The 222,375-nt window shown below is 39.9% G+C and overlaps 10 protein-coding genes across 17 annotated transcripts; 3 read left to right on the top strand and 7 right to left on the bottom strand.

Annotated features, from left to right (window-relative positions):
* Positions 1-1,809: 1,809 nt before the first annotated feature.
* Positions 1,810-13,228, bottom strand: CRYM (crystallin mu). Of its 2 annotated transcripts, none has more exons than XM_074158440.1 (8): positions 12,704-12,972; positions 12,227-12,377; positions 11,127-11,189; positions 8,870-8,971; positions 7,664-7,847; positions 5,811-5,932; positions 4,898-4,982; positions 1,810-4,253 (listed from the first exon to the last, which is right to left on the bottom strand). In XM_074158440.1, exons 1-8 carry the CDS (start codon positions 12,874-12,876, stop codon positions 4,189-4,191), a joined length of 945 nt encoding a protein of 314 aa, XP_074014541.1. In that variant the 5' UTR covers positions 12,877-12,972; the 3' UTR covers positions 1,810-4,188. The 2 variants fall into 2 exon arrangements, with proteins under 2 accessions (XP_074014541.1, XP_074014542.1); XM_074158441.1 differs by lacking the exon at positions 12,704-12,972 and adding an exon at positions 13,087-13,228 and having other exon boundaries at positions 1,951-4,253.
* Positions 13,229-13,380: 152 nt separating this feature from the next.
* On the top strand, positions 13,381-25,886 carry UQCRC2 (ubiquinol-cytochrome c reductase core protein 2). The gene is made up of 14 exons (XM_074158281.1): positions 13,381-13,486; positions 15,035-15,127; positions 15,253-15,402; positions 16,647-16,711; positions 17,679-17,735; positions 18,097-18,221; positions 19,678-19,775; positions 20,202-20,259; positions 20,373-20,468; positions 21,369-21,568; positions 21,837-21,917; positions 22,473-22,549; positions 24,268-24,421; positions 25,380-25,886. The coding sequence occupies exons 1-14, from the start codon at positions 13,451-13,453 to the stop codon at positions 25,461-25,463; spliced, it is 1,374 nt and encodes a 457-aa protein (XP_074014382.1). The 5' UTR covers positions 13,381-13,450; the 3' UTR covers positions 25,464-25,886.
* Positions 25,887-26,138: 252 nt separating this feature from the next.
* Positions 26,139-31,262, bottom strand: PDZD9 (PDZ domain containing 9). Its single transcript, XM_074158747.1, has 3 exons — positions 30,959-31,262; positions 27,484-27,679; positions 26,139-26,490 (listed from the first exon to the last, which is right to left on the bottom strand). The coding sequence occupies exons 1-3, from the start codon at positions 31,260-31,262 to the stop codon at positions 26,139-26,141; spliced, it is 852 nt and encodes a 283-aa protein (XP_074014848.1).
* Positions 31,263-35,886: 4,624 nt separating this feature from the next.
* Positions 35,887-65,114, top strand: MOSMO (modulator of smoothened). Its single transcript, XM_074158721.1, has 3 exons — positions 35,887-35,992; positions 56,927-57,139; positions 64,930-65,114. Exons 1-3 carry the CDS (start codon positions 35,887-35,889, stop codon positions 65,112-65,114), a joined length of 504 nt encoding a protein of 167 aa, XP_074014822.1.
* Positions 65,115-74,161: 9,047 nt separating this feature from the next.
* Positions 74,162-121,264, bottom strand: UNKL (unk like zinc finger). Of its 4 annotated transcripts, XM_074158378.1 has the most exons (16): positions 121,194-121,264; positions 119,200-119,409; positions 112,945-113,121; positions 109,964-110,097; positions 107,843-107,978; positions 106,978-107,095; positions 102,269-102,353; positions 97,783-97,937; positions 90,874-91,062; positions 88,668-88,730; positions 87,056-87,221; positions 80,354-80,446; positions 78,978-79,208; positions 78,099-78,301; positions 77,010-77,264; positions 74,162-75,712 (listed from the first exon to the last, which is right to left on the bottom strand). In XM_074158378.1, exons 1-16 carry the CDS (start codon positions 121,262-121,264, stop codon positions 75,557-75,559), a joined length of 2,442 nt encoding a protein of 813 aa, XP_074014479.1. In that variant the 3' UTR covers positions 74,162-75,556. The 4 variants fall into 4 exon arrangements, with proteins under 4 accessions (XP_074014479.1, XP_074014480.1, XP_074014481.1 ...); XM_074158379.1 differs by lacking the exon at positions 90,874-91,062 and having other exon boundaries at positions 97,783-97,952; XM_074158380.1 differs by lacking the exon at positions 90,874-91,062 and having other exon boundaries at positions 97,783-97,865.
* Positions 121,265-124,210: 2,946 nt separating this feature from the next.
* On the bottom strand, positions 124,211-132,602 carry GNPTG (N-acetylglucosamine-1-phosphate transferase subunit gamma). Its single transcript, XM_074158389.1, has 11 exons — positions 132,550-132,602; positions 132,415-132,469; positions 132,191-132,258; positions 130,368-130,422; positions 130,164-130,247; positions 128,985-129,078; positions 127,668-127,782; positions 127,031-127,113; positions 126,631-126,759; positions 125,459-125,540; positions 124,211-124,970 (listed from the first exon to the last, which is right to left on the bottom strand). The coding sequence occupies exons 1-11, from the start codon at positions 132,593-132,595 to the stop codon at positions 124,846-124,848; spliced, it is 936 nt and encodes a 311-aa protein (XP_074014490.1). The 5' UTR covers positions 132,596-132,602; the 3' UTR covers positions 124,211-124,845.
* Positions 132,603-132,653: 51 nt separating this feature from the next.
* TSR3 (TSR3 ribosome maturation factor) lies at positions 132,654-137,196 on the top strand. The gene is made up of 6 exons (XM_074158390.1): positions 132,654-132,763; positions 132,872-133,082; positions 134,229-134,422; positions 135,214-135,387; positions 136,793-136,856; positions 136,934-137,196. Exons 1-6 carry the CDS (start codon positions 132,664-132,666, stop codon positions 137,052-137,054), a joined length of 864 nt encoding a protein of 287 aa, XP_074014491.1. The 5' UTR covers positions 132,654-132,663; the 3' UTR covers positions 137,055-137,196.
* Positions 137,197-138,458: 1,262 nt separating this feature from the next.
* UBE2I (ubiquitin conjugating enzyme E2 I) lies at positions 138,459-150,612 on the bottom strand. Of its 2 annotated transcripts, none has more exons than XM_074158294.1 (7): positions 150,116-150,308; positions 145,677-145,755; positions 145,366-145,449; positions 143,339-143,411; positions 142,830-142,939; positions 142,592-142,671; positions 138,459-139,811 (listed from the first exon to the last, which is right to left on the bottom strand). In XM_074158294.1, the coding sequence occupies exons 2-7, from the start codon at positions 145,740-145,742 to the stop codon at positions 139,748-139,750; spliced, it is 477 nt and encodes a 158-aa protein (XP_074014395.1). In that variant the 5' UTR covers positions 145,743-145,755; positions 150,116-150,308; the 3' UTR covers positions 138,459-139,747. The 2 variants fall into 2 exon arrangements, with proteins under 2 accessions (XP_074014395.1, XP_074014396.1); XM_074158295.1 differs by lacking the exon at positions 150,116-150,308 and adding an exon at positions 150,496-150,612 and having other exon boundaries at positions 138,473-139,811.
* Positions 150,613-157,035: 6,423 nt separating this feature from the next.
* KCTD5 (potassium channel tetramerization domain containing 5) lies at positions 157,036-190,810 on the bottom strand. 2 transcript variants are annotated; one of them, XM_074158309.1, is made up of 7 exons: positions 190,555-190,801; positions 179,868-179,976; positions 178,660-178,751; positions 177,465-177,560; positions 174,210-174,326; positions 167,902-168,027; positions 157,303-159,707 (listed from the first exon to the last, which is right to left on the bottom strand). In XM_074158309.1, the coding sequence occupies exons 1-7, from the start codon at positions 190,795-190,797 to the stop codon at positions 159,678-159,680; spliced, it is 813 nt and encodes a 270-aa protein (XP_074014410.1). In that variant the 5' UTR covers positions 190,798-190,801; the 3' UTR covers positions 157,303-159,677. The 2 variants fall into 2 exon arrangements, with proteins under 2 accessions (XP_074014411.1, XP_074014410.1); XM_074158310.1 differs by lacking the exon at positions 174,210-174,326 and having other exon boundaries at positions 157,036-159,707; positions 190,555-190,810.
* Positions 190,811-191,604: 794 nt separating this feature from the next.
* Positions 191,605-221,234, bottom strand: PDPK1 (3-phosphoinositide dependent protein kinase 1). Of its 2 annotated transcripts, none has more exons than XM_074158453.1 (14): positions 221,141-221,234; positions 206,952-207,221; positions 205,827-205,869; positions 205,488-205,625; positions 204,302-204,446; positions 203,323-203,420; positions 202,509-202,584; positions 201,010-201,078; positions 200,432-200,528; positions 199,083-199,256; positions 198,476-198,693; positions 197,832-197,889; positions 196,710-196,862; positions 191,605-196,139 (listed from the first exon to the last, which is right to left on the bottom strand). In XM_074158453.1, the coding sequence occupies exons 1-14, from the start codon at positions 221,162-221,164 to the stop codon at positions 196,032-196,034; spliced, it is 1,671 nt and encodes a 556-aa protein (XP_074014554.1). In that variant the 5' UTR covers positions 221,165-221,234; the 3' UTR covers positions 191,605-196,031. The 2 variants fall into 2 exon arrangements, with proteins under 2 accessions (XP_074014554.1, XP_074014555.1); XM_074158454.1 differs by lacking the exon at positions 221,141-221,234 and adding an exon at positions 209,008-209,022.
* Between the last annotated feature and the right edge of the window lie 1,141 nt (positions 221,235-222,375).

The following is a 222,375-nucleotide window of genomic DNA, read 5'->3' as shown; positions in this document are numbered from 1 at the left end:
TCCTGTTCTGTGCAACCTTAAATGTCTGCTGTGCTTAGCACAGCAATTAAATCAGACAGCATGTCCCCAGACTCTATGTTATTAATCTGCTGAGTTGTTTTCATTTCAGCTAAGAAATTCCCAAATGTTTAACCAAGCAAGAAGGAAATGATGGATCTTACGTATTTGAAGGCATATGATGAGCGGATATTGAATCCTATCATTCAATAGGGGACCGAGTGTATCCTCAGCAAGTTTGCTGATGATACCAAACTGGGAGGGGTGGCTGACACCCCAGAGGGCCGTGCTGCCATCCAGCGAGACCTGGACAGGCTGGAGAGCTAGGCAAGGAAGAACCTCATGAAGTTCAACAGGGAAAAGAATGTTAGGCACCAATACAGGTTAGGTGTGGACCTGCTGGAGACAAGTTCCGAAGAGAAAGATCTGGGGGTCCTGGTAGACAGCAAAATGACAATGAGCAAGCAGTGTGCTCTTGTGGCCAGGAAGGCCAACGGAATCCTGGGCTGCATAGGGAAGAGTGTGGCTAGTAGGTCGAGGGAAGTCATTCTCCCCCTCTACTCTGCACTGGTGAGGCCACAACTGGAATACTGCATCCAGTTCTGGGCTCCCCAATTCAAGAGGGATAGGGAACTACTGGAAAGAGTCCAGCGAAGGGCAACGAGGATGATTCAAGGATTGGAGCATCTCCCTTATGAAGAAAGGCTGAGAGAGCTGGGACTCTTTAGCCTGGAGAAGAGAAGGCTGAGGGGAGACCTTATCAATGCTTATGAGTATCTGAAGGGTGGGTTGAAGGAGGAGGGAGCCAGACTCTTTTCAGTGGTTGCCAGTGAGAGGACGAGGGGCAACAGGCACAAGCTGGAACATAGGAGGTTCCACTCAAATATGAGAAGAAACTTCTTCACAGTGAGGGTGCCAGAGCCCTGGAACAGGCTGCCCAGGGAGGTTGTGGAGTCCCCTTCCTTGGAGATTTTCAAGACCCGCCTGGATATAGTCCTGAGTAACATGCTCTGACATGCTCTGGGCAATCCTGCTTTGGCAAGGGAGTTGAACTAGATGATCTTTATGGTCCCTTCCAACTCTAAAAAATTCGGTGAAATTCAGTGAAACTGATTGACTCTGTTGTCACAAGCATCCAGCATGGCCTTTAGTATCCACAGTAACTCTTAGAGCTAACAGATACAGCACAAGATCTATGGGATGAGTTCCTTGGACTTCTGGAATGGAACTGCATCCCGAGACTGAAGAAGCCCCAGAGCACGCCCCATGCCACTTACTTTAGTTAACTGAATCAACCTCAATATATATATCTATACACCCTTTTAAATTAAATTCAAAAAAACCCACACAGAAGAGTGCAACAGTGCCAGCCCTTTTCTTGCAGGGTGGTCCTGGAAATTGGTCTCTGGTATAAAGCAGTCATGTAGAACAATTGGGGGGGGGGGGGGAGGAAATAAAAAGGAACATTCACATTTCAGTTTTCTCCACTTACATGCTTTGCTGTTTTCCAATTTTTTTTTTTTTTTTACACAACCCCCTTTGTGTTTTTATAATTACAAATATTTAATTAATGAATCCCAGATCTGACTCCTTAGTAACATCTGTACAGTGCAGTTCAGTTGGAGACATTTTATGTATCAATCTTATAACCCAATCCAACCCAAATCATAAAACCATGGGATCTCACATGATCTCAGTCCCACCAAGTACAAGATTCTCCTTCCTTACGGATTTAATGCTCTGCACTGGACAGACATCAAGAGGAGGGAACGTGCAATACAGGATAATGACTGCAAAACCGAGTATCACAGTGGAGTAGAACAGTCTCAATTTATTTTCCCCTTTACATTCAGTGACCACATTTGCTGAGAGAGTAGTCACTGCAACAACCTGAATATTTTTCCTCATCTTCAAAGAAACCCCACCCAAATTAAAAGCAATGGACAACAAAATCAAAGACAGACAGCAGTTTCTATTTAATTTTAAAATAAATGCAAGTTACAAAGTCTCAAGAAATTGTGTAAGAGAAGGAAACATGGAAATTAAGGCTATTTCCCCTCAAAAAAAAACAAAGATGGCATCCAAGCAACTCCCATTGTAATCGAATCGAATCCTCCTCATGAATTCAGAGGTACAATGCTGAAGACAGGTTCCCAGAACCTCCTATTGCCAATGAAAGTTGGGAACACTGGGTTTTCAGAACCAGGTTTTTAGACTAGTTTCATCTACTTTTAAAGTGCATAGTCTGTAGAAGAGTACATGTGAAAATTGTATTTGTACATGTGAAAAACTGTATTTGTCTTCTATGTCTCACTTCAAGTTACAAACCTTCTTTTACACAGGGACAGAACCGAGATAACATTGTCACAAATTGTAAGTGGGAGTTTTCATACAGTTCTTGAATTATGGAACATTGACAGCTGTCACATTTGTATCACACTAGTGGAGTTTTTCATTGCTGATGTAACAGGCTAAGCCAACACATACATTTCTGTACACATCAGAAATGACATCAAAGAAAGTATGTAAGAATAGAAGGGTAATTTTGCTACAATTAAAAAATGCAAAAGAAATTTCCATTCTTGTTTCTGCTGATATAAACAAGGTCAATGAGTTAGATTTCTGTCCACACAAACACATCCTTTGGCCCCATTCACTTACTGGTCTGGTACTCTTCCATGCTAAAACTCTGCAAGTTACAAACTCTGCCTCTTACTGCATTTTCCAACTAGATTACACAGGGCTTATAACTTGGAGTATTATTTATGCCATACCTGCACTGTACTCATTAACCTCTTCTATACTTACTTATGCATCATCAAGGGCTTTAACGCTAACTGCTCCTGAACCTCCTTCCTGTTGCTCTACTGTATTCTTCTGGCATCAATATAGAATCACCATGTCATCTAATCTTTCCACAGAGTGAAGAAACACTTAATAACCTGCATGAAATAATATGTAAATAGAAATAAAATTTCATAAGGCACAAGTCTAGCCTAAGACAGGAATTTGTTTCCAGGGCAATAGCTATTTTTCAGCAGATGCTCAATCTTTTGTAAGGCAGTTGCATAACAGCACAAAACTGAAACTTTTCCTTATGTAGAACATCACTGGGCTCCTCTGCCAAGAAAGGATCATGGAAATTCCTTCCCCAGCAAATACCCACTGGGATAAAAGAACAATTACCAATTGATGCATAGTACAGCTAAGGTGGAAATATTTGCCTGTGTGCTTGAAGTTTATCCCATTGAAATCAGTCTGCACTGTTCCAACCTTCAAAGCAGCTTAGAAAAGGGACTTACAAACATAGATCAGTAACAAAATCTCCCCACAGAATATAGATAAAAGCTGAATCAAAACACATTTTGGGCGACTCCTTGCAATACAAAAATGGCAATATCCCACACAAGAATGTAATAAAGGAGGGATCAAGTATAGTTTCCTCACAGTTAAGATGTATATATTAGCTTTGCTTTTTTTGCACTCTAAGTCTTCCTGAGCCAGGTCTTCCACAAAACCAGACAAAAATCTAATTTTATGGAGGTATCATTTATATAAATTCCCACTCAGGAGTGTGCTCTAAAATGAAAAACCACTGGGTCTGAGGGCAGGGAAGGGGGACCGTGAGGGGTGAAAGTAAGGATGGTGACCTCCAGATCCCAGTTTGAGTTGGAAGGGAAGAGATGTCCAGGATTCAGGGGTTGGCTGTGTTCCCAGGAGACTGAAGACTGTCAGTGCAGCACTGAAACCCACAGTTGCAATTAAAGTATTATCACAGGTAAATATGATGCCAGAGTCCATTCTCCAAACTGATATATTTTATACCAGTATGAATTACCTCTCTAAAACCACAAAATCTACCCACAGACTTCTCCTACATAAATAATTAGTGAGGAAAGGCTTGATTCCAAAGTTATACCAAAATATGTAAGAATACCCTCGTTAGTATCACTGCAAACATCTAATACTTGTCATTACATGAGAGATTTATTAGTAATACTGCAGGTATCTAATACTTGCCATTAGAAAGTTGTAGAAATTAATCTATTGCTGAAATTTTACTTTTCATTCTTGAATATTCTAGAAGGGCCACATCCAGATAGGATTGGTGCCTTTCTTGTTAACAAAAGACGCAAGGAAACTAAGTGCAGACAATTTTCTTGGCCTCATTGTGATTGTAGTCTCCTCTCTTTAGTTACCAGCTGACCATGAGTCATAAACAAATTTTGCTGCTACTGTATCTTCAACCGCCATCCCTGAAAAAGAATTGAAGTCACCTTCAAACAGTTCTTCAGCTGTAAAAAATAATTTAGCTTCAGAAGGAAACAGAAGGACTCAGGAAATTATCTACCTGGAGAGGAACAAGAATCATTCCCCCATCCTAAACACCTACAGTATTACATTCAAAGTTTATAGCCACTATATAACAGTTAGGTGTACTATATGAACTTAATGTAACAGTATGAATCTAATTTTCAATGTTCATACCACAACTTGGCCCTTTCAGACCTCTTTCCCCCCAAACATCAACTCCAGCCCCACAGTACACTGCCACATTGTTTGCAGGTCAGATGGACTCCAAGGGCTTAACAGCAGGGCATTTGGGTTGGAGCTGTATTAATAAATGCTGCAGTCATGTGTTGAACAATTGTGAAATGGAAAACGTATTTCTTCCTATTGTTTATTTGCTTTCCTATCACTTTTCATTACATCAGTCCCGCTAGATAAATAAGAAGGGAAATTAAAAGGGAAAACGCAAATCACATTCTACTTTCTTCTGGACAGTGTATTGCCACAGCAGTTTTGAAGATGATCAGCAGCTTTCCCACGCATGGGGGACCGAGTAAATAACAAGGCATTGTTTTCTGTCAGACTTGTACACAGGAGGGGTTGTTCTTACCCAGTGATTTAAACACTGTTGTTTTCTCAGGCAGGGCTGGTTTTGTACCCTTCACTACTTCTCCCAGCTCTGCAAAAATCTCTGCCTGTAAAACAAATACATATTTATACAAAATATAATATTTATACATATGTTAAGAGAAAAAAAATTCTCAGTGACTTCAAAAGAAAGAATTCCTCTGGTTCTGCTATCCCAGAACCGACTCCTTTCCATGTTGAAGCAGATCAGTATCCAGACAAATAATACAGGAACTGGACAGGAATGACAGAGGACTGGAATTGTTTTCAGAGAAAAACAACTGTCAGACACTCCTCAGTAAGTTGCAGTGGACAGCTTGTTTCCTATCCAATAAAATACATGGGGTTCCACACACCTTACCATACCTGGAGCTCTTATGTTAAACCTCAAAAATGGAAATCGTATTTGTTCTGCAAAAAAAACACTAAAAAAAGCAAAAAACTACTCCATTAAACCTAAAAGTCCTTGCCATCAAATTTCTACAGGTCACTAACTCTTTGCTTGGCTTCTGTGTTAATCACACCAAAACCTTATAGGAAGAAAATTACAGGTTTTAATAAATAGATTTGAAAAATATTTAACATAACTACCAAACATTGCTGGAAATGTAGGTCTTTCAAAAAACAATACGTTGCTATTGCACACAAAGGCCAATGCTGAAAACATGCTATTGTAATATGGGGTCATGTAATGGTTGATAGAGAGGTTGTGGAGTTCTGGCACAGCTATATAGAAGTATCAGTTTGAAAACAGTTTATCTTTCAGCCTGTGCCTGGAAAGCGTTAACAACTAGAATTGATGCTCTAGAAAGTTTCAGTGCAACACATCAACCAAACCATTTCAAGCACAAGCCAATTGCCACAAAAATGAAGTCCATAATTTAAGACAGTCTTACCCCTGATAATATAACATCTCCTGATTCTGTAAGAGCAGCCTCTCTGGAATCCACAAACAGAACAGAATTCTTCATCAGTTCATCATCCAGTTCTCTCCAGTCTGGTCTACTTGCTCCAACAGCTGAGACAACAAAACCGATGAAGTTAGGAGGAAGGTTTAAAACAAATTCAAACCATATTTTCCAAGAGACGTGTGAAGTAACAATGGGCATTATTGTGGAACTGTAATATACAATCTGATGTTAGCAGTGGAGACATGATGATTGATAAAACAAGAAAATAAAATAGGATGTGCCTGAGCAACTATGAGAAAGCCTGTATTTCTCCCAACCTGGACTCAGCTGTAACACTAGCATTTATATGGCCTGTTTCTGTAGGGTGCCAACCCCCTAAATTTCCACTGCTTTTTATTTTTTAAACAGAGTTAACTAACATCTAATACAGCTCCTCTAAAACATTCAATATTTGATTTGTCAATAGAATATTCTTCTCAGCAGACACTGAGTCACAAAGGCCTAACAAAGTTACCTCCCTCTGTCCATTATCTCTTGTACCCTTGTCTTTCATCAGATCATTACCAAATGCCCTGAATTTTGTAGTCCTTTTATTTGATTCACATCATGTTTGTTATATGTCTATAGAGAAAAATCAGATTTGAAGACTCCCTCAATTATCCTGAACAGATGAGAACCAAAGTATTGTGCAACAAAGACTTGCACATGCAGACAGAGTTCAATGTTACTAATTAGGATTTTTAAATCTGTAGCCCTCTATTATTTCCTTGTAACCTTCTAAGCAGTACAAGTTGAGCAGATTATGGATTTTCACTTATCTGGAGAAACTGAAAACAAACCAAGGAGCTTAACTTTAAATATAGCAAGACCACTAGCAACTTGTTATTTAAGTGACCAACTGCTACAGAATAATAAATTCCATGTTGCCTGAATGCCTCTTCAAACAGCACAAATGCCTCAATGAAGGAAAAAAAAAAAAGGCCAAAGAAAGGAAAGGCGTCTTTGTGTATGTGTCGCCTCAGTGACTGTAGACCTTAATTGATTTTGGTTGTACTTCTGGCTTCCATGCCATGACATAATACAGACAACAACATTCAATGACAAAGGACTAAATTGAGTTTGAAAAATTGGTAGGATACTACTGGAATGTGGGACCTTTCTTTAATTTGTTCCCTTTGACAAGTTGTTTTTGTCTTATTACCACGCTATTTGGAAAGTGCACGAGGCCATCTGAACCAGGCCCACAATTAACAAAATAAACAAATTTGGGCATGTCCAGAGACTCCAAACAATAGTGTGACAACATCATTACAAGGCAGGCAAAAAAAAAAAAAAGCCCCCCAAACCTCACCATAATTAGAGGTCAAATTATGAAGTCTTAACTATTGCATCTTTCTAACTCAAGTGAAAAAAAAATACCTCAATGTGATCAGACCAAAAAGGAACAAATAGAGAAGCTTACAAAACTGGGCAAAGAAAAGCAGACAACTGCCAGGGAAACATTACAGTGAGCAGGAATCACTTTGGAAATAACATGCTTGTATGGGTTATTTAAACAGAGAGCAAGGTGAGCATCAAGTGACAACATAGTGGCAAAGATGATGCACCACTAGGGGAAAAAAAAAAAGCATATCCCATGCTCTCTCTAACATCCAGCGCTGGAATACACAGGAATTCTGGCTCCAGACAACCAGGAAGACACGGTTGGGAAAAGTGGTCCTCACTCAAGGGGAAAAGTCAAACCAGAAAAAAAAAATTTCATTCTGAGAAGCAGACAGTACTGCTTTTCAACAATGTGATAATAAATGTATCCTTTAAACAGTGAGAAGACAGCATACCATTGATATGGGCACCTGGTTTTACCCAGTCTCCAAATAAAATTGGTGTTGTTGCCATAGTGACTGTTACAATCACATCAGCCCCAGTAACTGCCTCCTGAACAGAAGAGCAGACCTGCACTGGACCATTAACTGAATTAGCAAACTTCACCGCTTTCTCTTTGGTGCGATTCCATATCCTGACCTTCAAGGAAAAAAAAAAAAACAACACACAAACATATTAGCTTGGAGAATTTCTCCTTGCTGAAACATAACACTTTGTTTCAGTCTTCAGTATATAGTTAAACATATCCTAGAGGTGAGGTTTTTTTCCTCTTGAATGTTCTCATCATATAAGTGACTAAATTTCATGTGTGCGCAGCTACATTTGAATGACTATTTTGTGATGCCAGAATAACAGCTCTTTGTAAAACTGTTTATAAAATCCAAGTATTTCCAATATTTAAGGGAAAGTCACAGGAAAGCTTATCCAAGTATGGCATACACAGTAGCTTTTTCTGTCTGAGAGAATCCTATCTGAAATGACTTTGTTTCCAACCCTTTTTTAAAAAAAAAGAAAAGCCAACATTTCAGCAAGAAATTCTACAGCTGTTCAGAGTATTCTTGGGTTCTGTAGAAACAGAATCAAAATATATTTAAACCCATAACTTCTGTGGTGGGTTGGCCTTGGCTAGACACCAGGCATAACCAAGCTGCTCTATCACCCCCCTCTTCAGTAGGCCAGGGGTAGGGGAGAAAATGAGATGGAAAAACTTGTGGGTCAAGATAAAAGTAGTTTAATAAAGCAAAAGCAGAAAACAAATGCTGCAATAATGAATGCCCCACCATCACCCCTCTCTTAGCTTTTATTGCTGAGCAGGTATCATACAGAATGGAATATCCCTTTGGTCAGTTTGGGTCAGCTGTCCTGGCTCTGTCCTCTCCCAGGATCTTGCCCACCCCCAGCCTACCAGTGCGGGGAAACGTTGGAGAGACAGCCTTGATGCTGCACCAGCACTGCTCAGCAGTAGCCAAAACACTGGTGCGTTATCAACACCTTTCCAACTACCAACACACAGCACAGCACTATGAGGGCTGCTATGAGGAAAATAAACTCCATCTCAGTCAGACCCAATACAACTTCATTGGCTGTACTTTATTTATAATTAGTGCTCCTGAAATATAATAGAGAAAAAGAAATGTATCCTGTTAAGATGTGTCCATTACCTCTTTAAATGTGAACAGCTCTGTGAAGATATCATAATGGCTATATGCTTGAACACCAGCTCCCAAAATGCACAGCACTTCTGCAAAAGGTGGCATTAACAACTAAAAAGTATAAAATATTAAGAAAAATAAGGACAATATGTTAACAGATATGACAAATTATATATCAAAATACTATGAAAGAAAGCAGTATCATTAGTCCTTTTAAAAAATATTTTTATGCAAAATGTAGTGTTGATTAATATAAAACAATATTCAGTTACACTATATATGTATATATATATTTTTTTTAATGCAAAAGCTAGTGTCAATAGCACCAAATACATCTTGGCTTAATTCTGCTTTTGAATTGTTTGACTTTTGAAATTCAGGCTTAATATGTAACAGCATGAGCCAATGTAAATTCTGGAGCCTCTGCACACTCTAATATTAGTATAATGTATTACACCTATGTGGCTAATTAAGTGTAAAACCATAGTGTTGATGTTCTGAACTGGCTGAAAACAGGGCTTCTAATACCAAAGCTATCAGAACTGAAAGTGATAGCCTCATGGGTAAACTGGTCCCAGTAGCCCCACACTAAACCTTCCTTTTCAACTCACTGAAGCCATAAACCATACCACAAGTGTATCTTGGCATTGTAAGTGTCATAATATGTACGCATCAAGCATTGTAAAAAAAGGGATGGTTCTGAGAAAGAAATATTAAAATTCAGTTCTGTAGTTGCTTTTGGTTTTCTGGTTTACTTCTTGCCTGTGACTCACCAATACTTGGCAAAGAGTAAGAGAGAGCTGCTGGAGTCCAGCCCTAAGCTATCCTTGTGTCTTGTTTATGCATTTGCTGTGGCCATTCACTTCTGTATGAAAAGCTTTCTAATTGTCTAGGCTCACAACACTTATTCTGCTGCAAATATATTGAAAAAAAATCTCATTGATCCTGCTTTTCAGCAGCAAGAACTCTTTTTAATTTTCTTTTCAAGGACTCTGAAGTACTGATTTCAAAGGTTCCTTGCATAAAAGCATGGGTCTTTGAAAAGCAAGTGGCATAAAGAGGACAAGATGACAACTATGAGCTGAATTCAAACACTTCTGAAAACTTCCCAAAACAGCAGACAGCAATGAAGGATCTGATCTTGAAGTCCCTTCAGCAGCCAAGCTCCTTTGAGGACAGCAGAGCCAGACTGTGTAAAAACTGTCAGAACTGCCCAAGTATAGAACAGCTGAGATGAATAAGGTCCTACAACCTCATGTCTGAGGAATCCATTGTAAATTGTTCTGTCCCTTGGACCAGGGGAAGCTCTGGGGGACAGGTTCTTCACTCCAATTTTATGTCAGTTTAGGTCTATTGCCACAGATATAGTCATGCTGGCATGAAGACTGCCACTAACGAAGTGGTGAGATCACCCTTCATTCTGATGCAAAGCTGATGGTGAAAAACAGAATTATTTTTCAGCTCTGGCCCCCTTCTTATTGCCTCATCCTTTGAGTTAAAGACTAAAGCCCTGCTGTGCGATGGACGGTGACTTGCTCTCTTCCCACTATTGGCAGCTCAGCCAAGCATAGTTTTAAAAAAGAACTCAAACCCAACAATTTGCAACTGAAATCGAAATGATGTAAAGGCAACATACAGCAAGATATGCCTCACCTGTCTTAGGACACTGAAATTTATGGCTGTAGTGAGGCATAGTCATCTGGACAACTTCCAGTAACAACAGAGAAGCTGACAGCCAGCCACCTCTGGACAAGTCATCCATCTATCCTGCGTGCCACCTCTCTTAAGAGGACCCACACTGTCCCCTGGAAATGTGCATTTTCCTTTTTTCTCCAGGTCCAGTGCAACCCACCTGTCCTGGTCCAACAGCAGAAGACACACATCTAAACAAAACTGATTTTATCACCACAGCTGCATCACTCAAAGCTGTAAAGGAGCATATTAAGACAAGCACAAAAGAAAGAAAATGAGAGAGGAAGACACCTCAGTAAATTGCCAGAAGAGCATGAACAAGCCACAAAAACATAGCTCAGATTCCTTCTCCAATCACACACAAAGTGTTAAAGCAAGACACAGCTCAATCAAGACAGAAAACTATATTTTTAAGTTTTGCCTGAAGATACATATGTTGCCATAAATCTAATTTAAAGTAGTATTTGATGAAAAGTCACATGCACTGAAAGCCATTTACATTGTTGCCCCTAGTTTTTTTTATATATAACACCACTAACTGATTCTGTCCCAATTTAGGAAAGAGAAGACATACCTTGGTAGCAATTGCAGAAACTGCAGCTGTTCGTTTTGCTGTAATGACACTGCCATCTAGGACCTTTTTTTTAAAAAAAGTTCAAACAGACTGAAATGAACACTGAAAGAGTTAAGTAAACACCAACACTTTCATCTCATTTGTAAATTATGTGATATTAGAGGGCACAGATAAAAATAAAAAAGTTGGTAATTACTATCATAGCAACCACAAACCATGTAAAATCAAATGTTTAAACTGGGCAGGTTTTCTGTCTACTCTAGTTCTTCCATGTCATTCCACCAGCACAAATGGAGTGAAAACTAGTCAGAGCTGAGCCACCTCTAACTCTCACAACTCTTCATACACTTCCCTGGCTCCCCAACACAGGGAATGGATTGATACAAGTGCAGTACTCCATACTCCAGTGCAAGCTGGCAGTGGTTCATGAGACTGCACTGTCTTGGTCTGTATGAAGGGATGACAGGGAACCATGGAATTCCTTTAATGTAAATCACTCACAGTGGGACACTCCTGCCTCAATGTGTATTAGCTACTGCATACAAATGAATTATGAGGCTTAAAAATTGACATAGATTGGGAATAAGAGCCCAATACAGTTTTCTTGACCAGTTTTGGCCCTTTAATAATCATTATTATTAAAATGTAATGCAATACTCATAAATACTCAAAAAATTCTTGAAGTCTTTAAACAAAGAAAAAAAAAAAAATCAGACTCCGAGTAGTGTTCCCTGCAATGCCAATTGTAAGTCTCCTTTGATTTTGCCTTCAGATGGTTCAAGATCAACTCCTTATTCAGCAAGGCATTGCTTCCTTTCAAATGAAAGGTGAACTTTTCCTGATCATTTCTCTCTTTCAGTCATCCTGTGAGCCATTACATTCCCATCAAATCACAAGTAGCAGTAAAAAGCAGAGAGAGTACAGTTTAACACATATGAAAGATACAATGCTTTTGGCCAAACCCTCACATGGCACAAACACAGTTTCATTCATGATGTAGGTAAACTCAGGCCAATTTACACCAGGTCCAACTTCTAAGAATCAGAAAGGAGAACTGACAGAACATGAACAAAGAATGCAGAAGCATATATGAAACTCACAGCTTTTAAAGAACCATTGCTTGGCTCAAATAAGAGGACCGTTGCTTGGTGAGAAGGGACAGAGGAATCCTTCTTGTGCTCGTAAAAAGTCACCAACTTGGTTGTCAGGGCATCATCTGTGGCACTGTAAGCAGGCATGACTCCTAGGAACCTTGTAAGAGAATTACTTATTTCACTTACGTACCTTTAGCATGTGAGCCTACAGCCACTGGAGTGGTTAACACCAAATCGCTACTAACCCGTTAATCAGTAACTCGGTACCAACAACCTTTTCCGATGCTGTAATTCCTTTGACCCCGTCCCTTCCCCACCGTAGCCCGACCACCCCACTCTCGCTACCCGCGTTCCTCGCTTCGGAGGGGCCGCACCTCCTCCCGCCGGCGCTCCCCGCCCGGGGCTCTGCCAGGCCGCCCCTCGCGGCACCCACACCACCTGCCCCGCCACCGGGAAGGCGGCCCCGCTGCCCGCCCGCCTCACCCGCCGTGCCGGTGCACCGGCACCACCGTGCGCACGGGCTGCACGACGCCTCCCGCCGGGCCAGCCGAGAAGTTGGCCAGGGCGGCCTCCAGCGCCGGGAGCAGGAGGCTGGCGCGGTGCAGGTGCTTCTCCACCTCCTCGGCGCCGATGAAGACGGGGGCAGTTGAGCCCATGGTGTCCACCGGCCGGGCGAGACAAGGGTAGCGGGTACCGAGTACCCCCCCGCACCGCCACTAAGTACTCGGCGGGCCGCCCCCGCCCCCGGGCCCGACCCCGCCACCGCCCGCCCCACGGCGGCACCGCCCCGCGGCCCACCCCGCTCCCCTCACGGCCGCGGCCGCGCCTCCCTCAGGCACCGCCGGTCACCAGCGCCGCCAGCTCGCCTCAGGCAGCGCCGCGGGGGAAGGCGGCTGCGAACGCCACGAAATGGTTCTGTCGCGATGATTTACTGAGGGTTCCCCACAGCCCGGGGGCAGCACCGGGAACTCCGCGCCCTGAGGGGTGGGAAAGCCACCCCCCCGCCCCGGGGACCGGGAGCCGGCGCCGCTCTGCGCATGCGCACAGCCGCCTCGACAGCCCGCGAGGTGTCGCTCTCTCCTCAGGGGGTGATTCTAAGCGCGAGCAGTAGAGTTCGGGCATTGGCTCGCTAGACAGTCAACGCGGCGCAGAGCGTGCCGGGACGGCAGTCTTCCTCCGGGGCAGCCATCTTGTTCTCCTCGCCAGGGCCGAGCTGAGGAGCGCGGAAAGATGAAGGGATTCCCGGTGGTCGCGCGTTCTCTCTCGGTCAGTGCGACTCGGAGGCGTTGTGCGCGCGTGTGGGAAAGGCACAGACAGCGGTGGCAGCGGTTGTCCGCCCCCCGGTGGCTGCGGACGGGTCTGACCCCAGCCAGTCCTGGGGCGGCGAGCCGGGGCTGGCAGGCAGCGGGCGGGCGGACTGCCTTCGTGCCGCCTTCGTGCCTGTGGGGCTGTCAGCGAGGGGCGCGAGTGGGGACCGGGGCCGAGGTCGGGCCGGCCAGGCGGACGCTTGTAGCGGGGCGGCAGTGCTGAAGGTCAGACGGGCCGCGGGCTGGGCCCGGGGCGGCCTGCGCGCAGCTCCGCGGCTGGGGGCTCCTGCCGGGGCGAGGGGCGCCCCGGGGGCTTCCCCGAGACCTCTCCCGGCAGCGGCCGACGAGGCAGGGCCGCCCGTACGGCCGGAGAGGGGAGAAAGAGTCTCCTAGGGGGTTCGTTCCTGCTGGGGAGGCTTCAGCTGCTTGTGGCAAGGTGGTGCCCTTGGCAAGTGGGGCTCGGCTTGTCCCAGGGCCGTGGAGGGAGGGAGAGAGCTTGTTCTGCTGCAGAAAATCTCCTTGAGTCGGCAGACAGCTGGAATAGAATTTGCATTAGGTCTCCTCTGGAAATGCTCTCTTGAGTGGGATGGTGTCTTCTGAGTCACACTATGTTTGTAAGTCATTTAGACGTGTAGTGGTTATTCATAAATAAGTCGGCTTGGAGGTTAAAATTAGGTCTCTCAACAAATTTGTGGTTGGGGAAGAAAGGAGTTTTTCCCGGACTCGTACATTGAACTGAGTCTGTGGCAAATCAAGGGAAATTACGTCATTGGTGTCCCTGCTACAGAGTGCAGTGGTGTTTCTGTCACTCGGTTTTTAATTTGAGATAGATGGAAATTAAGTTGTTTTTTAAATGTGAAAAGATGAGTAATAAAAAAAATTATTTTACAAGTATAAGAAACTTCCCAAAAAAGGCAATAACATTTCCGATTCAAAATCGGTAGTCTTGTCATTTCTGTTGCCAGCTACTGAAGGGAAGGCTCTTGCGATGTTCAGCCCTTCAATTTGAAGGCCTGTTTCTGATTATTAGCTGTGCAGTTTGGGGAGTTGCATAGGTGTCCTCTCTGTGTGCAGCAGTCAATGTAGACAGGGTGTTCTGAGAGGTGACTGTTCAGGAATTTAGCTGCCTACACCTGATCAATTAGAAAGTTATCTCCAAAGTTGTGTTCTGTGTATGTGGATTGCTGTAGCTGTTTGCTAATTGCTATACATTGGTCCTGTAGACTGTATAGTATCAGTAGAGAGTCCCACTGCACAACAGCAAAGAGGGGGAAAAAAGAAAGCTTTCTTACAGTGCTGTTTCTTGAACTTCAGTAAGTCATTGCATGGGTCCAACAGTGATGTAAAGAACAATCAAAGGAATTGGAAGGGAATCTTACAATCCACTTACTCTGGAGCTTGAAGTCGCTCATTGTATTTCAGTTTTAAAATCATTTGCTTTTTCACTATGTAATGGAATGTGATGAACTAATTCAGGAAATCTGTTGTCTTATGCTTTCTTCTCTAGAAGAGACTTTACTCACTGAAGGTTGCTCCTAAAGTTGCAACCTCAGCAACTGCAGAACGAGTGAAGTTATCTCCAGAATCTGAAGATCTTGAGGTCAGTATGAATACTGGTATTTTTTTTCTCTCTCCTTTTTATTTATCTTTTAAAACTCAGTCAAAGCACAACTCTGACTGTACTTCCAGTTGATGACTTAACCCATTTTTTTCCTTTTAATATAGATCACAAAACTACCAAATGGCTTAGTTATTGCGTCTCTGGAAAACTTTTCTCCGGCTTCAAGAATTGGTGTGTTTATTAAAGCGGGCAGCAGATATGAAACCGCTAGTAACTTGGGAACTGCTCACTTGCTTCGTCTTGCATCTAATTTGGTAGGTGTTTATGGTCTTTGTTATTGTGTTGGCGGTAGATGAAGTGGTGCAAGGTTTATGATCGCAAAGAGAAACGTTATGGTAAAATTTAATGTAAGAGATCTTATAAAGCAGAAAATAATACACGTTGATTCTTGGTTGTCTGGTTCAAGTGCAGAAGAAATGACATTACGTTCTGGAAGACAGGCAGTGGTATTTATTTAGAGTTATGCTCTCTGCTGGTATCTTAAACTATATCTGTATAAAATATATTTATGTGAAGTTATGCACATAACTCATTTAAGATGCAGTAAAAGTTAATTTGGGTGGCTGATACAAATTCAATTTTGTGTGTGTAATATTTCTGAATAGTTTTTTTTACTACTGACATCAAGATATTTTAAGCTCCTTGTTTTCACTTCTGCTTTTATGTCTGCCTTCAGTTATATGAGATGCTATGGAGGCAGATACCTATCAGCAGATTCAAAAAAGAATCAGACAAATTCATTGATAGCAGGTCCTTAAATAGTTGGTAATAGGAGTAATTCCTGTAGGTACTGCAGGAATACCATTGAATGGGTTGTGGGATGTTATATTTACAGCCTCGTCTGTTGCTGCTGTCAGGTACAGGCCATTGGGCTACGTGTCCCATGGGCTTGACCCACTGTGGCTGTTCCCCTTGTTCCTGTTTATCTCCATTGCTGTCGGGGTGTAGCTGCATATGGAGACACGGCCTCTCTCGCACACCAGCCAGGCTGTCATTCTTACAGCTGTGCAGCACCGCTGACATGCCTTTGGCTGCTGTTGCACATGCTCAATCCACATCAGTTTCAGGCAGAAAAAAAATAAATTACATCCCAGCTGCTTCCTGCCTCCTTCCCAGCTGCTGCCTGATGCCGCTTTCCCCAGAGAGCTGTCAGCGAAATAGTACGTACAGGCATTCCTTGCCCTGCTTTTGTCAAGCTTATCAAATTCAAAGAATCCTATTAAATGTTCAAGCAAACAAGGATCATTCTAGAATGGGCTTGGTGAGCAAATATGCACGCAGTTATGGTGGAAAATCAGAGAGGATGATAGAAATGATAGAGGGTAGGGATGCAGTATGCTGGCTGTACTTTTCAATATTACTTCTGTATAAATGAATAAACAGATACTGTTTTAACTTTGCCTGAGCATTGAACGACCTCAGGCGAATCTGTTCTTAAAATAGATAGAATTTTAAGTTGTGCTTTTTCTTTCCTTTTTTTTTTTTTTTTTTAAAATAGACTACTAAAGGAGCATCTTCTTTCCGGATCACTCGTGGCATTGAAGCTGTTGGGGGTAGTCTAAGGTTTGTAACAACATAGGGAGATAATCTGTCTTGGTAAAATGCAAACAAGCTCTATGACTAAAGGAAACTTAATAAGCTTGGCAATATGTAGGCAGATAAGCTCAGTGTGGTGATGGTATTTGAATGGTGAATGTTGACAAGGAACATCTTTTGTGCTTTTCATTCTGTTAAGGTTCAAGAGTGCACCCATGATTGGTATTTTAAAAACACCTTTCACTTAAGGGCATATAAGTGTTATGTACCTGGAAAAAAATATAATTTGTCCAGAAAGCTTAATGTTCTTTCTGCCTTTTCAGGCTTAGAGATTAAAATTCCTGGAGTCAGTAGATTTTGTTATATTTTTTTTCTCCATCTTTTTTGAATAGATACCACTCATCACACTGCAATTTTGGAAACAATTCAGACTGTAGTTGGCTTTCGTGATTTGGGAGTTTAAAGCCTAGAAAACAAGCCTAAGAGAAATAAAAGAGGGATCTTGCTGTACCTGCTTTCTTGCAATGTATCTTGAAATCATCCAGTAAGATTGTTCTGTATAGAATTTGGTTAATAGCAGTGTTTTATGTAACTTGAGATTCTCCCTTTTTTTGTTCTGTTAATCACAAATGTGTTGAAGCAAGTGGAAAAGACCAACTATGTTTTCTGCCTTGTTTAGTACATACACACACTTTTATTCAAATTTTGCTATTCAGTCATATTTGTTGTTTTACCTGAATTATCATGGTATCTGAAATTCTGATGGTCACAAGACACTTGTTATTACTTGAATGCTTAAGATACGAGTTTTAGTTTTGTGTATTTCTGCTGTGTGTGTATCATCACTCCTTTAAACAGTCATCTTGAGCAGATTAAAGTTTAGCTAGATATTCCAGTCAATATCTTCCTGACAAATTCAATCAAAGGGGAATATGTGTGAAAATCTAATTCTGTGTTCTCTGCTGAAATTGATTTTGTGTTTTTCCTCATTTAGCGTGTACTCAACAAGAGAGAAAATGACTTACTCTGTTGAATGCCTGCGTGACTACGTGTAGGTATCTAGATGTGTTGTAAACGGAATTATTGCATTCTTTACAAACTGCTCTGTAGTAAAGTAGAGACCTATCATTTTACGGGGTAGGAGTAATACCTATTTTCATGTCTTTCTAATAAATCCATAAATTACTGTATTAGTATTCAGCTTCTGTATCATGCTATTGAGCGTACAACTGCTATGGAACTGAAGTTCAATTCTCATATTTTGTAAAGCAGTGCTAATAACTACTCTGGCTCAAGTGATTTATTTTTTTGTTAATGTGTTGCTTACAGATTAGTTTGAATTGCTTTCAACTTCAAAAGAAATACATGCTACTTCTATTGTGTTTAACACCTTTATAACTTTTTTTATCTAGTGACACAGTAATGGAATACCTTCTTAATGTCACCACAGCACCGGAGTTCAGACCATGGGAAGTAACTGATCTTCAGCCCCGACTAAAAGTTGACAAAGCAATTGCATTTCAGAATCCTCAAGTTGGTAAGTGTATTTTCTGATCCACTGCATCTGCTTCAGAGGAGTTTCTTCAAAATTGAAAACTTTGCAAAAAATAGTTTCCCTTTTGCTCTGTCACGTGACCATTTCTTTTTTCAGCTTTTCCCTGTTGATAGGTATTGTCTTTCTGTTGTTACAGAACTTTTTTTTTTTATAAATCCACACACTTTTCCAGCCTGTGCATAATAACGTTTAGCAAATAACGTGCTGAAGATGATTTACACCATTCTCCTTGACAGCTTCCATTTACCTTTTTAAGCACAAGCAAAGAATGTGTGAGTCATGATTGTTGTTGGCAATATATTTGCAGCAGCTTGTGTTCTGAAAACAATATTTAGGTATTACTCATTGATGTGGAAACTATTCTACAAAAGACTTCTTGAATTTGTATGGTTATTTCGATATTAAAAAATGTGTATTTTCATTACATTGAAAACGGATTCCAGTTTTACGTTTATAAATTTAGGTTTGTGGATTTTAAAAACAATAAAACAAAAAAACCCACAAAGCTTCAGCCAAACCAAGCATATTCCAATGTATCTTGTGTTATTTAACTCTAGTCATCCCAGTTGGCTCAGGCAGTTCTCCACAATAAACATCATGTGTACTACTCCATGAAGCGTGATCACCTTCATCAGCTTTGGCTTATATTGAAGCACGAATATTTTTTTAAATCAGAATTGAGAACAATCTTTGTTTTTTACACTTGTGCCAACTACAGGTTGGTTTCATAGTCATTTCCTATTTTCAGTTACAGTTGTGTTAAGAATCAGAACTCTGAAGAAAGGAGTGTCATCTTTCTCTTGAGAATATTTTGAGAATATCAAACAGGACCGAGTAGGATGCTGTTGGATGCAAGAAAAATCTAATGAGAAGGGAACTGAAGACACTGGCATCCTTCATCTCAATAGGGAGATAGATGAGACTTCACACTGAGCTACAAATAGTGTTATAAACAGCCCGTTCTTTCTCAAGCTCAAGAACAAGAGGTGCTTACAGTGAAGATGATGATGATTGTGTAATTAAAAGGATGTTGGAGTTTGTTGTTGTTTTTTACTGCTCCCCCTCCCACATGCAGTGATTGCATTTATAGCTTGCTCTTGAGGCCAAAAAGTGTTGAGCGTATGCAAGTTTTGCATACGTGCAAGATTTTTTAATATTTATCTATATGCATATTATGCATATATATATGTGCAAGATATATATTTTTTTTTTAATAATTTACAAAAGAATAGAAGCCCTCGGACCAGATTCTGTTGTCTGAGGGTCTGGATGAAACTTCCACGTGTGTTGGATTATTCCAGACCTGCTTTGCAGATCCTGTAGTGGGTAAAGTGGATCACAGCTCTGTTTCACTGGGGTGACTTCTAGTTTCATTCATAATCTTCATTAAAAGTGGCTCTTACATTAACCCTCATTGCTGAAACTTTGTTCCTTTTAGGAGTGCTGGAAAACTTGCATGCTGCAGCTTATAAGAATGCTCTCGCAAACCCCTTATATTGTCCAGATTACAGAATTGGAAAAATTACTTCTGAGCAGGTAGGTTTTGTATTGTGTTATAAATCTGTTTCAGTTTCTTTATCAAGGATAGATAACAGAGAAAATGAATTTAGTAAATATACAGTCGGTATTTACTATCATATTAGTCTTGTATTAAAATGATTTATTTTCATGCAGCTTTTATTATTGGATACAGAACCCACGTTCAGATTTAGAGAGGTGGTTGATGGCAGTGGGATGTTGTTGATAGGAAGACTGTCAATGAAATGCAAGTCTTCTTGTATGTAAGGGTTTTCTAGTTGTCACTGGAGAATGCGTAAAATGCTATTCTATAGGCAGGTGCTTTTGGAAGTGTTGGAGTTTGCTGCATTAAGAAGTATAAGGCTGAACAGTGGATGTCAGAAACACACTTGCCATTTTTGTTCTTCATACAAAATCCCCTAAAATGTGAATTTACTGTTGCAGCTTCACCATTTTGTACAGAACAATTTCACAAGTGCGAGAATGGCTCTTGTAGGAATAGGTATGTATGGTCTTTATTGGACACTGCAATTCATAACGGAAAACACTTTCATGTAACTTTTATGTAGCTTTTCAATGCCATTATGTTACTTGGAATAAACTATTGTATTGCAGGTGTAAAGCACTCTGACTTAAAGCAAGTTGCAGAGCACTTCCTAAATATCCGAAGCGGAGCTGGTATTTCTAGTGCAAAGGCTGTCTATCGAGGGGGTAAGTATGTTTCTTGTATCTGTTCTGAATGGCTGATTTTCTATTTATTATAAATGTAGTATTATTCAAATTTGCAACTGAAAGCTATATTAAATGCTGTACATGGGAAGTGACAGTTCAGAGGCATCTCCCATCTAAATAAGCAGAGTGTTATTCCCCACCATGGAAACTTCTGGGATAAAACTGAACCCATATCTCCAACAAAGCTTTACTTGCAAGGTCATTTATTCCGTAAAGTGAAAAACAAGCTGGCATATGGTTTCTCATGGCATTTTTGGGAAGATTGCTTTAAAATTAGATAAAGGACTGTCTAGAAGTGATGGTAGGCTTTCTTTTTAGGGAAGATGTTAGAATATTGTACATCTTTCATGAAAGACAAAGCAATGCGTAGCTCTTTCAGAGCAGTATCTTGTGCTAATACCAATAGCAATAGCTGTTCTTTTGTTGGACTATTGGATCATTCTGTAAACAGATGGGAGGAAAAAGTTTCCAACATTTAATATTTGACAGGAATAACTTCAGTTTCTATAAAACAGGATAAACATTACTATGAACAGAAGGTACGCTGCCTTTCTGGATATTTGTTGCCTGGAGACTCACTGAGTTTTATCGTCATTTGTCGTTTTATGGTTTAGGGTCAGGTTCAGATAAGGCGTAGGAAGGTACTTGGTTTTGTGATTGCAAGAAAATGTTTGAATGTAAAGGACTTACTAAAATGACCTACAGCCTATTGGCAGCTTCTTGCTGTTTTCCTGAGTGGACGTGCAGTAACTTCACACCCTGGGTTCTCTTTCATGAAGCTGACTCCTGGATAGAAATGTTTCCTTTCCGTACCTCTGAATGTACAGTAGTTTCTTACTGAACACTGCATTACTTTTTATTCTGCTGTTGTATTTTCAGGAGAAATCAGAGAGCAGAATGGTGATAGCCTTGTCCATGCTGCGATTGTCACAGAAGGAGCTGCCGTTGGAAGTGCAGAAGCAAACGCGTTCAGTGTTCTCCAGCATGTTTTAGGTGCGGGACCCCTTATCAAGAGGGGAAGCAACGTTACCAGCAAACTCTCCCAGGGTATTGCTAAAGCAACCACCCAGCCATTTGACGTAAGTTCAAAGGGTTGCTGTACTCTAGTATTCTAGGTAAAATGCATATTATCCTTTGGGAGGTTACTACCTCCAGCTAGAATCTTAGTTTCTTTCTTGTACAAGGTACAGTATTTCAGAGGAGGCCTTCCAATCTGATCTCTTCTCTGCACAGAGGGAGTTTAGCTTCCTGAATTACAGTATTTTAGATCCTAGTAGTTTTCCTTTGCTTGATGCTGATTTGTTCTGATACTTGAAACAGTTGATGATGATGATCTTTGTTTTGCAGGCTTCCGCATTTAATGTTAATTACTCTGATTCTGGGCTCTTTGGGGTTTATACCATATCCCAAGCTCCAAATGCTGGGGAGGTGAGTTGCTGATTAGAATTGAAGTATTGACAGCATAACCCTCAAACTAGTGTTTTGATTTGAGATGTTGACTGATTCATCTAAAGAAAAGTCAATTCATTTGGTTTCTTGTATAAGAAAGCTGCATGTTCACTTATGACATAGCTCTAAGCTGGGAGTGAGACTTGCTTTCTGGGAAGTACAAATACCTAATAGGAACTAGTAGTAGTAAAATACCTGGAATTGCTGACTGTAATTGCTGATTTACATGTCTAAGCCAAAGCATGTCATGAGGAACGTGGTGGCTTTTGAAGCTGGCAGAACTGCATGCTCATGAAAAATGGTGAGACCATACAAATTAATGTGATGTTGCAACTTAAATTCACACTTTTTTTGTGTCTCACTTAGGCATTTATTACAGTGTTTTTAGTTCTAAAGCTGTTCAGAATTGAGTTCAGGCAGACAATCCTAGCACTGTCAGCTGCTCTCCCTGAAGCTTTTAAGATGTCAGATAATAGAAATAACATGTTGAAATTTAATGCGGGAAGAAGTCTTAAATGATTTAATTTTCCTCAGGTCATTAAAGCTGCGTTGAACCAGATAAAGGCAGTTGCTCAGGGCAGTGTCACCGATGACGATGTCACAAAGGCAAAGTAAGTGCATAAAGAACTTGCATGTGTTGTAAAGAGAAGTTTCTTAACATGTAGCTACTTGTCAAACACTTAAGAATATTCTGTACAGCAAAGCTTATCGTTGTCCTGTAATTATTTCCATGGGGAACAGCTCGCTTTCCTGTGTTTAAACTGAAGCACTGTCAATACTCTTTTTTTCGAAGCCGTACTGGTTCTCTGGTAGTGGTATTTCCTAATAGAAACTTGTTAGACAAGTGTTAATGTTTTCTGAAAACTGTTTCAATGTAAGAAATTAGCAAGTATCAGCAGATGCTGTCGTTTTAATCACACTCTGTAGTATTAAGATGTATTTAAATTAGAATCTTAAATTGCATTATTTAGGTAATTCAGTTTACAGTCGCACTGCGGCAATTCCCAAAACAATTATATTAAGCAATTTTCTGCATCTTCAAAGAATAGTGGTAATGAAGGTCTGCAAGTGTAAAGCACTGAATTAGTGATGTTACATCCAAGTGCTCGAAATACGTGCCCCTAGGAATATTTGAGATGTGGAAAATTAGTATTAGAGATGCAGTAATGCCAACAAAGTTTTAGGGTCTCTAATTTGTAAAAGGTTGTGCACATTAGTGCTTAGCGTGCAAGTGGTGTTAAACTGCGCTGAGCCTCTGAAACTGTAGTTACACAATACAACAATATAGTACAAATTCACTCAAGTAGCAAAATTAAAATATTGTCTGTTGCATACATAAAATACAAGACTCGTGTAAATAAAGCTTGATTACACAAAACATTATAACCTAGACATGATTGGCTGTGCCTTAATCACTAATAGCTAAATGGTGAATTCTGGACCTTTATGTTTGGCATTATTAGTTTTGTGTGTTATGAGGTTTTGTTTGCTGGTGTTTGGGTTTTTTTTTTTTCTGTAACAAAGCTGCCTAGTGTTAGGGTGTTACACACAGTGCCGTGGCTTTTTTTTTTTCTTAATTTTTTTTTCTTGAGTTTCCCTTCTGGAATGGCTTCACATACTTTCTATATTACCCTTTTTCCTTTCGTGACAAAAAAAAACCCCAAAAAGCCCAAATTCAAGGTCAGTGATATTTGCAGAGTCTTGCAATTCCGTCAAAAATACCAAGCTACTTAATCATATTCTATTGGAATAAACCATTTTCTACTGTTTTGACTTTTAAAAAATAATAGAAGAACTAGCATATAAAAATAAGACTTTCATATGTAGCAGTGAGACTGCGCGAAACAGAAGAAACAGTGTAAACTTCCTGTCTTTTAACAGAACAAGGAGCCAAACCATTTACATTCATTGCTGCTTCGTCGCTTACAATAAAATTGCTCTGCTTACATCTGTTCTTGATAAGAAACTGGAATGCTTTTTAAACTTAATTTTTAAACTCAATAGATTAGTTTGTCTAATTCCTGGGATACCTGCATTAGTTACTTCAAACAGAAACAAATTCTGAGCTAGAGATTTTGTGACTGTGTGGGGTGGCTGATCATTCCAAGGCAGTAGGTGTTCAACTACCCTGTAATTTTCATGCTTGGCCTATTTGTGGGGCCTCTTCTCTAACTACGGAACCCTTCTGTACTTGAAGAGACTTCAAAATGAAGAGGAATCTTGAAAACTTAAAAAGCACCAAAAACTCATTGCACTTCCAGGGGCAGTGGGAAAGGTAATAACAGGACTTACATGCTCGCTCATCCTTAATGCTTTTGTTTGATGGCAGAAATCAGCTGAAAGCCACCTATTTGATGTCAGTGGAGTCTGCAGAGGGGTTACTGAATGAAATTGGCTCTGAGTCACTGGTTTCTGGCACACACACATCACCGTCTGTTGTTGCTCAAAAAATCGACTCTGTAGCCACTGCTGATGTTGTGAATGTAAGTATGTGTCGGCATCTACAGGTGTTTCTTAATCACTGTGTAAATTTGTTTTATACAAAACTGGTGCTCATTTGTGTGTATTTGTAAACACACACATACTATCTTCAAAAAAGCAACTCATTTACAAATCCCAGCTGGCTATCTTTTGATGTCTTTACTTACTTTATTAACAGAAGACCCTTTAATCCTTATACTGTAAAACTAGTATAGCTGAGTATGTGAAATTCTCATCTACTTCACTTAAATTTACCAAAACTGCCATCTAGTATTCATGGAAAACTTCATATTCATTGCAGCGCAGGCACTTCTGTGTCGAGGCTTTTAGGATTCCTCAGTCTAGAATATTTAGTGTGCTTAATGATAAATTAACAACTGCGTTGTTATTCCCAGATTATCATGTTACTTATACTTGAAGCAAACTTCATACAGAAATCCATCAGAAAGAGAAATTCTAAGATAAGAAAATTGTTTTTTCACAGTCATTGCTAATTTGTGTTGCAGTAGCAACTAGCAATAGATTTAGTAGTGAGGAGAGATCCACTGTATCTTCTGGTGTAATAATTATTCTCGGAACAACCATTCTCAAAGAGTTTGTGCCTTTTATATCTGACTGTCGTTCTACCATTTCTGTTTTGATTATAAAGTAACAAGGAACTGGATTAGAAGTAAGGAAGTTTAGACAGCAAAAGGGAAATTGTTTACTTGATGTACTGCAGAATCATAGAAGGGTTTGAGTTAGAAGGGACCTTAAAGACCATTGAGTTCCAACCCCCCTGCCATGGGCAGGGATATCTCCCCCTAGACCAGGTCACTCAAAGCCCCATCCAGCCTGGGCTTGATATATTAGTGTTGGGATTGCTTTGCTTTAATAACTTGAAGCTGAGACTATGAACAGCAAGATAAACTCTGTTGTAGCCGATATGTCCTTATATCTATATTTCTGATTTATTTTCAGGCTGCAAAGAAGTTTGTCAATGGGAAGAAATCAATGGCAGCTAGTGGGGATTTGGGAAATACTCCTTTCCTCGATGAGTTGTAAAAACAAAACTGGGATGCAGATTCAAGATGGACCTGAGCTCTAAGTCACCTATGTTCTAAATTACTACTAACTTGTTATTTATGAATTCAGTTCTTTCAGAAAATTAATCTGGAGTAATTGTGGGCTTGCACTCATCAAATAAAGTGCTGAGTTCATACATTTTGTGTTTAGTTTTTTCCACTGAAAATAGTGTCTAATCCTGGTAAGTCTGGATCTGTACACTGAACATAAAACTACAGTGAGAAAATAAGGTGACTTTTAGTTGATATAAAAAATAGATATATCAAAAATCATCACCGTGATGCAGACAAATACTGTAATTGCCACTGATTGTCCATGTATTCTTGTATGTTCAGGAAAAGTTATTGATAAACTGAATGTGCCGTCCTTATATCAAGTAAATGAACAAACTTACCTTCAAGCAAAGATGAATATATTAGACTTTCTTACAGCTTGTGACTGCTACTTGTCTAGGACTAGCAGAGACTGCTTCCGAGTGTCTTCTCCACAAGTAGCATTGATAGACATCTTTGAGGGGAGGGAAGGGCATTGCTGAAACAGCTTTACATAGCTAATATATAATTTCAGATATCTTAGAACACTTATTTTTTTTGAAGTCTAGGCATATATTAAAAGAAAACAGAAATCTAGGTTTTGAAGAAATCACGTTTTGAGCTATTCTGAAACAACGGTAAATTCTTCCAGTTGGGATGTATCTGATGCAGAAGGGCAGGAGGGGGTGGAACTGGTCTCATTGTTTTCCATACCCCAGTACGAAGGAGGTCTAATGCCACGAGCATCAAATTTAGGATTGCACAATGCATCAACATCATTGTGAAGTACAACATCACAACCAGTGTCTGCGCCTACTCTAAGTGTCTGGCCTGTATCAGATACTGCTGGTAACTTCTGTGTGAACTCACAACAGTATGACTGGGAAGATGCACGCTGAAAAGTTTCCAAGTCTACGTCGTCATCATCATTACTGGACCCGGTGTCGTCTTCATCCTCAGCATCTTCACTTGTGCTGGAAATACACAGCATGGTATTACTTTAACATGCAACACCTAATTCCCACAGCATGTTAATTAATTACTCTGAGAGTCCTAAGTCTTTCTGCAAATACTTATTTCTGAAGCTTGTCCAATATCAAACTAATACTATTATCCATAGTCCTTTGCACATTGTTTCCTTTGGACTCTAAAGTAAGAGGTAAGTTGAAATTTGGTCAACAGAAAAGCAAGCTATCTTTTTTCTGCTCCTTCAGAATAGCAAATAATTTGATGTATTTAAACATAAGCTTAGAGGTTTAATGACCTTGCTGCCTGAGCTTCCTTTCTGGTGTTCTAGCCTAATTATCTCCTTTTTGTACTTCTGTTCCTTCCCCTACCTCTGAGGTTTCTTTTCTATTAAAACTTTGTGCCTCAGGAAAACTTGTAACTGCTTTATATCCCATCTAGATTAATTATGCTGGCTATTTGAGCCACCTTTAGGGTTGAGAGCAATACGTTTTTAAAAGCTTCTGTATGCAGCGGCTCTCACAAGAAGAGTTTATTTTTCCTGAAGTTTAATTTTGAAAGTCCTAATCATTAACCGCTGTCAGTAGTTTGATTAAGAAAGCAGTAAGCTTTTTACATAGTTGTAGCATGACCTCCATCTTGGTATCATCAGCTACTTGCCATTGTCTACATCCTTGCCTATTAGAAATCGATGGCCTCTTGGACTTGAGTGGTGTTATTGCCAGCCAGACCTTTTACAGTCTCTCTGGAGGTGGGAAGGGGCATGTCTAAAATTAATGTTTGTCCTAACCCTGTCCTCACTGTAACCAGGAAAGTAAATTTTTCTTTTGGTATTTGTTCATCCCAAATCACAGTTTTCTATTTCAGAAAAATAAATGAAAGTAAATCCTTAGACTAACATTTTATCCTAAAATGAAAAAGCTATTATGCTATTTATTCTTTCTTGCTAGAATAATAAGCAAGGTGTGAAATTCTAGTTGTGTACAATACTTCTTTCTTACTCTGCTGTCATCACAGGAAGCTTTACTTCAGGAATGAATTCAACTGCATTTTGCCAGTGATGAGGTACTTCAACAAAATCTCTGTAAACTCTGATTTGTAGAGAAGTTCCTATAGGAATGTTGTGCAGGAGTTGCCTAAGCTCTCGCAGTGTCCATCCTAAAACATTAGTGTGTCCAATTTTTATTAGAACATCACCTGCCAAAGAAGAAAATGTACAGTAGTCAGTTAAAGAGACTTTTTCAATTTTTTTAATGTTCATATTACAAAATATGTAGTCTTAACCACTATAATTTTACATTTTTATCAAAAAGCATATGTTTAGCACCTCTTCAACTGGATGCAATTTTGGTTTTGCTTTCTTTTTTAATGAAAGTTTTTTAGCTCTTAAGGACTAACCTTTTCACAATACTAAGGAAAGCAGCAGTTTGTTTATTTACTTTGGGGTTTTTTTGAATGATTGTGCTATACTTTAGACTGCCTGTTCAGTGCTACCTTCCATTTCTGTGGGGTTTTTAAAGCAAGATAAAGGTACAACAATGAATAGTCTGACCAGGACCGCTACTTGGGACCAGACTCCAGCAAGGTTGAGTTGACGTTACACAGCTGCACTCCTAACAGCACTGCTGGCATCTGTCCATGGCGTCCCTGTACCTTTTCACAGCTGGAATACCCTGTCTATACATATCTGCTGCCTACCCGTGTGTGTCACCTTGCTGTGCATCTGCTGGTATGGAGCCAAGCGGACCCGTTCCTCCGCAGTGGCTGAGGTTACCTAGCTGGATGCTGGAGAATCTGTGTAACAGCCACGTCACCCTGTGTTTGTGTGGGCCCCTGGAGGATTCCAGGGTTTGACTCTTCTTTGTGGCTGGTGCTTGTCCCTCCGCACTGAGAACAACCAACATGTGGGCACGTTGTCACAAATGTCAAGCCAAGCTGGGAGAGAAGCAGGAGGCGCCTGCCAGAGCTGGTGCAGAATCTAACTGAAGAGTTCCAGCAAAAAGCGGTGGTGATGTTTTGGTTAGCTTACCCCTTAAAAGAAGCTAACAAATACAAATAATGTTCTTACCACCTGCTGCCAGTGGAAAGCATTGAGCTGCAGTTTTGCAAAAAGCAGTACTGCATCCAAGAACAACAAAGTACGGAAGCCCCAGCACCTATATATGCCAGAGGGTATAACACAACGGGTTTCGAGGGGCTGGGGGGAGTTGCAATTACTTGATAAACCTGTAATTTTGGAGACTGCAAAAGGCAAGCAGAATCCGTCTGCAGCGCACTACAGCTCCATCAGCAGCCTGGCAGAAACGGTTGTACAGAGGAGCGGTTTCAGTAAACATTATGTACTGAACTGCAACAGAAGAGCAGAGGGGATTTAAACAAGTGGTACAGCTGTCTGCCGCCATATTAGACAGAGCAAGGAGCCTCTCTCCGTCTGCTCTACTTTCTTCTTAACCCTTTTGGGTTAAAAATGCCTATCGCAAAAACTGACAGGCTTTAAAGCTGTTTACCTGAACTACTGACTACCATTTTTTTGTTCACTTTTGCCACTAACCGCTCTTTCTACTACTGTCATCATCACATCCTCTCTCTGCTCTAGCTTATCACAAGATACCGGTTCTACTGTGGTGCAAACAAGAAGTTCTGGAGCAAGTACCAGGACAGCAGATAACAAAAAAGCAACAGAAAACATTTTAACAACAGTTTTATGTAAGTTCTCATCCAAAGGTAAGTCACCCAAATTACATGTTTCAAAATGCATAGACATAATTGTACTTAGGCTTTAAAGTATCTGCAAGACACTCTCGGCTTTTAATAGATTCTTTCAGAATTCTGTTTTTTCTGCCCGTACTGTGCTGATAACACTGTTAGGTGAGTCAAAGCCATCTCTGAACTGCAGACGTAGATAATTTTGCTCCTCTGCTCCAGCATCTAAATTCTGAACCACCCAGTTTTCAGTTCCCTTACCAGTTTTGTGATTGATATCATTCAGTGGCCACTGAAGACTTACGTGGAGGTTGCACTAGAAGGTTTTTTGAGGAAGCACACATATTAAGCAGCCCTGTTTCTTCTTGCCGGTGTGGAGAACAAGGCATGCATATGTACAAATGAGTTTGGTGAGTCTTAACTGTAGGATTTTAAGACATTGGTGCCTCCCACTACCTCTGTTAATTTTATTGAAAATGCTTTTGGAGCTTGCCTTTTTCACATTGTTGCAAATAGAACTATTTAGTTTCAGTGATCAATATTCTGTATTATTTTACCTTATGGATATAAAAAAACCCCATGAAATCGGTATCATATATATGCTTTTGTATACCATAGGGTTTTGGTTTTTTAGGGGATAGATGAAAGCTATCAACTCCTAAGATAATAATAAATAATAAAAAAGTACTTGTTCAAATCCAAATCCATTTCTATTTTATGCTCATGATTTTTCCACTGATTTTTATACTTGGATCAAAAGTGCAAAGCCTAGCTTAAAAAGAGGTTAAGAACTCGGTGGCTTTTATTGCATCACAGAAATAGATCTTTCTTCCTAGTGCTTGGAATTCTAATTCTCTCTGAAAGGTGTGAGAAGAAAGGACTGCCAAAATTATAAAGGCAATACTGGGAAAATTGTTCTAATTTAAAGATATGATTTTTCAATATACAGCCAATAAATTTCTAAATTACTTCACTACACTCAAGTCTTAGCTTCATAGATTTCTATGTTAGAGACAATTTAATAAATGGTAATAACATAGCACACTATCATCCCCAAACTGTAGTTCATGAGTCTAATGTAATTGGTCTAGGGACCCATACGAAGCAGTCAAATTTACAGAGCTTTCAATTACAAGCTTAATCCAGGAGCCTGATGTTCCACAAGCAACCTTAATAACTAGTAGTAGTCTGTTGGTACTGATACAGCACATTTCAGGTTTAAAGCATTAAGCAAACGAACACCTTTGCGTAGATTGTTAGAACACAGAGATTAGTCCATTGCCACTTTGTAACTATTCTGTATAATAAAGAGAAACAAAAAGCAAACAATAAGGCAAATTAATTTCAAGCCTTGGGGAAGTTTTGTGTTACTTACAGAGTGGAATTACTTGAACAACAATGCACTGAACAAAGAATGATATTATTCAAGTTAGTTGCTATATAAAGGTAATAGTCAAACTGTTTTTGGACAACCCTGCTGATGAACAGGAAATCTGTTTTTGCTGGAGAACAATATATAGACTCAAATCTTGGTCTGATTATGAAACAGTCACCCATATCAGCTATTTTAAGATCACAGGTATTTCATTACAATGGAATGCTGGCACTGAGCTTTATACAGTTTGTGCTAGTTTCTTTTCTCTGTAATATTAAATTGAGTTTCTTTTGATCTGTGTAAGTGTAAATAAATCAGAGACAGGCTCAAAGCGTAAATGTGGAACAAGAATATTTTCAATGCTATTAAATTTGAATATCACTGTTGTTTCTTTTTACCTGGTTTTAGCTTTCCATCTTTAGCTGCAGAGCTTTTCTCAACGAGGCTTGTTATCTGGAGATATGGCCCGTTCTGGATGATTATGAGACCCAATCCTTGTTCACTCATCCTAATATTTGCATTTAATGCTGCAATCAGCATGTGCCGAGAGACATTTTCCAGTGGTGGCAATTGCCCTTCAAAAAGTGAGAGGAAAATTTTACTTGTTGGAAGTGTGATATCATTCTTCAGTAAAACATCTATGGAGACATTTGAGCAGGTTCTGTACCCATTTTTAATTGTCCATACAGTTAAGTCCCTCATCCTTGATTGCTTCTCTAGATAAGCATTGCCTGCTGAGTTGCTGCCAAAAAGCCATAATAGCAATGCTTATAAAAAGTTAGTGTACTCCATAAACTAACTTTCTGCAAATAAATATACTGAAAGTAGTTTTTACTTAGAAACTCATTTCTTTAAAAGTCAGACATTTTACCAACAGAAAAAGCAATACTGCTGTTCAGTATTCATTACAAATGGTGATATATTCAGGGAAGGTAGAGAACAGGTACAGAGTAACATAACAGAGGATTTGTCAGCTGTTAAGGACTTCAACAAAAGATTTAATTCCAATAAAAATTTGATTTTTCAAATCAATATTTATAGAGGAGATTAATTTCTAAATTTCCAGCAGATTAGTTTCACACCCTACAGCTGACGTTAGGGAAGGGACTGTACTTGCCATATTTAGCACCTAGAGAAATAAAATACTCTTGAGCATCCACTATCCATTATAATGCATAATACAAGTAATACAATATAAATGACATTATCCTAGTGTCTCCACCCAGAAATATAATGGGGCAATAAAGTAAATCCTCCATCTCCCAAGCCTGTTCTCCTCATCAAGAGCCAGAAAAAGACTGTCACACAAGTGCTTGAGACTCCCAAAACAAACTGTTTTCTGTTAAAAATTACTTTTTTGTCTCTGATTTAAGATGTAATCTCTAAACTTCACTTCTGACAGAAGGGTAGCAATAATTTAACTGCTTGAGACCATCTCCAACAGTCTGGAAGCACTTAATTAAAATTCCCACCACTTTACCCCTCTTCCGTAAAATATGGAAACTTGGTCATCTTTCCAGTGGCTTCAGTAAAGCTTTGGATCAGGCTCTAAATGACAGCACAGAATGTCTTTAAAAGAATTAAGATTGAAAGTATAGCAATGTGAATGTTTGATTTGTCAGTTTGGCTACAGAACTGAAAAACAGAGAAGGAAGCAGGAATGTTTTTAATTTGTTTTTCCTTCTCAATGAATAATGCAGGATTATTTTTTTTGTTGTTGTTCTTGAGTGGAATACTATGTTTCAGTTGGATGAAATCCTTAATTTTCATGGTCATGCGACAAAAGCAAAGGAAGACCCACTCTGGAACACACTATCGTGTTGATGTTTCTGAGAGGCTGGATGTCTGACCTGCTGCTGTTTCTCTGGCTCAGGAACTTATGCAAAAGTGGAACAGGATCAGTAGAAGGAATCAAAACCTTTCCTATGGTGTTCTTGGTCACTTTTCAATACGTGTGTGTTTCAATCTTTGTCAGCCAGAAGGGGGAACTGAATCCTAGTTTCCTACTTCCAGAATGAGTAATTAACTCCCAGGCCAATAAATGTAAACAGATGATACGAAGTAAGGTTACTTTATATTATTTTCTAGCCAAAATTATTCAGCAAATGCCATTAAAATTCATGAGCGGTTGTAGGTGAGCAAATGATCAGCAGTGAAACAACAAACAAAAGACACTAATAACAAATCTGGCTAACTTTAATTAGAAGCCAGAATCCTGATTTTAAGGTTCTTACTGCATGAAGTTATCTTGCTGGACATAAGAGACTTAAAACCATGAAAGCTGTGACTAATCCAAAGCCTACAAAATATTTAGGAAGAACGCTAAGATTCACACTTCTGGATTAGACTCACGTCTTTACACTATACCTGATAGCAGTCTATATCTCCAGGGAAGGTGGATTTTCTCTTTGTTCTATGCTACCAAAAGTTTAGACACTTGAGAGAACTTACATTACAGTTCCCCTAACACTGTCCTGATTTCCTCCAAGGTCACCCTTCAATGCTGCACTTTCTGCAGGTAGCAGCATAGGATCTAATTCAATCCTCTTCTGCTGAAGAAACATCCTTTTCCTCTTGTCATCTGCCTATGATTCTGTTCCAAACACTCAAGCTCAAGAGCAGGAGCGCCTCTTGATACTAAGAAAATTTGGGGCAGTGGGGGCTCTCTGAAGAAGATAAACTGTCGGGTAGCACAAGGACTTAAAAAGTTTGAGATACTGAAATACAGGGCTGGAAGAGTAGTGCTGGGGCAGCAGTGAGGAGGAAGAAATGACTAAAAGAGATGGAAACTCACTCTTAGTTTCATCCCCAGCTGCTGACGAAGACTCTGTATGTTCCATCGAGTCCAGAGGAAGAGTTTTTTCTGTGGATCCAAAACCCCTGGGCAGGCGTATGCTAGACAAGCCTCTTGGAAATGTGCTGCTGCTCCATGATGGTCTCTGGAGGAAGTCTACCAGCAGATGAGCAGGTAACAACTCCTAGCAACGGCTCAGAACACTGCAGCAGGTGGGTTCCGAGCCCCCTCCCAGCACCACACCAGTAACATCCACTCCAGCACCACACCAGGGAAGTCTGGCGTTGGCCAGAGATGTCTGCATCTAGGGCAACGTTTCAGTCCAAGAGGAGTAATTCGATTTAGGCTGCCTGTCTGTCAATACCGCAGCTCTGTCTGAGGCCCCAAAGATTTCTGGAGAACCTATAGCTAGCTGTGTCCTCCCACATGGCATCCTTAGGCATGTACTCATCTCCTAATAACTTTGAGCAAGATTAAATAAGTGACCACACACCCTGCAGGGAATGAAGACTGGATTCTGTCACTATTTCTGACTGCAGATTTGCCTGCATATCAAAAGTCAATGAAAATCGTATCTTCACTTTGTGTACCCTCTCCACTCCTCCTTCCTTTATTCCCTTTGCCATGAAGCTGAGTTATTTGAAGACGAACACATTTTGAGGCAGACTTTTACATAATGCTTGTATTAAAAGCTATTTAAATACCACTTAAAGCCAGTTTATAGGATAGTTGCAGATGATTCTTGGAAATAACTTCTTTTCAAGGCTGCTGGCTTACCATTGTTGGTGCAATATAATTTTTAAATCTTTTAAATAAAAAAATCAGTTGTCCCATTGCTTCCACGCACCAATTGTTTCCTGTTTAAAGGGAACAATTTCAGCTGTTTTTCATCAAAAGTCTTACTATTTTCTCCAACCTTAAGAAAATCTGTCAAGAATTGGCAATTTCAATAGAACCTAAGTACAGCTCTTGGTCCTCCAAATAGTAAGTCCTACTGATTGCTGTTGAACACTTTAAGATTACTTTAATAATATCTCCATTTCGTTTGTATAGTCTCCCATCTACATAAAAGACTTACATAAAAAGAAACAGCACAGGCAATGGGCCGCTTGGCTTCCTGGTATGTTCTGTATAGACCAGTTGTGCAGCTCTGGAAAAAATAAGTGGGTGTTCACTGTTAGAAGGAAAAAATATGTAAGCAATTAGACATTTTTCAAGTACCTGTAGATGTGGGGGCTGCTAGACTAACTTAGTTCAGCATTCCCATGGCAGAGTGACAGTATTGAAGGCACAGAGTTACTGTGGCCAAAACCAGGCTGGTTTCCCACATTTGGTGCATTGTTCATTTATTGCCTGCACATTCCCCTAAGCTTCAATGCAGCTGAATCCATGCAGAAGCACTTCATCAAAAATTGCTGTATTTGGATGAATTTTCTAGTCAAGATTAATTAGGTTTTCTTCCAAGCGCACAGCGCAGACAGCAACGCAACATCGTGCTTCTGCAGCACTCCACGGTCGCGTAATGTCTGGAGGACCCTCCGTGAATCAGTCCTCCCGCTTCCCCTGATTCGACCATTGCTACAGAACCAGCTCTGAAATTTAAGCCAATGCCCAAAGTTTCAAAGGGATAGAGAGTGACCTGTGAAACATAAGGGGTTTTTTTTTGCGGCAAAGACAGATCTATGATAGTTCCACAGTCCTTGACCAAGTTGCTTGCTCTCCTCTCCCTGTGCGCCTTGTTTCCCTCGGGGGACGGCAGGCCCTGCCAGAGGGCGGCAAGGAGGAGGCAGGGCCCCTGAGAGCCTGGGCCGGGAGAAATCCCCCTGTGCCTCGGTTAAAAAACACCTTTGGGGTCAGGGATGCCCGAGGGCGACGAAGGACCAGGCCGTGGGGCTGGTGTCGGGGCTCATCCAAGCCGAACCTGCGAGGAGACGAGCCAGAGAGAAGGCCCCGGGGAAACGGCCGCCCCCCCTCACAGGAGACTCGCGCTGAGGCTCCCGCCGCCCGCGCGCGCCGGCCGGCAGCAGCGCCCCCCTCAGGCCCCGCGGCGGCCACATGCCCCGCCTCCTCCCCATAGCCCCTCCCACCGGCAGCGCTCCGCCCCGCCCCTCGCCCCGCTTCACGCTTCGCGCAGGCAACCCACCTCCTCGCCCCGCCCCTTTCGGTATATCCCCGCCCCTCTCCCTCCCACCAGCGGCAAGCCCCGCCCCGCCGCGCCCCGCTCCCTAGAGAAAGCCCGCCGCCGCCTCGAGGGTTACCCCGCCCTCTTGCGGCGGCCCCGCCCCCCCCACGGGAAGCCCCGCCCCACCCGGGGGAGCGCGCCGGGGAGAGTGGGTTTCCCTTCCGGAGTAACCGCCGCCCCCCCGCCCGCCGGGTTCGCTTCCGGCTCCGTCCGGGGGGGCACCCGTTCCTGGTGCCGCTGCCGAGGGGAGCGCGGAGCCCATGGAGCCGCGGCTGTGAGGCGCCCCCGGCCCGGGCCCGCTGCGGGAGCCGGGCGGAGGCCGGAGCCGGGAGTCGCCGGAGCCGGAGGAGATGGACAAACTGACCATCATCTCAGGATGCCTCTTCCTGGCCGCCGACATCTTCGCCATCGCCAGCCTGGCGAACCCGGACTGGATCAACACCGGCGAGTCCGCGGGTGAGGTGGGGCCGGCGGCGGGGACCCGCCCGGGGGGGGCGGCAGGTGACCGGGGGTCCCGGGGGGCGGGCGGGTCGCGGGCCCGGGGCGGCGGAGCGGGTCGGGCGGGCTCCACCTGAGGGGCCGCTCCTCAGGCGGGGGACGCGGGGCCTGGTGGAGCCACCGGGAGGACGGCCCCGGGGGCTGCGGGAAGCTCCCCCCGCGGTGCGTCCCGGCCGCTGTCCCCGGGCGCGGAGCCCTGTCCCAAGGGGTCCTGCGACAGCCCTTACTCCCCCTCCGCTCCCTCTGAAGCCGCAGGGCCCGGCCGGGTCCCCGCCGGCTCTCCAGGGTCAATCGCCTTGGACTGGGATGGTAGATCCGTCTGTCTGAGTTTGCGGCGGGTCTTGAACCTTTCGTGCTGTGCTGGGGCTTCCTTTGTTGCAGGGAAGGTCTTGCTTTCCTGCCTTCATCTTTTTTTTTTTTTTTTTTTTTTCCAGAATATTTCCTGCGTGCTGGTTTTTATCAGCCTTTAAGCCTAGATCCCATGCGGTTTTTATTTCAGAAGTGACATTGTTTTCTTTAAAAGAGTAAGGATTTGTGCATCTGTCTTTTTACTAATGATGTAATTCTTTGTATGAACAATTTATGGCAGCCTATTGATAAGGACCCGTGTGTTCTGATGAGTGGAGCAGGGAGAGATAATAGGAGGAGGGAAGCGTTTTGATCTCATGTCCCAGAGACCCCCAAATCTCCTGTGTCAGGAAAGGAAACCATCCTTACTGCAAACAGATTAAACTAAGTTAACCACCTTTTTCTAAACTTGTGATTTCCGAGCAATCCACAGGTATAGAATAGAGAAAAGGGGTGTATGAAGAATAGTGTGGCCAACGGGACTAAGGCAGGGATTGTCCCCCTGTACTTGGCACTGGTGAGGCCCCAGCTCAAATACTGTGTTCATTTGTGGGCTCCTCACTACAAGAAAGACATCGAGGTGCTGGAGCGTGTCCAGAGAAGGGCAACGGAGCTGGTGAGGGGTCTGGAGAACAAGCCTTATGAGAAGCAGCTGAGGGCGCTGGGGTTGTTCAGCCTGGAGAGAAGGAGGCTGAGGGGAGACCTTATTGCTCTTTACAACTTCCTGAAAGGAGGGTCTAACAAGGTGGGGGTCAGTCTTTTCCCCTAAGTAACAGGCAATAGGACAAGAGGAAATGGCCTCAAGTTGTGTCAGGGCAGGTTTAGATTGGATATTAAGAAAAAGGGTTGTCAGGCGTTGGAACAGGCTGCCCAGGGAAGTGGTGGAGTCACCATCCTTGGAGGTATTTAAAAGACAGATAGCTGTGGTGCTGAGGGACATGGTTTACTGGTGGTTCTGGCAGTGTTGGTTGATCGTTGGACTCGATGATCTTAAAAATCCCTTCCAACCTAGATGATTCTATCATTCTATGGAAGGCTTCTGTCATAAATTCTTTCAGACGGTTTAAAAAATGTTCTTTGTCTGTCTTGGATCTTCCATGCCTAATATTCCGTGCATGTAAGAGGACTGAACTGGTTCAAATGCCATCACATTTCCTTTATTCTGATGAAGTAGAATATTAAAAATGTTGGCTATTAGGGATTGATGACTGGGCATTCCCTCTGACCAGGCTATCCTTATGGTTTGTTTGAAATGCTTCCAGTTACCTAGTCTAGAACCAGCCTTTCCTATATGGTCCAGAGGAGAGGAGTCACTTCCCAAAGTGCAGTATTCAGGAACTCCCTAGATGACTTCACCGTTCCTCCTGTGGCTAATGGTAATAATCTTCCTGCCTATGGCTACATAAAATAGTTGGTCCTTTCCTGTAACAGTTCCACCTAGTGCTACAGTAATGAGCCCTTCTTCAGGGACTTACAGTCAAATAAAATAATCTTCATTTTAAATATTTAAGTATGTCTTCCTTAAATCCTGCCTCATGTTAACAGATCCTATGCAATGTGTGAGAGGTTGGTTTCTCTCTGCCTGTATGGAAATGAGGTAACAAAAACTACTCTGAAGGAATTGCTGATGGAAACGAAAGTCTTTTAGGACCTAAGCGCAGTCCATCGTGTTCTTCATTAAACAAAAATGTTTAATATCTCTTCATAATACAAAAATTATTTCCTGAAATATTATACCTAGGAATCATTAATCCTTAGTTGATGATTACTTAAGAATCATCTGCCTTTTTCTGTCCCGTACTCCTTTTAGGGAGCAAATAACAGTTTTACTTTTAATTAGGCAGGCAAACGTAAAATCTGTACAGATTTTTCTGAAGGACTTCACTAGTCAAATAATGTTTTGACAGACTTAAGCCTTTTTTTGCTATAATTTGAAGCCAAACAAAATTGTTGACTTGATAAAATTGTAAAGGAGAGCTAGCTGTCATCCTTCCTTAACGTCTCTTTAGTAGATTTTTATTGATACGGGATTCAGTGCACTCTATTATAAGGCTTCTGGTTAAAAGCTATATAAATGTATATTTCTAGTACTTAGACCTTCTAAAATGAGCCTTTTGCCCAAACTGCAGAGAAAGGAAGTGTGAGGATGCCCATTGAATCAAGGACTTCCTGTAGCAAACGCTGTAGTATTGAATTAGGAGATAAATGCTTCTCTGAGTGGCATTCGTTACCCGGAGGCTGCCGTGGAGAGGTACGGCACAGGAGGACACAGACCTGCTGGTAAACCCGGTCCCAGGTGCTAGCAAGATTCGGGCACTCCCAGCAGACTACCGTACTTGGACCACATTCAAGCCATCCGACTCCCATACGTGCCGCCGAGAAGCAGGTTGTGGGTTTTTTTTTTTTTTTTTGAAGCATCCTGCTCTCAGCTGGTGAAAGAAACTATTTGGTGAAAGAAAATATTTCTTTGCTTTATCTCGGCGCTCTTAGGTTCCTCTCCTGTGGGAATTATTCTAGATTCTGCTTCTGCAAGTCAGCCTAGTAGCGAGGAGAAAGGGCAGTAATACCGTTCCTCTGCTTGGCTGCTGGCCTCGGGGTTCTGAAAGGCAGCGTGGAACAGCCTGGTCTTCTCGATACTGCAGCTGTTTGAGAATTGCACAGAGCAGAGGCCTTGGCAGACCTGGGAAGGCAGCGCTGCGTTGGCTCGCCCGGAGCTGTTTGCAGCCATTAAGGTTGGGGACCTGGGCTTACCTTTCAGGGGAAAAGAGGAAAAAAAAAAAAAAATCTGTTCTGATTTTAATACTAAACAAGATGTATATCTTGCTCCAGAGGTAATGATGGTTTTCTGCAAAATTGGATAGCAAAATAAAGCAGTAGCTTTAATGCTTTTCTGAAAAATCTAGATTGTTTTTTAATATTTTTTTTTTTAAAGGAGCTTATGTTCTGGGGAAATCGATTTAGGGGAAGGGCTGATAAGTCTCCTAAATCTTACTCCTAAAGATAAATTTTACAGTAATTTGAAGAATGTTGACTATAAGAATTCCTCTTCAACATTGTAATTATGAGATCATTGAAGGTTTCGGATGCTCATCTGTCTTTAGGCCAGAGGAAATACACCTTTGTGAGTGTGGGTCCAGGTCTTCATTGGGCACTTTTTCTTTGTGTAATTTTGTAAGAATTGTTCATTAACTTGGTTTCAGGTATTTCATACATCTGTAAGCTTATAAAGGAAAGATGAAAATTAAATGGACTGTTCTTTCAGAGAGTTCTTAGTGAGGCTTAGTTACTCATCGTGTGCAAGTACAGAACACTGATAACTCCAATCTAGAAACCAGCAGCTTCTCCGTATTCTTGCACAGACATCCTTTTCTTATCAAACCAATACTCTACGTGAGAAATAAGCATTGGCTTAAATTAAAGCTCTGTCCTTAAGATTTCAGTAGTAATGAATTTTGCTCCTGTATCTCTACACTTCTTTTGCGATGAACTTTAAAAGCTGATAGTTTTGTCTCCATGTATTCCTTTTTTGTGTGGGAGAGCCTTTAATGATTTTGATATTTTGTCTTCAGTAGAGGAGGAGTGGGGGATATAAGCTGCTTCAGCTCTCAACCCTTTTGTAGGGAAAAGGGTATGAATAGTATGCACAGTTGAAATTAGACCTGCTAAAAGCGGCACGTGTTGGGGGGGTTGACAATTTTAAATGCTTTTTTAGGATAGGTCAAATAATTCAAGGGGAGAATTTAATCAAATAAAGTCCCCCTTCAGAAAGCTAAGCCATCATTTTGTTTATGTGACTTAGTCATCCCTTCCTATGTAGCATGATTGTTCATTTGGTTCCAATTTACAGAACAACGTGTACTTTTTTATAGCAGTCATTAAGTTAATATGGATGTCAGAATTTAAGGCTGCTAAATTCTGATGGGTAACTTCTAAAGCAAGTGTTTAGCACATCCTCTTCTGTTGATACATATATCACAACGGGGCATACCGTATAATGTTATGGCCGGACCACTCAGCCTATGCACAGCAGTGCTGACCTGGGTGATATCAGCGTTCAGCAGAGCTTCCAGTTTCATCTTGCCTCTGTGACACAAGCATCAAGGTCACTTATGTTAGAAATTATACTTTTCATTTAATCTGTCTTCCGTAGCGTGCTGTGCTGTAACACGGTAAATTGTGAATCTGCAACATGCCACTTATTTTAAATTGTCTGTTTTGTTTACAAATGCTGTCTTTCCGTGTATCTTCCAAAGCTTTGTGTGTAGTTCTTGGTTTTGTATACTCGGTTGCTTTTTCATTTGTGAAGTATGATTCCAGGTTCAGTGGTGTCTATGGTCTTAGAGAAGAGTAGGCTATACCCAGCAGGCTGTTCCTCCTGAGGCAGTTAACTCCCTGCTCCTGGGAAATGAGTTGTCTAATACCAAGCGGCAAATCACTGCTGTTCAGTGTTACTCCTCTGCGTGTGATAGCTCTTCCTGAGGAATTTTGCTCCACGTTTCCAACAGGGGCTGGAGCTTTGTGGGGATCAGCTTAATGAACTATCACAGGTGATATGACCAAGCAGTGATTCCCAGCGCCTGCTGAGCTTGAGACCATATTGCCACTGAAATGTTTTTCTCTACTTGGAGCACTGACTATACATGGAATAAACGAAGACCACGTGAAGGTAGTTGAACAAACTGGTGTTTCTAAATAGAATAGAATAAATAAAGCATCAACAACTTAAAAGAGGGTGTAAACTTGAGTTCCAGGTAGCACTATCGTTCTAAATGCAGTTGTCTGCTCAAAAAGTAGTGATATGTGAAAATCAGTATGGCATATTAATATTTTCTTCTGCCCTTTTGGGCCTGCGCTGAGAAACTGTTCGTCTACAGTGTTCCTCTGTGGAGGAATCGTCGTATAGAGCAAATTGTTGTCCTGTCCACTGAAATAGATACTGTTTTGTTTTATTTCTTTGATGTATGGATAGTTGGCTTTTCAAAAATTGTCTGTAAAAAGGTTCTGGTGATTGTTTGTTAAGCGCTTTGCAGTATACTCAAAACACAGCATGCTTCTCCCAGTTCTTCTCAGTAGAGAATGATGGGACATGATGGGAAGCAATTCTATGAAATTACTTTTTCCCTAATGTTTTTTTGTACTATATCATGTAGTGACTGTGACAGGAGAAGTTATTTGCCCTTTCCTGAACCTGTTTGGATTGCATGCTGAGAATACAGGAAAAAAAAAAATGGGGTGATGATACAGAAAATGAAGAATTATGTACCATCATGTCCTAGAAAGAAGTGACGGCTGAAAAGCAATCTCCAAAGCCATCTGAACTTGCATTTTAGAGATGTTGCCAGTGCCTTAAAAACAACAACACAAACAAAATAACCCCCAAACCAAATAAGAACTAGTAAGGACTGGCAAAGAATCTAAACCCCAAATAATCCAAATACTTTAACAAGAGCAGTCTGTTAATAGGTGTGCCTGGACTGGGAGTGTCAGTGCCATCTTTAAAATTAACATTTCCATTCCACTTCGTGACTGTAGATGCTTTTCAAGTGGATGTGAAAATCTGACAAAGCAGAGTGCTTGAATTGTACTTGGGTTCTGTAATTGACCAGGCCTTAAGGCACAAGAAAAATTAATAGTAAGGCATTGTTGTAATGAATTAATTTTGTGCTTGCTCAACCGCTCAGCATTTAAACATATGGAACTATTTTATGTGTAGGAAGAATCCCATGAAAGAGAGCTGTGTCAGCCTGGTTATGCGAGCCTGCCAGGGCAGAGATGAGGGAGCTGATTGTTTTTGTCCATAGAGGAACTGATGTTTTATATCTGCTTTTTAACAAATAAAAATTAATACTGCTTCTGTTAGGTGAACGTTTTCTCTTTAGTGTGCGAAGGTACAAAATTATAAGTTTGCCTCCCACCAAATCCTGTTGAATTCCTCATTCTCTAATTAGTCTTAAAGAATTAGGTAAGAAATAGCTGATTTATAGAGTATGGATCTAGGAGCTAGTAACTTGTCTTTTCTTTTCAAATCTAGCATCTGGCACGACTAACCTTGGATGTTGGAAAGTTACTGTGGTAATGCCTCAGCTGCTGCTTCTGTGAAATGGAGGTGGTATCTTTATCACAGAAGCCCCTTTAAGCATTAGCAGCAAATCTTGATTTTTTTTTTTATTTTTTTTTTAAACCCCTTTTGTTTCCTATCTTGGTTTTACTTTATTAAACAGAGGAAAAAAACCCTAAGAATAACAGGTATTTCATTTGTCTTTTCTGATAGTAGGTGGGTTTCCTGAGGTACTTGAGTTTCAGTATTCGGAATAAGTATTTTTCTTTAAAGTATTGACTTCACAGCGGTATGTACAGTTACTGGAGAACTAAATGTTATTTGATATGTGCGGATACAGATCTTGTCTATCCTATGCTTTATTCAAGAGGTACATAGCTGTAAATCTGTTTTATAGACAGTACAAATTGTGGGAAAGGTGCCTTGGTGAGACTTCAGCTTTGTGGCTTCAGGAGCTATCTGCATTTCACTAATAGTGATGTTTTATTTTAAATCAAATTAAAGGTGATCTCAGGCGTGTGTATTACATTTGCTGACACAACACGACACTGAGATTAACACAAGAGTGACTTAAATATATGAATCTTAAAAGCAAGGATTCAGTAGTATCTACCACAAAACAAGAATTTAAAATTAACTGAAATCCAAAAAATGGGATTCTTTTAATGGCTGAGGCTTATTAAAAACATTTGTATCATTAGTTCCCAGCCAGCGCTTACATGTGAGCAGCGTTATGTAAACTCCATTTGTACTTTTGCCAAAGCAAAGAAGATCAGTAGGTCAAACTTTTAAGTTTCACTTACTTTTTTTTTTTTAATAGGTACCTCACAACAGCTCAACTTTTTCCCACTTACTTTCTTGCTAGTCTTGAAACAAAGTAGAAAAACCTAACTTTTCTTGCCTGCTGCAGTACAGTATGTGGGATTTTTGTCTTATGCAGGAGTTCTCCACCTAGTTCAGGGATCTTTTCTGAGAAGTGGTTGGTACCTGTATATTTCAGAAGTGGGTAACTAGAGTCACTCATGGATGAGGAGGAATGTTGACCTCTGAAGATGTTAAATGCTGCTATCTGTTTTAAAATCAAATATGAAATGACTTTTTATAGTATGGTAGAACAAATACAATATGGAGGCAATTTTTTCCTCTTATAATTTTCCCAAATTAATTTGTAAATTATTACAAATTTATAGTCTGTAAAATTTTAAAGTTTAAGAGCAATTTATTATTACATAAATATAAGTTTGTATTGTCATTCACAGTGCCCACAAACTTAGTAATGGACAGAGTCTTTTTTTGAGTGCTATATGGAGGAAAAAAGTTCTATGGTAATTTTGTGGCAATCCCCTTATGTGTGCTCCAGCCGCTCTTCTCAATCTCACTTTTTTTCCCCCAAGCCTCTGACTGATGGAGATATACACAGATCTGAAAAACTGGAGATATGGCCAAGAGGAGGATCTGTGCAGGGTAGGTGCCAATTTTAAAGAGTGAGGAAGCAACTTAGAGCATTTGACTGGCAAAGCACTTAAATTGGACTAATTCCATAGGAATCTATATAGAATTAACAGTCATAGGTTACATCCTTTTTAGGGTGAAGCTCTTGGTTTCTTCCTATTATATCATATTTGATTTCCTATTTGATGTGTTATCTTGTATATGTTTTTTAAATTTTGTAAATTGAGTTGATTACAAGAGTTTGGTCTCTCTTGGGTAGCTTTGGAAATGTCATCTGATTGTGATGGTTTGTCTGCAGGATGAGCTAATCAAGTCTGAAACACCAGCTGCTAAGAGTTAGAGGTTCAAAATTCCACGGAGGTTATAGAGTCCAGTTCCTCTCCTTGAGGAAAAAATACTCAGTATGTTATGTTTGGGTCCTTGAGATGAACTAAAATGCTCCCTTGTGAAGGCATCAAAAGCCTCTCAGGGATTTACTGCAGCCAACATTTCCTATCCACACAACGTAGTGCGATAAGCAACAGTTGGCTGCTACCCAAGAGCCTCATGGTAGCTGCAGTTCTGTGCCATAAATTACAAAGCACTTTGGGATTATTAAGGATGACAGTCTCTCAAGGTGTAATGATTAATAACCCACTTAGATGTTTAAATATTTGTCCAGTTGAAGACAGTTCACATTAGACCTTGAACTTGACCATGCGCAATTCTTTGTGCAGTTGTTTTGACACCGCATTAGTAGGGCTGAGCTGTCTCTGAGCTGGGTACAGCCAAGAACTTAATAACCAAATGACAGCGTTCGTGGGCAGTAAAGTCAAGTAGTTTACTTCTGTAGCGCTCATCATTTTGCCATCTTCCCGGTTTATGGTGTTGCAGTTTTTAATCCTGGGTTTCCTGTTCTCTTGCTCTCCAGTTATTGCCCAGGTTCTTCTTGCTGTGACTTCTCTTTCCACTTGTTTCCACTTCTCTTGCTGTGACTGCTTCCAGCTACTGACAGCAATGTCATTTAGTCGTATTTTAAAGAATAAGTATGAGGTCCGAATTAGAGAGAATGGGATGAACTCATTGTTCAGTGTGTCTCGAAACAGCTTTGCTGTGAATACTTCAAAAGAGCTGCTTTGAATCTAGATTCTTTCTACACATCTCAAACTGATGGCATATATACTAATGCTACTAGGATGTCTCAGTGAGACTGCTTGCTTTCTGCAATAAAATCTTTATATACATCTGAAATGAGATGGATCCGGACTTCCATGACAGGCAGTGGAAATGTGTAAGTAAGGAGCAACCGTTTTATTTGTAACCTCGTCAGTATGAGCTTAATGCATCAAACGTACACAACCTTTAATTGTAATGTCTTTATATCAAAGCAAAGTGAAGAAAACTGATAAAAGGTTGTCATGGACCTCAAGTTTCCTGAAGGTTGACTTTTGTATAGGAAGTGACTTGTTTGACTTGAAAATTTGCTTTAATGTTCAGTTTTCTTTGTACAAAACAGAGATAGTATAAATTGCAGTATTAAGAGTTATCTTTTCTTAAGCATAGATGGCAACCAATGGTATTCCCACAGTCTGTGGAAGTGTCAGCTCCAGAACTGCCACAGCGGAAGATTCTGAACTCCTTCCTTGTAGAGGAGAAAACGTGGAGGCAGCTTCTGAGCCTGTTGATGCGAGGAGTGCTGTAGGCGTCGCGTGCTGTGGGGGAAGAGAAGTCACAAGGGTGAAGAAAGGACTTTTTTTTTTCCTTAGGTTGAATTCTGTTCTGAAACTAATCATGCACCTAAATTCATGTGTTAATGATGTAGTTCTCCAGTGTAGAAACTCGTGTGGGAAGAAGCATGTTTCGCTTTGTTTTTTAAACTGACACTTAATTCAATTTAAAAACTATGCAACAAGATTGTACAGGAAACCTGAAAAGATTGAATGGCCAAGAATTTCTAATGTGGTCTCATAAATTCTTTCAGTGGAATATTACTGGGTCACTCGGCAATTGCAAGAAGCAGCCTGATGCTTAATACATGAAAAATGGTGAAATAAAGAGACTAAAGGCTAGAAGCGGTAGTTGCTGATTGACAAGCAGAAGTCTGTTGACTTATCCCCAATCTAATCTGAAGTAAATGCTCTCGTAAGTATCTATTCAGTGGTTGAAGTTGGTGATAAAGAAAGAGCATTTCTTGCCTGTTTGTACTGAATCTAAAATTAGAGAGAATTCTGTTTCAGAATGTCAGTATAACAACTGTATAAACGTATGTTAACAGAAATGCTCTTTGGAGCACTATATAACATCTGATTGCTTTTTAAGAATAGTCCCATTTGGTCAGAAAGCACTGAGCCCTGCTGTTAAGATAAAGTCATATTTTATTTCAGTAAAGTGCAAATTTAACTGTTGGGAATGGTCTGTCTTCTCTTATTCTAGCAATAAAAAAAGTCTCTAGACTCGTACAGTCTATTTTTGTAGATGCTGATTTTTGATAAGGGAGAAAGTGTTATCACCACACAGACAGCACCTGTTAATTGCTTAAATTATGCAGGCTTCTAAAATGAGGACTTGTCCTAGCAAAAGGGATAAGAAAATATAACTTCAAGATAAATGCTGAATATGCTTCTTGCCTTCCTGTTCTTCTTTGCTTTTAATGTTTTTTGTTGCGATGGGAACAACAAGTAAGTACCTAAATTTGAGAATTATTACTGCAGGAGAAGGTTGTGGGTTTTTTTCCCCAATTTGCCTGAAAAGTTAAAGCTACCCTTTATACTGGGCCAGGGGGAGCTTAAAATGTTAATCAGCCGGGAGACTGTGCTGGCTGTCCTTAAGGACAGATTGTATGTAGTTAAGTTCTATGTCAGTCTGTCTTTCAGCACGTGAAGTGTTACTTGTAGAGAGTAAATTCTTTGTTGGCCCTGTACCTAATCCCTATTTAAATGCAGTTTAACCTGTATCGCCAGTTGTTACAAGCATGTAATACACAGATTTGGCAACAGTTATAAAGTGCCTTTAGGAATAAAAACTGAGGTTAGGTTTTATTCTACTTGAGATACTATTCCACTTGCAATGAAATACGTTTTGGGACATTTAGGTGTTGTTCTTCAATTGACAAAGGTGCCTTAAGGAATAAAGCCAGTCTAGTAGACAGAGATAATATCTTTTATATCCCCAATTAGTAGAGTGGGGGAAACTTCTGTGTCCAAGGAAGGGCTTTCAAGACCAGAAATGTGCTTAAAGTCTTTCCAATTATTACAGTTATTCTAATAAAAGGTATTACTTCAGCCTGCAAAATTCCCTTCTCGTGTCCTCATTGCTATAAATACAGTCCTGCCATCAGTTATGTGATTTAAAGAAATTGCCACCAAATTGTTAGTACATTTTATTTGCTTTTTGCATATTTTGTTCTTTATTTAGCAAGGTCTTTCTGGCAGTCTGGGCCTAAAATTTGCTCTCAGCAGTGGACCAGGAGAAAGTTAGCTCAGGTGTAAGAAGCATTCAAGCACATAAGCTGTATTTAGGCTGTTTGCTGAGCACACGCCTAAAATTTGCAAATAATTTTCTAACAAGGTGCCAAAAGGCATCTAACCAAAAGGCATTTCAACGCTTCTCTTTTCACCTTGCACCACTGGGTGATTCATAAGGTCGTGGAAGAGCCAGATCAGTGGGTGTCCTTGGAGCATGTCTGATGCAAGCTGAGATCAGCGCAAAGCACAACAGTTACGTCTGGCAGAGGAAGATGATCCTTATTCCTTCTGAATTTTGCTTGATAAAATGCACAAGAAATCTTAAGGGCAGGGCTGGAACCTGAATTTTCTCCCTACTCTTGAATACCCTTGTCACCAGGCTGGAGAAATTGCTTTACATTGTAAACAGGAAGGTTGACAGATATTTTGTCTTCGTGAGTAGAGAGAGGAGTAAAGGCTACTTTACTTGGTGTGATTTGGGGGTTTTGGTATATCTGTCCTGATCTGCTTGGACATCTGTTAAGTTTGAAACTCAACTGATTTGGTGAAATGGTGCTTTTAGATATGCAGGAGTTAAAAATGGAGAGCTCTGAAGTCCAGTTGTTGCCTGTCCATGAACAGACCATCTTGTGAGACACCTGTGTGGAAGGTGCTCCACTTAAACTGTGAAGATCCAGAATTTCTGTGCTCTTGCCAGTTGTGTTGTGTTTGTACCACATGGCAAACTCTGGTGCCACCATTACTGACCCAGGCTGGCCACCTCTCGGCACCGGCTCCTGTAGATGACGGCCAGCCCATCAACCGTACGGCTGTGAAGTGGTCAGCAGACCGTTTCTGAGGAGGTTGGGGCAGGGTTGTGTGTTGTATTGGATGGAGAGGTATCATTTTACAGCTCTGTCTGAAGCCAAATATAACTCTTAAAAAGAGCACAAGCTCATCAGATGTTAAATGGCAGAACAGCTGTAGGTGTCATAGCTTTTGGCTTTCAACTGAACATATGGCATAAAACTGGTGTAGCTGACTAGAAAAATCACTTTTAAATATTGACACTGCCTTTGATCTTTCTTTTTTTAGGCAGTGAATTTTGTCAACTTTGAGTAACTCTATTTTGGTTGGGGGGAAAAAAGGAAAAAACTATGGATTTTTTTTTTGTTTTTTTAAGCTAAATAAAACATTAAGTTTTTTTTTTCTTTTTTTTTTTTTTAAATAAAAGTTCTCTCTTTTTTTCTGGGCCCTTGCCACTTGAGAAATTGTAAAGATTCTAGTCACTGACAACACTATCCTATTGTGAAAATGCTTGAAGTGTCAGAAAATAAACAACCAGAAGGATGCAACTTATTAGAGATCCTGTTTACCAACATTTAATTAATGCTGTTTTCTGAAGTAGGAAAGAATACCTTCAGCGTGGGCAGATTTCTTGGCTCTGATACGTGAGAACACACAGAGCTTTTGTTATGTCCTCAGGAGGGTTGTTCCTGCGTTGTTGCCTGAGGACAGCTCTTTCAGTGTGTGGTGGTCCATCTCTTCTAAAAAAAAAAAAAAAAAAAAAAAAAGGCAAAACAACCCCCAAACATTTAAAAAAAACCCACCCCCAATAAACAAACAGTATGACATTGAAACTTGTATGTTGGAATTCAGAAATAAATGTGCTTTTTATTGGTCCAAATATCCGCAATTTAAACATCACTTCCAACTCGTATATCATAATGATTGTCGTCTGTAGTAATAAACTTTTCTAATACGTGTAAGTTGTAAGGATGTTTCCCAATAGATGGCCCCTGATTTTTTTTTCTCTTTGGTGCTGGGACGAGGGAGGGAGAAGACTGTGTTTTTTGTGGAGGGGGATTTGGTTTGAATTAGGCATGATACAAACACTGAATTGAAAACTTTTGAGACAAGTCAGTCACCAGATGGTCTTCAGCAGCAAGGCAGGCTTTTCTGCTAATGTACCATGACTCTTTTAACATTGAGTTTAGACTTTAAAAATGAGAATTCTTCTGTTTAAAAGCCAGTAAGCTTTGGAGTTCTGAAGAGTGCCAAAAAATGGTACCTAATAAATTAAGTTCTCTGGACATTAGATTGTTAAATAGAATTCAATTTGTAGGTTCCTCATAGCTAGCGTAAGCTGGGTTTGAATCTAGGAACATTACCTCACCTATTATTGCCAATATGAGTATTTTTAAGAAAGTCACTTAGTTCCTGAAACAAGGAAACACCCTTCACAATTCTAGAGCAAGAAGGATGGTGCATTTCAAAGTTGGTTTGAAAGGGAGAGAACATTCTGATTTCAGAGAAGGGGATAAATGGAGTAGAAGAGAAAGCAGCTTATCTAATAACATACTTTCTCTTGCAGTAGTGATTTGAATTGCTCTTAAAAGATGCGCTCCAGGTATAGCAAGAACTTTGCAAGTAAATCTAGGTCTTTATTAAAACTGATCTTTTAACATTGTATAAATGTTTAGGTGTTTGTTTCATACCAATAAATATCCAGGGGGCATATGAATTGGATCTTGCATCTGGCTTGCTTTCAAGTGAGAAACTCCAAAGCTTTTCTTCCAGGATTAGAATACCTATTAGATGATTTGAGAGACAGAGACATAAGATCTGGCATACGACAGACAGGAAAGATAATTCGTAATCCCTTTGTTTTGGACTCCTCTATGTTCTCTGCCTTTGCAGTTAATCCTCTGTTATTCTTTTAAGCCTTTCTCTAGATCATCCTTTAACATTCATAAATCTTATTTTAGTAAGTCTGAACTTGGTTGCCTCTTAATCTACTAACTGAACAACATACTGGAACATCCGCAGTAAAAGAATCAATCTGTCATGCCACATCCTGAATGCTGTACTTGCATGGTAACCTCGGAGTTATTTTAGCAGCAGAAGTGCTAAAGAGCATCTATTCAAACTACCCCCAATCCCTGACAAACATAGTAATTATTTATGTAAGAACGATAACAGATATGGTATTCTTATACTCTATTAGAAACCAGCAGTTGATCCTATATTGTATTTTGATCCTTTTTTTTACCCTTTACAGTTATTTAGGTATAATCCAATTATTATATGTCCTACAATGATGACCTAAGCAAAAAAGTGGAGGGAAGGGTGTTTGACTTGCTTGTAGTTACTTAGCTGCAGTTAATGATGTGTATGTGCTATTTTACAAAATGCTCTGGTATGACATTATTTGATGTTGTAAACATTTAAAATATGCTTTAATGGGTTAATGGCTGAAAATTTAGTTGAGGATTAACTATGTTTCCTATTACAAGGCTATAATTCTGAGCAGTTGTATGTACAAAAAAAATTCCATGAGCTGTGCCTGTGGGCATCATTCAGTGGGACCTTACGCACAGAGACCCTAAAATTCTGTTTAACTGTTACAACATGGACTGTGCCTTTTCAAATCAGGAGGTCTTCCTCAGCATTGTTAATCTTTTTTCCTCCCTGGTTTTGAAGTGCTTTGCAAACCAGCAGGGTATTGTGTCTTTTTACTCTTCACACCAGAGGTGGTGCATACCCTGCAAAACCATAGCTTTCTCCCTAACCTTCTGCGTTGCTTACTGTAAGCCTGGCTAATCTCCTCATAAGAGAGGGTGCAGGGCCTGATTCCTGATGGAGTTTTACACTGGAATAGGTAGAACTAACTATATGCATCCTGGAGTCATCTCCCAGGCTATGGTAGGGAAGGATCAGCAGTGTCACTTCCCTGGATTTCGGGAAAGGCAGAAGGAAGAGTATTTTGTTTCCCAGGAACTAATATCTGGAATATAGAATTAATAGAGATTTTCCCCAAAACAAAATACATATAAATAAACCTAAATAAGTAATTTTCTCTTCCCCCCTTGTATAGTAACATGACTTAAAGTGCCCATTGCAGGAAAATAAATTCCATAGGTAAGACTGGGAAACAGCCGACATAAACCGCCAAATTCCTTGGATGACTTTGAAAAATTTTCTTGGAAATATCACCTTCTTGTTTGCTGTTATGGGCAGTTGCGTTGGAACTATTCTTACCGTGCTCTGTTGTTTGTTCCTCTCAGGAATTCCCCGGCTATGCTTCGCTCACTTTGACAGCGGTCTTCTGTCAGAAAGGCTTGGTTGCAGGCAAGGAGCAGCAGACATGTTAAAGGCAAGATGGCCAAAGTCAACTTGATGGTTATCCTTAACGTTGGTGCAGGGAATCAGTCTGCCATGACCAAATCACTGCATTCTCTATAGGCCTTTAAAGCTTCCACTTGGATGGGTAGCAAGCTACAGCTGCGCTCTACACAGCTGCAGCCTGTTCCTCCTCTTAGGTGGACCTAGACCGTGTTCCGTTCAAGTTTCTTAATTGGATAGAACTTAGAAACTTTCAAAAAAAAACTTCATTTCCTCCTGTTGTTGTCTGTGGCCCAATAAGAGTTACATGTAATGGCTTAACTGAGCTGCCCTTATTTTACATTTGTCGTTCTCTGGCATGCGACTGTTACCTAACCAGCAGCAATGAATGTTTTAGCGTGCCCAAATAACATAGCTCCATGTACTGGGCTCATGACTAAAACATAAAACTTATCAGTGTCCTTGCCACACTGGCGGTGCTCTGAGATTTATGTCACGATCACCTCATTAGGAACCCTGTAAACTGTTCTGTTCGCTTAGCAAAGATGGTTTAGCATGTCCACAGTATCTTGTTTGAGCAGAAACTGTCTGGCAGTCACAACTGGGGTTTCTAGCAGAACCAGGCCATCTCAGCAGCACAGCGAGGGAGGGCAGGCAGGCTGTCTGGGAGCGGTTGGGTGTTTTAACCTCCTCACTAGGCATATTGGCCTGTAATATTTATTTAGTGTTAGTAATAAGCATTTTGCTAAGGATGTGGTTGGTATATGGGAGGTAAAAGCGAGGAAGCTGTTGTCAAGGAATATAAAAGGTTGCAGTCACATTTAAACCTGAGGAATAGCATTTTCTCTAAAATGATGGGAAAGCGTAAGGACATTTTCAGGTGGGGGCAGTAGGGGAGGGCAGAAGAGGGGCAGGTACCCCGAGCTGTATGAGCAAGAGCAGTTCTGAGGATTTGTGGTTTGTATGTTCCTGTGACAGCGTAGCTGCTGAGCTCTGTGCCCCACCTCATTCACTGCATCGTGCTTTTACCATATTAATTGCTTCTTATGTTATGGTAAGCTCTTCACGGCAGTGGCACCTCTCCTGTGTTCACCTGGCACGCTTGATCCCGCGCGTTCTGGCAATCAAATAATAGCTGAACAGCGAACATCTGAATAGCCGTTATTATGCTACTGCTTTCCAGCTGTGGTATTGCTGTGCCACTTTTAATAATTCAGAAGTGATGGAGAGGTGGGGGAGTGAAAGGGCTGCAGCAATCTTTGTTTCTCTCCGTAGCGGGAGATTCCTCCTTGGTTGCTCTGTAGTTACCACGGAGACGGGAGAGGGATGGCACAGCACCGGTGGGGCTGGAGTGGGACTTGTGGGTCGGCTCGGTGGCAGCCGCACATCTGCACAAAGGGGAAGAACTAGGGCTTGCCTTTATCTGGCTTGGTGCCTTTTCCCTTCTTCCCCTCAACGGTTTTGTGAAGCTTAATTGTTAAACAGGTGATGCTCCCAAGCGTTGATGCCTTTGTTAAAAAGTCGTTTTATTACGTATTCTAGTAAAAATACGCAGTGTCAGAAAATGAACATTACTGGTGGTCTGGAGGAGTTGGGTGAGGGAGTGTAGGAATATGATCATGAAGTCTTTCACTGGTATAAACTGGAGTCCTGGTTATAGTCAGACTGTCACTACTGGAAGGTTGTGTAATGTGTTTGAAATGCACTGGCACTTTAGGAAATAGATTTACTGGAAAAGACTAAGGACCACTTCACTGATGTTTGCTCAGTGCAGCATCCTCTGGTTTGATCCAGACTGAATCTCACTTTTAGTAATTAGAAATACATATCCTAATCACCTCTCGCAGTAGCTGTGCCAGTCTCAGAAGCTCTGGAGGGAGAGGGGTACGAGAGAAAAGGCGCAGACCCCCACATCTCCAGCTCCCAATGGCTGTGCAGTGCAGGCATTGTGAGGGGGAGGATGGGCAAGCCTGGCTACTCCTCTGCATGTGTTTTAGGGCTGTATCCATCTTTAGGCTGCCTAATCTACTAGCATTAGCTGTGCTGTTTGTTTTATTACCTGTGTTAGGTGCTTAGATTTTCAGCAGTTATGCTGGAATTCTTCTGAAAGAACGACTGAAAACCTCTTACCTAGGGACCAGAACGGAACTCAGTGACTGGCTTGAGAAGGACTGTTGGGCTTTTCTCTAACTACAAGGAGAAGGAGTCTTCGATTCAGTATCTCTGTCCCTCCTTTCAGTGATAGACTGGATAAGGTTAAACAAGATTTTCTGTAAGAAGTTAGTTTGTTGGCAGCTGCCTGGCAACTGTTTGCTTGATTGCTTTAGAACGGGACCAAGACAATAAATCACCATGTAAACCCACTCTTCTTTTGAATTCCATGGCAAATAAATACTCTTTTTCCATACCAGAGACTTCTTTCGAAGTCTGCATTCAATGGGAGATTTGTCACTATGGGACCAAGCTATGAGGTTTAATTTCCTTCTGCCCAGTTTATATACACAGTTGAGGTATCCCTGTAAATTAACTTTAACTAAATTTGTGAGTACATAATGAGGTTGTTTCCCCCAGTTACCTTTGGGAAACCTTTAGAACTAGTTCACAGACCTTCTCGTGCCTTCCATTTGCCTCCCTAGAGTCTGCAGGCTCAAGGTTCAAAACCTTCAATATGGTGTATATCTACTTCAAATTTGTAATCCATGAAGCAGAATTAAGAGAAAATACTAAGCATGTGCTAGCAAAAGCTTAACCATAAAGTATACTATTTTTTCCTCCAAAATGGCAGATCCTGAAATTTATTTGCTGATGCTTTAAAACTTGAATTTAAAAAAAAAAAGAAAAAAGAAAAAAAAAAAAGTAAGAAAAAGAGTGGAACAACTTGGGCATGAGAAGGGATGTTCAGGAAACCCTGCTCTGAGGAGTTTCTTGCAACTCTCCTTGTGTATTCAAAAGGGATGCTACCCTGGTACTCACAATTCAGAGATTTAACTGGTTGTTCTCTTTTTTTTTTTTTGTTTTTTTTTTCATTTTCAGTTGTGGGTTTGTTGGGTGGGTTGGTTTTTTTGGTTGGTTTTTTTGAGAAAATCAACCTTTGGAGAAGTAGATGTTGACAGCAAAAAAAAAAATTGCACTGAAAAATAGTAGTTCAAGATGGAGTTCTCTTCTGTTTCCTCTAGGTATAGCACTGCTGGACTTAGCTTTGGTCCTCTCTGAATCCGACACGTTAAACGTGCTCTTGTTAATTGAAAAATGTCTTCAATATAAACCGCAAATTGCATTTGAAAGATGAGTTAGTTGTCTCTTTCTAATACACGCTCATGTGTAGCAACTGTTCTTCAGTTTCAGTTAACACACGGAACGGAATGGAGGCCAGCACGGTGGTTCTTATCACTGTTGCTTTCGCCAAAGTTAAAAAAGCACTGAATTATTGCCATGGGATTCCAGAGAGGTCTCTGAATTCAGAAAACATCTATTGAGCGTGTGATGTAATTTTTATGAAGTCATTCTTTAGATGAGAATTGCAGTTTAGAAAAAAAATGACTTCTACTGTAAGAATAGTGAAATTGTTGTCAAATCCTAGTCTCGCAGAGCCACTGGGATTAATTCCCTGTGCTGTGGTGCTGCAGTGAGTGGCCTCTTTATCCCCAAACTACAGGGAACTGCTTGGTGTTTTGCATGAGGTTCTGCAGTGTGCGTGTTTCAGGGGGGTTGACACTGAAGGAGGCTTGCATGTCTCCCCTCTGCCCCAGCAGCCGATGCAAAATGAAAATATTGCAGGCTGTGAAAAAGCGGCCGAGAAGCAGTTCATGTAAAACCGTGCAGGTACGGGAGCTGTGCGGGATCGCTGGTTGACGCTGGCTCGGGTTTGTGTAATCCCGGTGCACAGTAAGGGTGTGATTGCTGCGTATCTGGAGTAGAAAATGCCAGTTTTGTTGGGTTTGTAACTGACACTTTGTTAAAGGATTTTACTTCAACTTTTAGCTGAAAATTCATCTCTGAATCTTTCAGTTGATGAATATGTAATTAAAAGGATGAATTTGAATAGGGCTAAAAGTTTATATTCTAAACAGAAGTTACAGGAATGCTTCAACAGAACAGATTCAGCAATGGTTTTGCTCTTGGTTCTTCTCATTCTCCAGGAGTGCTGCATCTAATAAAACGTGGTACTCTGCCTCCTGACCCCATGTCTTTAAGCTCAGAAGCAGATTCTGTGGGTTCTCATTGCTGAGGTGTAAGCAGGCGGCATCTGAGCACTTGTAGGAATTGGCTGCGGGGTGCCAGGACTGGTTCTACCCTTTGACTGTTGGCTTACTTCTTGGTGTCATGGCTGTGTGGGGTTTTTTTCCAAAAAGAAGCTAAAAATATGGCAGTTGTTTCTCCCTCCAAAAGACATGCTAAACCTAAGCTTCCAAGTCTTACTGTCTTAATTGTTTGTAAGTTGCCCTCTTTTTGTTTTAAACAGGTCAATGCTATGACAATATTTACTTGCAATAATTTGTGGAGGAAGATGTTGACTCTAATATTATACACTGTTGGGTTTTGCTCCTAGTTTAGATAAGGGACAATTGTGAATATTTAGGAAAACAGTTCAGAAGAACAGACAAAATTGAAAAATACAGGATTTAATGTTTAGGAGACACTGGAAGAAAGAGATTTTAATCTTGCATGTTAATTTTGAGTTAAAATTTTCCCAAAAAAAGAGAACTTCACTATTAAAGCTTACTAAAAGCTACTTTATGAGTCTCAAAAGCACTGAATTGGATTTTAATTTTTTTTTTTTTTTTTTTTTTACTTAATAGAAAATACTTCATTTTGTGTAAAACTTTATGGTTTCGGTAGCAGTCTTGTCCTTTTGGTAGATTGTTTGTGTAGATATCCCAGCTTGTGTGTGTAGTAACTCGCTAGCTGTCAAAAGGATTGACCGGTCTCTTGCATAGAGAGATTCTCAAATATTGTCAAGAAGTGGGGTTTTTCTGTAACGTTCCTAAAATCTTGATATGAATTACATGCAGTTTCTGCTGCAAGACTTGGAGGATTAAAGCTGTATTTACAGATGAGAAGAAAAGGCATTAGACAATTAAAGGCATTTTAGGGGCCTGCAGCTCATTTTGTTAGATTATAAAAGTATTTCTTCTTGCACGGATGAGGGCGTGATCCTCTGCACGACTCAGCTACCGCTTCAGCTGATATTGGCAGGCTTTATAGGAGCGCTTTATCCCTTTGATTAGACCTTGATTGCCACTCAAGAACCAAGTACAGCTTGCAGCCATCTCACTTCAACTTGTGCAAGCGTATGATGAAAGAACACAAAGATAGATGTATAAAGCATGCCCTCCCCCCCCCATGCTCTGTGTTTGAAAGGCTTACTAAGGTTCATCAAAGAAAGAATCCCTTATTTTTTTTACAATTCTGAGCTTTGGTTTGCAATTGAGCGCCCCTCAGAGAGGATTTTGAAAGTTTACTTGCCTCTCTGCTATGTATTTTCAGGTGCTCTCACAGTTGGCCTTGTGCGACAGTGTCAAACCATCCATGGACGTGACAGGACCTGTATTCCTCCACGGCTGCCTCCTGAGTGGGTCACTACGTTATTTTTCATCATTATGGGAATCATTTCACTAACTGTCACATGTGGTTTGCTGGTGGCTTCCCACTGGCGAAGAGAAGCTACTAAATATGCCCGCTGGATAGCTTTCACTGGAAGTAAGTGACCTCAACTACACAGTTGACCTGTATGCAGGATAAACTGGTGGAGTCTCAAATAGCACTAGAGTGTTGTCAAGGAGCAGTGCTTAGGGCTCTTACTATACAAAGCATTCCTCTCTTTAAATACCAATCTGGGGGAAAAATAAAACTCTTCAAAAAACAAGGGCTTGGTATCTTAAGTGACTATAATTGAGAGGGGAATAATAGTCTGTGGCCCAAGGTGAGAGAAAGGAACACCTGACCCCTTTACTTTCCTTGGGGAGTGCCGTTAATTGACCTAAGAAAATGAGCAGGGATAGAGGAGGTCAGTCCTGAACTGTGTGTCTGTTGGTCTTTCATACTTTCCCACTCCCATATATCCAGGACTTATTCCTAGCAGAAAGGAATGGTTGAAAATTCCCTCCCTGAGAAGAGGAGGCAGTTGATACATCTGAGACTTAGTACAGTCTGAAATCCATCCCTACTTCAAGTGTCTCACGAATACCTCATTCAGGATTGATGCTGGTTCAGTCCTGCTTCATGCTCACAGCGTGTGTTTTATTCAGAATATCTGCATCCTAATTGGCGATGCAGGAGGATTGCCCACTGCAGAGCATCTGCTGTGCTTCTCAGCGCTGAGACTTTTGCTTCCATAAGTGACCCGCAGCAGTGCTTTAGCTGGAGGGAGGAATATCAGTGTTTTTCTGCCTCCCTCGATTCTGCTCTGTATGAGCACCAGCCTAACCGCTCCCAGCTGAGCCTTCTCTGGCAGCCCTGTGTTTCCGCACAGGGAAACATATCCTATGGCTACTGCAGTGCAAAAGAAAAACAGTTGTAACGAGTAAGGGGAATAACTTTCAAACTTCCTTTTCTTGGTGTGTGTTACAGGCTTAGCCCAACTGTGAAATGGTGCCCTAATGGTGGGGATGACAGCATGAAAAAACTCAAAACCTGAGGGCTTTTAAATTGACTTGAATTATGACATACCACTAAAGGTAGTGTGAACGCTAACTAGAAAATGCAAGTTTGTGGTTTACACAGGCATAAATAAGGTTTAATGTAACTTTGTGACGTGTAATGATATCTAATATGAATGAGATTTAACCTTGGTTTGGGGAAGGGAATAACATAAAAAAGCGCTCAGCTTCAGCAAAGGTACTTCACTGAGGCACTTGTACAATCAAAGCCATCCTTCTGACAACTTTGCTACACAGCATATAAAATTAATAGTGCAGCTCTTGCAGACAATGGAGCTCTTGAAATGCTGTATCCGTTGTGATTGACTTTTATTTATTTTCTGGTGAATGATTAAAATAGCAGACATGGGTATTACTGAATATTCCATCCCAACTTTTCCAGTGCCCTTGTTTATCTATACATATTTCATGTACGTATGCAGGGAGGGTTTAAACTCAAAATGCCATATAGAATTAAGATGCTTACAGTAAGCTGAAGTCAAGGCTCTAGGGTTTTTTGGAATACTATATATTAATAGTTGATACCACAATTTATTTACTGAGGTTTTTTTCTTAATTCAGAGCTTCTATTTGGGGCTTTACATATCTTAATGTTGTGGGGTTTTGTTTTGTTTTGTTTTTTAAATATCTTAAATCATCACGTCCCTGCTTCTTTAGTTTCCTACAATTGTGATGGTTAGTTCAGCCAAAAAAATGGATACCCTAAAGCTGGGGTTTTTTTCTGTAGATGTCTTTATGCTTGCAACAGGTCCATTATTATAAGTCTAAATATAGAAGGACATTCTCTTATTGCAGCACTTGCCTTTTTGTTATGAGATGTTTAATAATGAAACATACTAATTTGTTCTTTTTCAAGTTAGAATTATTCATAATTCTATTAAAATATGATTGCTACGTTGCCAAAATTCTAAAATTCAATGTCTTTGGTATTCATCTCCAATACATATGACTCTGTGCCCTTTGCATTCCTGTTGGCAATGACGATGGGAAATTTTGTTGCTTAGCTCACTTGTAAGAGAAACCACTTTTGAAAAAGAGAAGTGAATGGGAGGAAGAGTTCTATGTTTTTAAAAAAATTGATGAGAGTGACTCCTGTGGTTCATTGGATGGTGATACAAATTAGTAACCTGTTTGTAGATTAGTATTACGAAACATGTAACCATATGGAATCAACTTGGAATACCGTGAACAGATCTTTCCTGTGAAGCGCTGTAAGATGAAAATGTGTGTAACTGGGGAGAAGAGAGTAGGGAAAACTTCACAGTTGTATTGCATCTCTTCTGCAAGCAACTTCCAAGACTCAGGAGCCTAGTACAGGTGCTAGCAGATGACTCAAGATTTTTTCAACCATGTACCTATAAATCTGAATTACTGCTGAAAGTGGTCTTGTCTGGTTTAGCCAAGGGACACATGAAGGACAAAAGTTTGATCTGTCAGTTCTTTCCTGTACACACTTCTAAAGTGATAGACCGAGAGAGTATTTACTAGCACAGCGTTTACATCCTTCCCCAGCCATTGGTTGTTTTACTTCACTTGTCTTTCTGGCTTCTTTGCAAAACAGCTTTATGGAAAGGAGAGGTATTTCCCTCCTCCAGGTCATACTGCAGGAGTGACTGAAGGCAAATGTTAAAGTTCTCCGCTTTCTGTAGAGTCTTTCAAGCATTACAGTATTCTTACCGATGTGATAGGAATGGTCATTTTAGGCATAGATACTATCAAAGCTGTCACTGATGTTTGGGTCCTGTTACCTGTATGGAGTGGAATACCAATGGAATGGAGAGTGGATTCCTTCTTGGTGTTTGTTTGTGCATGGCCCAGGTGCCTTGTGAGCTTCGTCAGTGAACTCATAGCTGTGCCTCGTGCGTCCATGGCAGCCAAAGATCTGAGCAGCTATTCCTTTCCATGGTAATATTTACTGGTTGCTCAAGTGTGACCTAACTGCCTACTACCATCCCAGCTTCTACATCGCTTCATCACTAATTATGCCCTGTGACTTAGTGGCATAGGTCAGTAGCAAAAAAGTAACAACGGCTTTGGTATTGTTCCATGTGTCTCTGAAACTGCTCCTTTTTTGCGAGCCCTACTTTGAATTTATGTAAACCCCTTGCCTTTTCAGGGTGCTAGTTATGCCATCTTCTGGTTTAGAAGATAGGATGTGGTGAACCTGTGGTAAATCTCAATCGTTGCAATGTCCATGGTCCTTAGGACAGATACTGCTAGGTTCCATAATTAGAAATGATGTGCAGAGCTCATTCTCTGCAGAGGCCGCCTAGGTGGTCTGATGTATATTATAACTATCCTGGCTATTGCGGGAATTCACAGAGCTCCCACAAGATCTGTTTACGTCTTACACGGATTCAGGTCTCTTACCATCTGCTACAGCTAGAAAAGGAATTAATTCTGTGTCTGTTACCGCTGAATTGGGTGCTTCTCTGAGATGTATCCAGGGAGGAGATGCTGGACAGAAAAATCATATTTCTGCCTTTTTTCCAGCAGTTACTAGAGAGGCTGTTATTCTTTTTGGCTCAGGATTTAAATGTTCATGACTATAATGGACTTGTTTTTTGGAATGCAAGTAAAAATGAGGCAGAATAATCACATTCTTAACTACCAGTAGCTATCCTGCAAGCGTCTGTCCCTGCTGTTCCCCAGTGCATAAAGTGCTTATTGCGTTATTAAAGATTTGTACCAGGTGCTGCTTTCCGTGTTGCAAGTCTCTGAAGAGGCAAGTGGTTACTAACAGTGAGCCCTCTAAAGACTAGACCATAGCTTTTTCCTTCTTTTAATGTACTGCATGCTGGATTTTTTGAAACTGTCGTCGGATGCTCAAAATAATTTCAAGCTAAAGAATTGCAGGAACTAGATGGTTTTTTTGACAGCCACCATCCAGAAGCAGACTAGAAATGATTGTGTTTTGTTACCTAAATAGTTTTGTTTGCAGATATTGTAGTCATTAAGTGTTCTTTCTGCAAATTTTCCTACCCAAGGAAGAATTTGAAATCAAAAGCAAGTACTCTTGAGGGAGAAGTTCTTTATGGGTTGCTGGAAATGTTGCTGAAAATTCATTGAGTTGATACTACCAGATATGGAGAGTTACATTTGGGTTACAGCTTGTGTAAGAAATTCCTATCCTCCAGTTTACAAATCTCTTTCTAAAAGAATACACACTAAGTTAACTGAGCACTTCATATATTGGATTTTCTCCTTAGTTTCTTCTTTTTTTAAAATAAATTTATTATGCAGTCTTTTCTTAATGACTTCTCAAAACTTTGCCATAATTCAGGCTTCTGAATGTGACAGAGACTTTGATGAATCCGTTTTCCATTTGCTATTTCAGTAGACTAAAAATTCAGACCACACTAAGAAAAATTGCTTGGACACCCTGACAGCAGCACGTGTGCAGTGTGTGTGCAGTGTGTGTGTGCACTGTGGAAGAGAAAAGACGGCTGGTGAATTCTGTGGTAAATGTTTGAAATGCGTGTGCACATCAGCACTCGGCACACCGCCTGCACGTGCGGAATTTATTTTTTCTCCTGCTGTGAACGGAGGTAGAACTGAGGTACCTGCACCCTTCTATCCCGGGGCAGGAACACAAGGAGACGAGGGGCACACGCTCCCATTGACGGGTACAGTGCCGCTGGGAGGTCCCACACCTGGGAGCACTGGGGCGTGTGTGCACAGCACACCTCAAAGAATAGCGGTTTAGTAGAGAGAAATAAAGTCTATTCTTCAACCATATCCATGAGGCCATCAGAACTTTTCCAGCTGTGTAGTTCTTGAATGTAATAAAGGAGATTTAATCTTGAAAGTGCAGGTTGTTTTCAGAATCCTAAGGCTATTTCCTAGAAGTAGGTTATTGTTAAAATATAATAGAAGGCTTGTAAATAACTGGAATGCTCATCAGGGACAAATGGGATGTAACAGGAAGTGTGCTGAGTTATGATAATGTGACTCATCCTCAGAATGTTGTTCAAACTGTTACTAATTGTATGTTGTGGTATTAATCACGCATCAACCGGTGTTTTCTGGACCAGTAGAGAGCTCTTCTGTGCTTGCACAGATCTGCTCAAGAAATGCAAACCTGAGCTTTCTCTCCTCAAACGGACCAGCTGTTGGCTAAGATACAACGAAATAAAGGGAAGCATTCTTTACGGATTAGATTGCGTAGCGTGAAATTATGTGGACCAATAATCATGTAGATTAAAACCTTCTAGATTATTTAATGTTTAACGTCTGGTTGCTGGTTCTTTGGTTTTGTTGTAGTAGATGGCCTAAGGAGGTAGCGCTGAGCAAGAATGTATGCAGTTGCCAGATGTTTTTTGTCTGTGCTCTTTTCCCCTTGAGAAACGATCCGGTGCTGTTACATTAAAGGCGAGAGACGAGCTCCCTCCAGTGGAACACTTGATTTTTCTGTTCTGCTCACTTTTGTCAGCTGCTCTTGACTCGAGGAGTTTGAAAGCTGCTTCACGTGTTTGGGAATGTGGTGATGTTCTGATGCGGATCATAGTTCATGGAACTGCCCTTTTCTGTTTATGCCCAAGTCCTACTTGGACACGTTTTGGATTCAGATTCATCATGCCCATAACTATATATAGTTATGGGCATATATAACTTATAATAGTTATATAACTATAACTTATCTATATTCAAGGTGAAGCTCGACGAGGCCCTGGGCAACCTGGTCTAGTAGGAGGTGTCCCTGCTGACTGCGGGGAGGTCGGACTAGATGACCTTTGGAGGTCCCTTCCGGCCTGGACCAATCTATGAATCTATGAACTAGTCTCTTCTACAGCATGAGTGTTTTTTCCTCAAAGCTGAGGCCTGTACTGTGCAAATCATAACCTTTGAGCATTAAGATATAAAATATGTGATAAACTATTTGTCTTGGATAAAACATGGAGTCCATTAAAAAAAAAAAGTTTTTAGTATAGGCATGCGACACTGCAGCTGCATAAAGTGGAGTGTGTTTTTAGTCAGGAAAAGCAATAGTGAAGTTATATTAAAAACTACTGAGGCTGCTCCAGCCCTTCATTTCCTCTTTTGGAAAGACTAAAGACTTTGTCCTGGTAAGGTCAAAGGCTATGGGCCGACCTCCTGGATTTGTTTTAGGTGCCTTTGGAAAGAGAAGCAGTTGCAGCGCTGCTGACAAGGTGATGGCTACTACTGTTGCCAGTGGTTTTTAATGCTGCTTTTTTAAGTTTGACTTGTGGGGAAGCTCAAGTAGGGAACAGCATCCCCAGAGTTTGTTCTGTGTCTTGGTGGTGGAGAAGAGAAAGGGGAGACAAAAAGCAGCAGTTTGTGTTAACTGAGAGAAGGCTGAAAAAATCAGCATTTAAAGCACTTTAAACATTGTAGCTTGGCTTGAGTTTCCCTTCTGGCTGGGTTTATATGTGGACTTTGAAGAGTAGGAGGGGCTTCAGTGTTAGCTGTGGGTGATGTTAGGAGATGGTGGGATGTGGCTGTGCAGGGTTGGTTGGGGAACCGAGCAGGCTCACCCCTCTCTCCCCCCAGCTATAATTTGGATTTGGTTGAGTAACGGGTGTTGGGATGCCGTGTTCCACTCACAATAAATAATGCTTGAAACAAAGTTGAAATACATAGACATGAAATCAGAGTAAAGCACTAATAGTTGACCAAATGGGTAGAATCAGATAAAATTCTGTGTTATTCTAATACTGATAAAAACCCCTAACTATATATTCTTGCATATGCAATCAAACCAACTCAAAAGCTAATCCTTTTTATCGTGAAGAATGTCTTGCCTCTTAGAGGAGCCATATTTGGAGGTCATTCCCTTGGTCGAGACAGTAGAGCCCTGCATAACACTACATTCAAACTACTCAGGGTTACTTATCCAAAGGTATGTTACATCTGGAAGAGGTTACAGCACCTGTGGTGGTTACACCACCTGGGAGAGGATGTTTCTCTCCTGGATTTAACCAGAGAACCGAAACGTGCTGTGGGGAATGCTGACTGCTGTTGGTACCTGAAGGCCTGTGAAGTCCATAATGTAATTCTAATGAATGGCTTTAGTGGGAATTCTGGTTTCCTTTTTGTACATTCACACGGTGTCGGTTGTAAGCACGAACCATGTACATAAGTCTAACTGTTGAGGTGAAATAAAAAGCCTCATTGCTTGGTTCTCTTTGCTCATGGAGTCTGAATTTGAAGTTTTTCACCAAGAAGCTTAGATTTAACTTAATCTGAAAACTTTCTTTGTATTCCAATGGAAAATCTTAAGGATATTTCATTACTTAAAGAATCACTCCTATAACTTTAGGAAACTGGTATATTTTAATCTAAGAGAATCTGTAATGATGATCTATGTGTTTTCTATTTTTAGCAAAACTTTTACGGAAAAGAAGTTTATGTGGAAGAATGGGAGAGGGCAACTCCAGTTGGAAATAAACAACTCCGATAACAGAAAAGGAGTTTCTTCAATGTTGAATGTTAGTTTGTCTTGACTTTGGGGAAAAGTGACTCTAAAATACCTGGAGAAGTAGTGAACTCTGTGACTGACCTTGTGGATGGTGGTGGAAGTACATCCCCCAAATTTTTATTCTGTAAGGACAGTTCATGATCTAGCGAGCAGGACTGAAATGACAGTCCAAATGGGGATCTTTCAGTGTTTCTTGGGCGTAGATGAGGAATGTGCTAAAAGCAAGGTAAAACCTACTCGGTCATTTCAAGTGAGTTAGGTACTGGACTATCTCAGCTCTTTAGTTTGGTCAGAATACTGTGCTTGCTTTTTCTGGACTGCTCTATGAACTGATAAATGTTTTGACTTCAACACAGCAGTGACCGTTTTTTTCTTTTCTCTTTTCTTTGCAGTGATTCTATTCTGTATGGCAGCCCTAATATTTCCAATAGGATTTTACATCAATGAAGTTGGAGGTCAACCATATAAATTACCCAATAACACAGTGGTTGGGTCTTCGTATGTACTGTTTGTCTTATCCATTTTCTTTACAATAGTGGGACTTCTATTTGCTGGCAAAGTTTGTTTACCTGGCTGATGAATGTCTGAACTGCAGGACTTTGTTTTGGAAAAGAGCAAGACATCAGAATTGCATTCTCAGGAGGATGCCTAGATCAGACTATCAAACACGTACTGAAAAGAGGAATGCTTTGACTTGTTCTCACTATGCACTTTGGATGAAAAAAAGGAGAGCCTTTCCCATAACCAAATACAGACAGCGTTGACTAATCTCCTGAGCATATTTAATGCAGTCAGGTCTGCACTGTGATAGGAACTAGTGAAGAATGCTTTACACTGAGAAGCATAATGCCCCGTGTTACTGTACTGTTCCTGTTTTTAACGTCTAGCGATTTGGAAGTCAAAGTATTTATGAACTTTGTGGTAGTCCAGAGGGTTGCAGAGGAACTCAAGTGAGGCTGGCCTCGCTGTTTAGGAGATTAGTATTTTACATCTTCCTTCCGATGAGCAAAGCCTTTGGCACCAATGTGGATCAATCTTGCATTACTGCACCAAGAAGCCAATAGATCAAAACATGTTCTCTAAATGTATGTAACAGCAAGAAGACATACATCCCCTCCTCCCCCGTAAGCTCTAGAAAAACACTAAGGAACATTTTAGAGGGGGATTTCTTCCTTATATTTATATAAATATATATATATAAATATATATATATTTTGCTGATGCAGTATACAGTGTGTGTGTATGTGTGTGTGTGTGTATATACACATATATGTATATATATGTATATACACACAAATGGTTCCTGGAAAAGAACTCAGAACGCTTTGCTAGCAAAACACTGTGGTGTGCAAAACTAGAACTCAATAGAAAAAAAGCCATTTCTCTGAAGGCCACATAGCTGAGAGTCTTCAGTTTACCTCATTCTTTGTAGCAGCCCTTGATTTTAACAGTTTTTGTAATAGGTACAAACGATCCCATGCCTTTCTAGGTGCAATTTTAAGTTAAGCTAAAATTCTTTTTATGGTAATTTATTTGTATATGAGGGTAGAAGGTGAGATCATGTCATACCTTAAAGTTAAAATCCTAATTTTGGGAAACTGACACTATTTAAATTATTAGCAACTGTTGTACAGAAAGTCTCTTTTTCTACTGCATTGTTACATGAGCATTCGTACGTGTTCAAGCACAGCATTTTACCCTTGGTAAGCGTTTATCTAGTACATGTAAAATGCAGTGTTTAAAGTAATGCAAACACTATTCCACTGCAAAGATGGATTTTTTTTTTTTTCATTTTAATAATTAATTCATCTTTACCAAAAAAATGAGCAATATAATTGTTTAAATAATATATGCCTTGTTTACTAAATTTGTTACTTTAAATGTGGATTAAGGGCCACCCAAATTTGGAGTAAATATTCCTCACTAAAGGTAGTTTTATTTTTCAACACAAGGATAAGTCTTTGAATCCATAGACGTCTTAATTCACTACTCAGTCTAACCTTGCAGAAAGTACAATTCAGTGTCCCAGGAAAGCTGCCTGCACTATCAGTATTTATTTTCCAGTTATACGTGGTTTACCTGAGATTCATTATGAAAACAAAAAAAATGGTATGTTTCAAGTGCTGTTTCATTGAACTTATTAGAAGAACTGTATTACTGAATAGACATTTTTCTAAAATGTTAGTGAAAGTGTATTTTAGAATGAGGTTGTTGGTAAAATACAATCAGCAGTTTCCAGAATCATCACTTACCAGATAAGCTTAAGTGTTTGAAAATAAGACAGTTTGCACAATTCTTTTAAACCGTGTGCCATTCAGACCCCAGTGTGTCCCTGTGCTCCTCCTCCACCTCTTCCCTCTCCCCCTCCCAAGGTATTATAAAACAAAAAGGTTATTTGCTGAATTACGTATTTTTTCTTTTGGCATTTTTGAACAAACTGGTCACTGGAATGGTCTATAAGCAACTTTTCTTCCAGTCAGCTCACTCACAGGTAGAAGGGAATGTTTACGGATCACTAAATTTTTCTGAAGTGCACTAATCTGTAAATACAGCCAGGCACCTACACGGAAGTATTGGTTTAAATATAATTTGGTTCCTAATTTAAGCCTTTATAAGTCCCCAGTGATATTGGTGGAGATAAAATGCAAGGTTCAGCTGCTGGATGTGTGTCTCAATTTTTGCTGTTATCACTGCTGTATCCTAAGCTGAAGTATCCACTAAAACTTAGGTCATAAATTATGTTGAAAAAAAAGCAGCTCAAATTTTTTCAGAAATGTCACTCCTGTAAATAGTTCTAGGAGATTTTTGTAACTGGAACACAGATGGGGAGGAGAGTTTCTCAGCTGCTAAGATTTCTCACTCCCCAGCTTACTTATTTCAGTTATAGTGACATCATGTATACAGTGGATTTAGGCTTAAATTAAATGGATCATCATTTAATAAAAAAGTATAAACTCTTATCTTGGAGCATACCCAGACCGTGGCTGCCTGGCTGGAAACTTATCTGATCTGCCAGTGCTATTGCTATGAATTATGAAATGGTAGCAGAGATTTAACCAGTAGATTGTTTGATTAAATATTTGAGCATTTTAAGTCCAGAAATAGATGCAGCCACTTGGATTTAAAAAAAAACCCACCCAGTAATTGAAGAGACAGCTGTCAACAGTTGCTTTTAACAAGGTCACTAAGTACTATATAGTACAGTATTAATTTATAGCAGAAAATCATATCTTGTAAACTGTATATAAAACACTGTTTTATGGTGCAATCATTTGTCAAACTTATGTCTGTTACTTTTTTTTTAAAGTTGTGTGCATTCTTTTCATACCTAAGAGCATCACTGTAAAATCTGCTGAAGACTATTTATAGGTTTTATTTGCACAAGGTTTTGTTTTAAACTACAGGAAGTTCGTATTGAACATGCCTAAACATCTGTAGACTTTTTCAGTTCATGAAAAGCAAATGTTTTCATATGAATCTTCTCCAAAGGTAATCCCATATTTGTGTTGTGTTTACATAAACTTTTCTGATTCTGCCAGCCATTATTTTTAACTTTTTGAAGGACAGCTCGTTTCACGCGCCACTAGAGGTTCTTATTTAGTCTTTTGCTTCAGAATTCCCCCCAAAGGTTTGATGTCCCATCCTAATGTAATTTGGGCACGCTTTGTCATTTATTTGGCGAACAAAATGTAAGATCGGAAACTTAAAATACCTTCAGAAGGAAAACTAGTTAATTTGTCTGTGTAAATCTTACTGTTGAGCTCAGCTAAAATAGTCGCCTGGAAGCTGTTTGTCTCAGACCTGGGGAGGGTGTTCTTCCCTGAAGGCTCCAGTCTAACCATTTAACATCGTTTTTCGTTGTTAATCTTGCTGGCGAGTGACAGCAGTTTCCCGGAGAGGCTGTTAGTGAGCACCAACACCTCAGCCCCGGCCTCCGCTGCCGCCGGATCCGGGCCCTCCTCTCAGGCCTGTGCTTCAGAGCCGGTGTTTAACCACTTGAGAACACAACTGTAGATTACTGTTTGCCCCGACACACACACGCACACACACACACACACATACAAAAAGAAAGCTGTCCTTTAAAACCTTTGTGAAGGATGAAAATAATGAAGGAAACGGTATCTGCAAGTGGGTTGTCCTGCCTGGGCATCGCGTCGCTCCCCACCCGAGGCCTGACTGTCTGTGTCCCCCACCCCGGCCTTTACTGAAGATTGTTTTCTAATTGGTTAGAACATTTTTCAATTAATGATTTCCGAACAAATGTTAATACAAACTGTATAAAATGAACATAATTTTCTTCACTTGTATTTTTGTTATTGAGCAAGTTTATCAAAATAAATTGTCTACTAAAGTGACTGGCCCTGGCTGCCCTGAGTGGAACGGGTCGGTGAGTGCCGGAAGGTGCCGTGGCCTGAGGATGCCGAGGGGGCCTGGGCGATCCCTGTCACCCTGTCACCTCATCACCCTGTCACCCCATCACACTGGGATCAGGACGTGCCCAGGCTGGGGGGGAGGGAGAATGGGGAATGGGGGAGCCTTTTCCCTGCTGAGGTGAGTCTCTGGGGAGGGGATGGCGTGGGGTCATGGGCTGAGGGGCCTTTCCCCGTGAGGTGAGGAGGGTCTCTGGGGTCGGGACACTGTGGGGACAGGGCTGCTCGGACACCCACTGCGGAGCCGAAGGGCACAGGGAGCTGGGTGAGTAGCCCAGCGAAGCGAAAAGGAGGGTTTTATGATCGTTTTTTGCTCTGGTTTTATTGCCTAGACGGGAGGGGCAGCTCACCTACACGCCTCCGTCCCCCGTCTCACCGCCCGGCTGTCTCTCCTGCTCCCGCCATGGCTCACACTCAGCCCCGCAGCTCCGGGTTTTCCTTTGGTTAATCTTTGTCTCCCAGCAGCTGTACATACCTATAATCACGGCATAAAATCCCTTAACAAGTAACCTGCAGAATAATTCCTAAATGTTTTCTATAGATGGATAATTGCAACTTCTCTTTGCAGTTATTTTTTAGTTTGCTGTTGTCCCACATGCAATGTAATTGTCGTATAATTGCTGACAATAGTAATACCTTTTTTAATAGTGTATATTGCTGAGGATTTAACCTTTTAACTCTTAATACTTTGTCTTTTCTCTTTTTTTTAACAAGGCTAAGTCCATTCATATAATGGATGCGCACATCAGGAAAATGGCACAGTTGTTGGACAATGATCAGGTTTTGGAGACAGCTGGGTAAGGTTACTGTTACAACTTCTTGTTGGGACTCCATACATAGAGTAAGTAACTGTAGCTCATATAAACTATGTACGATGTCGCTTCAAAATATTTGGAATGTGTAAACATATGTCAAGGTATAAAGCAGCTCCTACAGAAAAAAATTGTAAAGACTTTATGACAATACAGAAATATTATGGGTAATGAAGTCATCCCATAAAACTTATTGTCTTATAGGGTGACCACGAAATCCAGTGTATGGGGTGATCATCCACTGTGGCAAGATTTTTACTATATCTGATGTAGGACCACATGATGGATTGCTCATAACACATATCAACAAGACACAGGACCTTCTGGTAGGCAAGTTTTCTTGCTAAATGGAGCAACTGGAAAAGTAACGCATACCCACTATAAATACAGAGTGGGGAACAAATAAGCTGATAGACAACCGTAGAATTGTCTAGATAGAATACCGGTGTGTATTTGCATATACACACAGAGAATTTCACTGAAGTCATGAAACTACATGTAGTTTCTCTGCAGAGATGAATCAGTCTGTGAACAAATCAGGCAAAACAATAAATGTAGATCAGCTGTTGATGCTGCATTTTACTTTAGAAAAGCAGAAAACAATATATACCCCTTCAGACTCTGGGAGGTGGGTTTTGGAGGTGCTTGATTTTTCTTCCTCTCTGGTAAATCACTGGGGTATTTCTTTTATTTCTTCTTTTACTAAACTCTCCTATTTCTTGTCTTCCTTCCTGTCTCCTCCAAACTAAGCTCTCCTTCCCCTTCCTTTAGCTCACAATCTGAGGGTATTCCGAAACCTTTTTTTCCTTTGCATTCCACATCCAAAAAGAGTATGCCAGTACCTAAAATTATGTTTTCTTGGATATGAACTGCCTACCAGCAGCCATCCTTAGGAGTTTTATTTTTGTCACATTTGAACAGCACATTTCATTTCTCATACTGCATTTAATTTTTTATTTGATCCGTAGAAAGTACAAATGAAGAAAATACAGTCTAAAAAGTCTGAAAGCAAAGGGGGACCCAATGGTGCGTCCTGCAGGGCAAGGGCAAGGCCTGGGGGTGTACGGGGAGGCAAGTGGAGGGCCGTAAGGCATGAGGCGCTGCAGCTTTGTCACCAGGCTACGTGGGAATGTCACTACATGTGTCTGTCTGTCCCTTCTACCTTGTTGGGATTGGTCCCATCACTCTGTCCTCACCCTCATTATTGAAATTCTCATGCAAGGCCTGCATTACGTTTTAGTAACCGGCTTTAATTTACTTGCCTGGCAGGATGTGCAGTGTCTGCTGGGGAAAACAAAAAGTCTGGAAGAGTCTTGGGCATTACCAGGAGGGATGTGTATGACAGGACAAGAAGCTCCAGAAACCCTTGGTGAATCCACATCCTCACTCCTGTACGCTGTCACATTCCCTGCATCTTATGAAGGTACAAAGCTGCCATCTTGTCTAAGGTGAGTCTAAATCAGCTGCAGTTTCTAACATCCCTGACACCGGAGGATCCCAGAGGGAGGGAAAGAGGAGAGACTTGTGTGCTCTTCCTAAACGGCATCTCCTGTTGCCACTGTAAGGGACAGAATAGCGGTGTAGACTTAGGATGATGGCTCCAGCCCAGTAGGACGCCTTGTATGTTCTTAGGACACGGTACAGAGAAGAATGGAATGGAAAAGTGATTAAGTTTTAATTACTTTGACAGCCTCTGTCTTGTAGACCATTCTGCTGAATCCGTTTCTAGCACAGTTAGAGCTCTTTCTCCTCTGAACCAGTAAACGCCAATCCCAGTGGTTGAAACCCTGAAATGATTGGGATTGCCATAATTAGATTGCAGACGAAAATGTATCTATCTGTAATTTTTTGAGTCTCTAAACACAGTATAGCTCAGAAATAAAGATCAAAATTTTATTTCCATGTTGGTAATAAAAATAATTCCATGACTTCTGTAAACCATTGCATAAATGCTATAGTGTAGAAAAGTTTTAACAAGTGTTAACAATTTTAAACAGTTCACTACAAGTAAATGAGTATGCATTATAAATAATATGTTTTGTATTAAGAACAATCTCATTCACAAAATCATTTCTGTCTGTACACTCAAAACATTAACGGCTTCCATAAATTAATATGAGTAAAAATTCTGTATTTATTTTGGGTCTGATGATGACCACAGTTACACAAGCATAGTGTGACAGTAATAATAGTACTACCTATATTTAATACTAGGATACTCCGAATGGCAATATAGAACAAAACAAGTATGTCCTTAATAATCTGCTATTCAAAGAAGACTAGTAAGAAGCCTATAACATGCAGCTTGGGATCTATCTGTAATTAGCGTACTTCTGGTTAAATTACAGCTCCTAACTGTAAAACCCTGAGAAATCACAATTTTAATCTATTATTCCCCAGGCTAAAATAATTGTGACAACATAATGGCATTCACATTAAAAATTATATTCTTACATAAATTAACACAGAACTTTGTCAAATACCAAACTGAATCTTGAAAATCTATTTAGTTTGCTTTTATGTATTTTGTGACTTCAGCAAATTACCACATTGTAAGTCTTGCTAAAATATAATATTAACGTATCCAGTTTCTAGACAGTGTATATAGCACAAGGACGAATACTCACAGAGGTCAGCTTTCACTTCTGACTTCTCCCAAACAGTCGTCTCTAGTCAACTGCATGTATTTTATTGTCCTCCATTGTAAAGTACTGCTGTAAAATTAGGTATTTATTTGTATTTGCAGTTGACTTGCTTTAATAAGATAGAGAAAACCTGCTTGTAATTCCTCACAAAAAGAATTCTGTGAAGAACAACTGCATTATTTTCATATGACTGCTGTGTGTGATGACGGTTCAAGTGATTACCTAAGGATTCGTCTGTAATTATAGCAAGCTGCCCAGTCCCAGAATTTCACCCCTAGGTCTGTTTCTTTGGTATGTGTTTTTCCTTCTCCACAAAAGGGTTTGTTGATAGTTTTTAAATGTGTCTGTAATTCAGCACCAAAGAAACTTACAGGGAACACCTGCAAAATTTTCAGTACTGATATTTCTATAGGACACACATTATTTTCAAAATCCATCACTGTAAAACACAAAACATACAACTTTAAAAAGCAACAGACTAAACATATTAGTTTATTTCCTAGAAAAATGCAGCACATATAAACTATGAATGTCAATGTGACAATTCACACCGCAAGTGCTGTTTACATTCCTTTTTTGTTGGTGTCGCGAGATTAGGAAAATCGCCTGTTACTACAATTAAAAAAATAGCCCTAGGACACAGGCAAGTGCGCTAAAATACACATGAAGAACTATAACCTTTGACAAGACGGCACAAAACCACGCTTCTGTATCTCACGGGTAACAAATGTCACGAAGCTGCATATGGGCAGCACCGTGTGGCCTAAGCTCGTTTCTTCTAAAATACCAAAGCAAAAATTTTCACTAAGATATTTCTAACCATTTTTGTGAGCACAACGGTCGCAGAATTCTGTTCCACACTAGATAAATATTAGTAAACGTGTCCAAAATAACTGCTTGTTTGAAAAGTACTGTAACATAATTTCAAACTCTAATTACACATTATTCTTTGATTCGCTCACTGTTAAAAAGAAAAAACAAAAAACAAACCCTTATATAGCTAAGTTTGCTTTAGTCCAAAATGCTGTTAAAGTTCCAAAAAAAAAAAAAATCAGTCTTTGTCATAGACTGCACAGATGCAAAAAAATACATTAATACCTACAGCCAAACTTGGTGATCCAAGCTCCTTTTCAAAAAAGTCCAAAGCTGGCTATATGTTTTAAATGGCAGTATCTTATTTTAGGACAGAAAAGTGTATTTGAAAGTGCGAATGCAGTCCAATTTTATACTTTTCTCAGTACAAATGTTTTAGAGAAACTGTGTTAAAGTCAACAAAATCACATTATTAAACCCAACTTTGGTCTTTAAAGTGATCTTCAGACAAAATTTTGAAACAGAAGCAAGTAGAAATGTATTTAGTATTTTATCCTAGTTCTTCCTTCCCAAAAGGTCTCCAACCTTCCTGCAGATTGACATGTCTTAGGAAAGCAGCGACAAATCTGTACATTTAGCAAAAAATCATTGCACGTTTCTGTGAGAACTAACTCAAGCCTTTGTACAGAGAACGCTAAAACCCAAAGGAAATAGTGATTTCAGTACTATTGGCTTGGGCCCTTTATTTAATGCTGACACAGTTCTAAAAGCTCTATTTTGACAACAGAACTTCACTGTCCATCTTGGGGTTTGTTTTCACGTGAGTGAGCTTTAAGTAGATGAACTCTGTGCTGCCTGAGTGAACTCACTTCTGTACTGACTACAGCAATACGGAGACACAACTCATGTAACACAGTAGTAGGTCATTTCAATTGAAGTTGTACTAGTGTCACACCTGAAGTAAACAGAAAAAGGAGTAATGCAGGCAATTATTCCAGGTAAGAAAAGTAAAAATATACAGTGTTAACATGCAGTAATTAACTTCTCCTGAATTGCATGTTCCCAACTACCAGGATGAAGTAAGGATATTACCACCTTTTAAAAGAATCACTGTGTCAAAAGTGCCGCTGCCTGATTTCATACTCAAATAATTTTGTAGCTCCTTTCAAACATGCGTTACTTCATTACCGAAAAAAATGTATTTTTAAATATTTATAAAAGCAAGAGATGTATTCTAGTTATTGTCAAATTGTTCAATACAAAATTAAGCAATAGAAATTATTTGCAAAATTCTTTTTTTATGTCTTCTGCCATTTTATAGGATATTGGGCATAGGCACTTGGTAATATTATATATATCATATCTGCTCCCGATGAGTACCACACAGGTTAGGAGATGTACAAAAACTTTAAGACTAACAAACATCCAAACTGAGGGAAATACACAAATGCACAGTTGTTTACTAAAACTGATCTGTTTCACAAAGTTGAAAACATTGAAATTTGAATATGAAAGCATATATGCCTCACTGGTTTTGTCTCTGCTGGTACATTTATAAATACTACAGTAACAGTTAACTTATAAATTGTAAAAAAACTAGGTAAGTTGTCATTTCTATTTAATCATATTGTGATTTAACAGTAAAACCATGTGAAATATCTTAAATTCACAGTACACATATAACACATCATATTATTGCGTATTAAAAAATAAACATAAGACCTAGAAAGCAGCTTGAAGCAATTTACAACATATCTTCTAACAAAACACAATAATTAAAAAGTGCTTTTATATTAATCAAGAGTTTTTCCAAACATCCAAGTAAACATAGTGTTAGACCGATTCCGAAATACTGGCTCTGGCGTTCCACACACACCGGACGTGGCCACGGAGGCCGTTTGTCCTCGAGTGTGTAGTTAACTGCAGCTACGTATCCATCTTCTGTTAATGAAAATAACAGGTATAAACACTTCATTCAGGCATTATGGTAAGATTTATACAAAGTGATTACAGTGCAAATGAACCTAAGTAGCTTGTGCACTAGGAATGTAGGTGGAAGTCAGAAAAGGCTGCGATGGGATTGGGGGGGGAATGAAAGAACCTTGAGACTACAGAACCTCAGCAAATGACTGAAGTTGATATGTAGAGGTGAACAAGCCTTATTCTCTTATCTTAAAGCAACTAAGTTTCTCACATCAAAACGGAAATCAGTCTAGCACTATTAAATGGATTAATTATGAGTGATATAATTCTTATACAAAATACAAACCCATAAAATTATTTAATTCATGAACATGATATGAGTACTATGCCTATATGTTACCACAGATTATTTTTTTTCTTGCAGCAGGGACATTCTTCTTGTGCAGCTGCACAGTGATCACAGAGTACATAGTGTTGACATGGATTCAGGATGATGCTACGATCACCTTCCTGACACACGATACACTTCTTTGACTGAAGCTGAAAAATCACCTGTAAAAAGATTATTGCACTCAGTAAAAACTATTCCAAAAATACACAGTTGCATTCTAGCAGATTTACGTCTAGCTGTTCCAAATAAACTTCTAATTTAGCAACACAAAGGACAATGTTTTTGTATGACAGTGTCGTGGTTTAACTGGCCACCCGGCAACTAGGACCACGCAGCCGTGTGTTCACTTGCTCCCTGGTAGGGAGAAGAGGGAGGAAAAAGAGAAAAAACTTGTGGGTTGAGATAAAGACAGTTTAATAGAACAGTAATGGAAGAAATTAATAATGAATAATAATAAATAATAATGGACTATACAAAATAAGTGATGCAATAATAAGTGGAGCAGTGCATGGTCGTTATTATCTCCCTTGGTGTGCTCAGAGGAGTGACACCTGATAGTCCCAGCTGTGAGAGCCCTGAGAAATGCCCTCCCTCTGGCAGCAAAAGAGCATCCTCAGTTTTGGCAGAAACTGAGTCTGGATTTGAGAGAAGGTGAAATACAGCAATTATCACCCAAAGGTGATCGAGGGATGAAAGCATCTGACATACGAGGAGAGGCTGAAAGAGCTGGGATCATTTAGCCTTGAGAAGAGATGACATCTTATTGGTGTGTATAAATACCTGATGGGAGGGAGTAAGATAGGGACAGAGTCTTCTTGGAGGTATCCAGTGAAAGAGGAGGCAAAGGGCACAAATTAAAATACAGAAAATTCCACATAGACATAAGAAAAAACTTTTCTTACTGCGAAGCTGGTCAAACACTGGAAAAGGTTTCCCACAGAGGTGGTGGACTCTCCATGCTTGGAAATACTCGAAGCACTACTGGGCAAGGCCCTGAGCAACCTGCTTGAGCTGACTCTGCTTTGCACAGGGGGTTGGACTGGATGATCTCCAGAGGACCCTTCTGATGTTAATTACTCTCTACTCCGAGTCTGTACTGGCCTCTCTGACTACACAGACTCCTAGCAGGGAGCCTCACCACCTACCTTCTAAACAAGTGAAAAGCATGTACCTGTTTTCATTTATTTAGGTAGTGCCCAAAACATTGGGTGTAAAAACTGGCTTTAAGTATTTTATTTTCAATTCCCCCAAGAATTCTTGTTAATCACTTGTAATTTGTTCTGATAGCTGATCAGAAACTTAGAAGAATCCATTAGGCTGAGAAACCTGACCCATCCTCTATTCCAGAAAGAAAGACTTAACACTTTGAAATGAAACCTGGCATAAATATGTCATTGAAGGTTACTGAGCTGCCAGTTTCAGTTAATCAAAAATAGTTATGCAGATGAAGAAACTCACCTCATCTATTGTTTCTAAATCTAAGTGCAGCCGATTTTGCAAGGAACGGAGCTTTGGCAAGGATATCTTTTCTATATCGCCATAGTTTTTCATATAGGGTAATGCAGTAGATAGACAAGCAGCTAATTGCGCCTTCAGCTTTTTCAATTTATTTTCCACTTCCTCCTTCTTCTGAAGAGCGAGTTGTTTGTCCGCGTCTGCGACGTTTGCACGTTCTTTTGCTTCTTGAGCCTCTTTCTGCCATGCATCACATGCCTGGGAGAAAGAGCGTTCCAGAACATAAAAAATATATTTTTTTTAGATTAACAACAGAAGAGCAAATTCAAAAGCCTTCAAAGATGCAGGTAATCTCTGATTTCAGACATAACAGTGCATTTACTGTCAATTTAATGCTTCTCCCTACTTATCCTACCTTCTAATTAACAACTGTTCTTGTTTTGCCTTAATGTAATTTTTAGTTATGTCACTGTTACTTGTCTGTAAACAACCAGAAGCCTTTTCAGACCTCTATAAATGGAACATATTTAAAATGTTAAATTCATAATTTAATGTCAAGAGACACTGAAAACTATAAAAAAATCTAGTACAGCTACTTAGCTACGCCTCATCAGAGAGAGCGCAACGCGAGGGGAAGGAAAGGACTACAGAAAATACACGAGGCTGGCAGTTACAGACAGCCTTGGTGTGAGGGCTGAGCTGGCAGGCTGCTGCCCAGGGGCACTACACAACCCAGCAGCTGCCGAGCCGCTGCTGCTACTGCGTGCTTATCATCTGCAAGGGCTACGGGAGGGAATGTATGTCTTTAGCTACTTAAACATCAAGATACTTGATGCTGTTCAGCCCTATCCTGAATATGTGCAAGTGTCCCGGTATAGAGAGGCAGATCAGCATTCAGAAAATGAGCTGCCCTTTAAAAAGCTCAGTTTCCTTTATGCTGCCAGCTCATTTTGAAGATGGAAAAAACATTCCTTTGACAGACTGCAATAAAACTCTGGGTCCAAGGATAAGAAGATGTGTAAGAAGGAAAAGCAGCAGGAGCTGCTTCTTTGTTAAAAATAAATAAATTAATATTACCATACATTTGCATACCTGTTTTACTTGTTGCCAAGATTCTTCCCATTGTTTTAGTTTTCTCTTGGCATCATCAAGTTCCTGTCTAACTCGAGTTAGTTCGTTCCCACTGGTGTTTGAACTTATTGAGGGAGTCGTGCCACTACTTAGTACTGGGGATGGACTAGGAGAGAAACTCCCAGTTACAAAGTCCCAAATGCTCCCTGTAACACCATTTAAACCTGTAATAAAATAAAGGTAGAAAAAATAATCTTTCTGCACACCCTGCTGCAGGATGTTTCACAGGCAGAACAAAACACATGCCACATACATACACAAAATTTATATGTTTATCTGCAAGACTCATAACATTATTTCACTGCCTTCAGAAATGTGACAGTTTGGAAAATGTTTACAGTATTTAGAACAATTCAAGAGACTTACCACATGTTTTTTTTTTTTCCTGCTGCTTTTAATAAAAGACAGAACAGTCCACAAGAGGAGAAGGAAGAGTGGGAATTCATTTATATAGAAAAAGCTTTGTTCCCAGCAGCTCATACATCATTTTAATTTTTCTTCTTTCTCTGTTTTGTATTTTCCTTTAGCAAAAGGCTGCAGCTAAAATGCATTCCTGCTGCCTGTATGCCAACTGCTGTATTTCACTCCTTTCAAACGTCTCTGCAAATATCTCCTCTTCCAAGAATTCTTTTTTTTCCCTTCACTACGAATGGAAATTCACTCCTTGAACTTTCTCCCACATACTACCTATAACTCCATTATCAGTAGTGTCATCGATTACAATAGCGAGGCTTTGCTGTCCGGATAAGTCATAAACCACAGGTAAAGCCTTGAACTGAGCATTTCTTACCTACCACCGAGTTCCCTCTTACAATAGTCAAAGTGCAGCCTTCAACTTACCCAGAGAGTTGTGCGAGGAGGCCGAGGTGCCCAACATACTATGGTCTGTCTTCAAAGGCTGAGGCTGCTGGTGGTGAGGAGCCCCAGTGGATGAAACGAAAGACTGAGACAGCGATTGTGAAAGAGAACTGAGCGGAGAGGTTGAAAGGGATGATGATGAATGTAAAGATGAGGAACGAACAAGAGAGCCTGGAATATTGACAGGTGCTGAACTTCCCAGTAGTCTTTGACCTATGTATGCGTTAGGGAAGAGAAAAAAGAAAAAAAAAAAAAATACCATTTGTTCCAAAGCAGCACACAGCTCTCTGTAAGTATTTTTCTGAAAAACGTATCAAATGTAAATTAAATCATATATTCAAATACCTTCCATTAAAAGACCTCAAAGTTTTATTTATCTCCTATTGCAAAAATATTTTTTAAATTGAACACTTGAAAGTAGTTTTCCAAGTGCCTGAAAACTGAATTTGTAGCTTTACGCAGCAGTGGCCTCATCTGCAGCTACAAAGAAAGAGAAAACACTTTTCAGATCAAGCTATTCAACTTACTCATTTTTACAGCCAACAACTAGTGCAAGTGGAGAAACTGAAACTTAAAGGATTAAGAAAAATTTGGTTTTAATTTTAATATATAAACTAGAGTTAAGCAAGTGACATACATACCCTGAAAATCATACAAGCATAACAATCAGACTTTACACACTTTTTCTTTTGTTCAGCACATGTTAAATGTCAAATGTACTTAATGCTATATGAAAACTGAGTTTGAAACAAAGTAAAAATTAATAATAATTTAGTCAAATAAATTTGAAAGCACACACACATTATCAGTTTCTTTCCAGGTCTGTATGAAGGATGAATACTTCCCAGCAGACCTTCAACTAAATTGCTCCTTCCAGGTTCATAGAAAGATTAAGTCTCTAATTTGCAAGTATTAAAGTCCTAAACGTTGCGAGCTCTTTCTCCTCAGGAATTGTCCCCACTTCTCCCTCTCAGGAACCACCTAACCATGGAAGTGCTGTCAGTCCCCACAGCACAGACTGGCTGCTGCCAGACTTCACAGCACCCAGCATGTGGGAACTAATGCCTTCCTGTGAGCGCGCATAAGTCCTTCCATCAACTCCTCTGCCCTTCAGCCCATGTCATTAAGCATGTTAAAACAAAAACAAATAACATTTACTAGACTGATCCTTTGCAAAATACAGACAGGATGACAGCGGTGCGATCCCTTTACACCACAAAGTTAAACAGCTGGAACAAAACTGAGGACTTTTTTTTCAAAGTCTTTGCTGTCTGTAACTATTCGATGAGTGAAAGTTTGGGAAGGTAAGAAAGAAGGATATTTTAAATGAGTGTAGTTTTACAAATTGGACCTCTTACTTGCTAATCCAAGGTCACTGCCTTCTTGATCTTCTAATTCTCTATCTATGGATGCGACGTTCACATCATTAAAATGCAGATCTAAAGCAGAACCTGTTAAGCAAAACATTGTATCAATGAATTATCCTTGAATTATCCATAAAACTATCATGATGGCTGTAATGAGGAAACTTTGACTATTTTTGTTAGTGCTTCCATCACAGGCCTTTCACATCTAGGTCATAATCTTAAGCACACTACAGACACGGTATTTTCGAAAAGGGAAAACTCATATATAGAGTATTGCAGCTCTTTAAGCTGGGGAGAAGTCTGGATAAATACTGATTTTACAGGTAGGCAAAGTGATTATCCCAGTCACTGTAGTCAGTGATAGTGATCACCTTTATGAAGAATGTTTAGGTTTACATTGAAAATCATTACTGAAAACTCACATAAAGCCTAAATAAGCTGAAAAGGAACGAACAAAAATAAAAGACACACTGGCTTGTGTAAAAGTTCACAGAAGGTCCAAAAGGGATCTCTTGATCCCTCTGGAATTAGACTGATTCCTCTCTCATAGCCTAATCCTAAACATTAGGCACTGTAACCTGCAGAAAATCTTTGGCAGAAGTACTAGACAGTTGTAAAAGTGCTAAAGATTAGAAATTGACTCATTTGGATCATGAATGTGAGATGAGTGCAGTGCTGTTATGTGTAGGCACTCTCTCATGTTGCCGAGGCTGTATAATGGGCTGCACAGTCTCGGAGCTCCAGGTGATACGTGAATGGAGTTACACACCTAGAAGGAGAATCACAGAATGGTTAGAGTTGGAAGGGACCTTAAAGATCATCAAGTTCCAACCCCCCCACCATGGGCAGGGACACCTCCCACTAGACCAAGTTGCTCAAAGCCCCATCCAGCCTGGCCTTAAACACTTCCAGGGATGGGGCATCCACAACTTCTCTGGGCAACCTGTTCCAGTATCTCACCACCCTCACAGTAAAGAATTTCTTTCTGGTATCTAATCTAAATTTCCCCTCTTCCAATTTAAAACCATTACCCCTTGTCCTGTCATTACATCTCCTGACAAAGAGTCCTCTCCGGCTTTCCTGTAGGCTCCCTTCAGCTATTGGAAGGCTGCTATAAGGTCTCCCCGGAGCCTTCTCTTCTCCAGGCTGAACAACCCCAGCTCTCTCAGCCTGTCTTCATAGGGGAGGTACTCCATCCCTCTGATCATCTTCATGGCCCTCCAATGGACCTATTCCAACAGGTCCATGTCCTTCCTGTGTTGAGGACTCCAGAGCTGGACACAGTATTCCAGGTGGGGGTCTCACAAATGCAGAAGAGGGGTAGAATCACCTCCTGTGACCTGCTGGCCACACTTCTTTTGATGCAGCCCAGGATGCAGCCGGCTTTCTGGGCTGCCAGTGCGCACTGCTGGCTCATGTTGAGCTTCTCATCCACGAGTACCCCCAAGTCCTTCTCCTCAGGGCTGCTCTCCAGCCATTCTCCGCCCAACCTGCATTTTTGCCTGGGATTGCCACATCCCAGGTGCAGGACCCTGCACTTGGCTTGGTTGAACTTCATGCGGTTTGCACAAGCCCACCTCTCAATCCTGTCCAGGTCCCTCTGGATGGCATCCCTTCCCTCCAGCATGTCAACCATGCCACCGAGCTTGGTGTTGTCGGCAAACTTGCTGAGGGTGCACTCTATCCCACTGTCCATGTCTCCGACAAAGATGTTGAACAGCACTGGTCCCAGTACCGACCCCAGAGGAACACCACTCATCACTGGCCGCCACTTAGACATTGAGCCGCTGACCACAACCCTTTGAGTGCGGCCATACAGCCAGTTCCTTATCCACTGAGTGGTCCATCCATCGAATCCATGAGTTTCCAATTTTGAGACCAGGATGTTGTGTGGGACAGTGTCAAATGCTTTGCATAAGTCCAGGTAGATGACATCTGTTGCTCAAGTAGGATGCACAGAAGGGTCCCCAGCAGGAAGCAGCCTAAGCTGGCCAGAACAAGCTACCAGCCAAGAGATAAACTTCACATACTATACAATGATGCTCACGACAAAGATACCCGAGTCTCAAAACTCTTTGTGAAGTGACTAGTCTTCGTCTCAAAAGCAAGACAACTTTATTAGTACGGAGTTGTGCCCAAACAATACTCCTTATCTTTCCGCAGTACAACAAAGCAGCTTGGTGTCCAACAGTCACAGGGAGGAAGCTCTCTCTGCATCATCATTTTGGCCTGAAGGGCTACACCCTAGCTTTTCCAAGTTTTCCAGTGATAACCTTCTATCGGAGAGAGGTGCCTAAGCCAGTCCTTCTATACATTACAGTAAGGAGCGGAGAGAGGGCCTCCTTTCACTTGATGACTCAAGGCTTAGAGTGGCCACAAGTGCTGTCTGAAACCCAGAATAAAAGCCCCTCTTCCACACCAGGTTTGGGATCCCCATTGCTGCACTGTGCCTCCCCTACCTGTGCCTTTACACAAGTAAGGGCCTTTCATCTCCAACACTTTCCCCTGCCCACCTTGCCTTTCACCCACCGGCTCCAGCACCACCTTCCAGAGCCTCTGGGGCTATGTGCTTCCTCGCTTGTTCTCATGCTCACCATCTTGTTACGGTCACTATCTGGCACCTGCCACTGGTGTGAGAATCATGCTTCCTTTCTCCTCTTTGCTCCTGATTATAATTTTTCATTTGTATTAGAGGGACCCAGTAATATCTTTGGACACCGCTCAACAACCAATTAGCACACATCCACCGACCAGCATGTGCTCCAATTAACACTAATAACATCATAAGCAGGAAGAGCCATAAGGAGTTTGGGACAGTCTTGAGGAAAACTATAGTTAATACACTTAATATGGGAAAAGTATTATGTGGGAGAGAACCAGACACTGCACTGGAGAGGATGCCCAAGAGAGGATGCTCGTCTGCTCTGCCTGTCATTGCTTTTCCCACCTGGCTGCTGGGACAGTTTTCTCCTTCCCTTTCTTCTCTCTCTCTTTTCTTATGTTTTTGTATTTATCTGGAAATAATTTTCACCATAATGTGCCATCAGCTATGCAACTCACTAATAAATCGTCACATGTGTGAACCTGCCTCAACATCCTTTGCAAAACCACCATACACCTGTGAGAGCAAACCTCTCATCACTATGCTGCAGGATATTCTGAGAGATCGCTCTCACTTTCACCAAGTGAAGCTGTTCCCCTTTCTTTCAAAAAATTCAAAATTCTCTCAAGCATGAAAAGAGAGGCTTTAAAATCCCATTATTAGCACCATTGTTATCTTTAAACAGGAAAACAAAATGGTTTTTTTCAACCTCTTGCAATTCCCCACATCACCCAGATATTATTAATATTTGAAGCTATTTGCAGTGTCTGGCTCAGTATGTTGCTGCGCAAGTACGACAAGCAGGAGCAGAATGCAGTGATGCTGACAGAAATCCTACTGCTCAAACAGCAGATTGAATTTAAGCCTGCACCCTTACTAAATCACTAACCTGTCTTGTTCTCCTTGTGTGAGGCCTTAACTCATTCTGCCACTTCCCCTACCACAAGAAGGACTGACACATCTCCTTACAGTTTTTAATCTAGACTTTGAAGCTCAATTTCTGATACCTTCTGTCTCTCTCAGATTCCACTTCACATGGTAGAAAGTCAGCAGAGTGCTTGGAGAGAACACAGACAGCATCTTAAGATCACAACATATATGGGAAGCAAAAGGAGAGACCAATTTTCCTTGAATGGCAAGTCTCCCAGACAGGCAACATCCCCAGGCTTGAACATCCAATGGAAAGCAGGGAAGGAACCAAAACATTCCCAGGGGAGGCCCACCCAGAACCTAACATAGACAATAGGCTGGCAGATGTCCCCTAATGTTTAAGGTCCCACCTTCTCCCTACTACCACTTGAGTCGTTTCCCTTCAGTGCTGCCCATTCCTATTTATTCCTCTCCAAATCTGTCTCCTTTGACACTTTGCTTACCTAATTTCTCTATTCTCTTCAAAAATATTTTCTTTTTTTTTTTTTTTTTTTTAATTTTTCAGGACTTCAAATACCCTGCAGCCTTTATGTTCTCAGATTATGCTTCTTTCTTTTTTTTTTTTTACCAGAACAAAACCAGACAACTCAACCAATCTCCCTTGACTCTGACAGAAGCAGACTGCAGCAATATACCTTCTTCCACTCCATCATTCCTCAGTTTTCAACATCCTGTCCAAGCCTCAATGCTAAATACTAGCTCTGTCTAATCGGTATGCTTATTCCCAGCTGCCCTGCACTCTTCTCCTCCCCAGCTCTTGGGACCTATTACTCAGGGAGCAGAGAGGGCTTGGAGCTCCCTGTGAGATCAAGATAAAGGGCCACAGAAAGGGCTACAGCCCCCACTGTCTGACAAAGCCTCCTCAGTCCCCTGCTAATTTGTCCTGCATTTCCCCTAATCCTTTACCCAAATCCATTCATCCCCTTTTCCTATAATCACCCAGTCCCTTCCCTTGCTGCAGCTCTTTTTCTATTCCTCTTTTTTTAATGATTCTTCAATCTACCATATCCTACAAGAACACTATGTATTTATTTTCTGTTCTACAATAACGTCTTAATTTTCTGCTCTATTCAGATTACGTGCAGCACTTTATTTTCAATGCCATCCTGCATATCCATGAAGCAGAACTCGGAAAAAAGAATTTATGTATCTATGAAATTCTTTTAAGGAAAAAAACCCAAGATCTACACAGTTATCATAAAGTACACTAACTTATACATACATGAGACATGTACTTTACACTTCATTTTCTGTTAACAAACATAGCATGCTGAAAACTGGTTCAGAAAATCATCTGTAGAAAAGCAGAGGCATATTCTAACTCAGAGGAATCAAAAGTCTCTTATGCTCAATAATGTAATCACACTGGGTCATGGGAAACATAGCTGCTTAAATGACTTTGCAATACTTGTTTAGCATATCATGTTTTAAAAATTATACTGAATTAGCACCTCATCTCATATACAGAAATTAGACGGTGGTTTTTATTGTTACATTAGTAACTTGTTACAGCCAACTAGCCTCTACTTATCCCAGAAGCAATGTTTATCCTGACAAAAATGTGATTTCATTCCATAGTATATCTTAAAATATTAACTGTAAGCTGATGAAATTATATTACTTGCAGAGAACAAAACCTAAAATTCTACTCATTCTAGTTCTGAAATTTAATAAGAATTTAAAATTTATTTTCTTTTCTAACACACAGATCATCAAACAAGCCTTTATAGAAAGCAAGCTAGACACTTGTGAGACTGCAGAAAAAGATCTATCATTTAATCTTCTGCATAGATTTCTTTCCTAAAAAAATTAAAAGAGCGAATGCCTAACTTACCATGCTGAAGTGCTGACTCACTGCCTGCAGTCTCCTGGTCGCTGCTACACATCGATTTAAACACAGAAAGCTTCAAGTGCCCCAGCTAATCACAGCAACTCCCTGCTCACGTGACTTACACCACAGAATGTGAAATGCAGCATCTTTCAAACCACGACATTCCCTGCCACAGCCTCCTGAATAAACCACATTCCGTGCAAAAGTGCCACAGATTTCAAGGAGTCTGTGGATAACACTAAATTAAGGGGAGCAGCTGATACACGTGATGCCAGGACTGACGTTTAGAGGGATCTCAAAAGGCTAGAGAACAGAAACCTCTTGAAGTTCCACAAAGGCAAATACAATAATGCTGCACCTGGGACAGAATAATCCCTTGCAACAGCGCAGGCTGGGGGCCGAATGATCAGAAAGCAACATTCCAGAAAAAGTACTGGGAATTCTGATGAAATTCAGAATTGAATGCTGAAATTTCTGAATTCAGCATGTTCTGTGGCAATAAAAGCTAACAGCATATTGGCCTGCATTAGCAAAAGTATAGCCAGCAGGTTGGGGGAAGTGATTATTCCTCTCTACCCAGCACCTGTGAGACCACAGCAGGAGTACCATGACCAGTTTCAAAGTTCCCAGTTTCTAAGTATTACTGAATTTTTTTTTTTTACCACTTTGCACATAAAACAGCCTCACTGGTTGGAAGCATGAGAAAGGCTCGGGGCTAATGACAGAAATTTTGGAAGTGAGTATTTTCTAGAATCTGTCTTGTGCACCCATAAACCAAGGGCTCCTCCTTTTTGTGTCCTTTCAGATCCGGCCCACATAGTGTGAACAAAAGATTTTGTCCTTGAACATACAAATAACCAGACTGGAGAATATGCAGTCAGCCAAAGAAAAATCCCCCATTTTCATGTGAACACAGCAAAATCGGTAATTGCACCTGCTACGGTAGCATTAAAAAAAAAGAAGCCAAATCTCCTCAGCCCACCAACAGAAGATGAGGAGACAGTACTTTTACTTCCAGCAACAGTGGGTTGCACTGTGCAGGTTTCACCCCTTTTTTTTTGTATCACTGGCCAATACCAATGCCAAAATTCCAGTTTAAATGTCCCATTCACTCATCCCTATGCTCACATGGGAGATTTTGTGAAAAATAATTATTTTGGGTGAAAACATTTAAATTAAATTTCAGATATTGCTTTTAATTACATACAATAAACCAGGTGTGTACCTTACTGTCTTTACCAATAAGTTCTTTTAACCTACGTTGAAATAAGAAGAACTTGAATAATGCAACAAAACATGGTACAATCAGAGATTAAGCGTTAAGACTTACCTACTACTGATTCAACTGTGTTACTGCCAGAATAGAATGGGAGAGCTTTGGCACTGATAGCAGAGACAGTTGTAGGAGAGGAACTATCTGATCCAACGCTGGAGGCCAGACTGGAAGTTATACTTGAAGCAAGTGGGTTAACTGCTGAAAAAACACTGAGATGGTTCTGTTAAAAAAAGCCCAAACAAACAACGTATGTATATACACACAAATACACTTACACAGATGTATGTACAAACATCTAAAATAAACAGAATGTATTTTTTAAAATAGTTATTTTAATGCAAACACAGAAATCCAGAAAAATTCTCTGAATCAAGAGATTAGGGTAATTTTCCTTATTTACTAGCAAATGCATTTCTCCAATGTGGCTGGCCATCATGAGGTCGGCCACAGGAAGGAATTATGCTTTCAGAAAAAAAAGTATTTAAATAATAAGGTATTGCAAATAAGCTCTACAAATGTAATTAGTTAGCTGGAGTTTGATGCTGCTTTTCAAAAGGAAAATACTTATTGAGGAAATATACCATTCATTATGCATTCATATGCAAATTGTAGTCTATATTATTTTTTTGATCCATAAATTTTCTCATTTAATCTAAATGCAATTGGTGCATAAACTGATCTTCAGTTTATGTAGCTGAGAAGCATGACTGCACTGCACACGTATCATGCTATATAATGACTTGTACCTGCGCTACTTCTTTCTAGCTGAACAGTTTTTTCATACAATTCACACATTTAAATTATAAAATGTCAGAAATGTGAACAAAATGGAACCAAGTAATATTCTAAACTGGAAAATAACTTCACAAAATCTACACGGACTTGGTTTCCAGTATATTAATTCCTTTTAGATTCACTTTAGATTATACACTCCTGTGTGGCTGCACGAATGGCAAATGTTAAACTTCTGTTCTCATTTATCTTGATCATTGTCATTAACAAAGCATCAGGGTTCTTGTTCTAGCAGTGCAAAGCTGGCAAAGTTTTAAACTCCTTTGTGTATATGGAATGACCTCTAACACCTGATGGATATACCTTCATGAGAGGTCAAAGCTATGCCCTCTTCCCTGTCAGTTTAACCATTTTTGTAGTTTTGAGCATCTGACGCTTGAACAATTGTATTGTCATCTTCCTTCTGGCCTTCCTTAAATTTTATCAAGCCATCCTCAAATCAAGTTAGTCCAAAAATTCACTGTGAAAACTCTGCCATGGACTTGCTATAATCAAAAGCGTCCTCAAAGTGCCTCATGTTCTAGTCATCCCTGTTACTCCTTGCAGCACACATCTATTGTACGTTTCCACAGAACCTAGAGCCGGCTGCCCAGGACCACATCCAGACAGCTCTCCCATAACCCTAAGGAGGGAGACTCCACAACCTTTCTGGGCAACCTGTTCCAATGCTCGGTCTCACACACACAGTAGAAAAGCATTTCCATACATTTAGACAGAACCTCCTTTGTTTCAGTTTGTGCCCACTGCCTCTTGTCCTGTCAGTGAGCACAAATTTTCCTTAGACTATGTTGTAAAGTGCCGCATAACTTTAATACCACATTAATAAATTATCAAAAAGGACAAAATATGTACAGCGTTTAGCTTTTGGCAATACCTGCTTGTTGTCTTGCTCATTTATTTTCTGCTGATTCTCAGCTGGGAAGCTTCGATGTTTTGCCTGAAAGAATTAAAATCTCTGAAATATATGAACTTAAAGAGTCATTGCATATATTAGTAGTTTATGAAGGGTCAGTGGCATCTCTGTAATGGTACCTTCAATAGGTTGACTTCATTCCCCTCTCTGCAGACCTATATGGATAATTAAATTTTAATGCTTAAAGTAAATCTACATGGAAAAGGAACAGCGGTTGCAATTGTTCCACTTATGTGCATAATAGAGCACATGCAAAATAATTCTGGTCCAAAAACTGAGTAACAATTTTAGCACTAGGCTGTGACAGAAATAACATGTCCCAAATGCTCACCAGCTGGGGAATACTTCTCCAAGAGGCTGGTGGGATAGAAGCCTGAGGGAGCCAAAAGTTTGAGTGGAAATGCCTAGATTTTCCCTTAAAGTGATCATGCTACAAATAATCAAAAAAAAAATTCAAAAATAAGGGCAGATTTTCTTTGAACACTATTTAATAATAAGGTAACTTTTGAAACAAGTGAGACATACATAAACAAAAGGGAATTTTAAGCAATTTCCCTTTGCCCGCTGTGTTCTTGCAGAGCAGGATCAAAGGATCTCTGTTCTTTTCAGGCCAGTAATTTTCAGTGACTTTCCTGAATTGCAGTGAATGCTAAAAGGTGCTGCTGCCTTAGAAGAAAATGGTTCTTTCTGCTGCCTTTGAGCAGTCCTGTTGTGCCTGTTCCTTGTTTCCTTTGGGAGATTCCTGATCTGTCCTGTACTGAGAACGCCCTAGCAGTAACAACTCCCCACCACTCTAGACACTTTTTTATCAATTGCGAAGTCCATCACTGCTTTCTTGCTAGACAGGTACAATGTGGTCACTAAAAGGCAAGCACATGACGTTCCTGACACTGAGGCACATTCTTTGTAGTAGCACATTATTCACTAATTGTCACCAAACCAGCAAAATAGATCTTCACCAATGGTTGCATCATTTCTCAATTATTGCTGCCTCCTGCCCAGAAAGCAGCCATTTGATACTGGAAGTGCCTCGTTTCTGTGACATTTGATCAATGATCACTTGATCCCTATGATGGGAGATGGAAATCTTTCCTGTCACCATGACCAGCTCTCTAACCTATAGTCTCTCTGAACACCTACATGTAAGAAAGCAATCCTGCCTGGAGAACTTTAAAGTTGTAGGTGCTGATCTTGCCAGCACCTACAAGAAGTTACCATTTCAAAACCCACCTTCCTTCCTTTCATTCTTTTTCCATCTTTTACTTCTGCACTTCTCTGTACATCTCAGGTTACAGAAATCAATTCTGCCGAGTCACAGCTTTGCAAGAAGGCTGATCAGCTTGGCTGCAGCTTATTTTTATGTGCCATTGGAGCTCATTTTTTTAAACAGTTCCTTTCTGACAATTCAGAAGCATAATCAGTATTATAATAGAGTGAGAAAAAAAAATTAACTTTAACAGGCAAATCCTGAGCTTTCAGCTTTTTTCTCGCAGGCCAACAGAGCTGTTTCACATCCCTGAAAAACAGCAGTCTTCCCTTCTCCCAACAGTCTCTAGCGTTGCCTGTTTTCTCCTCACCCCCTGACTAATGGATTATAACTCCTCATCGACTTCAATCTCAACCACTCTCACCGCTAATGCTACAGACGCCTCTCTCTTCAAGAGGCTTGTTATATTTTATCACCTATGTCTGTCTCAGCAATGCACTTGTCCAAGGAGAGAGGCAGCTGCAGGTGGGAAAAGAAACAGGCTGAAATCAATCAAAGATTGGAACTGATAAACAATATCAATTGCCAGAAATTAATGCATCTTTTCACTCTCAATTTTCAACAATAATCAAAACTGGATCCTACCAAGTCTAGTTATGATTTTTTTTCCCATTCTTATCTTGCTCTGTTCTTGGCAACACGGGCTCAAAATGACAATCACAACATTTGTGCAGGTTAGAATTCACTGCACGTCAGCTGAGCTGCAGTGACTGTTTGCAGGAGTGTTCTCGACCTGTGACAACCCTAAAGCAATTTGATGCAGTTTAGGTCACTAAATAAGAGAGTTCCAAACTCTGTGTTCTAAATCAGTGCTGATATACAAGGCAGACAACATTTTCTGCTGAATCCAATTTAACTTAAGATTACATTTGTAATTCTAAACCCATATTATTCACCTACCTGATCTTCTCGTTCAAAGCCTGGTGCTTTTGGATAGCTAGATGTTGGTGAAGAAACACCTGATGTGTTAGACTCGGAACACAAAATGCCATTTGCTAATGATCTCTGTCTACAAAGAGGTCCAAGGGGTGACAAAGAACTACTGCTACCAGAACTTGATGTTACAGTTGGACTTGAAGAACAGCAAATCTGTAGAAAACAGAAAACAGTGTCTAGTATCCTCTATGGTATTTTTTTATGTTTACAGCTATAGTCTCCCTCTGTAACACAGTCAGTTGAAATTATAAATTAATTTCAGTCTTACGTATACACAAAACTAACTTTGGTATATTTGTATATATCTTTGGTATTAGCTTAAAAAAGTAGCAGATGAAAAAAGTACCATAGAGATATTTTACATATACAGATTTCAAAAGGAGATGTGTTTGTACACACCAGAATAAAGCCTTGTTTGGTCCCTACACACAAAATGAATCACAGGTGGAGATCACTCTAGTTAATGGATATTAACTGACAATAAAGGAATACTTGCTTTCTGACAACCCTGATTTCCATTCATTCACATATTTCTTAATTTACAGTTTAATGCAAGCATTACACAACATTTCACTCTTCTGAAAGAGCTCATCTGGATCAAGCCAAGCAGTTCAAAAAGATAAAGACATGTAAAATCTTGGCAAAAAGCATCTCAATGCTTGTTTGTAAATCTTGAAAGGCTGTTTTCTGAGATTCTTAAATATTAAAATGATTATTGATTAATAAATTAATATTTTAATAAAGTAAAAGGTTTAAGCTGAAGGTAGAATCTGTAAGTAGGCCTGGACAATTTTTTTGCTAGAAATACAATTCTGAACAACCTGAAATTTATGAACTCAGGTGCCAGCATCCTATCATAATAGTTGAAGTGGAATTGCAGGCATTGCTTGTTTCCACATTTTTTAAGTAGACTGTTCAATTTTCTTAAACTAGATTTACAACTAGACTCACAAGGGCAGTATGGAAAAAGTTGTATCCTACATTTATGTCTAGAGAGCACTTGGTGATGACTCACATTTCAATCCCTTCTGTGCTCGTTTGGGAACAGAATCTGCTAGCTCTCAAGGAACTGAACTAGTCAATACAATAATGGAGTGAAATTCTGCCAAAGTTGCTTTGGTTTGTTTAAATATAAAATACACACTGAATCAGACAGACTAGACAAGAATAACTATATAGCTTACTGTTAAACTCTCAATTTAGGGTTAACTCTAAATCTTAATTTTACTCTGTGCTCCAAAGAATGTGAAAGTAAATTAAGCAAACCAGGATTTTAAGAGGAGATACCTCTCTCCCCAGAATAGTATAATCTCAAAATCTCCCTCCTGAGCAGCAGGAACTTCAGATTCAAATTCCTGTAAATCAGGTAAAGCAGACATGAACCTAGACGAGGTCTTAACCCTGGACCAAAAAAAAAATGCCCCCAACAAATATAAGCCTTACACTCTCTGAAGATTATTACCTACACATTCACTTATGCCTATCCCTACAGAAAATCTCCCATCATGAACCTTATCTGTGTAGAGTTCTGTAATTAGATGGCTTCTGAAATCCAAAGACAGCTTCTCTACACAAGGTGAAGAAACGTCTGAAAGGTACATACACCCTGAGAGCTGACAGAAGTAGAAGAGTGGGCATTACAGCAAAAATAATTAAATTGATAGCCAAGCTGTATCAAGACAAGAGTCCTTCTAAAGTCAAAGGCTGAAAAATCACGTTTTGACCACAACCTTGTTACAATATGCAACTTTTCTCTTTCTGCTACCATTTAGTCTAAACCCAAAACTGAGGAATACCCCTGTGCATGGCAATGCTAAGTTTGCACGTTTTTTCAGCTCTAAAATACTGAAATCCTTTCTTTACGTTAGAGAGAAAAGCAAAATAAAAGGACACTGCCAGGAAAAAACCCACTGCTCTTCAGTGAAATTTAAAAAAACATTCTTTTTTAGGTCAATAAAAACATGCTGAGGTATTCAGCATTTCAAAAAAAAAATTTGAAAACTTTTTATTGATAACATAGTTACATCTTGTAAGTACACTTAAAGCATACTTCTGGTAGCACAAGGCTGCTTAATGCAGCAGACAAATATGTAAGGTAAAATAACTAGACAGCAAAGGCAGACTAATACCTGAAGAAAGAGACTAATTTAGATAAGCTACTGACTGACTCAATTAAGGATGAGTTCCCTAATCTGGACAGAACGTTTCTCAGATGCATATTTCACATCCACTCTTTCAGTTAGGCAGGCAACAGAGTATTTTACCTCCACAGGAAGGTGTATCCCATGGCTGCTCCATTAAAATGTGACCTAATGAAGACCAGGGGAAGAGCGAGGAGGGAAGATGGCCACTATGGATTACCTTCCTGGAGGACTACCTGCCAACAACAGCCATAAGTGGGGAAGGATGCCCTTCGTACGGAGCCTGAGGAACAGATCTACTAGGCAAGATCTGATGACATCAGGTAGGTAAACCATTAGGTAAGAACATAAGGTGCCACTCGTGATCCTTCTTGTTACAGTAGGTAGCAATGGTGGCATTAACATATATAGAGCTGTAAGCATTATGAGCTTTTGCTAATGCTACAATTTTGTGTAGTTTTGCTCTGAAAAACTAAACTAAAACAATCGCTCAACCCCCTAAAATGCAGGCAGTGTTAGCTAATTACATTCATATTTAGGCTTTTGGTCTTAGTCTCTGAAGAGTCTTTTTTAAGGCTTTTTCTTCCTTGTTAAGAGAGGTGCACAAACAACAGAAGCTAGAATTCACACAGTTGCCTCAACTTTGGAGGAAGCCTTCAACATGACATCATAACATTTCTACCCCTTTACTCTTCAAAAGGAAACTACTATTTATTGCTCTGAGTCTAGAAGGGCTAACATAAATATTCTATAATTGATGTATCTCCTATTTCATCTCCAGAACAAACAGCAAGTTTTCCTATTAATTTTGCAGTGCCACAAACATGAACAGTATTTACAGATAAATTTTATCATACAGCTAGGCTTTTGCTCTGTATCATCACCTCACTAGATACACTGCAGTTAGGTACCAGCAACACAGAGATCTGATGTATGGAGAAGATCAGCAGCATAATCATAAAGCATGAGCTGAGCGTGTTTTAAGAAGAGGTGATAAGATTCTTGATATTTTTTGGTTGAAAAGCTGCTCAAAAGAATACGCATTTTTTATTTATGTAACAACACTGCAAAGCTCATCAACCAGCTAGAGAAAGCATGTAAAGCAGCTACTATGACTATGGCTGCACACACCGAGACAGCCTCATTAATCCAACTCTCATGGCACTATGAGAAAAACAGACACAGGAGAGCACCATTTGGGTACGTTACATTGCAATAAATATGCAGGATATAAATGAGAACAGATGAAATGAAGGGATGAAGTTCAGGTGAGGCAGAAGCTTAAGGCTGAGAATGATGCTTATGTATGGGATGCAGAAGACTGCATGCCCGAGAGATTATTTCAGCAAAGGTAACCGAGGAAGGGGATGGGTAGCAAAAGTGACTGAGGGAAAGGGGTCCATAACATATTGGATTATGAAACATTACATAGCTGAAGAGTCATGGAAGGACATCCAAGGGGTAATGGAAATATGAGTAAACATGAAAAAAAAAAGTAACATAACCAACATTATTAACCAAGTAGGGCATCAAAGTTTAAACGCTGCAAGCAACGTATCTGAGGTATGGATCAAGCTATTTCAAGACTTGTATGCACAGAAATATTCAAGAAACCTGGTCTACTATAATTTTCCATAACAGAGTTTAGATACATGAATTTTACCAGAGCAACAGAAGAAATGATAAGGAAGACCCTCTTAAAGATAAATAAAGACTGAAAGAAAATAAATTTATATCACAAAAAAAAGAAGCAGTAGGAGAATGAGTAAAAAGGAGTGTTCCTTCTGGCAATTGGATGACACCGAACAGAGCACAAAACAGTAGTAATGGTTAAGAACAAGCAGTAAGAGCTGAAAGTAAAAGCTGGTGGTGTAAATGCAGTTCCTAAAGAAGACACATAAGACTGGGGAAAGTATGAGTGAATTTGTTGCTACAATGCATACAAAGACTCCAAATCTTACTCGAGGCACTTCACAGCTCTGATGCAATATGAGAAAAAATAGGTCTGCCAAGAAAGCCAGCCTGGAATTTGGTAGAACACCACAACAAAAAGAAAGATGAGAGGTGATGGCAAGTGTGTAAAAACAAATAGTACTAATTGAAATGAAAAGTTACGATTAAGGGAAATACTGTATCACATTGGGTAAACTGCACTGTGGAGGTTAAGTATATTTAGATGATACAACTGGTGGAGTATAAAGCAAAGGGAACCGCAAAGACAGACTGGAGAAAAACAGTACTTTCAAAGATCAGGTGAAGGGACTGACAAAAGTATAATGTTAGATGCTTCAAACAAGAAGGCAGAACATAGAGGTAAAGAAACATAGATGTAGAAGCTCTTCACGGAAACTGAGCTCACATTTACCAACAAAGACTGAAGAGTAGATTATTTCCTGACTGACATGTTAAGGAAAGATACGGCAGGGGAATGACTGATGACAGTCCAATTGACAAGGCAACTTAGATGAGGACATAAGAATACAGTATAGGTGAGATAAGAAGGATCTATATTTACAACAGTTATACAGCCTCCCCTGGGCCATACAGAATCTTAATGGACTCATTCTTCCAATAACATTTATAGCTAGGGCAATAATACTGCCCCATTCTAGAAATGGGGACCTAAGCAACTTGGCTCACAGTCAAAGAGGAATTTTATCATCAAGCAGAGAACTGAGTTTCGGTCTCTCAAGTACTACATCATCCTTTTCCTCTAGAAGCAAATAAAACAGTAGGACACTCTCCCATCATACTATAACAGGACACCATAGAATCACAGAATCATAGAATGGTTTGGGTTGGAAGGGACCTTAAAGATCATCTAGTTCCAATCCCCCTGACGTGGGCAGGGACACACACCTTCCACTAGACCATATGTGAAAGAAGTTTTGGAAGATGAACAGGGATATTTTGTTTTGGAAACACAACGGAAAAGCAGCATAGAAAACCTAATTTCATCATGATAAAAAAAACTAAAATTAAGTTTACTCAGGGCCAGTGTCTGACAGCGATGAGAACGAAGACAAAGGAGGGGACAGAAAAACAGATAGCTTATGGGAACAGAGAGAAAAACACAAACCATGAATGTAAGTTGCTGGAATACAGAAAATGAGGGGAGGGAAGAAAACAGACTGACTACTTAAACACTAAAACTAAGCGGTTTACAGCAGATGGAGAAGCTGAGAGCAAGAAAGTAACAAAACTTAAGAATTAAACATGGAAAAACAGAAGACCAACCTACTAATGGAACTGAATACCTAGAAAAACAAATAATGGAAGTGCATCAAAAAATGTTTCAGGTAAGTAGTCAAGTGAAAGAAAGAGTATTTTGCCAGACATCAGAAAAAAGGTGGTCACTTGCAATAAAACTTCAAGTAGGAAGTACAGGGAGGGAGCAGGGTCAACTTTTCCCTTTTCGTGCTTGAACAATAGTACAGGCAGAGACTCAGCACTGAATGGAAGATGTACACAATGTTCATCAGACTCCTAATCACTAACAGAAAAATACATGTATATTGAAGAAGACTCCCCATGACTGGAAGGCATATTAGAATAGTTACTGTTTTCAGCTGTACCTAAATTATTCATGAAAGGCTATGAAGCTTCTGGGAGAAGAAATGCTTTTATAGGCCTCTCCTGAAAGCTTCAGAACCTTAGCAACAACAAAATTCGTTTCCTAAATAAAAAGGCAGACCCTCTCTCAGAACCTTTCAGATACAGAAGCAGACTTCTGCACTGGGAATCTAAGATAAAATGTAGGCATATTGGTGTCTTTATTCTCAATCTACAGGATAGCAATATGAAGCTACATGAAAGAAACCCTTTCTTTCATGCAGTTTTAACAAATACACAATTTATTGGCAATTTCTTTTAAACATTATTTAAAATACATCCTTTTATCTGGTTTCTAACCAAACAGTATAAATCAGCAATGCTGGAAAGCTAGAAGTGAAAATTCTGGGAATAAATGTGTATATACTTGTGACTCTGCTCTGCAAATGAGGTAAGAAAAATGCAAGCCAGGAGAGAACAAGAGAGCTGCCATGATCTTTATATATTATTTTGCAACAAACATAAAACCTAACAGAAGGATCTATTCCAACTGACACTAAAAGGAAAATAATAAAAGCTCTGCAATATATCTTTCTCCTTCCCCTCCCCCATCCTTAATTGATAAAATTTGCTAATCTAAACTACATTTAGCACCCTTCTAATCAAACACCTCTCTACTCCCAAAGACACTGCATATACCACACCACTGTAAGAAGCTTTAAGTATAAAGCATGTACAGGTAGGATATCAATTCATTTCTAATGTTAACAAATTAGAGAAGAGGGTAGAGAAGAGGGCTGGGATTAGGCAAAATTTTCCATGAATTAAACCTTTCATATAGAAAAAAGAGACATATGTAAATTAAGCTGTGCTGTAGTTGTCTATTTGATTAACAATGACGTTCCTCACTGTAGCATTCAAAATATTGCATCTAAAGACAAAAAACAAGAACAGAAAACACAAATAATACATAGTTAAATCTGGTGCCAAGGGCAGACATTCCATTTAGGCTTACAATACCAGTTAAATATTACTGCCTGACATTTACTATAGCTGTGGGTTTTTTCTCTTTTGCTAAAGTACAAAGAAATAAAAACCAGATGTTTAAGAAGCAAAATAAACATTGCATATTGGCACAGTGATTATTATTAGTAACTTTTCCAGAATTATTTACACTTACATTTCCAGACTGCCCACTGCTATTTGTAATGCTGTTTGTGGAGTTAAGAGTGCTGCTCCATTCATTTGCAATTCCTATGCTGTCTGTTGGAAACAGGTGAGCGCCTGGCTTTGATTGACAACCAGTTTGCAGTATGACTACATTCATGGTGTCCTCTGTTGAAGGAATCCCCAACAAATTACACACAGATGTGATACTTAGCTGTGTGAATTTAACAATTACACACCTAGTACCAAACACAGCACCTGTCACACGGAAACATCAATCACACACAAGAAATCTCTCTCTTTTTCTTTAAATATAAGCATAAAGGCAAGGTTAAGAATAATATAATTCACCATTATGTATTTGTGGCTTCTAACAGATTTGATACTCTTATTTACTTGCTCTGTCAAAAAATCCTGGGAGGTAGATCAAAATTCATATATTTAAAGTATTCTAGATTTTGCTTTATTTTCTAGAATCTCTATCACACCAGGGTTTAAAGACAACATTTTTAGAACTCCTGAGCATCATAATTATAGGGTTGTTTTCTTTTTCTACTCAAGAACCAACTGACTTAATCATAAAACAATCTGAAGAGAAGACTTGTACTATTTAACTTAAAAAGGAACAATAAACTTTGAGAAAGTTCATTATTAACTTATAAGTAAACTGTGACCAATGAATTGCTCATTTTCATACCAGAAAATTCAACTCAAGGTGACTGAACAATTATTTGCAATTCCCCAAAGGCTACTTCGTTAATTATTAAACGTCTTAGATACTTGATTCTTTAAATGTGCAATACATTAAGGATATTTAGACTTCTAGTTTTACAGGCAAATGAGGAGTTAACACAAAATGTTTACTTTAGTAAGCAATTACAGTTAATAACATTCCTCACCTCGTAATCCATGCACACAAGACATCAAAGCAAGGAAGTCAGGACTGAAAACAAGACCTCTTAATAAATTCTACAGGTATGGCAAGATTTTTTTCATCTCTAGCCACTAGCATTTCTGAAGGGGTTATGATAAACTACAGTTAAAAATAAAATTTAAACATTTCTCTCTACTAGAAATAGTAAGTAGCTCTGATAGAGCGTACAAAAGTACAAGCCACAGCAGGAAACAAAATGAGTATGAGATACGTAGATATCTCTTTTCAGCGGAGCATCATTTCTAACGATGTGGGGTTTTTCTATGTAGCATTTGATACAACAACTCCATGGCTTTCTTACTATATGGTCCAATGCTTTACCAAATCTTTCCTCTATCGTATAAATTACAAAAATACGGATATGGCTCACAAAAGGGAAAGGAAAAAGCTACTAGTAAGTATCACTATACACACAAATCTAGCCCAGCCACACCAAAAAAAAAGAAAAAAAAAAAAAAAGGAACCACAAGGATTGCAAAAATGATGTCACCAGACCCCTGCTGCTCCTCCTCCAGAATGGGAGCACAAAGAACAGTTGGGAAGACAGAAGCAGATGCGCTTTTTGCATTTTACTTTCACTTTCACTGCATATCATCTCATTGTACAGCTGCTTGCCCAGAGCAAGGCCAGTCAGCCAGATTATGTCCAGTCAACCCTCACACTGTCACAGGAACAGCACTATCTGATTCATGGTCTCTTAAATCTTTGTTAGCTTACTTTCCCCAACACAACAACATACTCGTCCATTATTCCATAAATTAGTGTAAGTAGTCATACCACCCTAAAAGGGTAGTATAAAACTGCTTTCCAAACATTTCAAAGAGAAATAATCTCTCCTTTCTCTTTCCAAGGTATTTAGGGAGAATAGCATGATTAGGTTTTGCTATTCCGTTTATTGATAGTAAGTCAAACAGACACATTAAATTCAGAATGTGTGCTTCTACATCACCCCATTTCTTCTACAAATGATTTTGCACAGAATGATAAAAATTGCTGAGATACATGTATGATTGGTGGGAAATCTTCCTCTACCTGTTCCACATAGCTAGGGCTTCACTGAAGTTAGGTGCAGAACACCCATTAATTTGTGATTCAGAGAGATCCATGAACCAAGAGTTTCATGCTTTTCACACTGATGATAAGATTTACAGCTCTGAAACCATTCTCTCCCCCTTCCCTAATATGAACAGAAGCCATTTTATTCTACGGACACAGGAGGCAGAATGTCAGAGCTGCTGAACTAAGCTTGAAGCTGTTGCCAACAGCAGAAAGGGACTTTTGCTGATAGTAACCAAACGCCTAATTTCTGATGAACTATTCAGACTGCCAGAGACAGGGGGTGGACATGTTGCAAGATTTCAAGTTCATTTATCAAGATCTCCTGCTTAAACAGTCTTCATTCCAGACGATGCAAGGTTGCGAGTATGCTGGTTGAGCCATGTTAAGTCTCTTCTGATGGACATAAAATTCTATCTATCTAATGCAACTATGTGGAGAAAATTAAGCTGGTGCTTCTCAATTAGCACTTCTAACATGTCCAAAGTCTCAGGAATTCTCTCAAAGCTCTGGAGATTTTTAAAGAGTACAAGAATTCATCCTACAGAGCAGAAGGACGGACGAGGCTGGGGTAGAAGGATTAGGAACAAATTAAAAAGATATCCCTTAAGGACAGTAACATCAGCAAATTGTTAAGTTTGGACTTTCCTTCAGCCCTCTTTATCGTTAGCCTACGCAATGCTTAACTTCTCCTTAGAGATGGAAATCTTGTTTAAGGTCAATGAGAGCTTACTGCAAGAATGATTCCTCTCATAGGAATCAAGCAGCAACTGGACTGTTGAAGTAACAAATGATCTACAGAGAAGCAGATCACAATGAGGTCTCAGAAGAACTCCAATCTCCAGGAGCTCTGCTGAGTTCATCCTGTACACTCTCCATGCTAGAGAGGCAAGAAGGCAGGCAGCATTCAGTTCGCTCTAAGGAAGAAAACAGAGAAAAAACAGTCTTCTCCCACAGGAGTTTTGCAGCATGTCACAATTATACCATGCTACATGTACGCAGTGCATTTGTTTTAATCATACTCTTTCAGCTGTTTCAGGAAAGAAAAGACTTATATCAGAGAAACAGAACAGTAAACCCAGTGCCAAAAATTACTTATGTAACAAAATGCGTGTTTTCAGACTTTCCTGAGTCAAAGAAGGACTTGCCAACACTGACAAACAGTGAAGGACTTGATTTAGGAGATAGCCCCGACAGCATGAAAGAAAAGGTAGTGAGCTACTTCTGATGTGAAGAAACAGTCAATACTGACTTCAATGCCATAATGTTTTGAAGAATTGCTAGGTCTTAGAATAATGAGTTACTTGAAATAAATACAGGACGTTATTGATCTTTCCTCTTCTTTGAGTAACAGAACCACAGAAAAGTAAAATTGATCATCCCATAGAAGTTAAAAGACAAGCTGAACCTATCACGGATTCTCAGAAACAAGAGCTGTGGGCAAGAATGACTCTATTCACTGGAAGTCTTTTAGGTAAGCAAGTGACACAATAAACAGTCTTATAGAACATCACATTTGCCTAGACAGGTTGGACAGAGAGGAGTCTGCCATTACTTATCATCAGAGAATCCTAAAGATAAATACTACTGAATTGCAGAAATATGGAGCTTCCCAAAACTGGTAGGGTCTCTCATCCCTCTTTCCAGCTCCAGAAGCAGAAGGCAAAAAGTAAGATAGGAGCAGACCTTTTTTTTTTTTTCTTTTTGAAGAATAAATACGAGGGTTTACTGATTACATAATCAAGCAAAAAATACATAATCAAAACAGAAAAGTTTTATCACCTATAAGAAACTAGTTACATAGAAATGCTTCAAGTTCTGCCTTACATCACAACTGAAAAGGCAGCATGAATAGTTGTTGGCAGCAACTGCACACTTCACATTCTGGAGTGCAGGAAGAGTGTAACCTTGATTGATACTACTATTAAAAAGCATCTGATGATGCATACCCGGAATTAATCTGTGTAGATTCATACCAAAGAACTGAGTGCTGTCTTGGAAAAAAATGGTCCCTCTTCCCTTTTTCTGTATATAACAGTTTGAGAGCAGTGAAGATGTGAGCTACGGAGGAAAGAGGACAGCTGACATCATTTTCTCTGTGCTTGTTTTCAGTTTAGCTAAGGCGCTAGTTCTGCAAATACTTGCAAGGATGCTTAAGTTTTACCTGAGAAGTTTACTATAGGTTTCAATAGGACAGCTAATATATTTTAAAAGGTCAAGCGTGTGTGTAGAAAATTGCCAAATCAAGCTCAAAAAGTTACAAGGACGAGCTGCATTTGTAAAGAAAAGCACCTCCTGTTTTACTGCTGACGCAAGTTTGATGCAAATGCAGGAAGTTCCCATAGCAATGTATGGTATTAGAAAACAAGGAATGAATTTCTAAAGACAAGTGACATCAAATGCCATTTATGCATTAAAATTAATGATGTTGTCACCTCTGTCACTGATGCTTAGAAATGATTGCTCACTTTGACGAACAGTGATACAATAGAACAGTTCTTTTACTTACTTTCAACATGTGCAAACGCACAAAATGGACCACGTGGGCAGTAACCTGTTTGGCGCATGTCATTGCACTTTGTTGATTTATATATCTAAACAAAACAGAAGGGTGGTTAACCTAAATATATTTCTTACATAAGTTAGAAAATTTTTGAACTTTTAAATGAAAAATTCTGACTATTTACTAACAATACATTTTACAGTTTTCTCGGGAAATTCAGTTCTTATGATCATTTTAAAAAAATCAAATAGAAGAACAGAATTTTAAGAAAAGCAAACCTGACACAAGAGAACCTTAACCCTCTTCTGTGTAATAATAAATAGTAAGTAACAATAATATTTAGAAAAGCAGTGTTTAAACTGCTTTGGTTTTCCATGTTGTACAGAAACAAGTCAAACATCGGGAATAAAATGTTCAAAGTCATTTACACCACTTTTAAGAAATCTTTCAGGGGAAAATGACGTATGTAGTAGAGCAACTCACACAGCTGAAAACAACCCACCTCAATATGCTTTTTTCAACACAGTTCCTTGGCTAGGATACCTCTAATATTCAAATCATCCTATCATTCAAAGGCCTTTCTCTAACCTGACTGAGGCACGTGAGAACTGAAGTAATACTGACTGTTCATGACAGAAATATTTATATAAGTTGCTGGTAAGATCCAGATTCAGTTTATCGCTCTACCAGGATGTTGATGATCTTTGGATTTCAGAAGGCTGGAAGGACGGGCCGACATACTATCATATTAGAACAATATAAATAACCTATTTAAAAGTACATAGATTCTTTAGAAAATTAATTCTGGTGATTTGCAAGCCTGTGGCAAATAGCAGAGGGATCTTTTTGAATCCCCAAACCTCGGTACTGTGGTCTTTGGTTTTCAGTGCCAGTTGAGTGATTCATGGCTCGATAAGTAGTAACTCTTAGTTCAGAATGCAAATTCATTGGCACTTTTGCATACGTTGTGTAAAAAAATCTTTACCTTGGACTCCCGCCTTAAAGCAAACATGAAAAATGAAACTATGTATTTAAAAAAATCCACAAAACAACTAGTTCTGTAAGCTCTTTATTTTAGAGCTATTTTGAGCATATTAGATAAATTTCCCTCTCATAAGTGATTTTGAACTGAGGCTGAAAATTTAGTTGCTCTATTCACTACTAGTTCATGCATAACCCAAAGACCATCCAAGAAACTATAGCGAAATGCTGTGTCACAAGATTATTGTGCTTATCACTCTACAAATAATTAGGTAAGTATTCGCCCAAATAACACGCTTAAAGAAAACAGCGGAATTGATTTTTCCACCAATTGCACTGGGAGCTATCATAGACATTGCAAAAAACAAAGGAATCATTTTTGGGCATAAAACCTGAACTAGGAAATGAAGCTGGGCCTTTCTTTCCTGTTGTCTCTTTATTGGTTAAATACAAAACCCCAATGCTGTAGACATGATGCTAATGATGCAGAAGAAAAAAAAATGCTAAAAGCTGACTTCCAAATGATTTCAACAAAAGATGTAATTAGAAGTTTGGTCTTAGTTTGATGTCCTAGCCAAAAAAGAATCTTCCTGATCCTATGAGCTACCCAGATGGTGCAGAGTGCCTCCTGGTAAATGCTACAGATACAAGAAGTGATAAAACAGATAATTCATAAATACTACTGGGGCAGAGCTCACACCTCAAAGACTGATTCTGGAGATTGTCACATCATCAGCACATACTGGTATTACCAAGACAGACAGCAAACGTGAAGTAAATCATTACAGAAGATGAACTTCCCAGCTATAGAAAAAGGACACGGCTGCTATCTATTAACAGTAGAATCAAGTTATTTCTGAATGTGATAACTAAAAGATTGCTTCAAAAAGTAGTCACTGAGCCAAGAGGCAATGACAATATTCTTTATTTGAATTTGGTAAAGAATAAGCACATGAAAACATCCAAAAAGAGAAGATAATGTTGGATGGAGTGAGTATTAATTCAACTTAAAGGACATTAAAAAGTAAGGCTGAACTAATGTTACTGACATCAAATCAACAGACTGAGGAACAAAGGGAATTGGTTACCACCATTAAATAGACTGAATTTCATTATGAACTGAATAAAATTAGTGCTTTGAATCCTCAAATCAGTGGTACAAAAGCTGTATGGAATTTCCATTCCAACCCCATAACTGGATGAAAGTCAGAGCTGGAGCAAAGGCGGGAAAAGATCACAGGGCATGATGCTGAACGAAAACTCCTCTTTCAGTGCAGGCATGTTGCTAGTTACTGTGAAATTAAATACCAGACCTAAAATAAGGTGAGGTGATAACACTATCCCCACCAAACTGCCTTGATTATCAGTAGGAATTACATTCAACACTACAACAAAGGCAGCACAGCTAATTGGAAACAAGCAAAGACTGAGGTGACTACAGATGATGTGGAAGCAAATCACCATCAGTTCAGGAACAGAAAATGAATTAGGCGATTGTTAAGTCAGAATTTTTTAAAAACTGGCAAATAAATCAGATGCAGTTAGCAAGGACTTTTAATAAAGCCGTCATGTCAGAAGTAGCACATATAACTGAGGTAATATTAAGTATAGCTCACATATGGTTGAAAAGAACAAAAATAGCTGATTCAGGCCACTGCATGTCCACTAATTATTCTGTCTGTCACCATTTAAATTAAAGACAGAAAGAAATGGAATAAAATTAAGAGCACATTTGACAAAGGCACACCATGGTAGACTCATCATATAACTTTGATAAATCAAAGATCCTCCTGTAAAATGGAAATGTAGTTGTTCTAGTAAGGACTTCAATAAAGGATGTGGTAAGATTCATTAATTAAGATAATGAAGAATGCAACTCTTACCAATGATATATATCTGTGTTAAATTGACTAATAGAGACATGACAATTGATGGTATGAAAGAAGAAGGCAGCAGACAAAACTAGTAGCAGAACTCAAGGTTCAGCCTTGTAACTTATTTTAGCACTTTCATTCATAGCTTTGTCATAAATAAAAGCAGGAAGACATCTTTACTACAAAAAAAGGCTAGACTGATGCAGAAGAAATTAGATGATCTGAAATAAATCTGGACTATAAAATCTCTAGTAATCGGGACAGTGAAATTCTGGAGCAGCATCTCAAGAGTAGAGATAGCTGACACCTATTTAGTGTAAAGATGTAGCCGGTAAACTTATGATGGGGAATGTGTGATATGAAGCTTGCAACAATCCTGGAGTCAGTATTCTAAGAATTCTTTTCCCAGTACGGTCTTGAGATGCCTTCAATAACCTTCATAATTGGAAGAGAAAATACCAATGGCTTGAATGGTCTTTGTTTATGCATTACTAGGTATTGAACTTTCTAATGCAAGAAATTACATCCTGCTGTGAATTCTTCATGTTCATTCAAAGGTCCCAAAATGAAAACAGATATCCAATGTTGTACAAGAAGCTTCTAGTATAACACTTCTTTTCAGTATCATGTTTGTTTCCTTTAACTGGTCCATTTAATAGTTTCTTAGAGTTGCATGAGAATTAAACTTAAGCAGATTGCATGGCACTGCTCTCTTCCCTAGAATTTCACTATTACGCTCAAGCATCCAACAAAGTTACAATGACTTTGCCTACAGAGGAATCTAAGATCACCTTGTTTTTCTGGAGTGTCTTACTTCAGCCACTAGGACAGTTTTCTGCTCTTTCCACCTCATCCTAACCTATTCGGTTTCTCTTAATTATTTGCAATAAAGCTTTTTTAATGTTGTTGTTTAGGCTGGGCTGGCCACTAAAACAAACAACAGATGCTCTCTGTAACCTCTCTCTCCCTTCCCAGAAGAGAAGGAAGAGAGACCTATGGGTTGAAAAACTAAAACTACTTTAATGAAATACCAATAACAAAATGAAAAGATAATAATATCAATAAGAAAATAATGAAATATATACACACAAACCCAATATCGAGCTCCCAGGATGATGATCATGTCACCAGCAGGCATTGGGAAAGTCCCAGACTGGACTAAGTGACAGATAAGGACTGTATTCCGGAACACATGGATCGGGATCAGGATGGAATACGCTGTTGGTCAGTTTGGGATCACCTGTCCTGTCCCCTCCTCCCCGCAGGTACAACCCTTTACACTTCTCTGCTTCTGACCCTCCAGCTTGGTACCTGACAAAGTGAGCTGACCTTAGATGTTATAGCAATAAGTATAAGCAGGAGCCTCTCTGTATACCATCCCTTGGTATTCCCTATAAACATCAGACTTTATCTGCTAGAGACAGACACTGTCTGAAAAACACACTCTTAATTTCAGTCAGTTAGAAGAGGCCTAACTGAAAAGAAAATTGGTTCTGTTCTACCTCAAACCTGGACATTTAACTACACTCAAAATAGAAATTTGTCCTAAGTTACTGAGTAGCAATTACTACTGTGACTTCATTACCAATCCAAAAAGTTACATAAAAAAAAGAGAACACATTTATTTATGCCTAAATCCAGAGAATATTAATTTTTTATAAGCAGTACAATAAAAATGTCTATCAGTGAAAACCACAGCAGTACAAATAACTTTCTCAGCAAATTTTGTTTTGTTAAGCAAATACCTCAACAACTGGAAGTGCTGAATGAAATGTCACATTTTTTCATAATTAATGTCTTCATAATCTAATCCATAATAAATTTGAAATTGCTAAAAATAAGTTGAAACGTAGTTCTTACCTCAGGATGAAACTGCTGCTCTGTACGAGAATGACAATATTGACAGCTGTCCCCACTTTCACACCTTGAAGGTTCACCCCATTCATCTGCATGTTTTACATTGGGACAAGGAGTGGACCTAGAAAAAAGCAACGTCCAGAACACGTTTGTATCTAGTTCCTAGCAAAAAATCTTAAAAAATTTCCCACTACATCTCAGAATCTTAGATTCTGGGACCTATAAAGTTGCAAATTCTGAAAGACTGACTTTTTGGAAATTCTTTGACAGAAAGATGAGCTAGTAGGATTCTATCTATCTCCTGTTTAATGACATTTATTCACAGCCCTGAGACTGTGAAGCAAAACCCATCAATTCTAAACCTTGTATCACTGCACAAAAAACACCAAAAACAATGAAGTAACCAAAGTGTATGAGAATGATGTAAAATGATGTAATGATGAATGACGTAATGATGAAAAGTAAGAGAGGTGATGCATTAAATTTTTGTCCTAAAAATACAGGTCAGAAATGGAAAATTATAGAACAAAACCAGAAAAAACCCAGAAATTATAACTGATCTTGTCATAACAAAGAAGGTTTGACGTACTGATTCCAATTTTTCCTAAGAATTATAGAATTGTTTTCATTCTTCACAACAAAGGAGGGTATTTCCATTCCTGCTTCATAGATTTTGTCTTTAGAACTCTCTGATCATTCTGAACAGATGCTTTTTTTCCCCAAAAAAATTTTAGCAAGGCTGTTGCATAAGATGTGTTTTTATTCCATTAAGAATATCCAATTGCATTATAGAAGAACCCAAACAGACCAGTCCATTAACAACTGTCTGACTGACCAAAAACTCTATTCTTAATATGTATTCATGTACCTGTATTTGAATTTTCTGGGATTTCTTCTTCTATCTCGACTATTGTGATAGTGTGGACATGCATAACCCTGGCGGCAGAGTCTGGGTGGCTTGGTACATTGTTCTGTCTTGTAGCCAGCTAATACAAAATTTGTGTCTGTAAACAGGCCAACAATTAAGAGAAATAAACAACTAATTTTTGCATTCAGAGTGTCTTTAGTGAGCTTAGGTATCACACTGCTTTTTGTAAAAAAATTATGATTCACAGACTGCTCCATTTTCATAAACTTAGACTGAGTCCTGCATTTTTTAAAATAAAAGCCTAACACATTTACATGCAAAGCAATTTTCATTGCTTTTATACTCAATAGCAATATTACAGTAAAGTACACAAATAAAGCACTAGCAATCTATGTGTAGAGAAACTATCCCCAAATTCTCATTATATACATTCAGTATTTTGAAATCGAATACCTGAAAATATATTACTCATTTTAGTATGGCAAATACTAAACAGTTATACAATTTTATATCTGGACTTCTCTTAAGTTTAGTGTTCACAGTCCTTATTTCACCAAAACTGCTCTCATGTTAAGGCATGTTAAGGCTGTCCATTAAAGTCTTCCTGGACAAATTCTAGAGCCTCTTCTCTACCTTTGCCTCTGTGTCTACATCTTTGGTTCCAGGAAAGAAGAACTAGGAGATGACAAACAAGGTTCTGTCTAGAAACAGAAAAATTCAGAAAAATAATGGAGCAATTAAATAAATTAGAAAGTACAATTTAGCTAACGGCAAGCATGGGTTTGTGAGGAGTAAATCATATCAAACCAATTTAACTTCTTCCTAAGGTGGGAAAATGGATGTAGGTAAAACAGAAGCAGTCAATGTGAAGATGTCATGTATCTTCACTTCAGTAAACCTTTTAGCTTGAGATGTTCTCACAAACCAACTGCACAATACTACAAGACTCCTGTAGGATTTGTGGAACACTAGCTGAAGAAACATCCTCAAAGAGTCATTAATGATGTGCTTTCAAATAGCAAAGATTATTAATCAGAGTATCACATGGACTCTACTCTTTGTTCAGTCCTTTTCAATAGTTTAATTAAAGAAATGGGAAAATAAGGCTGAAATCACTAGTTGGATGATTTTCAATCCCCAGAAACTATGTGCAACCTTACCATATTTACTGGGATTGACAGAAGCTGTACAACATTATGTAACACAGATCTGTCACAATGCAAAGAATGCAATAAAAGTGCTTGTAGTTGGTCAATTTTGCTGTCTTTTTATGTTGAACATCCAGTATTTTTTGATATAGAGCTGACAATTAAGCTCTACACATTATTAGTACTTAAATGGTTGGAACTCACCCTATAGTAGATTTAAAAAATATAGAGGGGACAAGTATCATACAATTATCTCCCCTTGAATTCTTTAGAGACAGCACCTTCATGTGACCTCTTCCTGTGTCACTGCCCCCACATGAATTTTGTGGAAGTAGTTGTACCCAGCAGTCTTTTCTAAAGTAAAATTTGGGCAAGAGCTCTAACAATATCCGACTGATACTAACATCTTTGGCTACACAATAAGCAAGTCTAAACCAAGAACATGAGAAACAAATTTGAAAGCCTTAAGAAAACTAGGGCAATTGGATTGACTTTAAGAGATCTAATATAATGTTTTCAAGACATTCTTACATTTTAATATTCTGCTCCAATTTTCTGTTTAATATTATACTTCATTCCTGTTAGCCAACCTCAGCAAAGAGTAACGGTCCATTAACTAGTCTATTAATGACTCGAAAAATGAAGACTAATCATTACTATTACTTAGCACAAGACACAGTTCCTACTGACTTTTAAGAACGTTATTCAATTGACACAGATTAGCAACACTTGTATCAAGTAAACTGGAAAAGACCTATTAAACGTTTTCAAAACAAAACATTTTCAAAATGCAGTCTGAATATAAATGTGACAGACAGTACAACTTCTTCACAAATATCTGTATTGCTTATATTAACCAATTCTTTACTCTGTTAAAAAAGGCTTTTGAATTTCTCCCAGACAAAGACCCCAGATCAACAAATTGGATCAAACACCAATAAAGAAACAGAAAAAGGAGACAGAGTAACGTTACCCTGCCATCTTGGATCTTCACTAAGGATCTTCTCAATCATTGCCTGGCTTGCTAAAATTCCTGGTTGCAGATCTGGAATGCCTTCACCACATCCTAGCTGCCCATTCTGTAATGTTTCCTGTGCCTGAAGTTCTCTGGAATGGGGAAAAGAAAATAACACTGCTAAACTGTATAGATACAGTAACCCTATCTGTTGCAGATATAATCCTGTTTCAGTCTATCAAAATTATCAAAATTCTGTCATTTAATGCAGATCTTAACAAACCTAAATTGTAAAAAAAAAATAAATTGACTGTATTTCAAATCATTACTTGTGCTGAAGCTTGCAAACAATCGTAAGGAATAACCATGCCATACAAATCAAAGAGAACACATGAAGGAATGCTGACATTACGTACACAGACAATGTTTGTACCAGCAATGCCCACTGTACCTCTGGATGCTAGTGTGTTGACATTTTGAAAATGCTATTAATTACTGATATTCCACTGCCACACAGGACATGTTAGAACTAAAAAAAGATATAGAAAGGGCAATAAGGGTGATCAGAAATACAGAACTCGTATGAGAAAGAATTAAGTATCATAAAACTCTTTGTCCTGGAAAAGTTATGACTGAAGGAAGGTACAAAATATACCTATTGAATACTATATCATATAAAAGCAGCTGAAGTACTTTTGGCTCACTGTAAGATTTTGCAAAAAAAGTTTGTCAAGACACTTGGGAGACCTAATAACAAACAATGATCATTATGAGGAAATGGAACCTCTTCTGCAAGAGTTTACAACTGCTTTGCAAGTAAGCAACCACAAGCTTGCTGAAAGATCGGAATGACTGCTGCCAAACTAAAAGGTATTGTATTAGTGGTATGAAACCTCTGCCAAAAAATATGAGACAATTTTATTACACCATTTTAGTAAAATTAAGCTGTACAGAAATTTAAAGGCAAGTCAGTACAAAAGATTAAAAAAATCCAAACCTCTAGCATAATTATCTTACGCAGACTTTGAAGCAATGGAGAAACAAGGTGAGGAATCAAATACCCAAGGTGGATCTATAGCACTCTACGAGAATGAAAGGCCTCTACCTTCATCTAGACACAAATATTCAAGGAGCTTACCTCCTATAGCAAAGTACTCCTACGCAGGATCTCTGAAGGAGTTTGAAAGATGTGTGGTTTAGAATGTAACTAGCTATGATATCAATTACATATCATTTCAAGAACTTCCCACACCCCAAGTATCCTCCAAGAAAGAAAACCTCAAAGGGAAAGGAAGACAAGACAGACCCAAAGCCAAGTCTAAAACCTTTCAAACAGTCAAAATATTTCTTTTATGGATTCAGAAAAGGTGCAGGCAATGAGAAGGAAAACAGAGTTCCTAGACAGTGCTTTTTCTTTAAGGTGAATGTGTAGAAGAGCAAGGCTGTTAAGATGAATAATAAGGGAATGTCTGCATCAGTGATTATACTGCTATTTGTCTGCTCTTCACTTAAAATGAAGAAACACTAATATGTGTCCATCATAGAGCAAAAAGACCACCGAAGGAAAAATAAAACCTGATTGTTTGGACTTCCTTATGAATGCTGGATGCCTGAAATCAGGAGAAGCAATGGCACACGACTGTTCTTCACCAACACCAAAGAAGTTTGAGGCAGCCTATTTGTAGGTTCAAGCCGTTAAACATAGACTCCTGCCATAAATGTCTTCAGCTCCTGCTGATGCTCTATATGCAGCCAATCATGAATAAACAATCATCTAACACATTAAAACACATTTAGAGATTGGAGCTTGGTTTCAGTCTTACATTGGTTCCTCATTCTAATACAATACAGAAGATTACAAAGATACTAAGGATCCTGTATTCAGACTGACGTGGCATCATGCTGTGTATGCTAATGAGAAAAGTTAAAAAAAAGAAAAAGAAAATGGACAGATGTCTTGCAGAAGAAGCATCCACTAGCTAACTGAAGGAAGTCTTCTGGAAAGAAAAGCTATATATAACTAAACAGTATGCAACCCGGCAATGCAGCAGTGAATTCTGTGGCAAAATATGAATTTCAGTAACTATGAAATTACTGAAAAGGCACTAACTTTACTAAAATTATTGTGAAGGGAGAGCTATCATCTCCCAACAGATGGTTGGGAATAAGGGATAATGAAGGTAAGAATGTAAGATGGCAGCCATACCAGCTCAGATCAAAGGTTCATCTAGCCTGGAATCCTGTCTCCAACAGAGGCCAATAGTAGATGCCTAGGGAAGAGTGTAAGAATAGGGCAAGCGTACAGTGATGCTTCCCCAGAATGCTCATCCAGTGTCCAGTTAGAGACACTTGTGACCCTCCAAGGCTTCAAAGCTCTCTAGGAATTGGTATCTTTTCCTATTGAGTATATACAGAACACCTTCTGCAGCAAGAGTTCCCTTTCCACCCATTTATAATACCTCCCAACATCTTTATCTCCCAGCTTTGGACACAGCTAAAATTCATGCCTACCACTACCCTGATTCACAAAGCACCTTCTTTCGACAATGACTTGATTATACATTAGAAAGGCAGAAAATAATACTGATATCTTATACACAAAAAAATACAACATAATGTAAAAAAATGCTATGTCAGTAAGCAAACGTCAAACATACAAGCTGAGAACCTGAAAGACGGCTTAACAAAATAATGAATTTGTTTATATAAAAACCACATGCAAATTTAAAAAGCATAAATGACAAAAGGCAGAATATCTGGTCTTTTATCAGTCATAAGAATTACATACATGGCTCTTGAAATTGCAAGTTACAAAACCTTAGTACTTCTATTCCCCAGTGTGCTCCTATCTGCTATCATGATGCACAGTATTCTTTTGTTTACAGTTACAGAAGTAAGTATACTTTTCATGTAAAGCACACTACATTTTCTGTTATGTGGCAATAACAGCCATGTGGTATTTCCTGCTAATTAGGATGAAGAATTTGAAACAAGACTACCTTATATCATATACTGGTGGTCTAAGGTCATGTGGACCATGAGCAAAGGCACAGTGAATTCCATTCTTCACACAGTGACCCCGGGCATCTGTTTCATGAATGCATGTTCCAGTCTTGTAATATCTGAGATGATACTTCCTTTCTGTATCCCCTGTTGTTCGATGCAGGTAAGGGCAACTACACAACAGAAAGAGGAAAGTTAGAGCATTGCTTTGAGGTTTGCTTTTAATGATTTAATTCTGAATTATGCTCTTATTAACTTAAAACAAGTAACTTTGCAGGATTCTTCAAATGAAAATTGTCCCAAGCAAACCACCATCACAGATCAGCTTCAAATTAAAAAACATTAATCTATTTCTTAGTCTCTGCTAAAGCTATAAGAATTTACAGCCAGCTGGCTCACAAAGATATTATTAATAAATCTAGTAAGCACCCCTGTAAGCAACAACATCATCTGAGCTAAGGAATGACATCTTCCATACTGATACAAGCTCAAATCATTTCCACACTAAGAGGTACAAGAAATTTTTATTATTTTTTTTAATGTTATCATCATCTAAAATCAAGAAGTACTTGAAGCACAGTGATTTTTTTTCCTGCCTGCTCTTCACAGACCTGGAACTTACTGAACAATCTCAAAGGAAATCTAAAATGACTCTTCTATTAAAAGAAAGAGAAAAAATTTTACATCAGCAATACCTCTTTGTACATATACTAACCATTTTTCAGACATAACTATATGAGTTACGGTCTATACTTTAAAATTATTAGGATCATGTGTGGATTATAATTCCAATTAACAATAGTAAACAAATTTTAAAAATCTCACAAAAATATTTACACGGGGATGCCTGTTCTCTGCCAGTTTATATCCGTGTAATTAATTTTGGTCTCTGCTGGTTTTGAAAAAATATTAATTTCCAAAACCTACTTTCCCCCATCCCAAAGCAAAAAGAAACTGCACCAAAAAGTTTAGACAGTGATACAGAACAATAGATGAAAAGTTCCACAAAAATATTTTACCTTGAATGGAGGGAGAATAGCAAAGCACTAAATAGACTTTAACACCCATAAGTTATTTAGAAACTAAACAAAGGCAATTGTTTGCAAACATTCACAAGTCTGGCATTTCTATCTTTACATTAATCATTCGGTTTTTCCTGCTGTGCTAGACACCTGCAGCTTGTGCTGACTTCCAGGAACTGACATTGTTTATGATTTCTAAGAATCAAGCTGCTTCTTTGTAGGAATTTAAAACAGCATTCTGGTAAACAAGATAAATGGGCTGCAGCTAGTGATCTGTACCTCTCTCTTTAAATCCCAACAGAATTAATTAGTAGTAAGACGAAGTATACCAAATTCAGTGCTACATCTCATTTTGTCAGTGTAAGATGGAGCACAGTCTACACTCAGGATCTGAAAGTAGTTCTTTCACACTTCTTGGCTCTATATGCAAAGACAGACAGATGCTGGACCCATTATAGTGCCTCAGCTGAACTTTGTGAGAAATTCTTTGGGATGTGTGAATAGCCACCCTCCTGTTCTGCTAGAATTGCTACTGATACGGAGAAATTAAAAAACCCACAAGAGTCAATCAGATACTTCTGCCAGCACTCGTTCTGTACAGAACTCTAAAAAGGAAACGCAATCTGAGGCTATATTTTCATTATTGCTAACTGTCCCACCACTAGCAGAATCTTTGCAGGGGTTAAATGTTTCCATTTTCCCAGCAGACTATTAATTGCAAACTCTAATCTTTCACTCATTGATGCACACCCCACAAAGGCAAGAACACTCTGTCATACTCTTATGGATAATGTTCACGCCTCCATTTTCACCTAGTTAACTTTTTCGTTCCTGTTGGAAACAAGAAATAAATGTCTTATCTTCCATGCAAGAAGTGTACAGGTGTTTACAGCTCATTACTTGTCTCTAAGTCCATGGTTCCTTATCAGAAGGCAAACATTTTTGCTTAAACATCTGCAGTTTTTCCCTAGCAAAATCACCTTATCAGCAGAGGTCCCCCCCAAAAATGTTAGAGCCTTCAATTATTTTTAAATTACTGTTAAAAAAAAAAAAAAAAAGATAGTTCAATGGAATATAGACATAGCTTGTCAGACGAGCTAGGCACAACTTGTTGTATGCAATGTAAGAGAGGAAGAAATACTCAGGTCACAATTTTTCCCACAAAAAGACAACATGGATTCCAAAAACAAGCCAGGAAGGAAATAAAAACTGTCACAAGAATCTTACTTCTGCTAAATTAAACGTAGGTTTGTTTGCCCTAAGACTCAATACTTGTGTCATCAATAGCTAATGAAATCTGAAAATTTTATTGAGAACACAGCTCTCCTGCTGCACATTTTGCTAGCTGCCTGAAGAGTCCCATATCAGGTGAAGTCCTCCTCCAGAAACTAACAGAATGCTTTAATGAGGCTATCCGAGGTGGCTGGCACAGTTTGTTATCTGAAATGTCTAAGACTTGTAAAGAACTAGATAAGGCGTAGTTCTAAGCACACGCAAACCTCGAAGAGCAAAAACATTGGCATCAATTTTGCATGTATATGTTTTACATAAAAATGTGTTATTCATACAATATCACGATAATACATGTGCTATTGACCACAGGCATCTTTCTTCATAAGCTGTAGTTCATTGTAGGATCATTAGTCAGAAAGGCAAAAAGTCCCTAACAAAAGCAGCTTTTAGACGGTAGACAGTACTTATTCACACATAGCATCAAACTAAGCTAATGCACTGAAATATGCACAGAACAGATGTTCTACTCAACCTTTAATGAACTAGAGGGATGTTATATCTTACCTTCACTTTATTAATGAAATATTTTAATGAAGCATAAACCATTCTAATACATAACTTTAAACAAGACTAGTACTTTGATTTAAAATGGCTGATTTTAATTACCATTGGATTAGATGGCTGCAAACTGATAAACTTGTTCTTAAGTACCATAGTCTGGTACTAATGTTGATCAGACATCACTTATTCCTTAGGAACAAAGTTGGTTTCTTTTTTCCTTAAAAAAAAATGTTCCCAGGCAGAATAATAAATCTATTCCATGGCCCATATTTCTAAAGCCATCTCCCAGCTTAAAATAACTGTACCGAATCCTAACTTAGTAATCATGAATCAGTAAGAACATTACTCTGTATTTTAAGTTCTATTGGAGTCTACACACAGCATTTAACTATTGAAATCAGCTTTGTTTTCTGCATCTGGATGTCACAAAGTAAAACTGTCATTACATTATTAAAAGTAAGTGGATGTGAAAACCACGAAACAGAACATACATTCACATAACTTAAAAGATTAACTGATTACTGAAACGTGTATTTCCTTTTCAGACTCATCTTAATTCACATCATAAACATTCCAAAGATATCCTTCAAGAATAAAACAGTTCCAGTTTAAAGGCTAGATGCTCTTAATTGTATGAAAACAACTACATACAGTTCAACCTTGAGGCACTGACACATTTCTTCCTATGACTACTTGAAGTCTGCTCTTCTATAGTAGGCTTCTGCAATTCATTCACTCTTAGAGCAGGCTTACATTACAGATACTAACATAACCAAAATAATCTTTCCTTAGAATCTGACATGAGTTGACTACAACAGTTGAAAAAACACATCAGATTTAAACAGATTTATCCTCACTTGTGAAACTGGAAGGAAAACTATTCACTGCTCAAAATATATCCCTCTAACTCTGCAAGTAATCTAGTCTTTCTCACAGGGCCTTCCTTAGAACAGATTGTTTTAATTTGCTACCCTTAGAAAAGCCCTGTTCTAAACAGCTTTAAAATTTTGGGCTTCTTTTCATTCCAAGTTGAACTGTGGAAAGAAATATCACAGTCAAGCCTGAGTGAAACCAACAATTTCTATTTTAACTCTCTTGAAAGTATGTTCCTGAGAACAATTATGGGTGTCATCACTCTACCTTTCTTGCTACTTCTCTATCAGCTCACAAACTGCATTAACCTAACCATGTACTCAGATGAGCAGATCAGAGAAACAGAGACAGAGATAAAAGCCAAAAAAGTACCAATATGTTGTCACAAAGAGCTTAAAACAAAGGTGTCCGGGCACTACTGTTTATAACTTATTTCTGTAAGAATCTGAAGTTGCTCCAAATAAAAGGCTAAGTTTTAGGCAGAAGACAAAACAGGGTCAAAAAAATACTCTTTTGCTGAGTTCGAAAGCAGGAATGCTGCCACACTGTAAGCAAGTCCTCAGAAATGTTGGTGGTTTCCTTCATTTTTTTCTCTTGCCACTATAGACATGCTTCAGTGCCTTCTATCTTTAAGAAAGTTACCTTTGACTTCTCTTGCCTTTCCCAACTATTTGCCTTTTATCTTCTACCTTAACTTCAATGAGCTATCAATTTACAATAGCTGACTGCCATTTCTAGCCACTAGTTCTCGGGATTAGATCTAAAAGAAGGCCCTCCACAGTTCAGCTGAAACTCCTCTCACAAATGCCTCCAATAATCCCACCTTATCACCGAGTCAAAGAAAACAGACTTTGTTTTCTCCTCTCACAGCTGTCTTCATTTAATTAATTTACTGTCTGCTTTACTCGTTTTTCTCCCCTTGAAACATTGTTCTCCTTTGTTTATGGAAATTCAGTTACATTCACATTTTCCTCTCAATCCCTCCTTTAGCATATCTTCCAATGTCAACATTCTCTTACGCCTCTGGCGAGGTATGTCACAGGACTCCAGCCTTGGTCCCTGCTCTTATCCTTCTATATCTGGGCAATTTCACTGCAAAACACAAACTTGAAAACCATCACCTCTTTGCTGATAACTCCTAAACCTATCCATTTAATTCAAATTTAAGCACAACATGCTAAAACAGGAGTATCTCTACTGGTCTTATTTCTGGCAAGTCCTCTGCCCTTCCATTATGCCAGACAACATAATCACCCTGTTTGTCATTTAGGCTCCTAACCAGGGAGTAATCTTCAGCAACTCTAGTGGACAACCTTTCCAATCCAATTGCAGCAAAAAGGTTTCCATCTCACATCTCCTCTTACTTGCTTCTAGCAATTCAATCTCGCCTTGCTAATATCCTTTTAAAACATTGCTTCCTTTTTCCTTCTTTAGAGTCAGGATCTATCACTCAATAACGAATGGTCAATTTTTGTCCCCAACCAACCCATGACATGAGCGTCCATTATCCTCATTTGTTGATTTTCCAACCGCCCATGCTGCTCCAGGATTGGCAGGAGTGCTTTACAAACGCCTGAAAAGAGAATTAATTGTTCTCTTTTAAATCATCCCTCAGAGACTTTTTTTGCTGTTTATATTGCTTAGGCCTGGTACTCAATATTGTCACGCTGCCTAATGCATTTTTTTTGTTTACCTTCTCTTATCTCTGTCGTTCAGTTTGTAAAGGCTCTGTGAAAAATCCACTTTTTTCTTCTGTGACTACAGCCTACAACACAAAAGACACCTGATCCGTGACAAGGGCTGCTATACACTACAGAGACCAAAATAATTAAATCTTCAATGTTTCAAACAGGTGACCAGCATAACTACATATTTCCTGGCTGTTTTCCTGCAATTTCTTTTGTCAGAAAAAGGTAGCTCCTCTGACATATGACCATAACATACCCAGGTCCTCTACAGATGCCCGCCTGCCATTCTGTAGCATTTGCTCATTCTCACCTCCACAAAGCTTCTACCCCTCCCTGAGTTCACTGAAGAACCTCTGGTAGCCTTTATCTAGAGCAGACATGTCCATGGAAATGCAAACACTAGCCGGCCAGACAGACAACTACCAGTGAACTCCTTCCTTTGCTTTTTCTCACTGGAAGCATCACTAAACCATTGTTCTCCTCTGATACCCATCAACCTTCACGAAACTTACAGGAGTTTAAAGCCATCTCTATACCATATGGTTTGTACCTACTGATCAAGGAAGCACAACTGAAAAAAATCCAAAACAAGACTAGCACAAACGTGCAGGAGCAATACTACCAGAAAACCAGTTTCTTAGGTTACGCTTTAAAGATATTCACAATGAAAAATCATAGTTCTAATCCTATGATAGCCTAAAGAATACATATTCATATGTATATGTGCCAAAAATTAACAGTCACTTACAGAAATCTGTTTTCAAATAAACTGCATCAGGATTCTATTGATCATTTTTGCTGAGGAGAAATTAGCATCTTTCCTTAATGTCATTGATAATACTATAAACACCTAGGACTGAAAGAAATCACTTACTCATCTCCATCTGGGCAGATTCCTGTAGTCTCATCATATTTTGTACAATAAACATCTGGACTGTAGTTAAAAGTCCCATCACGCCTTCGTATAGGTCTACGACGACGCTGATTTAGGAAATGCCAATGAAAACAGGTAAATGGTCTGTGCTGGGTACACTTGTGCTGCAAAAATAGGGGGCACTGCTCTGTCCTAAATTCCTTTAGATACCTAAAAAAATTAAACTGTGTTACAAGTTTATCTTATTGGAGGCACATTTTTACAGTATTAACAGGGCACTTGACAATTCAGTGCACATAGCCCATGAAAAATTGTACAAATGTACCTGCATACAGTTTTAGTTCCTAAGCACAATTGACTGTTTAGCTGTTGAATACAAGTGACTTCATATTTTATGACAGATGCATTACTAATGAAATACGGTGGAATAGCTAGCAAATTATACTATGTTTTGTAACTAAACTAAAATCAAATAAATACAATTATTTAAAAAGCACAGTATGTAGAATAGTCTCAAGTAACCACCAAACAGAGATTATAAATCCAACGAGTAACTTGAATAAGCATTCATTTTGCTTGCTACCACACAAAATAGTCCTACAACAGCTATTTTAGCTAAACACCAGACCTAATTTAAACATTAGTCCTTATTCACAATATTCCCAGAATGTGGACACACTATATAGAAAGCCAGAGGGTCAAAACAGGTTTATGAAGGTTATCAGGGGCTATGAGAGGACTTCAGCAAACTTAGTGACTGTTACATTCGTGTTGGTAATTTGGGGTCTTTGAAGGTTACTTAGGTGTACGACAGTCCTTCCTTAGCATGCCGGGCACAGAAGCGAGTTAGGCAGTCTCGTACTTCTTTCCACAGGACATAAAGATCATGCCAAATCGGGCACTACTGTGGCATTTGCCAAAGGCTGTAAGACAGCACTTCTTCCTGTCTAACTTTATGTATCTATTAGCCAATTTAGCAAGTTCATTATGTTGCTAAAGTTATGGAGTATTTGCAGAGGAAGGGGTATATGAAGGCTTTGCAGAAGAACCTTAGAGTTCCAAAAGGTCTCTAAAAGTGTGCAGGATGTGCAACAGGCTACGAGGGAACTGAAGATATAGGGAAATGGAAGGACTAGGAAGAGGAATAAAGGGCATCTTTTTGGTCTCAGTTGCTTATATTGGCATATGAGGCATGTAATAACACAGTTATGAAGCATGTCTTTAAATTTAGAAAAGAATCTCTAAACTACCCGGGATTGTGGGGTGAAAATATAAGGGACAGAATTTTTGGACGTTAAAGGCTATAGGATGTGCTGCAGCAGTATTTAGGTAAGCGCCTGCATTCTTGTGGTCTGGGAAACATGACATTATAGAAGTGATGATACGGGGGACAGGAGTGAAGGAACGCCACAATTAAGTGATAAATTATGGTGGGGAGCACACAGTCCTACACGCGGCGGGCTGTCAGTAGTGCCATAGGGCTGCAGGGACTTGCTAGACCGCAGCGGAAGAAAACGGACAGGGCAGGGAGCGGGCGGGAGCACACGGGACCGGCCTCTCAGTACGGGAAGGTCCTGCAAAAACGTCCCAGGGACTCGGGCTGAGGCGACGCTCCGGAGAAGCGGCAGGGCCGCTGTCCGAGGGCGGAGAGGGCGGTCCCGGAGGGTGCTGCGGGGCTCGGCGCCGCCGGGGGAAGCCGGCGGGTCACGGTGCGGACCAGAGAGGCAGGGGAGCGGAGAACCGCGGCGGCCGCTCCGCGGTCAGCCGCGCGCGGGCCGCCTCAGGACGGGGCTTCCTCCCCGCGGCGCCGGAGAAGACGCGCGGCGGCGGCGGGCCGGGCCCGGGCCGTCTCCTCACAGCCCTGCCGCCGGTGCGGGAGGCCGCGCGGAGCAGGCCCGGCGCACGAACGGGCCCTCCGCCTCGGCCCCCGAGGCCCTCCCGGCGCGGCGCGGGGGCCGCGGGGCCGCAGGCCGCCTGCAGGACGCGGTACCTACGTATAATGCGTCGGCTGCTCGGTCTGCGGGGACCCGCCGCCCCGCGACACCGCTTTGGAAACCGACGGCATCTTCTCCGCCGCCGCCTCAGCCGCGCGCAGGCCCCGCCCCGCCGGCGCGCGCCCAGGCGGCAACGCGCGGCAATGGCCCCGCCTCCGCAGGGGCGCGCGCCGAGCGGTGGGCGCGCGCCGGCCTTCGCTGGGCGCCCCGTGTCCGGGTGTCCGTCCGTCCGTCCGCCGGTGTCCCCCGGCCACGGTGTCCCCCGGACACGGTGTCCCCCGCCGACACGGTCCGCGTCCTCCGGCGGCCCGGGGGAAAGGAGTGTCTCGGAAAAGGGCGCGCGGTGCTGCGTCAGCGATGACGTGCTGCGGAGAAACGGTGCGCCAGTTCCCCGGCTCCTGGAAAGCCAGAGACTAGGAGGGCAGTTTTACTGTCTTATTGAACAGTCTTATTTACAGTCTTTATTGAACAGCTGTCGTGTCACCCGAGGGCAAGGTACAGGCGAAGGGGCAGCGCGTCATGGCCTTAAACAACAGGATGCTGCGGCCATGGCTGTCATAGAGTGGGGAGGAGCCGGGACGGTCCTTTGGTCCATGAAAATAAAATCCAAGATCACTCTTTTATTCACCGGGACGCTCCCTTGCGCGTGTCTCACCGGCAACGCGCCGCTGCAGGAAAAGCTGAATCCCGAGACTAACCAACCCCGGCGGGAGCACCAAACGGGCTGTACCCGGTGACCAGGTGTCACGTACCCGGTCACCGGGTGTCACCTGGACTCTGCAGCACAGCCCGCGGCGGCAGCGGTGGCGTTCAGCCGCAGCAGTGGCATCGGACACACGTGACGCCAAGTCAGTTTTCTCTGCAGCTGCGGCCTGTCTCACTAGCCCCTACCATGTCTGGTTTTTTGGTTTGTTTGGAGTTTTTGTTTTGTTTTTTAATCAAGAAACGCCGTTTTGCATTTCTCCATTTGCAAGCTTAAAAAAAACCCACCTCTAACTTTGAAGGGAACTAAGTTGCATTAGTAGCTTGGCTTCTTCCTCTCCAGGAAAAAGCCTCCAGCCTGTGCGAGTCTGAGTATCTGTGAATCTGTAGGAAAAACTACATACAACACTCTTCAGTGAAACTAGGGATTTCCTCCCCACTGTAACGCAAGCCAATCCCTGCAATTCCCTGCAAAAATCTCTCCCACCAGTGATGATCACCTACATCAGGCATGCCTCAAAAGTTCTAGCCCAGAAAGCAAGCACCAAGTATACTTCAAGGGCTGAAGATGGTAATTTCTGTTATTTAGTAGAATTACAAAAATAAGCAGAGCACAAATAATGGCATATTAATGAATCACACACTTACAGTTGTCTTCAACGCAAGTCGAACACGCTCTGTGTCTAGCAAAATGTCAAATGAAGGTCACATTCAGTGGCAATTTTACAGACTTACAGCTGGGATATTTTAATACCCTTGCGCATCTAAGAAAAACAATCCACGGAGGACAGACGGGTTGCATAAACCTATCTTCAGACGCGAGGTGGTTTGCAACACGTCCCGTTCGTCCCTACCGTGCGGCGCGGAGAGACACCACTCCTTGCGCTACCAGTGCGAATTAGGAACCCCGGGCCAGCAGCGGGGCAGCTGAAGGGTCCGAGGCTGTAAGGTAAGGCTGCCGGTGGGCTGGAAAAAAAACAAACACAAAACCCAAACAAGTTTTCCCGTTAAAGTGTCAGTACCGGGCGAACACCGGCTCGCTGCCGGCAGCTCCCTCGCTGCAGCCGTCACTTCTCCTGCTGCGGCCGCAAGGAAGCCGCGCTTTTTGGGGCCGCATCGAACGAATCCACCGTCTGCCCGGAGAAAATCGCTTCCAGCCGCTCGTCGATCTCCGTTTTCTCCCGGAAGGCGGCCCAGAGCAGCAGCCCGGTGCACAGCAAGCTGACGGGCAGCACCTTCAGCCACGACCGCTCGTGGTCGCTGCCCATGGACTGCCCGACGCTCCACACCCGCGGGCTGGCCTTGCTGGCGGAGAAGGGGATGGCCCCCTCGTCCTCCGCGCCCTCCTCCGGCTCCCGCCGCCGCGACAGCCACCTCCGGGAGCCGGGCAGGCGCAGGGAGCCCCGCGCCCTGCAAAGACACACGCGTCAGGGGCTGGGGGGGCCCACCGACCGGCACCGCCGGCGCCCCCGGCCCCGCTCATCCCGCCGCCGCCGCCGCCTCACCGCCAGCGGCCCAGCGCCCCGCTCATCCCGCCGCGCCGCCCGCCGCCTCGCGCGCCCACCGGAAGCGGAAGCGCGGCGGCGCCCGGCGGGGTCCCGGCGGCTGAGGGGCGGCCTGGTCGGGGCCTGGCCGGCGCCCGGCGAGTGGGGAGGGCGCTCGGCCGCTGGCGACGCGACGATGCGGGGGACGGGGGCGGACGGGAGACCTGCGCGCTGAGGAACGGGACAGGCGCCCCGGTGAGACCCCCCTGCAGTGCTGCGTCCCGCCCTGGGGAATCTCAGCACAGGAAAGACATGGACCTGTTGGAGCGGGTCCGGAGGAGGCCACGGAGATGTTCAGAGGCCTGGAACCCCTCTGCCGTGGGAACAGGCTGAGAGAGTGGGGCTTGTTCAACCTGGAGAAAAGAAGGCTGCGGGAGACCTTAGAGCCCCTTCCAGTACCTAAAGAGAGACGGGGAGGGACTTTTTACAAGGGCATGTAGTGATATGGTGAGGGGTAATGGCTTCAAACTGGAAGAGGGAAGATTTAGATTAGATCTCAGGAAGAAATTCTTTACTGTGAGGGTGGTCAGACACTGGAACAGGTTGCCCAGAGAAGCTGTGGATGCCCCATCCCTGTAGGTGTTCCAAGACCAGGCTGGATGGGGCTTTGAATAACTTGGTCTAGTGGGAGGTGCCCCTGCCAGGGCATGGGGATTAGAACTAGATGATCTTTAAGGTCCCTCCAACCTAAACTATTCTATGATTCTATGAAAACGTCTGGAGACAGTGTTCTCAGCCTCCACCAGCTCCTATAGTAATGTCTCCACAGCTGGTGTTGGAAAAGTCCACTTTATTCCATATTACATACAGAGAATTGCCATGTATTCCCTTGACACAACTATTCTTTTATAACAATTTGGTGTTTTCATAGCACCTTTCCATCAAACCCTGAACTGCTTTTCATTTTACCCACCCGCTACCCAAAGATGATGTCCACTCACACGGGTGGGTGGGGTGGTGCATAATGCACTGCTGCGGCAGAAAACATTTCTTTTTCTGCTAAAGTCTGCACAGAAAACATATGAAACATATGAAATAATGTGTTCTTAATATTGTACTTATTATCTTTCATACAACATCTGACGGTGTTGATCATGAACTATTTTGTATTTACACCACCCCTTACCATGCTTGATCAAAGAAAACAAAGCTGGGACTGGAGACACAGAATCTGTAAACCTATGCCCAACAATGGCCTTAGTAAAGGAGTTTTACAGACATTCTCAGAAACAAGCCAACTGTTCTCTGTGACGGTGAGCCCTCGCTCCATTACGTTCCCTTTGCTTTAGGGGCAGAAATTCAGACAGTGAAGAACACTCGCAGAAGGTAAATCATCTTAGTGCCATGACACACATTCAACTTGCTTGACATTCCATCTGGACTTGCAGTTTACCACCCAGGTCTCCTCATACAGTCTCATTCCAAATTCCCGTATCGCCATGAAGGTGCTCATCATCCTTTGACCCATTAAGAACAGTTGTCACCGCAGTTGCCAGTTTGTGACTTTGATGTTCAACACTGGTATTTTCAGCTAAAATATTTAGTTTAAGACATTAGTTAATTCTGCTTTTGAACATCAAAACGTTTTTGTCGCAGAATTCACTAAATAGTTTTGAAAAAAGTCATCTAGAGTAAGCTTTGAATTCTGCTTTTGATTATGCAGTTCTAATCTTCAATAATTAAATAAAGTACCAGACAAGCAGAAATACTGTGAAATTACACATAGTTTAAACACGCAGATAAAATGTTTTACAAGAATTCTAATATTTTTTCCCTAGAAAGGAAAGTCACCAATTTAAAAAAGAAGAGAGAAGTTTCTCAAAACAAAAAGCAGGGAAAAAAAATGTCACTAATTTTAAGCATATATAATTTGCTCAAAGGTTATTTTTTTCTTGAGGTTATTCTGAACATAGAAGGTGTAAATATATATTCAGGGAAATTAAATTCTCCTTAGACAAATAGTTCCTGTAATAATTCTGAATAGACAATAATGAAAAAGAACGGTACCAAAGAACTCACCAGAATTTCGTTTGTATGCAATACCATGCTGAGTCAATAAATCTTGAAGTCTTTTTAGTTCTTTAGAAAGTTGCTTGTATTCCTAAGAAAGAAAGTACGTTTAAAATGGCTCTCCCACTCTCCAAATGCATACGTAAGATACGAGTTTATAAAAAACAATGGGTCTGTGCACAGCTGTTACAGCTTTTGACTTAAAAGATCTTAAACTGCTTATTGCAAGAACAAGGTGCAGATTTTATAAAAAGATGTATTTCTATGTCACCAAAACAGAGGCCAGCTTTTCCCAAGCCTGAGAGTAAAAATTAGGAGTGCTTTCTGTAAGTATTTCAGATCTATCCTCTAACTAGCCTTTTATCACAGCACAAAATTACAGTCAAAAGTTTGCTACAGGACCGGCCTTATTTTATTTTACATCATAATGTCTGGAAATTTGTCACCTCCTCAGCTCTTGACCTAGAACCTTCCTGTTCCAGCTTTCAGCAGTTTTCTGTGAACTTACAGAGCGAGGGATTGCTTAGTACTTTTGACACTCAAACCACATATCTGAAATCTCAAAGAAGCCCCAATTTTTTAACTGTGTTTTGGTGGGGTTTTTTCCCCTTCCACACTCTTTTTCTGACGTTCAGCTTGCACTCTTGTAGGCTGAGCACACCTGTTTTCCCAGTTTCACTTCTGTTGCAGAAAGACTGTTCACACACATAGAAGCCATTCAGAAATGAACACAGCATAGAGCGTTCTGCCTTTTGCTTGTGTAACAGCCAACACCTTCTGACACAAGCCTGGGTAATTATCCACAGAGAGAAGTGTCAACATTCCCAAGGCTGGTTACACATTTATTTTCACCAGTAATTCCTTCCTATTTCCAGACTGAAAGGGCCCTTACAAGGTGTTCATAACCCAAGCACTTACACTAATTTCTACATACTCTCCCTGTTTTCTTACTGGGCATTCAATTGTGCTGGTTTATTTTTGACTTAAGGGCTAGAATAAAGATATCAAATCACTCTGTGTGCAGACTGTTACATATTGAAACTAGAAAAGAAGAAAAGATAATCCCATGAACAGATTTCAGCTGAATCCAAAGAGTATTTACACAACGCTGTCACACTGATACTGTCATACAGTAAAAAAGTGGCAATTTAATTCCACACTGTAAATATTACGCTCGATACCTTATTGCACTTCTCCACCGTTTCAAATTCCAGACTTATTTTCTTGTTCTGTTTCTCAACTTCCTTTTCTTCTGTTGCTTTTAGAAGTCCTGCTTCCTCAAAAATCTCTTTCAGTATTTTTTTGTATCCCTGAAAAAAGAAAGTTTCCAAAAGATGATACATCAATCCCCTCAACTCTCATCTCTGCTTGTAATTTGCACCAGCTGCTCAAATTCCTCAGGCTTCACTGTCAAACACATTACAGTTACCGGTTAATATAGCAGTTACGGAGCACAAAAATTACTATTTGCCAACTACAGAACAAATGCATCCATTCCACAAGGAGAAACTTTGGAAGCCAGGTTTGGCTATTCCACAGTGATTGTTCTTCACGAAACGGAGCTGGAAGACATTAACAGACCTGGTCAGTTATGAGCTCATCGTAGAGAAGCTGCTCTGCTTCATCCCACTTCCTTTGTAGTGCTTCAGTCAGAGTCGGATAAACTGAAAAATGGAAGTCAAGCCATGTAAAAACCAACAGCGCTGTCCTGCATTAGTTAAATGCTCCTCTAGTACCCGGCAAGAAAATTTGTTTTAAGAACTCAGTGTTTCTATACAGTCCATAGTCAGTACTGCTTTCAAGAGCTGGGGTTCAACTTAAATTCCACTTCACACATTTAAAGTTTCTGGAGAATGCCACCAACCAATTTTTTTCTGTATTTCCAGCCGGCTGGCTTCATAGTTCTTTGCTTGAATCTAATTCTAACTGAGCTCTCCCTTTTTGTAATGTCAGTAAATGAGCAGATACTACAGGGCTGATTCCTACGACCAGTCCAAGAAAAAAGCAAAAAAACACTCCCTGGGTCTATACTAGCAGTCCCAATTTATTTGAGAAATACCTGTGTGTTATAACGATTGGGATTTAAAATACACTTCATATTCTATGTTACATTTAATATTCATTTATATCAAGTTACAAACTCAACCTAAAAATTGACGCTCTGAGGCTGGTGTAATATTCCAGCTGCTCCACACACACAAGATTTTCTAAATCTTACCTAAGAGAGAGTGGGGATGGCACACGAGAGGAGTCTCAAACGTCAGAGAGTAAACACAAGTACTCGGCTCAGACACATAAGCCAATTTATTGCTTTTTCCACAAACAAGATGAACCTAAACATCAGTAAAAACAAAGATGAGCAAAGTACCTCTGCGTGAAACAGGACCAGCACTGATTTGCTGTCTTCCAACGCCAGCAAATGCATTTCTGCACATACCGTCACATCAAAGCCTCCAGTGCTGTCACCCACAGAAAAAGAATCATAGCAAGCACATCTTCAAATGTGAAAATTGCTTCCCAATGGGAAATGATCCCCCCACCTATTATTGTTCCTTGGACTCCCAAGCACCATATTTCCATATTTTGTCCCCTATCCCATCTTCACATTAGTTATTACTCCAACGATATATCCCTCTCTCAAGTATCGTATCGTCACCCATCATTGTAATAGCGAAGCATCTGCTACACAAAAAGCAGCCTGTTGTGAACTATATGGTATTGTTAACTCTTCAGGATAGTGATCTATGTCCCTAGGGAATGTGAGGTTTAATTCATTGCATCTGTAAAACTGGAAACACACTGAAACGGGAGGTGGAAAAACATTAATGAATAAAAGGATAAAGGATGTGTGCAAATCATGTGCCATACACTGGGCAAGTCTCAGACACCCCTCCTTACCCTTCTAGACGAATAGTTACTTGGCACAGAGACTGCCTGAATGTGAAAAGGAACATTTTAACCACTCCACAAAATAACAATTTTTAGTTTTTCTTTAAAACATACTCACACCAGAATCTGTTTCTCTTGAGTTGGTTCCTCTACCACTCCCATATACCTGATTCCTTCCTTAATTCTCCTTTCACACCCTCTGCTCTTGTTTTAACACCTTACTTAGCTTCTCGGCGTGCTGTTATTACCTGCCTAATTCTTCTCCCTCCTTTTTCCTGATGTTCTGAGCACAACAGGCTGGCATCTTGAATTCAACAAATTGCTCTTTTTCCTGACACAAATTAAAAAGGACTGTATATTCCTACAGTATCGATAATACCAGAATATTCCACTCTATCAAGGAAAAAAAGGAGTTAAAAGCAACCAATGAGAATCCATAAGTAAAACTCCTTCAAAATTTTATCCTGATTTTAGCTTCCCTCCTCCATCCATTCACCTAGCTCCTACAGCAATTCATCTTTATGTTTTATACCACATCTTAAATGATGACTTCTTCAAGGTAGGAATGTTTCAGTGCGTAGAAAGAATGTCATGAGCGTGTGTAGAGACCATGCTGTCTAAATTAGCGTAGTGTGGGTTACGATACCTTTGTCTGTCTGCTCTTAGTTTCACAGGAGTCTCCTTCCCTCATCCACATCCCAACAAATGTGTTGTTTTCAATTTCCCATTCATGCCAGATTCTGAAAAAACAGGACATCATTTTATTTTAAGTTACTGGAAAGAAAAAGGTGAGCACTCAGGAAGAAAAACAGGAATACCCTTCCACCCTGTTCAATTTAACTGTATATATTCATTTTTGTTGTTTAATATTTCCATTCCTTACAGCCAAGACCTTATAAACAGTGCAGGTTGTTATCCAGGCCGCAATATGGAGCACATCAACATTACTTTGAGAGCACAGCTTTGGATCAGCTTTCAGTTTGCAAACCATTTGCACTTACAAATCCGTGTTTAAATCCAATAAAATATAATCAATCCCCCCAAAAAAAATCAAAAATCAAATTCCATGATGCCAAGTACCCTGCACAACTCAGACTGTTTGCAGCATTTTTAGTGCTGGTGAGAGCACCTACAAAAAGTAGTCTCTACTGCTGCATCTTGATGTACCCTTTTCCTCTCAGATTGGCTCAGCAATTATTGTGCATATAAGAAAAAAAGACACTTCTATATATGAAATATTTAGAAAGGCAGTGATTTTAAAGCAGTGCTCAGGTTTATAACTAAATTTATTTTAGGTCTTATGATTTGGATGCTCTGGGGTTTTAAATCTTTGGGATACTTTTGGGAGTCTACATTGAGTCTTTTATTACCTTTTACTAAATATTTTTAACACAACAACTAGGCATAAAGCACTTATTTCATTTTGTAAGGTTAGATTCACTTCAAAGTGAAAATAGTTAACAGACACGAAATCTTGGTTAATATAAGCTGTAGTTACACATTATTGACTCGATGATCTCAAAGGTCCCATCCAACCAAAAATATTCTGTGATTCTGTGATTATTGAATTTCTCATGTGAACATGTCACACCTGCAGTTGGCACTAGTTATTAATCAGCCTCCAGCTAAAACAGGTTAGTATTTATCAACAAAAAAATCTGAATTTTTCAAGACAGTGTATTTTTATGCATAACACCTTGGGAACTACAATGACCTAAGCTGACCAATAAAAGAATCTTAAGTTTTAAAATTGCCATCTTTTTGACAATCTATAAAATGGTCTGCTAACAACATAGGTAAAACTTAAAGGTCGAAAAAGCCTCACCCTAAAATCCCACTATAGGCATTCCATCGAAAAGTCTGCTCATGCTGAGTGACATTATGGAAAGGACAAAACTCATACTTGTACCTTAAAAGAAAAAAAAAAAAAAGAAAAGAAAAAGAAAATAAGACATGTTTCAGACTGAAATAAAAAATTAGTTTGTTCCTAATAAATATACAGAATCAAATATCCAAATCCGTTACTCACGTGGATTCCACAAAACTGAAACACTTGCCAGCAAGCCTAAAGAGATGCGCAGGGCCTAGAAACACCACAAAACGGCATCAAGGAAGAATAATGTTCTGGTTAAATTTAAGCAAGTTACTGTGGTGACAAAACTGTAAGGACTATGTGACAAATTTAGTTTTCTGCTGTACATAAGCAAATTTGTATCTTCCATATGGATTTCTGCAAGTTCCCACCAGTGCCATATTGGTTTGCATCATGATCTTTAACATTTTTCATCTTCAGTAAGTGAAATAGATAAGCCTCTTTCTATGACAGAAATAAGAAACCTACACAAACAGCTATTTGGAGGCCAGATCAATAGAAGGAATCATCAGTGCAGATCTTGCCAAAAATCTAACACTGAAATCACTAGAACTCTTGCTTGGCAGCTGACTGTCCCCAAAACCATCCAAACTCCTCAAGTTTATACTGGTAAAGCCCATCTGCTCAGAAGATCGGCAGTGCTGCATATTAAGTTTCGCCGAGATTCTTTAACTAGCGATTCCTTTCCACAGTTTGCCTTCACGGTCTGATCTAGTCAGTATTCAACAAGATAAACCTTTTACTGTCAGACAGGTCAGCAGTTACAATTCTGCTAAAATTGCCTATTCCACCCTTGCTGGCAAAGGAATGCAAGAGAGGCAACTTGGCATTCCAAAGAGGGCCAAAAGTTCTGAACTACGTGCTATAGGGGTATTTCAGTAGGGTTTGTCCCTCTGCCACAGGCAATCTGTGCCTTAGTAATCAGGATGCTCTCCCCACAGAGGAAGAAAAGCAAATCTGAATGTCCCCGAGGAATGTGTTAAACTCCTGTCTCCATTTCCCTATAGGAACTATCACCCCAACTCTCCTGTAAAAGAAGAGAATGAGTAAGGTTTCCATAGTAAAGCAGTAATTGTGCAAGACAGGGTTCCATGCTCTCGATTTCAGTTCCACAGACACGATTTTTGGCTACACAGAAGTTCCCACATCCAGGAAAGAAGGACTTCTAGTGTATTGGCCTTTTAACTTTTTTCTGCTATTTTTGTCATCTTTCCATTCAGGATTTTAACTATTACTAATCCCATGTCTATTTCACTTTTCACATGCAGTACATGCAGAATTTATACATTTGATTTGAGTTTACAAAACATGACAGAAGACATCAAGCGTAACCCCGTTCAGTGTCACCGTACCAAAATGCCTTTACTGAACCTGAACAAGGTTTAAGCCTGTCCCTGAGGTTAGCAGAGAGACAAGACTTAGTTCCTTTTGCTTACTGTTTGCAGTCAATGTTTATTTTATCTATTATCCTCCATATATGGTCTCGAATTTCTTAGATTCCTGTTTATTTTGCTGAAGTGGTGGATTTACAGCAGCACCCAGGCTTTGGGTGAGGAACTGAGCCTCCGTGACCAGTTCCAAGACTACTCTTAGGGCTTTTTTAAAAACAGTTTTTGAGTATTAAGTACTGCCAGATGACGGGATGACTTTTATACGGCAATCAGGTATGACTTTTATATGGATGTCAGGTATTGTTTCAAGGGGGAAAAAAAGTTTTTAGTGAGGATAAGAAGGATCTGTACTGGCTCAAAAGACACAGAATAAAACATCTGGATAGCGCTGTAACAAAAACCAGCTCTGGGACAGGAACACCAAAGAGATCAATCTAGGTTTTAACCCTTCAGGAGCACAGTAAAATGTATTTGCCTCTTCCTATTTTCCACGATGCTGATGAAGTAAAATTAGTCTTTGTACAGTCAAGGCAGGGGATTTGCTGTCACTAAACGATGGAAACTGTACAGAAAAGGTAACGCACGTACCCGACACGGCGGACGGGGACACCTTCGGCTGCAGCCTGTTTGTCTGAGGCAAGAACGGGTTATTCAACCTTTCAGAAGAAGGAGAGTTGAACGTTTCAGACGGAGCTGTGCACCTGCCCGTGGTTACACCCTCCCCCGCCCGCGTCCCGGCACCCACGGCCGCGCACGGCGGCTCCCCCGGCTGATCCCACCACCGGGACGGGGAGAGCGGGGTGGCCGCCTACCCGAACGTGTTCGGCTCCTCCACGATCTTCATCTTCCCCGCGGCGGCGAAGAGACCTGCCGAGCAGAGAGCGGTTAGCGGAGGCGGGCGGACCCGCGGACCGACCCGCCGAGACCCCCCCCACCACCACGCTCACCCAGCGCCGCCACCAGCGCCGCCACCAGCAGCCGGGCGGCCGCCATCGCCTCTTCCGCTGGAAACGGAAGGGCGGCGGGACTGAGGGGCGGCCGCTCCGCCCAGACGCGGGGACATGGAGCGGGGCCGGCGCGCTGGCCGGCGGAGGGGCGACCGGCGGGGCGGCCATCGCGGCCTCGACACCTTCGCGGCGGAGGCGGAGGCCGCGCTGAGGGGTGAGGGCAGCCCGCGGCCGGGCCGCGTCGTGTGGGACCTGGCGGGGCGGTGGGCTCCGGACCGGGCCCGGCGGGACCGAGCGCTAATGGTCGGTTGCTCTTTTTCAGCTTGCCTGGAGGGCGAGGAGGAGGGCGACCCGGAGGCGAGGAAGTTCCCCTGCCCCCTCGCCATGTGGGAGCTCGGACACTGCGATCCCAAGAAATGCACCGGGAGGAAACTGGCCCGAAAAGGGCTGCTCCGGACCCTGCGCCTCCGCCAGCGGTTCCCGGGGCTGGTCCTCAGCCCGCTGGCCACCGAGTGCGTCTCCCCCGCGGACAGGTAGGTCCCGGTGCCGGCCGGGCCCCCGGGCTGAGCGGGCAGCGCTTGGCCCGAAGGCTGCGGTGGTGGGATTTCACTGAATTTCACTGAATTTTTAGAGTTGGAAAGGACCATAAAGACCATCTAGTCCAACTCCCCTGCCGAAGCAGGATTGCCCAGAGCACGTCAGAGCATGTTACTCAGGACTGCATCCAGGCGGGTCTTGAAAATCTCCAGAGAAGGGGACTCCACACCCTCCCTGGGCAGCCTGTTCCAGGGCTCTGGCACCCTCACTGTAAAGAAGTTTCTTCTCATATTTGAGTGGAACCTCCTATGTTCCAGCTTGTGCCTGTTGCCCCTCGTCCTCTCACTGGCAACCACTGAAAAGAGTCCGGCTCCCTCCTCCTTCAACCCACCCTTTAGATACTTGGGATGTTGGGGAGAACGCCTTAACCACCGATTGGTGGCCAAAACTGTGCTGCAGAATGAGTTTGCCCTTCCTTTTACATCACATTGATACCCCAGCGTGAGAAATAGAGCCTTCTTATTAAATCAGGCATTTTTACTCAGCTGGTATCGGGTGAAAAAAGCATCTGTAGATGCCAGTGAGAAATCAAAGTGTGTGGTTTTTAGGTTAATTTGTTTAGAATCGCAGGCCAACAGCTACTGCATCTTTTATGGTTCCATATTCAAGCTCTTCGGCTGGGCAACACAGCGCAGTAACGAGAAAATGTATTTGGGGAAAACGCTGAGAACTTTCTCCAAACGTGCCTGCAGAATTTTTATACAGATGTATTTACTCAGAGAAAAGATTAGTCTCTAGAAGCTATCGGACAATCTCAATCTGAACTTTGGTGTACTTTATAAAGAATTTGAATGTTACTATTAACCGCATTTCTGTCACATTTTTAAACCCAGAATTTTGCACTTTCAGTCTGAAACACAAACTTTGCCACGTGCATGTTCAGCACCAAAGCACGTTATTATTCTTTCTCATCACATCTGTATTTTAGATCATTGTAAAACCCATGCTTTTTGATTGACAGAAGGGGGGGCTTGTATGCAAATCTGTTGCCAGTATAAAGTGGCGATTTTAATTCTCACTTTAACTTGCTCTATCAATACGATGATAAGAATTTTTAACTACAGCAATGTGTCTCTTTTCAGGCATGTCATTGCCCAGAGTGGAATTGCAGTCATAGATTGCTCTTGGGCCAAACTAGAAGAAACTCCCTTTCAGAGAATGAGAGGAGGTCACCCGCGGCTGCTGCCCTACTTGGTGGCTGCCAATCCCGTCAACTACGGTCGCCCGTGCAAGCTGTCCTGCGTGGAAGCTTTTGCTGCAGCTTTTTGCATTGCTGGTAGGCTGAAATGTCTCTGGTGGGAAAAACGTCACTAGCAATTCGTACATTCCTAATAAGTCAGAAGAGATGCTCTGCGATAGAATAAACAGCGATGCCGTCCCACCGGTCGTCACGCTGTTGAGTTTGGGATCAGATTGTCTGGGTTTCTTCCAAGTACTTGTATCTGGTGGCTTCGAGGTATCTGTGGGGTGTTCAGGTCAGCTATTGGACAGGACACACAAACGGATGATCCTGGTTTTGTCAGGATGGCACTTAATGTTAGAAAAACTGTTAAAAAAAAAGCAAGAGCATGAACGCTGAGGCACTTTTGCCTTGAGGAGAGGTAACAGCTGCCTCTTAATAGCGGGGGGTTCTGGTTAAAAGAAATTGCCCCCTCTTGTGATGTTTTGCAAAATAATCACAGAACTTCCTTGACAATCGAAAGGACGTGGTCTGCTGTACTGCAGACAAATCTTATCTTCTGAAAATACTGTATGTACAACTGCTCTTACTGAAGGACTGCGGGAGCTGGAGCTTGAATCGTTGTCACCTGTACAAAGTAGTTTTATATAACACTCACTAAAAGACTAGGAACTTTTCTTGGATTCAGTTAGATATTTCAAGTTAAACTCAAATTTGAAAAGATGTTTAACCTTTTAAAAAGCCTGAATCCCTGAACACTGAAAAAAATGCTGGCAAACATCTCGCTATTGTAGTGATACATAGGTTATGTACTGAACTTAGAAACCTGTGAGCTCAGTGAAATCTCACACTGAGAAAGAAAACTCATCATTTATTTTCTGTTGTAGGATTCCCAGACCTGGCCACCATTCTTCTAAGGAAATTTAAGTGGGGCAAGGCATTTATTGACTTGAACAAAAATCTCTTGGAAAAATACGCAGCCTGTCATTGCCAGGAAGAAGTGCTGAGAGTTGAAAAGGACTTTTTAGCCAGTGTCCACGAAACAAAAGATGAAGAAATAGGTAAGAAAAAACACAGACACCAACCCCCCCCTCCTCCTAACTAGCTTCCTTACAATCTTCTCCTTTAATCTCATGAAAATATTGGCAAGGCAGAAGGTAAGAGCTTTGTTGAGATGTGGTGTTCTGACTTTATACTGTCTATTCTTCTTATAAGTGAGTTTCCCTATTTATTTTTTTTCAACTCAAAAAGATGGAAATGACTAAAGGAATTTAATGCATATAGTAGTGTATCCACAGCTGAACTGTGGAGTGGCTACCCTGTAAATTTAAGGATATTGGAGAATTAAAGAGTAAAAGAAATAATAAAATGCTTCCTCATTTTATCTGCAGATGTTAAAAGCAGCGTAAAGTGAGTGAGTAATAAGACCAGTAGTTTAGGAAGACTAGAAGAGAAATACAGGCATAGAGTCTGACAGCAAGTTAGGTATACATAAACCCAAGACAGACCTTCAATTGACATGCTTATATAGTCCCTAATCAAGATGTTTAAAATCAGACCTATAAAGATAATGAAAATAGCTTATAATAAGTATGGTAAATATCCCAGTATTTCAGGCTATATTCACAGCTGAGTGTTTGGTCTCATTCAAGACAGCAAGAAATAAAAGCCAAATCAAACGATCAAGAACATCTGAAGAGATGCTCCTAGTTACTGTTTTCCTTTCACAGTGGTTAAGTCCCATAAAAGTCAGCCAGGGGATCACACCGTAAAGAGGTGGTAGACACCTGTAGTTTCTCTGCATTTCCATCTCTTTGCCATGACACGCTGGGCTGAGCAAAGTCACCCTGTTGTTTGGTGGAAGCCTGACTACTGTTATGTTAAACTGAAGACAGTTAAGGGGCAACACTACTATGCCAAATAAACCACGCTTCCACCCACAATCACATGTATTTTCTGGACGGGCTGTGGTACCAAAGCTGTCATGCCTTGTTTGACTTCTCGGAGGTAACAGTTCTCCCCAGCTGTCGGAGCCAAAGTAAATCTACCCCTTCCCTTACTCAGCAAGAGCTAAACCTGGACACCTGTGCTTCACCTCTCAGTTGAGGTGACCTCACTGGATAGCCCTCTTAGAACTAAACCATTCTGAGAATGTCCCACTTTTACCAAAAGCCTTAGAAACCCATGTGTACAGTGTGACTGCCCCTAAAGAGCTACTGAAGCCCTTGGAGCAGGGGGTAAGGGCATGGAAAAGAGCAAAGACTAGAATCGGGGGACCAGGACTTGGCAGTTGTTTCTCAGCTCCCCTAGTTTCTGACCAAACTACTATAGTAAAATTACCAGAAAGCTCAACCAGAATTCCTATCCCTTCCCCTCCCTGCCAATAATCTCCCAAAATGAAAAATGAAGGCAGACTATTAAAATATGCCACCTTCATCAACGGGTGTGTTTTCCTTCTTTTTCCAGATCCATTTGACGTTGACTCAGGAAAAGAATTTTCAAATCCCAATAGACCAATCAATTCTCAAAGGTAATGAAATTTAATTTAAATACTATTTTTCTCATTATGAGTTGTTTTGGTTTTAAAATCCTGAAAAATGTTTCCAGATTAGCAGAAAGCGATGAAGAATCTGAGGAGGACAGCGCGAGCACTCCAGATGATGCCACTGAAAGTAGTGCTGAGAGCAGTCCAGAAGATGCAACAACAGCCAATAAATCAACTACTTGAAAAGTAAATAAACCAAACAGACCCAAAACTCCAACACACACACACACACACAAAACCCCACATACAAGTACATAATTCCCTTCCCCCAACAATCCCAAAGAGTTGTAACATCTTATATAAAGAAATTTTCTTGTCAACAGTTAAGAGTGTGGCTTGTTCACCTGTAACTCGGTGCTTAGCAAATGCCTTCCTTTTGGTGGAGCTCAGGCTGGATGTGGGCTTACAGGTCTATTTATGCACATAAAGGCTTTATATTATTTAATTTTTAGGTAATTGTTTATGGAATTATTATGTAGAGAGCCTGAAGCTTATTTACAAGTTAAAAAAAAAAAAACGTATTCTAATCAATGTGCCTGGAAAATGGTTTATAGGGATTATTTTCACCTAATAGTCCCTGAAGTAAACCTTCTAACTTCTAGGCCATATTTCAACTGGAAAACATGACAAATTATTGGCACGTAAGGAGCCTCTGACTTTTTGCAGGCTTGAACCTGCCATACGCATGTCAACTACATCTAGTTTAAGGTAAATTAACTACCTAAGCTTAAGAGGAAAAGATGCTTTCTAGAATTGTTTTAACATCTCAGTATGTCTTTTCAGTAGCTTTACACGCTATTTTTTTTGTTTACTCTGACAGATAGTCCTAAGCAACATACAAGTTTTTGGCACTTTATGTTCAGAACAGTACCATGAAGTTCCAGGTAATGGGTTCAGCAATGCCATCTGCATTCTCGTTACTGGAAGTGGCACTCAACCAAGTCAGAAATACACGTTGTCTGGCCCTCAAAGATTTGAGACAGACTCTCACCAGCACTAGTATCTCAGTTCACTTTTCCATATGCCCACCAATCTGTCTAGTCTAAGTGCAGCTGTTAGCAGGTGTTTTCTGTACATTTAAATAGAATGTTCTTTTTAGTTTCCGGTACCCAACTAACCTAAACTTCAGCAACCCTTCAGCAGAATTGGTGATACTGAGGACAATTAGTAGTGTTACCTTCATATATACAAGTTCTTCAAGTCACAGCAAGATTTTCAGCTCTTAACTCTCTTCTACTAGAGCAATTAAATGCTAGCCCTACTGGAGCTAGAACTGCGAGTCACAGCAGCGGTTTTAGTGGTACAAATATTCCATTTCCCTTTAAAAAGAAAAAAAAAAAAAGAAGCCCAAGTAAATGAATTTGACAGAGAACCTTTTCCTTTAACTCAAGTTTCTCAGTTACTCACTTTCCCACCCCAAGCATATGAAGTCTTTCCCAAATCAGCTGTTGTAACAAGGATTTCTAGATAGTGACAATCAATTTTTAAAGGTTTGAGAATAGCTTGAGGGTGTTGGCTATTCCGATTTGGGGGAAATCAAAAGCAAACAGAACAGATCTGGGATCAGAGCTGTATCACACTTCGAATAACTTAAGTCTCTAGCAGTAGCCATTTTTAATAACAAAAGCACTGAAGCTACAGCTCAGATGGAACAAACCTTTTCACACTTCATTTGTTTTGCAGAATGATTTTGATTAAAAAATACAATTAAAAAAGCAGTGAAAGTTTAATAGAGGGCATATCAGCTTGACATACATGAAAATAACTTACATAATTTAACTGATTTCCTTTACAGAAGGAAACTGTAATTGCATAGAGCACGTCCTTTTCCTAAAAGCTATATACATTGACATATGGAAGAAGGCACAGAAGTATTTCTGATAAGCAAGTACCATTTAAAATCCCCAGTTGCTGTAGGTCCCCGTGCATTCCTTGGAGAGCTTCTACTACTGTTCACATCAGTCTAATGCTCCTGTTATTTTATGTTAAGGTGGTCTCGCCAGTATGTTGATCCCACTTCGCACAGTAAGGGGTTGGTCTCCGGCTAGTAAGCTGTTTAAGGAACTGATCAGAGTTGAATAGCTGCAATTACAGCTCCGGGCCCAAAGAAGGGGGCTATTCATGTTGGGGTGGGGGCAGGGAAAAGAAGTGAAGGCAACATTTAAACAAAAGGTCAGTGCAGCATCACAGGCCTTAAAAACAGGACTTGCACTGAATTGTGTTCAGAGCCATTTAAATGGCAGTCTTTTAATTATTTTAATGAAGATAAATGAAACAAAGCCCTTTATATAAACAGTTTATTTACTCTAAACAGCAACACAGACAGAACGCCATATAAACACAAAGGAAGTGATGCAGAATAAGGATGCTGGCTGACTTTGGATCTCAGAGGCTCTTAAGCAATAACAACCTAGTTTCTGAAAGATAGAAAAACAAATTCAGGGAGGGAAGGGGGTGGAGGGCATGATTTTTTTTTCATACAGCCAGCTAGAGGCTAAATATAGTTCTAACATTTTAAAGCATGCCTGCATCAGATAGCAAAGTAACTAGAGATACTAGTGAATTTATAGAAGTATAAAAGTTTATAATTTTACAGCAGTTGAAATACTGACATCAATATTAAAATAAAAGCAAGTTTTACATAACAATCAAAAATACAAAAGACTGAAGGAAGAGACCCTGTATGAAAAAACTGGGGGCAATTCAGCAAATTTAGAACTGTATACAAGTGGCGAATATGGAAAATGGCACACATACAACCCCCTCCCCTAAGTGGATATTAATTGTACATAGCAACATTAGATTTTGCAAAAGTTTTGTAAACAAGTTCTTGCCAAACCAATCCCTTCCTTTTTAAGATGCTGCATGACAGATGCTTATGATGGTGCAAACTTCTTGGCTTGTGCTCGAACCCTCTTTTCATATTCCACTCTGTTTTGGCTGAATAAAAGAGAGAGAAAGGAAAGTTACAGCTTGAGGAATCAGAGGCCATATTATAGTGTTCTTCTATTTCTCTTCAATATGAAACTAACTCATTGCTGAAGGCAAAACCATTAGATAGGAATTCACTGAACACTACAATATATTAAAGGCTTTTCTGGACCATTACTCTGATAATTTCCTTTGGAGGGAAGTAAGGTACTATTTAACTATTTTACTCCCAAACTTCATCTGTTGTCAAATGATTGTACTATCTGACTTCATACCATACCAGTCTCCATAAAGAGGTTTGTGCCTGCCCTTTCTCAAGGCCAGCTGTACCTTACATGCAACCATTCTTATTCATCTGAACATAGGTTTTCACTCCCCATGTTCAGACCCAAGGTCCTTAACAAAAAATTTCAGTATCCTAACAGCACAAAGTAGTTGATGAGAGCAGTTCACCAACAGCTGGTGGATTTCATGCTTCATATGATTTAAAGTATTATCTTCACTGCTTTGGGAAGAGAGGGGATGCGCTCTTTAAGAAACAGAAAAATGATAATGGTATGATAGTTTTGGCCTTTCTCTCTGCAGACCCTTACTCATAGTGTTAGGTTTGTTTATCCTCATCTTCAGCTGAAAAAAAAACCTACCTCAACATTTTGAAAAAACACACTACAGTTCACCAAGTCTAGCATAGTTGCTACTGACTGATTAAATAAGTGCTACTTCAAGGAGCGATGACCAGTCATAAGCCTCAGACTCAACACATAAAAGCGGAACTTCTTTGTTTTCTATTCTTGGGCCAACAAGGGATGGTAGTAGCTTAGTAGAGCATCCATTTACATTCAACACCATTTTTGTATTAGCTGTCAGAAGGGTCAGTCAAGAGCTAAACAAAAATTTGTTACCATTACTCTTGTGCCAAAGGTAGTTTACAGTGACTAGATTTTGCAGACAGCTTTGCAGTAAACTTAACTTACTTTCAGTTATGAAGGTTTGCTGCAGTAAAAAAGAAAGAAGCAGCAAATTATATCCTCAGAATTTGACAGTTTGGGTGGATGAAGAAATGAAGCCAGTTTTTGTCACATCCTATGAACATCATCCAATGAACCAAACAGACTGAAAACACTCTAGTTTCTTCTTATAAACAAATTTACAAACTCTACTCTAAAATTCTTCTTTTAAGTTGTATTGCATTGTCACATGTGAACACAACCTTGCTGTTAAGTCTCACACCCTCAGAACGCACACAAAAGAGTGCCTGCAGCAGAGGAGGAAGCAGATCAGCACATGGGAAGTGCTAGTTAGAGCGACAGAACCAAGGCAATCCTGGGAATGAGAACAAGTATTCTTATTTTCAATACAAAGTTTATTCTTGAAGTTAACAACTTGACTAAAAGACATCTATTTAAACAACACCGCATCTTCCTCAGTATTTATCAACTATGCTAAATTACAGATGCATGCACAATCCTGCTCTGCTGAGCTGCTTCTACCACTTATTCATTAAAGTATCAAGAGACACCCACGCTCAAATTGCAGAAATACAATAACCCATCTGAAATACTGCACACGTCCAAAAGACATGAAGAGGATAAGCGGGAGACTATATACATTTGAAGTATCACAAAATGTATGTAATGGTTTATTCTCAATAGATTTTTTTTCTAGAAGCACTTAAATAAAGCAGAAACAAGACTAGCAAAGACTTTTTGTACATACATGGAAGGTGATAAAAAAAACCAAATCACATAGGCTATTTATACATGTATAAAAGTATATTTTTCCTGCCCCATATTCCCTCAGAGTGGCTTTAAAAAAAAAAAAAAAAAAAGAGGAGGCCTCGTTACTAGCTCCTAAAGGTGCTGCCTACAACTGTGGCTGCCTGACTGTCTTCCATATGCACTCAGTCCCATCAAGTCTTCAGAAGCTACTTAAAAAAGTAACAGAGTGAAAACTTTAATTAAATCCAAGACACGCTAAATGGCATTTTTCAAACTTAAGAGACTTGTTCTTCTGTCCAGAATGGTAATTCCACATTTCCATCTTAGTCATTATTTCAGTAACTGTCATTGCCAAAAGCATTTGTTTAAAGTGTTTTGCTCTCCTAAAGTTTATAGATCAGCCATCCATTTTTAATGGTGGCAAAATTTTAAGATTAAGCCTAAAAAAAAAAAAAAAAAAGAGTACTTTTAGCTCACAATTAATTTTGTGAAATTAAAATTTCCTAACCAATGCAAACTCCATTCTGCTAAAGCTACAACCTTTCTGTACTTTTTAACCTATTTTTTTGGAAGATCTAATTTTCACAAAACGCCACGTATTTCCTACAGCAGTCACAGCAGCTCTTCTTTATGCCTCAGGCAAAAGTGCTTGTAGGTACCCACTACTAGACAGAAGTAAGTTACTCCTACACTGGTGAATAGGACTTGCCACCTAATTCATTCTCCTCTATGAGTGGTCTCGTGACATCATTATTCCTCATCACTACCACTCAGCCTTTAGGAGAAAGAATTCTACGTTGGGCTAGAACCAGGATGAGAATCGTGGTCTAACTGAAGCAGTCTTTACACTTTATTGCTGTTGTGATGCTATTAAAAGCTCCAATAGCCTATTAACCGTGAAGTTACTGTTTTATTAAAGTTTAGCACAAGCCAGGCATCTCCACAGTATACAGCCATGAAGGCAAGAAAATTCCCCTGATCATTCCTAAAAAAATTTGCATGTTACAGTATAAGTAACAGACAGCTGCAGGCAATATGACAGCTTTCAAGCTGATACACAAAGATACTTACCAGTAAATTGTGTAAGCCTCTGCTTGAGCTGGGTCTTGAATATTTGGTTCATTTAGAAGTTCTTGTATTCCTAACAAGATCTGTGGAAGAAGGAATAGAAGTAATACAGGCATGGATACTACTAAGAGACATTCCCTTAGAAACCAACTGTAGAAACAGTGAACATCTTACATTCACATTAGATAACCAAACAAAGCAACTAAAAGGACTAAGAATATGTCTAAGTACAATTAATGACCTGTTTAATTGTGATTGCTGGCCTCCAGTCCTTATCCTCCTCTAAGATGGAGAGACACACTGTGCCTGAAGGATACACGTTTGGGTGGAATAATGGTGGTTCAAATTTACCTGATGAAGAAGAGAGAATTATTTGCATGCAGCACTAAGACTAAAATCAGAGAGCTGGCTTAGATCAGTGGAAAAAAAAACCCAAAACAAACTGGCCAAAGATACCTCCACCACCCCCAAAAAACCTGCGCAGATTTCTAGAGCTATCAATACTGTTTTAGGTCTTGGCTCAGCCTGCACCTAAAGCAGGAACGCCATCACATCTGTGATCCCCCTTCCCTCATTTCATCACAACTTTCTAAATGCAAAGTTGTGGGTGAAGAAAAGCAAGCAAAAAAGCAACTTTCCTTTAAAAAACATCATCTCTAAAAAAGTAACAAACATTCATCATTCATAGAACCTCATGGACTAGTTAAACATTGTTCTAACAAACGTGGTTTTTTTAGTCATTTTACTCACATTTTGGGGGTGAAGAAGGGTAGTCATCCTTGAAAAGCATTCGTAGTTTAAATAAGCCTCCTTCCCATGGTGTCTATAAAAAGTTAAGATAGAGCTTAGATTACCACAAGGAAAAGTCAGACTTGTGGGAAAAAAACCTTATCAAGAATACAGATTCTCAGGCAAAGAACAAGATGTTTTCTACTGTGTAGCAGAAGGACAACTGTCCTACACTGTTGCATGCTGTCTAGACTGACAAGTTATCCTACCTGTTGAAGAGAGAAAACCCTGCTTTTTCACTTCATTACAGCTAGCAAGTGTTGCTGAGTCATCAGTAGAGTAGGGACCATCACCAATAATGCCACACACAAGTAAAATTTTCATAGTACATAGAAGAACAGAGTACTTCTGAAGTTTTTCATGACACACATGCAATGAGGAAGGGGCCATTTCAACCAATGATCTGTCTCAGGGGAAGCAGCTGCAGGACAGCAACCCTCCAAACACAAAGGCAATGGAGAGCAACTGGTTGATCTGGTAGGGATGAGCAAGACATGCTGCTTCTTGCTAAAGAGACAGCATTTTTACTCGAGTAAAACCCCTGATTTTTTAAATAAATCTCTACCAGGAATCACATGAGCATAACTGATCTTTTCCTGGTGTGATGCATTTTCTAGGAGGCAAGAAGTTAGTTTTGAGGCTCTTGTTCGCTCCATTTTGTGATTTACAAAACTTCAATGCAGTAAGATGAAGATTTTACATCATGTATTAAAAGGTAACATCTTGATATGGTACACAACTGGCTACGAGGGATAACCTTAGTTTGGCAGAACATAAGGGCCTGAGTTTTTCCTTACACTGTTATTTTTAGGTGCTTCTTTAAGAATTAACGAGCTCTGCAGAACAACTAGGTAAGTATTGAGCTAAGTTATAGCCATAACAGCAATGCCATGTTCAGCATTAAACTGAGACAGTAGTACAGAATCTGTAGGTTTTGCCTACATACTTTGTCTTCTCAAAATCTAAGCAATGAGATCTTAAGTCTACTTCAGCAAGTTGGCAAGAGGCAGCAAAACAGGCAAAGCAACATCCAAAGTCAGTCCCACATCCAATACAAAACACTAAAGACCCAAAAGAATGAAAACCACGAGGTAATTAATAGTATTATCTCAGAATAACCTGCATCAAATTAATTTGAGAATAACCTCTACATGCTAAGTAACATCTTGAAAAGTAGAAACAAGATTCTGCTCAGAATTAGATGTTACAATGGCAGTGCACAAAAGTTTCATGCATTAATGATTATTTCCACCTGAGTTTGCATTTGTCCCATTCCCTAGAACCAGATCAAGTTGAAAAAAATAAACAATTCTGGTCTCTACAGACTTTTTCCTTTCTCTTGTTATTTTAAGAAAAGAGACACAGAAGCACAAGTGAAATCAGATAAGAAGGAACAATGTTAGACAGTTCTATTCTTCTTTCCCTAACAGAAAACAAGAAAATTCTGTAAAACAGACAACAACAAGATTCCATGTTGATAAGGCAGAATTATTTTCCATGAAATCCAAAAAACTAAAACAGTCCCTACAGCACTTCTCTAGGACTGAAAGGCCTCACTATTTTGTGGACAAGAAAGGTACCAGCACTTAACCAGCAGAGGCAATATTTTGGCAGTATTAATTTTCAAGATATAGGGCTTAAACCACCATTTAGTAAGTAGAGAAGTCACACTAAACCCTGGCATGAAGCAGAAGACAACCTCAACCCTTTGCTCAATGCAGGGTTCTTACAAACTCCTCTGAAAACTTCTATTCTTAAGGTGGTCGGTGCCAACAGTTGAACAGGCTCATGGTGTATTTTGTCCAATATAATTCTTGGCCCACTTCACCTGGATTCTAAAGCAGCTGCTGCATCCAAACACTTCTGTTAAACTACGAGTAAGTTACAGTCTCAGCTGTCAGTGTAACGCACGAGCAGGCTTACATTACACCATACATACGTTATGTTAACACCATTAAGTGAGAAGTTAGGACAACAATAAGTCTTACCCCTTTCTTTCCTGGAATAGCACACTCCCAGTTCATTAGATTCATTGTGCCATCTGGATTTTTTGTAGGTACTGCTACAAATCCCTGAATTAAGGCAAAAAGCCAAAGGGTGAGGATTTCAGAAGACATACTTAGAATATTTCACGACCTATTTTATCTTTACACAGTTATTTCTTTTTGCACTACATAGTTTTAAGTAGCTTTTTTATTTGAAAAAATTTAATAAAAAAAAAATCACATCAGGGTAAAGAAAAATCATCGTAACACCAAAATAACCGTGAAGTCAGAAATTTGACAGTTCTCATACTTACAAATGGATGATCTTTTCTCCAGGCTTTTCTCTCCTGTGCAAGTCTGCTAAGAGCTATGCCAGACATATTCAAAGTCCCTCTAAAAAAAAAAAAAATAATTGCTTTTAGTGTAAAATTTTACTTACAGTGCAAACACCACATTATATTATCTGTTTATAAGCCCTGCTCACTCAGGAAATATTTTGGCCTGATTTTCACTACTATAGCCAAGACACACATTTTTGCACACCCTGCAGAAGTTAACATCAGAAATAACATCGTTTCCCTATGTCAACAATCTCTTAGTTACTGGACTTGACATCCAAAATACTATCCCCACCTCACGTTTTATATTTGAGCCACATCTTAGAAATTACTTTGACAGTAGCTTGACAACAGAAACACTATTAATAATGGGAAGAGGGATCAGACTTCCTGCTTGTGGGGCTGATGAACACACATCTATCTCTCCTTACTACACCACAAAAAGTATGGCTCTCTTCTGTAGGCAAAGACCCACACCGTTCCTGTTTCTGGCAAACAGGCAAATAAGATATGTTATTTTTAGACCGTAAATTCCCAATGAAAGCCAGTATTCTACACAAAAGCAATATGGGCACAGAACTTAACAATATCACCTCATCTTTTCAGTGATGCCACTATATGACTTATAGACAGCAGCAGGAACATACAGCAATATCGAACTGGGCAAAGGAAGAGCCAGTGGCCCACTCATTCCACAAGGCAGTCTAAAGTGAACAATCTTTCTGCTCCTTCACTGCCTTCATAACAGCCAAGGGCGGTGACTGAGCGCAGAAGAAACACAGAGCACAGGTCACTACTGCATATGACACAAGGACAGTTTAGACACGATGGTTCCAAAAGTGTGGTGTTTTCACATTCAAGGACGGATTCCCCATTCACCCAGAAGAGCAGTAAAAGTGAAAGTCTATTTTTCATTGTCAAACTGTATCTAAACTTAGGGTTACATTAGCCACGTGGTCAAAACAAACTCCAATGGAGGTTTTCAATCCTCCTCCCTACTGCGCTTCTACCCATTTTAAGTAAGAGCTGATACTTGGCAGTGGGAGAAGTCAGGCCAATTTGTTCTCAACTCCACACATAGCTAACAAGCCTTTACGACAGCCAGGAGAGTAGAATTCTTCCACTAAACAAGCTCACAGAATTAATTAAAGGAGAATTAGCACTCTATTAAACATTTAAGCAGTGGTTAAGAATTGTGCAAAATTCATGTTCTATTAATATGTAGATTACTTGTAAGAGTATACCACTATAACCATAGTAATTATAGCTCACAAAGATTCATGTTTTAAAATCTCACACATTCCTGCTATGCCTTTTAAAGAAAAGATTTACCAGGCACTGACCTATTCCACAGAAGTTCTCTAGATATGTTCATCTCATGTTCATCTGCTATACCCTATAAAGATTAGAAGACAGCACACTTCCAGTTTAAATATTTACACATCATCAGAAGTGGCTTAACAGCGCAGACACCTTAAAGTCTTTAAAAGAACCAGATTAAGATTTTTATGCAGTTCCTAGGACAGCTGATGTTTCTAATCCCTCCTTCTAGCTTTTTTCCAAAGTCAGTTTTGCATGGATGGCCAGAATCCATAGTATCAACTTCAAACTAGCAACTAAATTAATGTCAGATAAAGCTTTTTAAAAGGGACCATTAACATTCAGTAACCACACACACAGAAAAATCCTATATTCAGTCCAATATTCCTCTAGTATTCCCAACACATGCATCCGTATCTTGGTTATATCAGAAGACTTGCAGGACTTAATCAACACAAACTGTACCTACCACTCCAGATTTTAGTCTGTTCACACACAGGAGACATGGAGCCACTGAAAAGACATTGTCAGAACCAAAACCTCCCCCTTAACCAAATTATAAAGGGAGTCATTTTAAATATTTTGTGAGCCCATGCCCTTGCATGCAAATGAACTACTGAATATGCAGCAGAATTTCAGTTGTGCTGTTAGTACCTGGTGGTCCACTGTAATAATACTAACCTTCCCATAATAATTTGAGAAAATTATTTGTGCTTATAAACCATTCAAATATTCTTAAGATAATTTAGTAACTCAGCTACTTCAGCCAAGAAAAGTATTATAGGGTGCTTTCAAATACCTGAATTATATTTCCTGTGGCTAACAGCCAATTAATTATTTGCACCTCAAGGAAAACGCCAGCTTCTCAAGAGGGCACATAAACAATGTATGGCCTACAGAACATTGCCAATCAAGTAACTTTTCAACAGAAAAAAACCCCAAGTTTTCAGGCTCAATATCCTGCTTGCTTTTGCAATTGGTTATGTGCTATGCTGTGCCTAGTAAATGGAAGACTTTCTTCTATAAAAACGTTTTCAAATCTTGAGGCATTTGACTTAGTTAAGCACTAATAGACTATATCCAAATTTCAGTGTATAGGAGAGACCATATGCTTCATGTATACAGTCTCCATAGGCTTCTGCCCTGACAAGGGCAGACAAACATCTAAAACCTCATCACCAACTACTAACAAGTAAATATTACAGACAAAGACAACTGAAAGCCCACTTCAAAAATTAAGATCCTGCTAGGTAAGCGCCCCCTCAAAAGCAAATCCATCTATTAACAAATTGCCAATATAACTCTCCAGCAGCTCTTCAGTAAAAGATTTTAACTTTAGATCTGCTGGAGCTTAAAATAGGACAAACAGGGATTGTTCATCTTAGTATACATTTTGGTCTCAGAAGTTATGAACTAGCATGAAGGAGTGAGATACTAAGTAGGTATTAAACCTGAAGATATGATTTCTCACTGCTAGTTCTATCTTCTTCAGTAATTTATGTGCATGGTTCGTTTGTTGTTGGAGGGGTTTCCTCTCTCTCCTTTGGAATAATAGTTGGCCCAAATATCTGTACGTTAAGTTTAGCTCTTGTAAGTTTTTGAAATACCTCACAAACGCAAGACATCTCTATGAACCTGATACACTGAAAATTAAAAAACAACACAACCCCCCCCCCATCAAACTACCAAATCCACACAAACAAACCAACCTCTAACTCCTCAATTCTTAGGATTTTGATTTTGATTTTTTTTTTTTTTTAATATCCCATCTAATTTGTTTTCTTCACCTGAGAAATTTACTGCTATTAAACAGAATCAAATTCCAAAGATGCACTACATCACTGGAAAGAACACAAACTCTTGCACCCGAGGAAGTGTATCAACCCTACCTTGCATGGGCCACACAAGCCAGAGACCTGTCCTCATGTCTTGTTTGGTTTTAATCCCCCCAAACACACCCTGGCATTAAGAAGTAGCAATGTCCCTTTTACTGCTATCAACTCATTAGAAAATTAACAGAAATTTCCAAATTTACTCAGTAGCTTGCCTCTGCTGCTGCCACTACTACTTATTTTGGAAAAAAAAGGTCAAAACAAAACCAACACACTCATCATTGGTGCACACTTTGTGTTCTATTCCAGATCATCTTGCCCATCTCTACCCTCTGATGGGGGGGGAGGAGGGAACCTACTTCCAAACACAACAAGCAAGTCTTGCAAAGAAGCGCTCCTGTGCCACGGGAACAGCAATCACACCCACAATTCTGACCCATGACAAGTCTCATCAACAGCAATGCTCTTGAAGTCTCAAGAGCTTTCAATAGCTCTTATGAATTCCAAACAGCACGAGACAAAAAAAAAAAAAGCAAGATTGCTAGCCTCACACTTTTACTTTGCGAGTTAAATACTGACACAGGAAGAAATTATCGGTTGGAGTAGTCTGCCCCAAGACCATACAAACTTTACTTTTCCGAAGGTGGAGAAAGCCAAGGGCCGAGGTTTAATCAAAGCACACTAACTCTAGACTGGAATGGAAAGTCTCCTCCTGCCTACGGCCTGAAAAAGGTAGAAGAGGCGGTACCAGCCGAACGGCTACCGGAGTCGCAAGAAGAACAACAAAAGGAGCCGCGCGGCAATGGGTCTCGGTGCCCGACCGGCCGAGGAAGCCGGCCCGGAGCAGCCGCGGCAGGGCCGAGCACCGCCTGCCTCCGCTGAAGGCCGCCGGCCTCGCGGGCCCTGCGACGGGGGCCGGGGCGAACGTCCGAGGCCTGCGCAGGGCACCCCGCCGCCCGCCCGCTCCGGGGCAAGTACCCGTGGGGGGAGGGACGGCTTGGCGCAGGCCCACTGGTACCCAGACCTCGGCCCGCGGCGACCGAGACCTCCGGGGGGCGGGCCGCAGAGCCCGCCTTGGGCGGCCAACGATGCGCTAACGGGCCCGACGGCGCTGCAGGAGCCGCCAGGCCCGCGCCCCCCGCAGCCGCCCACCCCTTCGCGCCCCGTGCGGCCAGCGCCAGCCCAGGCCCCCCCTCTCCCGGAGCCGCCTGCGCGCCTCGCCGGGCCCCGCCGCCCCAGGCCCCTCGGCCGCCCAGGCCTCACCGTGATCGGCCGCAGCACCCGCGCGTGTCCCGGATTGAAGCGGCAGCGAATGACCCGGATGTTCCCGGCTCGGCTCCCCCCCTTTGTCTCCGGCCCGGAGTTTCCCTCCCTCTCTCTCTCTCCTGGGCGCGGAGCGCGGCGCTGCCGTCTGTCCCTCGGCCCGACCCGTCCTTTCCGCTGCGCCGGCGCGGTCTGACCCTGCGCGCGATCCGTCCGCCACGCTTTACGCATCCTCGCGGCACAGGACCCAGGGGTGACCGGAACAACGCCTGAGCACGGGGCGCAAGAAGGGATCCCAGCCGGGCTCTCCCAAGCCCAGCGACTCCCCGGCACCCCTCGGCTCCCACAAGCCCCCGGCGAGCAGCTGAGCGAATCTTTACCTCGGGCGCTGAGAGCCACCCGCGCCCCGCAAAGGCCTGCTCCCTCCACGGGCGCTAGCGCGGGTCTGGCAGGCCGCGCCTGTCCCGCGACGCGCTCGAGCCTGGACGAACCCCGCCCACTGCGGCCAGCCGGGCCTCTGATTGGAGGGCGGGGGCTCCGCCCCTGGCGGGGCTCTCGCGGGGTGATGGGCAGGTGGGAGAGCCTGTCAGAGGGAGCGGGGGGCGGGGCGGTCAGCCGGCCGCTCAGTCAGTCAGTCAGTCAGTCAGTCAGTCCGCGTCCCGCCGTCGGGCCTCGCGGGCGGCGGGAAGGTCGGGGCTGGTGGAGGAGCCGCAGCCGGGACCGCGGCCGCTGCCGGCCCGCCCTCTGGACCACCGGTCTGAGCTGTTCCTCGGTCCGTGACTGTCGCTTCCTCTGGTGCAGTCTTCAGCTGTGTGTTTGGCCCAAATCTGCTTTTGTTTTACCTAATTTTAAGAGGCAGCATGATTTATGCTCTGTGGGTTTTGTTTTTGTTGCTCTTTTGTTTTTGTTTTTTTTTGGGGGGGGGCGGGGTGTTGTTTGGTTTTGGTTTGTAAGAATGCATTTTTAGTGGCATCGAATCATAGGATCGTTGTGGTTGGAAGGGACCTTTAAGATCACGGACTCCAACCATCAACCTGACGCTGCCACAGCCACCGCTGAACCATGTCCCTCAGCACCACGTGTACCCGTCCTTCAAATACCTCCAGGGTAGCGACTCCACCACTTCCCTGGGCAGCCTGTTCCAATGGCATCCCTTTCGGTGAAGAAATTTTTCCTAATATCCATCCTAAACCTCCCCTGGCACAACTTGAAGCCATTTCCTTTTGTCCTGTTGCCTGTGACTTGGGAGAAGAGACCGACCCCCACCTCGCTGCACCCTCCTTTCAGGGAGTTGTAGAGAACATACAGGGCATATAGGGTATGAATCACACTCTGTTCTCATCTTCGACTTACTTTTCTCTTGAGTAAGTCTTCTTTTTGAGTAAGTCTTCTTTCTTCTCTCTTTGAGCCAAGAAATATCAGTCCCAAAACCTCCGTTGAGCCGTGCCTTGCCCTGGTCTGTGTTTGTTGATGTTTCTTGAACTACCTTCTATGTAGTATCAAAGTTCAAAATGCCTTCTCTTGGGGAACTCTAGAATTAACTATTTCAACAAATAATGATCACTTTGCACTAATTTGGTGTAGATGCTCTCAGCAGGGCTGTTGAAGTGCAATGACGGTTGTGCCAAATCAGACTAAAGATCACTCCAGCTAAGAAATCTCTCGCCAGTAGCAAATGCCCACAGTAGAACCAGGACAAACATGTTGTCCCCTGTGTACCTTTCCCAGTGATTCCAGTGACTTTACCAAAAGCAGTGGGTTTTAGGGGACGCTGTTAACACATTACTCACAGGATTTCTCTCATGAAATTGTGCAGTTTGCAGTCTCGGAGAACGTCACGTAAATACAGACTATGTGTTTATGGCGGCCAGGCAAGACTTCAGCTCACTGAAAGATGAATTTGCAGCAGCATTTTCATCTTTCTGAAGCGGAGCTTCCCACTGAGAGGAAAGCCAGCTCCAAACCAACTCTAAATGTTATCAAAGATCCAAACAGGATGTCCGTGACTTACTCGTTTATGTCCCCTTTATTAACTGGTTTCCGGTTCAGGGCACACAGTTGTCCCTTTCATGCTCTCACTTTTGCTAACTGGTGAGGACACTTGGAGTTACAGATACGCAGAGTAGGAATTTGGATTGAAAGTAGTGCCGGTTGACTGTAAAGCGCAAATACTCATTAGTAAGACAGTGTGATAAAAACATAGATGCACACATAGATTAGGTAATTTCTACTAGAGCAATGTTTGTACTTTGGACTTATTTTAGTAAAACTCAAATGCAACTTAAATGCAGGAAATCGGTTTAGTAAAATGACGCCATTTTACTGCATTTTGCTGCATATATACGGAAAGATTAGAATGTGCTTTGCATTTAAAACTGATTAACCTGCTAAGATGAAATTCAGCTCATATGTAACTGTACAGCCTCTGAGATTTTAGAACTCACAGGTCTTAGCTTCTCATACTTAATTCTTACTAGCAGTTTGGAAAATCAGAGCAGCCCAGTGGTCTTCTCAGTACTAATACTGAATTATGAACTTTTCTGTACTTACAGAGGGCACAGCTGTCAAACTGCCTAAATAATTTCAGCAACCTGTACTTGGTACTTAGTAATTTATTTCCTTCAGGCATTTCTATCTTTAAAACTTTTGCAGCCAATGTACTACGTGGCTTCTCAGTTACATTTCTTATACTATATGCTGGCCTTACTACAAAGTGTCAATTTCAGTTAGCTTAATTTTTCAGACGAAAGAAGAATTTATACTAAAAAGCAAAGTACTGGATTCTAAAATAAATCTGTGATGTTTGGCAGGGTGATTTGTGAGATGTGTGAAAGAAAATGTATGCAAAGTGATCAGGTTAAAACTCGGTGCATGTTTTTTTGCTTGAGTATATATCCATACCAGAGGGGACTAATTCCTATTATAATGATCAGCAACAGTCATAGTAAATACAAAGGAAAATACCTTAACTTCCCAGCAGATATATGTCTGAATAAACATGACTTTTTTTGTGATGAAGTCTTTGGAACAGCAGAAAAGGGTATGTCTCCTTTACAAAGGAAAAAATATTTCTGCTTTGGATCCCTGCACAAAAACGCAACTACATTTTATATCTGAAGCGCTAAACTAGGAATATCAGTTATATTACACTGTTACTGTCAACATTAATGGGTTTCAAATAGAAAGATTTAAGACACCAGACTTCAAAAGGGAAAAAACAGGTTTATTTCATGCAGTTTACAATACGCTAGTGTTATGAAAAGGAGGTTAAAAAAATACCCACACACATTTTAATTGTATGTTTGTTTTAAAAATGATGGTTAACTGTAAACCACCTTCAAATGATTTGGGAAGCCCTAGCAGATTTTTATCCAGGGAAACTCCATGGATTCAGTTTCTTGTCTATGTCTGTGCTAAGAGTTTTGGCTAATGCAAAAGCATTAAAACCAGATCAAAACTCAAACTTTGCTGCAGTAAGAACACTTCAGAGATAATGAATTGGCACAAAATAAAGTGTTATTGCTAATCCACTATCCAGGAAATAACATGTTGCAAGTATGGCCACTTGGATATTAACACAAACAGCTGATGCACAACTAATTTTGAGACCAATGATTTGGGAGAAAAAGGAAAAAAAAAAAAAATAGAACGTGTTGCATTGGGGAGGTGGGCCTAGAGAGTCCATAGGAAATAGATTTTTCAGAGCCAGGCTGAGATGAGGCTCAGGACAGATGCAGGTGGAAATATGTGCCATTTGATCCTCCTTCAGTTTGGTGATCTTGTTTCAGTTCCAGGTAGACAGGTTGGCAACATTTCTCTTACAGTGCCTTGGCACTTGCTTCATCCAAGCAAGTACATGCGAGCCAAGTTAAGTTTGAGTGAAGCTGTGCATAAGCTTGGGGAAAATCTTCAAAAGGAGCAAGAATCATGTACATAAATACATTAACTCTTACACTTCAGATGACCAGGCCTGGAAATCTCAAAAGGTGTTAAGTCAGGTCAAAATTTAGGCTCAGCTTTCTAAGGCAAGGCGAGCACTGTCACAGAACCTCCTCCCCTTCCACCCACCCCCAAAGCAGCAAACCAACTTTCTAAGAAGTTTCTCTCACTTTAGTAGCTATTAACACACAACATCATAAAGAGAACCCTTTGATGGGCCCAGAAAGCTACATTTGTGGCAGTATCTGTTCGCTGAACTTTTTACTTTAGGTTGACCTCGCTAAAGTAACGGACAGCTTAAGTTGCAATGAAATATTCACGACAATTTCCTGGGGCAGAATCTTCCTTGAAGTCTCTCTATTGCCAATGCTGTTCATAGAAGTAGATTCCAACACAGGTAATATAGTACAGTGGTGGGCAAGTGTACTGTCTTCTCTAGTGTATTCCTTACCAAGCTGGATACTGAAATTGCAAGCCATATATGAACACTTATATCTGCAATTGGTTCAGCCATTTGTAAAAATTATTTTAGAGTCCGGAGTTGAAAGAAAAACAGAGTAGCTGCTTTTTAAACATGTCTCCAGAACTTCAAATTAGCCCTGGAAAGGATTTTAGCCCTTAGCATTTCTGCACTGAAAATGAAAAGAGTTCCTTCTATCTGACACTCATTTAGGCAAACTGAACAATAAGATCTATTTAGCCCTTTAAAGCCTCAGAGTTCAGTAAGAAGCCTTTAAAGACAGCTCCTGATTGTTGTGAGCCAAAAGAGAGAAAAGTTCTATGACACCGAGTTCAGAGAGCCTTCCACATTTTTTTTTTCAAACTGAATATTTATACTATTTTAAGAATCCATAATTGTACACACAAACTCAGGTGAGATCCTGAGATTGTCCTTAAAGCTGGAGATAACTGCAGACTAAACTGGAATGAAGTAACAGGCAGCATCCTAAGGCCATATGTATTTCAAAATTATTGTGTTAGAAAAGACACTTCTCCAGTGACCACCGGGAGCTTTAACCCTGTCCTGAGCTGACAGATACTGTTAAAGGCATAACAAAATCCCATCTCTTTTCAAGGGCCCCACCTTTCAGAGCTGATTGAAGAAGTTAATTTGAAAAACTTGAAAGATTCTTTTTGATGTGGTGAGAGAGAGAATAAAATAGGAGAATGACGCTTTCTGGTTTTATCACATCTCAAGTGAAAAAATCCCAGGCTTCACCTCCAGACTCTCCTTCACTTGACTTTGATCTCCATGAAAATCCCAGTATTTCACTTTTCCCTCAGTACGTCTCAAGGAATGCATTCCAGTATACCTGAACAACTGGACAATACATGTTATAATTCAGTTTCTAGGTCATTTCATTCAATCAGATGCTATTGCATTTTTGCATTCCAAACTCGTATTTTGGAATATTAAAATAGTGATTTGTAATTAATGTGTGTTAATTTGCTGGTGGTAGCTCTCTACTGCTCAAAAAAGAGACTGACAACTCTCAACAACCTCAGCAGACATTCACAGAAGACAGTGTTCTGTTCTGAGAAGCCATTTTCTGAAAGCACCATCATCCTACTCAACAGACCTGTTCCCTAAGCACACCTTCAATCAAGTTTTCTTTTGTTTAATCTGCTAGAAGTTTTCAATTTTCTCCTAAAAAAACCCCAACCTCCCTCAGAGAAAGAGGAGATTGATTAGAAACAGGACTGTTCTGTGAAGATACCCAAATTGAATCAATCCTAACTGTGCATTCACATTGCTAGAAATGGAGCTACACAGCTAAAGAAAATCTGAAGACAAAAAAAGTTGGATGGATAAATTGAGCTCAACTTCTTAAGAAGTATCTTTTACTAATGCTACAATGAAAGATGAAAGGAACTTTTATCGTTACAAGAAACCAGCTGAGTTTGAAAAAAACACAGCACATTTTCCAAATATTCTGAGTATATGATTCTGAAGACTGAAAGTTTAGTAGAGATTCAATATAAGCTTCTAAATACAATCAGGCCTTTGACACACAAATTACTGTGGGATAACAAACTGCAATTAGCCATAATCCATGGAAACCCCACAGTTAGTGGGAGAAAATTCCAGGTAGCCTTTTGTCTTTTGCTAAAAAAAAAACCCAGAAAAAACAACCCACATCTATTTACTGTGGGAGCTGCTGATTCAGACTATACTTCTGGACAATTATTACGGACCAGGTGACATCTTGGAGGCCTCAGAATGACTTGTTCATTGCAGATAAACTCTGATTTAATTGCTGCTTGAAGAAGTCAAAAGCATTTAATATAAAAATGTCATCTCCAATACTGAAAGTTAGCCTCTCACAAAACTTAAGGCCAACGCTATGCTATCTGTTTCCTAACTCAAAACAAGAAATTGCTATGGTAAATTTGAACTTCTCGGTTTTTCAACAAGTTTTGCAAGAAGTTTTTCATGTAAAAGCCTTTAAAGAATTTCACTGAAAATCCACTAACCATCTGCTGAAGTAACCTCCTGTTCCATGGACAACACACCAAACAACTTCACTGAATATTCATACAGCAAAAGGGGAGAAAGTTAAATCTTTCACAGAATTTACATCTTTATGAGAGGTCAGCTTGATTAACTGTTATGTTTTGGTATCTCTCCCTTCCTGCTTTATTGCCTTCTGCTATGATCTCTCTGTGCTCAGGGTCCTAAATTCTAACCTGGAATACTGGTTTGATTTAAGAATAGAGAAACTGTGTAAATCCAGAGTTCGTGTCAAAGGCTTCTGCAGTAGAGCTTTTCAACTACAGCCCCTGAGTGAAGCCATCAGCTTTACACAGTCACAGGCGGTTCTCCTGAGGGAAATACTCTCCAAATGACAGAAAAGAAACAGGCAATGGACTCCAGTTTAAACTACATTGATACATTACCTCATCCTGTAAGATCTTAACAGACGAAGCAATGATTGCAAAACCTGGTGATGTAGATTGGACTCTAATGCAATTACCTTGTTACTGTAGCTAACTTTATTTGAAATTACAAGAGTCAAATAAAAAGAAACCAAACTTATTTAGGGATCAATTCCTAATGCCTTGAAAAAGGCACATGGTAGCACTTCCATCTCTCTGAAAGCCTCACACGTTCACAAAAATTAAAGCAATAATGACATTCGCAAGAACAGGAAAGTAGTTAGTTTAGGTGGTCTCAAACAACAGCATATTTGAAATAATTTACAAGGTACCTGCCTATTAAAGTTTTTTTTTTTTTTTCTTTCTTTCTTAAAATCTTCGTGAGGTATTGGAAACAAAGTGCAAAATGATTAACCACTCATTTCCCCAAATTTGCTACAACAGGGATAAAATGTAAACTAGATTGCAGGTAATCTCACCAGAAAAGCATGTTTTTAAACGGAAAATACTCCAGTGAAAAAACATACTTCAAAAATCCACTCTTTTTATATATTCTAAATTTGTTCAGTTTGCTCAGTTTGTTACTTATGCGCTGCTGCTGTCATTCTCGAAAATTTCACTTTATGAAAGAAAATATTCTGTCTTATTTGGATTAAATAAGAGAGACAACAGAAATGCTGATTCAGAAGGATCGTTGTAAAACAGATATTTTAGGCATTAAAGTCCACTTAGGCCAATGCCGAATTACTCCGTAGAGCACATCAAGAAAACAACAAGAAACATGGTTGTCTGCAATTCCATGAGCTGGGGGAGCTCAGAGAATTCGGTGGAGTCATACTGTTTAGAAACACAGTGACTACTGCAGCAGAGGAAATGTTTTAATATGCAGTTAACACAGACAACTGTTACGCTTATTTTCAGATACACAAGATAATCTGTTACTATTTAGGGGAAATTTGGGTGCTAAATTTAAGCTGATAAAATATGGGTGCCTAAAAAAGTATAAAAGTATAAACATTTCCCCCTACACAATTACATTTTTAGTAAATTCAATTAAGTTTTAGCATCTTAAAAAAAGACAAACATTTTGTGTGTTGTTGTGGAGGGGCCAGCAGCTTCCTGTGCAGACCACATCCAAGTCGCAAAATGCATTACAAACCCTTTCAAGCATTAGACGCATGGACAAAACATGTAGCCCATTGCTTAACCTGCTCAGTAGAAACGGTTTTTAAAAATTGTTTCTGCCAAACTTTAATCAATGTATAATAAGTCCTTTAAAAAAAAAAGAAAAGAAAAAAAAAAAAAGAGTAGACCCTGGGTATTTGAAAATCAGGCTTTTGTGTAAAGGATTACCTAGAGTATATGCATAAATTCTGAAGTTACTGAGAATGAAAATTGTAATGTCTTTAGAATTCAAAAAAATCTTGTAGCTTTTTGAAACTCCCTTCCACTGCTTTCATAAGTCAATGAAGCCGAGTTTTATACCTTAAATTGCATTAAGTGTTTTAAAGATGTGCTAAAGATTTTGCTCAAAACATAGTGTATTAAAAAGCTCCAGTCTTGTGCATTAGCCATCATCAAGGACAAACTAATAAAACCGCACCAGATGTTTTCAAACAGTGTTCTTTAACTGCATAGTTGAAACAGTATAGAAAGAGATTGATTACAGGTATCCTGAATGTCTGAAGTAATTAAGTTTCTCAATTGGATGAGCTTGTGTTCACACTCAAGGTTGATTTTCACCCCAGTCACAGAGATAGGGATGTAGGACTAGCCAGCCATATTTCTGTACAACCTCCAGCTCTTGAAAAATCTCTACCATAATCCACAGAGTTCAATGCTTATAGGCATTTTATAAAAGCACAAACACACATGAGTACAAACATCTCAAAAGAAACAGAATGTTCAGTTGTTCATTTTAAGTAAATTTTGATTCCCCTTCCAAACATCTGGCAAAGACCGGAGCATAACTTTTGCAGGAGGAGACTGTTTTAACAGAAGGAACATCAAGAATAACTCAGATGAAGGGCATTTTCTCTGAGTTTAGTCTTCCCTTTGGGTATTAAAATATGCTATAAATCCAGTCAATATATACACCCGTCCTTTAAAGAAACCTTTTGTCTGTTGTGTAACTTTTTACGTGCTAGTTTCAGTTGATCTCCTAGGCTGTTATTACACAATAGAGTATGTCACAGAGCCGTAAGGAATGTGCAGTATAACACAGTCAACTGGGGCTGCCGCTGATTCGGAAACAAGGTAGGCCCAAATATTTGCATTTGTGGGCTGTAATATGTGTGTGTGTGTGTGGTGTGTGTGTGTGTGTGTGTGTGTGTAGCACCAATTACATTGTCCTTTAAATGTTTACAATGATTAGTAGGAAAACATCTCCGAACTGATCAACATTGGGTCATCCAGCACCAGACATTAAGTGCTACATGTCTCAGAGGAAAATAAGAGTGCATGGTCATTTCTTTTCAAATGACCAGTGTCAGTCAGCCCACAAGAGAGTACAACCATGCACTACAACCAAAACTTAACACACACTCCCACACCATCTATTCCCATTATGTAATCTTGCAATGCTTTCAGCCGGTTGTCACCAGCTTATAGGCAAAAATGGTTGAACCCAGATCAACAGAAAATTGTCTAAATCAGATTATTTCTTTTGCAGCCGAGCCTCTTCAGTGTGACAATTCACTGCGTCTTGGAATAAAAGAGAAAAAATTGTCACCGTTCAATACTGTCTTCACATCCTGGAACCTCGTTCTTGCAAAATCTGAAACAGATCAATAAAAATTCTATAAATGAAAATTCGCTCAATGTCATTCCTAAAGCACGGAGGTCAAAGAGCAAGATAATGACTATTTCAAGTAACTGATAAGGTGTCAGGGAGCTGGTTCAAGGACATTCCTGAAGTCTGTGCTTTAATGCTGAAAAAAGACAGATTGATACAAACAATATCTACTATCAAACATAACAAAGATATAAATCACTGCTAGGAATTGAGTATGAGTAACAAAACCAAAGCTTAAGGGTTGGTAGATGTAAAAAGTAAGCCATTTCACCTCATCCTAGTTCTGAAAATACTTAGGTCCTGTGTGGTAAATGAACTCAGGTACTTCATTAGAAATTGAATTTAACCTTCATTTTTCCCGTTCCAGTAAAATGTCCTTAACTCTCTGAAGTATCAGCTGCAAATTGTGTCCCATAAATTAATACTGAAAACACGAACCAGCAACTGAAAATGTGCACAAATGGCACACTGGGTGAGATGATGCAGGAAGTTTTCAAAGGCCAAAAGTATGAGCTGGCAAGATTTAAATCAACAGATGATTTACAGTCTGAAATAGATGCCCAGGCTTGGTGTTTTGCATAAACTGAAGTCAACCAACTACATTTCTTCACAGATTTTTACGATGCCGTTCAGACATGCAGCTATCAGCTGGACTGACCAGCTATATGAGAATAAGTACTAGTCTGACAGCAGTTTTAAAATATTTTTACATTAATATTATTCGCTCATGCAAAGTCTCGCAAGTTATTTTTAGGCATCCTTGTCCACATGAAAATTGTTTGTGTGGACACAGGACATGGCATATTGAACTTTTCACGCATTACCTTGTCCATCATTACCCTTTGAAACACCCAAGCCAGGCAGCTGAGAGGCAAATGCAGGCTCTGACTTCATGAGGAGGAATATATTTCTCAAAAATTCTATCTAAGGAATTTGATTCTCCCTCTGTAACCAAGGAACTGAAATTCCTGTTACAGCGAGTAAAAGGATTTTTTCTTTCCCCTAAAAGCAGTTGGTTTCTTTAATATTCGCTTTAAAAGGCATATATTAAACATAGGGACTGAAGTCTAATGCAAACAAAACATCTACCCCTGAAAAACCTAGGAATCCTTGTCTACAGCCTCTTACAACTAAGACCACCTATTCTACTTCCAATTTGACTATTTTTTTCCTTTTCTGTTTCAATTCTCTTTGGCTCTTCTTGGGAGGAAAGACTTCAAGTCTTAGGATTGACAGTCCAAGCAAGAACGTTTCTCACGTTGCTACTCTAAACTGAATGGGAACCAGCAATAAGGAGGTCAGCTCTCGGGCTGGGTAGTTCTGCAGGGAACAACTGATCCCGACAGCAGCCAAATAAAGCACTAAGCAAAGCTTCCAATGTACCGAGCACAAGTACTTAACAATGCTAATCTGTAAGTAAAAGTATTTCTAATGATAATTCATTTTCTTTTGCTTCTTGACAGTTTTCCTAGTACCAGGAAGGGATCTCAATTTCAAAAGCTGGAAGAAAGCAAAGGCACAACCCCTGGAATGGCACAGTCGTCTTCAAGGCAGAATCTCCCTCTGTGATGATTTCAGTGTAGTCTGATATTCAGACAAACGCCTGATGCCAGTACTCAGTAGCGCATTCCATCCCAGAGGACCCACAGAATCCGAGAGCCCACACAAACACTTCAACCTTTGTGCTTGTAGGGGAAAGGCTGACAACCACTTAACACAGCAGTTTCATGTATGGTTTTAAATAAAAAAAGTCTAGGTATTTGGTTTCTTTTTAATATTATTGAAATGTCGATAATTTAACCTATCAGCCTTTAACAGTCATCAAGCCTAACATGTTTTCATAGTGACTGTAGTCAAGTAGGGTCTCACCTGCTTTGCACAAATCCATGGGATTTTTTAAGGACTGGAGTTCGTAAAGAACCCATCATCATTTGCGTGCCTCGGGGACAGTTCTGTAACAGTTCAGTGTTAGCTTAAATAAAATAAAATAAAATAAAATCCACTTTATCACTTGCTCACTGCAATTCCTGCAGTACCTGGATCTTGCTTTGTGCATACAAAGTTCTTTTTAATTTCAAATTCAATATTATTGTTTTGAAGTTATGAAGCCAGATGCCACTGTATCTACTTTGATAAATTCCAAAATACAGAAAGATGTTTCCCATGGGCTACGGCATGCTTTAGGGTATATTTTACTATTTTATTTTATTTTAATGCAAATATTGCTTATTTCCTGAAGATCATTTACTATTTGTACTAAGCAAAAAGCATTTCATATGAAACTGTAGGAAAGACACAAGTGAATCCTGCGAGGAAAAGCCAGGCCCTGAAAATTGCTTAGCAACTGCTAGTATAATATATTCAAAAGGGATTAGACAAACCTATGGAAGATAGTGCCATTGATGACCTACTCATGGTATCGTAGTGTCATTGTAGCTTTCATACAATGATTTGGATGCAGGCTTGAAGCCAAAATTCCTAAATTGAGGTTTTCTGGAAGGTGGGGAAATGTATCAGGAATTAATTTCATAAACGCTTCATACTTAAACCCTCTCCTCAGGTACTTGCTGTTGGTCACAGCTGAGAACAAAGTGCTGGAGCAAATATCCACATAGGGTATAACAGCCTGACCCAGCAAATGACGTCAGTAAGTGAAACAATCTCCAACAGAGACAAAAACATGGCTGAAACAAGCACCTGTGCAGTTAGAAAATAATATTGGATCTATTAATTTTGTGAATCTTTCCAATTTAAAATGAAACATTTGAGTTTATTCTTTCCTAGAAGATAAAAATTACTTCTAAGATTCATAGACTTAGAACTATTTTCTGTGGCTTCAGGAACACATACAATAAGATAAAGCTAAGCCAGATCTGGATGCTGAATTTCGCACACTTTACTGAGCCAGTAAACCCAGCATGAAGCAGAAAATTCTATCAGGCAATATTTTAACACACTTTGCTAGGTACTTCTGTAATCCCCTAAAGGGGAAGTGATTTCTGATCAGCAAGCTCTCATGAGAGGTGTTCCATCCACCTCTGTTCAGAAACTGTGTGAAAGAGGATCTTTTGTAGTCATGGGCAGTGACTTTGTCCAAAAAATAAATTGAATTTCAATTATCAGGAATTCTATCAAAATTGCACTTACTTACTAAATACTGAAAGGATGAACGGTCTATTTTGCAATTTAAAATTCCTCTCTTTTTTTTTCCTGAAAATAAGACTTTAAATACCCTTTAATACTATTCCTAAAGAATTTAGTGGCTTACTGGGCAAAAATGCCAACAGAAGAGGTCTCAACACTAACAGAGGTCAATAAAATCTGAAAACAGTTCCGGCAGGTCTTTTCCCAAACTGCTAATAGCCAGGACTGAGGAGTATGTCTGGAGCAGAACCAGGCACGGAAGAAGTTTTTGTTTGAGAACACGCTCTACAGGCTAAATAGGTGACTTCACTGATAATGCTCCTCTGTCTGCACACTTTAGATCACAGAATCACCAAATGGTTAGGGTTGGAAGGGACCTTTAAAGATCATCTAGTCCAACCCCCCTGCCGTGGGCAGGGACATCTTTCACTAGATGAAATGCTTGAAATGATGCTCAAAGCTCCACCCAACCCCATCTTGAACACTTCCAGGGATGGGGCATCCACAACTTCTCTGGGCAACCTGTTCCAGTGTCTCACCACTCCCACAGTAAAGAATTTTGTCATTATAGCCAATCTAAATCTACCCTCTTTCAGTTTAAAACGTCCTGTCACTACGGGCCCTGGTAAAAAGTCTTTCTCCATCTTTCTTATAGGCTCCTTTTAAATATTGGAAGGCCACAATAGCATCTCCCTGGAGCCTTCTCTTCTCCAGGCCAAGCAACCCCAACTCTCTCAACCTCTCTCCATAGAAGAGGTGTCCCAGCTCTCAGACCGTTTTCATGTCTCTCCTCTGGATCCCCTCTAACTGGTCCATGTCTTTCTTGAACCCGGAGCTGGACACAGTGCTCCAGGTGGTGTCTCAGAAGAGCAGAGCAGAGGAGGAGAATCACTTCCCTCGACCTGCTGGCCATGCTGCTTTTGATGCAGCCCCAGATAATTGGCTTTCTGGGCTGCACCAGGTGTGCGTTGCTGGCTCACATCTGGTTTTTCACCCACCAGTATCCCAAAGTCCTCCTCTGCAGCGCTGCTTCAATCCATTCATCACTCAGTCTGTACTGATACTGGGGACTGTCCCAACCCTGGTGCAGCTCTGCGGTGTTCAGAATTTTCTTCCTTTTCATGTTTCTCTTCTGGTTTTCCTCCAGGTGCACCAGATCCAAAGTTAACTTATAAACTCTAAACAATGCTGAATGAACTCCCATACTGTAGGGGTAAGAATGTGATTGCTTCTTAGGGAAGCAGAACGTGAGAACTGTTTCCTCCCACTCAAAATAAATCTGCTGCAGACAGAATAGCGTTTCGACTTTCAGGCAGCTTAAGACTCTTGAATTCAATTCCAGCACAGTGCCAGTTTAGTTTTTTCAATAAAGCTTCAGATTTGATCCATTCCTTGCAGCCATTCCTGAAGACTTGGCAAAGGACCTTATTCTACCTCAGCAGTAGTTTCTGTTAGCATCAGTTAAGAAAATAATGTAGGTTCTTCTTCAGCCATGCGGAAGCAACACTTCAGAGATAAGTATAAGGCTGCTTTATAGCTAAAAAGTTCAGTGTATAGGTGAGAAGCTGGAGTTCAATCTCATGCAATGATAAATATCTTCAATTTATACAGGCTCACGTGACTACCTGCACCACTGTATCACTCAACATTCAACGATAAGTTACCTTCTAGAAAGTGGGTAGCAGAATAAATACGAGCAGTGTTTGCAGACACATGAGGAAAAGGTTGCAAAAATAGTTCTTTCTGATGCAACTTTTGTGTTCTTCCACTTGTGACACTTAAAGTACCTTGATTTTCAGTAAGATGTCAAACTACAGTGGAAAGGACCTGATCCCCCTCTGGAGAGAGTTGTTTCCTGTGATAAATATAACTGTAGCACTGAGATCACACCATTTACTTTTTTTTGCCAGGTCTTGATTAAAAAAATCAATTGTTTCAAAATTATCAGATAAGAGCGTCCTTTGACTATGTTGCACGTCAGTCAAGTTTGCTAATTTATTGCCAAATCAGACATTTACTGAAAATGTATCCTGTAAGTTTGTATCAGATGCCTGTATGTTAAAAAAACCCATTTGACAGAAAAGCTGGTGCACAGAAAATAAAAAGAAAAGCAATTCTGACCCTAGAATCTACATTAAGATCTTTTCTTCCCAGCAAAGCTTTAAAGGAATCAATAACAAAACAGTTTGTAACAGCAACACTAATTATTCTGTCAGAGAAGCAATATCTGGAACAGGAATTCTACCTTTGCTAACTGTGCCACAACTATAATCACAAACACACACACCACCAGGACTAGCCAAAGGACAGCACTAGTGGGGGTAGGAATTGGATGGGGCAGAAAAGCATCTGGGTAAAATCCTAGGGCAGCTAGTGCTCACCATGACATTTACACTTAATCTGAGTCATTCATATCGTAATCCGTTTCTTCATCCTCACTCTGAGTGGCATGCAGCATGCAGCAAGTGTAGAGAAAGGAAGGGAAAAGAAGAGATTGCAAGTGAGTCAGAGCTGCAACAAAGTACAGTCCACTTACACTTGAAGCATCTGGGATGACATTTATTTATATCTGGGATCCCCACTCTTTGTAAGAAAGGATGACAGCAAACAATTTCAAGGAGGAACATTACAGATTTCATGAAAATTTCCTTATTTCAAACATCCGAAAGCCAGCAGATAGAAGCCAATAGTACCATGCAACATAACAATAGGGAAAGTATAGAGAAAGTTTAAATAAATCTGTAAAGCTGGTACCTTAACTCAGTACTTTTCGCTACGGGTGGGAAAGGTTAGCACTCGGGAATCTAACTCTGGATGCAGATGTTATGAACAAGCTTTGGTCATTGGTCTCAAGACTGACAGCTCAATAAAGTGGTATGAAAGAGAAGAATACTCGTGGGAATACAGGTTATCTTTCAGTAGTGCCAGTAAAAGCCACTGGAATCATTTAAGTCAACGCCCCAAATGCCACTATTTCCTTCACTTAGATGTATTAGAAAGTTACACAGAAGTGAACTACCAACTTACTATGCAAACTGCTCAAAAAAAAAAAAAAAGAAAACATAAGAAAAAAAGTCTCGAAGAAGGAATGGAAGGAATGAAAGTGAAGCTTGATCGGATGGGCTATGAAAAAAATGCTTTTTCCTGTTCTGAAAGTCCAGAACTTTCTTTAACCCAACCTGTTGTAAAGTAACAGGAAGACTTTCTCGTGGCTTCTAAAAGTGAGTCCCAGTACATGAACACATTATTCTGCATGTATCACTGGATACCGGAATTTCAATCACATGAACTTCATGAAGACCAACTCACACACTAATGAACAGATTGCAGAGTAGAGAATTAATGCTGGCAAGGAGGGAGCTACTGAGACAACAGCTCCCAAGGTTCAGTCAAGATTCCTGAACACAGCTGAGCTGTCACAAACATCTCAAGCAAAAAGAAAGTTTTGGGGTTTTCTTTTTATTTCTTTTTTTTTTTTTCCCCAGGCACAACATATACCTATAAATAAAATTTAATCTATTAGAAACATACTATATAAAAAATGATTCTTCAAGTATTGCCATTAATTGCTAGCAATGGCTCAACTCTTCCAGGACAAAAAGAGTGAACGTTTATATATCTCCAACCAAAATTAACAGTAATTCTTATTCATCAGCCTGGCCAAATTATGCTCTGCTCTCTTCTCTGAAACAATGCCCAAGCAGCACTTCAATGGAGAGGTCTAAGACTTGGTTTCTCTCAGAGAAACTGGGAACTTCTGAAGTTCCCTGAAGATGTACTACCATTCCATATTAAGATGTTTATTAGGTTCTAGAATTCCAAGTTTTATTTCAGGTACATATCTCAGCCCTGCATTATTACCACACATCTCTTTAACTTGTCAACTTTTAGAGTCTTCCTGAAGCATCCTGGCAAAAGCAGACCTTGACTAGAGTTTTGGAAAGAGTGAGCTGTGGCTTACTCAGGTTGACTGTGTACCCTTGATTATATTAATCCCTTACAACTCTTTGGAAGTTTTATCTCAGCAGTGACAAAATAGCATACATTAATCATTTCACTAAGAATCCAACATGAAGTGTATTTTTATAGTGCAATTTACAAAAATATCTCCATATGTATAGCTGCGTAACCAAGTTACAAGGCACAGAAAGTAGACAAGTTTTATCTAAGGCCTCACTGCCAAGACCCAGATCAATTCTTGGCATTATTTCAAAATTAATTTCTTGGAAGGTGATTCTTGAAAAAGCAACCTTTGATAATTTACCAATTGTATAGTATCCACATATACTAAATTAAAAGCTTTTAAGCCAACTACAGAAGTATCTAGTTTGTCTGTAGTCATCTCCTCATACAAAGCAAGAACACAATAATAGAAACTGTTCAATATGCAGGGAGGAGAAGAATACACTTACATACATAAGTCATCTGCCTTATTACTATTCAGTTGTAGTTTTACATTTTCTCTTGTATAAACTGAGCAACAACAGAGTAAAATGCTAAGATATTGTGCCTATAACAATGTTTTTGTAAAGCTGGTTACAGAAAGTAAAGAAAACTAGGTAGAAACCTGAAAATATTAAGATAACAAATGCCTTCATTTTATAACACATTGCACACGACTGTTTTTTAGAGACAGCAATCTCCATTCTTGACAGTAAGATTTCTTCAGTTGAAATCAAGCAAGAAAAACAGTTTTCAAGTGAAGCAGTGACAGAATAAGCATTAAAATGTGTAAGAAATAAATCTAGATTCTCAACTATAAAGAGCAAATATCTACCAATACTCAAAAAACCAGTACAGGTATCAGGAACAGTACAGCGTATTGCATTTAAAGAACCCATCTTGTGTAACAAACGCATGCTGGCTGTATCATTTACAGTCTCTCGTACAACGGACAGGAACCACTATTAGTCATGAGTGAGGGGAAAAAAGGCAATTAAATAAAGGTTGAGAACAGAGATAGGCCTAGTACGACTTAGTGAAGCCCACCCAATTTGACACCATTTCTTTAGTCCAACGTCTAGTAACTTACCTTTGCTTTTTCACTGGGTTCACTGGTTGTGCCATAGGGAGTGTTATGCAATTCCTTTGAGACAACACACAGAAATTCAGCCTGATCTTCATTGCCATAGTTATAGGAAGAACCAATACTGACCAGCTGAAAGATGAAAAAAAAAAAAAGTCAATTGCATTTCCACATAAAACAAATTCCATAAATTCTCATCGTTAGTACAAACACTCCTCACTCTTCAGACTGTTGGTCGTGCCTGAAGCATGATTCTCCACTCCAATGCAAATACGTTTTGATGTTGACAAATACACTGACACTCTGACAAGGTAAATATAGCTTTTCTTTTCAAACATGTTACAGAACTAATGGTTTACTGTTAGGATTATACTGTGAAAGAAAAGGCTACAGAGAGAGGCCAGTGGAGAAGTAGCCTGTTCCCCATTTCTGTTATTTACTGGAAATCTTCCCATCCTCCAAAGTTAATTTTTAAAAAGTTTGTATGTAGTATCTTAATGTGGCATGACTTAACATGTAAATAGCTGCATGCAGGAAGCACTTTAGCCTGAAGGGATACCCGCCACTTTACTTACAGAATAACGGTACTTCTATTAAAACATATTTTGAGTGGACAAAGACAAAATTTGCATTTGATTGGAAAACAGCAAGACACAGCAGGGTGGGACACCAAGATTAACACCTGAAATTCATATGTACTGCTACAAGGAAGTTAATTAAGGAAGCGCTACAAGCGGAAGCCATGTATAATGAAATGTGACATTTTTACAAGCTTCTACAAGTCTTGATATTGAATGATAAATGACAATATACTGAGAAAGAAGGATATACCCAACATTAGTACTACCTCATATACAGCACGTTTATCCAATAATAGAAATTTCATGTAACTTGTCTTACCTTACACACAGTATGCTTACCTAATGCTAGAAGCTTTACATAGCCTGCCTTTCCAAGCCAGAATCAACTCAGATGTAGCTGCTTCATTTATTTTAAAGGTTTATTTCAAAAGCATGACAAGATAATGTATGGTGCTATTACTACTGACACAGATCAAAGTTCTGAAAATCAACCTGTTGCACAGATACACCGTATCTAAATGTCACTACCAAAACTGTATTGAACCTACCTACCAAATCACCATACATGTGTGATAAGGCTGTCTTATTCCCCAATATCTGTTATATCATTAAAGCACCCTGGTAATGGCCCCATAGAAAAGGCTTCGCTTGCCTTTTAGGGCAACAGTACTTGAAACACTGTAGTTATTTGCCTAAAACCAAACTGTGTGCTGCCTTTAGTCTAGCCGAGCACCAAAGAGAGTAAAAGCCTAGTTAAAGCAGGGAAAGTACAGTCAAAATGAAATGTTGGTCTAGGATCTGTGCTTGAGGGATAAGATCATTCCCCCAACAAAAGTGGAAGGTAGACCAAGCCTAAAAGCAGCTTCCATATAGCACTGTCAGGAGACAATAAAGCCTCACTGTGCTTTTAAGGAGAGAGAGGAGAGAGATGCTCAGATGTTCCAGCGCTGTGGTAAGACAATCACCAAGCCAGCACCTCCACAGGCAGACAGAGCCGATGTCTACACAGAGAGCAGGCAGTTTGCCGACACAGTGAACCAACCTGACGCCAGGCCGAGGCGATGTCAAAGTCTTTGCACCCTGATGACATTACATCCTACAAGGCTCAGCCTCCAATGAGCAGTACTGGCAACCAAATTCTGCACTCTCAAACTACCTACTTTAACTACACTGTCTGGGTGTGATCACCAGAAACCTTTCCCTCCCTCCTCCACTCCTAACATTACTCTAGTTCTGCAAAATACATAGCCAGTAATGAACACTGATCAAAAATGAATGTGATAAAGACATTTTTTCCACTAAAACTATGTAATGAAGTTACAAAATCCCAGGGGTTTTTTGAAGCACCAATACATCCTCACTGGACTACAGCGGCACCATTTATCTTGAGACGTTAAGTCAGCTAATCTTTCACAATGCAGGCTGCACCACAACGTATTTGTGTAATACAGAATCACAAACCCACAAAATAACTAGTTGCTAAGCTGCACAAAATGGACTAAGATAGTCCACTGAAAAGCTGGAAAATCAACCCAGACTTAATTCATATATAGAGATGATTTGCTGATTCTCTTCCCTGTCAGCAAAAAATACCATGCACAAATTTTCTTGTTGAAGTGGTAAAAAGTTATAATATATATATTCTATATACATATTGCTAATATTGTAGGACTATTTTAAACAATACTTTTAACCCACTCTAAGGCTAGAAAACATTCAAAAGGTTGGCTGTTTAAATATAGCCACACATAATTCAGCTCCTCTGGAGAGAAATTTGAAGAATAAAATTCAAGCATATGATCTGATTTAGTACACAGTCATTTTTTCTTCTTGCAAAATGGCAATAACTTGATATCAGATAAGCTATGATAACAGCTACCAGAAGGAAAAATACTTCTTTAGTCATTGACACTCAAAAGAAATAAACGACCTCTCTGAAAGCAGATATGATACCAGATCCAAACATCAGCCAAATCATCAATCCCGGTTCAACAGGTTGATAGGTCCTCAGTTGATAGCTACTTACAACCCCCACTAATGCTTCATAATCCAAATCAGTTGACCCTTTGTATGTAAGTCTTTTCAGGAGACGTGGCAGAGTGACTACTAGTTGGATGGGACGATTGACTTAGTTGACTGCAAAACATTTGGATGACTTTTTGCCATTATTAATCAGCGGGTGCATTCCAAGATAAAGTCACTTTTGTAACATTAAACACAAGTTCTTCAAAACTCCAACACATGATACTCTTGTAAGCAGTTCCATATGTGTGCAACTAAGAATGTATTATTTGCATAGTATCAATAGCATGCTGGAAACTTCACTGTAGCTTTTTGAGATGCATCAGCAGCAATAAGGGTGATGGCAGAAAAAGAAACAATGGAAAATGACTGCAGATTAGAACTGAACTGTTGTGTCAGAAGTATAATCAGAAATAAAGCAATGTTTTAGCACTTGTATTCCAAAAGTCACCCCATTGTTCCTACTGTTGGTGGCAACACTTTAAGAAGGATGCTGATAAACTGGAAGGAATTGTTAAACAACCCAACCCCGTGCCTGTCTGTCCCTGCTCCTCCCACCCCCCCAAAAAAAGAACCCACAACAAATCAGAGTAATCTCTGCAAAATATGTATACAATGCATAAGAAAAGGATTTTAGCTTATCCAGCCTACCATTTCTCAGACTTTCTGAAATAACAAACTCTTTTTGGCTCATGGGGCTTAAACAGTAGAGTTCTAATGAGCAAGAATTTAAGGAAGGAAAAAAAGACTATTTTGAAACTCTGAATTTCAAAGATTTGTACAATTATATATACATATGTATACATGCATGTAGGTATTTTTCCTCATAGTTTTTTTTCCTTCCATGACTTGTTTCATTATACTCCTTACTAAAGCAGTGTGATCCTGCTTGAGCGTCCGTGTGAGCCCCAACAGTGTCACAATCAAGTACAGGAAAATGCCAACATTACTTTATCACAGAAAATTCATTAGATCATGATCCATTCACTATTTGCAAGGAATAAGGGTGCTGACACTACTAGGCTGCCAGCTGCAATTAAAAAAGGCAGGAATGGAAAGCAATACTATTATTTTTTTTTTTTCCAACAGAAATATAGTTATTTGTATTCTATTTCTTCATGTGACAATACAGGTCAGGATTTTCCTGAAAAGACAAAGAAATGACAATAGGCAAGTTCCTATCTTTTAATGCCTGAACTTTTAAGTAAAATGAAAGATGACAATCAGAAAGGGCAAAGTTAAAAAACCCCACCAGTTTGGCATAAGTAAAGGTGGACAGAGACTACCTGATGCCTAGCTATGGTCAGGCTTGTCTTCAAAGAGGAAAGATTTAAGAAGGATTTCAGAGACAATAATGAAGTAACTTTTTGAAGAACTTGTCCTAAGTCTGCAGCTCTGTGAGAGGCTGCGTCTTTCAAAAAGACTATTTAAGAAAAACAGATGATAAAAGTGGTATAGCTGAGAGAACAGGCCAAATGATTCCTGCATCAAGTTACTCAACAGCAGCAAAATATATGAATCTCTTCCTGTCTTAAATCAATGACTGTACACCTAAAAATATCCCTATGAATAGGCAAAATGGTTGGTTCATCCCTTTTAGGAACCTTATTTTTGAAGTGAACAAACCTCATGCCTAATTAAACTGAGACAGATCTCAAAACCAGCCATATTTCAATAATTTGCCTGTACAGGTTTGCTACACTGGTTTAACAATATTGATCAGAATCTATACAGTACATTTACAGGACAAATTAGCAATAGTATTACCATCACAGATAACCACTCCAACTTGCACAAACAGCATCCCTGTCTTTCTCTGCTTTCCACTGGAGTTATTCATATTAACTAACTCTTCTACTTCATGACTACCTATTTCCTTCTCTTTCTGTGATGGTCTGGTTCTCAAAACTGAGTAGATTTCATAACAATTATTCTCAAATTCTGTTTTAAATATTATTACACTTTGAATATTACTGCTTCTATTTCAGATGTGGTAACTCCTTATATGCTAGAAAGCTTGTCTTGGAAGCTTATAGAATGAAAGTAAGTCCTCCACTCAAATTTTTTTTTACAGGATCAAGTTGTATGAACGTAAGAATGGCCTCTATGCCTTTTAGAATTATAATGCGTTCATCCTACTGCCTTCTCAAAGGATTTGCGAAAGGCTATAAAGATACATACACAGCAGCCATTAAGCTCAGCATTGATGACTGACATCAGGACTGCGACCATACTTATTTCAGGTCCCTTAATGCAATTGTCCGATTTCAAATCTAGGAGGAAGGAAAATTCATTCCCTTCCAGATTTATTTATTTATTTTAAATTTTATACCTGCCTTCATTTCTTCACTGCCTTCCTCCATCTCCCATTTTATTATGTTGATTTTTACTTTGAGCTTTCTAGGACATGCTCACACGAATAACATCATGCTGCCTGTTCCTTCACTTCCTTCACAGCAGGCTATATTTCCTACTCAGTTCCAGAAAGTCTGCAATCCCAGTGCATTAATTCCACATTCCAAATGTTACCTATACAATTGCAAGAAACAGATAGTACTGGGTACACTGAAAGCAAATTCTGGAATAGAACTAGGCAACGGTCCAGGTTTAAAATCTAGAATTGCATGGCGCAGTGTCTGTGTCACAGGCAAGGTTCTGCTCATATCAAGTCACTTTACTGTCATGTTACCTTCATGATGTTATACCGATATTTCAGACTGAATAACCATATATATAGCTAGGAAAAGAACAAGTATTTTATTGATAAAAAATACTGCAGAACACCAGGTTCCCAAATCAATTCACATAAGAGACTTCAAAATGGAGCCCAGCTATGTAAAGAACTGGAAAATCCCTCCCACGTTACTGGTTAGCAAAAAATCCTTCCCAAACTCTTGAACACTTGGAAGTAAAACAGCAATTAAAAAAGCAGTGACCTGAGGGTGAGGGGAGCAAGTAGGATGAGACAGCCTAAAAAGCCAATGGGTGAAGCTATGATTCTTCATTTGGGTTTCAAGAAAATTTCCCAAGGGGGTAAAAGCCAAAATAACAACAACAAAAAAAAGCCAAAAAACCCCAGGATGATCTTTTCATTTGGGACAAGATTTAAAACTGCTGGTTTTGTTCTCCCCTCACTCCTCCATATTTTATTTCTGAAAAAATCTGGTATTCATTGTTCCAGTTTGAATATAGTTCACCCACCTAAAAAACCAGTTAAGTTCTGGGTTACCAAAAATAAAGGGTTTGAACTCGGAACTTAACTGGCTATTAGGTGGATGAAATACACTCAAACTGGAAGAATGATTAACACAGAAATGTCTCTTTCTGAATCCAGCGAACTCAAAGCTTTATTTACAGGGCTCCTAATGTTTAAATTGCACCACTTTTACTTAACAAGTATGAATCAAAGGCTGTTAACTTTGGAGGAAGATTTAAGGAAAAGAAGTTACCTACTGAGGTTAGAACTCTTCTTAAGAAAAACCTTTAACTAAATACCTAAGAGTTTTTTGTTTGTTTTGTTAATTATTTTTACAATATGAACATTCATAATGTATAATGAAATACTGTGAATATAAATAAAAGCCAGTCACAAATACACACAAATTACTATGTGCTGTACATCCAGGAATAAAGTGGAATGATTTGAAAGCAGCAGAAACGCAAGGAGGCCAAGCATATCAGTGTGAGGGCAAAAAGAATGGTGTGACACACCTCACTGCAGCATTTCTGGAAGCATCTCTCTTCCCCTTTCACTTCCCGTGACACTATCAGCAGATACTCTGACTGCTGGGCCCGGCCACAGCTGTACTGGGAACCTATACTGACAAGCTGAAATAACCAATCAAAGCAAAACACAAAAAGAAACCTTTGTAAAGCTGAAGCACATACCGTTATCCAAATCGTACAAATAACAGGTGAACTCAAATGTTCAGGTAACATTTACTTGCCACTAGAACAAGTTGCTATCAAGCTACAACTTTCATTTCAACATACTTAAAATTTATGGAGGCAGTTGTAAAGCCCCTTGTAATTTCAAGGGAAGTTAAGAGTTACTGATAGTAAGTCAGAAAACTCTGCGTATCACTGTGGTGTAGCCAACTACTGTGAAAAACATAAGTTTGGTGTATTATGAAAGTGAGCATTATTTTCCTGTCATATGGGCCAAGTGCAGAAGGCAACGTGGATATAAGACTTGAAGGTGTTATGCAAAGCGATATATCAAGCCTGGGTATGAAAGAGCTTCATCTTGTTCCAGATATTGATAAACAAAATATAGCTAAGGAAACATATGAAGTCAATTAGAGGAAAAAAAAGTTGAGTGTTCTAAATTGGTTTTAGAAGGGCCAATTTACAGAAGATCCAAGAAAACAACTGGAGTAAAAAAAAATTGTCTGTCTTGTTCCCATAAAAATCAGTACCAAGAACTCTGTTCACACTTGCCAAATGCCTAATAATTCAGAAGTTCAGAACAACTTCAGCTAAATTTCTCAACTTGTTATTAAAAAAAAATATTTAATCTTAATAATACACAGCAATTCCTATCCCATTTAAATTAAAGCACAGCCTGTCAGTGCACTTGAGAAAGATTAGAGCTTTAAATTAAGTGTGAAGAGCTAGACAACAACTGCCTATTCTGAGTAAACTGGAGATCGCTACTGATGAGAAGGCTCATGAACAGTAAATTTATTTTTATCCTGCTATTGTTATGTGAATAATTTTGAAGGCAGCAGCTAAATACCGTCCTCCTCATAGAGTGAACATAATTTAAGACAGCATTATGGCGACAAACTCAGCTTACAATAATAATTAAAATTTACGTGACTGACACATCACTGCTGTCTAAAGCCTTTGGATGTAGCAATTTTGTATAGCCCAAGGTTTCTCATTATGCAGTACTGCCAAAATATTGGTTTTTTATGATTGCCTGAAGAGGTAACAATTGAAGCTAAATATCATCTACAAAATAACCCACTGAAATCACAGAAGTCAGGCAGCACAACTACTGGCAGTAGTTTTGGGACTGGGACTGATACATAATTGCAGTATTCTAGCAGCGCTTGCACTGGTATTCTTTGGAAGAGGGCATCATCAATACACGGCTGTAAGTGCACCAGAGGTTTAACAGCTTCCACTCCCATTTAATCACCCCATCCAATTGTATCTTACAAGAAAATTTTGGAATATTAAGGGGAAAGAAGTATTTTGATCAAAACTAACCACTTAAACATGTTATATAGGGCACAGAGCACAAAGACTCCCAACCCATAGGAATATTATTCCTCTGAGAAAGCTGATGATGTCTATCCCATCGATGATAACATGTACAAAATGTGGTAGGTGCCAACCCAAAGACTGCTTCTGAAGAAAGCATGCTGCTGAGCAACACAAGTTTAGAAAAGATAAAAAATTACAGAATCGCTCCAGTGTTCTCAAATCTTAACAATAAAACTCTTTAGATTATACAGAATATTCTAATCATGTTCCAAGTGAACGATGTCTGCTAAAAGGAGGTCTGCAATACAACCAAGGGAGAGAATGGCCTCGTCTGAGGTAATAAGAAGCTGAGGATTATGAGACCATACAGCTGTTGTGTTTATCTACTTCAAACTATGTGTCCAAGAGAGAGCAACATGGGGGAGGGAGGAAGTAAGGGGAAAGCTGGATGAAACAAGGACATAACGTTCAAGAAAACCACTGGAATTTTCCAGTTCTAAAAGAGATTCTAGATTCTAAAGGAGATTTTAATAGTTCTTTCAGCAGTTGCACTGTCAAAGCAGTATTACTCCCAAATACAATATCCCCAAAGAATACAAGGCTTTAGGACAGGTACAAGCCGTAGTTATCGTTTAATCTGTTCAAAAGTAAAGAATCTCTATTTGTAATGAAAGCTAGTTTCTCATGACAAAGAAGAATGTCAAAAAAACTTTGTCAATGCACTGGTCAAAAAAAGAGTCATGTGCATTATGTGAGAGCTTTTTTCCAGGGACTTGAACAACATTCAGCCAAACATACCTGGTAATGCTTGAGCCGCAGAACTGAAGCACAAGAAACTTTCTCTGTGCTGGTTTAGTTTATTTGATCATGACTGTCTCCATGACAACAGAATCTTACATATTTCACCAAATAAAAACAAAATGTTCTCTTTTACCTTTGTGTGCTGTACTTTTAAAAAAATGTTACTTTGTTGTGTTATTAGAGTGAGACTGCACAGGGTAAGAGGCTTGTGCTTATTCCAATCTTTCCTACAGTTGACATCAGACACTGAAAAAGATGCTGGGGGCTAAGCACTTGTGTCTCACTCCAGAGTTAACAGATTCATTGCTCCAATGCAGTTTAAATATTCTGATTGGTTAGGAACGTGACAGATGAAGAGGCCAGGTAGTTAGTGTCTTATTTACAGAGCTTAGCAAAGATAACAGAAAGATCTCCTTGCAATTTTACAATGTATTCTTGCATGTACCCACAAAGCTATCTCTATGCAGTGCAAAGCATGAAAACACTCATGTAGCTCACACCTACTCAGCTTCACATCCATGCTGGTTAAGTTCACCCTCCTCTGTGTATCAGTCCTTTATCTGAAAAACCATTGCTTGGGCCTGACGAAAATTTATCTCCCAAGCTCATCTCTTTTACCCAGAGCTCTTTATATCTGACCTACAATTTGTATAGTGGTATAACTTGTATTAGTTAATTTTGGTTTATTCAGCCTTCAAATGGTCGTGTGTAGACACGGAAGAATTACATTTCAAACATGATGTAGATGTTTTTATAGAAAATCAGCGTAATTTACCTCCTGGAAAGCTACAGTTTTTTTTTTTTCTCTGACAAATAAGAATAAAAATACCAAATTTTAACTTAAAAAAATGAATGCACTTCAAAAGATGCATAGAATTGACTTTAAACTCCTCTTTCACATGACTGAATTTTTAGAAGACTTTGTAATTATATCCCGTATGGTTTTTTTACCTGTTCAAATTTCCAGCCATCGGACATTGTGGAAACCATTTGAGTGAGTTCCTCTTCCTGGCACTGCAGCACCCTGTACACATGTTTGACTGGCACCTTCAAGAAGAAATATAAGATGCTCAACACAGCATGGAATTCACTATGTTTGTGACTTTACTAAAGTTGCCCTTATTCTTTAGAAATGGTAAGCAGCACCACCTTGAACACCTTGCCTTTTTATTTTTTTTAAATCTCATCTGTTTAGAATCACCTTGTAACAGAAGACTCAATGCTTCATGAATGTTTCAGGGACTAAAAGTGCTACTTAACAGTTATAACAAAATAATCTTAAGACTTACCTATTGTTCCATGTGGTAGCAACCACATTATTCAAAATCAAGGTTGAGGTTCTGCGGAAGCCTACGTAACTTTAAAGAAGGTCTGACCATATTAAAAAATGTCTTTATTTCCCTTTCAAAGGCAATGAATGACTAAGACCGTTTCAGCTGAAACCCTTTAGAAAATGCTATCCAAGCAACTCTGCTATTCCACAACCCGGCTGCAAGAGAAACTTGGCAACAGGAGTTTGCAGTATCTCCATGAAGACACAGTTATCAGGGAAGGCCAGAGCAGCAGAGTTAAAGAACAAACTTGAATAATTTCTTTATTTAACAGTTTCTCTACCATATTCACTTTCATGAAGAAATATTCATGAGTGTCTTCTCAACTACAGAGTACTAAAATAAAGAAACTAACTTTGCTACAAAAGCATATGACAGGAGCTAAACAGCATGTGTATAAATATACTGTATAAACAGCAATTAAAATGTAGTTAGGCAATCTAATCATATTCAGAGTATTTAAGTGTATATGAGAAAAATATATTCTACAAAGGCTGTTTTCTGAAATAAATATTTGCAGAAATAATACTATGACAAATCCTACTATTATCAGACATTTTTTAACAATTCTTTAGGATGTTTTCAGTTTTTGAACAACAACTGGAACCATACGCCTGTGCCCTTTGGAAGCAGACCGGCAGGTACTGGCATTAAGAATATTAAGCTTTGCGTACTAGTGGTTCCAGCTCAGCCAGTGATGGAGGCAGCCATTCAGTACCTTACTGGGGAAATGAGCTGGCAAGGAAAAAAAATGGAAACCTCCCACTACTTGTCATAGAATAAATAATCAAAACCACACTAGAAAACAGTCTCACCTGTGAGATTTTGCTGTCTCTTTCTCTTATTTTGTCCTTTACCAGTTTTATTAGTGATGTGATATTGTAGAATTCAGCCTCTTCCAGTACACCTAGCACGAGAACATTTTTGGGAAAGACAGTGTAAGCAATGACTCCAGGCCAAAACAATCAACCAGTTCCTAAGATTATCTTCTCTACAGCTACAGAAAATTACTTATTTTACCCTAGGAAAAGTTCAGTTACCATCCTAATGATTCTGTCTTCCTTCAGGCACATGTAGTTCAAAGTTTAGCTCCTAAAAAGACCCCAAAGAAAACCGATTCCATTTCACAGATGGAACGAGACACAGCAAACAAAAATAAAGGAGCACGAATGCCATTCCGCAGCAGACTGATGGCCCTCCCTGGCTCAGGCCCAGCCTCAGGCTGGAATATGAAAGAGAAATTCAAATAGTCCTACTGAAAAGCTGTGCAGCTGCTAGCATGCAGAAAATTTTTCTTCCTGTCATTTGAGATCTTAGACTGTGAAACAAAAGCTTCAAAATACATACTCGGGACTGCACCCACTCACATGTTCAAGCCTTACTTGTTCTCCACACATACTATGTGTTTATCAATCCACATAGAAATTATATTTCACATTCTTTCCTGCTAATATTGTTAGCCTGCATTTCTCTTTGATTGATTTCTTCAATATCTTATCAATACAGTTTTAGTACTATATGGTTTAAAACAGTCATCCTCCATTAGGGTAAAATTGGTATAAATTAGGGACAGGGAGGGAGAAGCTGGGGACAGAATTTACTCTTCAAGAGCATATTCCATGTATCTAAACATCCCAGGACTTCACTCTTACTTCGTTTTACATTTTCTAAAGCTTGTTTCACAGCCAGTATTCTTTTGCTTGAAAAGGACTAAACCCAAATATTTCACACAGTCATAGAGGAAAGATGCAAGATTATGCAATAGAAGGCATCTCCCTACGTTTGAATGTTTATGTTCTATTTCTTACTGGGGACAGGCATTGTGAAATGAGAAATCATACTCAAAACACTCAAATAACAGCATATACTATAACTGCATGATACCTCCCCAGCTTCACTTGAAAAAGGTAAAAATGCTACACTGATTAAGATTTACCATCTACTTGTAAGTTACTATTGGTGACTCAAAAGCAGTGAAAATAATAAGCAAGTGACGAAAGCAAGAGAGTTAGTAACATCTTACCTTCCTCAGCTAGGTCCTTGTTAATAACCAGTTTCCCATGTCTAAGATAGTTCAGCACTGGCCCAAAGTAGGTCGGGTCTCTGTCTATTAAATAGGCACCTGTTTCATCCTAGATTAGAAAAAAAAAACAAAAACAAACAAAAACCAAACCAAACCAAAATGCCAACAAAAAACCCAAACAAACGAACAAGAAAGCCAAAAAACCCCACAATGACTTGAACATCCAAGCAGGAATTGCAAGCTAATATTCAGCTTGGCATCTGAATGGCAAGCAGGTATTCAGGCATAGCTACATAGTTACATCCCTTAAAGTCAAATTTATTAAAGACAATAAAAGGAATTCAATAATGTAGTTGTAATTGTATCAGACTGATCACTCAATCATTTACTACATAATTTCTCTTACCTGATCAACTCCCCCCAACCCCTTATCAAAAGATTATCAAGATTGTTAGCATGAAAAATCTAAGCAGTGAGAACACTGAAAATTAAGGTTAAAAATAACACTTAAAAACAGGAAAGTATCATTTTGTTTGGAAACCTGAAGAATCAGAACAAAGGCTACATTCCAGTGAGGTTCAACCACCAGCTTTAAAAAAAAAAAAAAAAAAAAAATTAGAGGCAAACAAACCTTCTCTTTAACCTCAACACTGTTCTAAAAACTTCTGGTTTTGTCTTAGCCGAGATGTACAAATACTCACAGGGTATTTGCACCAAGCAAGGGTTGTATGTGTATCTTCTAAAAAAAAAAGTATACTGAAGATGCAGCTCCTACTTACCTCATGCAGACAAAGAAGGGATAGATCAAACTACCTGATACTCTCCATAATCTTTGAGAAATCATGGAGATGGGGGACGTCCCAGAAGACTGGAAGAGGGCTAATGTCACCCCCATCTACAAGAAGGTCTTAAAGGAGGATCCAGGAAGTTATAGACCCATCAGTCATACTTCAGTCCTTAGGAAAATTATGGAATGAATCCTCCTGGGGGCTGTCACAACTCAAATGAAGCACATGATTGGGAAAAGCCAGCATGGATTCACCAAGGGCAAGTTGTGCTCAACAAACCTGATCGCCCTCTAAGACAAAGTAACCTGCTCGGTTGATGTGGGGCGAGCGGTGGACGTTGTCTAACTGGATTTCTCCAAGGCCTGTCACATGGTTCCCCACAGCCACCTCCTCGAGAAACTGCTGCGTTATGGTCTAGTCCAGTGGTTTGTGTGGTGGGGGACCACACCAGAGGACCTGGCTGACAGGCCGCACCCAGAGGCTTCTTTTCAAACTGGTAACTTGTCACACATGGAGTCCCCCAGGGATCGATACTGGGCCCAATGCTGTTTAATATCTTCATAAGTGATCTGGATGATGGGATCAAAGTGTACCCTGACAAAAGTTTGCTGATGATACCCAACTAAGTGAGGAAGTAGACACTTCAGAAGGAAGACCCACCCTGCGGGAAGACCTGGATAAGCTGGAAGACAGGCTAACAAGAACCTAAAGTTCAACATGGACAAGGACACGTATAAGGTCTTGCACCTGGGAAAACATAAACCAGGAGTGCTGCACAGGCTGGGATCTACCTGGCTGGGGAGCAGCTCTGCAGTAAGGGACTTGGGGGTCCTGGTGGACAACATTCTCAACATGAGTGAAGTGGGCTGCAGTGGCTAACAAAGCCAACAGGATGCTGGGCTGCATCATCGAGGGCATCACCAGCAGAGATAAAGAAGTCATTATCCCACTCTAGTCAGCGCTTGTCAGGCCACACCTGGAACACTGTTCAGTTTTGGTCCCTGCTATGCAAAAAAGATGTGCACAGTCTGGAGAGGGTCCAGAGAAGGGCCATCAAGATGATCAAAGGGCTGGGAAACTTGCCATATGAGGAAAGGTTGAAGTAACTAGGCTTGTTCAGCCTTGAGAAAAGAAGGCTTAGGGGAGACCTTATCACCATGTTCGAGTATGTAAAGCGTGGCCACAAAGAAGATGGAGACGCCCTTTTTCAAGGAGTCACACGGAAAAGACGAGGGGTAATGAGTACAAGTTACTCCTGGGGAGATCTGATTGGACACAAGAGGAAAATTTTTCACAATGAGACCAATCTACCATTGGAATAATCTCCCTAGGGAAGCGGTGGATTCCCCAACATTGGATGCTTTTAGGATTCAGCTGGACAGGGTGCTGGGCCACCTTGTCTAGACCGTGGTTTTGCCAAGAAAGGTGATCCTTGAGGTCCCGTCCAACCTGGTATTCTATGATCCTTTCTATAATTACAAGCTAAAGGCTTTACACACTTAAGACACACTGTCGTCTTAAAAGAAGTGAAGGGGTGTTATATTTTCTATAAAATTAACTGTTCAAGAAAATGCTAATATACTAAAACCTGCTGTCAGTTAACCTATACTCAGAGCAGACAGTGCTTCATGAAGTCTAATCACAATTTCTTCTAATCACAAACTCATCGTCTCACAGAAGTAAGACTGCACCAAAACCAGTAGATAGATGAAACGCATAAAATGGTATATTTTAAATGTTTCACATTTAAATATATTCACATTACTAAAAGACTTCAAGAATGAACATCAATAGACGCAACTCAAAGAAATTAAATTAGCTGACAACTGTATGGATTATAAATTGAAAGGTATTATTTAATACAGGAACAGAAACCAGAGAAGTTGGAAAGGAAGATCTAAAAATCATGAAAAGAAACACTGTTTTACAGAAAAAAGCACAGTCTTTGGCCATCAGTTGAACTGAATTAAGAAACATATGGGCTTACAAAACTGGAAGATCTCCCAGTTAAAGGAAGTAAGGCTCTAGAAACAAGCTTCTTCAATAAGATTACTGTATCCTTTTACATTACAGTGTTTTCTCACATCACCCTCTGAAGCAATACTGGCCACCAGCTCCACACCACTACAGAGATAGACATGTGGGTCACAGAAGCAAAATAACTAAAAACTCTACATGAAATCTCAAGTAACAATGGTTACTTCACTCCTTACACAAAAGGCCTCAAAAAAAATTCATTTTCTCTCTTTTTTTTTTTATGGACTTCGGTGTATGAGATTACTTTTACCTGAGTAGATTTCTACACACTAAACAAGCTTTCAACAAAAACACGAAGGGAACAAACTATGTCAGGCAGGCTGTGTCTTTCAACTTCCACCTAATGACAGGTCACCAGCAACCTGCATTACCTGAATTCATCAGCCAACCAGGCACATCAGAGCTTATTATTAGCACTCGCACCAAACATGCTTTACACACACTGACAGCATCCATTCTGGAAAACATGAGATAGAATTGCTTTTGTCTTATACCTATTTTTAACCATTTTCCTCATCATCCACAAACTTTTTTTTTTCATTCTCTTGTTCCCCATCTCATTTCTTTTCCTGTTATACTCATTCCTTTCCTAGCCACTATCAAGTCTTCTTCCTCACCAAATTACCATCTAGAATCTATAAAAAAGCTTAATCTTCATATTGCTAAATACAAATATTATACCAAACATATGTATAATATACCACATATGAACAAAGAGCCATCTCACCAGTGTAAGTTTCCTCTACGAAGCCTTTCAGGCAACAATGTGTATTCAAAAAATAACAAAAAAGAAGAAAAAGGAACCCAGAAATCTTATAATTCATGGTGTAATAGTAACTTTTTAAATTTTTTTCACAGTAGTAAATATCAATAGTTAAAGTTTAAGAACTCTGGATAAATTCTAACAGTGAGCAATCCGAATTCTGTCCATAGGATTTACTTTAGCATGCAAATTTCATGCAAAATTATGAATAGATTGAGCAAATGAGATTAACCGGCCACTTCCTTACCCAGATTACAGATATGGAAAACACGCACTAATTAACATTCTTCCAATGAGAAAAATGTGTGTCTTGGACTTTGACCTTGCAACTCAGGTATGCTACAGACTAGTGCCAGGGAGTGAAGACCCAAAACGTAGACTATTCAGTAAAGAATATTGTAACAATACGCAAAGAATGCACAGGCAAGAGAGGCACAAAATTGACTTCCTCAGCACCTTCCTATGGAAAATGCCTTCTCACTCCTCCCTTAGAGTGAGCTGCCTGATTATCCTTCAATGTACACTAAGCACTTCATGTTGAAATCACTAAAAGCCGATTACACTAGGTCTTCAAGGATATTTATGTAAACATACATCCAATAAAAGCTGACACGGTAATGTAGTCATCTGCTCCACCTAGAACTCTCAAAATATGGGTCATAAGTCTTTCCACACCTCCAGGATATCGTCAGGATTGGCTTCATCCACATATACATGAAAACATATTGTATTCTCATATGTCATTAACTTTTTGGACACTCTTTCTAAAAGAAACATTTTTGTTTTATTGTAAAATAAGAATAATAAATTGTACTTCAGATGTGATCTAGACACTTTAAAGGTGTAGCTACAGTTTCTGGGGACATAACCAGAGTAGCCTGAATATCAACAGACTGTTGTCCCCGCTACGGTACTTCCTCTGCTAACTAGTTAATTAGGTTTCTACAAGCTTTGAGCAAGTTTGAATCTTCGCTAACACAACTAGTGTGGGTATTTTGAAGCCATTTCCCAAGTTTCAGGTGAATATCACAAATGCCAGACAAATCTATATTCTGGTAAGGTCTCCGTTTTCTTTCTTGTAGATATATTTTATACAAACCGGTGTTACTGTTTACCAGAACAGCAGATGAAACTCAAGTTTCCTTTCTATTCAGTATAGTCAGATCACCCCACATTTTGACCCTATAGGTGTTCCATACAAATTTTGCCACTCTGTAAGGATAGTCAAAGCAAATGCTCCAGTCATCTTTGAGCATCCAACACAACAGTGCTAATTAACCGTATGGGGGCTTATATCTTTACCCAGTTCTGGTTTTGCATTACATTCTTCTCTCCACCAAGATTTTTTCCTTCCTTGACTGTAAGTCCTAGACCTTTTACATACCCGCTCCTTTTTATGAGGACACCATTTAAAAGACTGCTGAGGTACGGTGGAGGCTGCATTTCTTTATTACCACTCTCCCACACCAATGTTTAGTCCAAGTTAAAAAAACCATGGAATTTTAGAAGAAGTCTAATAACTTGCTCTTAAATTTCCAATCATCTGGTTCAGCGTACCAATAAAAAGTCAGTGTAGCTCACAATCATATTCCTTCTTTCTTAAGAATTAACCCTAAAGTATATCTACAATCCAGTATTCATGGAGACAGAAGACTCAAAAGGCATATATATTTTCAAAGAATTTGAAAGATATTGCCCCAAACATTTAAATGGTCAGGTATTCCAGTCTCAAACCTTTCGAATTCAATCTTTAGAGAGACTGAGGCTGAAAGGAATCATAACGAATACTTAACCTGATGTTCATTTAAAACATACATAGGACTCAATTTATTTACAGTGAAATTTAATGTTTAGAAAGTAGGGGTGAAACCTAGTCATTTTGTGCAAGCCATTCCAATAAATAATTACTGTCGCTGTGAAAATATGTACTTTCTAGCCTGGACATCTACAGTTTAACACTTCATTAGCTGGATCTCACAATACCTTTGCTAGACTGAACAGGCTTCACTCTTAGATTTCTAGTTCTCCGTGTATGTACTTCTGGACTGAGAAGTCACTCTTTAAACTCCTTGCCAAAAAAAGTTTCGCTCTTTATAATGTCTGCCAAATCATATTTCATCTTGTGACTACCCTCCAAGTTCTCCAATTTTTGAAGTGACCTTGAATTGCGGATACCAGAATCAGGTACAGGATTCCAGTAGGACCAAACAGATACATCTCCCTAATCTCATTTAACATTCTCCTCAAGAACTGCATTAATACACTAGTTGAAATGTCAGAAATTTATTTCCAATTCACTATCTTCACTGAGGTCAAAGCTAGTCCAAAGACTTCTCCTCAAATACTTTTCCAGAATGGACACACTCAGATCCCACATCGCCAAGCTTTTGGCTCAAAGCTGTGTGCTCTGACATGGGCATCTAAAATCCTGACATCCTTTGCAGATACTGAGCAAGCAGAAGTTCTGCTAAAGGCAGCAATACGCACGGAAATACAATAATATTTGGCACTAAATATGAATTTAGAAATAATTGTCTCCCCTACCCCCCATGCTTTTTAAATCTTGAGCTAGATGCTCAGAATGCATTTTTCTCAAACTATGTGACCTAAAAACTTTGAGCATCAGCAGACTGCCAGGACTAATCAAAACTACACTAGTAACACAACCCACCTCACTGGTCAGAAATCTCATGGACAAATAAAGTCTATCTCAGTTCTACCTTAGAATAATGACTACGATTAAGATAGTTTTTAGTGCTGACAGTTAAGGATGTGCTGCCAGAAAGGTTTTAAGTTTTCTAAAACATTCAGTACTTGCTTGCTTCCTTCCTTCCTTAACAGATTCTACCTCAGGACAATTGCGCATAACTTCAGAAAGGCATTAAAAATCAAGCATGAATACTGTTGCCAAAAACCTTATTAAGGAAGGCTGACAATCTTCTCACTTAGGGGAAAGTTTAAAGAATAGATAGAACAGTTTATAAAAGAAAAACTGGTATATAGATGAAATAGGAAGGTGCGGAAATCGGGAAATATCTGGCAGCAAAACCTCCAGGCATTAAATAAGTCAAACAAGGATGAAAAAGTGAGCAAGACTCTGTTTGTCTGTTTTTACATATTCATCTCTAAAGCAGAAAAAAAAAAATCCCACTGTGAACAGTAGGTATGACCACTAACACTCACTCATTTGCTGAAATGATTCCCAAATTGTCTTAAATACAAGGAAGAGTCTTAAATACAAAGAAAACCCTCAAATACAAAGATGCATGGGAGACATATTAAATTCAGGGAATCAATGTCATTATCTCATTCCATTCAACACAAGTTTTGCCACAGGGTATGCTGAGGTTCATCTTTCTTCTGTTGCAACTGGAAACGTATCTGATACCAAGGGATAGGCTGCATGGTCTTGGTCAACATTAGCACCTGAAGATGATTTGAAGGGAAACATGCTACCTTTCTTGAAGCCTTTCAATTCTTGTCCATAGCAAGCATTAAGGAAATCTTCTGATTTATGTAGTTAAATAGCAAAAAACCATGTTAGGGTAGAAATTACGGTAGAGGAAAATCGATACGTATGCAACTGATATTTGTAAATTACAACATAGAACTATTTCAGTTTCTTATTCTCATTTCTAATGAACTCATCATTTAACCTCTTTCAGAACTTGTTCATGTGGTTAACTTTGATATGCCTCAATTATTGCACTTAGGCAGAAACAACTCTATTATAAATTTTTGATTTTGCTTATAAGTCTGTTCTCATCTGGCATAAGCATTTCTTATGGCTTCATTTTCTAAAGATTCTGATCTGGCAATCTTGCAAAGCAAGAAAGAATGTGAACTAAATTTTTTTCTTCAAAGATATGTTTACTGGTGTATGAGCTTATTTAATTATTGGCTTTTCTGCTTGGTCTTGTTTCTAGATGTGCAATCTGCCCCCCTCCCTTTTGTCAGTTGGGACTTTAGAACTTTCCACAAGCTGTTTTAACTCACTGAAGTTATAAAAAAATATACCTCCTCCTTCATTTTTGCTGAGTTACATACTTTTCAGATGGAGCATGATCAGAGGAATATGAAATGTGCCTATGAACTGTAAAACGTGTTTTGTACCGCGAGCACAATTCAGTATTAATATGTTGAAAATACATCTAGAACTTCCCAAAGTGAGTTACTGAAGTGCATCCCAGACAAATTCCCCATGGAGAAAACGTGATATAGCCTTGTTAAGACTAGATTTTTCATAGTTCTTTCAAACAGAGGGCCGTGGCTATCAGCTTTCATAATCTCATCTGCCGGCTCATCCCTTAGGATTCTCCCCGTCCCACCTCCCCCACCTCCTCATCTGGAGGTAGAGACAGGTATGTCTGGGACGAGTGTAACAGGCGTCAGCCTACACACGGGGTCAAATACACATTCTCTCTCAATTTAACGTTTAAAATCCATGTGACTTTTAGGAAGAAAACACAATGGAATCAAACCCAGGGAATTATAGGTCGAAGACCAGCTCTAATGCTCCAAGCTTTAAGAGGGCAGTATCTCTATGTATTAGCTGCACCTCGTAAGAATGACTGCTTTATGAACACAAAATTGCGCTGCATGGTAGTCACTGCAAATAATCTTTATAATATGATTAAGAAAAATATGTCAACTTAGTATCAAGTTACAGCTCATAATGGGACTCCAAAAAGTAAAACTATGAGAGGAAAAAACAAATCTATTACTGTCAGATTTTGGCTTACATATATGTGGCAAAGGAGAAGAACCAGAGTCCAGGATGGCAACACAAATTTATCACCAATTACTACCTTTAAAAACTTGTGCTCATCAGTTAAAGGCATCTGCTATTTCAAAATTAAACCACACAGACAATCTAGTGATGTGTTACTGTCTCAAGAAGGTACGTTCACAAACTGGTGAGATGTCAGGGAAGGATTTTTTTTTTTTCTCTTGAAAGGACATCTGTGATACCTGCTATCATTCAGAGGAAAAAAAGGAACTGCTTGGGTTATCTTTTACTGTTTACAGGGGATGAAAAATCTAAAGATTCTGAATCAAACGCTTGGAAGAAAGGCTCTACATGTTTAAGTAATCTTAGGTACTGTAATTAATACACTCTGATGGGTAATCTAAGAGGCAGGCCACGTCTACAAAATCCAAGGTGACAGGGGGCTGCAGAAACCAGGCTCCGAATGGTTGAAGTGAAAATCAATGACTACAAATGGTCAAGACAATGGGACAAGAAACTCTGGCAAACACTGTACTGAAAAGCAGACCATAGTGCACATCTAACCAGAAAAGACTTTGCTTTTTTTATGTCAGATTGAAGACACCCAGGTGCACAAGCCTAGAGAATGCATCCCTGAATAAGAGGATTTTCTCTAAATCCAGATGTTTCACAACAATTTATAGTCCTACTGCTTGCCTCACGTTACTGATTTGCACGATAACCTATTAGAGATAACTATAGCAGCTACAATTTTATAAAAAAGGCTACTCAATGACAGGACAATGCAATTTGTTTGGGTCTTGCTGAAGTGGTTTCTACTAGACATTTACATCGGCAAAAAAGGATGACACTTAGTAATCTCTGAGCAGCTCAAATAATGTATAGGCATGTTCCCTGTAAAGCGTATCTTTCTATAGCTGTGTTTGCAGCAAGCTTTAAGATGCCACGTACACTATTAACAACTGTAACTACATAGGTCTAGAAAAAAATAATCACCAGATCTCTCCATATCCCACCAAATAGCTAAATAGCCTTGGCATAAATTTATGATTTGCTACTACTACCCAGAAGTGCAAACACAGTAAAAAAGAAAATGTTTAGATTAGTAGCATCATGAAATTTTTGCAAGACAGCAACACCTCACTGATTGTGCTTGTGAAAGATGATTGATTTCATCAACCGGTGAAAAAAGGCAGCCAAATCACTAATTAGAACTAAAGTGTTTCTTCTAAAAACGTGTCTTCTCTCTCTCTCTCTCTGATGACATTGGGAGATAGCGAGTAAGCACCTTTTTTCAGTGGAACAACTGAAACAGGTGCCTTAAATAAAAGATAAGGCACGCTTAATAATTAAGAAACCTTAGAAGAAAGCTTTCCTACTCCTTCCTAAGTAAAGACAGTTTCTAACCTTTCAACAAGCCGCCTACAGCTTTAAATTTATTTTTATAGGTCAGTTGAAGCTAATCCTCTCCAGAAAAAACCCCAAACCAAAGACAACAAAAATCAATCCCTACACCGCCACACTTCAACGTATTTTTTCCTCTAACTCTGCAACACTGTTCAGGTTCTGTTTCCTATCTTCTTACGTGTTTAAACATCCTTTCTGGAGTTATACATGAGAAAATGAAAAAGTTTACTACTAGTCTCACTGAAAAAAAAATAAAATTAAAAATTTATATATAAAAATCAACTCTATTTTCAACCTGTCAGTTATATATTCAAGCTGTTTCCTTCTTTTCCCTAAGTGTACTGTGCTAGCAGTCCATTTTTGTCCATTATGTTCCAAAATCTCTTTCAGAGCCAGCACTATATATGAATACTTTAGATCCATCGCTACGTACCACCCCGTAAATAAAATCTTAATTGGTAACTTTTCTTTCCCTATTCAAAATGAGCCAGAATGAACACCCCAATATTCAGCATTACCCACCATTTGCAGCCCGTGCAGAACAAGTAACATTTTATTCAAATTGCAGAAGCGCAGAACGCTGTGGCTGAGCGAGAGAGGTTATTATCAAAAGTAGTTCGATCTGGTTCTTGAAATTGAACAAGAGGGTGATGACAGTGCAGAAACACCACGGCAGCAGCGCAGGCTGATAGTCCATTAAAACGCTAGAACTGAACGCGGTCAGAGAACAGAATTCAGACAAACACCCGAAAGATGCTGGGCTCTCCCTGTGGTGTTCGTAGCCAGTTGTGTGACTCGGGAACCCCACGGCTTCACACATCAGCCCACCCTCGCCCCCTGGAAGCACAGCCCCGCCGCTCTCCCCTTCCCCTCGGGCGACACCGGCGGCCCGCCCCGCGGGAAGCGCACCGGGCAGGGCCCGCAGCCGGACCGGGGCCCGGCGGGGCCGGGGCCCGCGCTCACCTTGTCCGAGTCCAGGTCGGGGTCGGCCTGGCAGAGGCGGAAGAGGAAGGACTTGGGGTCCCTGCAGAGCGTCTGCCGAGTGGTCAGGAAGCAGGTGCCCCCCACGTTCAGCCGCACCCACTTGCCGGGCACCGCGCCGGGCGGCGGCGCTGAGCTGCACCGGCGGCAGGGCCCTCCCGGGCCTCCCAGGCCGAGGCCGCCGATGGGGGGAACCGGGAAATCGCAGTGGTTCTCCGCCGCCATCCTCGCCACCGCCGCCGGAAGGGTCCGCCCCAGCTACAGGTCCCCGGGCGCACCTCCCACCGGAAGCGTCCCGCTCCCACCCGCTCCCTTCCCTGCGCCTGCGCCTCAGCGGCCCGGTCCGGCGGCGCGGCCTGGTCCGGCGGCGCCGCGCGCGACGAGGGGCGGCGGCCGAGCGGCCGGTTACCGCCTCAGGCGGCCAGGCGGGGCAACAGCGCCCCCACTGGGCCCGGAGGTCATGCCCTCCCTCCTCCCCCCCCCCCCCCCCCCCGCGTCGGAAGGAAGAGGCGGAGGCCGGGCCAGGACCCTACATGCCTTTATTACAGACTACCAAGCATAAGTGAAATCCATCATCCAGTCACTAACTACACATCTACAGCACAGAGATCTGTCGAGAGGAGAATAAACAGTCATTAAATTATGAGATATGATTAAATCATCGACCAATAGAAAATTTATATAATAAAGCCAGAAAAAAGGTGTAAAATATAGTTTACAATAATTATTCACATTCAAGGCTGTACATCAATACATACAACACCATGGCCCCGAACATGAATTCAATCCAAATAATTCATATATTAGAATTTAAATAACACAGACTGAACTAGAGGCCAACAAGAGCCAGCAAATAACCTTATAAGAATAAAAATACAAAAGTGTGTATCTTCTATCATTGCATTATTTGCTTCTGTTTTCACGAGTTCTTAGAGGAGGGAAGATTGTTTTGTGGTGGTTGTTGAGGGGGGCTGGGGGGAGTTGTTTGGGTTTGTGGGTTTTTTTTTAATTTTTTTTTTTTTTTTTGCTTTTATCTGTACATCACAGTTACAGCTACAAACCAGGTAGAGAATATTACACACGTAACTGACTGCCACCAACCTGAAAACAGCTAGCATACAACTATCAAAACTGATTATGGTTCCTGGTTCCTATTTTTTTTCTCTTTTGTCAGATACAGTAATTGTAAGTTCTGCTACAATTTAGAACATTTGCCACATCCAATCAGAGTTAGTACATGGTCATAGGAAGCTTTGTCAAATGGCAACCATCTACATTCACTGCCATGCTGACAGACAGACCAGGTTATTGGGTGCTTAAGAAACTCTCCAATTGTTTGCTGTATAAAAGTCACATTTCTTCTAAGAAAGAGGAAACATTCTTAAATTACCAGTCTTAACTGAAAGCATGCCATTCTGGGTCAGAGAATTACTTGTCTGTAAGCTCACTTGATCAACTGATGGACAAACTGTGTCATGAAGCTTTGCAGGAGCACTTCCATCTGATTAATAAAATATTTGCATAAAATATTACAGGCATTCAGCAAAATTCAGATATAAATACCACACCTATTTGTGTAATTCACTAGCAGAAAGAATGATCAGAATCCACAGACCACATCTTAAGGCAACTACTAATACACAAGTTCTCTCCTCAGCAAGGTGTTAAAATCGAATGTTTTGTCCACAGGCCAAATGGAATAATTGTGTTGACTTTACTAAATAATTCAAAATAAACTGTTACATGTACATGTGAGAAATCCTCAGGATTCTTCAGAGTTCCAACACAAAACGTAATAACGTCAAGCACATTAAATTAAAGCATCTTGAACTATGAAAATGGATTACAATTATTACACCTTTGTTTTAACCTACAGAGTTCTTTGCAGGCTTAAATATAGCAGATACTTCACAACTAAATCACATCAGAAGGAGGAAAGTTAGTGGAGCACGAGTACTATCTGATAGTTTGATGTCTCCAGCATCTAAGTGCTTAGCAAATAAGACCTTAATAGGTAATATCAGTCTGTTCACGATGCCTCAACATCACATTCGAAGCAAGTCTCCTTTATACAAATCCTTCTCAAAACTGGGCTCTAAGGCTAATGGTAATAAAACTCATTTCTCCAGTTTATCAAAGTAGTTTTCCTGTGACTGGACTGGAACAGAACAGCATGACTCAAAAAAATCCTTTCTAGCAGTAGTACTTATCCTTTCTTAAGCTCCACCCCACAGAAAACAGATGCAATAAACACCTTCCTGAAGTTAAAAACCCAGGCCAAAGAAAATTACAACATTACTGACCAGATTCTTCATAAATTATTGACAATTCTTCAAAACGCAAAAGATGGAAGGAATCAATCAACAGATTGGGTTTTCAGTAGGTTTGCAGTGAGGAGTCTGAAGAATAGTCTTCAAGTGCCTGCCTAACAACCCTTCTTGTGCTTTGAAAGACCTCGGATAAAGAGCAGAGAAAATAACTGGCTTATCTGCAGCTCTGAAGAACCTCCCCCCTTGTACAGTTCATTCCATGAACTCCTATGAACCACAGGAGTGATCTTCAGGACAAAGATCTGAAGCTACCCCACTTCAGGTATAAGCATTTAAAACAGGAACCAGCCCTTCATAGTATGCAGCACCTGCCAATACACATTTAAGCAGACAAACTAGTGAAAAACACTCAAATCCACATGATTGCTTTGTCCTGCCTCACTCTATTCTTCTGCCTCTGCCATCTTTCAAAACCACAGATTTCACTTACAGTCCAAGACAGACAAATACCTCTCCCAGAAAAGTTCTTGTCCCTTCCCAACAAAGCAGCAGCTAAGGAAGACTCGATTCGGAGCACTGAAGTTCTAAGGGGAGGGATGCCTGTAAGAGATGCTCACAGTTTTCTAATGACAGCATTGTCAAAATAAAAAAGGAATACCAGAATGCAGAACTCAGGCTTCCAGACAGCTTCTTGATAGCTTACTGCTACTGAGATTTCTTTGGCTGAAAGCTTTTGGCGGAAAGGACGGAAGTCTACTGAGAGAGGATTTTCCAGGTGTGAAAAAGCACAGTTATTACTTTCTCATGGCAAAAGGACTACAAGCCTAAATCTTACAGAAAACGCGTTTCAGCATTCCTAGATTTCCACCTAGTGAACAAGCCAATGGAGATCACTATTTCCCAATGAAGCCAAAGTGCTCACTATTAGCAGAACAACTTTGCCAGACTTCTTATGTGAGGCCAAATTTTGTCACACCAAACAGCAGTGGCATCATGAATCTCTGCCAATCTCTGCTGTATAAAGTTGGGAATACGTCTACATCTCTGTACCAAAGGCTAACCCCCAAAGCAGCAGGGTTGCCTCCAGTAGACCCAACATACAGCTGGAATTTGACAGCCAGAGAACAAATGGATAGCACAGCAACAAACTTAGAATACATGTCATCTTGGTTAGAAGGGTAAATAGAGGATTAATACAGGCACAGGTAGAAGGTGTACTGTGCTAATCCAAATTTTAGTGACAAGGAGTGTACCTTGTACATGATGAAATTCCTCATGATGCACAGGGAATGGCATTCTGTCTGTCTCACCTCAGCCATTTACAGGACACCTTTGCTCCCTTAACGCCTGGCACTGTAAGCCAGTGATTTACTTTTGTCAACTCTGTGTACATGGTGGGTTGACAGAAGACTACAAGAATGTATTTCCTCCAAAAGAAAAGGCAACTGCACTCTTTCCTTTAAAGACTGAAAGATACTGGAAAAGCTGAACTGTCATCAAGTTCAGCTTTTAAGAGATCAAGAATAAGTCTCCTTCACCCGGCACAACAACAAAATATCCAACATTCATGTGTTCTCTGAGAAATCTGATAAGCCACTGCTTTGAAAATATTGCTTCTAGAACAGTAGCCCATGAGTTTTTTCAACACTGCAGTGGACCATTTCTTTCTTTGGTGGAAGGAAAAGCACATCATAGTATGAGACTTCAAAATGCAAAGAGGCAGTATGTGTAGAAGGTGAATAAATAGGTGTGATGTTTATACTGTTGTTAAAACAAGGAAGGAATGCCTTTGTCCAGACCTAGGTCATTCCTCTCTGCAAGGTTCAGCAACACGGGCATGTTGAAAATACCATTTTTTTTAGCCCATAGAAAGTTATGTCTTTGCAACATTACAAGAAATGTTTGACCACAAAAAAAGCCTTAATTTGAAGAGGATAAAGGAGATTGATATGAAAAATATTTTCATTTTATAGATATGCTTTAAGTACCATATATTTTCCCCTTTGTGTCAATATTTTCCTTTGATTTTTTAACCAGATTAATTTGTGGATCTAATATTTCAATTGCTTATATTTTTTTCAGCGTTGCTAAATATTTGGCCGAGGACCAAAAATAGGATTATTTGTACATCTCATTATGCAACGAGACAAAAAAAAAAGTCAAGTAATCAATAGTACAAAGCTTTCACACTTCCTTCTCTACCCAGGTAAATAGGTTGGCCCCACTAAAATGCACAATACATGCACACCCTGGAAAGAAAGCTTCTAGCCCTCATCTCCTGAAAAGGTGAAAAACTATTTACTACTTCAATAGTAACCTTTCCCCCCCATACTAACTAGTTAATTTTTCAGTTAGCATTAGTTAAAAGCATGCTGGTAAGTTTATTGTCCCTTGATTAAACACACATATGATTCATATTAAAATTTAAATTGAATGTTTAAAATCTTATGTACTTCAGAAGCCAACATTTCAATTTTAGAAAACTTTCAGTGCCATGTTCAGCATTTTTCTCTCTCACAACCTGTATCACTGGAGCCTGTCTGCCAGACACATACATCTGATTCATTCACATAATTACTAAAGTACCACATAAATCCTGCAACCAGAACTATATTAGGAATTACACAAGGGTGCAACTGACCTGGCTACAAATGCCATATACCACTAAGCTGGGGGACTGTGAGGAAAGGAAGAGAAAACAAAGAGGTGGTGCTTAGGAGAGGCATATAAAAGCTCCCTGATGAAATACAGTTTAATGATAATCTGAAAGTCACAGAAAACTCCAGCCTCGTAAAATGCAAGGCTGGTACATGATTCGGCGTGTGTGCGTGTGGATTGGTTTTAACTCATCTTAAGTGAAGCTGGTAATGCAAGGTCTATCCACTAGTCTGCAGCAGAAATTGAGCTGAAGTGCACAAAAGCAAGATCTTCACTGCAATGATATGCATGTGGAAGCCTCAACAGAAGCACAAAGAGCGAGCAAAGCGACCCTGAATTCCATTAGGTTTTTGCTTCTTTTTTTCTTTCTTTTTAAAAAAAAAAAAAAAAACAAACAACAGAAAACAGAACATTTCAGACATATGCTTCCCCTTGAGATGGTAACAGGTGGGTTGAAAAGATTCCTCTGATCGGCTGCACACGGAGTTCTAGCAGCAAGTAGGGAAACTGGGAAATTTTGGATGAGCTTTACTATTTAGCAGCATTCTGGTGGTATCTGTGCCGCCAAACTTCATGTATCTTTTTGCACCATTTATGAGCGTTCCCACTCGGGTCCATCAGGTAATATGTCCTGTTTGGCTACAAGTGAACAACATTTTAATGAGTACTCCAAACAGTTTAATCAAAAAGCAGTCATTATTTTGCACCTACCAATAAAATAATTACTCAGAATCAGTTCATAAACTTTCCAAAAGTTAAATTCAATTACAATTCTATAACATTATATATTAATGAATAGCCATACATCTGGCATCTCAATATTGTTAAGCAGTCAATGGACAATATATTGATGGAACACTCCTTGTGATCCACTATTTACAAAGAGGGTTGAATTTTATGAGTCCTTCTTAAGAACTTTGGTCAAATCCCAAAATCCACTGATAGTATATTTACACATGAATAATAATAAAAAAATATGCATTTTCCACAAAAACACAAGTGTATTTCAGGGTTTTTTTGTTGGTGTTTTGTTTGGGGATTTTTTGGGGTTTGGATTTTGTGTTTTTCTTTTGTTTTGTTTTAAATTAAGACTATCAACACTTGCATTTAAGTAATTATTTTTCCCAGAAAATATTTGTGTTAACAACTTACAACAATTGTCCAAGGACCTTAGTACAGCTTACAAAGAAATTAAAGAAAGTCACTTACTGTGTGAACAAAAAATGTCTTAAAATTCTTGGCTTCTGGCCGCAACTCTAAAGACCATGGAATTTCTCCTTTTAGAACTTTATTGACAGGATCCACGTAATACAGGTGGGGCCCTTCTGTGAGCAGCAACTGGCGCCGACGTGCAAACAATCCCTAACAAGAAAAGTATAAGCAGCAATGCAAAAAAAGCATGAGGGGGAAAAAAAACACGTAAGCATGTACGTCTCTGAATTTAACAACAGGGGTAGAATTCGAACAGCTCAGTGACAGGATAATATGTTTGAGTTTGGTGGACTTTTTTGGTTTTCCTTTTGCTTTAACTTATTTGACCTCACTCCTTTTTCAGTGGGTTGCAGTGCAACCCTACTACAAGGCAAAACACAAGTACTATTTTAAGAAAGCATCTTCAAGTTCTAACAAAACATAAAACAAGTAGCTGTATAGAGTGAAGCAAAATCTATTTATCAAAGATTTCAGTGCAGAAATCAATACTCATGATTTTCTGGAGAAAATTAGGAACAAGCAGGCAGTAACTTAGATGACAGAGAACGTACTTTCCTGTAAAGCTGACACAGACTATCATTGCTCATCTGTATTATGTTAAAGTAATACTTAAAGCTGTTCTAATGTCACCTCTGCCTCTCTCAGGATACAGACACTAGTCTGATCCAGGAAAAACACCACAGTTAAGGAACAATTTCACTGAATTTTTAGAGTTGGAAGGGACCATAGAGATCATCTAGTCCAACTCCCCTGCTGAAGCAGGATTGCCTAGAGCAACAATATGGGCTTGTATTTTATTTTCTGATATTTGAGGCTCAATCCACACACAGACGTGCATCAAGACAAAGTGTTTAGTGGGCTATATCAGACTAAGAGGAGGAAGGGGAACAAAACCTCATTTACTTATTCACGACTTATTCAAAAGAAAACAACAGTTGTTAAACAACTTCTTAGTTGTTAAAGAAACAAACAACTTATTCACAAGAAAACACTAGATTTTAAAAAATAAACAACACAAAGAAGCAATTACAAATAAGTTAAACAAGGCAGCTCTATGCTGCAACTGTGCAAAAATGTGACAGCTGAATTTTGTTACAGGGAATTAAGAAAAGCCCTTACCTTTCTTTTGTCCACTGGACCCATTTTTAGGATTAAGTTATTTTCTACAAACTGATGCCTTCAAAAAAAAAAAAAAAAGAAAAATAACTATTACTCCAGAAGTAATTCTTCCACAGAAACAGTTTTTATTATTATCAAGCAATTTTTCATGTCTTTCCCTAGTGTCTCCTCTTCCGCCAAAGAGTCCTGAACAACTTTACCGGGTGAATTTTGGACTCTTCCTCATTCCATGCCAAAGTGTTATTTCTAAAATCTGATGGGGAAAAAAAAAAAAAACCCGGAAGAGAGAGAAACTCCTTTCAAGAGTGAAGACAAATACTAATAAGTACATGGTCTGGAGGAATTTTGGTTATGTATCAACAGAATATCGTCATTCAAAAAATCCCCAACTTATGGCAGCTCTAAGAAAGAAGGAACCTTTTCTAGTTCTAGGGCTCTGTAGAGGGAAGACTTCTCACCACCGGTATAGCGTCATTTCTGTCTTATAAACATACTTCACAACATCTTCTAGACCTTGTAGAAACATACCGTTAGGTTTTCACTGCTATTACTTTAGGTGTCAAGAAAAAGCTAGTTTGCTTGAAGATAATCTGGATTCCTTACTGCTGGGCAAGTAACAGATGAGCTATATTCAAAGATCTTACCAAGGATTTCCACCAGCTTGTTTTGCCAGAAGTAATCTCTTTTCATCTTCAGAAAACTGTAAGTCCAGCTCAAAGGAATTGTTGTCAAGATCATGAATATACTGTTCAATATTTCCTCCTGATGTCTGTGGTGTACTCGTCTCTGGGGCAGACAGTGAATGGGAAGAGGCAGAACCAGAAACTTGCATGCAACCAAACTGACTCAGGAGATTGTCATACTAAAGGAGGAAATAAATTAGAGAAATTTCCTTGATTAAAAAGCTTCTTTTGCACTAAACTGCAGCTTTTAATTTAAGCATGCTTTTGTTTATTATGCTTTGGGGCAAAAAGACAGCCTACCCTCTACAGATTAACAGGTGCTTATCCAAAAAATTATGCTTGGTCAAAAGCAAGCCCACCAGCATTTTTTCCAAACACTCACTTTATCAGAAAAAAAAAATGCTGACTAGTTCAAATTTTAAATAGCAATTTTATATTAGATTAGTAATAATTCTTCCTTAATATAACTAATCAGTATTTTCAATAAAAATATTTAATATGCAATAATTATGCTTTAATGAAAATCTCAGGCAGCTTCAGGGCTGAATATAACAATAAGCAAACATACATTTCCATAACAGTCTTCATCATCCTCTGACATAGCAGGTAAATATGCTGTAAGTTTTGGTGGTGTCTGAAGATGTAGGTTCTCCCACACAATGGATTCGAAGAAGGGGTGAGCCTTAAGAGGTCCATATCCTCCCATTTCTTCACAACCTAATCTGTTGGTAGCATCTAGAACCTGAGCAAATTACAATTAAGTTAACATGCATAAAATAATGACAAGGAAGGGGTGAGCATCATTCACATTTGCACAGAAGCACGTGAAAACTTGAGTTGGTCTCACTGCCCTAAGCATAGATATCTAGAATATAAGGAGACTGCATATAATACAAGACGTTATTTGTCAGTATGTCGTCAGCAACATTTTGTATTAGACCAGCTCACAGATCTAGAGAAAGGAGCACTTCCTTGGTTCACACTATTTCTAGGCTTTGTTTCTTCATAAAGACAGAAAACCCAAACAGATGTACAGAGAAGGCCTGATGGAGCACAGCTCATTTAAGTATAGCCCAGCATACATTCTAGTGATGCAAGAAGCTGTGGAAGCTACAACTGGTATCAAACATGAACCTCTCAAGCACCCTAAAACTGCATAGTTCTCAGGGTGTTGATGCAACCTGGACCTTACCATTCAGCAGGCATTGGCTTGGCCATAGAGCTAGCCTTGGCACAGGAACGTGCTGCTGGGCCCTTTATGAAGGTTGCACTCATCATCCACAAACATTAGACTGTTTCCTCCTCACCCCCTGCCAATACGCTAGACTATTGAACTTCAAAAGGCTGATACCACTCAAAATGTTCTCTGCATACTCATTTTAGTGTCACGGCTATATCTCACTGCTAAGACAGAACTATTTTTTCTTCCTATCTGTCAGACATTCAAATACAGAGTAATTCTTTGGCTGATACTATTGAGACATGCATTAAGTGCAAGTGCATGCTAAAATACACAGTAAGCTGATTTACATTGTAATGAATACCTCCCTGTGACTTATAGAACACTGCTTTCAACCGAATGATTCATTACACAACCCAACAAGAATAAATCTGGAATACTATGTAAATGTATTTGCATCTTAACTTCTGTATGTAAGGCACAGTATTTAAAACCATTTGTTTCCTTTTCACTGAGAGACACTCCTTGTCCATGCTTTAGAATTAAGATTTAAAATAATAATAATCTAAGTTCTAGTTAATAATGTACGTTGATTTTCAAGACACTCCTCTACACAGTCAATAATGCTCATTCTTATCAGATTTGCAATAGAGTGCATAGAAACTTTAGGAAAAAAGAAGTATATAAACTGAATGTTTCCAGTGTCATCAAATCACTTAACAGCAGCAAATATTTACCAATAGCTTTTCAACAAGGTCTTTTGCCTTGGGAAAAAATTTTTCTGGGAAGTCATATTCCAATTTTATTATCTTCTGGAATATAAGATATTCATTTCTGCAAAAGAGAAAAATATTAGCTCTTGTCATTAGTTCTTCACAGTTCTTTCGCCTTAACAGTGCATAACCTGGACAAATATTAAACAGGAGATCTACAAGTAAAGTCACATTTCCACAAATCTTTCTAGGGTAAAGAGACACAGGATTATAGATACATGGAAGAGTGTAAGTACCAGATACTTGAATAATAACAAGAAAAGTTCAAATGACTCAATACAGAGGTGCCTCATACCCTCCTCATGTAGGCAGTTAACTTTATGGTATAAATTATATGTGAAATCCTAGAATAACCTAAGTAATCTCTCTCAGGAACTGTAGTTATAGCTAAGTATCTTCATGACATGAGAAAGGACAAATAAATGCGAAACACCAACACTGCATCATAAACAGTTGTACTTCAGAACTGGCAGTAAGGTGAAAGCCAAAACCAAGTCAATATATTTATGATTCACATGTAAAGATTAGCTTAAATCTCTTACCCAGCTCTAAATGGAGGCAATCCAGCTACAAGCTGATATATTATACATCCCAGAGCCCAGAGGTCAGAGCTTCAAAAGAAAGGAAAAAACACATAGCATGTTTTCCTATAAGAAGTCTTTAAACTGCAATTTAAAAAAAAATTAAGCTTCTGCTAATTAGAACATAGCATGAACACATTGGACAGACCTGCTTAGAGTAATTTCCACACTATTTTCACTTCATTTCACTTGACAGGAGAGTACGCTAGCATTAACAACTTTCAAAAAAAATAAATGTATACAGTAACTGTCCCACAACAACCGACTACGTGTGCAAGACAGCTGAATTCTGAATTAATGGGTACGTTAATGAAACCAAAAAGAATACTTATTATCCACTACCACAATTCAAAGATGCATCCAAGATAATGCAATATACACCCCTTCAGAAGTAAAATCCTTCCCTCTAAATATTTTATGCAAAAAAAGTCACAATACAGTTTTTTCACTTAAAGCTTTTCTTAAGACACAAAGAAAAAGGCAGGGTATATGGTACACGGGTGAGGGAAAGTCCTAAGTCTTAGTGTGTTGGCCTGAAAGAGTATTTTTAACTTATTTTTACCTTGTGATAAATAATAATACACAGATTTGATTAAAGCTTAGAAATCCTCATGGAGACTCAGAACTACTCAAATTAAGAAAGCTTTCTGTAAAATTGAAGCATTACATAACTTCTAAAAGGAGGTGGTAGCCTGATGAAGTCTTTCCATTAACCAAACCAGTCAAAATCTCTTTACCAGAAGTGGAAAATCTAATGGTATTTCTATAATTTCAAGAAACGCTAGCATAAATCACCACAGTTATGTAAGAAATCCCTTCTCCCTGTGATTTGTAAGTGATTACTTTGATTATTCTTCCATCACTGTAATAAAATAACTATACAACAGTCTATAAGCTACCACCAAGAACCAATTTAAGCTAGGTAAGAAATTTCTTAAGGGTATCACTCATAAAAGACAGAGATGAGTTTTAAAATTTTGCAACCCCAAGCAGAGCTTGGCAAAGATAACCACAAGTTGATCTAAATACAAGTCAAAGAAAGCTGTAGCTTTTCCCCTAACTCACAGAATGCAACATTCTGTTGCTTTTACAGCAGGAATTACTGTATTAGAGCAAGCTTATATAAAAACAGAATTCAAATAATTACATTATTTGCATAATAAAAAAGGTTTTCTGATTTATTTATGGGTAAGAAAAATCCAACTTCACATTACACACCTTCTCCTGACAACACCTAATGCTGCCTGTACAACTCCAGAAGGTAGATGAAGTGAGGAAACCAGCACTCAAACAAGAAGCAATTACTTGTTAAGAAGAAAATATTTCAAACTCTTAAAAGACATTTATGCTCAAGTGCCTTGTTTCTTTGTAATACAAAGCTTGATTGCTTTATCCCCTCCCTGCCCTTTGACAGTACCTTGAGAGAGACAGTGAGTTCTGAAATACAATAGAGTCCTCACCTCTTACAGGCAGACTTCTCTGTCAGCAGCTCTGGAGAAACATACTGTGCTGTCCCTACAAATGAGTTTGCCCGTGCTGGAAATAAAATTGAAAGAAATAAGCAAATACATACTTATAGAGAAGCCAACCTGCCTCTTCCCCCTCTACCCTCAAGGGCAATCGATTGCAAGTTATGTAATGCTACAAAACACCCCTGGGAATTTCATTTCTCTACCCACCCACAAAACCTTCTTGGAAGAGACAAATCAATCTCAGTGATGTCTATTTGGTTCAGGAAGCGAGGCATTTAGGCACTTCCTTAGGTATGAAATCTACCAACACAAGGTTACTATATTCAAGTACAAAATTAAGTTCATTGAATTCAGTTCAGGCTAGTGCTTTTTTCTGTCATCGTTTGCAGCACCACTGATTCACAGATTAATACTAAGCAACCAGTAACACAAGAATTCTATAACCTGCATTTGAGCAACTCTCATAGTCACTGGGGTTAAATACATAAGCAGAGTAAAAAGTTACTGTTCCAGCTGAGCCACAGTAACTGTATTTTTGTTTTGCAAATGAGAAGTAATTTGAAGTAGTTTAACTTCCCACTAGATTTGGTGATCAAATCTATAGCTATAGCTATAACACTATAGCAAATATTACCTCTTCTGACATTATTTAAGAAGTGACAGTCAAAACTGTTTCAAGATCTCTCAGTGATTTTGTTAGATAAGAGGTAATGATATTTGAAGGATATCATTTGCTAAACACAACTTACATACATTTTAATATAGTTATCTGTGTCACTTGCTGGATTAAGTAATGGCGTACCTTGTCTGCTATCTGCAGATAATACTTTTGCTGTTCCAAAGTCTGTTATTTGAATGTGCATATCTTCATTTAGCAAGATGTTCTCTGGCTTAAGGTCCCTGGAAAAGGCAGATTTTTATATTTTAACAAAACACAAATTTAAGTTGCAAAACCGCCTAGTGACTTATGCACACGATGCTATCAAATGATGCAGGCATTCTATAAACATTGTTGTGTCAACCTTCCTCTAACTTGTAGCTGTCAACATGCAGACTGCTAATAAATTTTGAAAAGCCCATTAATTAACACTTTTTCTAAAAAGACCTGAAGTAATGAATAATCTCAACACTAAGCTACTTTGCATATCACTTGTTCAACAAAAATGAAAAAAAAAAAAAAAAAAACCAAAACACAAAACAAACCCCTTCACTCCCAAGCCTTAATTGAAATAACATCTGAGAAGGATACAGCACTAAGATCTTCTAAGGCCTGTTTAGTCAGTGCAAAACTCCAGCTAGTCCAACAACGGCACCGCCACGGCCTCCAGCTAATGTCCAGAACAGATAAAAACTGTAAAGCACCTCCACTCCTTAAGACTGGCATGTTAACATCTGTCACGTACAAATCCACGTATAATCTGTATTTTAGAGGTATGCATAGCATTTGTACAGATACTGCCTGATTCTGAATAAAACCAGACTTCACAGTATCTCACACACAATATACAGCAAAACAGAGTTAAGATGTCAAGAGGTTCATTTACCAGCAACATAAAAATAGCATTGGGCTACACTATTATGATATTATTTACTTTGCACCAAGTTTCCTCAGTTGACAAGAAAAGACGACATACTTCCCTCCTAAGAAGCAGGAAGGCACAGTATTATGCTCTCCTTAGCTTTCCACAAAATCCACATTTGCTTTAGATTTTACCAAGAACATTTCTAGAAAAAACACCTTGTGCATAATCAAATGGATATTGATCTCAGCTTTTTATTACCTGTGAATTATTCCTTTCCCATGCAAATACTCCAGGGCTGATACAATTTCAGCTGTATAAAACCTGGTACAGGTCTCATCAAATGAGCCAATTTTGCGTATATATTTTAGCAGCTCTCCGTTTTTGGCATAGCTAAGCCCAAAATCTGAATGTAAGTATAGTTAAGGTCTATGACTAAACCATTCTAAAACAAAACACCCACACTTCATTCCAAAGACAAGAATACTACTAAAAATAATTGAACAACAGGGAAGAAGGAAAGTTAATTTGAAACTTTACATGGTAGAAATATAAAACAGTTTCTTAAATATATTAACACAGGTTATTGTGTATATTGTGAATTGGGACACAGGTCCCAATTTCTTAGCATAGCAAATAAAGGGTTAAATTTGTAGTTTTTTCAGACAGTCACCTGAATAATTCACTTAAAGTGTATACATAATTGCCCTCAATGAGAACTATTTACAGTCATAATGAGCATTCAACCTAAGTTTAAAACTGCCCGATCATCTGGAAAGTTCCAAAGTCAGCCCAGCATTCAATGAGCAATTTTTTACATTAGAAGAGAGTCCTGTAAGTTCTGTTGCTGTACAGGTGTGCGAGAGACATATGTACACACACTCGATATGGGGCCTGTTAGCAGCGGTAGCAGCCTCAGAAAAACACAGCTACTTACCCACCCCAGAAACAGACTGATCTATCCTCTTACCCTTGGCACAGCCAATTCGAAGCAGGAAGTTTAGGAGGAAATTCACATCATTAACGTCTTCTTCACAAGAAAACAAAAAGCCAACTACAAACAAATGAGCTTTCAAGATGAAACTGCACTTTGCAATTACTGCTAGAGAACGAACTTGGGAAACAGTGGCCCAAAGAGAAAAGTTTCAGCTTTCTATCATTCAGATTATTCTATAAGCACTTTTATGTAAGAAAAATTTTAATAGATCTAATTGTTCAAATAAGAAATAGTAGTAAATATAGCTGGTTACCCCTATTTTAAACACAGAAATTGTCGTGTTTTACTGTATATATCAGAAATAAAACAGTTCTTCTGCAAAAATGGCATTGCAAACATTAAGATACTTTAAATACCTCAAGTTATTTTCATCATTCCTGTTAGACAACGTTTAAAAGGATTGCTGATTTTCAGAAAGCGTTACAGCAAGTTTTAAAATGCAAAGGATACATAGCTTTTCATCATCCTGAAAGGTGAAGTAGAGTTTCACAAAAAAAGGGTGATCCAGGCGGGACATTACATCTCTCTCTCGTGTCACATATGGCACCTTATTTTCTTTTATGATATGACGTTTTTCTAGAATTTTAACTTAATAAAAAAAGACAGAGTGAAAATGCAGTATGTACAACCAAAATAAGTCCATCTAAGTAATTTGTTCAGGGTTCTTTTTTTTGGTTAGATAAAATTATCATAAAACCCATAATTCTGTCTTTTGAACAGGTGTTTTGTAACAGGACTACAATGATATTGTATTTTTTAAAAGTTTGTGTTGAAGGAGTCAATACTTACTGGCATATTCTCTAGAACTTGCCAATTCTCGAGCCAAGACAACCTGTTGCCAGAGGAGAGAAAATACATTGTAACCATTCATTAAAGACACATTGATTTGATCTGCCAGCATGTGTTTGTATTATGCTGCCTTCACCAAGACCTCTGCAGAGCTTCAGTTCAGCATCACAACGCTTGTTTTCCTAAAAAACTTATAGACCTGACTGGGTACTCACTGATTTACAATATTATTTTTTGTTTTTTTCAGAAGAATTCTGAAGATTGTGACGTAAGTCACAGTAAATTGGCACATCTTAAAAAGGGGGGGAAGCAACAAGTGCACTAAGAAATATTTATAAAAACCCATCACAGTACTACTTCTTAACACAAATGGCAAATATTGAAAGATAAATGTTATCTGAAAGAGCAGAAGTAAGAAGTGAGACAGAGCTTTCAACTACTTATAATTTGTTAGGAAAACGATTTAAAGAAAGGGATTGAGTGATTTCCAATTAATAGAAGCAAGGGATAAAGTTTCTGGCAAGCAGTTGTACATTTTTTAAGGAGAAAAGCTTTTGGAGGAACACAAATTAAAGCTTGTCTTCAAGAAAACTTCTATAAAAGGCAACTTTTAAGACAATCTGAAAAGTCCTCTTGCCTGAACCTGAGAATAACCTTGTAACAATAGATGACTACAGTCTGTGTTTTTCTCATTTTAAGTTTATATCCATTCCAATACCTTGCTAGAGTCTCAACATTATACTAATATTTTATTTTTAAATCACTGCACCAGGCTTGCTTCTAATCCACTTCTCATTATGTCCTAACCCCTTGCAAAATCAGTCACAAAAGACTACTCCAAAATATTATACATCCGATACTAAATGTTAGGCATTTAGGAAAAATCTGAACATCAAGTCTTCAGGATACAATGGAACTTCTGAGGAGTTCAAAAGGTACTTGAAAAATCAGCACACTTATTTAATGCAACACTTAATTTTAATAGTAAAACCTAAACCCACCATTTCTCACCCAGTTACTCTTCAAGCTGTTCTCACCAGACTTAAATCTCAGCAATATTACTCCCACAACAAATTTTGAAGTTTATCTAAGATATCTGGCACTATTTATAAAAAGTAAAGTTACCGTTGAAAAAGATCCTTCACCCAGAATTTTCCCAAATTTGAAGTCATCAGGTCGTTTCTTTCGAGGCTGTGGAGGCTGCTGTCCCGTATGTTGCTGCAAGGAGTTCGAACTAGATCTTGATTCGGCTGCGGTGCCCTCCATGTTAGACCCCTGTCTGCTGCCACAGGTGGAAATGACAGATGGAGTGCTGGAATCTGCTTGGTTCCTCACCATTGATGGAGATGAACAGGAGCATAACACTACGCTAGACTGGATTGGAACAGCATCATACTGAAAAGAGAAATGAAACTGTTATTCCCATGCCTTCAAATAATTACCACACACATCTGTGCTTTATTTCCACAGGAACATCATATAAAGTCCTATTTGAAAAGGTTATAATTGAAATGTCTTTACGAGGGAATGTTGGTATTTATTTTGGCAATGGCAGCTCTGAATTTGTTAAACAACTCTGTTTAAGTCATGCTGCACAAATACATATAGCCATGAGTCAAGAGTTTGAACACTAACTCAAGACTACTCTTTTTTCAAACTCAAAAAAAGGCTCCCTAACACCAAGGTATCAAGTGTCACAGTATATTCTCCTATAAATAATATGATCTTTAAACTTTATTTCGTACTTAGAGACAGAGCCATCCATCCAATCAAGTACTGGATAAAAGAATTATCTAGTTATGCAATGAACACCTGTACTCATGAGTAACATTAGTTTAGAGATTCAAGTTACAATGAACTGTAAATGAACACGTAAAGAACTTTAATGGAGACAAAAGAATACATTCCTACATTTTCACTTGGAATCTAACTTTCTCCAATAGTATTTCTCTTTAATACACATTGGATAGGAAGAAAAGAGAACAACACAAAAAAGGCAGATCAGTTGGAGGGTTTAATAATCAGCAATATCTAACACTTTTTTTTTTTGAAGAATGCTCTGGTCCATGACCTTTTAAGACAAGGGTGGTTACACTATTTAAATTGTACATATGGTCACATAAAGACATCCCAATTCCAAAATAAAGAACCAGATACAGCCCAGAAAACAGCAAGTACAAGAAGATACAATCCAAAAACCGATTCTTGTAATATACAAAGCAAATAATCATTTGGTACCCTTCTATCAACTCTTCCAAAGTAAGACCAAGCAAACTTGTCAAGCTGCTTTCCCCCTCCCTGTTGGTCATACACCTCCACTAGTCTGTCAGGTGTCTACTTCAGATGTTTTACTTGAACTGGACGAAAACGTAGACAATAGAAGAGCTCTGCTGAACTAATTCTGACAATAAAAACCAAAATGGTATGCAAACAGAGGGAATAGTTGAGAAAATTAAAACCATGTCTGAACATTATTTTTTTAAACTCAGTACTCTAACACACGCCCAGCAGAATGAAACCGTGACTTAATGAAAATCTCCTAACCTCAAAACAGATGTATTATACAACCCTGACCTGGTCTGTAACATACCTCATGTTGATAATCAAATAAACACTACTTCTGACAAAAAGAATTTACCATCTCATGAATTTCAATGTGATTTAGAACAATTTTCTGCATTTCTATCTGAAACCACTTTAGAAGGGAATTGGACTTGTGTTCAATCATGCATATGGGCTTAAAGCACCTAGCTCCCAAATTAGCAATTACTCACTTGGCTGTGCTCTATGCATTAGGGAAAAACAGCCCTTATTTACCGCTACACTTCTTTCAAAAGTAAGATACAATTCAGAAATACACATTAGTTACACATTTAGTGGCATTACAGAGCAACGAGACACAAACATATTTCTAAACATGCAAACATATACTTTCTAAACTGTGACGAAGACAACAAGGTCAAAGAGAGTACAGCTACAACTCACCATTTTCTCCACTCTCCGTAACTGATACATAAATATCAGTTCCCACAAGACTGAAAATTAACTATTATTAAGCAACTATTCTAAACAATATCTTCCAAGAAGCATAAGGGAAGATTCCCTTTCCAATCCGAGTGCAGCCTCTTGCTCCAGGATCTTTATTGCTCCTTAGGGCTTTTTCCAAGAACTATGACTACACCAATGGTGCAGCAGATGAAGAACAGGTAACAGCTTCTCTTATTAGACCTCTGTCAGCTTTGTGACACAGCAGAGACTGCTGAGGAACCTGCCTGTAATGACAGCTATTTGCTATATTTTGTACAGCTTTTGTGAGGACAAAAGGCAGGAGGGGGGAGTTGAGGCTGGCAGAAGATTTGGAGACAGATGGGAAAATTTTGCTTTTCGAAAAGTTCACTAACTCCCCCAGAGAGCAGTATATGTCCCCACTCAGAATCAGTCATGCAGCGTTCTTCCCTTTGAAGAAACTATACTGATGCTATTATTATGAAAACAGCACATACACATTAAAGTACGTAAGTGTGTCGTAGGTCACAGTTCCTTTCATGCCTCCTATGCAGATATTTTAGCCGACATCTTCCCCGGATCAGGCATTGTCCCCAACACTCTCACAGCCCAGCTGTGTCACCCTTCCTTCAGACAGCTACTCACACAGCAGCCTGGATAAGGATACACAGCAGCTAGAATTAATAACAGATTGTACTCTTTCCTATCAAAAGCACAGCACAGCTGACACAAGCATGACTGCTCAACAACACAAGTGACACCAATGGACAAAACATGCCACTAATTGAAATATAGTAAATTTAAAAAAAAAAAACAAATACCAGACTAAATATTAGGATTTAAATTATGAACTGGCTCCTGTCAGGCTACTCTAGAGCAACTAAGGGTTTACAGGTAAATAAAGCAGCAGCATTGCGGGGGGTGTCTGATTAGATTCTGCAGCTAGCAAGATCACCTTGAAAAAACAAACAAACAAGAAAAAAAACCCACCACAAAAGCACCAGAGAACACTGAGAAAAAGGGGGGGAAACGTGTTGGATGCAGTATATTTCCTTGGCACAGTATCTGGAACTAAGTCACAATGAATATCAAGTATAGAAAAGTCCTAAGGGAGGGAGAAACAGGAGTAAAGGACTTTGTAGAAAGAGAAGGTTATTTCCAGCCAAGGTATAACGTCAATTAGTCCCCTGACTTTCTCAAAGGAAAGTCAAGATTAAGAACAAGAAGGACAGAGAAAGATACAATAGATTTAAAGTATCAGTTACCTAAGAAATGACAGAACTATGCAACTAGGTATGTTGCACCTGAGCATTTGTAGAAAAGGTCACTCCACATATTCTTGTTTAGTATTTTGTGTCCTGTATTATGTACCTTCTCAGTTTTATTTTGAAAGATTAAAAAAAAAATATGTCTGCAGACACTGTACATGTTTCCACATATGTGTCTTCACATATGCCCGAGAGAGTACAGGCTAGCTCATCCGGTCTAACCTCATACAGCCACTCTCCTGCAAAAATTAGATTTAAAATTCTGCTTCTGCTAGATACAGTTTTTTTTTAGTGAGATACAAAGTCAATCACTGAACAATTTAAAAGCCTTCTAAACTGCGTCTGCAGTTCTCAGAAGCTTGAGGATGCTCCCTTTCCAGCAGTTACCAACATTTCTCATCTGGCAAGCCAGTGAAAGCACAGACCCTCACACAGCGACAACCAACTTACCTATCGCAGTTCATGTCTCACCAGGGAGCACACCGATGGAATTATTAGATCACTGGTTATCTCTGCTTTTAAAAACTAGTCTCTAACATTACCTACTTTCCCAAGCCCTTAAGGGTGCTGTTTCTAATTTACTTCCGTATAGAAATTGTTTCCTCCTTAGCGCAACACACTGAGTTTGAAAATCTAATAGTGAAGAAAATAACAAATTTGCTGGAGGTAAGTAGAATTACAGATCAGCAGATGTATCAAAATCTTCATTAACTAGTTTCCACTAAATCACTAGAAACAGGCTTCCTTTTATTTAGATACCATGCAAAGTAAGTCCTTTTATTGTTCTTTTCCACTCTTGCCTGCGAACTGTAGAAATAAACTATGAGAAGAAAACCTGAATCAATGCAAAAAGCCCACTAGATATCACTGTTTTTCCTTTCATACTTTCCTCGCTCCCCTTTGTATGAAAAGCCAGTGACAGACAAAGCTCCCAGCTACCTAAAAGGACCTATCCCTTTTGGAATCTTTTTTCAGTTCAGCATTTTGACACCACCACCACTACCACAACTTTTAATATATGCAAGCACATAGCACGCATTAAACAAATGCGACACTGCTCTAAAGCAAGTAAACCACAATAACTGCATCTCTACTAGCTTTTCCCCGACTCAAAATCTGCAACACTGCTTTGCTGTTGCAGTTCTATCCACACAAACTGAAGCAAAAAATACTGGTAGAGATTGGGCCTTCTGAAGCTTCCAGTATCTTTTACTTCTATCCCAAATGACGTGATACTGAACTCTGAAGATGACTGAGAACATCTTTGCTACCACTGAAACCCTACCAGCAAGATCTCCTCTGTTACAGTCAGCGTGAACAGGATCCTAACCTATCCCTTGTCTGATAACACCCAGTCCAAGTGCTGACTGTGTTACTGAATGTCTCTCACATTAAGACATAGGGCAGGCAGCATGACCAGAAAAGCTCTTCCATCCACTTACCTGTAAGGCCAATTTTTTTGGAAGCAGACCTTGCTAACAGATCACATTATTTACACAAAGCAACAAGAGCTCTACACCTCAACTGGTACATTTGTTTGGATTATAATCAATGCTGATAAGACTATATAAACTAGAAGACTGGCACAAACCTCTTAGGAATGTTTTTCATGGTAAACTGTATTACAGATCTACTAAATAAAATAATGGAGATAGACATCCATAAAACATTTGACTTCGTATTCTATAGCACCTGAAATACAGAGTACGGTTTAGGAAAATTAACATAGGACATATTCAAAGTAAAACTGGTTAAATTCTTAACAACTTATAATTAATAGCCATGTCCAAACAAGGATCTCTTCTAGTTCACACCTGGATTGACTCTCAAACCAAAAAGGTTGAAAGAAAAATAATAACTGCATAAATTTAAAGACTGAAGAAAAAAACCCCACCAACCAACACACATCATTTGGCAAAAAAAAAAAAAAAAAAAAAGTGTATCTCTTACTTAAAGCAGTCTACAGCTTTTGGTAAATTAGACAAGCAGTAAGATCTCACTTTTGCCTCTATCAAAACATTACCACAAAATAAAATATGGTCCAAGAATTTAGGCATAATGGTGGGGAAACAAGTGGACAAAGAACTCAAGCTAGTCCATACCTGAATATATAGAACTAGAAATCATCAAACAGGAGAAGCAAAGTCTTATTGCCACTAGTACTATGCAAATATTAAGGAAAAAACCAAAACAAACCAGTTTCAGGAGAAAATCAAGACACTGAACCGCCTGTAAAAACATCTAACCATCTGACTATACTAAGGTCCTGAAACCTGTGTTTATTAAGGAATCTGACTGTTTTAACCTTGTGATATCAGAGAATACAGAACTCTAAAAAAATTAGGATCACCGGCAATTCAACACAAGTGTCACCGGATATAAGAATTACTGAGTGGTGTATGTTGTAAGCATTAGACTAAATCATGATCAGAAGTTCACAGACTACCATGAAGGTAAACCAATACAAACACATATGCCCTACCTCAGCAAAGTCTGCTTAATAAACGGTAAGATTTGGAAAACAACATAGCAGCACTCTAGGGTATCTGTGAATTAATCTTTTCACTTGCAAATGGAGTTTGAGAGGCTTTCGAAACACATACCACATGATACAGTATGAGATACCCCCGTCTGTCACAGTATCCAATCACAGCTTTTACATCTCTGCCAAACACAGTCCTTCGGTACAGAAACAGGAAGATCTTCCAAACTACATAAATCTAAGATTCCATGTCCAAATTAATACCCTTGTCTTCAAGTAAAAATATGGAGTCCATCTATTTACCTGTCTAATTAAGGAGGAATAAGGGCCTTTATTTCACATTGAGAGAAGGTAACTGCTTTCACTGGACAGGTGTTTCATAGTTTTAGAGATAAAGCTCACTTGATACTATTTATCAATACTGCGATTCTGCTAAAGGCAGTTTAAGTTAGATTGGCTTGGCCTGAAAGGTTTTGTAAATTATTTTGATATTGTCATACAAGCCAAATATTCTGAAATTTAAATTCATTTTGTATTGCTTATAATTTAAACACTGACAACCTGGGGTCTCCTAAGAATTTATCGGCAAAATGCAAGGTGATAGAAGGAACAGCTAGGCAGTAATATTTAATATGTTCTTTTCACGGTACACTGGTGTTTCAGAGGGTTGACAAAGATGCAGGAACTGCATCTGACACACATCTTGCAACTGAAAAAGAGCATAAGAAGGGGCAATTAACAGATACTATTCACAGCTTTCCCATTGGCATCATCCCCCTTCATATCCCACAATGAAAACATTTGCCTTCTCCAGGTTCTCCAATACCTATTTGAGACAGGCTTCACTTCCAAGGCTAGAGTGCAACACATCCTGGAAGTTCCAGCATATTCCAACAGAAAAAAAAAACCAGCAACTCATCAGGTCAGATACTAAGATGGGCCTGAATATACGTCCTCAAACTATTCCCCATAGTGCCTAAAAGGGGAATGTAGGCAAAAGCAGAGTAGCTCAGCTACAAGAAGCCTAAGTTAAGATACAGAAGAACACTGATTCAGAACAACAAAATCCAACTAAAAGCCTGCCCTTCCAGTGCAGAGAGCACAGCACAGGTGGCATTTCCCATTATATACCAATCCCATCCAGGAGTGGTTTGCAGGAAGTGTAGTGATTATGAAATGATCCCTATCAATATTCAACACCAGTTTTCCTTTCATGAACTCCGTACACTACTACACCAGAGTGCCTGCCATGAATGAAGGCAGACCAGAACAATAATAGATGGTGTGCTTTCATGAACTGCAGTGAACATAAATTCTCGTACCTTATATCCTCATGTCTAGTTATGCTCTGGACCTTGGTCCAAAAACAGACTGTCAGACTTTCTGCTAAGTGACCAACAGCATCCCCTTTCTATGAACCAATTGTACATGTGTGTACATAGAGAGAAACAATATACTGAACAATTTATGAAACTCCATTACATGCCAGTTTCCATTTATATATGCTTAGAATCTTGTCAGATAATTTAAAGAATTTAATAATACATCTATTTGCCAACATTATTATTACCTTTAAGGAATTAAAATATTTGCCTAAAGAGAAAGAGAAAATTCATTCACACACCTTAAAAAGTCTCACTAGATGCTGTCAGACTGTCTTATTATAACATAAAATCAAGGATGTAATTGACAGGACCAAACTCAGATTAAGCCAAGCCTCAGCAGTACTTCTGAATGCTCTACCTAACTAGTAAACTGTTCACCCACCTAACAGGTTAACTTTGACACTCAAATACATACAGCCATAGTAAAAAGAATTAAAACACCATCATGATTGGGAGCTATTTAAAAACGTGTACTGTGCTCACACTTTCAGCTTGCTAGAAGATCACAGATCTCCCCAATAAGGAAGGAATACCACTAGACCAGAATAGTAAGGAAAACAAACTTAGAAGTATGCTTTCAGATTCTGAAATCTGAGGGAAAAATTGCCAAAGGCTTTAAAGAACGACACTCAACATTCATTCATTGAAAAGAAGGGATATATTAAAAAGAACTGTAACTGAATACTCCATTGGCAACTACCTAGACTTCTCTGGATGAAAATACTAAGTCATACTTCAATGAATTATCTCTGTGCAGCAGAGTGCAAAACATAGCATTAAAAAAACCTAGTTCAAAACCAATCTGATCAAAAGGGGTGATATGAAAGCATTAAAAAAATCTCATGCTTTTCAGTACTATACAAAGAGGTTAATTAAACAAGCTGGTTAATCTTCAACATATCACAACAAGCAAAGTTTATATTAAAATGGCAGCTCTTGTTCAACCTTTCTCAAGGCAGATAATTCAGATGTCTAACACAAAATCATAACAAATAAAATCAACAAGCGTTTCTAAGAACAAACACTCCTCTGAAAAAAAACAAATGAAGCACTTATTAAAAACTGTACTAGGTTACAAAGATGCCAAAGATATTTTCCCGGGACAACAGGATGTTTTTTTCTACAGAGAAGTTCTTTGAAGATCATAGTAAGCCATCTTCTTCAAAGTGCAGTAAACAAACCCTACTCTAAGTATTAGTTATTTGTAGATATTAAAAAAGCATTAACATCAAATATTAATCTTCTGTAGCACAGTGGTTTGGGTTTATGTTGTGTAGAGCTGCATCAGCGCTCCTTCAAACCCCATCACCAAATAGTATGCAAAGATTATTGCAGAGAACTTAAGACCTAGCTAACACTAGAACTTAAGATCTAGAATAACCCAACAAATTGCCCATCAGCTCCACATCTTGAAGAAACCAACCATTACAGTCAGCAAAACAGTCTGAAGCCAAACAATTGTCAAAATCTGTACTTTGATCAAGGTTCATAAATGGTTACTGATTGCTACATTTAAAAGAACAGATTGAAACATTGTATTTCAATTATAAAAGCTATTTTAACACAACTTTGCTTTGCAAAGGAATCCGAAGCCATACATCTATCTGGAGTGAAATTTTTTCATCTCAGAAGATGCCACATGAAAAATCTGTTGCTTAGTAGTCCATTTTTATGAATAAACCATGCAAATTTCAAAAGCATACAGTTGTATAAAAGGAGGATTTTTTTGTTGTTTAAACAGACTGCCATGCTCACTGATGAAAGAAATCTAGGCTCTGACCCACCAGAACGACTATGCTCACCTTCACGTGCAGTGTCATTTGAAACTTCTCAAATGCTGAAAGGCAAGCATTCACTGAAGCACTGGATAAAACTGTCACACGCATCCCCCACCCCCCAAAAACAATCTCTTGAAATAACCATCATTTAAAAGAAGACTTCTTGAAAAATACTGCCATAGTAATCCATTTCAAGATTAAAGATCGTAAACGTTAATGGAGGGAGAAAGCTTGGAGCAGATAATTCTTCAAAGACACTATTCTACCTAAGCTGGCTAGGACCTTTGCAATAGGGGGAAACAAGTATGAGAACAATTCAAGTTGATGTAGCCTGCTTCACATATTAACAGCCCTAATACAATTTAAAGAAAAATTACAGTAATATGAAGGTTATGTTGAAAATACTTGTAATAAATCATCATAAGATACAGTTATTATTTCAGAGGAAATATATATAAAGCCCTGGCTAAGCCTGACATAACACCATGCTCTAATAACCTATGAGAATTTGATTAGTAAAATTGTTTTTTTTCCATGAACTTTTCCTTGTATTACTGTAAGGCACAAGTAGGTTGTTAAAGAAGACCCTAGTATCTAGTTGGCAGTTGTTCACCTCATGTTCAAAATCAATTTTGGAAAATACAAGTCCGATCTTCAAAGAAAGAAGATCAACTTTGAAGAACAATCAAAATTAACTTATTTTTCTTCTTAAGCTTTCTGGAGGCACATCCTAACACAGTTAATCATATAGAAAGTAGGTTTTTTTAAGTTTGGGGAGACGTACTGTATTGTTCATATAAAATAATCTCAAAATACCAGAAACAAAGCTCAGTTCTGACATTCTACTTCCTTCATAACTGATGTACTGATCGCCAACCACCAGTTCCTTACTTTCTGCAGTAAATCTGTAACACAGTTTATTCATAAGTGAGTAATGACGAAATCAGATTCATTTTACATATAACTAATAGGCTAAAGGATTTGGAAGCACAGAGAACACCTCTACGTTATAGATTGTTTCTACAGAAATGAATCAGTCTTGCGGATAAAATACCTTTACTCCCTCAAATGGTCAAAACAATCTCTTACATACAGAGCAATGTTGACCCAAACATTTTATTTCACACAAATGCCTTTTTCCAAATTTGACAGCCTTAAACATACGGTGGTATTTCCTGCCACTAATTTCCAGGATTCTAATTCCAAATTCAGGTAGGGATTAAAGCTAATGAAAGGATTTGTAAGAATCTGCATATCAGTCAGTTACCCTCTAACCTCCTCTACTGCTAAGCAAAGCACTTAAGTTCCAAGCACCTTCAGGGGCAGAGACTATTTAAGGCCTCCTTCCACCGCCTCTCCACCCCCCCGCCCAACCCCGAGACTCAAAACAGATCAGAAACAGGAAACCACAAAAAATCTCTAAGAACCTGAAGTCAGCCTATGGCCCAAATAGCTATATATGTAAACAAGCCATTGAGAATTCATTTCACACAAACAGATCCAGGCCAGCTCACAAGAAAACAAAAGCCATCTGTAATCGCAATAGTCTAGATCACATTCAACATCATCAGTTATCTCATGAAGCACACCAATATTAAGAGGTGTTGCACAGCATGGAGTGGGGCTCGTGCTAACAAACACAAAAGGATTTCCTACACTAGGCTCCTTGCTAGCAATTCTAGGAGGCAAAGAGAACAGTTTTGGGCGAAGAGCAGAGAAGCAGCCACACAGAGGATGGAGCGTACAAATGTTGGACAGCACAGTTAAGAACTGTAAATTAAATTCCCACAGGATTACTAAAGAACTGAACATCAAATTCAATACTTTCTTTTCTGAAGAATGTGCTGAGCAAGTTAATCCTTGCAAATTTTTCACCATAAAGAATTATAGAGTATTTGCCAGGTGACGTATTTACAGCTTGTCTTTCAAAGCAGAAAGCAAGTCTCAACTTCAATATTTAGTCACACAACAAACCAGTTATTTCCTACAGCACTGTTGAGCAGAATCTATAAGGTGTGAAAATAAGGCTCTAGACCAAACAGCTAACTTTCTGCACGTTGTGTTCAGGACTTTCATACGCTTTAGTTAGACCTTAGTAACTTTCCACAAGCTTACCTGCAAAAAATGTCAGAAAGGGAAGTGGGGAGGGAGAAAAAAAGAAGCAAAAAAGGGGAAGAAGCTGATTTATTACATACACATAATCTAACTTGACCACCTGCAAAAAAAAAGTTTTCCCATTTGAAATACCAGAAACAATGGCTCCTTGGCTTCATACAAATTCTTCAGAAGCTCCCATATGAGGAACTTGGAGAAGGATTTTACCTTTCAAACATAGTGTTTTCTGAATTAAGTTTTTATCTTTCCATATTAAAAAATAATTTCTCACTTGCATATTTTCTGATGCTATCGATGTGCTAGTTCTACAGCACTCCATATAGCTTTTCTAGAAAAAAAAAAGATAAAATAAGTTTACTGTTAAAAAGCAGGGCTTACTAAAGTATTCCACATCTTTATAAAGCAAACCTGTTTTTATTTCCTTGCCAGTTTATTACTTTTTTCAGCCTAACAAAGTGACTGCACCTGCAGTTTCAAACCACTTCTGTACCAAAATTCCTGCAAGTACTTCAATAGTCAGCATCTCTTTCCAAGTTTTTCCTGCAATGCTGCCTTCCAACTGATGTGCTTTAGGGAAGTGAAATGAACCTGAGTCTGTGAGGTGTCTTATGGTGTCCAGCTACAGTGATCTACTTTGTAGGGTTTCAAGAGCTATATGAAACAAACATTACTTCTAGCACTGTAAGCAATAGACCAATAACCCAAAGAATAATTTGCTTTAAAAATAAAAAGTCCGCAGACACAGTGGATTCATTGTTTAGTTGAACATCACTATTATATCCAGGTTATTTGCTGAATCCTCTCCTTTCCAGCATATAAAATTGCACCTCTTAAGCTGCTTCCATTTTTTCACCTTTGAGCACAATCTCAACATCTGTATCTTTTACTATTTTCTATTCCTGCAGCTTGCTTTGGTGAGAGATTTACAGAAAACTTAACCCAGTTAAAAGCCTATGTTTGAGTGATACAGACTAGTCATAGCCTTATGCTAAAAACCCAAGAGAATATATATATATACCCTACAAAAAACTACAAACAGAACTCTTACCATAGCCTAGTCTAATGCCTCACATAGATGAAGAACTTACTCTATTAATAACCCAGTTCTCTGAAAAGCATAGTTTGTATTAACTCCACAGGGGAGTGAGGGGGGAAGAGCTAGCAGCTTTGTTGAGACATATCTGTGACTATACTATAGGTTTTATCAGGTCAGAAATAATGGTAGAATCTAATAATCACTACAGCAGCTAAACCTTCCAGCAAAGATGTTGCTGAAAATGAAGATGTAAATAACCATTCTTCCAGACTCTTCATTTTGTGAGGGAAAGCACGTCTTGATGCAAGACCCAATATGCTTATAACGAAGGCATTAACAGCAAATAACTAAGACCACATTGACACCTGCAACTAAAGCAGCACTAGAGGCGTCTCCTTAAAAGTGCAATTCTCTCCTTGGTACCACTTCTTCAGAAAATAGTAGAATGTTTTAGGAACTGTTCTCACATACACAAATACAGAGTGAACTGTTTTGGCAGAAGAATGCTGGAATATTCCTTTCAAAGCTGTGCTCTATTTTCTCCCCCAGTCTTTTGCATTTATAGTAAAACAACCGCAGAACTCATTAATTCCATCACACAAACATTAACAGAAATTTCCTCAGGCTCAGAAATACTGGATTTTCCATATTTGATATCATCTAGATTTACAAAAAGGTTAGCTGAATCAAGCCACCTCTATCTGCTACCACCGGTCAGCACACTCACCTGACCAGAGATATATTAAATGGGATAGAAGAGAAGGAATTAAAAGTAAGTTGCCCTGAAAAAAATATTTTGGTTTTAACGAAAATGGTTATCAACTTTGTTCTTCATTCATTCTCTCTCTGTATGTTTCTCTTACAGGCTGGGACCTAAACTGTATATAGAAAAGGAACTGAAATGGAAGTAATTTTTGAGAGAAAAACCTGGAAAGAAAGGCAACAAGCAAAGCCAGAAGCACAAAGGGAAGTCTACTCTCTGTTTAAAAGAGTCCAAGTAAAAAGAAGTCATCTCTGATGCTGAGAAACAACCATATAGAGCTCTATCATGTGGCAGGAAAGAAAATCTAATTCCTATAATAATCAAACACTGCTTTATTTCATAATCCTCAATGCAGTATTTCACGTCCTCCCCTGTAGGGCTATTCCACGTAATAATTCTCGACTCCAGTCAACAAATATGATCATGTGTAACACCCTGATGAGAAAAGCACTGAGCATGAAGAGGAGAGCATACTGAAACAGGACTTCAAGAATTAACGTAGCTCTGCCTGTCTCCCTGCAGAAGACCCTCCCCAGCCATTGATGAAAAAGCTTTAAGTGCTGCAGAGCAGAGCTTGGCAACTTGCAAGCGATAGAAAGAATACAAGACCCAAATGCAGAGCAGCACGCACACAAGGATGAGGAACATATCGCTGCCAGTTAGTTACACTGACACCAACGAAAGCTGGTAGTTATTTTTGTAAAGAAAACTCTTTTCGTAGGGGAATTTCTACACTAACTAAACGGTATAATCCACAACACAAACCAAGATCCACCATTACTACTTCTGTGCATCAGCTACAGCTCCATCAATCAGTGCTCACAAAACCTTAAGGTTTCACACTGCCGGGCTAACGTAAACAACTGTGTTAGAAACGGCGTCCTATTACGACCCTCACGATCTTCCTCACGCGTTTGTTTCCACTACAAAAAAAAAAATAAATCGATTACAGAGTAACAGGTGCCTCCCCCAAGGCAACAGCGCCGGCTCTCCCGCCGGGAGACGGCCCGGCAAAGCCACGCCAACGCCCCGTACCCGGAACCGAGAGGGAAGCTCCGCCGGCGGCCGCGGGGTGGCTACTTCAGCCTCGGCCCCGGCCTCGCTTCCTCCCGCTGACGGGCCGGGCCCGGGCCGCCCGCCGCCGCGCTCACCTCCCGCCTCAGGGCCCCCGGGGCGGCAGAGGGGCCCTCCCGCCAGGCCCGCGGCGACCCAGCAGGTGGGGAGGAGGGGGTGTGGAGGCGGAACGAGGACCGGCAACAGCAGCGCCGAGGCCGGCCCCGCGGAGGGCAGCGCTCGCCGGGCCGGGCCACCCCGCCCCGTCCGAGCCAAACACCCGGCACGGGTGGCCGCCACCCCCTCACGGGTCGGCCCCGCCGCCCGGGCCTAACTTCTTCCCCCCCCACACCCTCCAGCTCACGGCGGGCCGCGACCAACAGACAGCCCCGGGCGACCGCGGCACCGGCCCCTCTCCCCGCACTCACCAGGTGACTGCTGGTGCTGGCCATGGGCCCCGCCCGGCCGGCGCGGCCCGCGCTCCGGTCGCCCTTTAAGATCCCGGCGCACGGCCGCCCAGCCCGGGCCAATGGGGCGCCCGCATCCTCCGCCCGTGACGTCACCCACAACAATGCCCCCCCCCTCCGCCGCGGGCAGGACTTCCGCGCGGCCCGCACGCTCATTGGCGACGCCGTCTGTTACTCACGGAACGTCCCCCGTCGGGCTCGGCGTCCTCCGCCGAGAGGCGCAGGCGCGGTTGTGGGGGTGACGCTGCCGGCTCCAGTTCCTGTCAGGAGGCCGCGCTCGCTGAGGGCGGAAGCGGGCGGGGCGGCGCGGCCACCACCCTCCACTCACATCCGGGTTCGTGCCACGACGCGAGGGTGCGGGGGGAGCGACGACGTGGTGACGCGAAGGAGGGGCGGGCGATGGCGGGGCGGCGCCGGGGGGGGGTTTGTGGGCGCAGGGCACTCCCGCTGACTGCGGCGGCGGCGGCGTCTCGGCCTGTGAAGGCCCGACGAGGGCACCGTGTCCTCCTTACAGCCGGGAACTCAAGCGCGTCATAAATGCAGCTTCAGGAGAGGTGCTGACTCCTAAAATTCTGCCTTCCCCGGGGAAAATACACGTTCCCTGCGCCCCTTGAGTACGAATTCCCCGATTCTGACACACAGGTTTCGTGACAGGGCTGTCCTTTGCAGCCCCGGGGACGGAGTCATCTTTACCCCCTTGTAGTAAATGTTCTCTCGGGTGTGTTCCCGCTCAGCTGCTGGAAGTGCTTCCTCACAGGAGTCAGTGGGATCCAGCGCTGACCACCACACCCAGGCGCGCTGGGAGCGGTGGACACTTTGTGCACGATGCTTTATAGCAAACAATTTGCATTCGTCAACCGAGGGGATTACTCAAAAGGGTGATGCAGAAAAGGACCATCTAGTTTACTGAACTGCATCGGAATCTACAAGATACAGATACTTGGCTTCAAATGGGGGACCATTTGAATGAGGGACCTTGGCTGGAGGGCCAGGGCGGCCGTGGTGTCCCAAAGTTGAACTACTTCCTTTAGAAAGATTTTTTGCGATAGCCAGCCTAAATCAACTTTCTTATATGATGAATTTGTCTTCCTTTTCTTTAGCAGGCAAGTAGAACAACTGATCTGTCTTCTAATCGGTTGGGCGCGTGTGTGTGTGGTGAGGATGTATGCGTGGTTTTTTGTTCTAAGTATACCATC

Source organism: Numenius arquata, chromosome 14, assembly GCF_964106895.1.
Source record: "Numenius arquata chromosome 14, bNumArq3.hap1.1, whole genome shotgun sequence".
Taxonomy (NCBI): domain Eukaryota; kingdom Metazoa; phylum Chordata; class Aves; order Charadriiformes; family Scolopacidae; genus Numenius; species Numenius arquata.
This window is presented reverse-complemented; position numbering and strand designations above follow the sequence as displayed.

Coding starts and splice junctions, on each gene's coding strand:
- TSR3 (XM_074158390.1), top strand. CDS start 132,664: ATGGAGCGGGGCCGGCGCGCTGGCCGGCGGAGGGGCGACCGGCGGGGC. Junction 134,423..135,213: donor TGCAGCTTTTTGCATTGCTG/GTAGGCTGAAAT, acceptor TTTCTGTTGTAG/GATTCCCAGACCTGGCCACC. Junction 135,388..136,792: donor AACAAAAGATGAAGAAATAG/GTAAGAAAAAAC, acceptor TTCTTTTTCCAG/ATCCATTTGACGTTGACTCA.
- UBE2I (XM_074158295.1), bottom strand. CDS start 145,742: ATGTCTGGCATAGCTCTTAGCAGACTTGCACAGGAGAGAAAAGCCTGG. Junction 143,412..145,365: donor CTATTCCAGGAAAGAAAGGG/GTAAGACTTATT, acceptor AACTTTTTATAG/ACACCATGGGAAGGAGGCTT. Junction 142,672..142,829: donor CAGCAATCACAATTAAACAG/GTCATTAATTGT, acceptor CTTCTTCCACAG/ATCTTGTTAGGAATACAAGA.
- CRYM (XM_074158440.1), bottom strand. CDS start 12,876: ATGGGCTCAACTGCCCCCGTCTTCATCGGCGCCGAGGAGGTGGAGAAG. Junction 5,933..7,663: donor ACCAGGTGCCCATATCAATG/GTATGCTGTCTT, acceptor TTGTTGTCTCAG/CTGTTGGAGCAAGTAGACCA. Junction 4,983..5,810: donor GAGATGTTATATTATCAGGG/GTAAGACTGTCT, acceptor TTTGTTTTACAG/GCAGAGATTTTTGCAGAGCT.
- MOSMO (XM_074158721.1), top strand. CDS start 35,887: ATGGACAAACTGACCATCATCTCAGGATGCCTCTTCCTGGCCGCCGAC. Junction 35,993..56,926: donor CAACACCGGCGAGTCCGCGG/GTGAGGTGGGGC, acceptor ATGTATTTTCAG/GTGCTCTCACAGTTGGCCTT. Junction 57,140..64,929: donor CTGGATAGCTTTCACTGGAA/GTAAGTGACCTC, acceptor TTTTCTTTGCAG/TGATTCTATTCTGTATGGCA.
- GNPTG (XM_074158389.1), bottom strand. CDS start 132,595: ATGGCGGCCGCCCGGCTGCTGGTGGCGGCGCTGGTGGCGGCGCTGG. Junction 130,248..130,367: donor TTCAGTTTTGTGGAATCCAC/GTGAGTAACGGA, acceptor TTTTCTTTTAAG/GTACAAGTATGAGTTTTGTC. Junction 127,114..127,667: donor CCATCCCCACTCTCTCTTAG/GTAAGATTTAGA, acceptor TCCATTTTTCAG/TTTATCCGACTCTGACTGAA.
- PDZD9 (XM_074158747.1), bottom strand. CDS start 31,262: ATGAGGGACTTAACTGTATGGACAATTAAAAATGGGTACAGAACCTGC. Junction 27,680..30,958: donor AGATGGAAAGCTAAAACCAG/GTAAAAAGAAAC, acceptor CTTCTTTGGCAG/GTGATGTTCTAATAAAAATT. Junction 26,491..27,483: donor CTTCCTGTGATGACAGCAGA/GTAAGAAAGAAG, acceptor GTGTATTTCCAG/CACAAGTGAAGATGCTGAGG.
- UNKL (XM_074158378.1), bottom strand. CDS start 121,264: ATGCCGTCGGTTTCCAAAGCGGTGTCGCGGGGCGGCGGGTCCCCGCAG. Junction 107,979..109,963: donor TGAAGATCCAAGATGGCAGG/GTAACGTTACTC, acceptor GCCTGTTTACAG/ACACAAATTTTGTATTAGCT. Junction 75,713..77,009: donor ATTTAGAAACAATAGATGAG/GTGAGTTTCTTC, acceptor ATCTTTTTACAG/GTGATTTTTCAGCTTCAGTC.
- PDPK1 (XM_074158453.1), bottom strand. CDS start 221,164: ATGGCCAGCACCAGCAGTCACCTG. Junction 204,447..205,487: donor TCAGGATGATGAAAAGCTAT/GTATCCTTTGCA, acceptor ACTTACATTCAG/ATTTTGGGCTTAGCTATGCC. Junction 203,421..204,301: donor GGGAAAGGAATAATTCACAG/GTAATAAAAAGC, acceptor TGCCTTTTCCAG/GGACCTTAAGCCAGAGAACA.
- UQCRC2 (XM_074158281.1), top strand. CDS start 13,451: ATGAAGGGATTCCCGGTGGTCGCGCGTTCTCTCTCG. Junction 20,260..20,372: donor AATGGCTCTTGTAGGAATAG/GTATGTATGGTC, acceptor ATTGTATTGCAG/GTGTAAAGCACTCTGACTTA. Junction 21,569..21,836: donor CAACCACCCAGCCATTTGAC/GTAAGTTCAAAG, acceptor TTTGTTTTGCAG/GCTTCCGCATTTAATGTTAA.
- KCTD5 (XM_074158309.1), bottom strand. CDS start 190,797: ATGGCGGCGGAGAACCACTGCGATTTCCCGGTTCCCCCCATCGGCGGC. Junction 177,561..178,659: donor GAGACAGCAAAATCTCACAG/GTGAGACTGTTT, acceptor TTCTTCTTGAAG/GTGCCAGTCAAACATGTGTA. Junction 174,327..177,464: donor ATGGCTGGAAATTTGAACAG/GTAAAAAAACCA, acceptor TGGTTATTTCAG/CTTGTCAGTATAGGTTCCCA.